The following is a 246,060-nucleotide window of genomic DNA, read 5'->3' on the forward strand; positions in this document are numbered from 1 at the left end:
GGAGTAATGACGACCGGTTGGCAGTTCTTGATCAAACCCACGTCATATTTGTGCGCCGCCCAGATTGTCTGTGGAACAGAGGCAAGAGCGGGAGAAATAGAGACAGCGTTAGAGACGAACGTTTTAGCTTTGTTGTTATGTTCATAAAAAACATAGACAGAACGTGAAGCTGCCGTCAGGAGAACACAAAAACCACGATGGTACCCAGTCGACTTTGAGCGTAACACGAGTGGATCATTTGTTGATTCCCAGTCAGTGAGCGCTTCGCATTGTGCCACGAACGGTCCCAGATCACGCCATTGGTCATTTCGACCCTTGGACAGCGAGATGTGAGGAGACGAGTCTGCCACTCGAAATAGTTCTTTTGTAGAAACAGCAGATTTGTATGTTGACCAAAACAAGGTAGAGCAAACAATCGCATCATTGATGCCTTCAAAAAACGTATCCTCATAGGATTCATCTGCACCCTGAGAGACATAGGAGGTGCAGTGGAGATGTTCTGGATTCATGCGTTCTGCATGAGGCGAGACACGAGTGTCAACGTCTTGAACCAGTCGTGTGGCTTCCTTCACAGGAATCCACCACTGATAAACATGAAGTGGAACAGGAGCAGCCATCTGCATCATGTGTTGTATGGCTCTGTGTCTAGTCACTTTCAGTCTGTCAGGGGATGATGTCAAACAGATGCCATAAGCGCACATCAGGTCTCTGCCCATCAGATTAATGGGACAGATTGGCGAAAGTAAAAACGAATGTTTCACTCTAATGTCAGGTTTTTCGTCAGTCAGGTCAGTGTGTACACTCGTCATCGGACTGCTAAATTTCTCAGTTACTGTTAAACCAGAAGCCCCTTGTGAATAAACATACCGCCCGCTCATCTTCTGATGAGGAAAATATTTCTGTTGAATTACTGAGTGAGTGGCCCCTGAATCTACCAAAAACTCTAACTCCTTTCCCTCAACAACAACAACAGTAGTCGGCATGTTTTTGAATGATCGTGATGACAACATTGCATATATGTGTTTCGTGTGTCGTTGGGATGAGAGCAGGCGCTGTTGCTCCAGATGTGAAATGGCGAACAGGAGAGCAGCTTGTTGTTCTGCAGTATGTGTGTGTGTGTGTGTCTCAGAGGAAAGGAGGAAGGATTGTTTGAGTGTGTCGTGCCTGTGTGTGTGCCAGTGTCACTGAGCGTGCGAAGCAGATCTTCATTGCGAGCAAATGTATGTTTGAGTGTGTCTTGCATGTGTGTGTGCATATTACTTCCCTGCATCGGAGGTCTGGGGCCGGAAGCCGCTCCCCCCGTCCGGGCATCGTCTCCCTCCCCCGCATCACGTCAGTAGGTGCCGAATGAGTCCCGTCCCCCCTCCTCTCCTGTTCTTTCGAAAACGAGGATCTCCCTGGTTGACGTGGTGAGGACAGTCATTAATGTTTCGCCACAGTCGAAACATTCGTTGGGTGGAGTCTGGCGAAAAACTCCACTTTGGCGGCCATTTTGGAAACGCCCTCTACCACGGTACATCCCCCTTCCTCTGTTTCTCTCTCTGCCCCTCCCATAGTTATTACGTGGCTGGAAAGGAGGAGTCAGTTTCCCTCTCTCTGCGCCTAGCGTCATCTGCTGGACAGCTTGAAGCATGGCAAGTTGAGCCTTCTCTCCCGTTTGTTTGCTGTGCCTGTCCTGGCGGGTCTGATTGTCATCAAACATTTTGTAATTGTGGCGTGCATGTTTTACCACTTCGTCGAGTCGGGTGTCTTCTAGGCCGATCACAGAGCGTTCGGTGGCGGCTTTGATGTCGGGCAGCAGTCCGTTGACAAAGGCGTTTTTGAGATGTGTCTCCCACACAGTCATGATGGCGTTGTCACCTGGCTCCTCAAGACCGCTGTGCGTTTGGAATGCAGACATTAAACGTTGATGATAGGAAGTAACATCTTCGGTTTTACCTTGTTTGGTGGAGTTGATGAGAGCCATGTTGACTTTGGATGGAAATCTGAGGGCGATCTCAGCGCAGACAGCCTCGATGAAGGTTCGGTAGGGTCCGTTCTCGTTGTCGCTCCAGTCGAGTTTCATCAATCTGGAATCGCAGCCATTTCCGGTGACAACAGTTCTGATTTTGCTGAAGTCAGTCGGGCCGACATGTTTAACCAGCAGTCTATGGACCTCTGAACCTGTGGGCATGAATTCTTTACAGAATATCAGGAAATCTTTTGCAAACGCTGTACCGTTGTGGATGTTTGGCAGATGTGATGAGGCTTGCAGAATGTCAGTTTGTGTCCAGGCTCTGAACACGAGCCCTGGAGTACCGTCCACTCCTGGTACTTGAATCATCGGGGCACTGAAAGTGAATTCATCCTCAGGTTTCACGTTCTGGGGTCGTCCTGCAAAGCCATGTTGTTGCTGGTCTGAGAATGGGTCAGAGTCTGAAGGTGGAGAAGTTGGGTCCTATTGGTAGGCCGCGTTACTGTGTTCAGCCGCTTGTTGTCTTCCGCGGTGCTGGCGTGTGTCGGGCTGGGTGGCTTTGGGTCCGTGTTGTGGATGTGGAGGAGGAGGAGGAGGTCCGGGGAGTTGGACGATGGGCTGCGGGGAAGGTCGAGGACACACGTCGAGGAGCGGACCCCCCGCTCCCGTTTGGCTCGGATACATGGAAGAAGAAAAAAGAAATGGGTTATTTGAGCGTGTGTGTGTGTGTGTAGTGTCCTCGCGTGTGTACACGCTTTTATTTTCTTCTTTTAAACGCGCCATTTGTTTCATCATCTGTTTTCTCTCCCTATATTCACACTCTTTTTTTCCCCATATATTCAGGCAAGTCCGATTTCTCACAATCACATCTAACTCTTTAACTCGAATCATTTTGCCACTCTTCATCCCTTTTACTTTAGTTTCTAAATCCCCTCGTAACATTTTAAGTTTAGCGGAACTTAATGATCCATTTTCTGGAAACCCAAATTCCCTTGACCAGTATGGAAGGCATTCCAGACATGACTCCCCGTGTTTCTGTCGCATTAAATCAACAATCGGACCTTCTGGCTCCGTTGAATGTGAAGGTTTGCCACCCATGTTCCTCTGGTGTGGACGTCGACGCTACTTATCACAATGCAATCGTCACTGCAAAGGTGAGTTTCTTTATTCTTAGGAGAATGCTCACAATACCCTCGTTTCTTTTATCCTTAGGTGAAAACTGTAAAACCTTTGTTTTTATTCGTAGGAGAAAACTTTAGAAAAACCTCTTTTAGTTTATTTTATCCTTAGGTGAAAAACTCTAGAAAACCTTTTTGAGTTTCTTTATACTTAGGAAAAAACTTCACAAAAACCTTGTCTGAAATTCACGTATTACGTTATTACCGACGAATCTTATTCTATCAAGTTCATGAGTAGAATTCACGTATAAAGGTAAATAACAACGAATATTATTTCAACTTAATTGAGTAGAGACACGATCAATGTTACAATCTCAAAAAGCTCCTTTATTTTGAGTTAAAATCGTTATCGTAAAATATCACTTCGTTCTCTTTATAAAATCACATGAAATAATACGTCAGAAACCTAGGTGGAGTCACATGAAGAACTCATAAACCAACCATACAAATGTCAAAACCAGCTGTATTCCCCAAATAATAATGACTACTACTTGATCACTCATCTGTGTCTGTTACGTTTTACGTCTTTACAATTTACCGTCCACTGTTGTGGAATATTTCCTTAACAAGTTCAGGAGTGAAGTTGGTTTTATCCAAAGTGTTTAACATAAAAACAGTCTTGATGAATGATCAAAGTTTCAAAAAGTCAATTTAATGTTTGCAAACAGAGAACACAAAACACCACCACGTATTGCAGTGAGCTGTGAATATGCTCTAAAGACACAAAATCAAAACAAGATATTTATACCGGCCGGCAGAGAGGAACAGATAACACACAGGAGACTAAGGCAGAAATGTTTAGTCTAACCGGAAACAGTTGATATAGAGAAAGAACACGTCGGCTGTTTGTCCCGACTAAGATAGAAAAGTGACCTTTGTCCTAGACCAAATAGGTCAATGTGTTCAGACATCCAGACGCCCATACAAATGAACTTTCTAAACAGCAATATGTCTCACAGAAAATATGACAGGAGGTTAAAACATTTTTTATCATTACAGTTGTCAGTGGCTCAGCAGAGAGCTCTAGGTACCGGTCATCTGCATGTACTGGCTACGGTGCAGTGATACTGTGCTGTTTCAAAATCTGCAAGGTTTCCCTTCCATCTCTCTGCCAACTGGTGAGGTGTGTAAAGCCAACAGTCCTCTGTAGCTCCATATCATGCTAAACTCTAAGCCTGCCCACTCTTTAGCTGTCCAATCAAATGTGAAGAATTTGATCCCACTTGTTACTGTACACAGCGCAAATATTCTGTTTCATTGGAGATTGCGTCACAGTATAGAAGGTAAATACGCTTCACTGAGACTTTTAAATCAACATTGTTTTTTTTTTTTATTTCCAATTGAGTGTGTTAGAGTACAGAACCAAAACAACTGAAATGGTTTCCCTCATGCACTGTAATGAGTTATTCTATTGAAATATAAAAAGGTTCAGCCACTTTAAAATGTTAAAGATGTTATCACAGTAATTTGTTGTAAGTTTTACTGCTTAACATATTCCTAAGTGTCCGTACTTGATTGCTTCATTTTGTCAATACATTTTGTTTTCTGTTTGTGTGATCGTTTTGTCTACTTTGTATATCTTCCAGGAAAAGATGCTGGGTCCAGAAGAGGGACAAAGAAAGCGTGGTCCAAGGCTGAGGTTGCAGCAGTAATGCGGCACTTCAAAAATCACATTCGTAAAGGTCACCTGGCCTCCAAGAACGAATGCAGTCACTGCAAGTTGGTGGAAGGACCAGTCTTGGAACAAAGAACTGTGCAAAATGTCAGAGACTTCGTTCGGAATCGGGGAACAGCTGAAAAAAGACAGTCACAGAAGCTGTAAACAAATATCCTTTTTTGTTATTTTGTTTTTTTTGGCAGGAAAGTTAATGTTCATGTGTTCTCTTTCGTTCTCGTTCTCTCTCTTTCTTTCTCGCTCGCTCTCGCTCTCTTTCTTTCTCGCTTTCTCTTGCTCTGTCGCTCTCTCTTTCTTTCTCTCTCGCTCTGTCTCGCTCGCTCGCTCTCTGTCTCTCTCTCTCGCTCTGTCTCTCTGTCTCTCTGTCGCTCTCTCTTTCTTTCTCTCTCGCTCTGTCTCGCTCGCTCGCTCTCTCTGTCTCTCTCTCTCGCTCTGTCTCTCTGTCGCTCTCTCTGTCTGTGTCTCTCTCTCTGTCTGTGTCTCTCTCTTTTTCTCTCTCTGTCTCGCTCTCTCTGTCTCTGTCGCTCTCTCTTGTTCTCTTCGGTTTGTCAAGAGTTGTTTACAAAAAAAATGAAGTCTGTGGCCTGAGTTTGAACTTAATAAACTTGACTGAATGATAAAGCGCCCCACCTCTTGTTTTTTTTCATGTTAAATGAAAGTCAGATATTGAAGCCAGGTTCAGGCACTCGCTGATTCTCTCTAGATTCTAGATTCATCTATCTATACACATACTGTCTCACTCTGGAGGTGGCCAACTTGCATGCCTCCAATTTGGTCATCCATTAAGATTAGTTTTGATATTAAATGAACTGTTCCAGTAATGCTGTGTCCTGTCAGGTTAGTGTGTATTTATGTTAATGAGGAGGGCGGGCTTATTGTCCCTTTAAAGACCCAACAGTGTTTTTTTGGTCTTCATAAGTCACACTTTTGTCAAAAATAGAAATGTCTGCCTATACCACAATAGAATTAGGTCGCTGTGTATTGAAGTTGTGTAGGTTGTATCTGAAATCTAAAGTGAGCTGATTTTTTTTCTGATTTTTTGAAGTGTTTTAACCGAACTGCCAAAGCTGTGGGACCTCAGGAAAGGGTAGTTCATCCAAACCACAACCGGGCCTGTATGGCGAAAAGTCCACCAGTTTGTGTGTGTGTGTGTGTGTGTGTGTGAATGAGGTGATCTAACGTCTCTCTGCCATGTTTCCTGGTGGCTGCTCACCATGACTCACCATTTTTTCAGAGAGAGAGAGAGAGAGAGAGAGAGAGAGAGAGAGAGAGAGAGCATGGATGTCTTAAAAGATGCCAGACTGACCATTGCTTTCTCATGGAGACAATGGCTCCCAGCTGTAGTGTGTGTGTGCTGAGGGAGCCTCTTGTCTCCCACTCAGGTCACATCTAAACAACAGGACAGGGTCAAGACCGTACAGATTAAACTATTACCGTTATGATGTTAGTAGGACTCGAGGGTGGAATCATGACCAGCAGTTATGAATACCAGGTTTCATAGAGAACAGTTAAAATGACCCGCAGCTGGCGAAGAAGAAAGGGGAGAGAAAGGGGGTGGGAGGAGGGGGCTGAGAGGTAGGGGATGTGTGATTCTCAGCCATGTGTTCACTGACTGTGTGTAGGGGATATTTTGGCTGCAGCAGGGGGATTCAGGCATGAGAGAGGCCTTCGTCATATAATAGGATAATGTTTTATCTCATCGGAAGAAAGGAGGATGGGTGAGGTGGGTGTAATGAGAAGGGGAAGAGAAGGCTGATTCTTTTTATGGAGCAGATCTGGCATGGTTGTCCACCCACAAAGCCTTACAACCAGTTTGACACGTGCAGTAGTCACGCACACATGCACACATTAATATTGTGTACACATGGTCTGGTCAGACAGGTTAGGACAAGCAGTAAGAACTTCTTTTAATTATGTAACATCTATTCAGATAGAGAATTATGTGCTCGTCCTTTCGCAACAAGAGACTGCATGTCTCTCAGCGTGTGTGTGTGTGTGCAGCCAATTAGATAGGTATGAAGTCAGTATACATTGAGCTTGTTTAACTGCCTTCATGAAGCATTCAATTCAACATTGAGTAGAACATTATATGAAGCTGTGATATGGATGTAAGGAGCTATTAATCCCAATTGAGATAGTGGATGAGTTGCTAAGTGATTCCTTTCCTCAATTATGTGTCACAAGCCGGCTCGTGGAATGCGACAAGTGGGAAGTCCACGCAAGGTTGTACACTCATTAAACTATACTGAACACAAAACAAACAATGGAGTGTGCAGATCAGATCAGATCAGATCAGCAAAGTCAGTGATGGAAATGGTGCATGTATGTTTGGGATGTGTGCTGTGGAGGTGTTAGAGGTGTTAAACCAAAGGAAGGCCATGCAGGGAGAGCGACAACGAGCACGTGGACACGCTTTTATATCCCAGAAGTTCCAGGTGAGGTAAATCAAGCTGACAACCCTCCCTTGTCAGCAAACATGCCTGCTGAGGTCGGTCACCTCACATACTGTATGTAAGAGGTGAAATTATTACACGTCATTCCAACCGCTGAGAAGAGTCTCTTTCACTGAATTAATGTCACATTGTCCTCGGTGCGTTTCTTCTCGTTGTTGGCTGCGAACCAAATTTCCTTCAGGGTGGTAAAACAGTTCTGAATGATTGATGAACGAAGCACAAACCCGAGTGACCAATTAGAATCAGCAATGAACAAAAAGCAGAACTCATACGTGTAAATATGATACATTTCAACTCATCTTTTGCTTTTAGATTCATTTCTATCTCCCTGATATAAAACAATGGATCATTTCTGGTGAGAATTGAAAACTCCCAGCATTAAACCATCACATGTTTTCCTCAAAGTCCTGACCCTCCACCTCTCCTGGAATATAACTACCTCTGTTTCCACTGCATAATTGTGAATAACGTCTGATTTATGTTCTGCCTAAGGACAATGTTTCAATAGAAACACATCAATTATGAAGGATAGCCTCAACGGTACTGTCTCATTGGGACTTTGACTTTATGGAGTTTGTCTTCCAAAGACTGAGCGATCAGTATTAAAAAAAGAAAAAAGTTAACAATGACACTATTGTATTTTATTAGTGTCTGTACTATGGGTTCTCTTAGGAAAATAAGTAAAGGTTTTCCCATGAAGATTAACATTGAAACTGAACAAATTGATTCCTAGAATAACAGAAAACCCAGGTGTAAGTCATCATACTGAAGGACAAGTTGTTGACCCTCTACTGCATGTAATTAACATAAAGTATTTTTGACCGTCACACTCATTTATGAACATTCAATGCTTTACAAGTTGCAAAATCTGATGACATGTTTCTGAATAATCCAATGAGGAGCTGAAGTGGGTGGAATGTGGAATTCTGTGGTGGGAACACTTTCAGAGCCACACTGTTCCTGAAAAGGTCGAGATCAATTGGACTATGAAACACTTATAGATCAAGACGAGCATGTGCATGAATCGGCAAAAAAAAGCTGTTCCATTTGTTGCCTCGTTGCAATGTTGTACAGTACCTGATGGGACAGTTTCCAGTCAAAGCTGGAGATGTATTATTATGTGAAATTATTATTTTTCTAACTATGAATACCCGCTGGTGTAATTTAGGCTGGAATAGGGCCAAAATAAAGAATAGGAGAGAACATGTAATATCATCTCTGTTTCATGACCAAAAGCACCTGCGTACTGAAGTTCAACATGGAACTATAAACCAGAAAGACTGTAGTTCACGAAATACATTTTTAAAAACTACTGAATTATTACAGAAAGAAACAAGGCACCGTGTACATGTCCAAATGTCCAATGTTGCTTGTTTTCGTTATCAGAATTCTCCCGCAAAACATAATTTTCCCGTTTTGTCTGGATTTGTAATTGATGATTTGAGTGAAGGCCTCATGCAGTTCACTGTCATGTTGGACTGAACCTGCGTGCTCAGTATGACGAACCGAACGGCGACCACACGTGCTTCATCGCCTCTTACGAAGCCATAAAACATGTGAGACGACAAGAGGAAACTTCCAGATGTTCAGGCCGATACTCAAGGAGTTAACGGTGAGCAGACAGCTTTGATTAAGTGTGAGTATGTGGGCAATGTACCCAATATATTGCCTGCAGACTCTTTTCACAAATCACGATAAGAACTCACAAAAAAAAGGCCTCCACTTCCACACTTCAAGTGTGAAAGCAAAAGGGTTCTGTCGTATCCTCGGAAGGCCCACGCTGGGTGTCACCCTGAGTGCAAAGACATTTTCCTGATATGGAGGAAAGCCTAATGGGTTTGTCCTTTGAACTCATCTTACATGCAGAAGGAACTGACTCAAGGAATAACTAACTTAGGGTGGCTCGAGACAATCAAAGTAGATTTCTGCAAGAGTTGGACTAAAGAGTTATTACCATAACGTCTGCTTTATCAGGAACTGCGGCTATCATGTTGGCTTGTGGTTTGAAGGGTTTGTCATTTTTTTCATATTAGTCGCTGCAGAGTGATGCTAAAACTCCCTGACGACTAATATACACTGTTGTGTTTCACATGGTGAAGCAGTGACCAGGAATTCAAACTTGACAAAGTAAATTAATAAAACGTCTTGTGATTGTGAATAACACAAGACGTCGCCCCTTTCAAGCAGCAGCTGAAACCACTTAGGAATGTTTGGCTCTTCTGGTCTTCATTTCAAGTGTTCAGTTTCAAAATGAGAGATTGTGAAATCACCATTTGTCTGAGAGTGTGTTTCAGGTGTAGCTACACGCCGGCTGACCCCTTTTGATATGCGGTGCGATCGGTGAAGCAGACAGTGCTGATTCTGTATTGATTATGAGCTTCACGGGATGATGTTGATGTCAGGGAGGAATCAACATGGGGGGGGGGGGGGGGGGGATTTCCATGTTTATTAAGAGGGGTTGTTGCCCAAACTAATCAGAAGTGATACCAGACATATCCTTCCACATATAAGACATAGATAAGACATATCTTTAAAAAATATGTCTTATGTTTAAGAATTTGTATCTGTGTAAGTCGTTGTATAGCTGTATCAATGCTGTCTGCAAAGCTTTCATTGACTTGAAACAGTCGTCACTGAGCACAATTCACTGGACCAGAAATCCACTGAAAGAATCTGATCTCTCACTCTCTGTGCATTGTGTATATGTATCCTGTTGCATGTAAGTATCCATCAGGTATAGAGCACATGGCAGACTACACAAGCCAGCTTCATTTTAGATTGCCTTGAGCCTCTCAAACCAAGCAGTACTCCTGGAATGAACCAGACCCAGTGAGGATCGCTGCATGCCGGTTAGTTTGTGGTCATTACGTCACATATATAGTAGGAAATATGAACCATGCAAGCTATTATCTTCAGTTGAAGCTAATGTTGAGCTGAGTGAAATGCTGCGTTTATGTTGTGCTTTTACCTATCGAGGGCTTTACTCACAAACACACAGAGAAGCAGCAAGGCGCCATGCACGGCGCTGGTCTTACCCATCATGGGGTTCAGTGTTTTGCTGAAGGACACTTCGATGTGTGGGCAGGAGGAGCCAAAGATCGAACTACCGACCTTGCGATTAATGGACAAACCTGCTGGGCCTCCTCCGGCCCCCCCAAATGTCCCTGGTCCAGATGGAGCTCAGGGTGAATCTCCAGTGTTTGTCCTCACAGCAACTCCCTCATAGCAGCTCTCTATGGAGGACTTAAAAGGTACAGTCCCCTATTGAGAACCGCTATACTTCAAATCAGCAGCCACGATGAGGCTCTGATCTAATATTTGATTTCAAACGTCTAACGTTTTCTAACCGTAGCGTCTTGGAATTAAACCCTCCTCGATTTCTGGTATCTTTTTTTACTTTTTGATAGTATGTCAGCTGTTCTGGTATCACTTCAATCTCTGATAACAACATGTTCTATTCTGAGAATATTCGGAATGGTTGACTTTGGAGGGAGCTGTGTGTGTGTGTGTTTGTGTGTGTGTGTGTGTGTGTGTGTGAGAAAGATTCCAGTGATCTTTTTCCGTCTTTCTGTCTGTCTCTGTTCATTCATTATTAATCCCTCAACAGTGTCCCGCCCTACTCCCTGCTCATTTATTATGGCTGCGCAGTAGAAACGCACTGGTAGGGGCATCCTGTGCTAGGTGCACGTCTCAGGTGATGTAACATGCACTCTGGCGGCCATCTTGTAGATCCACAGCTCTCGACGACATCGGCTGTGAACAACTTAACAGTCTCAGCATGAAATCCACAAGAAAGGAATGGAAAAGATAAGAAATAACTGATATTGTGTAGCTTTAATTGACAATGTTATCGCAATACCTGACAGCGAACACAAGAGGGAGCTCCTCTGCACCGCACACATATGAGCTGGACACAGCAGCATATTACTGCCACCAATATCAAGTTATTTTCATAATAACAAGAACATTTTCTTGTATTAACGTACGCCTTTTCTCATTATGATAAATACGTTAACACTGTGAAACACCATACAGGAATTCACTGACATTAACTTATATCAGACCAAACGCCACAAAACTGCCCCAGGAGGAGAGCCGAGATGGAAGCTAAGCTAACCCAGCTAGGACCAGAGGCCGTTCCACTACCCAGCCTACTGCTGGCTGTCTGATGTTCGGTCGCAGAACAATAAGATGGATGAAAGCAGCGGGAGATCAGTGACTGTTGAGCCCACATCTTCACAGGGACCTGGATCCATCGTCCATCCCGGATCAAGCTGCACTCAGGTGGACATCAGGACAGAGCTCAGGACTCCGGTGGGACGAGAGGAGGTGGGCTCTGTGTTTACACCATCATGCTTGGTGCTCACACAGTCAAAGTTGAGGGACAATGTTTTCCTCAGGTTGGATTTTTAATGTTAAGATGTCGGTCATATTAGACTTGTTTTTGTTGCTGCTGTTCACAGGAATGTACAGCTACGTCCGTTTTGTTTGTCATGTGTTTGTCACATGGCATCAGTCGATTTGAGAACTTAGGAGTTCTTCTGATGTGAATCTTTTGCCTTCGAATGACACGCTGTGTTTTCACTTTACTCATGAAATGATGTTCCAAGAGAAACATCAGCATGTCAGCATATCTCCCCGCAGGGTTCACACACCAAATCCAACGCGGTCGAACCCTGAATGAATGCTCACCAGTGGCCGCCCTCCATCTGCCGGTTACTGTGATAACTTTCTGTAATTTCATCACTGAAAAGAATCATTACTGCAAGGTCACTGGAGCAGCCTCGTGCTGTCTTTCTACCAGCTTTGGTGCATAGGGGCCTCCAGCTGCAGGTCCAGGTTCACCTCATTTACTTTACATTTTCAAGGCAGAAGGGGAATTTAACAATTTTATGTTTTACCTTCTTAAAATGTTTTATAGTGTGATAACATACTCATTTCTTTTTTTTTAATATATATTTCTCATTATTTCAACACATCACTTAATACAAGCACTACTTATTAATACAATTAAAAGAAGTTCCAGTCAATGCTTTAACATGTAGCCTGCCATGGCCTGATAGATGGACAATGACCTGGATGTGTTGGTTCAACACCTGGATGTGTTGGTTCAACACCTGGATGTGTTGGTTCAACAGCTGGATGCGTTGGTTCCTGTTCCTATATGGAGCCTGTTAGAGCGGCAGTTTATAAAAAATAACTTTTTGTCATCATTGCTCAAACTGTCACTCTATCCTGGCAGTAGAGACAGATAACCTGTGGAACAATCTGCTTCCTCTGCCTCTTTTCAGTGCCACTAATGACATAACAAGATCCCGACGTTGGTTGGTTAGTTTTGGCTCCACTGTTTCCAGCAGGGCGGCCGGGTCACAGACGTTCTCACTGCCTGAAGTTTAAATATAATCCAGTATCTCCTCAATCCCTGTTTGACTCTGCAGCATGTGTGAGACTGATGGAGAGCCGAGGATATGCTGCTGGGTTATTTTATGTACTGCCAAAATAAACAAATAAATAAAAGAAGGAAGAAATGTCATTATGCAAATAAGTTGTGTTCTGGGTTGGTGGGCTTGGGTTTGAGTTTGTGGTGAGCAGGCTGACACAAGGGGAAGTGGGCCTGACGCCATTCAGACACACAGCATTGAATTATGGATGATTCTGTCGAAGAGAAATGCGTGTTTACTCTGTTAGTATTATAATTATGTATTGTGCTTACATGTAGCTTAGCAAAGGGCCCCCCTTGGTTACTGTTGCTATGCCTATCAAACGTTAGGTTTGGACAGTTGGCTCGCTCCGCGCATATCGCTCAGAGGTTCACTTTCTATGTGTGTTTGTTGTAATTAGAAACGCATCATATGAGTCGTGTTTAATCAGTTTTAATACAGTTTTTAAAGGAGCCTTTATCCGACAGTGAAGGAAAGGAGGCGGAGTTTCTGAGGGACGAATAATTCACTTCAGTTAACTTTAGAAGTGTTTCTAGTTGGTTGCCATGGCGTGTGAAGGTAGCGGCATGTCAGGTAAGCTCAACGCACACTTAAAGACGTCCATTCGAGTTAAAGTGCATATTCCTATTTATCATGGCTGTATTTGTGTACATCGCCTGGCTGTATCCCGCACAGTGACACCATTGTGAACATGTAGGTGGAGGCAGGGCCGGACTGGCGGAAAAAAGTGGCCCGGGAGTTACTGTCAGACCGGCCCACTCAATACACCCACTCAATGCATCGCACGTATCGACCAGTCAGTGGCCTACTTGGAAAAATAACATACACTTAACATTATTTTGGATGATTACAAAGAAATTACATCATACATGTTTTTTTTTTATAACATTTGGATCCACCAATTTGCCCGGATGGACACATTGAATAAAATGACACTGGCTATTGTAACACTCCAAGGTAGGTATCGTTTGCTAGCTGAATATGGTTATACGCAGTGGCAGCTGGTGCACATGTTCTAGGTAGGGCTGTTTTCTATTTCCCTTTAATAACTTGAGGGTTACCGTAATAATTCCCTTTAACAGGAAACCAGTGGCGGCTGGTCAATACAGGGGCATGGCCCCACCATGAGCCACGCAACAAAAAAAAAAAAAATTATAATAATCATAAATTATATAAATTGTCAATATTTGTGTTTTTGAACTATGGAATGTACCCAGTAATGTGTGTAAAGTATGATATCTGCGCAAAATATATGCCTTTCCTGCTCATGCTCTCTGCCTGTGTGCTCTCTGCTCGTGCTCTCTGTCTGTGTGCACGACACTCTGAGAACGCGCAGCTTGAGGGGCCTAATCGTTTTGGCCCAAAAGAGACGGGGCTATGAAGCAGTTTAGCCAATTGCTGATTCAAGATATAAATGAGTGACATACAATTTAGCCAATCAGCGCCCTCAAATAGATTCAGCTCTCCTCATTGCGCGTTCTCGTCAGGAGAAGTCTCTACAGATGCCAGCGCCAGCGCGAGCACTACTCCTCCAAGACCCGTTTGAGAGGAGAACTTTGGCGGAGATTCTGCAGCCAAAAGAGCTGATATCAGATCAGCCTGACCTCACAATCAGACAGCAGACTCGCGGGAAAGGGAAGCAGTACATGCGGAGCTTCTGTACTAGCTGTACACCAGACAGGTTTGGCTAGCTGGATGACGTCATGTTAATAACGTATTTAGCTTTTTAAAACAACGGGGACGGATCCAGCATGGACAGTTACGGGAGTGAGGGATGAGGAGGTAAGGAAACATGAGAACACCAGGGTAGGGAGTGAGGGATGAGGAGGTAAGGAAACATGAGAACACCAGGGTAGGGAGTGAGGGATGAGGAGGTAAGGAAACATGAGAACACCAGGACACACATGGAGAACTCTGTCAAGCTACATGTTAGACAAAGTGAACATCTTTTATTCTACATAGTTGTCCTCAGTCTCATCTGCTTAACTTGGTCATGGAGGCATCAACATGTAATAGAGATGTTAAATTAACAGTGAAAACTCATCATAGCTTAATTTAACATCAGTATTCATAATTACACTTCATGTTTACTTCTCCTGATCTTTACCTCCTATAACAAGGTCCATAGGGGCATCTCAATAAATGAACATGTTATATTATATTATATAAGTGTTATTTACTGATTGTTTTCGTGTTGGAATACATGTTAAATATTTAACTGCCAAGTAATAATGCGTGTTTGATACTTACATTTTTTTTGCATTAAATCATACTGGGATGTTTGCTGAAATTGATAGGATGGCCCAACCTAGAACATTTTCCACCAGCCACCACTGCAGGAAACGATACAATCGAACTATATTCAGGTTACCTTTAATTAAGTTGGAAAAATGAAATGAAAGAAAACCCCTCGTTGCTGGCAGGATGTCGCCTGAAGCGTGGAAGTCCAAACTCTTATGCCGTGTTCACACCGATCGCGTTGATTTTTTGACGTGCGTCGAGATTACATACAAAGTCTATGCACAGACGCGATGAGACTGGCGCGCCGCGATTTTGCGATGGCGCGGCGCGTTGGACGCGTTATTGCAGTGCGGTGGACGCGTTGGACGCCGCAAAATCGCCAACGCGCGAGTTGAAATTTTTCAACTTCAGCGACATAATCGCGTGACGCTGTGGCGCGATAGCCTATCAGCGCTGAGTTGCTCCCCCTGTCATCACTGGCTTCCTGCCGTTGTTGAATCAGGAAATAAATCCTGTAGCCGTATGTGTTCACCCAGAGCTCTACGATACCTCATATCAACAGAGACCGGACCAAACTATGTGTATACATGTGTTTGTGTAAACCATACGATACAAACAATGAATAGACGCTGCCGTATTTACGTCTACGTGACGTTATTGAGTGCTGGTGGAGCTGCTACGATGTTAGCATAGCCTAGCACCGATCCATCAGAGCTCCATTGAGAAGACCAGTAACCTACAAATCGGCGGCATCATTACGTAGTTATTTCGGAGTCCCTTTTTGTCAGAGAAGACAAGTACAAATCGGCATCATTACGTAGTTATTTCGGAGTCCCTTTTTGTCGGTTTATTGCCGTTGAATCACAGCCAAATCAGTTTATTTTGTGTTCCTACAGCTGTAGTAAACAGCGACCGGTGGCTTGCTAGACACAGTGAATACAGCTCGATACAATCCACGGAGCTCCTCTGAACAATATTATGAACCAGACATGACGGCGTTTGGCATTCCGATGTTTGAGGGACTTCCACAACACGTACAAAGCAGCAATTGTCCTTATTCCTTTCACGGTTAACAGCGGAAATAAATGGCGGCCAGATGGAGGCTTCCAGGACGATAAACCACGCCCCCTCTCCGGAGCTACGAGATTTTGCGGCGTCTGGTGTGAACACGACCGGCGGCGCGTTGGACGCGATTGTGCAGTGCGTTGGACGCTTTTTTGCAGTGCATCAAAAAATCAACGCGACCGGTGTGAACGCAGCATAAGTCCGCTTCACTCAAGAGAGCAATAAGATAAAAGTGTGGTACCTTAGTTAATGCTGCTGAATCGGTATTACATTACTAATCCCCTCCCCCCAAAATAAAATAGTAATATGATAAATACAAAAAAATCTACATAAAAGGCTGTAGTGATCTAGAATTAATTGTGGAAGGATAACATATAGCAGATATGTCACTATCTATATGTGGCATTCTAAACGTGAAGAGGCGGGGCTTAGGCAGCTCCGTGAACTACTATCGACCAGAATGCCGGCTCCGGCGCTGAATCTATTTGAGGATGCTGATTGGCTAAATTGTATTTCACTCATTTATATCTTTAATCAGCATTAAAGCATCATTGGCTAAACTGCTTCATAGACCCGCCTCTTTGGGGCAGATTGCATGCTGGGTGTGTGTAGGGGTGCTGCCGGCTCACAGATGGAAACCACGAGTGTGAATACAGATCGCGAGGAGTAGTATAAATATCAGTCAGCGATTATGATCTTTAAGTATTAGAGTAAATTTAACGTGTTCTGTGAAGCATAGAATACAGTCGGGGTCGGCGATCTCAGAGCGAGGGCCGGTTGATGATGGAGGTGGTCCGGTATTGGACCGGCCCAAACCCCGTCGGCCTACCGGGGATACCGGGGGATCCCTGATGGCCAGTCCGCCCCTGGATGGAGGTTGTAACGCTGCCTTGTGTCATTTAACGCGAGTAACCCACTCATGCTGTTCTGTTCCTCCACAGACGCGAGGATCGGAGAGGCCCTGATCAAAGAGTGAGTCTCCTTTCTGTCAGTTGGCTGAAGTACGTTCTTCAGCTGCTTTACCTCACGTCAGTCCTTTGTGGAACTAAAGTCGTTATATCGCTCTCTTTAAAGCCACAACAATAGTATTGTTGTCATAGTGGAGCTCTACGCTGCTGTAAAAATCGCATTAAGTCAAATAAAAGGAGGCATCACTTTGTCTGGAGCTTAATTGGAGATAAACCTTAGCTGAATTTCAGGAGCAAGGCCACACCTCCACGGGGCCACTTCCGGCCACACCCTACAAATACCCACGGCCACCATAGCTCAGCCTGCTACGCCTTTCGCACCAAACCGTAAGGCTGCTACACCTTCAGAAAAGAGTCAGGCTGCTACGTCGTTCGCACCAAAACGCAAGAATGCCCGCAGCACCGCAAAAACAACGAACAGGGAAGGAAAATAAACCCCTTACCTCGCCAGCATGGACCTGCTACTAACCGGGCCTCCCGATGACGACGAACCGTTTGCCTCCCCAGCCGCCACCCGCACAGCCCGGGGCCGCACTCCACCGAGGCAGGGCTTCCAGACGCCACCGATCGCCTCAGGGAGCGGCCCGGCGGCCCAAACGCAGCCGAACCCGCCGACCGGCCACATCCATCGACCGGAATCCCTCCCTCCGGGCAATCCGCCAGTACGGGGACCCAGACCGACCGTCATCGTCCAGCGAACCAAGTCCCACACCGGCACGCCTCCGTGGCAGACGGCGATCCGCTGCCCCCGAACGCGGGCAACGGACGCGGAAGTCCCCCCCTTCCTCCTCCGCTCGCTCCGGACGCAGAGCTCGGGGACAAACCTCCGACAGCCCGGCTTCCGGCGACTCCAGCATCCCAGCACGCCGCGCTCGAAGCCACCGGCACGGCGCTCGCGCCCCGACCGCATCTCCCAGCGGGACCGGCCCGCCCAGGATCGCGGCCTGGACCGTAGCGCGCCTGTTAACGGAGCGCAGGAGAGGGGGATCCCCCACAAGCGCCGCGACAAAAAAGCGACACTGCTCCAACTCCTCGCAGCCGCCATGACACCTCGCCACGCAGCGACGGACTTTCCATCAACACACGGGCGCGCCGTAAGTGACGCAATCACGCACCACCAAGCCCCGCCCCGCCAGCCTCGACGTTCCAGGTTGCCAGGTTCACAGTGTCCCCCTCCACCACCACAATGAAAGAGAGAAGAAAGGGAAAAGAGAGTCTACGCAACAAAGCACACCGTGCCAACTCCTCCAAACCTTCCCAAAGTCACGTCAGGCACCAGACGTGACTATCTATATATCTATATATGAATATATATATGAACATATATATCTCATATCAGACAACAGTCTGATGTTCACTGATCCAGCCATGTTATTGAATTTGGCAGCATCGTCTCTTTGTGTATGGACCTCTGTGTTTCTGCTGTCCATCAGATGGTGGAGGCTCACCTCCCTCAGTCAGTGAGGGACATCCTGAAGTGGACCGTGGAGTTTTTCAGGAACAATCTGCTGGGCTGGATTGTGGATCATGGAGGATGGGTATGTTGGGCCTTCATTTCTTCCATGTGCTTACTCTCAGAGCACTTTCCTCTCTACCATGTTGGTTCTGTGGTTCTGCGGAACGCAGCGACACTGCAACCTTTGTTCAGTTAGCCTCTCTGTATGAGATGGTATAGCTATATAGATGAAGCTCTCTGCGTTTCCTTCTTGGTGGGACTGCAACAAGGCGGGGCCAGCCCTATAAATGCCAACATCTGGCCCTGATGTACGGAGTATAGTTTTAGAGTTTCCCCGTTGGCCGTTGCTCTTTTAAAATAAATAGGGGGGGGACCCTCCTCCATAGAGTGCCGCAGGGATGACGTCATTTTGTAGAGCAATCCCACAAGTTAGCTTAGCAGTGGTTCTCTTGACCAAAGACAGCCTACATGATTTTCCCATCCACGTTTAGTCTCATTTACCCACATGTTAGCAACCGGCTTAAGACACCTAAAAGCCTCAAAATTCACGAGAAGGGTATCTGCTGATGTATTTTATATTGTAGAACAAAGCGTAAACTATCATAAGCTTGTGTTAACCACAGACCTTATTTCAGGCATCCTACCAAAAACACATCAAAACAACCATTGACTTTGAGACGACTGAACAGGAAGTGCAAAAATGCTGAATCATTTCTGTGTTTTAGTCCCGCCCGTTTGCTCAGTGCTCCAATCAATTTCCCCATTTCCTGTTGTACTTCGATATGCTACGTCTGCTCAAAGGTAGCATTACTATGGAACTGAAGTTTTATTATACGCGCTCACTGTGTATGTAGACACATCTTAAGTTGGCTAATGTTAGCGAAATGCTAGCTAACTAGCTAATGTAGGGCTAAAGCTAAGTTGATCTGTTAATGTGAGATTCAGACATGTTAGCTTCCTCTGATCTCTGTGGTAACGTGAGAGAGATTATTAAGATGAATTATCGTTAGCCAGAAAAGCTCACGCTAACGTTCCTTTGCTAATATTATCTCTACCTGCCGTGCCAACGTAACTTTAGTATTTGTCATTTACTTGGATATACACAAAGTCTGACACCCCAGCAGAAGTTACCTGTGTGTGTGTGTGTGTGTGTGTGTGTGTGTCCCTCCATAACATACTGTAGTCCTAACTGTTGTCTTATTGATGCTACATTCTGATACACAGAAATTGAATGCACCCGGCTAAACGACATTGACTAGCATCACCAGGCACAATTGAAAATGTAAATTAGTTCCACGTGTAGCTAGTACGTAGGGCTGGGCGATAAATCGATTTAATCGATTAATTCGAATGTGTGCTTTAAGGCGATGTGTTTTATTGAAAATCGAGAAAATCGCCCCCACCCCTCCCCCCGTTGGGTTCCCGTAGTAGAGTGTGCGCGCATTGTTTACAAACGAAAACAATGGCGGCTAGCAGTGAAGCTCTCGTTCTTAAGAGAGGCAAGAATGTGTCTTCGGTGGTCTGGAAATGGTTCGGGTTTGTGTCATCTGACACAGAACAAACAGCACCACGATGTAAGGTCTGTCTAAAAGCTATTGCTACAAAATCAAGCAGCACAACAAATTTAATGCAGCACGGAGAAGTTTAATGCAGGGAGAAGTGTTGTTGCCCTGAGGAGGGAGCAGGACCGCGGGAGCACAAGCGACGCCGCCGCCGCCGCCGCCGCCACCTCACAACAACAACCCAGCATTTTGGAGACATTCACCAACTGTACTCCGCATGAGAAGAAGAGTGCCCGGTGGAAAGCCATCACGGATGCAGTCGCGATGTATATCGCAAAAGATATGGTGCCCATATACACCGTGGAAAAGCCGGGGTTTATTCACCTTCTCAAAGCTTTGGACCCCAGGTACGTGCTACCAAGCCGTAAACATTTTTCTGACGTTGCCTTGCCTCGGCTGTACAATAGTACACGCCAAAGGATCTCTGCGGAGCTGGAGGGGATGTCATTCTACTCCGCAACAACTGACCTGTGGTCCAGCAGGTTGACCCAGACACCGATCCACTTGACTGGTGGAAGCGTCACCAACGTAACTTTCCAAGGCTAAGTACTTTAGCAAAGAAATACCTCTCTGTGCCAGCTACAAGTGCCCCCTCTGAGAGTCTTTTCAGTGTGTGGGGGGGCATTGTTACATGCCACCGTGCATGCCTGAAGCCAGAGGTAGTAGACAGGCTTGTCTTCCTGGCAAAAAATATTTAGAAAAAACATGCACTACTGTTTAATACTGTTGGTTATGTTGTGAATGCACTTGATTTTGTTTACATGCACTTATTTACTGTGCAAAATATGTTATGTTGATGTTAGAACAGATGTTGCACTTTTGAAAATGTGAATGTTAAAGGGTCACATACATTTTATTTCATGCTGTGTTTGTATCAGTGTATTCAGTTAGAAAAGCTTACTGTAAAAAGTTACATTTGCACAGTTGTTTACAATGGAAGGCTACTATTTAATGCCATTTAATGTTATGTTTAATTAAATTGTATATTTAAATGATTCAGGGAAACAAAAGAGTGACCAAATACTTTTTGTATACTACAGGCACCTTTCTACAATGTTCAGGTTTTGTTTGCACTTTATTTTTATCAACCTACGAGGGAAAATCATCACAAAATGAAATAAAAAATTGTTTTCAACAGCTTCTGTCATCTGCAAATTTTTTTGGGGGAAAAAAATCGATTTAAATCGTGAATCGGATTTTTTGTAAAAGAATCGGAGATTTTTTTTTTAGGCCATATCGCCCAGCCCTAAGCTGGCTACACTGTACATGCTTTCAGGTTTTGTCACACAGTTTCTACTTCTTGCACTTCAGAGGCTGCACATGCAGCGATCATATCCTGTGATTCGCTCCTGTAGGTTACTTTGACAGGAAACTAAACTTTAAAGCAGCCCATGTGACGTCTTATCTTCTGGCGCTCTCTGCTGCGCTCTCTTCCTTTAGTCCCGCCCTTATAAACCTCATGACCAATCAAAAACATTGTACTTAAACAGCGCTCTATTCCAGTGATTCTTAACCATAGGGCCACCTAGCGCCACCTAGAGGGCCGCGAAAAACTTTCAGTTTTGCACCTGTGGGCCGCGAGGGCCGCGGGACCGCATAGGTTATCAATTGAAGACACCAGAGATATTACTGTTGTCCATGAGACGCTCAGTTACAATACAGCTTCCCACCACCTGGTGGCGGTAATGCGTCAGTCAGTTGTTTAACAAGCTGCAATAAGCAGAAGAAGACACTCAGCTAGCCGCTAGCCTGTAGCGAAAGTTATGGATAAGTTATTAAAAAGAAAAAATGAAGACGACAGTGGTGCCATACCCCCCAAAAGTTTAAATGTGTGCGCAAGTACAACCCTGACTTTCTTAAGTACGGCTTTGTGAACGGAGGCAACGAGGCAGAGCCGAGGGCTCAGTGTGTGGAATGTGGGCTAATGCTATCAAACGACGCACTGGAGCCTTCAAAAATAAAGCGACACCAAGCGACGAAACATCCAACGCTCGTGGGAAAGTCTGTTGGGCTTCTTGTTGTGTATGCAGGTTTACATACACATGATAATAAATGTCTTTGTGATCATCACATTGTATCATCTCATTTATTTAACAAGGGTTTTGCCTGTTCAACACCGGCATCCTTGATCCCCTCCCCTTCCGTTCCTACGGCTTGTTTGCGCAAATACGTCACAAAACATGTCCGTGTTTGGTATCCCAGCATGCCCAAAATCCTCATCTTTGCAAAGAAATCATCGATTCTCTTTCATTTCTTATAGTTTCTCCACAAAAGGAGCCCACACACACACTGTCCAAAGTCGCCATAACCGCTGCAAGTCGTATCTTGCAGCATTTCGACGGAAAAAGACACATTACAGACCCGACAACGTGCTAGCGGATGTTACCATGGAGCTACTGCCTTCAGAAAACTCTAGTACTTATAGTACAAACCTTATCCTCCTCTTCCATCCGTCCAACCGTCAACCAACGTTTGCGTAACTGAGCTATTCTCATTCTCGTTCGTGCGCGCGGTCGCAGCCATTACGCACAGCAAGTCCGCTACTCACACACCATGTCTTCGACCATATATACATAGTTTTTGCAATTTGCAAAGGCTAAAAATAAAAGGAAAATAATATAATATCAAAATATAAAGGGAGAAACACCTTTAGTGTGTCAGAATATCATGTGGTTACCATGTGTCCATTTGGGTCTCCAAATGTCCTTTTAGAGCTCTGCCTGGATCTCTTCATGGAAGAAACACTGTAGAATGGTCATACTTTGTCCAATCTTCTTAAAATTTGAGGCAGTTGTTCACTGATAGTGTAGTTACAGCCCTATACTGTCCTTTACCTGTACAGGTACAGCCACCGGTAGTTATTTATACTGAACCATACTTTTTTATTTTATGCGGACAAAAATCTTAAATTTCTACTGACTCCAAAGGCCCACTGCTCTGTTTCTGTATGACCGACAGGTTGTCTGACACTTTTGATGCATATAGTCAGAGTGGGCCCCGGGACACTTTGTACTTGAAAAGTTGGGCCCCGAGGTCAAAAAGGTTAAGAACCCCTGCTCTATTCAGTAGGCTAGAGTGACGGATATCACATGGTGATAAGCCAATTATGAATGAAGGAGGGTTGGCGTTAACCAATGGGCGTTTAGGATGTAGACGCTGATCTTATAAAGCACAAGGTGACAGTTTGTCTTGTCCTACATTCACTGACTGCTACTGTGTGCGAAAGCTGGTAATCCGGACCCTCCGAAAGCCGAAACAAACCGGTAATGTTTCCTTTCATATCTCCGACACTGAATGCACACCCACTGTGGTGCGTGTTGTTGATGCATTTGCGTCTCGCGTTTTAAACTTCACCGTGTGTGTCCTCAGGAAGTGCTTGCGAAGCTAGCTGTCATTGCTAACATTCGGTAGCTAGCAAGCTAGGTCGGCCATTCATTGAATTGGTTCCTTTAAATGCCTTCTGAGTCAGTTCGTCCGTGTGTCTCTGCGACAGGTGATGAGCAGCTCGTTCCGGCGGCCGCGGTTCTTGTCATGTCACTGCCGGTGCAGGCAGCGGGTCACACGCCATCAGCGCGCCGCTCACTAGACGCTTGGATGTAAAATGTCTGACACTGGGCCTACCGTGCTCTGAACCAATCCACCGCGTCATCCCGTGGGGGACCTGTGGTGTCATGGCGCCCCTGGTCATTGCACTACAGCACGGTTATGGTTCATTGTAACGGGGGAGTGCACCGTGTCTGCGTTATAGGCCCAGTGTGACCGTCTGTGGCTCTTTTTTGACCTTCAAGTCTGTAGACTGGTTAGCTTAGCAGCTTAGCTTAGCTGCTGTGCTAACCCCCCCCCCCCTTCTTCTACGAGGACTGTCGACCTAACTGGTATGAAAAGGTGCCTCGTTCATGCGAGCTAACCGTGGACTTGCGAGAATAGAACCATGATTGCGTTTTTTGTGAAATGCTACAGTTCGCCCACATGTTGCAGCACAACTTCCCCAGGAGGAATGTCCTCCAGCTTTCAGCTATGGCGTCTCGCAGTTGGGGAACGTTGAAGCCGTCCGTTGTGCAGTGTGTGTGGACATATAGCGGGTTATCTAGAGCTGATCCTTTGCAGTAGTCGATGCGTTTGGATTATCCTTTCTGACAAAGCTGACCAGGCCAACAGGCCAGGACTGCTGTTCTCGATCCAGTTGTTGCTGGACTTGACCTTTTGCACAGATATTTCCTCCAGTGATTCGTTTTTTAACCTTGCAACGGATTTATTTCACGTGGAAGACTTGCATGCATTGGTAGCAGTGTGTGCTGTGAACCTACGGTAACTTCCTAAGCTGTCAGAGCTGCAGGTCAGTGAAGAACAGACTGGCACCGAGCTGAAGCCTGCTAGTGAGTTCCAGTGCTTTCAGACTGTGAAACTATGAAGTAGGTGGATTTATTGCTCACATCTTTTCATTAAGATGACGCTTATCAAGAATTGCAGACCAACAATGTCATCACATAAGATGTATATACAACTCGTCTCTCCCCTGACAGCTGACAGCTTTTTGTGGCGCGGTAGTTGCACGTTCCTGAAACAGCCTCGAACCAGTCTCTGCAAGTGTCCGCCTGTGCGTGAGAACTCTGACTTCAAACTCTTTTTCTCTCCAGCTCCCAGCCATGTATGCCTGCGCCAAGTTCGTCACCTCTCCTGCTGTGGTAGGTCAGCTGTAACACTTCTCTGCCGTTACTTTACTTAAAACATGTAAAAGTACTGACATGAGCATCAGCAGCTCATTGTGAAGCTTTTAACCGTAATGCAGCTACGTGTGTTTATTCTGTGAAGCTAAATCAGTGAAGAGAAGTACAAACCTGTCAGGATCCAGGATCCCTGTCTGACCTGACGCCTCCCATGGCCACACCCTTGAGTGTGCACAGCTGAGGACACTCCAGCTGATCACCTCCTGCTGCCTGACACACCAGACTCAGGGCCCACTAATGAGTCTCCTACACTGTACGGCCCTAACAGCCTGCTGGAGGAGGTGAGAAGTGTCACTGCTGAAAATTGGCTGTTTCGTGCAGGAACTAGCCCGGACAGTCAGGTCTCCACCAGTTCCAGCACCTGCACTATTCCCTCCAGTCCTTGCTCCGCCGGTCTGGGAATCCCCTGTGCCGGCTCCAATTCCCTATGATGGAACACTGGGGAAGTGCCATGGCTTCCTGTTGCTTTGCCGACGAGTGTTTGACCGTCGGCCTCAGACGTTTGCCTCGGACGGGTCCAAGGTCGCCTACGTGGTTGGATTACTGCGGGGAAGGGCTTTGGACTGGGCTGTGAGAACATTAAGTTTTGATCGGCCGAATACTGTGGGTTATGTGGACTTTGTGGCGGCTCTGATGAGAGTTTTTGACCCTCTGGGGGACTCGGATTATATGGCCAAGCACCTTCTCAGCCGGAGAGGGAGCCAAGCAAGTGTAGCGGAACACTCGGTGGCCCGGCCGACTCCGGCTCCCCGTATTCGGACGGCATTGCAGCCAGCTCCTGTTCCTGTCACCTCTTCGCCGCAGCCAGCTCCGGTTCCTACCGCCTCTGCGGCACAGCTTTCCCCAGTCCCGGCCGCCGCCGTCTCCGTACCGCAGCGACCTCCAGTCCCGGCCGTCGCAGAGCAGCAGCGACCTCCAGTCCAGGCCGCTGCCGTCGCAGTGCAGCAGCGACCTCGAGTCCCGGCCGCCGCCGTCTCCGTACCGCGGCGACCTCCAGTCCCGGCCTCCGCCGTCTCCGTACTGCGGCGACCTCCAGTCCCGGCCACTGCCATCCCAGAGCAGCAGCGACCTCCAGTCCCGGCCGCTGCCGTCCCAGAGCAGCAGCGACCTCCAGTTCCGGCCGCTGCCGTCGCAGTGCAGCAGCGACCTCCAGTCCCGGCCGCCGCCGCCGCCGCCACCGTGGCGACCTCCAGTCCCGGCCGCCGCCGTCTCCGTACCGCGGTGACCTCCAGTCCCGGCCGCTGCCATCCCAGAGCAGCAGCGACCTCCAGTCCCGGCCGCCGTCTCCGTACCGCGGCGACCTCCCGTCCCGGCCGCTGCCGTCCCAGAGCAGCAGCGACCTCCAGTTCCCGCAGCTGCCGTCCCAGAGCAGCAGCGACCTCCAGTTCCCGCAGCTGCCGTCCCAGAGCAGCAGCGACCTCCAGTCCTGGCCGCTGCCGTCCCAGAGCAGCAGCGACCTCCAGTCCCGGCCGCTGCTGTCCCAGAGCAGCAGCGACCTCCAGTCCCGGCCGCTGCCGTCCCGGAGCAGCAGCGACCTCCAGGTCCCGCCGCTGCCGTCCCGGAGCAGCAGCGACCTCCAGGTCCCGCCGCTGCCGTCCCGGAGCAGCAGCGACCTCCAGGTCCCGCCGCTGCCGTCCCGGAGCAGCAGCGACCTCCAGTTCCTGCCACCTCAGCGCCGCAGCCCGCTCCAGTTCCTGCCGCCTCAGCGCCGCAGCCCGCTCCAGTTCCTGCCGCCTCAGCGCCGCAGCCCGCTCCAGTTCCTGCCGCCGCAGCGCCAGCTCCAGTTCCTGCCGCCGCAGTGCCCGCTGCCGTCTCTGAGCAGCAGCGACCTCCCGTTCCCGCTGCCGTCGCGGGGCAGCAGAGACCTCCCGTGCCCGCTGCCGTCGCGGGGCAGCAGAGACCTCCAGTACCTGCCACTGCTGCACCAGCATCCTATTCTCCAGAGCCCTTCCGCCCGCCCGGCCGTCCGCCGGAGCACCCGTGTCCGGAGCCCTTCCGCCCACCCGGCCGTCCGCCGGAGCACCTGTGGCCGAGGCTCTTCTGCAGCCCCGTGGCCGGTCAGAACCAGTCACCCCTCCTCCGGACCCCCTCCGCCCACCCTGGCCGGCCTTCTAGCTGGGGGGCCATCCCTCCTCCGGACCCCCTCCGGCCGCCCTTTTTTGTGTCGGGTTGTACGTCTGGAATCCGTACCTTAAGGGGGGGGTACTGTCAGGATCCAGGATCCCTGTCTGACCTGACGCCTCCCATGGCCACACCCTTGAGTGTGCACAGCTGAAGACACTCCAGGGTGTGGCCATGGGAGGCGTCAGGTCAGACAGGGATCCTGGATCCTGACATTTTTAGAACCCAGGCAAAGCCAGACCGAATATAAAAACATCCTAAAAGTGAGGATTCAGCATCCTCAGTTATGCGTGTTTCATTACATTAACGCATCTCATACTTTGCATACATTTACTCATTCAAACATATTAAAGTTGTTCACTTTTTTAATTGATTTCCTATACTTTTCCGACAGCAACGGATTTTTATTCATTTCTAAACTGTATTAAAATCAACTTGAAACTATTAGAAAATCAATCTCAGCAACCACCAAAAAGCATTGCAATCAGGAGTTAGATGGCAAAATAAACAAACTAAAACTTGGACGATCTGTGATAAATAGTACCTTCGAATATGCTTTAGAAAACGGTCTGGAGTATTTGTCCCTGTTGGACTAAAACATGTAAAACCACTATAGTGCTCCTTATTGAGCAGCTGTAGTGAACTGAGCTGGCAACAAACTGTAAATGCAGTGATCGAATGAAACCTGCAAATAGTCACGCTGTGTCACATGTGGGAAGTTGTCCTGATTAAGAGAGAAAGAGGGCTTAGATTGGAGCTTAAAGTTTCTCCTCAAATAGCTCAGGTCACTAACAGCGATCTGTCCCACACACGTGTCTGGGAGAAGGGGGGTTGGGGGGCGGGAGAGGCAGAAGGATGACGGCGAGGTGACAGGAGTGAGAGTGGGGGGGTGAGTGAAGAGACGGACAAAGAGGTCACTGAGAGGATTCTGCACAATCAGCAGCAAAGTGTATTAGTCGTAACTGTTTCATGCACAGTGAAGTAACTTAAAGATCAAGGGTGATTACATCATTGTAACTCATATTTTCCTTCTGGAACAGGTTTAAAGTTTCAGGGATTTATCCAGAAAAATGTAATATGTTTGAGAAAAAAATAATTTATTTTGGCAAAACTGAATGTTTCAGTTGTCCATCTTTTTTCCACATTTACAGAGTGCATCAGAAAAACACAAAATCAATGTCCCAGAGACCATGAATGAGTTCCTCGACATGTCCGACGATGAAGGTATGTGAAGAATGCTCAAATGACTGCTTCATTCTACGATGTTTCACACATTTAGTACTAAAATTGCATTGATTAATACGTGCAAACCATTGCTGTGACTTCACGATTTGATTACAAAAAAGCAATGTCGATACCCTGCATGATTTCCGTACACTTGTGACTGTGCTATGTGATGTCGTTTTTCATTAACATGCGCATGTTTCACTGTATGTGTACTCAAATCACACAGTCCGGGCAAGACATTCTCAATGAGGAGTCTTTTTCAGATGTTGATGAAGGTATTTGTCACCAGTTTGCCTCCACAGCTCTGTTTGTTTGCTTCGCTTTAATAGAACACACTACAGCAGAACTCACCTGTCTCATTGAACAGCTATAGCCGCCAAGCCTTTGCTGTACTACGCTTCAGATTTTGCTGTTCATCGTCAATAGAAAGTCTCCGGGCAAAATCTGAATAGACTCAACCAACAGCCAGAGCACATACACTGTAACCGAATGCTGTGGTCATGCACTTTAGTTATTATGCACTTTATGAATACTGTTGATGTAAACATATTCTCATCCCACGAGCCAATAAGAGGGTCAGACAGCAGATATTCTACTTCTTTTGTTTTATTTACTGTCAGTCTGCCATCGTCAGACAAGGAATGAATTCTCAGCTGTTTCAATTTGTTCAAGAAAACAGTCAACAAACTTCAACATGTTTTAGCTGTTTTAGCCTTGAATCTGTTCTTGGGTTTCTGGCAGGATTCAGTGTCCTGTTTCTTTTTCGCAAACTGACACTGCCGATGTTATTTTCGCTGCAACTTGAAAGCACATGTGTTATTTTTAACTACTCGCACATCATAGAGTCTCGTACTGCGTGATCGTCCTCATCGAAGACACTTTGTGAAGTGTCATCCGCTTGAAATCTCTTTGAAGGAGTTGCTGTGAAATAATGAAAACAAGGTCAATGTGACTCACTTTATGTTTTTATTCAGATGAGACAGACGATGAAAAAGGCCTGCATGCATTCAATGAAACTATCGTGTCTCACTTTATGTAAACCCTAATAAATTACATAACAATAATGATGTCAGACCGGAATATCTGCTGGACACAAGCCACAAGCCACATTGTAACAATCCACATTGTTACAAGCCACATTGTAACAAGCCACATTGTAACAAGCCACATTGTTACAAGCCACATTGTAACAAGCCACATTGTAACAAGCCACATTGTAACAAGCCACATTGTAACAAGCCACATTGTTACAAGCCACATTGTAACAAGCCACATTGTAACAAGCTACATTGTAACAAGCCACATTGTTACAGGCCACATTGTAACAAGCCACATTGTAACAAGCCACATTGTTACAAGCCACATTGTTACAAGCCACATTGTAACAAGCCACATTGTAACAAGCCACATTGTTACAAGCCACATTGTTTCGGGCCGCCCACTTCAGTCGCCTGCCCTTTGTTCTGGAACCGCAGAGCCAACAGGCCTGTACAATTGATGAGCTTGTTCATGGGCTGTTGCTTAGGGGACAGTAGGAGGGGTGGGGGGGGGGGGGGGGGGGTGTGGGGGGGGGGTGGAGTTTCTATGTCAGGTGATACAGCCAGAATCAACAAGTTACGTACTACACACGTATCAGGTGAAGAATGATGAGTTTGCGCCGTAGCTGCACGATGAAGATCCTCATTAGCGATACGATTCGATGTGTTATCGCTACCGCGCAGGAATTATAAATACGAGTCTCCACGGCCTCATGAACTCCACGTAAACTGTTTATACTGTGTGCATAATTCATCAGCATGGTAGTGGTGCAGCGCACACTTGGCTTTTCCACACTTGGCTAGTCCACTATCCCCAAGCTCCTGTGCTACCCACTGTTGCCAGGTCTAGATGGGACAAAGTGTGCATTCCAGGAATAGCAACACGACTCCAACCCCCAAACCCACCTGCTCCCCTCCCCCTCAGACAGGGTTTTTTGTTTTGTTTACCCATTCACCTCTGCACCTTTAACTGTGACTGTGAGGGTTCTCATGCAGTAACAGTTTTTACACAGGAAACTACATGACTCATTTACCTATGAAGCATCTTTATAACTTGTTTGCTCAGCTCAAAGATGTCCTTTTGTCTATTACCCTTGCTCATCTCTTTCCCTTCTTATGTAACAAGACAGATGCCAGAGGCGTGGCTCTGCCAGACAGACGGACATATTACAAATAATTAACACCAGCACGTTTCTCCTCCCAGTCTGGGGGCAGCACTGACACAGCTTGTCCGTCAAGCACCATTGAAGAGAGGGAATGAGCATCCAGTTGATCTCAATGCCTGAGAAAGGGGAATATTTGTGAATTATAAAATAAAGCCATCCTGAAGCTGGTAGGGGAGAAGCAAGGAGGAGCATTGGGGAGAGGATGAATAGGGTCCTGTGCTCAGCCCCTTGGTGGACTGAACCCCTCTGTTTGCGCTTTTTTCGTCCTTGGCACACAGGGCTGCCTGTGAGGAGTGGGTCGGAAATAGGAAGTGGTTGTGTAAGGCGATCTGCAGATGCAGCACAGAGCCCCTTTTCTACGGCAGACCCCTTGGTCCTGTTCTGCACAGCGACACATCAGGTAGTCCTCCTGCTGCAGCCACAGCAAGACACAGGCCACACCCACATGGGACCAGTAGGCAGAGAGAGGCTAGAGATGAGAGGAAAAGATATGACAGGGGACAGGAAGAGGGGGGAACACAAATAATGGGAATAATGCAGAAAGGGGATGGAGTGCAAGGAGTGGGCTTCTGCTACTCTTGTCACTAATCAGATGGGAAAAGATGTTTTCAGGAGCGCTGCTGAGGTCTCTGCCAGAATTTGACATGAATCCATGAAATCCTCTACTACAAAGCAATGAATGATGAAAATGATAATGTGGTTATTATTGTGACATCAGAGAAGGAAGATACATCTACAGGTGTACAGAAGGTTGAACTGCATCTGTCTGTCACAGAAAAGCTGCTGTTTTAACGCATTCTTGATCTTAAGTAGATTGGCAGTCGGCACTCAAAGCCCCAGGAGCTGGAATCTGTCTCCTCTCTGCTTGACTTCCTTATATCTCTCCTCCCTCCCTCTTTTGGACTTTTGGATATCCCGGGTGACCGAACTGATGTAGGTGAATTGCTGATATATCTGATTTCAGATTCAGTAACTGCCCAAGGTCCCCCCCCCCCCCCCCGCTATTTATAGATAGTTTTTGGAGCTGCACATAAAAAAGGGCCTCACTCACAAATGTGGCCCACTGATAAAACACTTTGTTTAATTAAACACTGAGCAGGATTATGAGGCACTCCAACTAGTCCATCACTTTCCCCTTCATTTAATTGTCTTGGTTATTTACAAATCATTACCATAAAGTGGTTTTGAGCAAGATGCATACCACCTCGTATCCCCCGCAGTGCAAAAATGAAGATACACAGTAAAAGGATAAAGTTAGAATCCTGCTGAAATTTCACTAAATGACAGCTCAACTGGGCTTCACTTGGTATGAATGAGGCTTTTGTTTGAACACGCTTCATTGTTATTGTTTCAAGCACAAATTTAGGCAGAACTGAAGTGGACCAAAGATCCGGTGCCTCAAAATAGAAACTATTATTTCATGGTGTTTGTTCGGGCAGGGCTGCTTTTGTGTGCGCCCATCACTGCCCAGAGTAGGAACATCAGTATGTACTTTGACTGCACTCTAGTAATGTAGAATGTATTACTGAAACCGCAGTTGCCGTTTGTATTTGTATTGTGTTGTGATATAGATTATTAAAGTGTGATGAAGTGATCTGGTCAGATGTACGTCTCTGGCAAATCGTTTAGGTCCAGTGAACCTTTGAAGGTCTGCCCAGGCCAGGCAAAGCTTTGAGAACCAAGAGACAACATAGAGAGACACAGACAGAATCCAGCTCCCTTACCATTACGCTAATAAAACCAAACAGATGAAAAGCACGCTTCCCTACCACCAAAGTCCTGCTGTTTTGTCGCTATGTATATTTTTGAACACACTGTCACGCGTTGATGCGTGCTACTTAGGAAAGCCTGAGTCGTAAGAAGGTCATTTGGACATTTCCTTGGACTATTTAAAGGGAGGCAGGCAGGGTGAATTTGGCAAATGCTGGCACTGACTCACGCACACTGTGCCTGGAATTCCCTCGTTACCATTGGCCAGGGGACTACTGATTTTGGCATTGGTGCAAATTCGACTGAAGAATTATAAAAAGGAGAGAAAAATATTGCTCAATGTTTTTATTTTCCTTTGCGACCTTTTCCACCCTTCTCTAACCGTACGTACTGGAATAGTGCTGGAGAAAGAAACTACTCGCCCCAAAACACTTAACTCCAAATAACCTCAGCTCCTGATCTTATTCTTTGAGTTAGCTGTGTTGCTCCTAGCATTACTCCATGACTGTCAATCATGCGCTCGCTCCGCTGAGGTTCATCTTAAATCTTCTACAAATGTTTTTACTTCCTCCCAGCGCTAACCCAATCCTGCCCCTCTGTTCCCGTGACCTAATGCCAAACTGAAGAGATTTCCTTTCATGCATGTGGGTTGGAGAAAGAAAAAAAGACGAAAATAACGAAAGAATGAAGGAAAAGAGTGAAGAGGCGGGATGATGCATCTGGCACTGAGGAACTTAAGAAGGTGTTGCTGATGAAGTTTTCAGGTCCTATTCTTTTCTCTGCCCCGCCCTTCTAGTTTTGTTATTGAGCTGTTTCTCTCGGCGTGCATCACATATTACCTGGTGCCAAGACTGTAGAAAATGACTCACTTCCTGTTACAAGTGTGCTCTTTGTTTGATTTAAATCTCTGTGTGCCAGAAAGACAGCAGTAAATTTGACTGGAACACTTTGATTCATCTACTCGGGTAACATTATACCCAGTACTCTATAAAAACCCACTACCAAACTGCAAGTCGGTCCCAAAATGTATGCTGAAATTCTACATGAAATCCTGCTGCACAAGCACACTCAAAACAGTTGCACGTATATACAATTATACCCAATTCAGTGTGCAAATGCATTCACGTGCACTCGTGAGTGCATTCGTGTAAAACCTGAGACTCTCTCCTCTCCTAACTCCAAACATTACTATGACTAAAGGTTCATTCAAATGTAGTGCTTTTGTATATCTGTCTGCTCTGTAGTCTCACAGGGAAATTTTGTTTCATGAAAATGAGTGAGCTTGTTACATTTGGCACTGTTATGCATTTATGTAGCATACTTTCCTAAGGTTTAAGGAAAACCCCTTTCACAGTCACGTGTTAGAACTTGATTGTCTGGAGGTTTATGCATTGAAATCTCCCTCTAAATCTTACAAGCAAGGGTCTTACCTGAAGGTGGGAGGTTACAAGTCTAACATTCTGGTACGTTGAGTAGACTAATATTCTCTGATGCATTTTGGACACTCCCAAGCAGCCCGAGTGACACTTCATAATAATTATTTTTCAAATCACACCAGGGGCATACAGTATATATCACGAGCCTATCACTCTTTTTATTCCATACTTGCCGTAAAATAAAGTCCATCAAAAGGTGATGTTGTGGAGACTCATCAGCCCTAAAGCACAGAGTCACCGCTGTGTACATAAGAAACAAATCAAGCCAGGCTGTCACGTTTATTTGAACAATATTTTACTTTACATGGTCTGTTCTGTACTTGTAATTTATTTACAAACACATGAAATGCTTAAAATTACAAATGCTTGTAGGTTTGCATTACTATGCCGCCTTAAAAAAATCATTATCAAGCTTTTGTGACACTACGTCCTTCAGTCATGCTGTAGAAATAGGAGCATGTGTATTGCTGAATGAGTGTTTTGCCATGGATGCATTACGTATGATGATAAAGAAGCTTCTGTCAAGTGACAGGAGGACACAGTTATCTACTGCCCAGCCTGCCTCTGCATGTTTGTCTTAGGTGTGTTTGCTCATTGATTGATGGGTTTGAGTCCCCCCAGGCCACTGACACTCAGGTCTCTGAGACTCGGCCTCTGCAGGCCCAGTCTCCTCTCTAGACTTTCACCTATGTGGTAGTGGGCCTGAACTCCTCTCACTGCCTCTGGCTTCCGTGTGGTAAAGAATATGTGAATGTTAATGGAGCAAAACATGCAGTTTCTACATAAATAAAAGGCTTCCTCTGTAATGCAATCCTAAATTCATCAATGGGATCTTGTGAAGTAATGCTTGTTGAAACTACTGAATAACTGGCAAACTGTGGAACTACAACAAAACATTGATTTATTAGATGAATATGAAGTTCATACTGTATACAAAGCTAACATGCTATTGCAGCCCTTATGTGCATGAGCTCCAGGGTTGTAAAAATGAAGGTGAGAAAGGGAGAGAAAATGAAAAATAACATTCGTCATGTGCAGATAAAAATTAACTTTGTCCAGACTGTGTTTTTATGTGGCAGTAATGGCAGTAATATGCTGCTGTGTCCAGCTCATATGTGTGCGGTGCAGAGGAGCTCCCTCTTGTGTTCGCTGTCAGGTATTGCGATAACATTGTCAATTAAAGCTACACAATATCAGTTATTTCTTATCTTTTCCATTCCTTTTTTGTGGATTTCATGCTGAGACTGTTAAGTTGTTCACAGCCGATGTCGTCGAGAGCTGTGGATCTACAAGATGGCCGCCAGAGTGCATGTTACATCACCTGAGACGTGCACCTAGCACAGGATGCCCCTACCAGTGCGTTTCTACTGCGCAGCCATAATAAATGAGCAGGGAGTAGGGCGGGACACTGTTGAGGGATTAATAATGAATGAACAGAGACAGACAGAAAGACGGAAAAAGATCACTGGAATCTTTCGCACACACACACACACACAACCATATACAAGCCCAGTTTCCATAACCGATCGAAATGCAATTTAAACCTGCTACACACTGCTGCTTGAAACAAAGTACTGTCAGATACCCAGTCACACCCACATTAATGGATCATATGTCACACCTGCGTTGAAATGATTTGCTGCTCAGCATTTAACTTATATTATTTTATTGCGTGTCAGGTAAAGTACCTGTCAGAAGATGAAATACCATTTGCATTCTTGTCGGCCTTTATATGAAAGATCAAAAGAGGAGTGTGTGTGTGTGTGTATGTGTGTGTGTGTGTGTGTGAGAGAGAATGCGAGCCTCAGTGCCATCTGGTCAGTCTCCAGGTGATTAAGCTCCCTAGAGCCAGGGCCGGTGATAAAGATGACGATGAGGCCGTAGCTGTGGGAGCTCAGCGACGACCCACTCTGCACGGACGCCACCTCCAGCTCCGAAAAACTGTTGATCTGTGGAGAGACAACTCCGATCACCTGGTGTGGAAAACATGCATCTGGAAAACATTCATGCCACTAAATGCCGATTACTTTTTTACAAATGTGATTGACTATCTGTCGTCCATGTGGCTCTGGAATGTTTTATTGTCGGTGCAGGAAGTGACAACAAACATGAGAAATATCCATCCGCCTTGCTATGCTGCTGTGCACTTCACGGTGAGCAGAACTGTGAATAAAGCTTCACAAGTTGAAGCAGCAGCTGGGTCAGTGATGTTCAGCCCCTCAAACTCCTTTGAAAACTTTTCCACCACCGGAACTTAACCCCTAACGTACTGCGCAGCCAGTGTGTTGTCTCATGTGTGAACACTACCATCGTTTGTCAATCCCGTATCAGACTAATGCCGCGTCTCCACGGTACAGCTCTGTTCTCAGCTCTTCTCTATTCGTTTTCCACTGCGCACCCACCCCCAAGATCTGGGTCCAGTGAATACAAAACATATTGCGGTCGCTGTTGATGTTTGGCAATTTAAAAACAGCAGGTTTGTGCAGGAAGTGCCGTGTCGAGGTGGTGAAGGTTCTCTCTCATTGGCTGGTCTGCAGTGTTGTAAATCCACCTTCCAGTACAACGTACTAGCTACACGTGGAACTAATTTACATTTTCAATTGTGCCTGGTGATGCTAGTCAATGTCGTTTAGTCGGGTGCATTCAATTTCTGTGTATCAGAATGTAGCATCAATAAGACAACAGTTAGGACTACAGTATGTGATGGAGGGACACACACACACACACACACACAGGTAACTTCTGCTGGGGTGTCAGACTTTGTGTATATCCAAATAAATGACAAATACTAAAGTTATGTTGGCACGGCAGGTAGAGATAATATTAGCAAAGGAACGTTAGCGTGATCTTTTCTGGCTAACGATAATTCATCTTAATAATCTCTCTCACGTTACCACAGAGATCAGAGGAAGCTAACATGTCTGAATCTCACATTAACAGATCAACTTAGCTTTAGCCCTACATTAGCTAGTTAGCTAGCATTTCGCTAACATTAGCCAACTTAAGATGTGTCTACATACACAGTGAGCGCGTATAATAAAACTTCAGTTCCATAGTAATGCTACCTTTGAGCAGACGTAGCATATCGAAGTACAACAGGAAATGGGGAAATTGATTGGAGCACTGAGCAAACGGGCGGGACTAAAACACAGAAATGATTCAGCATTTTTGCACTTCCTGTTCAGTCGTCTCAAAGTCAATGGTTGTTTTGATGTGTTTTTGGTAGGATGCCTGAAATAAGGTCTGTGGTTAACACAAGCTTATGATAGTTTACGCGTTGTTCTACAATATAAAATACATCAGCAGATACCCTTCTCGTGAATTTTGAGGCTTTTAGGTGTCTTAAGCCGGTTGCTAACATGTGGGTAAATGAGACTAAACGTGGATGGGAAAATCATGTACGCTGTCTTTGGTCAAGAGAACCACTGCTAAGCTAACTTGTGGGATTGCTCTACAAAATGACGTCATCCCTGCGGCACTCTATGGAGGAGGGTCCCCCCCTATTTATTTTAAAAGAGCAACGGCCAACGGGGAAACTCCAAAAACTATACTCCGTACATCAGGGCCAGACGTTGGCATTTATAGGGCTGGCCCCGCCTTGTTGCAGTCCCACCAAGAAGGAAACGCAGAGAGCTTCATCTATACAGCTGTATCATCTCATACAGAGAGGCTAACTGAACAAAGGTCGCAGTGTCGCTGCGTTCCGCAGAACCACAGAACCAACATGGTAGAGAGGAAAGTGCTCTGAGAGTAAGCACATGGAAGAAATGAAGGCCCAACATACCCATCCTCCATGATCCACAATCCAGCCCAGCAGAGTGTTCCTGAAAAACTCCACGGTCCACTTCAGGATGTCCCTCACTGACTGAGGGAGGTGAGCCTCCACCATCTGATGGACAGCAGAAACACAAAACTTTTGGGCCAAAACGATTAGGCCCCTCAAGCTGCGCGTTCTCAGAGTGTCGTGCACACAGACAGAGAGCACGAGCAGAGAGCACACAGGCAGAGAGCACGAGCAGGAAAGGCATATATTTTGCGCAGATATCATACTTTACACACATTACTGGGTACATTCCATAGTTCAAAAACACAAATATTGACAATTTATATAATTTATGATTATTATAATTTTTATTTTTTTTTTGCGTGGCTCATGGTGGGGCCATGCCCCTGTATTGACCAGCCGCCACTGGTTTCCTGTTAAAGGGAATTATTACGGTAACCCTCAAGTTATTAAAGGGAAATAGAAAACAGCCCTACCTAGAACATGTGCACCAGCTGCCACTGCGTATAACCATATTCATCTAGCAAACGATACCTACCTTGGATTGTTACAATAGCCAGTGTCATTTTATTCAATGTGTCCATCTGGGCAAATTGGTGGATCCAAATGTTATAAAAAAAAACATGTATGATGTAATTTCTTTGTAATCATCCAAAATAATGTTAAGTGTATGTTATTTTTCCAAGTAGGCCACTGACTGGTCGATACGTGCGATGCATTGAGTGGGCAACGCGCCGTGTATTGAGTGGGCCGGTCTGACAGTAACTCCCGGGCCACTTTTTTCCGCCAGTCCGGCCCTGCCCCCATCTAAATGTTCACAATGGTGTCACTGTGCGGGATACAGCCAGGCGATGTACACAAATACAGCCATGATAAATAGGAATATGCAGTTTAACTCGAATGGACGTCTTTAAGTGTGCGTTGAGCTTACCTGACATGCCGCTCCCTTCACACGCCATGGCAACCAACTAGAAACACTTCTAAAGTTAACGTTAAGTGAACTCTTCTTCCCTCAGAAACTCCGCCTCCTTTCCTTCACTGTCGGATAAACGCTCCTTTAAAAACTGTATCCGGTGATTAAACACGACTCATATGATGCGTGTGTAATTACAACAAACACACATTCACTAGCTTAGGGCCCCACCTCGGCGATTTGGCCGGCTGGAGAGTTTTAGGGATGGTTGGTGGAGGGTAGCCTGAGCGAAGCGGTTTGGGGAAAGGCTAGTTTGAGGGTCCACTGCGGCTCCCGGGCCTTGCACACCCCCCCAGTCCATGTGGGACAGTAGTGGCTGTGGAGGCAGGTGGCCTTCCGCGAGTAGTTTTAAAGAGGGGCGGGAGGGTGGGGTGCGAAAGGCGTAGCAGGCTGAGCTATGGTGGCCGTGGGTATTTGTAGGGTGTGGCCGGGAGTGGCCCCGTGGAGGTGTGGCCCTGCTCCTGAAATTCAGCTAAGGTTTATCTCCAATTCACTAGCTTAGGGCCCCACCTCGGCGATTTGGCCGGCTGGAGAGTGTTAGGGATGGTTGGTGGAGGGTAGCCTGAGCGAAGCGGTTTGGGGAAAGGCTAGTTTGAGGGTCCACTGCGGCTCCCGGGCCTTGCACACCCCCAAAAGCCTGCCTACGGGAGCAGTGCCGCCTGCCCGTTGCGCATGTCGGTGGCACTGTGGCGAGTGTAGAGTTGGTAGGCGGGGGAGGGCCAGCGGCCCAGGCTTTGATGGTGGTCTGGGACTCCTCTGCGCGCTGTGGTGGAGTGGCCGGGGAAGGAGCCGGGATTGATCCCGGAGATGGTTAGGATTCCCCTGAAGTGCCAGAGGAACCAGGCCGGTCTGACAGTAACTCCCGGGCCACTTTTTTCCGCCAGTCCGGCCCTGCCTCCACCTACATGTTCACAATGGTGTCACTGTGCGGGATACAGCCAGGCGATGTACACAAATACAGCCATGATAAATAGGAATATGCACTTTAACTCGAATGGAAGTCTTTAAGTGTGCGTTGAGCTTACCTGACATGCCGCTACCTTCACACGCCATGGCAACCAACTAGAAACACTTCTAAATAATAATAATAATAATAACTTTAATTTATATAGCGCCTTTCAGGGGACCCAAGGCCGCTTTACAAGAGTAACAAAACAGTTTAGACAAACAGTCAGAAAAACAAAACAAGTAAACTAGGGGCCGAAAGCCTTGGCGAACAGATGGGACTTGAGGGCCCTTTTGAAGGCGTCCAGAGTGGAGATGTTGCGAATCACCGCAGGGAGAGAGTTCCAGAGGGTGGGGGCTGCCACACTGAAAGCTCTGTCCCCGAAGGTTCGCAGTTTGGTGCGGGCGGTGGTAAGCAGGCCAGAGTCTGAAGACTGCAGGTTCCGGGGAGGGGCATGTGGGCGGAGGAGGTCCGATAGGTACTGGGGGGCATGGGCATGGAGGGACTTGTAGGTGAGGAGGAGGATCTTGTATGAGATGCGGGACTTGACCGGGAGCCAGTGGAGGTTGATGAGGGTGGGGGTGATGTGCTGCCAGGGCTTTGTGTGCGTGAGAACCCTGGCAGCAGAGTTTTGTACATACTGGAGCCTGTCCAGGGTTTTGTTGGGTACCCCGAACAGGACACCATTGCAGTAGTCCAAGCGGGAGGTGACAAACGCATGGACCAGGGTTTCAGCAACAGACTCCGAGAGTGACGGTCGGAGTCTGGCAATGTTCCTGAGATGGAAAAAGGCAGTTTTGGTGACGGACTTGATGTGGGACTTGAAGGAAAGGGTGGAGTCCAGGATGACACCCAGGTTGCGGACTTCAGGAGATGGGGAGATGGAGCAGCCGTCAACCTCGAGGATGAAGTCACCAACCTTCCGGAGCAGCGCCTTGGGTGCCACAACCATGAGCTCTGTCTTCTTGGTGTTGAGTTTGAGGAGATTTGATGACATCCAGGTTTTTATTTCATACAGGCAGTTGACAAGGGACTGAGGGGGGAGCTGGGAGGATGGAGTAGTACTGAGATAGATTTGAGTATCATCAGCATAGCAGTGGAAGTTCAGTCCGTGATGGCGGATGATCTTGCCGAGGGGGAGCATGTAGATGGTGAAGAGGAGGGGGCCAAGCACAGAGCCTTGGGGCACGCCATGATTGACTGGGGCTAGGGGGGAAATAGAGCCGTTGATGGAAACAAACTGTTCCCTGTTATGGAGGTAGGATGTAAACCAGGAGAGGGCGGTGCCAGTGACCCCTAGAAGGTCAGATAGGCGGTTGAGGAGGATGGTATGGGAGACAGTGTCAAATGCTGCAGAGAGGTCCAGGAGGATGAGGATGCTGAGGCGGCCAGAGTCAGCAGCAATGAGGAGATCGTTGATGATCTTAATGAGGGCGGTCTCCGTGCTGTGTTGGAGTCTGAAGCCGGATTGGAGGGGCTCATAGAGCTCATGTTTGGACATGTGGAGATGGAGTTGGCCGGCGACTACTCTTTCCAGAGTCTTACTGAGGAAGGGAAGGTTGGAGATCGGCCGGTGGTTGTGGAGGTCATCAATGTCCAGGCCAGGCTTTTTGAGGATGGGGGTGACTGAGGCAGTTTTGAAGCTGGTAGGGACAATACCAGATGCCAAAGAAGCATTGATGATGTCCACCATGTAGGGGCAGAGGGTGGGTAGGCAGTCCTTGACCAGGGCTGTAGGCATGGGGTCCAGGGAGCAGGTGGACATCTTGGCCGAGCTGACCAACTTGGCCACTTGGGGAGCATCCACAGGGGAGAAGGAGGAGAGGTCACAAAGGGAGAGGTGCGGCGCTGAGGGGGCGTTGCCAGGTGGCTGAAGTGCGGGTGGAGGGGGAGGGGCTGGTGTCAGGAGCTGCTGGTGGATGGAGTCGACTTTCGCCTGGAAGAAGTCGAGGAATTTGGAGCAGAGATCAGGAGCACCAGAGGGATGGGGGTGTCAATGGGGCGGAGTAGGCGGTTGATGGTGGAGAACAGTGATCGAGGGTTGCTTTGCTGGGCACCGATCAAACGAGAGTAGTATACTAAAGTTAACGTTAAGTGAACTCTTCTTCCCTCAGAAACTCCGCCTCCTTTCCTTCACTGTCGGATAAACGCTCCTTTAAAAACTGTATCCGGTGATTAAACACGACTCATATGATGCGTGTGTAATTACAACAAACACACATAGAAAGTGATGTTCTGTCGAAGTAAACCTCTGAGCGCTATGCGCGGAGCGAGCCAACTGTCCAAACCTAACATTTGATAGGCATAGCAACAGTAACCAAGGGGGGCCCTTTGCTAAGCTACATGTAAGCACAATACATAATTATAATACTAACAGAGTAAACACGCATTTCTCTTCGACAGAATCATCCATAATTCAATGCTGTGTGTCTGAATGGCCTCAGGCCCACTTCCCCTTGTGTCAGCCTGCTCACCACAAACTCAAACCCAAGCCCACCAACCCAGAACACAACTTATTTGCATAATGACATTTCTTCCTTCTTTTATTTATTTATTTATTTTGGCAGTACATAAAATAACCCAGCAGCATATCCTCGGCTCTCCATCAGTCTCACACATGCTGCAGAGTCAAACAGGGATTGAGGAGATACTGGATTATATTTAAACTTCAGGCAGTGAGAACGTCTGTGACCCGGCCGCCCTGCTGGAAACAGTGGAGCCAAAACTAACCAACCAACGTCGGGATCTTGTTATGTCATTAGTGGCACTGAAAAGAGGCAGAGGAAGCAGATTGTTCCACAGGTTATCTGTCTCTACTGCCAGGATAGAGTGACAGTTTGAGCAATGATGACAAAAAGTTATTTTTTATAAACTGCCGCTCTAACAGGCTCCATATAGGAACAGGAACCAACACATCCAGCTGTTGAACCAACACATCCAGGTGTTGAACCAACACATCCAGGTCATTGTCCATCTATCAGGCCATGGCAGGCTACATGTTAAAGCATTGACTGGAACTTCTTTTAATTGTATTAATAAGTAGTGCTTGTATTAAGTGATGTGTTGAAATAATGAGAAATATATTTAAAAAAAAAGAAATGAGTATGTTATCACACTATAAAACATTTTAAGAAGGTAAAACATAAAATTGTTAAATTCCCCTTCTGCCTTGAAAATGTAAAGTAAATGAGGTGAACCTGGACCTGCAGCTGGAGGCCCCTATGCACCAACGCTGGTAGAAAGACAGCACGAGGCTGCTCCAGTGACCTTGCAGTAATGATTCTTTTCAGTGATGAAATTACAGTAAGTTATCACAGTAACCGGCAGATGGAGGGCGGCCACTGGTGAGCATTCATTCAGGGTTCGACCGCGTTGGATTTGGTGTGTGAACCCTGCGGGGAGATATGCTGACATGCTGATGTTTCTCTTGGAACATCATTTCATGAGTAAAGTGAAAACACAGCGTGTCATTCGAAGGCAAAAGATTCACATCAGAAGAACTCCTAAGTTCTCAAATCGACTGATGCCATGTGACAAACACATGACAAACAAAACGGACGTAGCTGTACATTCCTGTGAACAGCAGCAACAAAAACAAGTCTAATATGACCGACATCTTAACATTAAAAATCCAACCTGAGGAAAACATTGTCCCTCAACTTTGACTGTGTGAGCACCAAGCATGATGGTGTAAACACAGAGCCCACCTCCTCTCGTCCCACCGGAGTCCTGAGCTCTGTCCTGATGTCCACCTGAGTGCAGCTTGATCCGGGATGGACGATGGATCCAGGTCCCTGTGAAGATGTGGGCTCAACAGTCACTGATCTCCCGCTGCTTTCATCCATCTTATTGTTCTGCGACCGAACATCAGACAGCCAGCAGTAGGCTGGGTAGTGGAGCGGCCTCTGGTCCTAGCTGGGTTAGCTTAGCTTCCATCTCGGCTCTCCTCCTGGGGCAGTTTTGTGGCGTTTGGTCTGATATAAGTTAATGTCAGTGAATTCCTGTATGGTGTTTCACAGTGTTAACGTATTTATCATAATGAGAAAAGGCGTACGTTAATACAAGAAAATATTCTTGTTATTATGAAAATAACTTGATATTGGTGGCAGTAATATGCTGCTGTGTCCAGCTCATATGTGTGCGGTGCAGAGGAGCTCCCTCTTGTGTTCGCTGTCAGGTATTGCGGTAACATTGTCAATTAAAGCTACACAATATCAGTTATTTCTTATCTTTTCCATTCCTTTCTTGTGGATTTCATGCTGAGACTGTTAAGTTGTTCACAGCCGATGTCGTCGAGAGCTGTGGATCTACAAGATGGCCGCCAGAGTGCATGTTACATCACCTGAGACGTGCACCTAGCACAGGATGCCCCTACCAGTGCGTTTCTACTGCGCAGCCATAATAAATGAGCAGGGAGTAGGGCGGGACACTGTTGAGGGATTAATAATGAATGAACAGAGACAGACAGAAAGACGGAAAAAGATCACTGGCATCTTTCTCACACACACACACACACACACACACATACACACACACACAACCATATACAAGCCCAGTTTCCATAACCGATCGAAATGCAATTTAAACCTGCTACACACTGCTGCTTGAAACAAAGTACTGTCAGATACCCAGTCACACCCACATTAATGGATCATATGTCACACCTGCGTTGAAATGATTTGCTGCTCAGCATTTAACTTATATTATTTTATTGCGTGTCAGGTAAAGTACCTGTCAGAAGATGAAATACCATTTGCATTCTTGTCGGCCTTTATATGAAAGATCAAAAGAGGAGTGTGAGAGTGTGTGTGTGAGAGAATGCGAGCCTCAGTGCCATCTGGTCAGTCTCCAGGTGATGAAGCTCCCTAGAGCCAGGCCGGTGATAAAGATGACGATGAGGCCGTAGCTGTGGGAGCTCAGCGACGACACACTCTGCACGGACGCCACCTCCAGCTCCGAAAAACTGTTGATCTGTGGAGAGACAACTCCGATCACCTGGTGTGGAAAACATGCATCTGGAAAACATTCATGCCACTAAATGCCGATTACTTTTTTACAAATGTGATTGACTATCTGTCGTCCATGTGGCTCCGGAATGTTTTATTGTCGGTGCAGGAAGTGACAACAAACATGAGAAATATCCATCCGCCTTGCTATGCTGCTGTGCACTTCACGGTGAGCAGAACTGTGAATAAAGCTTCACAAGCTGAAGCAGCAGCTGGGTCAGCGATGTTCAGCCCCTCAAACTCCTTTGAAAACTTTTCCACCACCGGAACTTAACCCCTAACGTACTGCGCAGCCAGTGTGTTGTCTCATGTGTGAACACTACCATCGTTTGTCAGTCCCGTATCAGACTAATGCCGCGTCTCCACGGTACAGCTCTGTTCTCAGCTCTTCTCTATTCGTTTTCCACTGTGCACCCACCCCCAAGATCTGGGTCCAGTGAATACAAAACATATTGCGGTCGCTGTTGATGCTTGGCTATTTAAAAACAGCAGGTTTGTGCAGGAAGTGCCGTGTCGAGGTGGTGAAGGTTCTCTCTCATTGGCTGGTCTGCAGTGTTGTAAATCCACCTTCCAGTACAACGTACTAGCTACACGTGGAACTAATTTACATTTTCAATTGTGCCTGGTGATGCTAGTCAATGTCGTTTAGCCGGGTGCATTCAATTTCTGTGTATCAGAATGTAGCATCAATAAGACAACAGTTAGGACTACAGTATGTGATGGAGGGACACACACACACACACACACACACAGGTAACTTCTGCTGGGGTGTCAGACTTTGTGTATATCCAAATAAATGACAAATACTAAAGTTACGTTGGCACGGCAGGTAGAGATAATATTAGCAAAGGAACGTTAGCGCGACCTTTTCTGGCTAACGATAATTCATCTTAATAATCTCTCTCACGTTACCACAGAGATCAGAGGAAGCTAACATGTCTGAATCTCACATTAACAGATCAACTTAGCTTTAGCCCTACATTAGCTAGTTAGCTAGCATTTCGCTAACATTAGCCAACTTAAGATGTGTCTACATACACAGTGAGCGCGTATAATAAAACTTCAGTTCCATAGTAATGCTACCTTTGAGCAACCGTAGCATATCGAAGTACAACAGGAAATGGGGAAATTGATTGGAGCACTGAGCAAACGGGCGGGACTAAAACACAGAAATGATTCAGCATTTTTGCACTTCCTGTTCAGTCGTCTCAAAGTCAATGGTTGTTTTGATGTGTTTTTGGTAGGATGCCTGAAATAAGGTCTGTGGTTAACACAAGCTTATGATAGTTTACGCTTTGTTCTACAATATAAAATACATCAGCAGATACCCTTCTCGTGAATTTTGAGGCTTTTAGGTGTCTTAAGCCGGTTGCTAACATGTGGGTAAATGAGACTAAACGTGGATGGGAAAATCATGTAGGCTGTCTTTGGTCAAGAGAACCACTGCTAAGCTAACTTTGCTCTACAAAATGACGTCATCCCTGCGGCACTCTATGGAGGAGGGTCCCCCCCTATTTATTTTAAAAGAGCAACGGCCAACGGGGAAACTCCAAAACTATACTCCGTACATCAGGGCCAGACGTTGGCATTTATAGGGCTGGCCCCGCCTTGTTGCAGTCCCACCAAGAAGGAAACGCAGAGAGCTTCATCTATACAGCTGTATCATCTCATACAGAGAGGCTAACTGAACAAAGGTCGCAGAGTCGCTGCGTTCCGCAGAACCACAGAACCAACATGGTAGAGAGGAAAGTGCTCTGAGAGTAAGCACATGGAAGAAATGAAGGCCCAACATACCCATCCTCCATGATCCACAATCCAGCCCAGCAGATTGTTCGTGAAAAACTCCACGGTCCACTTCAGGATGTCCGTCACTAACTGAGGGAGGCGAGCCTCCACCATCTGATGGACAGCAGAAACACAAAGAGGTCCATACACAAAGAGACGATGCTGCCAAATTAAATAACATGGCTGGATCAGTGAACATCAGACTGTTGTCTGATATGAGATATATATGTTCATATATATATTTATATATATATATATCTATATATATTCATATATAGATATATATATTCATATATAGATATATATATTCATATATATATATATATATATATATATATATATATATATATATATATATATATATATACATATATATATATATCTATATATAGTCATATATAGATATATATATTCATATATAGATATATATATTCATATATATATATTCATATATATATATATATATATTCATATATATATATATATATTCATATATATATATGTATATGTGACATACACACAGAAGCGCAAACAATCACTTTTTATCAATATTTGTTTGGAAAAGCCCCCAAATGAAGACATTTCAAATTAAAACAATACACTTTTGAGGTGATGAGTAAAGCTTTGAATGGAAAATACAAAGTGAAACGCGCCAAAAGTTGGCTGAGCGATCCGATGGACGCCTGATAAATCACTAGCAGCTGCAGTAGGTCATGCAAAGACAGACGCATTCCAAGGAACAAGAATCATTCTGGTAGTGAGCATCAGCGCTGATCGCCTCTCCAGCTGGAACACAACCCTCCTCATCGAGGCAGGTCACAGCACTGCCAGACCTTCTGATGGACAGGCAAGCTCTGAGAAGAAAAGAAGCTAACCCACCTTGACGGCTAGCTTGGCGGCAACGTAAAAGAACAGAGCGATCCTCTCCCAGGTGATCCCCTCCTCAATCACTCTGGCCCCCACTTGCTTAAAGTGGTCCCACTTCGAGCTGGAGGAACAAGCCACTCCGTCAATCGCTCTGAAAGAGAGACAGGATGCAGTTTAAGTAGATGTTGTAAGAAATTTGAGCGTAGAACTGTGTGTTTAGTAGATATAATAAAAGTGTTTAATAATTCATATTTAAGAATTCATAATTAGTCATCATAAGTGTTTTGGAAATGCATAATTAAGATAAGCATAAAGTGTTTTAGGATTAGTAGCTAACAGTAGAATTTGAGACATGAAGCTTATGCCAAAGTTGCAAAGCCTTATCTATTATATGGAATGTTTATCATAGAAGGGATTAAGCAATAACTGACCGACATTGAATGTGTTAGTAAACGCAGGGACAGAAAGCCAGACAGGCGAATACACTCCTGGAAGTTAGCCAATAGGAATTGGTATAAACGGAAGGGGAGGAGTTGCGAACGGATATGAGGGCGGGAATAGAAAAGCATTTTTCTCGTTCTCTTTAGCGTGTGGTGCCACGGGACGGCTGTGTCTCATGGGACCAGGGACGAGTTTTTTCCAAAGTGGGGTAATATTGTAATATTTCATAGGAGTATGTACTCCATTGTTTAACTGTAATCATACTTGCATCGGTGGGATTAAAATCCTTTTAATTGTAAACCAGTTTTGGTAGATTTATTATTGCAGCGTGTGAACTGTAGGAAGCAGCTGGACACACGTGCTTCCGGCCTCCTCTTTGTGAAGCAGGCTAAAACTTCACAATTAAGAAACTACGGAGCGCGTATTACACATCTACCCCGGTTCTATTTTCCGTATTGCATCACAAGCGCTGAGACACAGCGGGCGAGAGACTCACTCTTGTAACTCCTCGTCGGCTCGGATAGTGTCGCAGATGCTGTGGATACGGTTGATCAGCTGGGTCACCATCTTCTGCTCCTGCTCAGTCAGTCGACCTTTGACCGATGACCATGTGGTATGAAACTCAAGGGGAAATTCCAAAGACTTTTCCCATAGTGAATTATGGATTTCTCACCGAACTCGGCCCACATTCCCATAGAAAGCAATGGGCTAGGACCCTGAAAATTGAACGGTCAGTCGACCTTTGGCCAATGACCATGTGGTATGAAAATCAAGGGGACATTCCAAACACTTTTCCCATAGTGAATTATGGATTTCTCACCGAACTCGGCCAGAATTCCCATAGAAAGCAATGGGCTAGGACCCTGAAAGTGCAACAGTCAGTCGACCTTTGGCCAAAGACCATGTGGTATGAAAATCAAGGGGAAATTCCATACACTTTCTGCGATGGTACACTTTCTGCTATGGTAAACTCCGTACACGTAGAAATTACGGCCTTTTGACTCAATTCTGCCTAAAGACACCTAGAAAACAATGGGCTAGGAGGCTGAAATTGTCACATTAAGTCAACCTCTGCCCCAAGATGAAATGGTCTGAATATCAACGGGAAATTCTGTACAGTTTTCCCATAGTGATTCATGGCATTTAGCATTTATTTGGCTTAAATAGACGTTCAGTTAATATCCCTAGAAAGCAATGGGCTAGCATGCTGAAATGTTCACAGTCAGTCGGCCCTTGGCCACAAACCACGTGGTATGAAAACCAATAGGAAATTCGGTACACTTTTCCCGTAGTAATATATGGCATTTTTCTTAATTTTAAAGTTATTTGGCCTAATTACCCCATAAAACAATGGGCTAGTACCGTGAAATTTTCACAGTCATTCCATCTTTGCCCCATCGTTAAATGGTATGAAACTCAATGGGACATTCCAAACACTTTTCCCATAGTGAACTATGGATGTCTCTACCCAGATGACACTTATGTTCCGACATGGCCTTCAACAGTCTTTTCTCTCAAAATGTCCACTTTAATTTAAAGTAGAGATTTGATTAATTTTCTCCTTCAAAGAGGGGCTCGTCACCATTACACACCTATAATCGGGGCCTCGTAGCTGCAAGTTAAGGTCCCCAAAAACAGCCCCAAAGGTCAAAATTGAGGCATATGACCTCATCTTTCGGCCTGTTTTGGCAAGTGAGAAACGGGCCATTAAATCGTAGTGAAAGGTTGGAACTGCCTGATTTTTGCATAAATCAGTCACCTGTGATAAGGTGATGCAGGATCTAAAGCGAGATATCTGTAGAACCTTGGGAAAGCTAACTTCCGGTAGCAGCATGCTAATGACTTGAATCCAATTGAACCTTGAAGAGGGTCCTGTTTTGGCCATCATATGTGAATTTCATCAAAGAAGGCCATTGACAAGTGTTTTAAAATTGATCAATATTAAAAAGTGGTCAAAATCCAGATTTTACCAGTCTTTTCTTAAACTGTTTATACTTTAAAAAGGGGTAGGGTTTTAAATCCTTTTCTGCCTCAAAGAGGGGCTCGTCACCATTACACACCTATAATCTGGGCCTCATAGCTGCAAGGTAAGGTCCCCAAAAACAGCCACAAAGGGTTTAATTGGGCTTAATTGGGGCCTTAGTCACTTATATTTTGGCATATGCAAGAATGGCCATAATTTCTCAAATATGGGTCCTAGAACCCCCAGATTGTGCACACACATTGTGGACAAGGCCTACAATAGGACCACCTGGAAAAATCCCTCTAGATTATCTAGAACTGATTTTTGCCTGTATCAAACTCAGACTTCAGCATGGGGTACATGTCCCTGTCGTACTCTTGATGAGATCAGACCATCTTTTACTTCTGAAGATGTCAGAGCCCTGTTTTTTTAATATGTTGTAGACAGGCCCCAATGAGGCACATTCAAGTTTCAGTTGTCCATCTTTTTTCCACATTTACAGAGTGCATCAGAAAAACACAAAATCAATGTCCCAGAGACCATGAATGAGTTCCTCGACATGTCCGACGATGAAGGTATGTGAAGAATGCTCAAATGACTGCTTCATTCTACGATGTTTCACACATTTAGCACTAAAATTGCATTGATTAATACGTGCAAACCATTGCTGTGACTTCACGATTTTATTACAAAAAAGCAATTGTAACAAGCCACAGGCTCCGTTGTTTGGGCAGGGCTGCTTTTGTGTGTGAATGAAATGCGAGCCTCAGTGCCATCTGGTCAGTCTCCAGGTGATGAAGCTCCCTAGAGCCAGGCCGGTGATAAAGATGACGATGAGGCCGTAGCTGTGGGAGCTCAGCGACGACACACTCTGCACGGACGCCACCTCCAGCTCCGAAAAACTGTTGATCTGTGGAGAGACAACTCCGATCACCTGGTGTGGAAAACATGCATCTGGAAAACATTCATGCCACTAAATGCCGATTACTTTTTTACAAATGTGATTGACTATCTGTCGTCCATGTGGCTCCGGAATGTTTTATTGTCGGTGCAGGAAGTGACAACAAACATGAGAAATATCCATCCGCCTTGCTATGCTGCTGTGCACTTCACGGTGAGCAGAACTGTGAATAAAGCTTCACAAGCTGAAGCAGCAGCTGGGTCAGCGATGTTCAGCCCCTCAAACTCCTTTGAAAACTTTTCCACCACCGGAACTTAACCCCTAACGTACTGCGCAGCCAGTGTGTTGTCTCATGTGTGAACACTACCATCGTTTGTCAATCCCGTATCAGACTAATGCCGCGTCTCCACGGTACAGCTCTGTTCTCAGCTCTTCTCTATTCGTTTTCCACTGTGCACCCACCCCCAAGATCTGGGTCCAGTGAATACAAAACATATTGCGGTCGCTGTTGATGCTTGGCTATTTAAAAACAGCAGGTTTGTGCAGGAAGTGCCGTGTCGAGGTGGTGAAGGTTCTCTCTCATTGGCTGGTCTGCAGTGTTGTAAATCCACCTTCCAGTACAACGTACTAGCTACACGTGGAACTAATTTACATTTTCAATTGTGCCTGGTGATGCTAGTCAATGTCGTTTAGCCGGGTGCATTCAATTTCTGTGTATCAGAATGTAGCATCAATAAGACAACAGTTAGGACTACAGTATGTGATGGAGGGACACACACACACACACACACACACACACAGGTAACTTCTGCTGGGGTGTCAGACTTTGTGTATATCCAAATAAATGACAAATACTAAAGTTACGTTGGCACGGCAGGTAGAGATAATATTAGCAAAGGAACGTTAGCGTGATCTTTTCTGGCTAACGATAATTCATCTTAATAATCTCTCATGTTACCACAGAGATCAGAGGAAGCTAACATGTCTGAATCTCACATTAACAGATCAACTTAGCTTTAGCCCTACATTAGCTAGTTAGCTAGCATTTCGCTAACATTAGCCAACTTAAGATGTGTCTACATACACAGTGAGCGCGTATAATAAAACTTCAGTTCCATAGTAATGCTACCTTTGAGCAGACGTAGCATATCGAAGTACAACAGGAAATGGGGAAATTGATTGGAGCACTGAGCAAACGGGCGGGACTAAAACACAGAAATGATTCAGCATTTTTGCACTTCCTGTTCAGTCGTCTCAAAGTCAATGGTTGTTTTGATGTGTTTTTGGTAGGATGCCTGAAATAAGGTCTGTGGTTAACACAAGCTTATGATAGTTTACGCTTTGTTCTACAATATAAAATACATCAGCAGATACCCTTCTCGTGAATTTTGAGGCTTTTAGGTGTCTTAAGCCGGTTGCTAACATGTGGGTAAATGAGACTAAACGTGGATGGGAAAATAATGTAGGCTGTCTTTGGTCAAGAGAACCACTGCTAAGCTAACTTTGCTCTACAAAATGACGTCATCCCTGCGGCACTCTATGGAGGAGGGTCCCCCCCTATTTATTTTAAAAGAGCAACGGCCAACGGGGAAACTCCAAAACTATACTCCGTACATCAGGGCCAGACGTTGGCATTTATAGGGCTGGCCCCGCCTTGTTGCAGTCCCACCAAGAAGGAAACGCAGAGAGCTTCATCTATACAGCTGTATCATCTCATACAGAGAGGCTAACTGAACAAAGGTCGCAGAGTCGCTGCGTTCCGCAGAACCACAGAACCAACATGGTAGAGAGGAAAGTGCTCTGAGAGTAAGCACATGGAAGAAATGAAGGCCCAACATACCCATCCTCCATGATCCACAATCCAGCCCAGCAGATTGTTCGTGAAAAACTCCACGGTCCACTTCAGGATGTCCGTCACTAACTGAGGGAGGCGAGCCTCCACCATCTGATGGACAGCAGAAACACAAAGAGGTCCATACACAAAGAGACGATGCTGCCAAATTAAATAACATGGCTGGATCAGTGAACATCAGACTGTTGTCTGATATGAGATATATATGTTCATATATATATTCATATATATATATATCTATATATATTCATATATAGATATATATATTCATATATAGATATATATATTCATATATATATATTCATATATATATATTAATATATATATATATATATATTCATATATATATATATATATTCATATATATATATGTATATGTGACATACACACAGAAGCGCAAACAATCACTTTTTATCAATATTTGTTTGGAAAAGCCCCCAAATGAAGACATTTCAAATTAAAACAATACACTTTTGAGGTGATGAGTAAAGCTTTGAATGGAAAATACAAAGTGAAACGCGCCAAAAGTTGGCTGAGCGATCCGATGGACGCCTGATAAATCACTAGCAGCTGCAGTAGGTCATGCAAAGACAGACGCATTCCAAGGAACAAGAATCATTCTGGTAGTGAGCATCAGCGCTGATCGCCTCTCCAGCTGGAACACAACCCTCCTCATCGAGGCAGGTCACAGCACTGCCAGACCTTCTGATGGACAGGCAAGCTCTGAGAAGAAAAGAAGCTAACCCACCTTGACGGCTAGCTTGGCGGCAACGTAAAAGAACAGAGCGATCCTCTCCCAGGTGATCCCCTCCTCAATCACTCTGGCCCCCACTTGCTTAAAGTGGTCCCACTTCGAGCTGGAGGAACAAGCCACTCCGTCAATCGCTCTGAAAGAGAGACAGGATGCAGTTTAAGTAGATGTTGTAAGAAATTTGAGCGTAGAACTGTGTGTTTAGTAGATATAATAAAAGTGTTTAATAATTCATATTTAAGAATTCATAATTAGTCATCATAAGTGTTTTGGAAATGCATAATTAAGATAAGCATAAAGTGTTTTAGGATTAGTAGCTAACAGTAGAATTTGAGACATGAAGCTTATGCCAAAGTTGCAAAGCCTTATCTATTATATGGAATGTTTATCATAGAAGGGATTAAGCAATAACTGACCGACATTGAATGTGTTAGTAAACGCAGGGACAGAAAGCCAGACAGGCGAATACACTCCTGGAAGTTAGCCAATAGGAATTGGGATAAACGGAAGGGGAGGAGTTGCGAACGGATATGAGGGCGGGAATAGAAAAGCATTTTTCTCGTTCTCTTTAGCGTGTGGTGCCACGGGACGGCTGTGTCTCATGGGACCAGGGACGAGTTTTTTCCAAAGTGGGGTAATATTGTAATATTTCATAGGAGTATGTACTCCATTGTTTAACTGTAATCATACTTGCATCGGTGGGATTAAAATCCTTTTAATTGTAAACCAGTTTTGGTAGATTTATTATTGCAGCGTGTGAACTGTAGGAAGCAGCTGGACACACGTGCTTCCGGCTTCCTCTTTGTGAAGCAGGCTAAAACTTCACAATGTTAAGAAACTACGGAGCGCGTATTACACATCTACCCCGGTTCTATTTTCCGTATTGCATCACAAGCGCTGAGACACAGCGGGCGAGAGACTCACTCTTGTAACTCCTCGTCGGCTCGGATAGTGTCGCAGATGCTGTGGATACGGTTGATCAGCTGGGTCACCATCTTCTGCTCCTGCTCAGTCAGTCGACCTTTGACCGATGACCATGTGGTATGAAACTCAAGGGGAAATTCCAAAGACTTTTCCCATAGTGAATTATGGATTTCTCACCGAACTCGGCCCACATTCCCATAGAAAGCAATGGGCTAGGACCCTGAAAATTGAACGGTCAGTCGACCTTTGGCCAATGACCATGTGGTATGAAAATCAAGGGGACATTCCAAACACTTTTCCCATAGTGAATTATGGATTTCTCACCGAACTCGGCCAGAATTCCCATAGAAAGCAATGGGCTAGGACCCTGAAAGTTTAACAGTCAGTCGACCTTTGGCCAAAGACCATGTGGTATGAAAATCAAGGGGAAATTCCATACACTTTCTGCGATGGTACACTTTCTGCTATGGTAAACTCCGTACACGTAGAAATTACGGCCTTTTGACTCAATTCTGCCTAAAGACAACTAGAAAACAATGGGCTAGGAGGCTGAAATTGTCACATTAAGTCAACCTCTGCCCCAAGATGAAATGGTCTGAATATCAACGGGAAATTCTGTACAGTTTTCCCATAGTGATTCATGGCATTTAGCATTTATTTGGCTTAAATAGACGTTCAGTTAATATCCCTAGAAAGCAATGGGCTAGCATGCTGAAATTTTCAGAGTCAGTCGGCCCTTGGCCACAAACCACGTGGTATGAAAATCAATAGGAAATTCGGTACACTTTTCCCGTAGTAATATATGGCATTTTTCTTCATTTTAAAGTTATTTGGCCTAATTACCCCATAAAACAATGGGCTAGGACCGTGAAATTTTCACAGTCATTCCATCTTTGCCCCATCGTTAAATGGTATGAAACTCAATGGGACATTCCAAACACTTTTCCCATAGTGAACTATGGATGTCTCTACCCAGATGACACTTATGTTCCGACATGGCCTTCAACAGTCTTTTCTCTCAAAATGTCCACTTTAATTTAAAGTAGAGATTTGATTAATTTTCTCCTTCAAAGAGGGGCTCGTCACCATTACACACCTATAATCTGGGCCTCGTAGCTGCAAGTTAAGGTCCCCAAAAACAGCCCCAAAGGTCAAAATTGAGGCATATGACCTCATCTTTCGGCCTGTTTTGGCAAGTGAGAAACGGGCCATTAAATCGTAGTGAAAGGTTGGAACTGCCTGATTTTTGCATAAATCAGTCACCTGTGATAAGGTGATGCAGGATCTAAAGCGAGATATCTGTAGAACCTTGGGAAAGCTAACTTCCGGTAGCAGCATGCTAATGACTTGAATCCAATTGAACCTTGAAGAGGGTCCTGTTTTGGCCATCATATGTGAATTTCATCAAAGAAGGCCATTGACAAGTGTTTTAAAATTGATCAATATTAAAAAGTGGTCAAAATCCAGATTTTACCAGTCTTTTCTCAAACTGTTTATACTTTAAAAAGGGGTAGGGTTTTAAATCCTTTTCTGCCTCAAAGAGGGGCTCGTCACCATTACACACCTATAATCTGGGCCTCATAGCTGCAAGGTAAGGTCCCCAAAAACAGCCACAAAGGGTTTAATTGGGCTTAATTGGGGCCTTAGTCACTTATATTTTGGCATATGCAAGAATGGCCATAATTTCTCAAATATGGGTCCTAGAACCCCCAGATTGTGCACACACATTGTGGACAAGGCCTACAATAGGACCACCTGGAAAAATCCCTCTAGATTATCTAGAACTGATTTTTGCCTGTATCAAACTCAGACTTCAGCATGGGGTACATGTCCCTGTCGTACTCTTGATGAGATCAGACCATCTTTTACTTCTGAAGATGTCAGAGCCCTGTTTTTTTAATATGTTGTAGACAGGCCCCAATGAGGCACATTCAAGTTTCAGTTGTCCATCTTTTTTCCACATTTACAGAGTGCATCAGAAAAACACAAAATCAATGTCCCAGAGACCATGAATGAGTTCCTCGACATGTCCGACGATGAAGGTATGTGAAGAATGCTCAAATGACTGCTTCATTCTACGATGTTTCACACATTTAGCACTAAAATTGCATTGATTAATACGTGCAAACCATTGCTGTGACTTCACGATTTTATTACAAAAAAGCAATTGTAACAAGCCACAGGCTCCGTTGTTTGGGCAGGGCTGCTTTTGTGTGTGAATGAAATGCGAGCCTCAGTGCCATCTGGTCAGTCTCCAGGTGATGAAGCTCCCTAGAGCCAGGCCGGTGATAAAGATGACGATGAGGCCGTAGCTGTGGGAGCTCAGCGACGACACACTCTGCACGGACGCCACCTCCAGCTCCGAAAAACTGTTGATCTGTGGAGAGACAACTCCGATCACCTGGTGTGGAAAACATGCATCTGGAAAACATTCATGCCACTAAATGCCGATTACTTTTTTACAAATGTGATTGACTATCTGTCGTCCATGTGGCTCCGGAATGTTTTATTGTCGGTGCAGGAAGTGACAACAAACATGAGAAATATCCATCCACCTTGCTATGCTGCTGTGCACTTCACGGTGAGCAGAACTGTGAATAAAGCTTCACAAGCTGAAGCAGCAGCTGGGTCAGCGATGTTCAGCCCCTCAAACTCCTTTGAAAACTTTTCCACCACCGGAACTTAACCCCTAACGTACTGCGCAGCCAGTGTGTTGTCTCATGTGTGAACACTACCATCGTTTGTCAATCCCGTATCAGACTAATGCCGCGTCTCCACGGTACAGCTCTGTTCTCAGCTCTTCTCTATTCGTTTTCCACTGTGCACCCACCCCCAAGATCTGGGTCCAGTGAATACAAAACATATTGCGGTCGCTGTTGATGCTTGGCTATTTAAAAACAGCAGGTTTGTGCAGGAAGTGCCGTGTCGAGGTGGTGAAGGTTCTCTCTCATTGGCTGGTCTGCAGTGTTGTAAATCCACCTTCCAGTACAACGTACTAGCTACACGTGGAACTAATTTACATTTTCAATTGTGCCTGGTGATGCTAGTCAATGTCGTTTAGCCGGGTGCATTCAATTTCTGTGTATCAGAATGTAGCATCAATAAGACAACAGTTAGGACTACAGTATGTGATGGAGGGACACACACACACACACACACACACACACACAGGTAACTTCTGCTGGGGTGTCAGACTTTGTGTATATCCAAATAAATGACAAATACTAAAGTTACGTTGGCACGGCAGGTAGAGATAATATTAGCAAAGGAACGTTAGCGTGATCTTTTCTGGCTAACGATAATTCATCTTAATAATCTCTCATGTTACCACAGAGATCAGAGGAAGCTAACATGTCTGAATCTCACATTAACAGATCAACTTAGCTTTAGCCCTACATTAGCTAGTTAGCTAGCATTTCGCTAACATTAGCCAACTTAAGATGTGTCTACATACACAGTGAGCGCGTATAATAAAACTTCAGTTCCATAGTAATGCTACCTTTGAGCAGACGTAGCATATCGAAGTACAACAGGAAATGGGGAAATTGATTGGAGCACTGAGCAAACGGGCGGGACTAAAACACAGAAATGATTCAGCATTTTTGCACTTCCTGTTCAGTCGTCTCAAAGTCAATGGTTGTTTTGATGTGTTTTTGGTAGGATGCCTGAAATAAGGTCTGTGGTTAACACAAGCTTATGATAGTTTACGCTTTGTTCTACAATATAAAATACATCAGCAGATACCCTTCTCGTGAATTTTGAGGCTTTTAGGTGTCTTAAGCCGGTTGCTAACATGTGGGTAAATGAGACTAAACGTGGATGGGAAAATAATGTAGGCTGTCTTTGGTCAAGAGAACCACTGCTAAGCTAACTTTGCTCTACAAAATGACGTCATCCCTGCGGCACTCTATGGAGGAGGGTCCCCCCCTATTTATTTTAAAAGAGCAACGGCCAACGGGGAAACTCCAAAACTATACTCCGTACATCAGGGCCAGACGTTGGCATTTATAGGGCTGGCCCCGCCTTGTTGCAGTCCCACCAAGAAGGAAACGCAGAGAGCTTCATCTATACAGCTGTATCATCTCATACAGAGAGGCTAACTGAACAAAGGTCGCAGAGTCGCTGCGTTCCGCAGAACCACAGAACCAACATGGTAGAGAGGAAAGTGCTCTGAGAGTAAGCACATGGAAGAAATGAAGGCCCAACATACCCATCCTCCATGATCCACAATCCAGCCCAGCAGATTGTTCGTGAAAAACTCCACGGTCCACTTCAGGATGTCCGTCACTAACTGAGGGAGGCGAGCCTCCACCATCTGATGGACAGCAGAAACACAAAGAGGTCCATACACAAAGAGACGATGCTGCCAAATTAAATAACATGGCTGGATCAGTGAACATCAGACTGTTGTCTGATATGAGATATATATGTTCATATATATATTCATATATATATATATCTATATATATTCATATATAGATATATATATTCATATATAGATATATATATTCATATATATATATTCATATATATATATTAATATATATATATATATATATTCATATATATATATATATATTCATATATATATATGTATATGTGACATACACACAGAAGCGCAAACAATCACTTTTTATCAATATTTGTTTGGAAAAGCCCCCAAATGAAGACATTTCAAATTAAAACAATACACTTTTGAGGTGATGAGTAAAGCTTTGAATGGAAAATACAAAGTGAAACGCGCCAAAAGTTGGCTGAGCGATCCGATGGACGCCTGATAAATCACTAGCAGCTGCAGTAGGTCATGCAAAGACAGACGCATTCCAAGGAACAAGAATCATTCTGGTAGTGAGCATCAGCGCTGATCGCCTCTCCAGCTGGAACACAACCCTCCTCATCGAGGCAGGTCACAGCACTGCCAGACCTTCTGATGGACAGGCAAGCTCTGAGAAGAAAAGAAGCTAACCCACCTTGACGGCTAGCTTGGCGGCAACGTAAAAGAACAGAGCGATCCTCTCCCAGGTGATCCCCTCCTCAATCACTCTGGCCCCCACTTGCTTAAAGTGGTCCCACTTCGAGCTGGAGGAACAAGCCACTCCGTCAATCGCTCTGAAAGAGAGACAGGATGCAGTTTAAGTAGATGTTGTAAGAAATTTGAGCGTAGAACTGTGTGTTTAGTAGATATAATAAAAGTGTTTAATAATTCATATTTAAGAATTCATAATTAGTCATCATAAGTGTTTTGGAAATGCATAATTAAGATAAGCATAAAGTGTTTTAGGATTAGTAGCTAACAGTAGAATTTGAGACATGAAGCTTATGCCAAAGTTGCAAAGCCTTATCTATTATATGGAATGTTTATCATAGAAGGGATTAAGCAATAACTGACCGACATTGAATGTGTTAGTAAACGCAGGGACAGAAAGCCAGACAGGCGAATACACTCCTGGAAGTTAGCCAATAGGAATTGGGATAAACGGAAGGGGAGGAGTTGCGAACGGATATGAGGGCGGGAATAGAAAAGCATTTTTCTCGTTCTCTTTAGCGTGTGGTGCCACGGGACGGCTGTGTCTCATGGGACCAGGGACGAGTTTTTTCCAAAGTGGGGTAATATTGTAATATTTCATAGGAGTATGTACTCCATTGTTTAACTGTAATCATACTTGCATCGGTGGGATTAAAATCCTTTTAATTGTAAACCAGTTTTGGTAGATTTATTATTGCAGCGTGTGAACTGTAGGAAGCAGCTGGACACACGTGCTTCCGGCTTCCTCTTTGTGAAGCAGGCTAAAACTTCACAATGTTAAGAAACTACGGAGCGCGTATTACACATCTACCCCGGTTCTATTTTCCGTATTGCATCACAAGCGCTGAGACACAGCGGGCGAGAGACTCACTCTTGTAACTCCTCGTCGGCTCGGATAGTGTCGCAGATGCTGTGGATACGGTTGATCAGCTGGGTCACCATCTTCTGCTCCTGCTCAGTCAGTCGACCTTTGACCGATGACCATGTGGTATGAAACTCAAGGGGAAATTCCAAAGACTTTTCCCATAGTGAATTATGGATTTCTCACCGAACTCGGCCCACATTCCCATAGAAAGCAATGGGCTAGGACCCTGAAAATTGAACGGTCAGTCGACCTTTGGCCAATGACCATGTGGTATGAAAATCAAGGGGACATTCCAAACACTTTTCCCATAGTGAATTATGGATTTCTCACCGAACTCGGCCAGAATTCCCATAGAAAGCAATGGGCTAGGACCCTGAAAGTTTAACAGTCAGTCGACCTTTGGCCAAAGACCATGTGGTATGAAAATCAAGGGGAAATTCCATACACTTTCTGCGATGGTACACTTTCTGCTATGGTAAACTCCGTACACGTAGAAATTACGGCCTTTTGACTCAATTCTGCCTAAAGACAACTAGAAAACAATGGGCTAGGAGGCTGAAATTGTCACATTAAGTCAACCTCTGCCCCAAGATGAAATGGTCTGAATATCAACGGGAAATTCTGTACAGTTTTCCCATAGTGATTCATGGCATTTAGCATTTATTTGGCTTAAATAGACGTTCAGTTAATATCCCTAGAAAGCAATGGGCTAGCATGCTGAAATTTTCAGAGTCAGTCGGCCCTTGGCCACAAACCACGTGGTATGAAAATCAATAGGAAATTCGGTACACTTTTCCCGTAGTAATATATGGCATTTTTCTTCATTTTAAAGTTATTTGGCCTAATTACCCCATAAAACAATGGGCTAGGACCGTGAAATTTTCACAGTCATTCCATCTTTGCCCCATCGTTAAATGGTATGAAACTCAATGGGACATTCCAAACACTTTTCCCATAGTGAACTATGGATGTCTCTACCCAGATGACACTTATGTTCCGACATGGCCTTCAACAGTCTTTTCTCTCAAAATGTCCACTTTAATTTAAAGTAGAGATTTGATTAATTTTCTCCTTCAAAGAGGGGCTCGTCACCATTACACACCTATAATCTGGGCCTCGTAGCTGCAAGTTAAGGTCCCCAAAAACAGCCCCAAAGGTCAAAATTGAGGCATATGACCTCATCTTTCGGCCTGTTTTGGCAAGTGAGAAACGGGCCATTAAATCGTAGTGAAAGGTTGGAACTGCCTGATTTTTGCATAAATCAGTCACCTGTGATAAGGTGATGCAGGATCTAAAGCGAGATATCTGTAGAACCTTGGGAAAGCTAACTTCCGGTAGCAGCATGCTAATGACTTGAATCCAATTGAACCTTGAAGAGGGTCCTGTTTTGGCCATCATATGTGAATTTCATCAAAGAAGGCCATTGACAAGTGTTTTAAAATTGATCAATATTAAAAAGTGGTCAAAATCCAGATTTTACCAGTCTTTTCTCAAACTGTTTATACTTTAAAAAGGGGTAGGGTTTTAAATCCTTTTCTGCCTCAAAGAGGGGCTCGTCACCATTACACACCTATAATCTGGGCCTCATAGCTGCAAGGTAAGGTCCCCAAAAACAGCCACAAAGGGTTTAATTGGGCTTAATTGGGGCCTTAGTCACTTATATTTTGGCATATGCAAGAATGGCCATAATTTCTCAAATATGGGTCCTAGAACCCCCAGATTGTGCACACACATTGTGGACAAGGCCTACAATAGGACCACCTGGAAAAATCCCTCTAGATTATCTAGAACTGATTTTTGCCTGTATCAAACTCAGACTTCAGCATGGGGTACATGTCCCTGTCGTACTCTTGATGAGATCAGACCATCTTTTACTTCTGAAGATGTCAGAGCCCTGTTTTTTTAATATGTTGTAGACAGGCCCCAATGAGGCACATTCAAGTTTCAGTTGTCCATCTTTTTTCCACATTTACAGAGTGCATCAGAAAAACACAAAATCAATGTCCCAGAGACCATGAATGAGTTCCTCGACATGTCCGACGATGAAGGTATGTGAAGAATGCTCAAATGACTGCTTCATTCTACGATGTTTCACACATTTAGCACTAAAATTGCATTGATTAATACGTGCAAACCATTGCTGTGACTTCACGATTTTATTACAAAAAAGCAATTGTAACAAGCCACAGGCTCCGTTGTTTGGGCAGGGCTGCTTTTGTGTGTGAATGAAATGCGAGCCTCAGTGCCATCTGGTCAGTCTCCAGGTGATGAAGCTCCCTAGAGCCAGGCCGGTGATAAAGATGACGATGAGGCCGTAGCTGTGGGAGCTCAGCGACGACACACTCTGCACGGACGCCACCTCCAGCTCCGAAAAACTGTTGATCTGTGGAGAGACAGCTCCGATCACCTGGTGTGGAAAACATGCATCTGGAAAACATTCATGCCACTAAATGCCGATTACTTTTTTACAAATGTGATTGACTATCTGTCGTCCATGTGGCTCCGGAATGTTTTATTGTCGGTGCAGGAAGTGACAACAAACATGAGAAATATCCATCCGCCTTGCTATGCTGCTGTGCACTTCACGGTGAGCAGAACTGTGAATAAAGCTTCACAAGCTGAAGCAGCAGCTGGGTCAGCGATGTTCAGCCCCTCAAACTCCTTTGAAAACTTTTCCACCACCGGAACTTAACCCCTAACGTACTGCGCAGCCAGTGTGTTGTCTCATGTGTGAACACTACCATCGTTTGTCAATCCCGTATCAGACTAATGCCGCGTCTCCACGGTACAGCTCTGTTCTCAGCTCTTCTCTATTCGTTTTCCACTGTGCACCCACCCCCAAGATCTGGGTCCAGTGAATACAAAACATATTGCGGTCGCTGTTGATGCTTGGCTATTTAAAAACAGCAGGTTTGTGCAGGAAGTGCCGTGTCGAGGTGGTGAAGGTTCTCTCTCATTGGCTGGTCTGCAGTGTTGTAAATCCACCTTCCAGTACAACGTACTAGCTACACGTGGAACTAATTTACATTTTCAATTGTGCCTGGTGATGCTAGTCAATGTCGTTTAGCCGGGTGCATTCAATTTCTGTGTATCAGAATGTAGCATCAATAAGACAACAGTTAGGACTACAGTATGTGATGGAGGGACACACACACACACACACACACACACACACACACAGGTAACTTCTGCTGGGGTGTCAGACTTTGTGTATATCCAAGTAAATGACAAATACTAAAGTTATGTTGGCACGGCAGGTAGAGATAATATTAGCAAAGGAACGTTAGCGTGATCTTTTCTGGCTAACGATAATTCATCTTAATAATCTCTCTCACGTTACCACAGAGATCAGAGGAAGCTAACATGTCTGAATCTCACATTAACAGATCAACTTAGCTTTAGCCCTACATTAGCTAGTTAGCTAGCATTTCGCTAACATTAGCCAACTTAAGATGTGTCTACATACACAGTGAGCGCGTATAATAAAACTTCAGTTCCATAGTAATGCTACCTTTGAGCAGACGTAGCATATCGAAGTACAACAGGAAATGGGGAAATTAATTGGAGCACTGAGCAAACGGGCGGGACTAAAACACAGAAATGATTCAGCATTTTTGCACTTCCTGTTCAGTCGTCTCAAAGTCAATGGTTGTTTTGATGTGTTTTTGGTAGGATGCCTGAAATAAGGTCTGTGGTTAACACAAGCTTATGATAGTTTACGCTTTGTTCTACAATATAAAATACATCAGCAGATACCCTTCTCGTGAATTTTGAGGCTTTTAGGTGTCTTAAGCCGGTTGCTAACATGTGGGTAAATGAGACTAAACGTGGATGGGAAAATCATGTAGGCTGTCTTTGGTCAAGAGAACCACTGCTAAGCTAACTTGTGGTATTGCTCTACAAAATGGCGTCATCCCTGCGGCACTCTATGGAGGAGGGTCCCCCCCTATTTATTTTAAAAGAGCAACGGCCAACGGGGAAACTCCAAAACTATACTCCGTACATCAGGGCCAGACGTTGGCATTTATAGGGCTGGCCCCGCCTTGTTGCAGTCCCACCAAGAAGGAAACGCGGAGAGCTTCATCTATATAGCTGTACCATCTCATACAGAGAGGCTAACTGAACAAAGGTTGCAGTGTCGCTGCGTTCCGCAGAACCACAGAACCAACATGGTAGAGAGGAAAGTGCTCTGAGAGTAAGCACATGGAAGAAATGAAGGCCCAACATACCCATCCTCCATGATCCACAATCCAGCCCAGCAGAGTGTTCCTGAAAAACTCCACGGTCCACTTCAGGATGTCCCTCACTGACTGAGGGAGGTGAGCCTCCACCATCTGATGGACAGCAGAAACACAAAGAGGTCCATACACAAAGAGACGATGCTGCCAAATTCAATAAGATGGCTGGATCAGTGAACATCAGACTGTTGTCTGATATGAGATATATATGTTCATATATATATTCATATGTATATTCATATATAGATATATAGATAGTCACGTCTGGTGCCTGACGTGACTTTGGGAAGGTTTGGAGGAGTTGGCACGGTGTGCTTTGTTGCGTAGACTCTCTTTTCCCTTTCTTCTCTCTTTCCTTGTGGTGGTGGAGGGGGACGCTGTGAACCTGGCAACCTGGAACGTCGAGGCCGGCGGGGCGGGGCTTGGTGGTGCGTGATTGCGTCACTTACGGCGCGCCCGTGTGTTGATGGAAAGTCCGTCGCTGCGTGGCGAGGTGTCATGGCGGCTGCTAGGAGTTGGAGCAGTGTCGCTTTTTTGTCGCGGCGCTTGTGGGGGGATCCCCCTCTCCTGCGCTCCGTTAACAGGCGCGCTACGGTCCAGGCCGCGATCCTGGGCGGGTCGGTCCCGCTGGGAGATGCGGTCGGGGCGCGAGCGCCGTGCCGGTGGCTTCGAGCGCGGTGTGCTGGGATGCTGGAGTCGCCGGAAGCCGGGCTGTCGGAGGTTTGTCCCCGAGCGCTGCGTCCGGAGCGAGCGGATGAGGAAGGGGGGGACTTCCGCGTCCGTTGCCCGCGTTCGGGGGCAGCGGATCGCCGTCTGCCACGGAGGCGTGCCGGTGTGGGACTTGGTTCGCTGGACGATGACGGTCGGTCTGGGTCCCCGTACTGGCGGATTGCCCGGAGGGAGGGATTCCGGTCGATGGATGTGGCCGGTCGGCGGGTTCAGCTGCGTTGGGCCGCCGGGGCGCTCCCGGAGGCGATCGGTGGCATCTGGAAGCCCTGCCTCGGTGGAGTGCGGCCCCGGGCTGTGCGGGTGACGGCTGGGGAGGCAAACGGTTCTTCGTCATCGGGAGGCCCGGTTAGTAGCAGGTCCATGCTGGCAAGGTAAGGGGTTTATTTTCCTTCCCTGTTCGTTGTTTTTGCGGTGCTGCGGGCATTCTTGCGTTTTGGTGCGAACGACGTAAAGGAGTTGTACCCCAAACCGGACAGTTTTTAGCTAATGTTTCAATACAATTCACTTACAATGTTGATAAAAACGATCGTGTAATGTTTTCAGTTGATTTAATGGTGTTAAACTGAAGTTAAACTTCGTACCTTTCAAACGAAATGTTGTTGTAATTATTACAGTTAGCTTTGCCTTCACCAGAGTCGTTAAAACGATGCTAACACGGGTGAATTAGCTGTGCACTGCTCTTGGCCTAATCCGTACGGACTTCTATCCTCGTTGTAAACACTGGCTGCTGCTGGTTTTTCGGGGATATTCGATTGTTCCAGGGTCGCAAAAATGACCATCAATGCTGTCAACACATCCGGGACCGTAGTTCTGTCCTTCACAATAAGATATCACGCTTCAACAACTCCAAATGATGCAACAAAAGCTCCTTAATTTCCGTTCGAGCTGTTTAAGCATCGCCCGAGCGTTCTTTCTGCTTTTTCTCATCAAAGTCACTTTCCTATAGTATTTAGACATATAAACGTCCATATATATTCATGAAATTTGACACGTAGATTATTTGATATGTATGAATTAATATTATTTACGTTTGGTTGGCGATCGCCGAAGAAAATGACAGCGTAATGACCGGAAAGGGCGTCACGATGGAATCGTTCGAGACAGGCCAATAGCAGCTAGCGCCGACCGAGGCAGGCCATCGTTACGTTAGCAGCCTGACTCTTTTCTGAAGGTGTAGCAGCCTTACGGTTTGGTGCGAAAGGCGTAGCAGGCTGAGCTATGGTGGCCGTGGGTATTTGTAGGGTGTGGCCGGAAGTGGCCCCGTGGAGGTGTGGCCCTGCTCCTGAAATTCAGCTAAGGTTTATCTCCAATTAAGCTCCAGACAAAGTGATGCCTCCTTTTATTTGACTTTATGTGATTTTTACAGCAGCGTAGAGCTCCACTATGACAACAATACTATTGTTGTGGCTTTAAAGAGAGCGATATAACGACTTTAGTTCCACAAAGGACTGACGTGAGGTAAAGCAGCTGAAGAACGTACTTCAGCCAACTGACAGAAAGGAGACTCACTCTTTGATCAGGGCCTCTCCGATCCTCGCGTCTGTGGAGGAACAGAACAGCATCAGTGGGTTACTCGCGTTAAATGACACAAGGCAGCGTTACAACCTCCATCCAGGGGCGGACTGGCCATCGGGGATCCCCCGGTATCCCCGGTAGGCCGACGGGGTTTGGGCCGGTCCAATACCGGACCACCTCCATCATCAACCGGCCCTCGCTCTGAGATCGCCGACCCCGACTGTATTCTATGCTTCACAGAACACGTTAAATTTACTCTAATACTTAAAGATCATAATCGCTGACTGATATTTATACTACTCCTCGCGATCTGTATTCACACTCGTGGTTTCCATCTGTGAGCCGGCAGCACCCCTACACACACCCAGCATGCAATCTGCCCCAAAGAGGCGGGTCTATGAAGCAGTTTAGCCAATGATGCTTTAATGCTGATTAAAGATATAAATGAGTGAAATACAATTTAGCCAATCAGCATCCTCAAATAGATTCAGCGCCGGAGCCGGCATTCTGGTCGATAGTAGTTCACGGAGCCGCCTAAGCCCCGCCTCTTCACGTTTAGAATGCCACATATAGATAGTGACATATCTGCTATATGTTATCCTTCCACAATTAATTCTAGATCACTACAGCCTTTCATGTAGATTTCTTTTGTATTTATCATATTACTATTATTTTATTTTGGGGGGAGGGGATTAGTAATGTAATACCGATTCAGCAGCATTAACTAAGGTACCACACTTTTATCTTATTGCTCTCTTGAGTGAAGCGGACTAAGAGTTTGGACTTCCACGCTTCAGGCGACATCCTGCCAGCAACGAGGGGTTTTCTTTCATTTCATTTTTCCAACTTGTGTAATTAAAGGTAACCTGAATATAGTTCGATTGTATCGTTTCCTGCAGTGGCGGCTGGTGGAAAATGTTCTAGGTTGGGCCACCCTATCAATTTCAGCAAACATCCCAGTATGATTTAATGCAAAAAAAATGTAAGTATCAAACACGTATTATTACTTGGCAGTTAAATATTTAACATGTATTCCAACACGAAAACAATCAGTAAATAACACTTATATAATATAATATAACATGTTCATTTATTGAGATGCCCCTATGGACCTTGTTATAGGAGGTAAAGATCAGGAGAAGTAAACATGAAGTGTAATTATGAATACTGATGTTAAATTAAGCTATGATGAGTTTTCACTGTTAATTTAACATCTCTATTACATGTTGATGCCTCCATGACCAAGTTAAGCAGATGAGACTGAGGACAACTATGTAGAATAAAAGATGTTCACTTTGTCTAACATGTAGCTTGACAGAGTTCTCCATGTGTGTCCTGGTGTTCTCATGTTTCCTTACCTCCTCATCCCTCACTCCCTACCCTGGTGTTCTCATGTTTCCTTACCTCCTCATCCCTCACTCCCGTAACTGTCCGTGCTGGATCCGTCCCCGTTGTTTTAAAAAGCTAAATACGTTATTAACATGACGTCATCCAGCTAGCCAAACCTGTCTGGTGTACAGCTAGTACAGAAGCTCCGCATGTACTGCTTCCCTTTCCCGCGAGTCTGCTGTCTGATTGTGAGGTCAGGCTGATCTGATATCAGCTCTTTGGCTGCAGAATCTCCGCCAAAGTTCTCCTCTCAAACGGGTCTTGGAGGAGTAGTGCTCGCGCTGGCGCGGGCACCTGTAGAGACTTCTCCTGACGAGAACGCGCAATGACGAGAGCTGAATCTATTTGAGGCCGCTGATTGGCTAAATTGTATGTCACTCATTTATATCTTGAATCAGCAATTCGCTAAACTGCTTCATAGCCCCGTCTCTTTTGGGCCAAAACGATTAGGCCCCCCAAGCTGCGCGTTCTCAGAGTGTCGTGCACACAGACAGAGAGCACGAGCAGAGAGCACACAGGCAGAGAGCACGAGCAGGAAAGGCATATATTTTGCGCAGATATCATACTTTACACACATTACTGGGTACATTCCATAGTTCAAAAACACAAATATTGACAATTTATATAATTTATGATTATTATAATTTTTTTTTTTTTTTTTGCGTGGCTCATGGTGGGGCCATGCCCCTGTATTGACCAGCCGCCACTGGTTTCCTGTTAAAGGGAATTATTACGGTAACCCTCAAGTTATTAAAGGGAATTAGAAAACAGCCCTACCTAGAACATGTGCACCAGCTGCCACTGCGTATAACCATATTCATCTAGCAAACGATACCTACCTTGGATTGTTACAATAGCCAGTGTCATTTTATTCAATGTGTCCATCTGGGCAAATTGGTGGATCCAAATGTTATAAAAAAAAACATGTATGATGTAATTTCTTTGTAATCATCCAAAATAATGTTAAGTGTATGTTATTTTTCCAGTAGGCCACTGACTGGTCGATACGTGCGATGCATTGAGTGGGCAACGCGCCGTGTATTGAGTGGGCCGGTCTGACAGTAACTCCCGGGCCACTTTTTTCCGCCAGTCCGGCCCTGCCCCCATCTACATGTTCACAATGGTGTCACTGTGCGGGATACAGCCAGGCGATGTACACAAATACAGCCATGATAAATAGGAATATGCAGTTTAACTCGAATGGACGTCTTTAAGTGTGCGTTGAGCTTACCTGACATGCCGCTACCTTCACACGCCATGGCAACCAACTAGAAACACTTCTAAAGTTAACGTTAAGTGAACTCTTCTTCCCTCAGAAACTCCGCATCCTTTCCTTCACTGTCGGATAAACGCTCCTTTAAAAACTGTATCCGGTGATTAAACACGACTCATATGATGCGTGTGTAATTACAACAAACACACATTCACTAGCTTAGGGCCCCACCTCGGCGATTTGGCCGGCTGGAGAGTTTTAGGGATGGTTGGTGGAGGGTAGCCTGAGCGAAGCGGTTTGGGGAAAGGCTAATTTGAGGGTCCATTGTGGCTCCCGGGCCTTGCACACCCCCCCGGTCCATGTGGGACAGTAGTGGCTGTGGAGGCAGGTGGCCTTCCGGGAGTAGTTTTAAAGTGGGGCGGGAGGGTGGGGTGCGAAAGCCGTAGCAGGCTGAGCTATGGTGGCCGTGGGTATTTGTAGGGTGTGGCCGGGAGTGGCCCCGTGGAGGTGTGGCCCTGCTCCTGAAATTCAGCTAAGGTTTATCTCCAATTCACTAGCTTAGGGCCCCACCTCGGCGATTTGGCCGGCTGGAGAGTGTTAGGGATGGTTGGTGGAGGGTAGCCTGAGCGAAGCGGTTTGGGGAAAGGCTAGTTTGAGGGTCCACTGCGGCTCCCGGGCCTTGCACACCCCCAAAAGCCTGCCTACGGGAGCAGTGCCGCCTGCCCGTTGCGCATGTCGGTGGCACTGTGGCGAGTGTAGAGTTGGTAGGCGGGGGAGGGCCAGCGGCCCAGGCTTTGATGGTGGTCTGGGACTCCTCTGCGCGCTGTGGTGGAGTGGCCGGGGAAGGAGCCGGGATTGATCCCGGAGATGGTTAGGATTCCCCTGAAGTGCCAGAGGAACCAGGCCGGTCTGACAGTAACTCCCGGGCCACTTTTTTCCGCCAGTCCGGCCCTGCCTCCACCTACATGTTCACAATGGTGTCACTGTGCGGGATACAGCCAGGCGATGTACACAAATACAGCCATGATAAATAGGAATATGCACTTTAACTCGAATGGAAGTCTTTAAGTGTGCGTTGAGCTTACCTGACATGCCGCTACCTTCACACGCCATGGCAACCAACTAGAAACACTTCTAAATAATAATAATAATAATAACTTTAATTTATATAGCGCCTTTCAGGGGACCCAAGGCCGCTTTACAAGAGTAACAAAACAGTTTAGACAAACAGTCAGAAAAACAAAACAAGTAAACTAGGGGCCGAAAGCCTTGGCGAACAGATGGGACTTGAGGGCCCTTTTGAAGGCGTCCAGAGTGGAGATGTTGCGAATCACCGCAGGGAGAGAGTTCCAGAGGGTGGGGGCTGCCACACTGAAAGCTCTGTCCCCGAAGGTTCGCAGTTTGGTGCGGGCGGTGGTAAGCAGGCCAGAGTCTGAAGACCGCAGGTTCCGGGGAGGGGCATGTGGGCGGAGGAGGTCCGATAGGTACTGGGGGGCATGGGCATGGAGGGACTTGTAGGTGAGGAGGAGGATCTTGTATGAGATGCGGGACTTGACCGGGAGCCAGTGGAGGTTGATGAGGGTGGGGGTGATGTGCTGCCAGGGCTTTGTGTGCGTGAGAACCCTGGCAGCAGAGTTTTGTACATACTGGAGCCTGTCCAGGGTTTTGTTGGGTACCCCGAACAGGACACCATTGCAGTAGTCCAAGCGGGAGGTGACAAACGCATGGACCAGGGTTTCAGCAACAGACTCCGAGAGTGACGGTCGGAGTCTGGCAATGTTCCTGAGATGGAAAAAGGCAGTTTTGGTGACGGACTTGATGTGGGACTTGAAGGAAAGGGTGGAGTCCAGGATGACACCCAGGTTGCGGACTTCAGGAGATGGGGAGATGGAGCAGCCGTCAACCTCGAGGATGAAGTCACCAACCTTCCGGAGCAGCGCCTTGGGTGCCACAACCATGAGCTCTGTCTTCTTGGTGTTGAGTTTGAGGAGATTTGATGACATCCAGGTTTTTATTTCATACAGGCAGTTGACAAGGGACTGAGGGGGGAGCTGGGAGGATGGAGTAGTACTGAGATAGATTTGAGTATCATCAGCATAGCAGTGGAAGTTCAGTCCGTGATGGCGGATGATCTTGCCGAGGGGGAGCATGTAGATGGTGAAGAGGAGGGGGCCAAGCACAGAGCCTTGGGGCACGCCATGATTGACTGGGGCTAGGGGGGAAATAGAGCCGTTGATGGAAACAAACTGTTCCCTGTTATGGAGGTAGGATGTAAACCAGGAGAGGGCGGTGCCAGTGACCCCTAGAAGGTCAGATAGGCGGTTGAGGAGGATGGTATGGGAGACAGTGTCAAATGCTGCAGAGAGGTCCAGGAGGATGAGGATGCTGAGGCGGCCAGAGTCAGCAGCAATGAGGAGATCGTTGATGATCTTAATGAGGGCGGTCTCCGTGCTGTGTTGGAGTCTGAAGCCGGATTGGAGGGGCTCATAGAGCTCATGTTTGGACATGTGGAGATGGAGTTGGCCGGCGACTACTCTTTCCAGAGTCTTACTGAGGAAGGGAAGGTTGGAGATCGGCCGGTGGTTGTGGAGGTCATCAATGTACAGGCCAGGCTTTTTGAGGATGGGGGTGACTGAGGCAGTTTTGAAGCTGGTAGGGACAATACCAGATGCCAAAGAAGCATTGATGATGTCCACCATGTAGGGGCAGAGGGTGGGTAGGCAGTCCTTGACCAGGGCTGTAGGCATGGGGTCCAGGGAGCAGGTGGACATCTTGGCCGAGCTGACCAACTTGGCCACTTGGGGAGCATCCACAGGGGAGAAGGAGGAGAGGTCACAAAGGGAGAGGTGCGGCGCTGAGGGGGCGTTGCCAGGTGGCTGAAGTGCGGGTGGAGGGGGAGGGGCTGGTGTCAGGAGCTGCTGGTGGATGGAGTCGACTTTCGCCTGGAAGAAGTCGAGGAATTTGGAGCAGAGATCGGGAGCACCAGAGGGATGGGGGTGTCAATGGGGCGGAGTAGGCGGTTGATGGTGGAGAACAGTGATCGAGGGTTGCTTTGCTGGGCACCGATCAAACGAGAGTAGTATACTAAAGTTAACGTTAAGTGAACTCTTCTTCCCTCAGAAACTCCGCCTCCTTTCCTTCACTGTCGGATAAACGCTCCTTTAAAAACTGTATCCGGTGATTAAACACGACTCATATGATGCGTGTGTAATTACAACAAACACACATAGAAAGTGATGTTCTGTCGAAGTAAACCTCTGAGCGCTATGCGCGGAGCGAGCCAACTGTCCAAACCTAACATTTGATAGGCATAGCAACAGTAACCAAGGGGGGCCCTTTGCTAAGCTACATGTAAGCACAATACATAATTATAATACTAACAGAGTAAACACGCATTTCTCTTCGACAGAATCATCCATAATTCAATGCTGTGTGTCTGAATGGCCTCAGGCCCACTTCCCCTTGTGTCAGCCTGCTCACCACAAACTCAAACCCAAGCCCACCAACCCAGAACACAACTTATTTGCATAATGACATTTCTTCCTTCTTTTATTTATTTATTTATTTTGGCAGTACATAAAATAACCCAGCAGCATATCCTCGGCTCTCCATCAGTCTCACACATGCTGCAGAGTCAAACAGGGATTGAGGAGATACTGGATTATATTTAAACTTCAGGCAGTGAGAACGTCTGTGACCCGGCCGCCCTGCTGGAAACAGTGGAGCCAAAACTAACCAACCAACGTCGGGATCTTGTTATGTCATTAGTGGCACTGAAAAGAGGCAGAGGAAGCAGATTGTTCCACAGGTTATCTGTCTCTACTGCCAGGATAGAGTGACAGTTTGAGCAATGATGACAAAAAGTTATTTTTTATAAACTGCCGCTCTAACAGGCTCCATATAGGAACAGGAACCAACACATCCAGCTGTTGAACCAACACATCCAGGTGTTGAACCAACACATCCAGGTCATTGTCCATCTATCAGGCCATGGCAGGCTACATGTTAAAGCATTGACTGGAACTTCTTTTAATTGTATTAATAAGTAGTGCTTGTATTAAGTGATGTGTTGAAATAATGAGAAATATATATATAAAAAAAAAAGAAATGAGTATGTTATCACACTATAAAACATTTTAAGAAGGTAAAACATAAAATTGTTAAATTCCCCTTCTGCCTTGAAAATGTAAAGTAAATGAGGTGAACCTGGACCTGCAGCTGGAGGCCGCTCTGCACCAAAGCTGGTAGAAAGACAGCACGAGGCTGCTCCAGTGACCTTGCAGTAATGATTCTTTTCAGTGATGAAATTACAGAAAGTTATCACAGTAACCGGCAGATGGAGGGCGGCCACTGGTGAGCATTCATTCAGGGTTCGACCGCGTTGGATTTGGTGTGTAAACCCTGCGGGGAGATATGCTGACATGCTGATGTTTCTCTTGGAACATCATTTCATGAGTAAAGTGAAAACACAGCGTGTCATTCGAAGGCAAAAGATTCACATCAGAAGAACTCCTAAGTTCTCAAATCGACTGATGCCATGTGACAAACACATGACAAACAAAACGGACGTAGCTGTACATTCCTGTGAACAGCAGCAACAAAAACAAGTCTAATATGACCGACATCTTAACATTAAAAATCCAACCTGAGGAAAACATTGTCCCTCAACTTTGACTGTGTGAGCACCAAGCATGATGGTGTAAACACAGAGCCCACCTCCTCTCGTCCCACCGGAGTCCTGAGCTCTGTCCTGATGTCCACCTGAGTGCAGCTTGATCCGGGATGGACGATGGATCCAGGTCCCTGTGAAGATGTGGGCTCAACAGTCACTGATCTCCCGCTGCTTTCATCCATCTTATTGTTCTGCGACCGAACATCAGACAGCCAGCAGTAGGCTGGGTAGTGGAACGGCCTCTGGTCCTAGCTGGGTTAGCTTAGCTTCCATCTCGGCTCTCCTCCTGGGGCAGTTTTGTGGCGTTTGGTCTGATATAAGTTAATGTCAGTGAATTCCTGTATGGTGTTTCACAGTGTTAACGTATTTATCATAATGAGAAAAGGCGTACGTTAATACAAGAAAATGTTCTTGTTATTATGAAAATAACTTGATATTGGTGGCAGTAATATGCTGCTGTGTCCAGCTCATATGTGTGCGGTGCAGAGGAGCTCCCTCTTGTGTTCGCTGTCAGGTATTGCGATAACATTGTCAATTAAAGCTACACAATATCAGTTATTTCTTATCTTTTCCATTCCTTTCTTGTGGATTTCATGCTGAGACTGTTAAGTTGTTCACAGCCGATGTCGTCGAGAGCTGTGGATCTACAAGATGGCCGCCAGAGTGCATGTTACATCACCTGAGACGTGCACCTAGCACAGGATGCCCCTACCAGTGCGTTTCTACTGCGCAGCCATAATAAATGAGCAGGGAGTAGGGCGGGACACTGTTGAGGGATTAATAATGAATGAACAGAGACAGACAGAAAGACGGAAAAAGATCACTGGCATCTTTCTCACACACACACACACACACACACACATACACACACACAACCATATACAAGCCCAGTTTCCATAACCGATCGAAATGCAATTTAAACCTGCTACACACTGCTGCTTGAAACAAAGTACTGTCAGATACCCAGTCACACCCACATTAATGGATCATATGTCACACCTGCGTTGAAATGATTTGCTGCTCAGCATTTAACTTATATTATTTTATTGCGTGTCAGGTAAAGTACCTGTCAGAAGATGAAATACCATTTGCATTCTTGTCGGCCTTTATATGAAAGATCAAAAGAGGAGTGTGTGTGTGTGTGAGAGAATGCGAGCCTCAGTGCCATCTGGTCAGTCTCCAGGTGATGAAGCTCCCTAGAGCCAGGCCGGTGATAAAGATGACGATGAGGCCGTAGCTGTGGGAGCTCAGCGACGACACACTCTGCACGGACGCCACCTCCAGCTCCGAAAAACTGTTGATCTGTGGAGAGACAGCTCCGATCACCTGGTGTGGAAAACATGCATCTGGAAAACATTCATGCCACTAAATGCCGATTACTTTTTTACAAATGTGATTGACTATCTGTCGTCCATGTGGCTCCGGAATGTTTTATTGTCGGTGCAGGAAGTGACAACAAACATGAGAAATATCCATCCGCCTTGCTATGCTGCTGTGCACTTCACGGTGAGCAGAACTGTGAATAAAGCTTCACAAGCTGAAGCAGCAGCTGGGTCAGCGATGTTCAGCCCCTCAAACTCCTTTGAAAACTTTTCCACCACCGGAACTTAACCCCTAACGTACTGCGCAGCCACTGTGTTGTCTGATGTGTGAACACTACCATCGTTTGTCAATCCCGTATCAGACTAATGCCGCGTCTCCACGGTACAGCTCTGTTCTCAGCTCTTCTCTATTTGTTTTCCACTGCGCACCCACCCCCAAGATCTGGGTCCAGTGAATACAAAACATATTGCGGTCGCTGTTGATGCTTGGCTATTTAAAAACAGCAGGTTTGTGCAGGAAGTGCCGTGTCGAGGTGGTGAAGGTTCTCTCTCATTGGCTGGTCTGCAGTGTTGTAAATCCACCTTCCAGTACAACGTACTAGTAGGGCTGGGCGATATGGCCTAAAAAAAAAATCTCCGATTTTTTTACAAAAACTCAGATTCACGATTTAAATCGATTTTTTTCCCCAAAAAAAATTTGCAGATGACAGAAGCTGCGCGTCATCAGAGCGCGTGGTCTAAATCACCGTCAGTTTGACACATTTCTCAGTGATAATGACATTCATGCTGGCCTCCCATACCACACTGAGGTGCGGTGGTTAAGCAGAGGTGCAGTACTCAAGCGCTTCTTTGAGCTGCGAGGGGAAATAGGACAATTTATGGAGAAGAAGGGATGCCCAGTAAAGGAACTTAAATGCAAGGAATGGGTGCAGGATCTTGCGTTTATGGTTGATATTACACAACACTTGAACACACTTAACACTACATTGCAGGGCCGTAACAGGGTTGTCACTCAATATTACGACAGCATAAGTGCGTTCAAGATGAAACTGTCACTGTGGGAGACGCAGCTATCCAACGGCGACACCGTGCATTTCTCTTGTCTCACAGCTGTGCGTCCGAAGGCACCGGACCGTCCCGATAATGATTTGGATAAATATAAAGACAACATAACAGATTTGCTGCGAGAGTTTGAGCAGAGGTTTCAGGCATTCAGTGAACTTGAGAACAAACTTGGCTTTTTTCGCTCGCCATTTACAGTGAAGCCTTCTGATATGCCAGCTGACATTCAACTCGAGCTTATTGACTTGCAGTGCGATTCCGCTATGAAGGATAAATTTGGGTCTGTGGGATTGGATACGTTTTATCAATATCTTGTGCCACTTAAAAGTCTGCTTTGAAGTGTCATGATAAACAGCTCTCAGGTGGCTGGTGCAGGCTGGGAGCTCTCCAAGGTCCTGAACTAACTCTCTGCTGCTGCTGCTGTTGTTGTTGGGAAGTGCAGGCAGCAGAGCAAAAAGCTCTCAAAAGACTTGTTTCTGTGTTTTCCCTACCATTACACTGGATGTAATTATATCCCTGTTGCATAATCTAATGTGCAGTATATTCTCATCTTCAGAGCCTACTAGTTTGATCTGATGTAATCTTATTGCCCATGCACTGCTATAACTTTTATTTTGTATTTTATTTATTTCAAAGCAGTATGACATATAAGGCAAAAATATTTTTTTCATAGCTCCCACTTGAGTTTGTTTAGTGTGGTGAGTTGGTTCAGGTGTAAAACTGCATTCACTCAACTGTCAAATAAACCAGTTGTTAACACATTCACAGCCAAACATGAAAATCATTTTTTTCTCCATTGTTTGTGAATAAATGTGTTGTGCTTAGAAAAGATCCCTTGTCATCCGTGATTATAATATGTAGGGTGGGCTACAAATGTAGGCTGAATGATAAAGCATAGTACTGAAAAACAAAGCTAAATATTTGGAGTTGACATTCTTTTACTGATCCGGCCCACCTGAGAACAGAAAGTCTGGATCCGGCCCCCGAGCCAAACTGAGTTTGACATGCCTGCTCTAAGGGTTTCATCTCCAGGTCAGGGTGATTCTTTTGGTAATACTCTTTAGTGAAGCCGTCGCAGTCATACAGCAGGAAGCGACGGCTCAGCAGCTCTATCCTTTCTCCCACCTGGAAGTCTTTGGGGGAGTAGTACTCGTCTACCTCCGCTGCTGAAACCTCCAGCACACAGCTGGGAAAGAGCTCTGGATGGAAATACGAGTATCGTCATTGCTGTTAATTCGCTTAGAAATCTTTTTACGTTGTCTCTTTTAAAAAAAATACAATTGTGTTTTTTTTTTCTGCACTGCAAACAATATTTGACAACAATATATATAACCAAAAGTCAATTAAGAGCAGTTTGATGTAAATTGTGTTCATGTGATGCTGGTTTTAAGATGAGAGACACTTTCTAGGGTCATTCGCTCTGATGACGTGACTGGATACAAAGAGGCTCCTGAACCAAAGCACCGCGTCAGATCCAATTATATACAAAGCTGAACGTGACAGAATCACAACGTTGCATTTTACCAGGCGGTTTCCTTGTCTTGGGCAACTTCAGTCTGCGCATCAGGACAGGGAAGGGTAATCGTCCACAGTTGCGTACGTAGACCTCATTGATCTCCACCGTGTCATCCACAAGGTAATACTGGATGGTAACAGGCCTGGTCTCCCCGAACAGATTATCCGTATCCTCCCACAGAGCAAAGAAACGCAGCACCTGACCAAGAAGAGGTTAAAAGCCTGGATTAGAATTAGAAAGTCAAATGCAAAATGTCACGGTACAAACACCCGGTTAACGATGCAAGATCACTTCAAAACATCACTTATATTTGAAAAATGTCAGTGGTTTAGTACAAAACTTATCCTGAGTTTTACTTTGCTTTTGTAGATGATTTATACTGTAAGGTTAAATTAACTTAAAATTGGCTTCACTATTACTGTATATATTGGCCCGATCCTAACTAGAAGAAACGCAAACTTCACAAATTTCCTTTACCATACAATCCATGGTCAGAAACTTGTGCAAGTTGTCAAATCCAGAGGCTTTTGTGAAGGCAGGCTGAGGGTTTTTGCCACGTTTGCTGTAGGGATCCACAGGGATTGGCTCAGGCTCGTTTAAAACAATGCCCTCACTTTCCATGAAGTCCTACATGTGATGAATGAGACACAGCATATATATACATACATGAACATATTGTTTTGTAAGACATGCATAGAAGATAACGAATATGCATGACACACTTCAAGAGCTTTCCTATAAGTGAATGTTGTACCTTTGTAAAAGTGTCACACTGTGTGATGTGGTACTTGACCCCGTACACCTCCAAGTCCATGCCAATATTGAGGTCTTTCCATTGGTAATGCTCTCCACGTTCATTCTTGGGCAGCCGCTGGCGTTTGAGCCGTTTTCCCTGAGATAATCCAGAATTCTCCACTATGGGCTCAAAGATGGACATGCAGTCATCCTCGAGGTAGTAGTTAATGACCACGGGACGCACCCAGCACTCCTCTTCAGGGGAATAATGGATATTTTCCTGAAAGTATGCATTGTAGCGCAGCACCTACAAGACAAGAGGGTGGTACAAAACAAACAAACAAGCAATTAATTGGATGGTTTATTGGACAGCAACAACAATCCAAATAAAATGAATGAATAGATAATATTATTGTACCTTTTTGTCAAGGGCCACGTGAGCTGGGATGAAGACTTTGACTGTGCTCTGGTCAGAGGAGCCATAAGTAATGTCTGGCGTCTCAATAGACAAATTACTGATCTCCTGCTGAAGCAACTGTTCAGATAAAAGAGGGTCCTGTCCAATACCCACAGTGGGGCGAGGGGCCAGAGCATAGCCTTTGTTGTACTTCAGTGTCTGGGGACGATGGAAGGTTGACTTCTGCACAGAAAGACATTAAAGGTCCCATGTTGTAAAAAGTGAGTTTTCTTTGTCTCTTTTTATTAAAAAGCAGGTGCTATGTAAATACTGTGAAAGGCCATGAATAAATACGTATACATATATATATACTAGGGCTGGGCGATATGGCCTAAAAAAAAAATCTCCGATTCTTTTACAAAAAATCCGATTCACGATTTAAATCGATTTTTTTCCCCCAAAAAAATTTGCAGATGACAGAAGCTGTTGAAAACAATTTTTTATTTCATTTTGTGATGATTTTCCCTCGTAGGTTGATAAAAATAAAGTGCAAACAAAACCTGAACATTGTAGAAAGGTGCCTGTAGTATACAAAAAGTATTTGGTCACTCTTTTGTTTCCCTGAATCATTTAAATATACAATTTAATTAAACATAACATTAAATGGCATTAAATAGTAGCCTTCCATTGTAAACAACTGTGCAAATGTAACTTTTTACAGTAAGCTTTTCTAACTGAATACACTGATACAAACACAGCATGAAATAAAATGTATGTGACCCTTTAACATTCACATTTTCAAAAGTGCAACATCTGTTCTAACATCAACATAACATATTTTGCACAGTAAATAAGTGCATGTAAACAAAATCAAGTGCATTCACAACATAACCAACAGTATTAAACAGTAGTGCATGTTTTTTCTAAATATTTTTTGCCAGGAAGACAAGCCTGTCTACTACCTCTGGCTTCAGGCATGCACGGTGGCATGTAACAATGCCCCCCCACACACTGAAAAGACTCTCAGAGGGGGCACTTGTAGCTGGCACAGAGAGGTATTTCTTTGCTAAAGTACTTAGCCTTGGAAAGTTACGTTGGTGACGCTTCCACCAGTCAAGTGGATCGGTGTCTGGGTCAACCTGCTGGACCACAGGTCAGTTGTTGCGGAGTAGAATGACATCCCCTCCAGCTCCGCAGAGATCCTTTGGCGTGTACTATTGTACAGCCGAGGCAAGGCAACGTCAGAAAAATGTTTACGGCTTGGTAGCACGTACCTGGGGTCCAAAGCTTTGAGAAGGTGAATAAACCCCGGCTTTTCCACGGTGTATATGGGCACCATATCTTTTGCGATATACATCGCGACTGCATCCGTGATGGCTTTCCACCGGGCACTCTTCTTCTCATGCGGAGTACAGTTGGTGAATGTCTCCAAAATGCTGGGTTGTTGTTGTGAGGTGGCGGCGGCGGCGGCGGCGGCGGCGGCGTCGCTTGTGCTCCCGCGGTCCTGCTCCCTCCTCAGGGCAACAACACTTCTCCCTGCATTAAACTTCTCCGTGCTGCATTAAATTTGTTGTGCTGCTTGATTTTGTAGCAATAGCTTTTAGACAGACCTTACATCGTGGTGCTGTTTGTTCTGTGTCAGATGACACGAACCCGAACCATTTCCAGACCACCGAAGACACATTCTTGCCTCTCTTAAGAACGAGAGCTTCACTGCTAGCCGCCATTGTTTTCGTTTGTAAACAATGCGCGCGCACTCTACTACGGGAACCCAACGGGGGGGAGGGGTGGGGGCGATTTTCTCGATTTTCAATAAAACACATCGCCTTAAAGCACACATTCGAATTACCCCCGTACACCTCCAAGTCCATGCCAATATTGAGGTCTTTCCATTGGTAATGCTCTCCACGTTCATTCTTGGGCAGCCGCTGGCGTTTGAGCCGTTTTCCCTGAGATAATCCAGAATTCTCCACTATGGGCTCAAAGATGGACATGCAGTCATCCTCGAGGTAGTAGTTAATGACCACGGGACGCACCCAGCACTCCTCTTCAGGGGAATAATGGATATTTTCCTGAAAGTATGCATTGTAGCGCAGCACCTACAAGACAAGAGGGTGGTACAAAACAAACAAACAAGCAATTAATTGGATGGTTTATTGGACAGCAACAACAATCCAAATAAAATGAATGAATAGATAATATTATTGTACCTTTTTGTCAAGGGCCACGTGAGCTGGGATGAAGACTTTGACTGTGCTCTGGTCAGAGGAGCCATAAGTAATGTCTGGCGTCTCAATAGACAAATTACTGATCTCCTGCTGAAGCAACTGTTCAGATAAAAGAGGGTCCTGTCCAATACCCACAGTGGGGCGAGGGGCCAGAGCATAGCCTTTGTTGTACTTCAGTGTCTGGGGACGATGGAAGGTTGACTTCTGCACAGAAAGACATTAAAGGTCCCATGTTGTAAAAAGTGAGTTTTCTTTGTCTCTTTTTATTAAAAAGCAGGTGCTATGTAAATACTGTGAAAGGCCATGAATAAATACGTATACATATATATATATACTAGGGCTGGGCGATATGGCCTAAAAAAAAAACTCCGATTCTTTTACAAAAAATCCGATTCACGATTTAAATCGATTTTTTTCCCCCAAAAAAATTTGCAGATGACAGAAGCTGTTGAAAACAATTTTTTATTTCATTTTGTGATGATTTTCCCTCGTAGGTTGATAAAAATAAAGTGCAAACAAAACCTGAACATTGTAGAAAGGTGCCTGTAGTATACAAAAAGTATTTGGTCACTCTTTTGTTTCCCTGAATCATTTAAATATACAATTTAATTAAACATAACATTAAATGGCATTAAATAGTAGCCTTCCATTGTAAACAACTGTGCAAATGTAACTTTTTACAGTAAGCTTTTCTAACTGAATACACTGATACAAACACAGCATGAAATAAAATGTATGTGACCCTTTAACATTCACATTTTCAAAAGTGCAACATCTGTTCTAACATCAACATAACATATTTTGCACAGTAAATAAGTGCATGTAAACAAAATCAAGTGCATTCACAACATAACCAACAGTATTAAACAGTAGTGCATGTTTTTTCTAAATATTTTTTGCCAGGAAGACAAGCCTGTCTACTACCTCTGGCTTCAGGCATGCACGGTGGCATGTAACAATGCCCCCCCACACACTGAAAAGACTCTCAGAGGGGGCACTTGTAGCTGGCACAGAGAGGTATTTCTTTGCTAAAGTACTTAGCCTTGGAAAGTTACGTTGGTGACGCTTCCACCAGTCAAGTGGATCGGTGTCTGGGTCAACCTGCTGGACCACAGGTCAGTTGTTGCGGAGTAGAATGACATCCCCTCCAGCTCCGCAGAGATCCTTTGGCGTGTACTATTGTACAGCCGAGGCAAGGCAACGTCAGAAAAATGTTTACGGCTTGGTAGCACGTACCTGGGGTCCAAAGCTTTGAGAAGGTGAATAAACCCCGGCTTTTCCACGGTGTATATGGGCACCATATCTTTTGCGATATACATCGCGACTGCATCCGTGATGGCTTTCCACCGGGCACTCTTCTTCTCATGCGGAGTACAGTTGGTGAATGTCTCCAAAATGCTGGGTTGTTGTTGTGAGGTGGCGGCGGCGGCGGCGGCGTCGCTTGTGCTCCCGCGGTCCTGCTCCCTCCTCAGGGCAACAACACTTCTCCCTGCATTAAACTTCTCCGTGCTGCATTAAATTTGTTGTGCTGCTTGATTTTGTAGCAATAGCTTTTAGACAGACCTTACATCGTGGTGCTGTTTGTTCTGTGTCAGATGACACGACCCCGAACCATTTCCAGACCACCGAAGACACATTCTTGCCTCTCTTAAGAACGAGAGCTTCACTGCTAGCCGCCATTGTTTTCGTTTGTAAACAATGCGCGCACACTCTACTACGGGAACCCAACGGGGGGAGGGGTGGGGGCGATTTTCTCGATTTTCAATAAAACACATCGCCTTAAAGCACACATTCGAATTAATCGATTAAATCGATTTATCGCCCAGCCCTACGTACTAGCTACACGTGGAACTAATTTACATTTTCAATTGTGCCTGGTGATGCTAGTCAATGTCGTTTAGCCGGGTGCATTCAATTTCTGTGTATCAGAATGTAGCATCAATAAGACAACAGTTAGGACTACAGTATGTTATGGAGGGACACACACACACACACACACACACACAGGTAACTTCTGCTGGGGTGTCAGACTTTGTGTATATCCAAGTAAATGACAAATACTAAAGTTACGTTGGCACGGCAGGTAGAGATAATATTAGCAAAGGAACGTTAGCGTGAGCTTTTCTGGCTAACGATAATTCATCTTAATAATCTCTCACGTTACCACAGAGATCAGAGGAAGCTAACATGTCTGAATCTCACATTAACAGATCAACTTAGCTTTAGCCCTACATTAGCTAGTTAGCTAGCATTTCGCTAACATTAGCCAACTTAAGATGTGTCTACATACACAGTGAGCGCGTATAATAAAACTTCAGTTCCATAGTAATGCTACCTTTGAGCAGACGTAGCATATCGAAGTACAACAGGAAATGGGGAAATTGATTGGAGCACTGAGCAAACGGGCGGGACTAAAACACAGAAATGATTCAGCATTTTTGCACTTCCTGTTCAGTCGTCTCAAAGTCAATGGTTGTTTTGATGTGTTTTTGGTAGGATGCCTGAAATAAGGTCTGTGGTTAACACAAGCTTATGATAGTTTACGCTTTGTTCTACAATATAAAATACATCAGCAGATACCCTTCTCGTGAATTTTGAGGCTTTTAGGTGTCTTAAGCCGGTTGCTAACATGTGGGTAAATGAGACTAAACGTGGATGGGAAAATCATGTAGGCTGTCTTTGGTCAAGAGAACCACTGCTAAGCTAACTTTGCTCTACAAAATGACGTCATCCCTGCGGCACTCTATGGAGGAGGGTCCCCCCCTATTTATTTTAAAAGAGCAACGGCCAACGGGGAAACTCCAAAACTATACTCCGTACATCAGGGCCAGACGTTGGCATTTATAGGGCTGGCCCCGCCTTGTTGCAGTCCCACCAAGAAGGAAACGCAGAGAGCTTCATCTATACAGCTGTATCATCTCATACAGAGAGGCTAACTGAACAAAGGTCGCAGAGTCGCTGCGTTCCGCAGAACCACAGAACCAACATGGTAGAGAGGAAAGTGCTCTGAGAGTAAGCACATGGAAGAAATGAAGGCCCAACATACCCATCCTCCATGATCCACAATCCAGCCCAGCAGATTGTTCGTGAAAAACTGCACGGTCCACTTCAGGATGTCCGTCACTAACTGAGGGAGGCGAGCCTCCACCATCTGATGGACAGCAGAAACACAAAGAGGTCCATACACAAAGAGACGATGCTGCCAAATTCAATAACATGGCTGGATCAGTGAACATCAGACTGTTGTCTGATATGAGATATATATGTTCATATATATATTCATATATATATATATCTATATATATTCATATATATCTATATATATTCATATATAGATATATATATTCATATATAGATATATATATTCATATATATATATTCATATATATATATATATATATATATTCATATATATATATATATATTCATATATATATATATCTATATATATTCATATATAGATATATATATTCATATATAGATATATATATTCATATATATATATATCTATATATATTCATATATAGATATATATATTCATATATAGATATATATATTCATATATATATATTCATATATATATATATATATATATATTCATATATATATATATATATATATTCATATATATATATATATTCATATATATATATATTCATATATATATATTCATATATATATTCATATATATATATATATATATATGTATGTATATATATATATTGTGACAGCCCCCGGGGTGGACAGGGGGTTTCACGACAACACTGACCAATAAACACAACCAGTCGGCAGATAAACGGTTCAAGTGAGGTTTTTACTGAAGGTAGAGAGGGGAAAGAGGTAGGATAGACACTCAAGAACACAATGTCCGTTTTCCAGAGGGAGGGTCGGGGTCCAATTCCACGGGTCGGTGCACAGCGGGTATTCCTCAGACGGTCCAGGGCGCGGGCAGGAGCAGGGTAGTCGTACAGGCAGGGGTCGTGAGCCGGGCGGGTAGTCAGACGTTCCAGGGTGATCCAGGGGTAAGGCAGTCTTCTCCAAGGGTTTCTCTGTTTAGCTACTTCTTCTGCTTCCTCTTCCACTCCTACTCTCTCCCGGTTTCCTGTTGCCTGGGCCCTTTTGTAGTCCCCTCCTCCTCCTCTGATAGGGTGTGGTCGCTCCCTCGTCTCTCCTCCTCAGGTGTTGCTTGTTGGGCTGATGGTGGTTTGGCGCTCTTTTCCCTTCCCTGACATGGGGGCTCCGCCTCCATGTCAGGCAATATCGTCCCTCTATCACTGCCCCTCTGGGGTTGCCCCTCCGGCTGCCACATACCCCCCCCCTTAAATCCGACCTGGGGGGAGGACTGCTCCAGGAACCTAGGGCGTCCCGTCTTGACAGGGCGTCCGCGTTTCCATGAGCGGCCCCGGATCTGTGGACAACAGAGAAAGCATACGGCTGAAGGGATAAAAACCAGCGGGTGACCCTGGCGTTATTGTCTTTCGCTCGGGACATCCATACCAGGGGGGCGTGGTCCGTGACCAGGGTAAAGTGCCGTCCCAGCAGATAGTACTTCAGTTCCCCCAGAGCCCATTTGATGGCCAAACATTCCTTCTCGACCGTGGCGTATTTTGTTTCTCTAGGTAACAGTTTTCTGCTTACGTACGTGATTGGGTGCTCCTCTCCATCCCTCAGCTGGGACAGGACGGCACCCACCCCGGTCTCGGAGGCATCCGTCTGTACCACCAACGGTTGGGTAAAGTCCGGGGTCACCAGCACTGGTTCGGAACACAGTGCTTCCTTCAGCTTCTCGAAGGCGTCCTCGGTCTCTGCCGTCCAGACGATCCGATCTGGCAGCCGGTTTTTGGTGAGGTCCGTCAGGGGCGCTGCAAGGGCAGAGAACTGGGGAACAAAACGTCGGTAGTAGCTAGCTAGCCCAATAAAGGCTCGTACCTGTTTCTTTGTGCGGGGGCGGGGCCACTCCCGGATCGCGTCGACTTTTCCTACCTGGGGCTTGACGCAGCCGCGGCCGATGGTGTACCCCAGGTAGTCAGCTTCCCGGAGGCCGAGGCGACATTTCTTGGGGTTGGCTGTCAGCCCCGCCCCTCGCAGAGCTTTCAGGACTGCGTCCAGTCTTTGGAGGTGAGCCCCCCATTCCTCCCCGTGTACGACGATGTCGTCCAGATAGGCTGCCGCGTATTCTCGATGGGGACGAAGTACCTGGTCCATCAGTCTCTGGTACGTGGGGGGGGCTCCGTGGAGCCCGAACGGCAGCCTCTTATAGTGGTACAGGCCCATGGGAGTAGTGAAGGCCGTTTTTTCCCTGTCTTCGGGGGCCACTGCCACTTGCCAGTAGCCTTTAGTCAAGTCGAGGGTGGTTATGTATCTGGCCCTCCCGATGCGCTCTATCATTTCGTCCACCCTGGGCATCGGGTAGGCATCAAATTTTGAGATGGCGTTGAGCTGTCTAAAATCATTACAGAATCTGACTGAGCCATCTGGTTTCGGAACCAACACTATAGGGCTGCACCACTCGCTAGTCGAGGGTTCGATGATGTCGGCCTCCAGCATACTCTGTACCTCTCTCTCTATCGCCCCCCGGCGGGCTTCGGGGATGCGGTACGGCCTTAGTTTTACCTTCTTCCCGGGCTCGGTGATTATCCGGTGTTGCACCAGTGTGGTGTATCCGGGGTCCGGGGAGAACACGTCTCGGAACCGATCCACCATTTCCCGGACGTCCTGCTTCTGCCGGGGGGTCAACTCTTCTCCCACGGGTACCTCGACGGGCTCCGTTTTTCCTGGGGTTGTAGAGAGAGAGAAACAGAGCATGGCATCCCTACTCACCCATTTCTTGAGAAGGTTAACATGATAGATCTTCGTCGGGTGCCTTCGACCTGGTTGCCTGACTCGGTAGTTTACCGGCCCCAATTTTTCCATACTTTCATACGGTCCCCTCCATCGGGCTAAAAACTTACATTCCGCCGTGGGCACCAGGACCAACACCCGATCCCCTGGGTTAAACACTCGGGGTTGTGTTCCCCGGTTGTACACGCGGGCTTGGGCCGCCTGTGCCTCGGCCATGTGTTCTCGGACTATGGGCCAGAGTGATGCCATCCTCACCCTCATCTCCTCGACGTGGTCCACCATGGTGCGGTAGGGGGAGGGTTGGTGTTCCCAGGCTTCCTTGGCCAGGTCGAGTAGTCCCCGGGGTCGTCGACCGTACAGGAGCTCGAAGGGCGAGAATCCTGTAGACGCCTGGGGCACCTCTCTAATGGAGAACATAAGGAATGGCAGCAGTTGGTCCCAATTCTTACCGTCCTGGTCCATGGTCTTTTTCAGCATTTTTTTCAGTGTCTGGTTGAATCTCTCGACTAGGCCGTCCGTTTGGGGGTGATACACCGACGTCCTCAGTTGGGTCACCTTCAGCATGCCACACAGGTCCTTCATGATCCTTTTTATCTCATGCATCTGGGCTCGCGGAGAAAGTGAGGCGTCATATGACCAGTCATGAAATCGTTGGGCCTTTAAGAACAGCGTGACCCCGCATCGCTGTAACGCTTCCGCTTTCAAAACCCGGAAGTCAACTTTTCCAGCGCGCTCTAAGTCCTGATACGTTACCTGCGTTTCATTGATCAAAAAGGGGGCTATTAACTCTGCCCAGTGATCTTCTGGCCATTTCTCGCGGAGTGCCGTTGTCTGGAATATTTGGAAAAAAACTTCAACATCGTCCGCTGCCGTTTGTTTGAGCAGGAAGCGCGCTGGATTGGCTCTCTCCACGGTATGTTGCTCCTGTTGGTTCTGTAACATGCCCTTGATTTCGCTTTGCATGGCCTCCGCGCGTTCTGTTTGCAATTCCATATATTTCTCCATTTGGCTTTGCTGTTGGTATTGTTGTTGCTGCTGGGATTGGAGGATTTGCATTTGTATTTGCATGGCTTGTTCGTGGCGCTTTTGGGTTTCTTGGTTGCTAGCGATTAGCCCCGCTAGCAGCTCTTGAAATGGCACCGGGGTGGCCATGCTTACTGGGTCGGTTGGTCTATCGGTCAGCGTTGCCAGAACCGGGTAGTGCCCACATTCTCCACCAAGTTGTGACAGCCCCCGGGGTGGACAGGGGGTTTCACGACAACACTGACCAATAAACACAACCAGTCGGCAGATAAACGGTTCAAGTGAGGTTTTTACTGAAGGTAGAGAGGGGAAAGAGGTAGGATAGACACTCAAGAACACAATGTCCGTTTTCCAGAGGGAGGGTCGGGGTCCAATTCCACGGGTCGGTGCACAGCGGGTATTCCTCAGACGGTCCAGGGCGCGGGCAGGAGCAGGGTAGTCGTACAGGCAGGGGTCGTGAGCCGGGCGGGTAGTCAGACGTTCCAGGGTGATCCAGGGGTAAGGCAGTCTTCTCCAAGGGTTTCTCTGTTTAGCTACTTCTTCTGCTTCCTCTTCCACTCCTACTCTCTCCCGGTTTCCTGTTGCCTGGGCCCTTTTGTAGTCCCCTCCTCCTCCTCTGATAGGGTGTGGTCGCTCCCTCGTCTCTCCTCCTCAGGTGTTGCTTGTTGGGCTGATGGTGGTTTGGCGCTCTTTTCCCTTCCCTGACATGGGGGCTCCGCCTCCATGTCAGGCAATATCGTCCCTCTATCACTGCCCCTCTGGGGTTGCCCCTCCGGCTGCCACAATATATATATATATATGTATATGTGACATACACACAGAAGCGCAAACAATCACTTTTTATCAATATTTGTTTGGAAAAGCCCCCAAATGAAGACATTTCAAATTAAAACAATACACTTTTGAGGTGATGAGTAAAGCTTTGAATGGAAAATACAAAGTGAAACGCGCCAAAAGTTGGCTGAGCGATCCGATGGACGCCTGATAAATCACTAGCAGCTGCAGTAGGTCATGCAAAGACAGACGCATTCCAAGGAACAAGAATCATTCTGGTACTGAGCATCAGCGCTGATCGCCTCTCCAGCTGGAACACAACCCTCCTCATCGAGGCAGGTCACAGCACTGCCAGACCTTCTGATGGACAGGCAAGCTCTGAGAAGAAAAGAAGCTAACCCACCTTGACGGCTAGCTTGGCGGCAACGTAAAAGAACAGAGCGATCCTCTCCCAGGTGATCCCCTCCTCAATCACTCTGGCCCCCACTTGCTTAAAGTGGTCCCACTTCGAGCTGGAGGAACAAGCCACTCCGTCAATCGCTCTGAAAGAGAGACAGGATGCAGTTTAAGTAGATGTTGTAAGAAATTTGAGCGTAGAACTGTGTGTTTAGTAGATATAATAAAAGTGTTTAATAATTCATATTTAAGAATTCATAATTAGTCATCATAAGTGTTTTGGAAATGCATAATTAAGATAAGCATAAAGTGTTTTAGGATTAGTAGCTAACAGTAGAATTTGAGACATGAAGCTTATGCCAAAGTTGCAAAGCCTTCTCTATTATATGGAATGTTTATCATAGAAGGGATTAAGCAATAACTGACCGACATTGAATGTGTTAGTAAACGCAGAGACAGAAAGCCAGACAGGCGAATACACTCCTGGAAGTTAGCCAATAGGAATTGGGATAAACGGAAGGGGAGGAGTTGCGAACGGATATGAGGGCGGGAATAGAAAAGCATTTTTCTCGTTCTCTTTAGCGTGTGGTGCCACGGGACGGCTGTGTCTCATGGGACCAGGGACGAGTTTTTTCCAAAGTGGGGTAATATTGTAATATTTCATAGGAGTATGTACTCCATTGTTTAACTGTAATCATACTTGCATCGGTGGGATTAAAATCCTTTTAATTGTAAACCAGTTTTGGTAGATTTATTATTGCAGCGTGTGAACTGTAGGAAGCAGCTGGACACACGTGCTTCCGGCCTCCTCTTTGTGAAGCAGGCTAAAACTTCACAATGTTAAGAAACTACGGAGCGCGTATTACACATCTACCCCGGTTCTATTTTCCGTATTGCATCACAAGCGCTGAGACACAGCGGGCGATAGACTCACTCTTGTAACTCCTCGTCGGCTCGGATAGTGTCGCAGATGCTGTGGATACGGTTGATCAGCTGGGTCACCATCTTCTGCTCCTGCTCAGTCAGTCGACCTTTGACCGATGACCATGTGGTATGAAACTCAAGGGGAAATTCCAAAGACTTTTCCCATAGTGAATTATGGATTTCTCACCGAACTCGGCCCACATTCCCATAGAAAGCAATGGGCTAGGACCCTGAAAATTGAACGGTCAGTCGACCTTTGGCCAATGACCATGTGGTATGAAAATCAAGGGGAAATTCCAAACACTTTTCCCATAGTGAATTATGGATTTCTCACCGAACTCGGCCCACATTCCCATAGAAAGCAATGGGCTAGGACCCTGAAAGTGCAACAGTCAGTCGACCTTTGGCCAAAGACCATGTGGTATGAAAATCAAGGGGAAATTCCATACACTTTCTGCGATGGTACACTTTCTGCTATGGTAAACTCCGTACACGTAGAAATTACGGCCTTTTGACTCAATTCTGCCTAAAGACACCTAGAAAACAATGGGCTAGGAGGCTGAAATTGTCACATTAAGTCAACCTCTGCCCCAAGATGAAATGGTCTGAATATCAACGGGAAATTCTGTACAGTTTTCCCATAGTGATTCATGGCATTTAGCATTTATTTGGCTTAAATAGACGTTCAGTTAATATCCCTAGAAAGCAATGGGCTAGCATGCTGAAATTTTCAGAGTCAGTCGGCCCTTGGCCACAAACCACGTGGTATGAAAATCAATAGGAAATTCGGTACACTTTTCCCGTAGTAATATATGGCATTTTTCTTCATTTTAAAGTTATTTGGCCTAATTACCCCATAAAACAATGGGCTAGGACCGTGAAATTTTCACAGTCATTCCATCTTTGCCCCATCGTTAAATGGTATGAAACTCAATGGGACATTCCAAACACTTTTCCCATAGTGAACTATGGATGTCTCTACCCAGATGACACTTATGTTCCGACATGGCCTTCAACAGTCTTTTCTCTCAAAATGTCCACTTTAATTTAAAGTAGAGATTTGATTAATTTTCTCCTTCAAAGAGGGGCTCGTCACCATTACACACCTATAATCTGGGCCTCGTAGCTGCAAGTTAAGGTCCCCAAAAACAGCCCCAAAGGTCAAAATTGAGGCATATGACCTCATCTTTCGGCCTGTTTTGGCAAGTGAGAAACGGGCCATTAAATCGTAGTGAAAGGTTGGAACTGCCTGATTTTTGCATAAATCAGTCACCTGTGATAAGGTGATGCAGGATCTAAAGCGAGATATCTGTAGAACCTTGGGAAAGCTAACTTCCGGTAGCAGCATGCTAATGACTTGAATCCAATTGAACCTTGAAGAGGGTCCTGTTTTGGCCATCATATGTGAATTTCATCAAAGAAGGCCATTGACAAGTGTTTTAAAATTGATCAATATTAAAAAGTGGTCAAAATCCAGATTTTACCAGTCTTTTCTCAAACTGTTTATACTTTAAAAAGGGGTAGGGTTTTAAATCCTTTTCTGCCTCAAAGAGGGGCTCGTCACCATTACACACCTATAATCTGGGCCTCATAGCTGCAAGGTAAGGTCCCCAAAAACAGCCACAAAGGGTTTAATTGGGCTTAATTGGGGCCTTAGTCACTTATATTTTGGCATATGCAAGAATGGCCATAATTTCTCAAATATGGGTCCTAGAACCCCCAGATTGTGCACACACATTGTGGACAAGGCCTACAATAGGACCACCTGGAAAAATCCCTCTAGATTATCTAGAACTGATTTTTGCCTGTATCAAACTCAGACTTCAGCATGGGGTACATGTCCCTGTCGTACTCTTGATGAGATCAGACCATCTTTTACTTCTGAAGATGTCAGAGCCCTGTTTTTTTAATATGTTGTAGACAGGCCCCAATGAGGCACATTCAAGTTTCAGTTGTCCATCTTTTTTCCACATTTACAGAGTGCATCAGAAAAACACAAAATCAATGTCCCAGAGACCATGAATGAGTTCCTCGACATGTCCGACGATGAAGGTATGTGAAGAATGCTCAAATGACTGCTTCATTCTACGATGTTTCACACATTTAGCACTAAAATTGCATTGATTAATACGTGCAAACCATTGCTGTGACTTCACGATTTTATTACAAAAAAGCAATTGTAACAAGCCACAGGCTCCGTTGTTTGGGCAGGGCTGCTTTTGTGTGTGAATGAAATGCGAGCCTCAGTGCCATCTGGTCAGTCTCCAGGTGATGAAGCTCCCTAGAGCCAGGCCGGTGATAAAGATGACGATGAGGCCGTAGCTGTGGGAGCTCAGCGACGACACACTCTGCACGGACGCCACCTCCAGCTCCGAAAAACTGTTGATCTGTGGAGAGACAGCTCCGATCACCTGGTGTGGAAAACATGCATCTGGAAAACATTCATGCCACTAAATGCCGATTACTTTTTTACAAATGTGATTGACTATCTGTCGTCCATGTGGCTCCGGAATGTTTTATTGTCGGTGCAGGAAGTGACAACAAACATGAGAAATATCCATCCGCCTTGCTATGCTGCTGTGCACTTCACGGTGAGCAGAACTGTGAATAAAGCTTCACAAGCTGAAGCAGCAGCTGGGTCAGCGATGTTCAGCCCCTCAAACTCCTTTGAAAACTTTTCCACCACCGGAACTTAACCCCTAACGTACTGCGCAGCCAGTGTGTTGTCTCATGTGTGAACACTACCATCGTTTGTCAATCCCGTATCAGACTAATGCCGCGTCTCCACGGTACAGCTCTGTTCTCAGCTCTTCTCTATTCGTTTTCCACTGTGCACCCACCCCCAAGATCTGGGTCCAGTGAATACAAAACATATTGCGGTCGCTGTTGATGCTTGGCTATTTAAAAACAGCAGGTTTGTGCAGGAAGTGCCGTGTCGAGGTGGTGAAGGTTCTCTCTCATTGGCTGGTCTGCAGTGTTGTAAATCCACCTTCCAGTACAACGTACTAGCTACACGTGGAACTAATTTACATTTTCAATTGTGCCTGGTGATGCTAGTCAATGTCGTTTAGCCGGGTGCATTCAATTTCTGTGTATCAGAATGTAGCATCAATAAGACAACAGTTAGGACTACAGTATGTGATGGAGGGACACACACACACACACACACACACACAGGTAACTTCTGCTGGGGTGTCAGACTTTGTGTATATCCAAATAAATGACAAATACTAAAGTTACGTTGGCACGGCAGGTAGAGATAATATTAGCAAAGGAACGTTAGCGTGATCTTTTCTGGCTAACGATAATTCATCTTAATAATCTCTCTCACGTTACCACAGAGATCAGAGGAAGCTAACATGTCTGAATCTCACATTAACAGATCAACTTAGCTTTAGCCCTACATTAGCTAGTTAGCTAGCATTTCGCTAACATTAGCCAACTTAAGATGTGTCTACATACACAGTGAGCGCGTATAATAAAACTTCAATTCCATAGTAATGCTACCTTTGAGCAGACGTAGCATATCGAAGTACAACAGGAAATGGGGAAATTAATTGGAGCACTGAGCAAACGGGCGGGACTAAAACACAGAAATGATTCAGCATTTTTGCACTTCCTGTTCAGTCGTCTCAAAGTCAATGGTTGTTTTGATGTGTTTTTGGTAGGATGCCTGAAATAAGGTCTGTGGTTAACACAAGCTTATGATAGTTTACGCTTTGTTCTACAATATAAAATACATCAGCAGATACCCTTCTCGTGAATTTTGAGGCTTTTAGGTGTCTTAAGCCGGTTGCTAACATGTGGGTAAATGAGACTAAACGTGGATGGGAAAATCATGTAGGCTGTCTTTGGTCAAGAGAACCACTGCTAAGCTAACTTGTGGGATTGCTCTACAAAATGGCGTCATCCCTGCGGCACTCTATGGAGGAGGGTCCCCCCCTATTTATTTTAAAAGAGCAACGGCCAACGGGGAAACTCCAAAACTATACTCCGTACATCAGGGCCAGACGTTGGCATTTATAGGGCTGGCCCCGCCTTGTTGCAGTCCCACCAAGAAGGAAACGCGGAGAGCTTCATCTATATAGCTGTACCATCTCATACAGAGAGGCTAACTGAACAAAGGTTGCAGTGTCACTGCGTTCCGCAGAACCACAGAACCAACATGGTAGAGAGGAAAGTGCTCTGAGAGTAAGCACATGGAAGAAATGAAGGCCCAACATACCCATCCTCCATGATCCACAATCCAGCCCAGCAGAGTGTTCCTGAAAAACTCCACGGTCCACTTCAGGATGTCCCTCACTGACTGAGGGAGGTGAGCCTCCACCATCTGATGGACAGCAGAAACACAAAGAGGTCCATACACAAAGAGACGATGCTGCCAAATTCAATAAGATGGCTGGATCAGTGAACATCAGACTGTTGTCTGATATGAGATATATATGTTCATATATATATTCATATGTATATTCATATATAGATATATAGATAGTCACGTCTGGTGCCTGACGTGACTTTGGGAAGGTTTGGAGGAGTTGGCACGGTGTGCTTTGTTGCGTAGACTCTCTTTTCCCTTTCTTCTCTCTTTCCTTGTGGTGGTGGAGGGGGACGCTGTGAACCTGGCAACCTGGAACGTCGAGGCCGGCGGGGCGGGGCTTGGTGGTGCGTGATTGCGTCACTTACGGCGCGCCCGTGTGTTGATGGAAAGTCCGTCGCTGCGTGGCGAGGTGTCATGGCGGCTGCTAGGAGTTGGAGCAGTGTCGCTTTTTTGTCGCGGCGCTTGTGGGGGATCCCCCTCTCCTGCGCTCCGTTAACAGGCGCGCTACGGTCCAGGCCGCGATCCTGGGCGGGTCGGTCCCGCTGGGAGATGCGGTCGGGGCGCGAGCGCCGTGCCGGTGGCTTCGAGCGCGGTGTGCTGGGATGCTGGAGTCGCCGGAAGCCGGGCTGTCGGAGGTTTGTCCCCGAGCGCTGCGTCCGGAGCGAGCGGATGAGGAAGGGGGGGACTTCCGCGTCCGTTGCCCGCGTTCGGGGGCAGCGGATCGCCGTCTGCCACGGAGGCGTGCCGGTGTGGGACTTGGTTCGCTGGACGATGACGGTCGGTCTGGGTCCCCGTACTGGCGGATTGCCCGGAGGGAGGGATTCCGGTCGATGGATGTGGCCGGTCGGCGGGTTCAGCTGCGTTGGGCCGCCGGGGCGCTCCCGGAGGCGATCGGTGGCATCTGGAAGCCCTGCCTCGGTGGAGTGCGGCCCCGGGCTGTGCGGGTGACGGCTGGGGAGGCAAACGGTTCTTCGTCATCGGGAGGCCCGGTTAGTAGCAGGTCCATGCTGGCAAGGTAAGGGGTTTATTTTCCTTCCCTGTTCGTTGTTTTTGCGGTGCTGCGGGCATTCTTGCGTTTTGGTGCGAACGACGTAAAGGAGTTGTACCCCAAACCGGACAGTTTTTAGCTAATGTTTCAATACAATTCACTTACAATGTTGATAAAAACGATCGTGTAATGTTTTCAGTTGATTTAATGGTGTTAAACTGAAGTTAAACTTCGTACCTTTCAAACGAAATGTTGTTGTAATTATTACAGTTAGCTTTGCCTTCACCAGAGTCGTTAAAACGATGCTAACACGGGTGAATTAGCCGTGCACTGCTCTTGGCCTAATCCGTACAGGACTTCTATCCTCGTTGTAAACACTGGCTGCTGCTGGTTTTTCGGGGATATTCGATTGTTCCAGGGTCGCAAAAATGACCATCAATGCTGTCAACACATCCGGGACCGTAGTTCTGTCCTTCACAATAAGATATCACGCTTCAACAACTCCAAATGATGCAACAAAAGCTCCTTAATTTCCGTTCGAGCTGTTTAAGCATCGCCCGAGCGTTCTTTCTGCTTTTTCTCATCAAAGTCACTTTCCTATAGTATTTAGACATATAAACGTCCATATATATTCATGAAATTTGACACGTAGATTATTTGATATGTATGAATTAATATTATTTACGTTTGGTTGGCGATCGCCGAAGAAAATGACAGCGTAATGACCGGAAAGGGCGTCACGATGGAATCGTTCGAGACAGGCCAATAGCAGCTAGCGCCGACCGAGGCAGGCCATCGTTACGTTAGCAGCCTGACTCTTTTCTGAAGGTGTAGCAGCCTTACGGTTTGGTGCGAAAGGCGTAGCAGGCTGAGCTATGGTGGCCGTGGGTATTTGTAGGGTGTGGCCGGAAGTGGCCCCGTGGAGGTGTGGCCCTGCTCCTGAAATTCAGCTAAGGTTTATCTCCAATTAAGCTCCAGACAAAGTGATGCCTCCTTTTATTTGACTTTATGTGATTTTTACAGCAGCGTAGAGCTCCACTATGACAACAATACTATTGTTGTGGCTTTAAAGAGAGCGATATAACGACTTTAGTTCCACAAAGGACTGACGTGAGGTAAAGCAGCTGAAGAACGTACTTCAGCCAACTGACAGAAAGGAGACTCACTCTTTGATCAGGGCCTCTCCGATCCTCGCGTCTGTGGAGGAACAGAACAGCATCAGTGGGTTACTCGCGTTAAATGACACAAGGCAGCGTTACAACCTCCATCCAGGGGCGGACTGGCCATCGGGGATCCCCCGGTATCCCCGGTAGGCCGACGGGGTTTGGGCCGGTCCAATACCGGACCACCTCCATCATCAACCGGCCCTCGCTCTGAGATCGCCGACCCCGACTGTATTCTATGCTTCACAGAACACGTTAAATTTACTCTAATACTTAAAGATCATAATCGCTGACTGATATTTATACTACTCCTCGCGATCTGTATTCACACTCGTGGTTTCCATCTGTGAGCCGGCAGCACCCCTACACACACCCAGCATGCAATCTGCCCCAAAGAGGCGGGTCTATGAAGCAGTTTAGCCAATGATGCTTTAATGCTGATTAAAGATATAAATGAGTGAAATACAATTTAGCCAATCAGCATCCTCAAATAGATTCAGCGCCGGAGCCGGCATTCTGGTCGATAGTAGTTCACGGAGCCGCCTAAGCCCCGCCTCTTCACGTTTAGAATGCCACATATAGATAGTGACATATCTGCTATATGTTATCCTTCCACAATTAATTCTAGATCACTACAGCCTTTCATGTAGATTTCTTTTGTATTTATCATATTACTATTATTTTATTTTGGGGGGAGGGGATTAGTAATGTAATACCGATTCAGCAGCATTAACTAAGGTACCACACTTTTATCTTATTGCTCTCTTGAGTGAAGCGGACTAAGAGTTTGGACTTCCACGCTTCAGGCGACATCCTGCCAGCAACGAGGGGTTTTCTTTCATTTCATTTTTCCAACTTGTGTAATTAAAGGTAACCTGAATATAGTTCGATTGTATCGTTTCCTGCAGTGGCGGCTGGTGGAAAATTTTCTAGGTTGGGCCACCCTATCAATTTCAGCAAACATCCCAGTATGATTTAATGCAAAAAAAATGTAAGTATCAAACACGTATTATTACTTGGCAGTTAAATATTTAACATGTATTCCAACACGAAAACAATCAGTAAATAACACTTATATAATATAATATAACATGTTCATTTATTGAGATGCCCCTATGGACCTTGTTATAGGAGGTAAAGATCAGGAGAAGTAAACATGAAGTGTAATTATGAATACTGATGTTAAATTAAGCTATGATGAGTTTTCACTGTTAATTTAACATCTCTATTACATGTTGATGCCTCCATGACCAAGTTAAGCAGATGAGACTGAGGACAACTATGTAGAATAAAAGATGTTCACTTTGTCTAACATGTAGCTTGACAGAGTTCTCCATGTGTGTCCTGGTGTTCTCATGTTTCCTTACCTCCTCATCCCTCACTCCCTACCCTGGTGTTCTCATGTTTCCTTACCTCCTCATCCCTCACTCCCGTAACTGTCCGTGCTGGATCCGTCCCCGTTGTTTTAAAAAGCTAAATACGTTATTAACATGACGTCATCCAGCTAGCCAAACCTGTCTGGTGTACAGCTAGTACAGAAGCTCTGCATGTACTGCTTCCCTTTCCCGCGAGTCTGCTGTCTGATTGTGAGGTCAGGCTGATCTGATATCAGCTCTTTGGCTGCAGAATCTCCGCCAAAGTTCTCCTCTCAAACGGGTCTTGGAGGAGTAGTGCTCGCGCTGGCGCGGGCACCTGTAGAGACTTCTCCTGACGAGAACGCGCAATGACGAGAGCTGAATCTATTTGAGGCCGCTGATTGGCTAAATTGTATGTCACTCATTTATATCTTGAATCAGCAATTCGCTAAACTGCTTCATAGCCCCGTCTCTTTTGGGCCAAAACGATTAGGCCCCCCAAGCTGCGCGTTCTCAGAGTGTCGTGCACACAGACAGAGAGCACGAGCAGAGAGCACACAGGCAGAGAGCACGAGCAGGAAAGGCATATATTTTGCGCAGATATCATACTTTACACACATTACTGGGTACATTCCATAGTTCAAAAACACAAATATTGACAATTTATATAATTTATGATTATTATAATTTTTTTTTTTTTTTTTGCGTGGCTCATGGTGGGGCCATGCCCCTGTATTGACCAGCCGCCACTGGTTTCCTGTTAAAGGGAATTATTACGGTAACCCTCAAGTTATTAAAGGGAATTAGAAAACAGCCCTACCTAGAACATGTGCACCAGCTGCCACTGCGTATAACCATATTCATCTAGCAAACGATACCTACCTTGGATTGTTACAATAGCCAGTGTCATTTTATTCAATGTGTCCATCTGGGCAAATTGGTGGATCCAAATGTTATAAAAAAAAACATGTATGATGTAATTTCTTTGTAATCATCCAAAATAATGTTAAGTGTATGTTATTTTTCCAAGTAGGCCACTGACTGGTCGATACGTGCGATGCATTGAGTGGGCAACGCGCCGTGTATTGAGTGGGCCGGTCTGACAGTAACTCCCGGGCCACTTTTTTCCGCCAGTCCGGCCCTGCCCCCATCTACATGTTCACAATGGTGTCACTGTGCGGGATACAGCCAGGCGATGTACACAAATACAGCCATGATAAATAGGAATATGCAGTTTAACTCGAATGGACGTCTTTAAGTGTGCGTTGAGCTTACCTGACATGCCGCTACCTTCACACGCCATGGCAACCAACTAGAAACACTTCTAAAGTTAACGTTAAGTGAACTCTTCTTCCCTCAGAAACTCCGCATCCTTTCCTTCACTGTCGGATAAACGCTCCTTTAAAAACTGTATCCGGTGATTAAACACGACTCATATGATGCGTGTGTAATTACAACAAACACACATTCACTAGCTTAGGGCCCCACCTCGGCGATTTGGCCGGCTGGAGAGTTTTAGGGATGGTTGGTGGAGGGTAGCCTGAGCGAAGCGGTTTGGGGAAAGGCTAATTTGAGGGTCCATTGTGGCTCCCGGGCCTTGCACACCCCCCCGGTCCATGTGGGACAGTAGTGGCTGTGGAGGCAGGTGGCCTTCCGGGAGTAGTTTTAAAGTGGGGCGGGAGGGTGGGGTGCGAAAGCCGTAGCAGGCTGAGCTATGGTGGCCGTGGGTATTTGTAGGGTGTGGCCGGGAGTGGCCCCGTGGAGGTGTGGCCCTGCTCCTGAAATTCAGCTAAGGTTTATCTCCAATTCACTAGCTTAGGGCCCCACCTCGGCGATTTGGCCGGCTGGAGAGTGTTAGGGATGGTTGGTGGAGGGTAGCCTGAGCGAAGCGGTTTGGGGAAAGGCTAGTTTGAGGGTCCACTGCGGCTCCCGGGCCTTGCACACCCCCAAAAGCCTGCCTACGGGAGCAGTGCCGCCTGCCCGTTGCGCATGTCGGTGGCACTGTGGCGAGTGTAGAGTTGGTAGGCGGGGGAGGGCCAGCGGCCCAGGCTTTGATGGTGGTCTGGGACTCCTCTGCGCGCTGTGGTGGAGTGGCCGGGGAAGGAGCCGGGATTGATCCCGGAGATGGTTAGGATTCCCCTGAAGTGCCAGAGGAACCAGGCCGGTCTGACAGTAACTCCCGGGCCACTTTTTTCCGCCAGTCCGGCCCTGCCTCCACCTACATGTTCACAATGGTGTCACTGTGCGGGATACAGCCAGGCGATGTACACAAATACAGCCATGATAAATAGGAATATGCACTTTAACTCGAATGGAAGTCTTTAAGTGTGCGTTGAGCTTACCTGACATGCCGCTACCTTCACACACCATGGCAACCAACTAGAAACACTTCTAAATAATAATAATAACTTTAATTTATATAGCGCCTTTCAGGGGACCCAAGGCCGCTTTACAAGAGTAACAAAACAGTTTAGACAAACAGTCAGAAAAACAAAACAAGTAAACTAGGGGCCGAAAGCCTTGGCGAACAGATGGGACTTGAGGGCCCTTTTGAAGGCGTCCAGAGTGGAGATGTTGCGAATCACCGCAGGGAGAGAGTTCCAGAGGGTGGGGGCTGCCACACTGAAAGCTCTGTCCCCGAAGGTTCGCAGTTTGGTGCGGGCGGTGGTAAGCAGGCCAGAGTCTGAAGACCGCAGGTTCCGGGGAGGGGCATGTGGGCGGAGGAGGTCCGATAGGTACTGGGGGGCATGGGCATGGAGGGACTTGTAGGTGAGGAGGAGGATCTTGTATGAGATGCGGGACTTGACCGGGAGCCAGTGGAGGTTGATGAGGGTGGGGGTGATGTGCTGCCAGGGCTTTGTGTGCGTGAGAACCCTGGCAGCAGAGTTTTGTACATACTGGAGCCTGTCCAGGGTTTTGTTGGGTACCCCGAACAGGACACCATTGCAGTAGTCCAAGCGGGAGGTGACAAACGCATGGACCAGGGTTTCAGCAACAGACTCCGAGAGTGACGGTCGGAGTCTGGCAATGTTCCTGAGATGGAAAAAGGCAGTTTTGGTGACGGACTTGATGTGGGACTTGAAGGAAAGGGTGGAGTCCAGGATGACACCCAGGTTGCGGACTTCAGGAGATGGGGAGATGGAGCAGCCGTCAACCTCGAGGATGAAGTCACCAACCTTCCGGAGCAGCGCCTTGGGTGCCACAACCATGAGCTCTGTCTTCTTGGTGTTGAGTTTGAGGAGATTTGATGACATCCAGGTTTTTATTTCATACAGGCAGTTGACAAGGGACTGAGGGGGGAGCTGGGAGGATGGAGTAGTACTGAGATAGATTTGAGTATCATCAGCATAGCAGTGGAAGTTCAGTCCGTGATGGCGGATGATCTTGCCGAGGGGGAGCATGTAGATGGTGAAGAGGAGGGGGCCAAGCACAGAGCCTTGGGGCACGCCATGATTGACTGGGGCTAGGGGGGAAATAGAGCCGTTGATGGAAACAAACTGTTCCCTGTTATGGAGGTAGGATGTAAACCAGGAGAGGGCGGTGCCAGTGACCCCTAGAAGGTCAGATAGGCGGTTGAGGAGGATGGTATGGGAGACAGTGTCAAATGCTGCAGAGAGGTCCAGGAGGATGAGGATGCTGAGGCGGCCAGAGTCAGCAGCAATGAGGAGATCGTTGATGATCTTAATGAGGGCGGTCTCCGTGCTGTGTTGGAGTCTGAAGCCGGATTGGAGGGGCTCATAGAGCTCATGTTTGGACATGTGGAGATGGAGTTGGCCGGCGACTACTCTTTCCAGAGTCTTACTGAGGAAGGGAAGGTTGGAGATCGGCCGGTGGTTGTGGAGGTCATCAATGTACAGGCCAGGCTTTTTGAGGATGGGGGTGACTGAGGCAGTTTTGAAGCTGGTAGGGACAATACCAGATGCCAAAGAAGCATTGATGATGTCCACCATGTAGGGGCAGAGGGTGGGTAGGCAGTCCTTGACCAGGGCTGTAGGCATGGGGTCCAGGGAGCAGGTGGACATCTTGGCCGAGCTGACCAACTTGGCCACTTGGGGAGCATCCACAGGGGAGAAGGAGGAGAGGTCACAAAGGGAGAGGTGCGGCGCTGAGGGGGCGTTGCCAGGTGGCTGAAGTGCGGGTGGAGGGGGAGGGGCTGGTGTCAGGAGCTGCTGGTGGATGGAGTCGACTTTCGCCTGGAAGAAGTCGAGGAATTTGGAGCAGAGATCGGGAGCACCAGAGGGATGGGGGTGTCAATGGGGCGGAGTAGGCGGTTGATGGTGGAGAACAGTGATCGAGGGTTGCTTTGCTGGGCACCGATCAAACGAGAGTAGTATACTAAAGTTAACGTTAAGTGAACTCTTCTTCCCTCAGAAACTCCGCCTCCTTTCCTTCACTGTCGGATAAACGCTCCTTTAAAAACTGTATCCGGTGATTAAACACGACTCATATGATGCGTGTGTAATTACAACAAACACACATAGAAAGTGATGTTCTGTCGAAGTAAACCTCTGAGCGCTATGCGCGGAGCGAGCCAACTGTCCAAACCTAACATTTGATAGGCATAGCAACAGTAACCAAGGGGGGCCCTTTGCTAAGCTACATGTAAGCACAATACATAATTATAATACTAACAGAGTAAACACGCATTTCTCTTCGACAGAATCATCCATAATTCAATGCTGTGTGTCTGAATGGCCTCAGGCCCACTTCCCCTTGTGTCAGCCTGCTCACCACAAACTCAAACCCAAGCCCACCAACCCAGAACACAACTTATTTGCATAATGACATTTCTTCCTTCTTTTATTTATTTATTTATTTTGGCAGTACATAAAATAACCCAGCAGCATATCCTCGGCTCTCCATCAGTCTCACACATGCTGCAGAGTCAAACAGGGATTGAGGAGATACTGGATTATATTTAAACTTCAGGCAGTGAGAACGTCTGTGACCCGGCCGCCCTGCTGGAAACAGTGGAGCCAAAACTAACCAACCAACGTCGGGATCTTGTTATGTCATTAGTGGCACTGACAAGAGGCAGAGGAAGCAGATTGTTCCACAGGTTATCTGTCTCTACTGCCAGGATAGAGTGACAGTTTGAGCAATGATGACAAAAAGTTATTTTTTATAAACTGCCGCTCTAACAGGCTCCATATAGGAACAGGAACCAACACATCCAGCTGTTGAACCAACACATCCAGGTGTTGAACCAACACATCCAGGTCATTGTCCATCTATCAGGCCATGGCAGACTACATGTTAAAGCATTGACTGGAACTTCTTTTAATTGTATTAATAAGTAGTGCTTGTATTAAGTGATGTGTTGAAATAATGAGAAATATATATATAAAAAAAAAAGAAATGAGTATGTTATCACACTATAAAACATTTTAAGAAGGTAAAACATAAAATTGTTAAATTCCCCTTCTGCCTTGAAAATGTAAAGTAAATGAGGTGAACCTGGACCTGCAGCTGGAGGCCGCTCTGCACCAAAGCTGGTAGAAAGACAGCACGAGGCTGCTCCAGTGACCTTGCAGTAATGATTCTTTTCAGTGATGAAATTACAGAAAGTTATCACAGTAACCGGCAGATGGAGGGCGGCCACTGGTGAGCATTCATTCAGGGTTCGACCGCGTTGGATTTGGTGTGTAAACCCTGCGGGGAGATATGCTGACATGCTGATGTTTCTCTTGGAACATCATTTCATGAGTAAAGTGAAAACACAGCGTGTCATTCGAAGGCAAAAGATTCACATCAGAAGAACTCCTAAGTTCTCAAATCGACTGATGCCATGTGACAAACACATGACAAACAAAACGGACGTAGCTGTACATTCCTGTGAACAGCAGCAACAAAAACAAGTCTAATATGACCGACATCTTAACATTAAAAATCCAACCTGAGGAAAACATTGTCCCTCAACTTTGACTGTGTGAGCACCAAGCATGATGGTGTAAACACAGAGCCCACCTCCTCTCGTCCCACCGGAGTCCTGAGCTCTGTCCTGATGTCCACCTGAGTGCAGCTTGATCCGGGATGGACGATGGATCCAGGTCCCTGTGAAGATGTGGGCTCAACAGTCACTGATCTCCCGCTGCTTTCATCCATCTTATTGTTCTGCGACCGAACATCAGACAGCCAGCAGTAGGCTGGGTAGTGGAACGGCCTCTGGTCCTAGCTGGGTTAGCTTAGCTTCCATCTTGGCTCTCCTCCTGGGGCAGTTTTGTGGCGTTTGGTCTGATATAAGTTAATGTCAGTGAATTCCTGTATGGTGTTTCACAGTGTTAACGTATTTATCATAATGAGAAAAGGCGTACGTTAATACAAGAAAATGTTCTTGTTATTATGAAAATAACTTGATATTGGTGGCAGTAATATGCTGCTGTGTCCAGCTCATATGTGTGCGGTGCAGAGGAGCTCCCTCTTGTGTTCGCTGTCAGGTATTGCGATAACATTGTCAATTAAAGCTACACAATATCAGTTATTTCTTATCTTTTCCATTCCTTTCTTGTGGATTTCATGCTGAGACTGTTAAGTTGTTCACAGCCGATGTCGTCGAGAGCTGTGGATCTACAAGATGGCCGCCAGAGTGCATGTTACATCACCTGAGACGTGCACCTAGCACAGGATGCCCCTACCAGTGCGTTTCTACTGCGCAGCCATAATAAATGAGCAGGGAGTAGGGCGGGACACTGTTGAGGGATTAATAATGAATGAACAGAGACAGACAGAAAGACGGAAAAAGATCACTGGCATCTTTCTCACACACACACACACACACACACACATACACACACACAACCATATACAAGCCCAGTTTCCATAACCGATCGAAATGCAATTTAAACCTGCTACACACTGCTGCTTGAAACAAAGTACTGTCAGATACCCAGTCACACCCACATTAATGGATCATATGTCACACCTGCGTTGAAATGATTTGCTGCTCAGCATTTAACTTATATTATTTTATTGCGTGTCAGGTAAAGTACCTGTCAGAAGATGAAATACCATTTGCATTCTTGTCGGCCTTTATATGAAAGATCAAAAGAGGAGTGTGTGTGTGTGTGAGAGAATGCGAGCCTCAGTGCCATCTGGTCAGTCTCCAGGTGATGAAGCTCCCTAGAGCCAGGCCGGTGATAAAGATGACGATGAGGCCGTAGCTGTGGGAGCTCAGCGACGACACACTCTGCACGGACGCCACCTCCAGCTCCGAAAAACTGTTGATCTGTGGAGAGACAACTCCGATCACCTGGTGTGGAAAACATGCATCTGGAAAACATTCATGCCACTAAATGCCGATTACTTTTTTACAAATGTGATTGACTATCTGTCGTCCATGTGGCTCCGGAATGTTTTATTGTCGGTGCAGGAAGTGACAACAAACATGAGAAATATCCATCCGCCTTGCTATGCTGCTGTGCACTTCACGGTGAGCAGAACTGTGAATAAAGCTTCACAAGCTGAAGCAGCAGCTGGGTCAGCGATGTTCAGCCCCTCAAACTCCTTTGAAAACTTTTCCACCACCGGAACTTAACCCCTAACGTACTGCGCAGCCACTGTGTTGTCTGATGTGTGAACACTACCATCGTTTGTCAATCCCGTATCAGACTAATGCCGCGTCTCCACGGTACAGCTCTGTTCTCAGCTCTTCTCTATTTGTTTTCCACTGCGCACCCACCCCCAAGATCTGGGTCCAGTGAATACAAAACATATTGCGGTCGCTGTTGATGCTTGGCTATTTAAAAACAGCAGGTTTGTGCAGGAAGTGCCGTGTCGAGGTGGTGAAGGTTCTCTCTCATTGGCTGGTCTGCAGTGTTGTAAATCCACCTTCCAGTACAACGTACTAGTAGGGCTGGGCGATATGGCCTAAAAAAAAAATCTCAGATTTTTTTACAAAAACTCCGATTCACGATTTAAATCGATTTTTTTCCCCAAAAAAATTTTGCAGATGACAGAAGCTGCGCGTCATCAGAGCGCGTGGTCTAAATCACCGTCAGTTTGACACATTTCTCAGTGATAATGACATTCATGCTGGCCTCCCATACCACACTGAGTGGTTAAGCAGAGGTGCAGTACTCAAGCGCTTCTTTGAGCTGCGAGGGGAAATAGGACAATTTATGGAGAAGAAGGGACGCCCAGTAAAGGAACTTAAATGCAAGGAATGGGTGCAGGATCTTGCGTTTATGGTTGATATTACACAACACTTGAACACACTTAACACTACATTGCAGGGCCGTAACAGGGTTGTCACTCAATATTACGACAGCATAAGTGCGTTCAAGATGAAACTGTCACTGTGGGAGACGCAGCTATCCAACGGCGACACCGCGCATTTCTCTTGTCTCACAGCTGTGCGTCCGAAGGCACCGGACCGTCCCGATAATGATTTGGATAAATATAAAGACAACATAACAGATTTGCTGCGAGAGTTTGAGCAGAGGTTTCAGGCATTCAGTGAACTTGAGAACAAACTTGGCTTTTTTCGCTCGCCATTTACAGTGAAGCCTTCTGATATGCCAGCTGACATTCAACTCGAGCTTATTGACTTGCAGTGCGATTCCGCTATGAAGGATAAATTTGGGTCTGTGGGATTGGATACGTTTTATCAATATCTTGTGCCACTTAAAAGTCTGCTTTGAAGTGTCATGATAAACAGCTCTCAGGTGGCTGGTGCAGGCTGGGAGCTCTCCAAGGTCCTGAACTAACTCTCTGCTGCTGCTGCTGTTGTTGTTGGGAAGTGCAGGCAGCAGAGCAAAAAGCTCTCAAAAGACTTGTTTCTGTGTTTTCCCTACCATTACACTGGATGTAATTATATCCCTGTTGCATAATCTAATGTGCAGTATATTCTCATCTTCAGAGCCTACTAGTTTGATCTGATGTAATCTTATTGCCCATGCACTGCTATAACTTTTATTTTGTATTTTATTTATTTCAAAGCAGTATGACATATAAGGCAAAAATATTTTTTTCATAGCTCCCACTTGAGTTTGTTTAGTGTGGTGAGTTGGTTCAGGTGTAAAACTGCATTCACTCAACTGTCAAATAAACCAGTTGTTAACACATTCACAGCCAAACATGAAAATCATTTTTTTCTCCATTGTTTGTGAATAAATGTGTTGTGCTTAGAAAAGATCCCTTGTCATCCGTGATTATAATATGTAGGGTGGGCTACAAATGTAGGCTGAATGATAAAGCATAGTACTGAAAAACAAAGCTAAATATTTGGAGTTGACATTCTTTTACTGATCCGGCCCACCTGAGAACAGAAAGTCTGGATCCGGCCCCCGAGCCAAACTGAGTTTGACATGCCTGCTCTAAGGGTTTCATCTCCAGGTCAGGGTGATTCTTTTGGTAATACTCTTTAGTGAAGCCGTCGCAGTCATACAGCAGGAAGCGACGGCTCAGCAGCTCTATCCTTTCTCCCACCTGGAAGTCTTTGGGGGAGTAGTACTCGTCTACCTCCGCTGCTGAAACCTCCAGCACACAGCTGGGAAAGAGCTCTGGATGGAAATACGAGTATCGTCATTGCTGTTAATTCGCTTAGAAATCTTTTTACGTTGTCTCTTTTAAAAAAAATACAATTGTGTTTTTTTTTCTGCACTGCAAACAATATTTGACAACAATATATATAACCAAAAGTCAATTAAGAGCAGTTTGATGTAAATTGTGTTCATGTGATGCTGGTTTTAAGATGAGAGACACTTTCTAGGGTCATTCGCTCTGATGACGTGACTGGATACAAAGAGGCTCCTGAACCAAAGCACCGCGTCAGATCCAATTATATACAAAGCTGAACGTGACAGAATCACAACGTTGCATTTTACCAGGCGGTTTCCTTGTCTTGGGCAACTTCAGTCTGCGCATCAGGACAGGGAAGGGTAATCGTCCACAGTTGCGTACGTAGACCTCATTGATCTCCACCGTGTCATCCACAAGGTAATACTGGATGGTAACAGGCCTGGTCTCCCCGAACAGATTATCCGTATCCTCCCACAGAGCAAAGAAACGCAGCACCTGACCAAGAAGAGGTTAAAAGCCTGGATTAGAATTAGAAAGTCAAATGCAAAATGTCACGGTACAAACACCCGGTTAACGATGCAAGATCACTTCAAAACATCACTTATATTTGAAAAATGTCAGTGGTTTAGTACAAAACTTATCCTGAGTTTTACTTTGCTTTTGTAGATGATTTATACTGTAAGGTTAAATTAACTTAAAATTGGCTTCACTATTACTGTATATATTGGCCCGATCCTAACTAGAAGAAACGCAAACTTCACAAATTTCCTTTACCATACAATCCATGGTCAGAAACTTGTGCAAGTTGTCAAATCCAGAGGCTTTTGTGAAGGCAGGCTGAGGGTTTTTGCCACGTTTGCTGTAGGGATCCACAGGGATTGGCTCAGGCTCGTTTAAAACAATGCCCTCACTTTCCATGAAGTCCTACATGTGATGAATGAGACACAGCATATATATACATACATGAACATATTGTTTTGTAAGACATGCATAGAAGATAACGAATATGCATGACACACTTCAAGAGCTTTCCTATAAGTGAATGTTGTACCTTTGTAAAAGTGTCACACTGTGTGATGTGGTACTTGACCCCGTACACCTCCAAGTCCATGCCAATATTGAGGTCTTTCCATTGGTAATGCTCTCCACGTTCATTCTTGGGCAGCCGCTGGCGTTTGAGCCGTTTTCCCTGAGATAATCCAGAATTCTCCACTATGGGCTCAAAGATGGACATGCAGTCATCCTCGAGGTAGTAGTTAATGACCACGGGACGCACCCAGCACTCCTCTTCAGGGGAATAATGGATATTTTCCTGAAAGTATGCATTGTAGCGCAGCACCTACAAGACAAGAGGGTGGTACAAAACAAACAAACAAGCAATTAATTGGATGGTTTATTGGACAGCAACAACAATCCAAATAAAATGAATGAATAGATAATATTATTGTACCTTTTTGTCAAGGGCCACGTGAGCTGGGATGAAGACTTTGACTGTGCTCTGGTCAGAGGAGCCATAAGTAATGTCTGGCGTCTCAATAGACAAATTACTGATCTCCTGCTGAAGCAACTGTTCAGATAAAAGAGGGTCCTGTCCAATACCCACAGTGGGGCGAGGGGCCAGAGCATAGCCTTTGTTGTACTTCAGTGTCTGGGGACGATGGAAGGTTGACTTCTGCACAGAAAGACATTAAAGGTCCCATGTTGTAAAAAGTGAGTTTTCTTTGTCTCTTTTTATTAAAAAGCAGGTGCTATGTAAATACTGTGAAAGGCCATGAATAAATACGTATACATATATATATACTAGGGCTGGGCGATATGGCCTAAAAAAAAAATCTCCGATTCTTTTACAAAAAATCCGATTCACGATTTAAATCGATTTTTTTCCCAAAAAAATTTGCAGATGACAGAAGCTGTTGAAACCAATTTTTTATTTCATTTTGTGATGATTTTCCCTCGTAGGTTGATAAAAATAAAGTGCAAACAAAACCTGAACATTGTAGAAAGGTGCCTGTAGTATACAAAAAGTATTTGGTCACTCTTTTGTTTCCCTGAATCATTTAAATATACAATTTAATTAAACATAACATTAAATGGCATTAAATAGTAGCCTTCCATTGTAAACAACTGTGCAAATGTAACTTTTTACAGTAAGCTTTTCTAACTGAATACACTGATACAAACACAGCATGAAATAAAATGTATGTGACCCTTTAACATTCACATTTTCAAAAGTGCAACATCTGTTCTAACATCAACATAACATATTTTGCACAGTAAATAAGTGCATGTAAACAAAATCAAGTGCATTCACAACATAACCAACAGTATTAAACAGTAGTGCATGTTTTTTCTAAATATTTTTTGCCAGGAAGACAAGCCTGTCTACTACCTCTGGCTTCAGGCATGCACGGTGGCATGTAACAATGCCCCCCCACACACTGAAAAGACTCTCAGAGGGGGCACTTGTAGCTGGCACAGAGAGGTATTTCTTTGCTAAAGTACTTAGCCTTGGAAAGTTACGTTGGTGACGCTTCCACCAGTCAAGTGGATCGGTGTCTGGGTCAACCTGCTGGACCACAGGTCAGTTGTTGCGGAGTAGAATGACATCCCCTCCAGCTCCGCAGAGATCCTTTGGCGTGTACTATTGTACAGCCGAGGCAAGGCAACGTCAGAAAAATGTTTACGGCTTGGTAGCACGTACCTGGGGTCCAAAGCTTTGAGAAGGTGAATAAACCCCGGCTTTTCCACGGTGTATATGGGCACCATATCTTTTGCGATATACATCGCGACTGCATCCGTGATGGCTTTCCACCGGGCACTCTTCTTCTCATGCGGAGTACAGTTGGTGAATGTCTCCAAAATGCTGGGTTGTTGTTGTGAGGTGGCGGCGGCGGCGGCGTCGCTTGTGCTCCCGCGGTCCTGCTCCCTCCTCAGGGCAACAACACTTCTCCCTGCATTAAACTTCTCTGTGCTGCATTAAATTTGTTGTGCTGCTTGATTTTGTAGCAATAGCTTTTAGACAGACCTTACATCGTGGTGCTGTTTGTTCTGTGTCAGATGACACGAACCCGAACCATTTCCAGACCACCGAAGACACATTCTTGCCTCTCTTAAGAACGAGAGCTTCACTGCTAGCCGCCATTGTTTTCGTTTGTAAACAATGCGCGCGCACTCTACTACGGGAACCCAACGGGGGGAGGGGTGGGGGCGATTTTCTCGATTTTCAATAAAACACATCGCCTTAAAGCACACATTCGAATTACCCCCGTACACCTCCAAGTCCATGCCAATATTGAGGTCTTTCCATTGGTAATGCTCTCCACGTTCATTCTTGGGCAGCCGCTGGCGTTTGAGCCGTTTTCCCTGAGATAATCCAGAATTCTCCACTATGGGCTCAAAGATGGACATGCAGTCATCCTCGAGGTAGTAGTTAATGACCACGGGACGCACCCAGCACTCCTCTTCAGGGGAATAATGGATATTTTCCTGAAAGTATGCATTGTAGCGCAGCACCTACAAGACAAGAGGGTGGTACAAAACAAACAAACAAGCAATTAATTGGATGGTTTATTGGACAGCAACAACAATCCAAATAAAATGAATGAATAGATAATATTATTGTACCTTTTTGTCAAGGGCCACGTGAGCTGGGATGAAGACTTTGACTGTGCTCTGGTCAGAGGAGCCATAAGTAATGTCTGGCGTCTCAATAGACAAATTACTGATCTCCTGCTGAAGCAACTGTTCAGATAAAAGAGGGTCCTGTCCAATACCCACAGTGGGGCGAGGGGCCAGAGCATAGCCTTTGTTGTACTTCAGTGTCTGGGGACGATGGAAGGTTGACTTCTGCACAGAAAGACATTAAAGGTCCCATGTTGTAAAAAGTGAGTTTTCTTTGTCTCTTTTTATTAAAAAGCAGGTGCTATGTAAATACTGTGAAAGGCCATGAATAAATACGTATACATATATATATACTAGGGCTGGGCGATATGGCCTAAAAAAAAAATCTCCGATTCTTTTACAAAAAATCCGATTCACGATTTAAATCGATTTTTTTCCCCCAAAAAAATTTGCAGATGACAGAAGCTGTTGAAAACAATTTTTTATTTCATTTTGTGATGATTTTCCCTCGTAGGTTGATAAAAATAAAGTGCAAACAAAACCTGAACATTGTAGAAAGGTGCCTGTAGTATACAAAAAGTATTTGGTCACTCTTTTGTTTCCCTGAATCATTTAAATATACAATTTAATTAAACATAACATTAAATGGCATTAAATAGTAGCCTTCCATTGTAAACAACTGTGCAAATGTAACTTTTTACAGTAAGCTTTTCTAACTGAATACACTGATACAAACACAGCATGAAATAAAATGTATGTGACCCTTTAACATTCACATTTTCAAAAGTGCAACATCTGTTCTAACATCAACATAACATATTTTGCACAGTAAATAAGTGCATGTAAACAAAATCAAGTGCATTCACAACATAACCAACAGTATTAAACAGTAGTGCATGTTTTTTCTAAATATTTTTTGCCAGGAAGACAAGCCTGTCTACTACCTCTGGCTTCAGGCATGCACGGTGGCATGTAACAATGCCCCCCCACACACTGAAAAGACTCTCAGAGGGGGCACTTGTAGCTGGCACAGAGAGGTATTTCTTTGCTAAAGTACTTAGCCTTGGAAAGTTACGTTGGTGACGCTTCCACCAGTCAAGTGGATCGGTGTCTGGGTCAACCTGCTGGACCACAGGTCAGTTGTTGCGGAGTAGAATGACATCCCCTCCAGCTCCGCAGAGATCCTTTGGCGTGTACTATTGTACAGCCGAGGCAAGGCAACGTCAGAAAAATGTTTACGGCTTGGTAGCACGTACCTGGGGTCCAAAGCTTTGAGAAGGTGAATAAACCCCGGCTTTTCCACGGTGTATATGGGCACCATATCTTTTGCGATATACATCGCGACTGCATCCGTGATGGCTTTCCACCGGGCACTCTTCTTCTCATGCGGAGTACAGTTGGTGAATGTCTCCAAAATGCTGGGTTGTTGTTGTGAGGTGGCGGCGGCGGCGGCGGCGGCGTCGCTTGTGCTCCCGCGGTCCTGCTCCCTCCTCAGGGCAACAACACTTCTCCCTGCATTAAACTTCTCCGTGCTGCATTAAATTTGTTGTGCTGCTTGATTTTGTAGCAATAGCTTTTAGACAGACCTTACATCGTGGTGCTGTTTGTTCTGTGTCAGATGACACAAACCCGAACCATTTCCAGACCACCGAAGACACATTCTTGCCTCTCTTAAGAACGAGAGCTTCACTGCTAGCCGCCATTGTTTTCGTTTGTAAACAATGCGCGCACACTCTACTACGGGAACCCAACGGGGGGAGGGGTGGGGGCGATTTTCTCGATTTTCAATAAAACACATCGCCTTAAAGCACACATTCGAATTAATCGATTAAATCGATTTATCGCCCAGCCCTACGTACTAGCTACACGTGGAACTAATTTACATTTTCAATTGTGCCTGGTGATGCTAGTCAATGTCGTTTAGCCGGGTGCATTCAATTTCTGTGTATCAGAATGTAGCATCAATAAGACAACAGTTAGGACTACAGTATGTTATGGAGGGACACACACACACACACACACACACACACACAGGTAACTTCTGCTGGGGTGTCAGACTTTGTGTATATCCAAGTAAATGACAAATACTAAAGTTACGTTGGCACGGCAGGTAGAGATAATATTAGCAAAGGAACGTTAGCGTGAGCTTTTCTGGCTAACGATAATTCATCTTAATAATCTCTCTCACGTTACCACAGAGATCAGAGGAAGCTAACATGTCTGAATCTCACATTAACAGATCAACTTAGCTTTAGCCCTACATTAGCTAGTTAGCTAGCATTTCGCTAACATTAGCCAACTTAAGATGTGTCTACATACACAGTGAGCGCGTATAATAAAACTTCAGTTCCATAGTAATGCTACCTTTGAGCAGACGTAGCATATCGAAGTACAACAGGAAATGGGGAAATTGATTGGAGCACTGAGCAAACGGGCGGGACTAAAACACAGAAATGATTCAGCATTTTTGCACTTCCTGTTCAGTCGTCTCAAAGTCAATGGTTGTTTTGATGTGTTTTTGGTAGGATGCCTGAAATAAGGTCTGTGGTTAACACAAGCTTATGATAGTTTACGCTTTGTTCTACAATATAAAATACATCAGCAGATACCCTTCTCGTGAATTTTGAGGCTTTTAGGTGTCTTAAGCCGGTTGCTAACATGTGGGTAAATGAGACTAAACGTGGATGGGAAAATCATGTAGGCTGTCTTTGGTCAAGAGAACCACTGCTAAGCTAACTTGTGGGATTGCTCTACAAAATGACGTCATCCCTGCGGCACTCTATGGAGGAGGGTCCCCCCCCTATTTATTTTAAAAGAGCAACGGCCAACGGGGAAACTCTAAAACTATACTCCGTACATCAGGGCCAGATGTTGGCATTTATAGGGCTGGCCCCGCCTTGTTGCAGTCCCACCAAGAAGGAAACGCAGAGAGCTTCATCTATATAGCTATACCATCTCATACAGAGAGGCTAACTGAACAAAGGTTGCAGTGTCGCTGCGTTCCGCAGAACCACAGAACCAACATGGTAGAGAGGAAAGTGCTCTGAGAGTAAGCACATGGAAGAAATGAAGGCCCAACATACCCATCCTCCATGATCCACAATCCAGCCCAGCAGATTGTTCCTGAAAAACTCCACGGTCCACTTCAGGATGTCCCTCACTGACTGAGGGAGGTGAGCCTCCACCATCTGATGGACAGCAGAAACACAGAGGTCCATACACAAAGAGACGATGCTGCCAAATTCAATAACATGGCTGGATCAGTGAACATCAGACTGTTGTCTGATATGAGATATATATGTTCATATATATATTCATATATAGATATATAGATAGTCACGTCTGGTGCCTGACGTGACTTTGGGAAGGTTTGGAGGAGTTGGCACGGTGTGCTTTGTTGCGTAGACTCTCTTTTCCCTTTCTTCTCTCTTTCATTGTGGTGGTGGAGGGGGACACTGTGAACCTGGCAACCTGGAACGTCGAGGCTGGCGGGGCGGGGCTTGGTGGTGCGTGATTGCGTCACTTACGGCGCGCCCGTGTGTTGATGGAAAGTCCGTCGCTGCGTGGCGAGGTGTCATGGCGGCTGCGAGGAGTTGGAGCAGTGTCGCTTTTTTGTCGCGGCGCTTGTGGGGGATCCCCCTCTCCTGCGCTCCGTTAACAGGCGCGCTACGGTCCAGGCCGCGATCCTGGGCGGGCCGGTCCCGCTGGGAGATGCGGTCGGGGCGCGAGCGCCGTGCCGGTGGCTTCGAGCGCGGCGTGCTGGGATGCTGGAGTCGCCGGAAGCCGGGCTGTCGGAGGTTTGTCCCCGAGCTCTGCGTCCGGAGCGAGCGGAGGAGGAAGGGGGGGACTTCCGCGTCCGTTGCCCGCGTTCGGGGGCAGCGGATCGCCGTCTGCCACGGAGGCGTGCCGGTGTGGGACTTGGTTCGCTGGACGATGACGGTCGGTCTGGGTCCCCGTACTGGCGGATTGCCCGGAGGGAGGGATTCCGGTCGATGGATGTGGCCGGTCGGCGGGTTCGGCTGCGTTTGGGCCGCCGGGCCGCTCCCTGAGGCGATCGGTGGCGTCTGGAAGCCCTGCCTCGGTGGAGTGCGGCCCCGGGCTGTGCGGGTGGCGGCTGGGGAGGCAAACGGTTCGTCGTCATCGGGAGGCCCGGTTAGTAGCAGGTCCATGCTGGCGAGGTAAGGGGTTTATTTTCCTTCCCTGTTCGTTGTTTTTGCGGTGCTGCGGGCATTCTTGCGTTTTGGTGCGAACGACGTAGCAGCCTGACTCTTTTCTGAAGGTGTAGCAGCCTTACGGTTTGGTGCGAAAGGCGTAGCAGGCTGAGCTATGGTGGCCGTGGGTATTTGTAGGGTGTGGCCGGAAGTGGCCCCGTGGAGGTGTGGCCTTGCTCCTGAAATTCAGCTAAGGTTTATCTCCAATTAAGCTCCAGACAAAGTGATGCCTCCTTTTATTTGACTTAATGCGATTTTTACAGCAGCGTAGAGCTCCACTATGACAACAATACTATTGTTGTGGCTTTAAAGAGAGCGATATAACGACTTTAGTTCCACAAAGGACTGACGTGAGGTAAAGCAGCTGAAGAACGTACTTCAGCCAACTGACAGAAAGGAGACTCACTCTTTGATCAGGGCCTCTCCGATCCTCGCGTCTGTGGAGGAACAGAACAGCATGAGTGGGTTACTCGCGTTAAATGACACAAGGCAGCGTTACAACCTCCATCCAGGGGCGGACTGGCCATCAGGGATCCCCCGGTATCCCCGGTAGGCCGACGGGGTTTGGGCCGGTCCAATACCGGACCACCTCCATCATCAACCGGCCCTCGCTCTGAGATCGCCGACCCCGACTGTATTCTATGCTTCACAGAACACGTTAAATTTACTCTAATACTTAAAGATCATAATCGCTGACTGATATTTATACTACTCCTCGCGATCTGTATTCACACTCGTGGTTTCCATCTGTGAGCCGGCAGCACCCCTACACACACCCAGCATGCAATCTGCCCCAAAGAGGCGGGTCTATGAAGCAGTTTAGCCAATGATGCTTTAATGCTGATTAAAGATATAAATGAGTGAAATACAATTTAGCCAATCAGCATCCTCAAATAGATTCAGCGCCGGAGCCGGCATTCTGGTCGATAGTAGTTCACGGAGCTGCCTAAGCCCCGCCTCTTCACGTTTAGAATGCCACATATAGATAGTGACATATCTGCTATATGTTATCCTTCCACAATTAATTCTAGATCACTACAGCCTTTTATGTAGATTTTTTTGTATTTATCATATTACTATTTTATTTTGGGGGGAGGGGATTCGTAATGTAATACCGATTCAGCAGCATTAACTAAGGTACCACACTTTTATCTTATTGCTCTCTTGAGTGAAGCGGACTTATGCTGCGTTCACACCGGTCGCGTTGATTTTTTGATGCACTGCAAAAAAGCGTCCAACGCACTGCACAATCGCGTCCAACGCGCCGCCGGTCGTGTTCACACCAGACGCCGCAAAATCTCGTAGCTCCGGAGAGGGGGCGTGGTTTATCGTCCTGGAAGCCTCCATCTGGCCGCCATTTATTTCCGCTGTTAACCGTGAAAGGAATAAGGACAATTGCTGCTTTGTACGTGTTGTGGAAGTCCCTCAAACATCGGAATGCCAAACGCCGTCATGTCTGGTTCATAATATTGTTCAGAGGAGCTCCGTGGATTGTATCGAGCTGTATTCACTGTGTCTAGCAAGCCACCGGTCGCTGTTTACTACAGCTGTAGGAACACAAAATAAACTGATTTGGCTGTGATTCAACGGCAATAAACCGACAAAAAGGGACTCCGAAATAACTACGTAATGATGCCGATTTGTACTTGTCTTCTCCGACAAAAAGGGACTCCGAAATAACTACGTAATGATGCCGCCGATTTGTAGGTTACTGGTCTTCTCAATGGAGCTCTGATGGATCGGTGCTAGGCTATGCTAACATCGTAGCAGCTCCACCAGCACTCAATAACGTCACGTAGACGTAAATACGGCAGCGTCTATTCATTGTTTGTATCGTATGGTTTACACAAACACATGTATACACATAGTTTGGTCCGGTCTCTGTTGATATGAGGTATCGTAGAGCTCTGGGTGAACACATACGGCTACAGGATTTATTTCCTGATTCAACAACGGCAGGAAGCCAGTGATGACAGGGGGAGCAACTCAACGCTGATAGGCTATCGCGCCACAGCGTCACGCGATTATGTCGCTGAAGTTGAAAAATTTCAACTCGCGCGTTGGCGATTTTGCGGCGTCCAACGCGTCCACCGCACTGCAATAACGCGTCCAACGCGCCGCGCCATCGCAAAATCGCGGCGCGCCAGTCTCATCGCGTCTGTGCATAGACTTTGTATGTAATCTCGACGCACGTCAAAAAATCAACGCGATCGGTGTGAACACGGCATAAGAGTTTGGACTCCCACGCTTCAGGCGACATCCTGCCAGCAACGAGGGGTTTTCTTTCATTTCATTTTTCCAACTTAATTAAAGGTAACCTGAATATAGTTCGATTGTATCGTTTCCTGCAGTGGTGGCTGGTGGAAAATGTTCTAGGTTGGGCCATCCTATCAATTTCAGCAAACATCCCAGTATGATTTAATGCAAAAAAAATGTAAGTATCAAACACGCATTATTACTTGGCAGTTAAATATTTAACATGTATTCCAACACGAAAACAATCAGTAAATAACACTTATATAATATAATATAACATGTTCATTTATTGAGATGCCCCTATGGACCTTGTTATAGGAGGTAAAGATCAGGAGAAGTAAACATGAAGTGTAATTATGAATACTGATGTTAAATTAAGCTATGATGAGTTTTCACTGTTAATTTAACATCTCTATTACATGTTGATGCCTCCATGACCAAGTTAAGCAGATGAGACTGAGGACAACTATGTAGAATAAAAGATGTTCACTTTGTCTAACATGTAGCTTGACAGAGTTCTCCATGTGTGTCCTGGTGTTCTCATGTTTCCTTACCTCCTCATCCCTCACTCCCTACCCTGGTGTTCTCATGTTTCCTTACCTCCTCATCCCTCACTCCCGTAACTGTCCATGCTGGATCCGTCCCCGTTGTTTTAAAAAGCTAAATACGTTATTAACATGACGTCATCCAGCTAGCCAAACGTGTCTGGTGTACAGCTAGTACAGAAGCTCCGCATGTACTGCTTCCCTTTCCCGCGAGTCTGCTGTCTGATTGTGAGGTCAGGCTGATCTGATATCAGCTCTTTTGGCTGCAGAATCTCCGCCAAAGTTCTCCTCTCAAACGGGTCTTGGAGGAGTAGTGCTCGCGCTGGCGCTGGCATCTGTAGAGACTTCTCCTGACGAGAACGCGCAATGAGGAGAGCTGAATCTATTTGAGGGCGCTGATTGGCTAAATTGTATGTCACTCATTTATATCTTGAATCAGCAATTGGCTAAACTGCTTCATAGCCCCGTCTCTTTTGGGCCAAAACGATTAGGCCCCTCAAGCTGCGCGTTCTCAGAGTGTCGTGCACACAGACAGAGAGCACGAGCAGAGAGCACACAGGCAGAGAGCACGAGCAGGAAAGGCATATATTTTGCGCAGATATCATACTTTACACACATTACTGGGTACATTCCATAGTTCAAAAACACAAATATTGACAATTTATATAATTTATGATTATTATAATTTTTTTTTTTTTTTTTTGCGTGGCTCATGGTGGGGCCATGCCCCTGTATTGACCAGCCGCCACTGGTTTCCTGTTAAAGGGAATTATTACGGTAACCCTCAAGTTATTAAAGGGAAATAGAAAACAGCCCTACCTAGAACATGTGCACCAGCTGCCACTGCGTATAACCATATTCAGCTAGCAAACGATACCTACCTTGGAGTGTTACAATAGCCAGTGTCATTTTATTCAATGTGTCCATCCGGGCAAATTGGTGGATCCAAATGTTATAAAAAAAAAACATGTATGATGTAATTTCTTTGTAATCATCCAAAATAATGTTAAGTGTATGTTATTTTTCCAAGTAGGCCACTGACTGGTCGATACGTGCGATGCATTGAGTGGGTGTATTGAGTGGGCCGGTCTGACAGTAACTCCCGGGCCACTTTTTTCCGCCAGTCCGGCCCTGCCTCCACCTACATGTTCACAATGGTGTCACTGTGCGGGATACAGCCAGGCGATGTACACAAATACAGCCATGATAAATAGGAATATGCACTTTAACTCGAATGGACGTCTTTAAGTGTGCGTTGAGCTTACCTGACATGCCGCTACCTTCACACGCCATGGCAACCAACTAGAAACACTTCTAAAGTTAACTGAAGTGAATTCTTCGTCCCTCAGAAACTCCGCCTCCTTTCCTTCACTGTCGGATAAAGGCTCCTTTAAAAACTGTATTAAAACTGATTAAACACGACTCATATGATGCGTTTCTAATTACAACAAACACACATAGAAAGTGAACCTCTGAGCGATATGCGCGGAGCGAGCCAACTGTCCAAACCTAACGTTTGATAGGCATAGCAACAGTAACCAAGGGGGGCCCTTTGCTAAGCTACATGTAAGCACAATACATAATTATAATACTAACAGAGTAAACACGCATTTCTCTTCGACAGAATCATCCATAATTCAATGCTGTGTGTCTGAATGGCGTCAGGCCCACTTCCCCTTGTGTCAGCCTGCTCACCACAAACTCAAACCCAAGCCCACCAACCCAGAACACAACTTATTTGCATAATGACATTTCTTCCTTCTTTTATTTATTTGTTTATTTTGGCAGTACATAAAATAACCCAGCAGCATATCCTCGGCTCTCCATCAGTCTCACACATGCTGCAGAGTCAAACAGGGATTGAGGAGATACTGGATTATATTTAAACTTCAGGCAGTGAGAACGTCTGTGACCCGGCCGCCCTGCTGGAAACAGTGGAGCCAAAACTAACCAACCAACGCCGGGATCTTGTTATGTCATTAGTGGCACTGAAAAGAGGCAGAGGAAGCAGATTGTTCCACAGGTTATCTGTCTATACTGCCAGGATAGAGTGACAGTTTGAGCAATGATGACAAAAAGTTATTTTTTATAAACTGCCGCTCTAACAGGCTCCATATAGGAACAGGAACCAACACATCCAGCTGTTGAACCAACACATCCAGGTGTTGAACCAACACATCCAGGTCATTGTCCATCTATCAGGCCATGGCAGGCTACATGTTAAAGCATTGACTGGAACTTCTTTTAATTGTATTAATAAGTAGTGCTTGTATTAAGTGATGTGTTGAAATAATGAGAAATATATTTTAAAAAAAAGAAATGAGTATGTTATCACACTATAAAACATTTTAAGAAGGTAAAACATAAAATTGTTAAATTCCCCTTCTGCCTTGAAAATGTAAAGTAAATGAGGTGAACCTGGACCTGCAGCTGGAGGCCCCTATGCACCAAAGCTGGTAGAAAGACAGCACGAGGCTGCTCCAGTGACCTTGCAGTAATGATTCTTTTCAGTGATGAAATTACAGAAAGTTATCACAGTAACCGGCAGATGGAGGGCGGCCACTGGTGAGCATTCATTCAGGGTTCGACCGCGTTGGATTTGGTGTGTGAACCCTGCGGGGAGATATGCTGACATGCTGATGTTTCTCTTGGAACATCATTTCATGAGTAAAGTGAAAACACAGCGTGTCATTCGAAGGCAAAAGATTCACATCAGAAGAACTCCTAAGTTCTCAAATCGACTGATGCCATGTGACAAACACATGACAAACAAAACGGACGTAGCTGTACATTCCTGTGAACAGCAGCAACAAAAACAAGTCTAATATGACCGACATCTTAACATTAAAAATCCAACCTGAGGAAAACATTGTCCCTCAACTTTGACTGTGTGAGCACCAAGCATGATGGTGTAAACACAGAGCCCACCTCCTCTCGTCCCACCGGAGTCCTGAGCTCTGTCCTGATGTCCACCTGAGTGCAGCTTGATCCGGGATGGACGATGGATCCAGGTCCCTGTGAAGATGTGGGCTCAACAGTCACTGATCTCCCGCTGCTTTCATCCATCTTATTGTTCTGCGACCGAACATCAGACAGCCAGCAGTAGGCTGGGTAGTGGAACGGCCTCTGGTCCTAGCTGGGTTAGCTTAGCTTCCATCTCGGCTCTCCTCCTGGGGCAGTTTTGTGGCGTTTGGTCTGATATAAGTTAATGTCAGTGAATTCCTGTATGGTGTTTCACAGTGTTAACGTATTTATCATAATGAGAAAAGGCGTACGTTAATACAAGAAAATGTTCTTGTTATTATGAAAATAACTTGATATTGGTGGCAGTAATATGCTGCTGTGTCCAGCTCATATGTGTGCGGTGCAGAGGAGCTCCCTCTTGTGTTCGCTGTCAGGTATTGCGATAACATTGTCAATTAAAGCTACACAATATCAGTTATTTCTTATCTTTTCCATTCCTTTCTTGTGGATTTCATGCTGAGACTGTTAAGTTGTTCACAGCCGATGTCGTCGAGAGCTGTGGATCTACAAGATGGCCGCCAGAGTGCATGTTACATCACCTGAGACGTGCACCTAGCACAGGATGCCCCTACCAGTGCGTTTCTACTGCGCAGCCATAATAAATGAGCAGGGAGTAGGGCGGGACACTGTTGAGGGATTAATAATGAATGAACAGAGACAGACAGAAAGACGGAAAAAGATCACTGGCATCTTTCTCACACACACACACACACACACACACATACACACACACAACCATATACAAGCCCAGTTTCCATAACCGATCGAAATGCAATTTAAACCTGCTACACACTGCTGCTTGAAACAAAGTACTGTCAGATACCCAGTCACACCCACATTAATGGATCATATGTCACACCTGCGTTGAAATGATTTGCTGCTCAGCATTTAACTTATATTATTTTATTGCGTGTCAGGTAAAGTACCTGTCAGAAGATGAAATACTATTCAGTTAGGTTTGATTAACAGATCCACAAGTTTAAAGGCTTGTCGGATCATAAACACTGCACAGCAGTTTGTAATACACAGAGAAAGGATTTAATCCTCCATCAAAGCCATGTAGACCATTCACAGTAAAAACAGATCAAAATTCCTTTCAAGGATTTTCATTCAAAATGTATAAAACCTGATTTTGTGGACTCTTGTGAATGCTTGAATGCCCCTGCAGAGCATTTGTGCGGGGGGAAGTATATTTGAACAGACTTTGATATCGGTGGATTGACCAGACGGTTCAGTATCTTGGGTCGTAGTTAGCCTGCTGACAAAATGGGGGAATATTTGATCAATTTGGTTTCTCAAAAGCCAATATTAAACAGCAAATACTGTAACGACTGCCTCGACAACCAAATAAAGGAAAATATATGGCTTGAGAGAGACCATACGTTATATGTCGGTCGCAGAACAGGGCTAGCCACAACAGCTAGCATTAGCATCAAATTTGGGGTGCGATTATTTGATGTTTTGTGTGGTTAATGTTAGCCCCTTAGACATGCTGTCTGGATAGGTTTGTTTAATTGTTTGTGGACACGGGGACTATGAAGGAGGAAACTCATAGGATGTAGTCATGAAACCTGCAAAGGTTTACAGCTAACAGTTAGTTAGCTTAGCCCAAAGAAACAGCCAGCCTGGCTCTGTATGAAGGTGATTAACTGTTCTACTTTCTACCAGTAAATGGAATAAAGCAATGCAGATTATTCGCACTGGAGCCGAAGCGCATAGTTGTCATGCGTGAACTGTGCAGATTTGACTAAATTCCCGCACTGCATTTTGGGATTGCACTGGTGAAAAATGGCTTGAACTTCCTTGTTGGGGACCTTTGATCTCAGAAGAGCTACTGCGTCAATACATTCTCATTGAAACGCCTGAGTGATATCTTTGGTGTAAATGTATGAAAGGATGGTCTCACCTGTTACTATTGAGGAAATACATTCTCTAGGAGTCTCCAGGAGAAGATTTGATGTGAAGTAGGATGTTTTTCTCTATCTGACTATTGTCTGTTGCACTCATGTCCATTCTGATGTGCTCTGTAATACAATACTATCCCTTAACAGCATTGCACATGGAAAATCTGACTTTCTGTAAGCTCAACACCTCCATCCATCAATCAATCCCTCTTTTGCTCATCCCTTGTTACCGGCTAATTCATAAAACCACCCTTCCCTGCTAATTGTCTACCGGTTATAGGACCACAAGAGACACCGGGGAGCAAGACAGAGAGGGAGGGAGAGAGAGAGAGAGAGGTAGCGGTGTCATGGTATAATTATGTTAAGCCAAGTCACACATGAACTTGATAGAGCTTATTCTTAGCACAGGGAATGTAGGGGAAGTGACAGGAAGGAAGAGGAGGACTCCAGGTTATTTCAGTTCAAAGAGCATTTAACAACAACACTGATATAGTGGACTTTGTAAGGAAGACTGTAAAGTACAACCTGATCAGTCTCTGGCCTCTCATCCAGAGGCCTGCAGGTTCAGTCCATGTCACTGAGACTTCTGTTCTGTAGATGTGGGCACTGGGTTTTATTAGCCAGCAGTATGGCTCGAGGGATGGCAGTTTAATTCAGACTGAAATAACAAACAACTGTTGGATGGATGTCTTGAGATGTGTTCCAGGGAGTGTGTGTGTGTGTGTGTATGTAGGTATAATGTTTCCAGTGCTCCTCTCTTGGAACAGACCACCCACTCAGAAGACCAATAGAAGGACTACGGGGAGCCCGGATAGACACACACACACACACACACACACACACACACACACACACACACACACACACACACACACACACACACACACACATATGCAGCTCCCTCCAAAGTCAACCATTCCGAATATTCTCAGAATAGAACATGTTGTTATCAGAGATTGAAGTGATACCAGAACAGCTGACATACTATCAAAAAGTAAAAAAAGATACCAGAAATCGAGGAGGGTTTAATTCCAAGACGCTACGGTTAGAAAACGTTAGACGTTTGAAATCAAATATCAGATCAGAGCCTCATCGTGGCTGCTGATTTGAAGTATAGCGGTTCTCAATAGGGGACTGTACCTTTTAAGTCCTCCATAGAGAGCTGCTATGAGGGAGTTGCTGTGAGGACAAACACTGGAGATTCACCCTGAGCTCCATCTGGACCAGGGACATTTGGGGGGGCCGGAGGAGGCCCAGCAGGTTTGTCCATTAATCGCAAGGTCGGTAGTTCGATCTATGGCTCCTCCTGCCCACACATCGAAGTGTCCTTCAGCAAAACACTGAACCCCATGATGGGTAAGACCAGCGCCGTGCATGGCGCCTTGCTGCTTCTCTGTGTGTTTGTGAGTAAGTTCAGTTCAAAGTTCAAAGTTCAAAGTTCACTTTATTGTCAAAGTTTCCACATGTGTTATGCATACAGAAAATTCGAAATGCCGTTTCTCGCAGTCCCACAGTGTAATATAGACATGAACATATAACATATAATAGAATAAAATAGAATAAAGTTAAGAACATAAGGGCCTAGATAAAGGATTAACAAGTAGCAGCAGAGAATAAAAAGTGACTGGTGCTGGATGAGGGAAGGGTGTGTGAGGGGGGTATTTGTTCGTAGCAGCAGAGAATAAAAAATTAAAATAAATAAATAGAAAAAGTGACTGGTGCTGGATGAGGGAAGGGGTGTGAGGGGGAGTAGATGTCCTGGTATGTTCCATTTGAGGCAGTGGGGAAAGGTGGGTGAGGGGGAGGGTAGAGAGGTCAGGGGAGAGATGGCAGGGGGGGAGAGAGGGGGAGCGAGAGGAGAGAGTTCAGCATCCTGACCGCCTGGTGGAAGAAGCTGTTCCTCAGCCGGGTAGAGCTCGAACGGAGACTGCGGAACCTTCTCCCTGAAGGCAGGAGGCTGAAGAGGCTGTTGGAGGGGTGGGTGGGGTCACCCGCAATGCTGAGTGCTTTGCGGGTGAGGCGGTGTTGTAAATGTCCTGTAGTGTAGGGAGTGAGACTCCGATGATCCTCTGGGCAGAGTTCACAATGCGCTGCAGGCTCTTGCGGTTGGAGGCGGTGCAGCTTCCGAACCACAGCGTGATGCAGCTGCTGAGGATGCTCTCAGTGGCGCCTCGGTAGAATGAGAGCATGATGGGGGGGGGGGCTCCTGCTCGCTTGAGCTTCCTGATGAAGTACAGGCGTTGCTGGGCCTTCTTTGCCAGTGCAGTGGTGTTGCTGTTCCAGGTGAGGTCATCTGTGATTGTCACACCCAGGAATTTGGTGCTGCTCACCTGTTCCACAGCAGCACCATTGATGGTCAGAGGGAGGGGGGGTTGGGAGTGGGTTCTCCTGAAGTCAACAACAATCTCCTTTGTTTTCCCCACATTGAGGAAGAGATTGTTATTTTGGCACCAACGGACCAGCTGGTTCACTTCCTTCCTGTAGTTAGTCTCATCGTTGTGGCTGATGAGACCTACCACGGTAGTGTCGTCAGCGAACTTCACGATGTGGTTGGAGCTGTAGTTGGGTTTACAGTCATGGGTCAGCAGGGTGAAGAGAAGGGGGCTGAGCACACAACCTTGGGGGGCCCCCGTACTCAGTGTTAGTGTGTTCGAAGTGTTGTTGTTGACCCGAACAGCTTGTGGTCTCTCTGTGAGGAAGTCCAACAACCAGTTGCAGAGAGAGGGGCTGAGGCCCAGGTCTGTAAGTTTACACACAAGCTGCTGGGGGATGATTGTATTGAATGCTGAGCTGAAATCTATGAACAGCATTCTGACGTAGGAGTTATTAGTGTCCAGGTGTGTGAGGGCTGGGTGTAGAGCGGAGGAGATTGCATCCTCTGTGGACCGTTTAGTTCGGTAAGCAAACTGAAACGGGTCCAGGGAGGGAGGAAGGGTGGATTTGATCTGCTTCATGACCAGCCTTTCGAAACACTTCATGATGGTAGAAGTCAATGCGACGGGGCGGTAGTCGTTGAAGCAGACTGGAGATGACTTCTTTGGCACAGGAATGATGGTGGTTTCCTTGAAGCACGTGGGAACAACAGCCTGGCTCAGGGAGGTGTTAAAGATGTCGGTGAGGACATCCGTGAGCTCCTCTGCGCAGTCCCTCAGCACACGACCAGGAATGTTGTCAGGTCCCGCAGCCTTGCGGGTATTAATCCTCAGCAGTGTGCTCCTCACACTGGCTGGGGACAGGCACAGAGCCTGGTCGTCGGTGGGGGGGGTGGTTTTCTGCGCAGGTGTGTTGTTCTGTGCTTCGAAGCGTGCAAAGAAGCCATTGAGGTTGTTAAGCAGGGAGGTGTGACTGTCACAGGTCTGTGGCGGTAGTTTGTAGTCCGTTATGGTCCTAATGCCCTGCCACAGGCTCCGTGAGTCCCTGCTGTCTTTGAAATGTCCTGTGATTTTCCTGGTGTACAGTCGTTTAGCTTTCCTGATGCCACGGCACAGGTCAGCCCTGGCTGCTCCCAGCCCAGCTGGGTCTCCAGCTCTGAAGGCGGTGTCGCGAGCCTTGAGCAGTGTGCGGACCTCCCCTGTCAGCCATGGCTTCTGGTTGGCTCGGATGGTGATGGCTCTGGTGGTAGTTACATCATCAATGCACTTGGTGATGTAACCTGTGACTGTCTCTGTGTATTCTTGAATGTTTATGTGATGGTTGTAGGTGGCTGCCTGCTTGAACATGTCCCAGTCTGTAGTACCAAAGCAGTCCTGAAGTGCAGCAGTACTGTCCTCTGACCCTTGCTCTGTAGGCCGGTTTCAGCAAGACAGTGAGGTGGTCGGAGAGGCCAATGTGGGGGAGGGGGGACGCCTTGTACGCTCCCTTGATCGATGTGTAGACTAGGTCTAATTTGTTGTTTTCCCTGGTTGGAAAATCAACATGCTGGTATATTTTAGGCAGAACAGTTTTTAGGTTAGCATGGTTGAAGTCTCCAGCAACGATGAGAAGGCCGTCTGGGTGTGCTGTCTGTTGCTCACTGATGGCTCTGTAAAGTTCACTGAGTGCCTCCTCTCTGTCCTTGTTGTTGGGGCTCGGAGGTATATAAACAGCCACCAGTAGAATGGCTGAAAACTCCCTCGGCAGGTAAAAAGGACGGCACTTTAAAACCATAAACTCCACCAGCGGGGAACAGTGTTGGTTAACAACAATAGCGTCTCGACACCAAGCATCACTGATGTAAACACACACACCGCCGCCGCGGGACTTCCCCACGCTAACTATGTCTCTGTCTGCTCGGTAGCATGTTAGCTTGTCCAGTTGAATAGCGGAGTCCGGGATGTTGTGGTGGAGCCATGTTTCCGTGAACACGTAAACACAGCAGTCCCTCACCTCACGCTTGGTTCTGAGTAGCCGTATATTGTCCATCTTGTTGTCCAGTGAACGGACATTTGCCATGAGTAATGTAGGAATTGCCGGCTTGTGTGGGCTAGCCGTTAGCCTAGCCCGGATACCTCCACGCTTTCCCCGCTTTTGCTTCCTCTCGCACCGCTTGCGCTGTCTCCTTACCGGGTGGGGGTTGACACAATGGGGGGAGCAGAGAAGTCCCAGGCTGCTAAGATCCACGGAGAGTTTGGCTTCCAAGTTGAAGAAAGTTGTACTTTTTCCAAGAAGAAACTCACGGCTGTATTGTTGTGTTTTGCGATATAAGTCCGTCGGGCATGACGAACACAGCGGCAGACTAGACAAACTAGACGAAAAAGACGAAAAAGACGAAAACACTGTTTTTCCGGGACCGCGAGGGGCCGCTGCGACTGCTCGCGCCGCCAACATGATGTTAAAGCCCTCGATAGGTAAAAGCACAACATAAACGCAGCATTTCACTCAGCTCAACATTAGCTTCAACTGAAGATAATAGCTTGCATGGTTCATATTTCCTACTATATATGTGACGTAATGACCACAAACTAACCGGCATGCAGCGATCCTCACTGGGTCTGGTTCATTCCAGGAGTACTGCTTGGTTTGAGAGGCTCAAGGCAATCTAAAATGAAGCTGGCTTGTGTAGTCTGCCATGTGCTCTATACCTGATGGATACTTACATGCAACAGGATACATATACACAATGCACAGAGAGTGAGAGATCAGATTCTTTCAGTGGATTTCTGGTCCAGTGAATTGTGCTCAGTGACGACTGTTTCAAGTCAATGAAAGCTTTGCAGACAGCATTGATACAGCTATACAACGACTTACACAGATACAAATTCTTAAACATAAGACATATTTTTTAAAGATATGTCTTATCTATGTCTTATATGTGGAAGGATATGTCTGGTATCACTTCTGATTAGTTTGGGCAACAACCCCTCTTAATAAACATGGAAATCCCCCCCCCCCCCATGTTGATTCCTCCCTGACATCAACATCATCCCGTGAAGCTCATAATCAATACAGAATCAGCACTGTCTGCTTCACCGATCGCACCGCATATCAAAAGGGGTCAGCCGGCGTGTAGCTACACCTGAAACACACTCTCAGACAAATGGTGATTTCACAATCTCTCATTTTGAAACTGAACACTTGAAATGAAGACCAGAAGAGCCAAACATTCCTAAGTGGTTTCAGCTGCTGCTTGAAAGGGGCGACGTCTTGTGTTATTCACAATCATAAGACGTTTTATTAATTTACTTTGTCAAGTTTGAATTCCTGGTCACTGCTTCACCATGTGAAACACAACAGTGTATATTAGTCGTCGGGGAGTTTTAGCATCACTCTGCAGCGACTAATATGAAAAAAATGACAAACCCTTCAAACCACAAGCCAACATGATAGCCGCAGTTCCTGATAAAGCAGACGTTATGGTAATAACTCTTTAGTCCAACTCTTGCAGAAATCTACTTTGATTGTCTCGAGCCACCCTAAGTTAGTTATTCCTTGAGTCAGTTCCTTCTGCATGTAAGATGAGTTCAAAGGACAAACCCATTAGGCTTTCCTCCATATCAGGAAAATGTCTTTGCACTCAGGGTGACACCCAGCGTGGGCCTTCCGAGGATACGACAGAACCCTTTTGCTTTCACACTTGAAGTGTGGAAGTGGAGGCCTTTTTTTTGTAAGTTCTTATCGTGATTTGTGAAAAGAGTCTGCAGGCAATATATTGGGTACATTGCCCACATACTCACACTTAATCAAAGCTGTCTGCTCACCGTTAACTCCTTGAGTATCGGCCTGAACATCTGGAAGTTTCCTCTTGTCGTCTCACATGTTTTATGGCTTCGTAAGAGGCGATGAAGCACGTGTGGTCGCCGTTCGGTTCGTCATACTGAGCACGCAGGTTCAGTCCAACATGACAGTGAACTGCATGAGGCCTTCACTCAAATCATCAATTACAAATCCAGACAAAACGGGAAAATTATGTTTTGCGGGAGAATTCTGATAACGAAAACAAGCAACATTGGACATTTGGACATGTACACGGTGCCTTGTTTCTTTCTGTAATAATTCAGTAGTTTTTAAAAATGTATTTCGTGAACTACAGTCTTTCTGGTTTATAGTTCCATGTTGAACTTCAGTACGCAGGTGCTTTTGGTCATGAAACAGAGATGATATTACATGTTCTCTCCTATTCTTTATTTTGGCCCTATTCCAGCCTAAATTACACCAGCGGGTATTCATAGTTAGAAAAATAATAATTTCACATAATAATACATCTCCAGCTTTGACTGGAAACTGTCCCATCAGGTACTGTACAACATTGCAACGAGGCAACAAATGGAACATCTTTTTTTTGCCGATTCATGCACATGCTCGTCTTGATCTATAAGTGTTTCATAGTCCAATTGATCTCGACCTTTTCAGGAACAGTGTGGCTCTGAAAGTGTTCCCACCACAGAATTCCACATTCCACCCACTTCAGCTCCTCATTGGATTATTCAGAAACATGTCATCAGATTTTGCAACTTGTAAAGCATTGAATGTTCATAAATGAGTGTGACGGTCAAAAATACTTTATGTTAATTACATGCAGTAGAGGGTCAACAACTTGTCCTTCAGTATGATGACTTACACCTGGGTTTTCTGTTATTCTAGGAATCAATTTGTTCAGTTTCAATGTTAATCTTCATGGGAAAACCTTTACTTATTTTCCTAAGAGAACCCATAGTACAGACACTAATAAAATACAATAGTGTCATTGTTAACTTTTTTCTTTTTTTAATACTGATCGCTCAGTCTTTGGAAGACAAACTCCATAAAGTCAAAGTCCCAATGAGACAGTACCGTTGAGGCTATCCTTCATAATTGATGTGTTTCTATTGAAACATTGTCCTTAGGCAGAACATAAATCAGACGTTATTCACAATTATGCAGTGGAAACAGAGGTAGTTATATTCCAGGAGAGGTGGAGGGTCAGGACTTTGAGGAAAACATGTGATGGTTTAATGCTGGGAGTTTTCAATTCTCACCAGAAATGATCCATTGTTTTATATCAGGGAGATAGAAATGAATCTAAAAGCAAAAGATGAGTTGAAATGTATCATATTTACACGTATGAGTTCTGCTTTTTGTTCATTGCTGATTCTAATTGGTCACTCGGGTTTGTGCTTCGTTCATCAATCATTCAGAACTGTTTTACCACCCTGAAGGAAATTTGGTTCGCAGCCAACAACGAGAAGAAACTCACCGAGGACAATGTGACATTAATTCAGTGAAAGAGACTCTTCTCAGCGGTTGGAATGACGTGTAATAATTTCACCTCTTACATACAGTATGTGAGGTGACCGACCTCAGCAGGCATGTTTGCTGACAAGGGAGGGTTGTCAGCTTGATTTACCTCACCTGGAACTTCTGGGATATAAAAGCGTGTCCACGTGCTCGTTGTCGCTCTCCCTGCATGGCCTTCCTTTGGTTTAACACCTCCACAGCACACATCCCAAACATACATGCACCATTTCCATCACTGACTTTGCTGATCTGATCTGCACACTCCATTGTTTGTTTTGTGTTCAGTATAGTTTAATGAGTGTACAACCTTGCGTGGACTTCCCACTTGTCGCATTCCACGAGCCGGCTTGTGACACATAATTGAGGAAAGGAATCACTTAGCAACTCATCCACTATCTCAATTGGGATTAATAGCTCCTTACATCCATATCACAGCTTCATATAATGTTCTACTCAATGTTGAATTGAATGCTTCATGAAGGCAGTTAAACAAGCTCAATGTATACTGACTTCATACCTATCTAATTGGCTGCACACACACACACACGCTGAGAGACATGCAGTCTCTTGTTGCGAAAGGACGATCACATAATTCTCTATCTGAATAGATGTTACATAATTAAAAGAAGTTCTTACTGCTTGTCCTAACCTGTCTGACCAGACCATGTGTACACAATATTAATGTGTGCATGTGTGCCTGACTACTGCACGTGTCAAACCGGTTGTAAGGCTTTGTGGGTGGACAACCATGCCAGATCTGCTCCATAAAAAGAATCAGCCTTCTCTTCCCCTTCTCATTACACCCACCTCACCCATCCTCCTTTCTTCCGATGAGATAAAACATTATCCTATTATATGACGAAGGCCTCCCTCATGCCTGAATCCCCCTGCTGCAGCCAAAATATCCCCTACACACAGTCAGTGAACACATGGCTGAGAATCACACATCCCCTACCTCTCAGCCCCCTCCTCCCACCCCCTTTCTCTCCCCTTTCTTCTTCGCCAGCTGCGCGTCATTTTAACTGTTCTCTATGAAACCTGGTATTCATAACTGCTGGTCATGATTCCACCCTCGAGTCCTACTAACATCATAACGGTAATAGTTTAATCTGTACGGTCTTGACCCTGTCCTGTTGTTTAGATGTGACCTGAGTGGGAGACAAGAGGCTCCCTCAGCACACACACACTACAGCTGGGAGCCATTGTCTCCATGAGAAAGCAATGGTCAGTCTGGCATCTTTTAAGACATCCATGCTCTCTCTCTCTCTCTCTCTCTCTCTCTCTCTCTCTCTCTCTCTCTGAAAAAATGGTGAGTCATGGTGAGCAGCCACCAGGAAACATGGCAGAGAGACGTTAGATCACCTCATTCACACACACACACACACACACACACAAACTGGTGGACTTTTCGCCATACAGGCCCGGTTGTGGTTTGGATGAACTACCCTTTCCTGAGGTCCCACAGCTTTGGCAGTTCGGTTAAAACACTTCAAAAAATCAGAAAAAAAATCAGCTCACTTTAGATTTCAGATACAACCTACACAACTTCAATACACAGCGACCTAATTCTATTGTGGTATAGGCAGACATTTCTATTTTTGACAAAAGTGTGACTTATGAAGACCAAAAAAACACTGTTGGGTCTTTAAAGGGACAATAAGCCCGCCCTCCTCATTAACATAAATACACACTAACCTGACAGGACACAGCATTACTGGAACAGTTCATTTAATATCAAAACTAATCTTAATGGATGACCAAATTGGAGGCATGCAAGTTGGCCACCTCCAGAGTGAGACAGTATGTGTATAGATAGATGAATCTAGAATCTAGAGAGAATCAGCGAGTGCCTGAACCTGGCTTCAATATCTGACTTTCATTTAACATGAAAAAAAACAAGAGGTGGGGCGCTTTATCATTCAGTCAAGTTTATTAAGTTCAAACTCAGGCCACAGACTTCATTTTTTTTGTAAACAACTCTTGACAAACCGAAGAGAACAAGAGAGAGCGACAGAGACAGAGAGAGCGAGACAGAGAGAGAAAAAGAGAGAGACACAGACAGAGAGAGAGACACAGACAGAGAGAGCAACAGAGAGACAGAGAGAGCGAGCGAGAGACAGAGCGAGAGAGAAAGAAAGAGAGAGCGACAGAGAGACAGAGCGAGAGAGAGAGACAGAGAGAGCGAGCGAGCGAGACAGAGCGAGAGAGAAAGAAAGAGAGAGCGACAGAGAGACAGAGAGACAGAGCGAGAGAGAGAGACAGAGAGCGAGCGAGCGAGACAGAGCGAGAGAGAAAGAAAGAGAGAGCGACAGAGCAAGAGAAAGCGAGAAAGAAAGAGAGCGAGAGCGAGCGAGAAAGAAAGAGAGAGAACGAGAACGAAAGAGAACACATGAACATTAACTTTCCTGCCAAAAAAAACAAAATAACAAAAAAGGATATTTGTTTACAGCTTCTGTGACTGTCTTTTTTCAGCTGTTCCCCGATTCCGAACGAAGTCTCTGACATTTTGCACAGTTCTTTGTTCCAAGACTGGTCCTTCCACCAACTTGCAGTGACTGCATTCGTTCTTGGAGGCCAGGTGACCTTTACGAATGTGATTTTTGAAGTGCCGCATTACTGCTGCAACCTCAGCCTTGGACCACGCTTTCTTTGTCCCTCTTCTGGACCCAGCATCTTTTCCTGGAAGATATACAAAGTAGACAAAACGATCACACAAACAGAAAACAAAATGTATTGACAAAATGAAGCAATCAAGTACGGACACTTAGGAATATGTTAAGCAGTAAAACTTACAACAAATTACTGTGATAACATCTTTAACATTTTAAAGTGGCTGAACCTTTTTATATTTCAATAGAATAACTCATTACAGTGCATGAGGGAAACCATTTCAGTTGTTTTGGTTCTGTACTCTAACACACTCAATTGGAAATAAAAAAAAAAAACAATGTTGATTTAAAAGTCTCAGTGAAGCGTATTTACCTTCTATACTGTGACGCAATCTCCAATGAAACAGAATATTTGCGCTGTGTACAGTAACAAGTGGGATCAAATTCTTCACATTTGATTGGACAGCTAAAGAGTGGGCAGGCTTAGAGTTTAGCATGATATGGAGCTACAGAGGACTGTTGGCTTTACACACCTCACCAGTTGGCAGAGAGATGGAAGGGAAACCTTGCAGATTTTGAAACAGCACAGTATCACTGCACCGTAGCCAGTACATGCAGATGACCGGTACCTAGAGCTCTCTGCTGAGCCACTGACAACTGTAATGATAAAAAATGTTTTAACCTCCTGTCATATTTTCTGTGAGACATATTGCTGGTTAGAAAGTTAATTTGTATGGGCGTCTGGATGTCTGAACACATTGACCTATTTGGTCTAGGACAAAGGTCACTTTTCTATCTTAGTCGGGACAAACAGCCGACGTGTTCTTTCTCTATATCAACTGTTTCCGGTTAGACTAAACATTTCTGCCTTAGTCTCCTGTGTGTTATCTGTTCCTCTCTGCCGGCCGGTATAAATATCTTGTTTTGATTTTGTGTCTTTAGAGCATATTCACAGCTCACTGCAATACGTGGTGGTGTTTTGTGTTCTCTGTTTGCAAACATTAAATTGACTTTTTGAAACTTTGATCATTCATCAAGACTGTTTTTATGTTAAACACTTTGGATAAAACCAACTTCACTCCTGAACTTGTTAAGGAAATATTCCACAACAGTGGACGGTAAATTGTAAAGACGTAAAACGTAACAGACACAGATGAGTGATCAAGTAGTAGTCATTATTATTTGGGGAATACAGCTGGTTTTGACATTTGTATGGTTGGTTTATGAGTTCTTCATGTGACTCCACCTAGGTTTCTGACGTATTATTTCATGTGATTTTATAAAGAGAACGAAGTGATATTTTACGATAACGATTTTAACTCAAAATAAAGGAGCTTTTTGAGATTGTAACATTGATCGTGTCTCTACTCAATTAAGTTGAAATAATATTCGTTGTTATTTACCTTTATACGTGAATTCTACTCATGAACTTGATAGAATAAGATTCGTCGGTAATAACGTAATACGTGAATTTCAGACAAGGTTTTTGTGAAGTTTTTTCCTAAGTATAAAGAAACTCAAAAAGGTTTTCTAGAGTTTTTCACCTAAGGATAAAATAAACTAAAAGAGGTTTTTCTAAAGTTTTCTCCTACGAATAAAAACAAAGGTTTTACAGTTTTCACCTAAGGATAAAAGAAACGAGGGTATTGTGAGCATTCTCCTAAGAATAAAGAAACTCACCTTTGCAGTGACGATTGCATTGTGATAAGTAGCGTCGACGTCCACACCAGAGGAACATGGGTGGCAAACCTTCACATTCAACGGAGCCAGAAGGTCCGATTGTTGATTTAATGCGACAGAAACACGGGGAGTCATGTCTGGAATGCCTTCCATACTGGTCAAGGGAATTTGGGTTTCCAGAAAATGGATCATTAAGTTCCGCTAAACTTAAAATGTTACGAGGGGATTTAGAAACTAAAGTAAAAGGGATGAAGAGTGGCAAAATGATTCGAGTTAAAGAGTTAGATGTGATTGTGAGAAATCGGACTTGCCTGAATATATGGGGAAAAAAAGAGTGTGAATATAGGGAGAGAAAACAGATGATGAAACAAATGGCGCGTTTAAAAGAAGAAAATAAAAGCGTGTACACACGCGAGGACACTACACACACACACACACGCTCAAATAACCCATTTCTTTTTTCTTCTTCCATGTATCCGAGCCAAACGGGAGCGGGGGGTCCGCTCCTCGACGTGTGTCCTCGACCTTCCCCGCAGCCCATCGTCCAACTCCCCGGACCTCCTCCTCCTCCTCCACATCCACAACACGGACCCAAAGCCACCCAGCCCGACACACGCCAGCACCGCGGAAGACAACAAGCGGCTGAACACAGTAACGCGGCCTACCAATAGGACCCAACTTCTCCACCTTCAGACTCTGACCCATTCTCAGACCAGCAACAACATGGCTTTGCAGGACGACCCCAGAACGTGAAACCTGAGGATGAATTCACTTTCAGTGCCCCGATGATTCAAGTACCAGGAGTGGACGGTACTCCAGGGCTCGTGTTCAGAGCCTGGACACAAACTGACATTCTGCAAGCCTCATCACATCTGCCAAACATCCACAACGGTACAGCGTTTGCAAAAGATTTCCTGATATTCTGTAAAGAATTCATGCCCACAGGTTCAGAGGTCCATAGACTGCTGGTTAAACATGTCGGCCCGACTGACTTCAGCAAAATCAGAACTGTTGTCACCGGAAATGGCTGCGATTCCAGATTGATGAAACTCGACTGGAGCGACAACGAGAACGGACCCTACCGAACCTTCATCGAGGCTGTCTGCGCTGAGATCGCCCTCAGATTTCCATCCAAAGTCAACATGGCTCTCATCAACTCCACCAAACAAGGTAAAACCGAAGATGTTACTTCCTATCATCAACGTTTAATGTCTGCATTCCAAACGCACAGCGGTCTTGAGGAGCCAGGTGACAACGCCATCATGACTGTGTGGGAGACACATCTCAAAAACGCCTTTGTCAACGGACTGCTGCCCGACATCAAAGCCGCCACCGAACGCTCTGTGATCGGCCTAGAAGACACCCGACTCGACGAAGTGGTAAAACATGCACGCCACAATTACAAAATGTTTGATGACAATCAGACCCGCCAGGACAGGCACAGCAAACAAACGGGAGAGAAGGCTCAACTTGCCATGCTTCAAGCTGTCCAGCAGATGACGCTAGGCGCAGAGAGAGGGAAACTGACTCCTCCTTTCCAGCCACGTAATAACTATGGGAGGGGCAGAGAGAGAAACAGAGGAAGGGGGATGTACCGTGGTAGAGGGCGTTTCCAAAATGGCCGCCAAAGTGGAGTTTTTCGCCAGACTCCACCCAACGAATGTTTCGACTGTGGCGAAACATTAATGACTGTCCTCACCACGTCAACCAGGGAGATCCTCGTTTTCGAAAGAACAGGAGAGGAGGGGGGACGTGACTCATTCGGCACCTACTGACGTGATGCGGGGGAGGGAGACGATGCCCGGACGGGGGGAGCGGCTTCCGGCCCCAGACCTCCGATGCAGGGAAGTAATATGCACACACACATGCAAGACACACTCAAACATACATTTGCTCGCAATGAAGATCTGCTTCGCACGCTCAGTGACACTGGCACACACACAGGCACGACACACTCAAACAATCCTTCCTCCTTTCCTCTGAGACACACACACACACACACACATACTGCAGAACAACAAGCTGCTCTCCTGTTCGCCATTTCACATCTGGAGCAACAGCGCCTGCTCTCATCCCAACGACACACGAAACACATATATGCAATGTTGTCATCACGATCATTCAAAAACATGCCGACTACTGTTGTTGTTGTTGAGGGAAAGGAGTTAGAGTTTTTGGTAGATTCAGGGGCCACTCACTCAGTAATTCAACAGAAATACTTTCCTCATCAGAAGATGAGCGGGCGGTATGTTTATTCACAAGGGGCTTCTGGTTTAACAGTAACTGAGAAATTTAGCAGTCCGATGACGAGTGTGCACACTGACCTGACATTAGAGTGAAACATTCGTTTTTACTTTCGCCAATCTGTCCCATTAATCTGATGGGCAGAGACCTGATGTGCGCTTATGGCATCTGTTTGACATCATCCCCTGACAGACTGAAAGTGACTAGACACAGAGCCATACAACACATGATGCAGATGGCTGCTCCTGTTCCACTTCATGTTTATCAGTGGTGGATTCCTGTGAAGGAAGCCACACGACTGGTTCAAGACGTTGACACTCGTGTCTCGCCTCATGCAGAACGCATGAATCCAGAACATCTCCACTGCACCTCCTATGTCTCTCAGGGTGCAGATGAATCCTATGAGGATACGTTTTTTGAAGGCATCAATGATGCGATTGTTTGCTCTACCTTGTTTTGGTCAACATACAAATCTGCTGTTTCTACAAAAGAACTATTTCGAGTGGCAGACTCGTCTCCTCACATCTCGCTGTCCAAGGGTCGAAATGACCAATGGCGTGATCTGGGACCGTTCGTGGCACAATGCGAAGCGCTCACTGACTGGGAATCAACAAATGATCCACTCGTGTTACGCTCAAAGTCGACTGGGTACCATCATGGTTTTTGTGTTCTCCTGACGGCAGCTTCACGTTCTGTCTATGTTTTTTATGAACATAACAACAAAGCTAAAACGTTCGTCTCTAACGCTGTCTCTATTTCTCCCGCTCTTGCCTCTGTTCCACAGACAATCTGGGCGGCGCACAAATATGACGTGGGTTTGATCAAGAACTGCCAACCGGTCGTCATTACTCCACGCTCTGACTTCCGACCCCACAAACACCAATATCCTCTGCGATAGGAGGCCATTGACGGTATTACACCAGTGTTTGAATCACTCCTGAAAGCAGGAGTGATCGTTCCATGTCCGGATTCGCCAGTAAGAACACCAATTTTTCCTGTGAAAAAGATCAGAGACCAAGACAAACCCACTGAGTGGCGTTTTGTGCAGGATCTGAAAGCAGTAAATGCTTCAGTCCACGCACGCGCCCCGAATGTGCCTAATCCATATACTATTCTAGCTCAGATTCCACCTGATGCTAAATGGTTTTCTGTTGTTGACCTGTCAAATGCTTTTTTCAGTGTCCCAGTCGACAAAGATTCTCAATTTTGGTTCGCCTTTAACTTCAATGGGAAACCTTACACCTTCACACGGCTGTGTCAGGGGTATACAGAATCACCAACAATCTACAATGACGCTCTTAGGGAAAGTTTAGAAAGTCTAACTCTCTCACCAGGCTCTGCCCTACTTCAGTATGTCGACGACTGCCTTATCGCAGCTCCTACTCAGGCACAGTGTCAGAAAGATACATTAAAGCTGCTACAGCACCGAGCACAGGAAGGCCACAAGGCCAGTCTCTCAAAGTTACAGTTTGTAACACAAAACGTTCATTTTCTTGGACATGACATTTCAGGAGAAGGTAAGACTCTCTCCCCCAAAAGAATCGCTTCAATTGTTTCGTTGCCTCAACCTAACACTAAAAAACAGATGACGTCCTTTCTAGGAATGTGTTCATACTGTCGGTCTTTCATACCTAACTACTCACAAATGGAACAGCCATTGTCATCTTTGATCCACGGTAAAAATCTCACAGCACATGACAAAATAATTTGGACAAAAGAAGGCCATGACGCTTTCACACAAATGAAATGTGCTTTGCAAACTCCTCCTACTCTAGGGTTGCCAGATCCGCAGAAGCCGTTCACTCAAACAGTAGATGAAAGACAGAGGTGCATGACTTCCGTGTTGCTACAATCTCATGGCGACAAACTCAGACCAGTTGCGTATTTCTCCGCAAAGCTTGATCCAGTCGCTGCTGGCCTGCCACAATGTTTGCGTGCTGTGGCCGCGTGCGAAAGAGCGCTCGCAGCATCACGGGACATTGTCGGTTACGCGCCGCTGACACTGCTCGTACCTCACTCAGTCTCTTTGATCCTCCTCGAACAAAAGTCCTCTCATCTCTCTGCAGCGCGATACTTGCATTATCACACATGTCTCCTAGACATGCCGAACGTAACTGTCAAACGCTGTACTAATCTTAACCCTGCATCGTTACTTCCTATTCCTGGCGATGGTGAGGAGCACAACTGTTTGGCTGAGCTCCAAGCTCAGTGCACTCCTCGTCCTGACCTGTTGGACACTCCGCTGGCCAACAGCAAGATGGTAATGTATGTAGACGGATCAGCCTCTCGCGATCCTCAGACTGGTACTAATCTTGTGGGGTTTGCTGTTGTTTCTGACTCTGATGTGCTGTGTTCAGGTTCCCTACCATGTCACCTCTCAGCCCAGGCAGCTGAGCTCATTGCACTCACTAAAGCATGTAAACTTGCTAAAGGTAAGACCGTTACTATCCACACTGACTCTCGTTACGCCTTCGGCGTTGTGCACGATTTTGGCGCTTTGTGGAAACATCGCAAATTCCTGAAGTCTGACGGTAAGCCTGTCCTTCATCACTCTCATTGCTGAGCTGTTAGAGGCCATTCTTTTGCCTACAGCCATTGCTGTATGTAAGTGTGCAGCACACACTAATCAGACTAATGACGGAAATCAGGAAATGCACGAGCAGACGCGGCTGCCAAAGCTGCTGCTCGACGTCCTGTCCCCACTTCCACTGCTCTCGCGTTTTCATGCGTGCAAGTTCCTTCTTCTCTTATAGCAATGCAAACTCTCTCCACTCCGGAAGAGCGACGGCTGTGGTCTAGTTCAGGTTGTACTTACACAGATGGACTTTGGGTGGGACCTGATGCTAAGCCATGTCTACCTAAGCACTATTTCAATCATTATGCCAAGTTGACACATGGGTTAGACCACATGTCAAAAGGAGGAATGTTGAGTGCATTAAATGAAACGTGGTTCACAAAGGGGTTCACCTCATATGCACAAAGATTTTGTTCTGCATGTGTAACCTGTTCTACTCACAATGTAGGCAGGCCTGTAGCGGTGTCCAGCCAAGCTGCACATCCGCCTCCAACACGGCCTTTTGAACACATTATGATGGGCTTTGTTGAGCTCTCTCCATCTGAAGGTAAGAAACACTGTCTTGTGATGGTGGACATGTGGTCAAAGTGGGTTGAAGTTTTTCCATCAAGCAAACAGACCGCTGCAACAGTGGCAAAGGCATTGATTTCGGAAATCATTCCTCGTTGGGGCATTCCTACTAAAATATCAAGTGACAACGGTTCTCATTTTGTAAACCAGGCCATTACAGAACTAAGCGCCTATTTGGGTGTCGACTTAAGAACACACTGTGCTTACCATCCTGCCAGTGGTGGCGCTGTGGAACGAGAGAACGGTACCCTCAAAACAAAGTTAGCAAAATGTTGTGCTGACACTGGGTTACCATGGACAAAAGCCCTGCCTCTAGTGCTGATGTACATGCGTATGAGGAAACGAACACGCAGCAATCTGAGTCCTTTTGAGATATTGTTTGGTTTTCCTCCTCATGTTGGCACGGAAGCACCCACGGCACCGCTCCCATCCACCGCCTTATGCGAACATGAAATGTTGAGATATTGTGCACAACTGTCCTCTGCTCTATCTAACATACGACAACAGGTGGCAGCTGCCCTCCCGAGGCAAGCGGAGGGACCGCTCCACAACCTGAAACCCGGTGACTTCGTAGTGGTGAAAGATTTCAGACGGAAGAACTGGAGAGCACAGCGCTGGCTGGGCCCGTTCCAGATCCTCCTCATCACCCACACGGCAGTAAAGGTAGCTGAGAGAGCCACTTGGGTCCACGCGTCACACTGCAAAAAGGTTCCAGACCCAGGAGAAGCTTCAGGTGCACCTGCATCAAGTGCCAGCCAACGGGCACCACCGAAAGAACCATCGCAGGAGGACAAGCAGTGATTCACGGACGGGATCACAACGGGCAGTGGCCGACAGACACGTCGTGTTCTGTGCTAACTGTCTACAACTCATGAATGCCACAAGAAAAGAAAAGGACAACAACCCGCTACCCAGGACAACCTCAACGTGTTCCTGAGTAGCAGGGCTCGAAACGGCCCTTTCATCATGAAGCATGATCTAGCTAGGAACAGACCTCTCAAGACAGAGGCAGAATAATCCTCTGGGGTCTGTTGAGACAAGGGCAGTCCACCCTTTGTTCTCTAGTCAGTATTTTAACATTTTTTTATTATGTTAATTGTGGTTACGGTATAACCAAAAGAGTGGAGTGTAATGATAAAACATGTTTTAACCTCCTGTCATATTTTCTGTGAGACATATTGCTGGTTAGAAAGTTCATTTGTATGGGCGTCTGGATGTCTGAACACATTGACCTATTTGGTCTAGGACAAAGGTCACTTTTCTATCTTAGTCGGGACAAACAGCCGACGTGTTCTTTCTCTATATCAACTGTTTCCGGTTAGACTAAACATTTCTGCCTTAGTCTCCTGTGTGTTATCTGTTCCTCTCTGCCGGCCGGTATAAATATCTTGTTTTGATTTTGTGTCTTTAGAGCATATTCACAGCTCACTGCAATACGTGGTGGTGTTTTGTGTTCTCTGTTTGCAAACATTAAATTGACTTTTTGAAACTTTGATCATTCATCAAGACTCTGTTTTTATGTTAAACACTTTGGATAAAACCAACTTCACTCCTGAACTTGTTAAGGAAATATTCCACAACACAACGCAGACCAGCGGAAGTACATTTTCTTCCCACTGATATTCAAATGCACATCTCTTGTTGTCTGTCTCCACATTGTTACCAAGATCAACAAAAAGGTGATATCACTGGTGTGGCTACTTCGTGGCTCAAAGTTTTGTTTGATCGGATACATTTTGAAGACTTCAAACATTTGAAACTGTTTTGCTGAGAAAAGAAAGGGACTTTATGGGGATTTTGATGAAAGTTACCTGGATATTGATATTGTTTTACATATATTTGGCATATAACAAGAAATAAATGAACAATCAACACTGGAACTTTAATTAAGATCCAATTCACAGTTAAAAAAAATTATTGAATTAACACCCACATTGGATTAACAGTGGGAATTGTGCCTGAAAGTTCAATATTGACCTTGAAAATAATAGTCATAATCTTCAAACAGACTATGGTCTGCTCTGGAAAAAGGGAATTTAAGTTGGACTTTTTTTAAGGACTTTAAAAAGCCAGGTCAGGTCAATAAAAGTCACCATATTCTATGTTTTGTACACTATACTCTTTAATTATACTATATAGTCTTCGGTCCCTCATCTCTTTTCATGCTCAAACACTTTAAAATGGGAACTTCCATTGCGCATAATTCAGAGAGACATTATCATTCATTTGAACAGCTGTGTTGATTTAGTGTCGGTGCTAGCACAGAGGGGAAAGCAATGCCACTTCATCCAGCAAAATAAGTGCCAGCATTTCTGGTACTAATAGCTATTTACTACAACGTTTTGTACTTAACGGTTTGTGTCTGTCCTGAGACTGCAGATCGAAAGCAGCGAAATTTGGTAAAATGCATCGGCCTCCTTGCATGAGATTAATGTGTTTTGTACATGAATGATAATGGTTTGTTGCCGTGATAACTTCCTTCTCCAAATCCTTCCATAAAGTATTATTAGCCATTGTGAATGTTATGGCTTCTGATAAACCTTAATACTATTACTAAAACCCGCTTAAAGCTATTTCCAAGAGTCGAGACAAAACAATAAAAAGTGAGTCAGTCGGTTACTGTATAAATATGTATGGACTACAACATATTTTAAATAGGATTAGTCAAGCCTGCAATTTTCTTACCAGACCAGGAGTCTCTGGTCACAGTGAAAATCAGGGTGAAACATTTAAATGGGTCCAATGAGTGTAGTACACTCATTCATGTGTGCCTGAAAGGGGTAGAATGAAATTCACTACGGTCATGTTATGTTTTAGTTTATAAATAATGCTACATTTTTTAACAGATCTGGTATTTGTTATATTGAGCACAATCTTCAATCCTATCTTCAATGAATTAAGGGATATAGATATATATATATATATATATATATATATATATATATATATATATATATATATATATATTCATACCACTTTTTTAAATATTTATTTTGCATTTTTGTTGAAAGTGAACTTTAGCGTGAACTACTTGGGCGCTCCTCACTCTTTTTAAATCGTATCTTCTTATTTTGCCTTTTCTTTCTTCTATACCTTGCATCAATGCCTTTTTGTGTCTAATGTAACTACTTTAAAAGGTGCTCTACCATCAAACTTGGCTTACCTTCAGAGAGAGGGGCAGTCTCAGTTACTGTGGACGACACTGATGGCACTGTTCCTGCTAAACACACAATTTCACAATACTTTATTTTCAAATTGAATTTAAAGAACATTTGGTGAACAGCGACAAGTATAAAGTGAGGGAACCTACCTGAATCTTCAAAGTCATGGACCTGCTCTGTGATTGTAGAGTCAGATGTAGCATCTACAGGCTCGCTAGTTCCAAACTCTGATGCTCTGCCTGCTGTGCCACAGTTATCGGATTCGCTCCCACTGTCCTCGTCTTCAGTGCCGCTGAATGCAATTTCATCTGGAAAATAGTATTAGTTGTTCTCGCATGAATAGCTGCACATAAAAACTAAAAACAAATCAAAGTTGGAAATATTTTTGCTTATTATATGGTAGCATATATAAAATTTAAAACAGTATCAGGTGTGTTATAAGTGTTAATTTCTTTACAAACCGTCCACTTCAAGCTCATCCAGTGATTTTCCCTGCATGCTGGAAAGATTCCCTTTCTCCATCGATAAAAGCAGTTTGGAAATCTTGGCCAGTTGTGTTGTGGGAACTGATAATCTGTAGAAATCCCGGTGAACACGGATGTCGTGACCCATGAACTCTGCAACCTGATCAAGTTCATTGTTTTTCAAATTAAGGACTTGTGAGAGTGTGGCGACATGTTTCCTGAGCTGTGTCGATCTGAGGTACTCGGGGTGCTTTGCTCCACACTCGCTTGCATAAACACGCAAACAGTCCTGTCCCCTGTAGTGGCTCATCGAGTTGGGTATTGCAAACAGGAAGACATTTGTGGCACAAACACCACAATCTGTTCTTTTACTGGTAAGGAGTGACAGAGCATCCATCATGCTTGGTGTGAGCAGAACTGCAACCTTTCTGCCCCTTTTTCCCATGATTTCGATTCGGCTGAAATAGTTGCACAGTCTCTGTTCAGTCTTCGACAACCCCATGGCAACATCTTCATGAAGCTTTGTATCGTCTCTTTCATGGAAACTTTTGAGGCGCATTTTTGAAACCTCCCCAGCACGTCTTCGATTGAACACAATGATTTGTGTAAGTGTACTCTTTGCAAGTTGAGCATAGTTCTGAGTACTGGCCTTCTCCAAGTTGCAAAAGGCAGTTTCTGCAGACTTCTCGAGGTGCCGATGAAGGCTCTGAACATCTTCAGTGAAGGGTAATGTTGATGGCTTGTTATATTTTGCATCACTCAGTGTGTTCAGGGCACTGTGAGACACCATCTCAGACCACTTGGTGGTGTACAGCTTCTTGAACATGTCAGTGGACTCGATCAGTTCTTCATCTTCTGCCATGAGGCCCCTACAATGAACAATGTCACAGATTTTCTGAAGTGCATGTCCCAATTTCAGCGCGAGGCTTGGTCTTGCGTATGAGTGTTTTTCTTCATCAAAACCTGAAACTTTCTTTACAGCTTGCACAACCCTCTGGAAGTTAGCAGGTTTAACAGCCTCCTCTAGGTTATGTACAGAGAAGTCTTCACGCAGACATAGCAACAAACGCCCCACTTCACGGAGCTTTTGTCGTATGTACTCATACTTGGTAGGATCTTGTCCATGTTTGTTATAGAGTGACTGAGCTAAATTAATAATGGTGAGGTCATTTCGCACAACTGAGGCAACCGCATCCTGTTTCATGACACTAAGGATCCTCCACACTCCACTTGAGATCTGCTGACAGAGTGCAGATTCTTGAGCTTCAGCCAAAGCCAGTACTTTGGTTCTCCCAGGTTCTTCATCTTTGTTTTCTGGCTTAAAGGGACATCTGCGGGCATGTCTCCAAAGTTCCTTACGAATGTACATGCCTTGACAGTACATACAGTGAATAAACTTTCCAGCCAGTGCTTTAGCCTTTGGTTTTCTTTTCACTTTCAGTGGTCCTGTTCCATCTTGTAAAACTTCAGTGTTGTGTCTAAAATTTCCCTTATTCCTCATCTTTTCTACTAATATCTTGCGCTCTTTTGAGTGCTCAGGGAGGGAAAATGCTTTTACAATTTCAGCATGTGTCTTGTGTGTTTTCAAATGGCGGGAAATTTTGCTTTGTGGCTTACCACAAACATAACAGTAATTCTTTTTGGTCATAGTCAGATGTGGTACTTGTTGTTCGTGAAGCGCAACTTCACACTTTTCCTTTGTTGAGTCTTTGGTAGGATTCAATGAATCAGATGTTTCAGCAGCATTGGAAACCATGTGATCTTCAAGAGGTGGGAAACCTTTTACTGAACTGGACACAACTGGGACGCTCGTGTCTGACCCATAAGATGTTCCAACATCAGGTAGTACTGGTTTTACTTGAATCTGTTCGGCTTTCAACTGACTAGGCATAATGGGGATGCTTGCATCTGAATCATCATCTTCTGTTTCTGAGTCTGGTATGTATTCCTCATCGGACATGCACTCATCATCATCTGATATTTGATCCAGAAACTGGTAAGAAAACAAAGGATTTCACGTGATGATGGACAGCTACAGACAGTTAAGAGTTCAACAAACCATATGTGCTCTGTTTTCTGTGTCCAACTCACCTGTGATGAGTATTGGAAGTTATCATTTGTAATTCTTCTGAGGCAGGATTTATGCCAGACTCCTGAACAACCTGTAAGACATTTTGAATATACAGTACAAGTTTCAATACCACATGTTTATTCAAAAAGTCTCCCTTTTAAAGAGATAATCGATGCCCATGTTTGCACTTGTAAGTGTAATAACAGGTGTATTGGAGAAAAACCTCTAGCATTAAAACATAACAAATCTTGTCAGTGCCAATGAAGCAAAATAAAACACCTTTAAGTAATCTGAATGATATCCCACACTCTTAACTACTTCAACTTCATCATAACACATCCTACAATTTTGAGAACTAGTTGATATATTAGCCTATGTTGTGAACCAAGGATTATTTGTCATCAGTGTTTCATTGTTGAATGGTTTGTACATTAGAACACAGCAAATATACCGACCCAATACCCTAAGACAAACTCTGTACCAATTCAATAAATATCTCACCTCTGCATTCATAGCCAATCCACTTGTAGGAGGATACAGGTCCCACACAATGAACACACTTGTCCAAGGAGGATATTGTTGCGCACACCAGGCGATGATTTTGACACTGTTAAAATGAAGTATAATTTATTTCTGACAGTTTTACATTGACATCTACTAAGTTGCCTACATTTTCCAATTGACCTTCTGAATCAGATTTTTCTTTTAGGAACTGTAATTGTTCCATATACACTATATGAGGCAACTGCACACACGCACACCAATGAAACATGATTTCATGTTTTTTCATAAATAATGTAATTAAACTTAAGTTTACCTTTCCAACCCTGTTGAGGGGATCAAGTTGTGGACATGTTTGAGTCAGGCCATCCTCAGAGGTCTCAATCTTGTCAGTCGCTTCACTCTCAGCAGTCTCAATCAGCTCACTCTCAGTTATCATCTGTAGCAGGCAAAAAAGGAGGACAATGAACAGAGAGAAACTGTAATGTACCATTACAGACACTATTTGGGGTTTTAATGAGAAACAATCCTACTGTTGCTAGAACTATGTTTTGGACACCAAACATTTCCAGAGGCATTTCCTTATCAAGACCCTGAAAAAAAGGTCTTATCATATCTATATTTATTGAAGACTGGGTGCTTCTTGTGTAACATTATGTGGAAGTTATGACTGTTTTTGCCTTCATAGTTCTTATATGGGAAAAGTATAGATAAACTAAAGCAAGACAAGCTAACAAATGCTACAGAGAAGTGGATACAAACTGCAGGTTAGTGTTGTGGAAGATGTCGGTCTGAGGAACGTTCTCAAGGTGCGTTCGCATCACGTTTGGTGTGAACGCAGCTTTAGGATCGCAACGAATGACGTCACGTATGAGCCTCAAGACGCACCGTCACAAGAAGAATGCACGAGTTGTGTTAAAGTAAAATTTGGACTACCTTGCATCTCCACGGCCAGTCTGAGTCACCATAATTATAGGTGATCTCCTCTCCTTGACTGATGTCTCGTGCTGCAAACAAACACAGATGGGGCTTCCCTTTGATGGTTACGTACTTCATCTTGCCATTAGGGTTTCGATTATCGTCGTTTACAAGCCTTCCAAGCGACCCATCCTCTTGCTGCATCAACACGAGAAAAACACAAGTGAATATTAGTTTCACAACAGTAAATATATAAAATAAAGGCAATGTGTCGTTTAATTTTGATTGGACTAAGCATTGACATAATACGCACCACCATAGTTTTCCATTAAAATGGAACTCAAACATGAAAACCTTAAGGCTGTGGTGGTAGATTATCTGTCTCCGCTCACATTCTTGCTTGCTTATCAGTTCACCTCTATATTCTAAGAGAAATTCTCCCTTTTCAAATAGAGTACAGGTGAAGATGCCGCGACCTATTTCATACACAGAAAAATATCCGTTAAGTTTATTCATACTTAAATCATGATTACAAAATCAAAACATTCAACTTACCTTTGAAGGCATTGATGTATTTGACATCAAGTCCCACTTTGTCCGCTCCAGTGTCAGTGTAGAATTTTGCATCATCCTTTGGATTTATGAGTCTTCGCCGTTGCATATTTTTTGCTGAAATTATCAAAGAAGATGGTTGTCAGGATTATCATCTTTATTTGTAGAACATGCATGTTCAGAAAACATTGTATAGCCATTTAAACCAGTAATATACTGGGATAAAGGTGAGGAAGGCCAGCAGCATGGTGGGGTGTCCACTGGATACTGTGGAGGTGGTGGGAGAAGCTCTCATCCCTGATGAGCCACGCCTCCCACCCCATGCAGGACACTCTGCACAGCTCCTTCAGTCACCGGCTGATTCACCCCCGGTGTCTGAGGGAGAGGTACCGCAAGTCCTTTCTCCCTGCTGCGGTCAGGCTGCACAACAAACTGCTCTCGGTGGACCACTAACACACTGAACACAAACACTTTGAACACTCTGAACACTCTGAACACTTTAATTCATTCACCTGGTGCAATATCTTATCTAATCCGTGCAATATCCAATACGTTTAAGTATTTACCTGATCCGTCTGTATATTCTGTATATGCTGGTATATTTAATACTCTTCTTTACTGTCTTATTTTATTACTGTTTTACTGTTTAGTTTATTATATTACTTGATTTTTATCTTTTATTTTATTTACTTGTGAGCAATGCTGCTGTAATCCTGTAATTTCCCCACTGAGGGACGAATAAAGGATTATCTTATCTATCTTATCTTATAAAATATGAAGAAAACGCATAACTGCTCCATTCATATTTTGAATTGACACTGCTTCACTTTTTAAGAATATCATTAGACCATCTAAGATTAACTGTCCTCTCTGCAGGCACAGAGTAAACGCACTATCGCACTATTATCCATAGTGGATAACCCGGACCACCCTCTCCATCAGCTCCTGCAGAGACAGCGGAGCACTTTCTCCAACAGACTGATCCAGCTCCGCTGTCACAAGGACAGATTCATAAAAACATTCCTGCCCTCTGCCATTAGACTTTATAATAAAACACTCGCTCGCTAGCTCGCTAACACGCTAGTTTGCGCTCGTTCGCTAGCTCGTGAGTTGTCATTGTTAAGGCCAGTGTTGAGCCACATCGTGTGTCAGCTAATGTTAGCTTGTTCGCTACATCGTCTGTCAGCTAATGTTATCTTGTTCGCTAATGCTAGCTAGCACACCACATGGCTCAACTGCCCTTAAAAATCACAAAGCATGCCATCATATCTCACCTCAAACCCTACGTCACTCCGACGTACCTCGACGTAAAACCAGCCCGCGAAAATTTAACTTGTGTATCAAAATGTGTATGAAACTGCACCAGCATGGTCAAGCCGATAGCAGGCGCTGTTCTATACACAGGGATACACAGAAATCAGGTCAACTGGTAAAGGTGGAATTAAGAGAATGTATGTTATTTAGACACTTATAAGGCGTTTACACTCTTTGTTTTATGAGGATCAGAAATCAGGGCTGCTGGTAAAAAAGGACTTTCCACGAAAAAGAGATTGTATGTTATTTAGACACTTATAACGGCGTTTACACTCTTTGTTTTATGAGGACCTCAGCATGGTCCGCATATACCATCTAAGTTCTCATAATGCTGGTGTGTAATCAGGTGAAAAGTCCAGCCATAACATATCCACAGACACACACACACCACACACATGGCACCTGACTGGAAAACGACTACACGCAGTCTGCAGAGTATCTCGACATCTGTGTTAAGAAGCACTCATTATTACAGAGAACTAAATAGTGTTAACCCTGCCTGTGACAAAAGTCCACACACAGCCTTATCTGAACAGGTTTTCTAAAGGGCTGTGTTCGTGAAGTCATATTTCATGTCCAAATGAGTGGCTGTCATTTTCCAAACAATTCCTCTCGAGGCACGTGTGACAGTGTTGCAACAGGGCCACAGCCATAGTGTAAATAGAAACGTACAGACTGTGGTTAATCATTGTACATCATCTAAAATCAGCTCATTTCTTTGACAAATAAATACATAAACACCAAAAAAAACAAAAACAAAAACGTCATGTTGATAAAAAAGGCTTTTATGTCATTTCACTCTTCCCAAAAACAGAGGATTGTGAACAATGACGCATCTTCCCGCAGATGATGACACGGCATTGACCTCCTGAGGCAAGATATCAAAAGAAAACCATAAATATAATCATTATCCCTGTGTCACTAAGACCACTGATTACAACATAATGATAGCCGTAGAAGTGTGTATGTGTGTGTGTGTGTATGTGTGCGCGTGTGTGTGTGTGCAGGGTTAAGAGCTTGATTGAAAGTGTGTGGGCTGCGTATGTCCTAACCTTGCACACATAGGATGGGTGGAGACTCCAGACATTGTGGAGACAGAGGTTATAAACTTGGGAAAGACATTTCTCACAAAACACCATTGTTCGTCTGCTTTTACAATGTATTTCAGGTGACTTTTACAATTCTCTGAAGAACGTCTCAGTGTTGTTTGCATGGAGGTGGTTTGTTTATGGGTGATGATGAACTGATATAGCAGTGACTGTAAAATACATATTATATTGCACTCCTTGATTACAGTCTCCTGTCTTCATGTCGGGATGATAGATGAGCTTCATCAAGGCTACAAGCTGATTCGTGTTGGTCTCACAAAACAGTACAGCTGTACTTTACACTGCAGTCTGAGTTTTGACCCTTTACAGTGAGTATTTCCCAGTATATTCTTCTGAACAAAATACTTTTCTTCACTTGTATTCAGAGCAGTTTCTTTAGTTTCAGGATTTATTTGAGAAAAGAGTGTCGGGACATTGAAACAAGAGAATATAAAGACATATCTGATGTCTGTTTATTCAAGCACTGACTGTACAAGGTTGAGGTTCTTGTATGTCAACCGATTAATTTATACATTCTGGAGGCAAATACTGTACATTTTACTCCACTGCATTTATCTGTTACTTCGCAGATTTTGATTTTTAATCCAAAACACAATAAACTAATAAACGATAAGGTGATAACATTCTTTACAATTAGCTTCACCTCTCGCTGCAACATTAAAGAAAATACTTACACATGAATGCTTCATGCTGAATGCTACTTTTACTTTTGGTACTTGAGAATTTTGAATGGAGGACTTTTACTTGTAACAAGAGTATTTCCACACAGTGATATTGCTGCTTTTACTTCAGTGTAAGATCTGAGTTCTTCTCCTGCCGCTGTTTATTTGTCTTGTACAGGAGACAGAACCTCACCCTACTGGCTACAACATGACATCCTGATCATGCATTTCATTTGCAGTTCATCTTTCTGTCTGCTTCTTTCTTTCTTTGTCCGTCTCCGTTTAGTTCAGCAGCTGCTTTATCGGCAGGACGCAGTGAATCCATATCGTGCGAGAGGTGTCAAAATCAATTCAACTCACTCCAGACTGTAACAATTAAATGAGATTTAATTAACTATTTACAGTGTCAGCCGGTGTTGCTGCCCATTTTCCCCTCACGCATGACACTCAATCTGTCTGTCTCACCACCGATCAGGCCCCTCCTGTGTCTATCCGCCCCTGGGAGCTGTGTGCTGGTTGTGTGAGCATTGAAGACGAGCTGCAGCTCAGCGGCTCTGCTGATGTTTTCTATTGTGCAACTTCTCCACAGCTTCTAGTTCTGTAGAAATCATAATAACTTTTACCTTCAGGCCTGCTTCATTCTTCATCACTTACTTATTTTCTCTCCCACACACACACACACACACACACTCCCTGGAACACATCTCAAGACATCCATCCAACAGTTGTTTGTTATTTCAGTCTGAATTAAACTGCCATCCCTCGAGCCATACTGCTGGCTAATAAAACCCAGTGCCCACATCTACAGAACAGAAGTCTCAGTGACATGGACTGAACCTGCAGGCCTCTGGATGAGAGGCCAGAGACTGATCAGGTTGTACTTTACAGTCTTCCTTACAAAGTCCACTATATCAGTGTTGTTGTTAAATGCTCTTTGAACTGAAATAACCTGGAGTCCTCCTCTTCCTTCCTGTTACTTCCCCTGCATTCCCTGTGCTAAGAATAAGCTCTATCAAGTTCATGTGTGACTTGGCTTAACATAATTATACCATGACACCGCTACCTCTCTCTCTCTCTCTCCCTCCCTCTCTGTCTTGCTCCCCGGTGTCTCTTGTGGTCCTATAACCGGTAGACAATTAGCAGGGAAGGGTGGTTTTATGAATTAGCCGGTAACAAGGGATGAGCAAAAGAGGGATTGATTGATGGATGGAGGTGTTGAGCTTACAGAAAGTCAGATTTTCCGTGTTCAATGCTGTTAAGGGATAGTATTGTATTACAGAGCACATCAGAATGGACATGAGTGCAACAGACAATAGTCAGATAGAGAAAAACATCCTACTTCACATGAAATCTTCTCCTGGAGACTCCTAGAGAATGTATTTCCTCAATAGTAACAGGTGAGACCATCCTTTCATACATTTACACCAAAGATATCACTCAGGCGTTTCAATGAGAATGTATTGACGCAGTAGCTCTTCTGAGATCAAAGGTCCCCAACAAGGAAGTTAAAGCCATTTTTCACCAATGCAATCCCAAAATGCAGTGCGGGAATTTAGTCAAATCTGCACAGTTCACGCATGACAACTATGCGCATCGGCTCCAGTGCGACTAATCTGCATTGCTTTATTCCATTTACTGGTAGAAAGTAGAACGGTTAATCACCTTCATACAGAGCCAGGCTGGCTGTTTCTTTGGGCTAAGCTAACTAACTGTTAGCTGTAAACCTTTGCAGGTTTCATGACTACATCCTATGAGTTTCCTCCTTCATAGTCCCCGTGTCCACAAACAATTAAACAAACCTATCCAGACAGCATGTCTAAGGGGCTAACATTAACCACACAAAACATCAAATAATCGCACCCCAAATTTGATGCTAATGCTAGCTGTTGTGGCTAGCCCTGTTCTGCGACCGACATATAACGTATGGTCTCTCTCAAGCCATATATTTTCCTTTATTTGGTTGTCGAGGCAGTCGTTACAGTATTTGTTGTTTAATATTTGCTTTTGAGAAATCAAATTGATCAAATATTCCCCCATTTTGTCAGCAGGCTAACTACGACCCAAGATACTGAACCGTCTGGTCAATCCACCGATATCAAAGTCTGTTCAAATATACTTCCCCCCCCCCCGCACAAATGCTCTGCAGGGGCATTCAAGCATTCACAAGAGTCCACAAAATCAGGTTTTATACATTTTGAATGAAAATCCTTGAAAGGAATTTTGATCTGTTTTTACTGTGAATGGTCTACATGGCTTTGATGGAGGATTAAATCCTTTCTCTGTGTATTACAAACTGCTGTGCAGTGTTTATGATCCGACAAGCCTTTAAACTTGTGGATCTGTTACTCAAACCTAACTGAATGGTATTTCATCTTCTGACAGGTACTTTACCTGACACGCAATAAAATAATATAAGTTAAATGCTGAGCAGCAAATCATTTCAACGCAGGTGTGACATATGATCCATTAATGTGGGTGTGACTGGGTATCTGACAGTACTTTGTTTCAAGCAGCAGTGTGTAGCAGGTTTAAATTGCATTTCGATCGGTTATGGAAACTGGGCTTGTATATGGTTGTGTGTGTGTGTGTGTGTGTGTGTGTGTGTGTGTGTGTGTGTGTGTGTGTGTGTGTGTGTGTGTGTGTGTGTGTGAGAAAGATGCCAGTGATCTTTTTCCGTCTTTCTGTCTGTCTCGGTTCATTCATTATTAATCCCTCAACAGTGTCCCGCCCTACTCCCTGCTCATTTATTATGGCTGCGCAGTAGAAACGCACTGGTAGGGGCATCCTGTGCTAGGTGCACGTCTCAGGTGATGTAACATGCACTCTGGCGGCCATCTTGTAGATCCACAGCTCTCGACGACATCGGCTGTGAACAACTTAACAGTCTCAGCATGAAATCCACAAGAAAGGAATGGAAAAGATAAGAAATAACTGATATTGTGTAGCTTTAATTGACAATGTTATCGCAATACCTGACAGCGAACACAAGAGGGAGCTCCTCTGCACCGCACACATATGAGCTGGACACAGCAGCATATTACTGCCACCAATATCAAGTTATTTTCATAATAACAAGAACATTTTCTTGTATTAACGTACGCCTTTTCTCATTATGATAAATACGTTAACACTGTGAAACACCATACAGGAATTCACTGACATTAACTTATATCAGACCAAACGCCACAAAACTGCCCCAGGAGGAGAGCCGAGATGGAAGCTAAGCTAACCCAGCTAGGACCAGAGGCCGTTCCACTACCCAGCCTACTGCTGGCTGTCTGATGTTCGGTCGCAGAACAATAAGATGGATGAAAGCAGCGGGAGATCAGTGACTGTTGAGCCCACATCTTCACAGGGACCTGGATCCATCGTCCATCCCGGATCAAGCTGCACTCAGGTGGACATCAGGACAGAGCTCAGGACTCCGGTGGGACGAGAGGAGGTGGGCTCTGTGTTTACACCATCATGCTTGGTGCTCACACAGTCAAAGTTGAGGGACAATGTTTTCCTCAGGTTGGATTTTTAATGTTAAGATGTCGGTCATATTAGACTTGTTTTTGTTGCTGCTGTTCACAGGAATGTACAGCTACGTCCGTTTTGTTTGTCATGTGTTTGTCACATGGCATCAGTCGATTTGAGAACTTAGGAGTTCTTCTGATGTGAATCTTTTGCCTTCGAATGACACGCTGTGTTTTCACTTTACTCATGAAATGATGTTCCAAGAGAAACATCAGCATGTCAGCATATCTCCCCGCAGGGTTCACACACCAAATCCAACGCGGTCGAACCCTGAATGAATGCTCACCAGTGGCCGCCCTCCATCTGCCGGTTACTGTGATAACTTTCTGTAATTTCATCACTGAAAAGAATCATTACTGCAAGGTCACTGGAGCAGCCTCGTGCTGTCTTTCTACCAGCTTTGGTGCATAGGGGCCTCCAGCTGCAGGTCCAGGTTCACCTCATTTACTTTACATTTTCAAGGCAGAAGGGGAATTTAACAATTTTATGTTTTACCTGCTTAAAATGTTTTATAGTGTAAGCTGGCTTCACTGTACATGCTCCCATTAATTTGGGTAAGCAAGCGTCTCCATATTGATTAAACCCCATTTGATTATGTTTTAAACATAGATTTATTAAATGGACGTGAGTTTTGATTTTTGCAACAGAGCCTTAAACTTAACTCTGAATTCATTCACTTTAAACTTAGTTTACCTAAACCCTGATGAGAGCTAATCCGATTTATCCTTGAAGGTGCAACGCAGCATCAATGTAATAAGTCAGAATCAAAGAGAACACCATGAGCACACTTTTAATAGGTAAGCTGGCTACACTGTACATGCTTTCAGGTTTTGTCACACAGTTTCTACTTCTTGCACTTCAGAGGCTGCACATGCAGCGATCATATCCTGTGATTCGCTCCTGTAGGTTACTTTGACAGGAAACTAAACTTGAAAGCAGCCCATGTGACGTCTTATCTTCTGGCGCTCTCTGCTGCGCTCTCTTCCTTTAGTCCCGCCCTTATAAACCTCGTGACCAATCAAAAACATTGTACTTAAACAGCGCTCTATTCCAGTGATTCTTAACCATAGGGCCGCGGCCCAATCATGGGCCACCTAGAGGGCGCCACCTAGGCTAGAGGGCCGCGAAAAACTTTCAGTTTTGCACCTGTGGGCCGCGAGGGCCGCGGGACCGCATAGGTTATCAATTGAAGACACCAGAGATATTACTGTTGTCCATGAGACGCTCAGTTACAATACAGCTTCCCACCACCTGGTGGGGGTAATGCGTCAGTCAGTTGTTTAACAAGCTGCAATAAGCAGAAGAAGACACTCAGCTAGCCGCTAGCCTGTAGCGAAAGTTATGGATAAGTTATTAAAAAGAAAAAATGAAGACGACAGTGGTGCCATACCCCCCAAAAGTTTAAATGTGTGCGCAACTACAACCCTGACTTTCTTAAGTACGGCTTTGTGAACGGAGGCAACGAGGCAGAGCCGAGGGCTCAGTGTGTGGAATGTGGGCTAATGCTATCAAACGAAGCACTGAAGCCTTCAAAAATAAAGCGACACCAAGCGACGAAACATCCAACGCTCGTGGGAAAGTCTGTTGGGCTTCTTGTTGTGTATGCAGGTTTACATACACATGATAATAAATGTCTTTGTGATCATCACATTGTATCATCTCATTTATTTAACAAGGGTTTTGCCTGTTCAACACCGGCATCCTCGATCCCCTCCCCTTCCGTTCCTACGGCTTGTTTGCGCAAATACGTCACAAAACATGTCCGTGTTTGGTATCCCAGCATGCCCAAAATCCTCATCTTTGCAAAGAAATCATCGATTCTCTTTAATTTCTTATAGTTTCTCCACAAAAGGAGCCCACACACACACTGTCCAAAGTCGCCATAACCGCTGCAAGTCGTATCTTGCAGCATTTCGACGGAAAAAGACACATTACAGACCCGACAACGTGCTAGCGGATGTTACCATGGAGCTACTGCCTTCAGAAAACGCTAGTACTTATAGTACAAACCTTATCCTCCTCTTCCATCCGTCCAGCCGTCAACCAACGTTTGCGTAACTGAGCTATTCTCATTCTCGTTCGTGCGCGCGGTCGCAGCCATTACGCACAGCAAGTCCGCTACTCACACACCATGTCTTCGACCATATATACATAGTTTTTGCAATTTGCAAAGGCTAAAAATAAAAGGAAAATAATATAATATCAAAATATAAAGGGAGAAACACCTTTAGTGTGTCAGAATATCATGTGGTTACCATGTGTCCATTTGGGTCTCCAAATGTCCTTTTAGAGCTCTGCCTGGATCTCTTCATGGAAGAAACACTGTAGAATGGTCATACTTTGTCCAATCTTCTTAAAATTTGAGGCAGTTGTTCACTGATAGTGTAGTTACAGCCCTATACTGTCCTTTACCTGTACAGGTACAGCCACCGGTAGTTATTTATACTGAACCATACTTTTTTATTTTATGCGGACAAAAATCTTAAATTTCTACTGACTCCAAAGGCCCACTGCTCTGTTTCTGTATGACCGACAGGTTGTCTGACACTTTTGATGCATATAGTCAGAGTGGGCCCCGGGACACTTTGTACTTGAAAAGTTGGGCCCCGAGGTCAAAAAGGTTAAGAACCCCTGCTCTATTCAGTAGGCTAGAGTGACGGATATCACATGGTGATAAGCCAATTATGAATGAAGGAGGGTTGGCGTTAACCAATGGGCGTTTAGGATGTAGACGCTGATCTTATAAAGCACAAGGTGACAGTTTGTCTTGTCCTACATTCACTGACTGCTACTGTGTGCGAAAGCTGGTAATCCGGACCCTCCGAAAGCCGAAACAAACCGGTAATGTTTCCTTTCATATCTCCGACACTGAATGCACACCCACTGTGGTGCGTGTTGTTGATGCATTTGCGTCTCGCGTTTTAAACTTCACCGTGTGTGTCCTCAGGAAGTGCTTGCGAAGCTAGCTGTCATTGCTAACATTCGGTAGCTAGCAAGCTAGGTCGGCCATTCATTGAATTGGTTCCTTTAAATGCCTTCTGAGTCAGTTCGTCCGTGTGTCTCTGCGACAGGTGATGAGCAGCTCGTTCCGGCGGCCGCGGTTCTTGTCATGTCACTGCCGGTGCAGGCAGCGGGTCACACGCCATCAGCGCGCCGCTCACTAGACGCTTGGATGTAAAATGTCTGACACTGGGCCTACCGTGCTCTGAACCAATCCACCGCGTCATCCCGTGGGGGACCTGTGGTGTCATGGCGCCCCTGGTCATTGTACTACAGCACGGTTATGGTTCATTGTAACGGGGGAGTGCACCGTGTCTGCGTTATAGGCCCAGTGTGACCGTCTGTGGCTCTTTTTTGACCTTCAAGTCTGTAGACTGGTTAGCTTAGCAGCTTAGCTTAGCTGCTGTGCTAACCCCCCCCCCCTTCTTCTACGAGGACTGTCGACCTAACTGGTATGAAAAGGTGCCTCGTTCATGCGAGCTAACCGTGGACTTGCGAGAATAGAACCATGATTGCGTTTTTTGTGAAATGCTACAGTTCGCCCACATGTTGCAGCACAACTTCCCCAGGAGGAATGTCCTCCAGCTTTCAGCTATGGCGTCTCGCAGTTGGGGAACGTTGAAGCCGTCCGTTGTGCAGTGTGTGTGGACATATAGCGGGTTATCTAGAGCTGATCCTTTGCAGTAGTCGATGCGTTTGGATTATCCTTTCTGACAAAGCTGACCAGGCCAACAGGCCAGGACTGCTGTTCTCGATCCAGTTGTTGCTGGACTTGACCTTTTGCACAGATATTTCCTCCAGTGATTCGTTTTTTAACCTTGCAATGGATTTATTTCACGTGGAAGACTTGCATGCATTGGTAGCAGTGTGTGCTGTGAACCTACGGTAACTTCCCAAGCTGTCAGAGCTGCAGGTCAGTGAAGAACAGACTGGCACCGAGCTGAAGCCTGCTAGTGAGTTCCAGTGCTTTCAGACTGTGAAACTATGAAGTAGGTGGATTTATTGCTCACATCTTTTCATTAAGATGACGCTTATCAAGAATTGCAGACCAACAATGTCATCACATAAGATGTATATACAACTCGTCTCTCCCCTGACAGCTGACAGCTTTTTGTGGCGCGGTAGTTGCACGTTCCTGAAACAGCCTCGAACCAGTCTCTGCAAGTGTCCGCCTGTGCGTGAGAACTCTGACTTCAAACTCTTTTTCTCTCCAGCTCCCAGCCATGTATGCCTGCGCCAAGTTCGTCACCTCTCCTGCTGTGGTAGGTCAGCTGTAACACTTCTCTGCCGTTACTTTACTTAAAACATGTAAAAGTACTGACATGAGCATCAGCAGCTCATTGTGAAGCTTTTAACCGTAATGCAGCTACGTGTGTTTATTCTGTGAAGCTAAATCAGTGAAGAGAAGTACAAACCTGTCAGGATCCAGGATCCCTGTCTGACCTGACGCCTCCCATGGCCACACCCTTGAGTGTGCACAGCTGAGGACACTCCAGCTGATCACCTCCTGCTGCCTGACACACCAGACTCAGGGCCCACTAATGAGTCTCCTACACTGTACGGCCCTAACAGCCTGCTGGAGGAGGTGAGAAGTGTCACTGCTGAAAATTGGCTGTTTCGTGCAGGAACTAGCCCGGACAGTCAGGTCTCCACCAGTTCCAGCACCTGCACTATTCCCTCCAGTCCTTGCTCCGCCGGTCTGGGAATCCCCTGTGCCGGCTCCAATTCCCTATGATGGAACACTGGGGAAGTGCCATGGCTTCCTGTTGCTTTGCCGACGAGTGTTTGACCGTCGGCCTCAGACGTTTGCCTCGGACGGGTCCAAGGTCGCCAACGTGGTTGGATTACTGCGGGGAAGGGCTTTGGACTGGGCTGTGAGAACATTAAGTTTTGATCGGCCGAATACTGTGGGTTATGTGGACTTTGTGGCGGCTCTGATAAGAGTTTTTGACCCTCTGGGGGACTCGGATTATATGGCCAAGCACCTTCTCAGCCGGAGAGGGAGCCAAGCAAGTGTAGCGGAACACTCGGTGGCCCGGCCGACTCCGGCTCCCCGTATTCGGACGGCATTGCAGCCAGCTCCTGTTCCTGTCACCTCTTCGCCGCAGCCAGCTCCGGTTCCTACCGCCTCTGCGGCACAGCTTTCCCCAGTCCCGGCCGCCGCCGTCTCCGTACCGCAGCGACCTCCAGTCCCGGCCGTCGCAGAGCAGCAGCGACCTCCAGTCCAGGCCGCTGCCGTCGCAGTGCAGCAGTGACCTCGAGTCCCGGCCGCCGCCGTCTCCGTACCGCGGCGACCTCCAGTCCCGGCCTCCGCCGTCTCCATACTGCGGCGACCTCCAGTCCCGGCCACTGCCATCCCAGAGCAGCAGCGATCTCCAGTCCCGGCCGCTGCCGTCCCAGAGCAGCAGCGACCTCCAGTTCCGGCCGCTGCCGTCGCAGTGCAGCAGCGACCTCCAGTCCCGGCCGCCGCCGCCGCCGCCACCGTGGCGACCTCCAGTCCCGGCCGCCGCCGTCTCCGTACCGCGGTGACCTCCAGTCCCGGCCGCTGCCATCCCAGAGCAGCAGCGACCTCCAGTCCCGGCCGCCGTCTCCGTACCGCGGCGACCTCCCGTCCCGGCCGCTGCCGTCCCAGAGCAGCAGCGACCTCCAGTTCCCGCAGCTGCCGTCCCAGAGCAGTAGCGACCTCCAGTTCCCGCAGCTGCCGTCCCAGAGCAGCAGCGACCTCCAGTCCTGGCCGCTGCCGTCCCAGAGCAGCAGCGACCTCCAGTCCCGGCCGCTGCTGTCCCAGAGCAGCAGCGACCTCCAGTCCCGGCCGCTGCCGTCCCGGAGCAGCAGCGACCTCCAGGTCCCGCCGCTGCCGTCCCGGAGCAGCAGCGACCTCCAGGTCCCGCCGCTGCCGTCCCGGAGCAGCAGCGACCTCCAGGTCCCGCCGCTGCCGTCCCGGAGCAGCAGCGACCTCCAGGTCCCGCCGCTGCCGTCCCGGAGCAGCAGCGACCTCCAGTTCCTGCCGCCTCAGCGCCGCAGCCCGCTCCAGTTCCTGCCGCCTCAGCGCCGCAGCCCGCTCCAGTTCCTGCCGCCGCAGCGCCAGCTCCAGTTCCTGCCGCCGCAGTGCCCGCTGCCGTCTCTGAGCAGCAGCGACCTCCCGTTCCCGCTGCCGTCGCGGGGCAGCAGAGACCTCCCGTGCCCGCTGCCGTCGCGGGGCAGCAGAGACCTCCAGTACCTGCCACTGCTGCACCAGCATCCTATTCTCCAGAGCCCTTCCGCCCGCCCGGCCGTCCGCCGGAGCACCCGTGTCCGGAGCCCTTCCGCCCACCCGGCCGTCCGCCGGAGCACCTGTGGCCGAGGCTCTTCTGCAGCCCCGTGGCCGGTCAGAACCAGTCACCCCTCCTCCGGACCCCCTCCGCCCACCCTGGCCGGCCTTCTAGCTGGGGGGCCATCCCTCCTCCGGACCCCCTCCGGCCGCCCTTTTTTGTGTCGGGTTGTACGTCTGGAATCCGTACCTTAAGGGGGGGGTACTGTCAGGATCCAGGATCCCTGTCTGACCTGACGCCTCCCATGGCCACACCCTTGAGTGTGCACAGCTGAGGACACTCCAGGGTGTGGCCATGGGAGGCGTCAGGTCAGACAGGGATCCTGGATCCTGACATTTTTAGAACCCAGGCAAAGCCAGACCGAATATAAAAACATCCTAAAAGTGAGGATTCAGCATCCTCAGTTATGCGTGTTTCATTACATTAACGCATCTCATACTTTGCATACATTTACTCATTCAAACATATTAAAGTTGTTCACTTTTTTAATTGATTTCCTATACTTTTCCGACAGCAACGGATTTTTATTCATTTCTAAACTGTATTAAAATCAACTTGAAACTATTAGAAAATCAATCTCAGCAACCACCAAAAAGCATTGCAATCAGGAGTTAGATGGCAAAATAAACAAACTAAAACTTGGACGATCTGTGATAAATAGTACCTTCGAATATGCTTTAGAAAACGGTCTGGAGTATTTGTCCCTGTTGGACTAAAACATGTAAAACCACTATAGTGCTCCTTATTGAGCAGCTGTAGTGAACTGAGCTGGCAACAAACTGTAAATGCAGTGATCGAATGAAACCTGCAAATAGTCACGCTGTGTCACATGTGGGAAGTTGTCCTGATTAAGAGAGAAAGAGGGCTTAGATTGGAGCTTAAAGTTTCTCCTCAAATAGCTCAGGTCACTAACAGCGATCTGTCCCACACACGTGTCTGGGAGAAGGGGGGTGGGGGCGGGAGAGGCAGAAGGATGACGGCGAGGTGACAGGAGTGAGAGTGGGGGGGTGAGTGAAGAGACGGACAAAGAGGTCACTGAGAGGATTCTGCACAATCAGCAGCAAAGTGTATTAGTCGTAACTGTTTCATGCACAGTGAAGTAACTTCTTTAAGTTACTCAAGGGTGATTACATCATTGTAACTCATATTTTCCTTCTGGAACAGGTTTAAAGTTTCAGGGATTTATCCAGAAAAATGTAATATGTTTGAGAAAAAAATAATTTATTTTGGCAAAACTGAATGTTTCAGTTGTCCATCTTTTTTCCACATTTACAGAGTGCATCAGAAAAACACAAAATCAATGTCCCAGAGACCATGAATGAGTTCCTCGACATGTCCGACGATGAAGGTATGTGAAGAATGCTCAAATGACTGCTTCATTCTACGATGTTTCACACATTTAGTACTAAAATTGCATTGATTAATACGTGCAAACCATTGCTGTGACTTCACGATTTGATTACAAAAAAGCAATGTCGATACCCTGCATGATTTCCGTACACTTGTGACTGTGCTATGTGATGTCGTTTTTCATTAACATGCGCATGTTTCACTGTATGTGTACTCAAATCACACAGTCCGGGCAAGACATTCTCAATGAGGAGTCTTTTTCAGATGTTGATGAAGGTATTTGTCACCAGTTTGCCTCCACAGCTCTGTTTGTTTGCTTCGCTTTAATAGAACACACTACAGCAGAACTCACCTGTCTCATTGAACAGCTATAGCCGCCAAGCCTTTGCTGTACTACGCTTCAGATTTTGCTGTTCATCGTCAATAGAAAGTCTCCGGGCAAAATCTGAATAGACTCAACCAACAGCCAGAGCACATACACTGTAACCGAATGCTGTGGTCATGCACTTTAGTTATTATGCACTTTATGAATACTGTTGATGTAAACATATTCTCATCCCACGAGCCAATAAGAGGGTCAGACAGCAGATATTCTACTTCTTTTGTTTTATTTACTGTCAGTGTTGCCATCGTCAGACAAAGAATGAATTCTCAGCTGTTTAAATTTGTTCAAGAAAACAGTCAACAAACTTCAACATGTTTTAGCTGTTTTAGCCTTGAATCTGTTCTTGGGTTCCTGCCAGGATTCAGTGTCCTGTTTCTTTTTCGCAAACTGACACTGCCGATGTTATTTTCGCTGCAACTTGAAAGCACATGTGTTATTTTTAACTACTCGCACATCATAGTCTCGTACTGCGTGATCGTCCTCATCGAAGACACTTTGTGAAGTGTCATCCGCTTGAAATCTCTTTGAAGGAGTTGCTGTGAAATAATGAAAACAAGGTCAATGTGACTCACTTTATGTTTTTATTCAGATGAGACAGACGATGAAAAAGGCCTGCATGCATTCAATGAAACTATCGTGTCTCACTTTATGTAAACCCTAATAAATTACATAACAATAATGATGTCAGACCGGAATATCTGCTGGACACAAGCCACAAGCCACATTGTAACAATCCACATTGTTACAAGCCACATTGTAACAAGCCACATTGTAACAAGCCACATTGTAACAAGCCACATTGTTACAAGCCACATTGTTACAAGCCACATTGTAACAAGCCACATTGTAACAAGCCACATTGTTACAAGCCACATTGTAACAAGCCACATTGTAACAAGCCACATTGTTACAAGCCACATTGTTACAAACCACATTGTTACAAGCCACATTGTTACAAGCCACATTGTTACAAGCCACATTGTAACAAGCCACATTGTAACAAGCCACATTGTTACAAGCCACATTGTAACAAGCCACATTGTAACAAGCCACATTGTTACAAGCCACATTGTAACAAGCCACATTGTAACAAGCCACATTGTAACAAGCCACATTGTTACAAGCCACATTGTAACAAGCCACATTGTAACAAGCCACATTGTAACAAGCCACATTGTTACAAGCCACATTGTTTCGGGCCGCCCACTTCAGTCGCCTGCCCTTTGTTCTGGAACCGCAGAGCCAACAGGCCTGTACAATTGATGAGCTTGTTCATGGGCTGTTGCTTAGGGGACAGTAGGAGGGGTGGGGGGGGGGGGGGTGTGGGGGGGGTGGAGTTTCTATGTCAGGTGATACAGCCAGAATCAACAAGTTACGTACTACACACGTATCAGGTGAAGAATGATGAGTTTGCGCCGTAGCTGCACGATGAAGATCCTCATTAGCGATACGATTCGATGTGTTATCGCTACCGCGCAGGAATTATAAATACGAGTCTCCACGGCCTCATGAACTCCACGTAAACTGTTTATACTGTGTGCATAATTCATCAGCATGGTAGTGGTGCAGCGCACACTTGGCTTTTCCACACTTGGCTAGTCCACTATCCCCAAGCTCCTGTGCTACCCACTGTTGCCAGGTCTAGATGGGACAAAGTGTGCATTCCAGGAATAGCAACACGACTCCAACCCCCAAACCCACCTGCTCCCCTCCCCCTCAGACAGGGTTTTTTGTTTTGTTTACCCATTCACCTCTGCACCTTTAACTGTGACTGTGAGGGTTCTCATGCAGTAACAGTTTTTACACAGGAAACTACATGACTCATTTACCTATGAAGCATCTTTATAACTTGTTTGCTCAGCTCAAAGATGTCCTTTTGTCTATTACCCTTGCTCATCTCTTTCCCTTCTTATGTAACAAGACAGATGCCAGAGGCGTGGCTCTGCCAGACAGACGGACATATTACAAATAATTAACACCAGCACGTTTCTCCTCCCAGTCTGGGGGCAGCACTGACACAGCTTGTCCGTCAAGCACCATTGAAGAGAGGGAATGAGCATCCAGTTGATCTCAATGCCTGAGAAAGGGGAATATTTGTGAATTATAAAATAAAGCCATCCTGAAGCTGGTAGGGGAGAAGCAAGGAGGAGCATTGGGGAGAGGATGAAGAGGGTCCTGTGCTCAGCCCCTTGGTGGACTGAACCCCTCTGTTTGCGCTTTTTTCGTCCTTGGCACACAGGGCTGCCTGTGAGGAGTGGGTCGGAAATAGGAAGTGGTTGTGTAAGGCGATCTGCAGATGCAGCACAGAGCCCCTTTTCTACGGCAGACCCCTTGGTCCTGTTCTGCACAGCGACACATCAGGTAGTCCTCCTGCTGCAGCCACAGCAAGACACAGGCCACACCCACATGGGACCAGTAGGCAGAGAGAGGCTAGAGATGAGAGGAAAATATATGACAGGGGACAGGAAGAGGGGGGAACACAAATAATGGGAATAATGCAGAAAGGGGATGGAGTGCAAGGAGTGGGCTTCTGCTACTCTTGTCACTAATCAGATGGGAAAAGATGTTTTCAGGAGCGCTGCTGAGGTCTCTGCCAGAATTTGACATGAATCCATGAAATCCTCTACTACAAAGCAATGAATGATGAAAATGATAATGTGGTTATTATTGTGACATCAGAGAAGGAAGATACATCTACAGGTGTACAGAAGGTTGAACTGCATCTGTCTGTCACAGAAAAGCTGCTGTTTTAACGCATTCTTGATCTTAAGTAGATTGGCAGTCGGCACTCAAAGCCCCAGGAGCTGGAATCTGTCTCCTCTCTGCTTGACTTCCTTATATCTCTCCTCCCTCCCTCTTTTGGACTTTTGGATATCCCGGGTGACCGAACTGATGTAGGTGAATTGCTGATATATCTGATTTCAGATTCAGTAACTGCCCAAGGTCCCCCCCCCCCCCCCCCCCGCTATTTATAGATAGTTTTTGGAGCTGCACATAAAAAAGGGCCTCACTCACAAATGTGGCCCACTGATAAAACACTTTGTTTAATTAAACACTGAGCAGGATTATGAGGCACTCCAACTAGTCCATCACTTTCCCCTTCATTTAATTGTCTTGGTTATTTACAAATCATTACCATAAAGTGGTTTTGAGCAAGATGCATACCACCTCGTATCCCCCGCAGTGCAAAAATGAAGATACACAGTAAAAGGATAAAGTTAGAATCCTGCTGAAATTTCACTAAATGACAGCTCAACTGGGCTTCACTTGGTATGAATGAGGCTTTTGTTTGAACACGCTTCATTGTTATTGTTTCAAGCACAAATTTAGGCAGAACTGAAGTGGACCAAAGATCCGGTGCCTCAAAATAGAAACTATTATTTCATGGTGTTTGTTCGGGCAGGGCTGCTTTTGTGTGCGCCCATCACTGCCCAGAGTAGGAACATCAGTATGTACTTTGACTGCACTCTAGTAATGTAGAATGTATTACTGAAACCGCAGTTGCCGTTTGTATTTGTATTGTGTTGTGATATAGATTATTAAAGTGTGATGAAGTGATCTGGTCAGATGTACGTCTCTGGCAAATCGTTTAGGTCCAGTGAACCTTTGAAGGTCTGCCCAGGCCAGGCAAAGCTTTGAGAACCAAGACACAACATAGAGGAACACAGACACAGACAGAATCCAGCTCCCTTACCATTACGCTAATAAAACCAAACAGATGAAAAGCACGCTTCCCTACCACCAAAGTCCTGCTGTTTTGTCGCTATGTATATTTTTGAACACACTGTCACGCGTTGATGCGTGCTACTTAGGAAAGCCTGAGTCGTAAGAAGGTCATTTGGACATTTCCTTGGACTATTTAAAGGGAGGCAGGCAGGGTGAATTTGGCAAATGCTGGCACTGACTCACGCACACTGTGCCTGGAATTCCCTCGTTACCATTGGCCAGGGGACTACTGATTTTGGCATTGGTGCAAATTCGACTGAAGAATTATAAAAAGGAGAGAAAAATATTGCTCAATGTTTTTATTTTCCTTTGCGACCTTTTCCACCCTTCTCTAACCGTACGTACTGGAATAGTGCTGGAGAAAGAAACTACTCGCCCCAAAACACTTAACTCCAAATAACCTCAGCTCCTGATCTTATTCTTTGAGTTAGCTGTGTTGCTCCTAGCATTACTCCATGACTGTCAATCATGCGCTCGCTCCGCTGAGGTTCATCTTAAATCTTCTACAAATGTTTTTACTTCCTCCCAGCGCTAACCCAATCCTGCCCCTCTGTTCCCGTGACCTAATGCCAAACTGAAGAGATTTCCTTTCATGCATGTGGGTTGGAGAAAGAAAAAAAGACGAAAATAACGAAAGAATGAAGGAAAAGAGTGAAGAGGCGGGATGATGCATCTGGCACTGAGGAACTTAAGAAGGTGTTGCTGATGAAGTTTTCAGGTCCTATTCTTTTCTCTGCCCCGCCCTTCTAGTTTTGTTATTGAGCTGTTTCTCTCGGCGTGCATCACATATTACCTGGTGCCAAGACTGTAGAAAATGACTCACTTCCTGTTACAAGTGTGCTCTTTGTTTGATTTAAATCTCTGTGTGCCAGAAAGACAGCAGTAAATTTGACTGGAACACTTTGATTCATCTACTCGGGTAACATTATACCCAGTACTCTATAAAAACCCACTACCAAACTGCAAGTCGGTCCCAAAATGTATGCTGAAATTCTACATGAAATCCTGCTGCACAAGCACACTCAAAACAGTTGCACGTATATACAATTATACCCAATTCAGTGTGCAAATGCATTCACGTGCACTCGTGAGTGCATTCGTGTAAAACCTGAGACTCTCTCCTCTCCTAACTCCAAACATTACTATGACTAAAGGTTCATTCAAATGTAGTGCTTTTGTATATCTGTCTGCTCTGTAGTCTCACAGGGAAATTTTGTTTCATGAAAATGAGTGAGCTTGTTACATTTGGCACTGTTATGCATTTATGTAGCCTACTTTCCTAAGGTTTAAGGAAAACCCCTTTCACAGTCACGTGTTAGAACTTGATTGTCTGGAGGTTTATGCATTGAAATCTCCCTCTAAATCTTACAAGCAAGGGTCTTACCTGAAGGTGGGAGGTTACAAGTCTAACATTCTGGTACGTTGAGTAGACTAATATTCTCTGATGCATTTTGGACACTCCCAAGCAGCCCGAGTGACACTTGTTGGGATCTAAAGGAGCGTGTTTGGGTTATCAGCATTTAAGAAACTGAATTCTTGACATCAATAGAATTATTGATGTATGTAACAATTATTAATGATTATTAATATAAACGGGGCACCACCCTGCGAACAGGGACCAATAACCAAACGATAAAACTAAGTCTCATAATTAGTAGTCACTCATAATGTCAATAGTCTGCGTATGACTATTCATTCAGTGACAGTGAAGGTTTTTGAGTTCGAGCACAGGCTACTACATACAGTCTTATCAAATACATATGCACAAGTAATCACAGACGACTGCTCCTGAAAGTATAACAGAGTTTATTGAATCAAAATAATAAATGATCAAATCAATTAATATTGCAACCAACAAACGTTATCATACAATTTTATATGCCTAAACTAAAGAATGAATAAAATGGATGAGGGTGTATGTCTGTGTGTGTATGTGTATGTGTGTGTGTGGGTCTGTGGGTGAACAGGAAGGAGTCTTACAGCTACGCTAAAGACTACAAAGATGGCGGCGTCGAGTGACGCTGGCCAAAGGGGAGGGGCCTTAAGAACTACAGCTAAAAACTACAAAGATGGCGGAGTCGAGTGACGCGGACCAAAATGGCAGTTAGGCTGCTGTATGTAATTCACGTGTGCCTGGGCAGCACGTGATGTGAGGCTCGTTTGAACGAGGTTCCCCAGGGGTAGAACTAGGAGCTGTGTGTGTGTGTGTTTCGTGAAAGGAGGAAAGAGAAAAAAGGAGCGAGAACTCGAAGTGAATCACGCTTCGGCGTGCGATGTGGTAGGGAGCCTGGTTGCTGGTTCTATCATGCATAAATATACCGCTGTCGTCTTTGAACTGCCGGTAACTTATGCCGTGATAAACCACGCACCTCAGCTCACTCACCGAGTCGAGTTAATGAAAAGAGAACTTCCACACGGAGGGGAAGACAATGAATGAAAATAATCCCAAAAGAAACAGTCATAGTTGATACACAAATACAGCGGAGCTTCTCTGCTCCGTAATGATTGCGTAATACCTCAATATCACGCGACAGTCTTAAACACACAAAAACACGGGAATATCAACATATAAATGAATGGCCTGAATTAAACTTAAGTTAATTTAAGCTAAGCTATGCCCAAATGCCAAGAATCTTACTTGTAGATGCTTCGTTGCAACGTTGAAGGGTTCGTGAGCAAAGTTGTCCTTTTTCTTCGAGAGGAAGGGGGGGGGGGGTGCTTCTCAGCGCGGCGTTGAGCTGGCGCTGTTTCGGTCTGTCGTGGCGCAGCTCGCTCTGGAGCAAACGCAGACGTGATCTGTCCTCGCGGCAGGGAGGGTGATCTAACTTCGGCTGACGGCGTGGTCCGTGCGTCTTACCGGGAATCGTCGGTGAAGGAGGGAGGCGTTGTCGTCTTTCCTTCGCCGGAATGTGTGCACCAAAAGAAAAAGGAGCAAAAAGCGCTGAACTGATCGCTGAAGCAGATTCGTTATCGCGGGCTGTTTCATCCAGCGAAACGGCTTGTCAGGGTTTGAGTAGGGTTGAAGGGCCGTTGCTTCCTCGTGGCCAGCGTTGCGCTGGCGGGGAAAGTTGGTTCTTCTGTGGCCTGGACGGGGGTGTCCGAGCAAAGAGAGCGTGGTGTGCTCCCTGTTCGACGGAGGTCGACGGGAAAAAGCTGGATTCTCTGTGGCCTGGACAGGGGGGGGGGTCCGGGCGAAGAGAGCGGTGTGTGCCTCCTGTTAACCCCGGAGGGAGAGTTGGAAAAAGCATAGAAGTGGGGGCAGCAGATAGTTTTATAGAACAGAGGTCGAACCACAGGGGTCCTGGGGTCTCTTGGCTCTCGGCCAATGAGATTGCCGCGGTTACCATGGTTATTTGGGGGGGGGGGAATTCACACCTGAGTGTGAAATCCCTTTGCTCTCCTCAAACTACAAGTCAGGATGAGACCTTTGCTTGAAAAAGTTAAGGCCTGATTGTCTTTGTCCACAGCACATGTTTAAGCCATATGGCCAGAGCCCAACATCCCCCCTTTGTTCTGAAGAGCGAGATGTTGGCTTCGGTCTTTAGAGCAAACCAAGGGCTGGCATGTGCATCCATGTGGTGGGGAAACCTGAAGAGGTGAGACAGTCCAAGTGTTCCTGAGACCAAAAGCAGTGGTTAAAACAGGCAGTGTTCATTGTTCATAGAGTTCAAGGTTCATAGTGGTCAAGTTCATGGTGTTCAAGTTCAGAGTTCATTGGCATCTGGGCAGATGACTAAGGTGGCATCTGGGCAGATGACTTTAACTACTTCTACCTACATCTACTATCATACACAATTCAAATCATAGGTGAGCAAAACATTATTCCCAAATAATTCAATCGCTATTATGATGTTGTGATAATCTAGCATTGCGGCATAGTGTCAAAGAAAGTAACAACCCAAATAAACAAAACAAAACACAAAAGAGAGAGAAGGAAAGAATAGAAAGACAAGAAGCAGGTGAGGGGCAAACAGTGGTTACTGGTTCAACTCCTAGACAGGACTGGAGTCCGTCGGTGGAGCAGTCGTAGGTTGGCTACGTGGTGTTATGAATAGGAGGGAATCCAGTTAGTCTGTCGCTTCTGGATCTATTAGTACATGATATGTGCGTCTATCTCTCTCTCTAATCGGTAGATTTAGAGCGAGTCCTGTGTCTAAGTTTTGGAATCTATCGATATTGGAGTTGCGTTGCCAAGACTATAGGCCAGAGGTACCTGTGAGGGTTGCATAACAGTAGTGGTAGCAGATTTACAGATTTCATTAGCACGGCTAGTGTGACTAGCTAGGCTGGTCTCTCGCTGCTCCAGCTGTTGACAGCTGAGCCTTCTCGGATGAGGTCCTGGGTTAAATCTGACTGCTACGGCAGAGGTTATGTCTTCTCTGGTTACTTCTGGTAGAGTCTATAAAGCATGCAAAGGGTTCTCTATGAGAGTGGAGCATCAGTTTACAGTCGCAATGGTTTGTCAGGTCATGCAACTGTTCTGGTTGAAGTTGGATGTGTTAGCGGTTAGTGCATGTCTACAGGGTGAGTTGGAGCATGCAGTTAAACGTTAGTAGTCAATAGTAAGCGGCCATTCTGCCGGTTGGGTTCGGCACTGGCGAGATTAGAGTGTACTTCCTGTGAAGTACATCTCTCTAAGTTTCTGTTGTCAGAGATCCACCCCCCCTCGCGCTGTTCAAGTGGCGAGGGCGGATATCCCACGTTACCGTCAGCACTCAGGGAAACGTCGCGAACAGTTTCACTCTGGAGTGTGTCATGGCGGGCTGGTGATATCTCCCTCCCCCCACTCTCCTAATTAGAGATGGAGACACGTCCGGCGCACAGGTCAAGTTCAGTTACCTACGGCACTGGCGACTTGACAGGCCCGGGCGATGACTCGGCTGAAAGAAGGCGATGGCTTTGTTGAACAAGCTGGAGGTGGCTCATGATGACAGAGCAGGAGAACAAGGCTTAGTTGACGTAAGATTTTACGAGCTAGGGTGCTCGAAGGGCCTCTAAGGTTGTGGCACCCTAGAGGTGTATGCGAAAAGGTGGGGGAACACATGAGGCTCGTTTCTGACCCGGAGTTGGGTAGAGCAAGAGTGTTATGACCCCCCAGTAAGACTGACGAATATGTATAGATATATACATAACGGGCATTGCCTTTGCGAACAAGGTCGCCCAAGAAGGTTGAAGAACGAGGTGCGAGAATGGGAGTGGTCGTTTCCAGAAGTGTGCTGAGTTCTCTTCCCCCCCCCTACCACGTCGACTTGGCAGCAGGGGGAAAGGTCACTTGGCTTAGTCAGGTGGGCTGCGAGTCAGCGTTACGTGATATTGCCCTTGAGGGCGTCTTTCACCCCCCTGGTTCCGTTGGTCTTTCGACCGCCAGGGTCGTTTGTTCCTCGGGGGTGACCAGGGCTCGCTAGGCCAAGTCCTCTCGTCGTCTTCCGACGCTAGGTCGGAGTCGCTCGACTGTTGGATGCCTAAGACTATGGCGGTGTCTTCGTACCGATTTGTCGGCCGTCCGCGTGTCTCCCATGCAAGTTGCGCGTACTTCCTAATCTCTGGCATGGTGAGGTTACTCGTTCTGCAGTGCATAGTAACAGCGTATCTCACGTTGTCGTGGAGATTGTGCAGGAATAGCGACTTGAAGGCATGGTCTTCTTCTAGACCTGGGGCGTTACGTCCTTGGAAGTACGCAGATCTCAAGCGCCTGAAGTAGTCTCTCGGAGACTCTAGCCTTTCCTGGGAAATGGCAAAGGCGCCGAGGGTGGCAGAAGCTGGGTCGGTGTACAGGGAGTACTCCTCCCTAAGGGCGTGACAAAGGGATGAGTAGCAGTCGCGGATGCTCGGCTGGAGCGTTTCAATGAAAGCGTGGACGCTTCGCGCAGTGGTTTTCCACACTAGCTTTAGCTTTTCGCGCGATGAGGGGCGCGATAGGTCGAGGAGGCAGCGATCGATCTCCCTTAGGTAGTCATCGATGCTCGAGTCGTGATTATCGGGATTGAAGCGCTCTACGTCTTTTGCCAGAGACTCAATCTGTCGAGTACGCAGGCCTCCAAGGTTGATGGGGCCTGGGCCGTCCGAGTCGTCTGAGTCTCCATACTCGCGATGGTGGTAACGACTATCATCCTCCCTCCCTGAGGGGGATGGGGTCAGTTCTTGTTGTGCGCGTGAACTGCGTGGAGGATTGCGTTCGCCTGAGGTGGTTTTGAAGCCACCTGGGCTGTCTAGGACCTGGTGTTGGTCCTCTCTCCTCCTGGTTGGGGATGTCGCCTTCAAGAAATGCAAGGTGGTTCGGGTCTCGGGGAATGAGGGAGCCGAGACCAAGAAATGACTGGGCTGAAAGGCTCGGTAGGGGGTAGCAGTACCTACCGGGGTTGCTGGAACACCTTGAAGCGCTTTCAGTTTGTCATCACTCTCTGATGCTTTAGAGAGTTCTAGGTTGACCTCTCTGAGGTCACTGCGCAGGCTACTATTTTCTGACTGTAGGGCTCTACAGTCACGTGACAACTCCTGAACCTCTGTTCGGAGTGTCCAGATCTCGCGTTGCTGCTCGTCGCTCTGTGCCCGGGTTCGGGCAGCTTGCAGCTGCATTTTCTGATGGTAGATGAGCAGTATTTCGCCGATTACGTCCTGAATCAGGCGCTCTCTGTTACCTGCTGGGTTATTTACATAAGCCACCAGCTGCTCTAATTGCTCGTCGCATAGGACAGCAGTGTATTTTGCAAAGTACTCTCTTTCCTTTGCTGTGAGTCCGAGGACATCAGCCACCGCATCTCGTAATGCGGTGTCTTCTGGAGCTACAGCTCCAGGAATGGGGGATTTCTCGTCACTCATTCTCTCTAATGAGTGCTACTCCCAGTGGTTGTTAATTCCCTAGTGTTAGAACGGAAACTGTTAGTGTTTACGGTTCTCAGTGAAATGTCTAGTTCTGTAACTTAAGATTTCTACTGTTAGATGTTAATTACTGTTAGTGTTACGGTTCATGCAGGCGCACAGTGAAATGTCTAGCTCTGTGACTTACGTTTCTACTGTTGCTGCTCTGAGGTATCACTACTGCTTTGCAGCCAGAGGTGCGAAAATGCTAATGTGGTTTAGCACTTTGGGCCTGTGACAGCTGTGTGTAACTTCTTTGGAGGGATTTAAGAAAACAAGCAAGGTATTACAAATAAACGATCAAATCTACTACACAGCTGGCTGTTAGTTTAAGAAATGAAACGAATAATTAAACCTGGAAACGAAATAAAATTTCGAGAAGGGAATTAAAGATTAAGATTAAAAATCTGGATTTAAAATCAAAAATTTAATTACAATAAGACAAGATTTTGAAGATCAAAGCCTACCTATTTTGGGAAATAAGTTTCAGGAATTTGGATCATTCAAAAGAAGAAAAAAAATAATTTTTCGAAAAAAATATTTTTTTGGAAAATTAATTATTCAAAAATAATTATGGATTAATGTGCATATATACTGTAACAAAACTGGACTAACGTACCCTCACACGGGGCACCATTATGTTGGGATCTAAAGGAGCGTGTTTGGGTTATCAGCATTTAAGAAACTGAATTCTTGACATCAATAGAATTATTGATGTATGTAACAATTATTAATGATTATTAATATAAACGGGGCACCACCCTGCGAACAGGGACCAATAACCAAACGATAAAACTAAGTCTCATAATTAGTAGTCACTCATAATGTCAATAGTCTGCGTATGACTATTCATTCAGTGACAGTGAAGGTTTTTGAGTTCGAGCACAGGCTACTACATACAGTCTTATCAAATACATATGCACAAGTAATCACAGACGACTGCTCCTGAAAGTATAACAGAGTTTATTGAATCAAAATAATAAATGATCAAATCAATTAATATTGCAACCAACAAACGTTATCATACAATTTTATATGCCTAAACTAAAGAATGAATAAAATGGATGAGGGTGTATGTCTGTGTGTGTATGTGTATGTGTGTGTGTGGGTCTGTGGGTGAACAGGAAGGAGTCTTACAGCTACGCTAAAGACTACAAAGATGGCGGCGTTGAGTGACGCTGGCCAAAGGGGAGGGGCCTTAAGAACTACAGCTAAAAACTACAAAGATGGCGGAGTCGAGTGACGCGGACCAAAATGGCAGTTAGGCTGCTGTATGTAATTCACGTGTGCCTGGGCAGCACGTGATGTGAGGCTCGTTTGAACGAGGTTCCCCAGGGGTAGAACTAGGAGCTGTGTGTGTGTGTGTTTCGTGAAAGGAGGAAAGAGAAAAAAGGAGCGAGAACTCGAAGTGAATCACGCTTCGGCGTGCGATGTGGTAGGGAGCCTGGTTGCTGGTTCTATCATGCATAAATATACCGCTGTCGTCTTTGAACTGCCGGTAACTTATGCCGTGATAAACCACGCACCTCAGCTCACTCACCGAGTCGAGTTAATGAAAAGAGAACTTCCACACGGAGGGGAAGACAATGAATGAAAATAATCCCAAAAGAAACAGTCATAGTTGATACACAAATACAGCGGAGCTTCTCTGCTCCGTAATGATTGCGTAATACCTCAATATCACGCGACAGTCTTAAACACACAAAAACACGGGAATATCAACATATAAATGAATGGCCTGAATTAAACTTAAGTTAATTTAAGCTAAGCTATGCCCAAATGCCAAGAATCTTACTTGTAGATGCTTCGTTGCAACGTTGAAGGGTTCGTGAGCAAAGTTGTCCTTTTTCTTCGAGAGGAAGGGGGGGGGGGGGGGTGCTTCTCAGCGCGGCGTTGAGCTGGCGCTGTTTCGGTCTGTCGTGGCGCAGCTCGCTCTGGAGCAAACGCAGACGTGATCTGTCCTCGCGGCAGGGAGGGTGATCTAACTTCGGCTGACGGCGTGGTCCGTGCGTCTTACCGGGAATCGTCGGTGAAGGAGGGAGGCGTTGTCGTCTTTCCTTCGCCGGAATGTGTGCACCAAAAGAAAAAGGAGCAAAAAGCGCTGAACTGATCGCTGAAGCAGATTCGTTATCGCGGGCTGTTTCATCCAGCGAAACGGCTTGTCAGGGTTTGAGTAGGGTTGAAGGGCCGTTGCTTCCTCGTGGCCAGCGTTGCGCTGGCGGGGAAAGTTGGTTCTTCTGTGGCCTGGACGGGGGTGTCCGAGCAAAGAGAGCGTGGTGTGCTCCCTGTTCGACGGAGGTCGACGGGAAAAAGCTGGATTCTCTGTGGCCTGGACAGGGGGGGGGGTCCGGGCGAAGAGAGCGGTGTGTGCCTCCTGTTAACCCCGGAGGGAGAGTTGGAAAAAGCATAGAAGTGGGGGCAGCAGATAGTTTTATAGAACAGAGGTCGAACCACAGGGGTCCTGGGGTCTCTTGGCTCTCGGCCAATGAGATTGCCGCGGTTACCATGGTTATTTGGGGGGGGGGGAATTCACACCTGAGTGTGAAATCCCTTTGCTCTCCTCAAACTACAAGTCAGGATGAGACCTTTGCTTGAAAAAGTTAAGGCCTGATTGTCTTTGTCCACAGCACATGTTTAAGCCATATGGCCAGAGCCCAACATCCCCCCTTTGTTCTGAAGAGCGAGATGTTGGCTTCGGTCTTTAGAGCAAACCAAGGGCTGGCATGTGCATCCATGTGGTGGGGAAACCTGAAGAGGTGAGACAGTCCAAGTGTTCCTGAGACCAAAAGCAGTGGTTAAAACAGGCAGTGTTCATTGTTCATAGAGTTCAAGGTTCATAGTGGTCAAGTTCATGGTGTTCAAGTTCAGAGTTCATTGGCATCTGGGCAGATGACTAAGGTGGCATCTGGGCAGATGACTTTAACTACTTCTACCTACATCTACTATCATACACAATTCAAATCATAGGTGAGCAAAACATTATTCCCAAATAATTCAATCGCTATTATGATGTTGTGATAATCTAGCATTGCGGCATAGTGTCAAAGAAAGTAACAACCCAAATAAACAAAACAAAACACAAAAGAGAGAGAAGGAAAGAATAGAAAGACAAGAAGCAGGTGAGGGGCAAACAGTGGTTACTGGTTCAACTCCTAGACAGGACTGGAGTCCGTCGGTGGAGCAGTCGTAGGTTGGCTACGTGGTGTTATGAATAGGAGGGAATCCAGTTAGTCTGTCGCTTCTGGATCTATTAGTACATGATATGTGCGTCTATCTCTCTCTCTAATCGGTAGATTTAGAGCGAGTCCTGTGTCTAAGTTTTGGAATCTATCGATATTGGAGTTGCGTTGCCAAGACTATAGGCCAGAGGTACCTGTGAGGGTTGCATAACAGTAGTGGTAGCAGATTTACAGATTTCATTAGCACGGCTAGTGTGACTAGCTAGGCTGGTCTCTCGCTGCTCCAGCTGTTGACAGCTGAGCCTTCTCGGATGAGGTCCTGGGTTAAATCTGACTGCTACGGCAGAGGTTATGTCTTCTCTGGTTACTTCTGGTAGAGTCTATAAAGCATGCAAAGGGTTCTCTATGAGAGTGGAGCATCAGTTTACAGTCGCAATGGTTTGTCAGGTCATGCAACTGTTCTGGTTGAAGTTGGATGTGTTAGCGGTTAGTGCATGTCTACAGGGTGAGTTGGAGCATGCAGTTAAACGTTAGTAGTCAATAGTAAGCGGCCATTCTGCCGGTTGGGTTCGGCACTGGCGAGATTAGAGTGTACTTCCTGTGAAGTACATCTCTCTAAGTTTCTGTTGTCAGAGATCCACCCCCCCTCGCGCTGTTCAAGTGGCGAGGGCGGATATCCCACGTTACCGTCAGCACTCAGGGAAACGTCGCGAACAGTTTCACTCTGGAGTGTGTCATGGCGGGCTGGTGATATCTCCCTCCCCCCACTCTCCTAATTAGAGATGGAGACACGTCCGGCGCACAGGTCAAGTTCAGTTACCTACGGCACTGGCGACTTGACAGGCCCGGGCGATGACTCGGCTGAAAGAAGGCGATGGCTTTGTTGAACAAGCTGGAGGTGGCTCATGATGACAGAGCAGGAGAACAAGGCTTAGTTGACGTAAGATTTTACGAGCTAGGGTGCTCGAAGGGCCTCTAAGGTTGTGGCACCCTAGAGGTGTATGCGAAAAGGTGGGGGAACACATGAGGCTCGTTTCTGACCCGGAGTTGGGTAGAGCAAGAGTGTTATGACCCCCCAGTAAGACTGACGAATATGTATAGATATATACATAACGGGCATTGCCTTTGCGAACAAGGTCGCCCAAGAAGGTTGAAGAACGAGGTGCGAGAATGGGAGTGGTCGTTTCCAGAAGTGTGCTGAGTTATCTTCCCCCCCCTACCACGTCGACTTGGCAGCAGGGGGAAAGGTCACTTGGCTTAGTCAGGTGGGCTGCGAGTCAGCGTTACCTGATATTGCCCTTGAGGGCGTCTTTCACCCCCCTGGTTCCGTTGGTCTTTCGACCGCCAGGGTCGTTTGTTCCTCGGGGGTGACCAGGGCTCGCTAGGCCAAGTCCTCTCGTCGTCTTCCGACGCTAGGTCGGAGTCGCTCGACTGTTGGATGCCTAAGACTATGGCGGTGTCTTCGTACCGATTTGTCGGCCGTCCGCGTGTCTCCCATGCAAGTTGCGCGTACTTCCTAATCTCTGGCATGGTGAGGTTACTCGTTCTGCAGTGCATAGTAACAGCGTATCTCACGTTGTCGTGGAGATTGTGCAGGAATAGCGACTTGAAGGCATGGTCTTCTTCTAGACCTGGGGCGTTACGTCCTTGGAAGTACGCAGATCTCAAGCGCCTGAAGTAGTCTCTCGGAGACTCTAGCCTTTCCTGGGAAATGGCAAAGGCGCCGAGGGTGGCAGAAGCTGGGTCGGTGTACAGGGAGTACTCCTCCCTAAGGGCGTGACAAAGGGATGAGTAGCAGTCGCGGATGCTCGGCTGGAGCGTTTCAATGAAAGCGTGGACGCTTCGCGCAGTGGTTTTCCACACTAGCTTTAGCTTTTCGCGCGATGAGGGGCGCGATAGGTCGAGGAGGCAGCGATCGATCTCCCTTAGGTAGTCATCGATGCTCGAGTCGTGATTATCGGGATTGAAGCGCTCTACGTCTTTTGCCAGAGACTCAATCTGTCGAGTACGCAGGCCTCCAAGGTTGATGGGGCCTGGGCCGTCCGAGTCGTCTGAGTCTCCATACTCGCGATGGTGGTAACGACTATCATCCTCCCTCCCTGGGGGGGATGGGGTCAGTTCTTGTTGTGCGCGTGAACTGCGTGGAGGATTGCGTTCGCCTGAGGTGGTTTTGAAGCCACCTGGGCTGTCTAGGACCTGGTGTTGGTCCTCTCTCCTCCTGGTTGGGGATGTCGCCTTCAAGAAATGCAAGGTGGTTCGGGTCTCGGGGAATGAGGGAGCCGAGACCAAGAAATGACTGGGCTGAAAGGCTCGGTAGGGGGTAGCAGTACCTACCGGGGTTGCTGGAACACCTTGAAGCGCTTTCAGTTTGTCATCACTCTCTGATGCTTTAGAGAGTTCTAGGTTGACCTCTCTGAGGTCACTGCGCAGGCTACTATTTTCTGACTGTAGGGCTCTACAGTCACGTGACAACTCCTGAACCTCTGTTCGGAGTGTCCAGATCTCGCGTTGCTGCTCGTCGCTCTGTGCCCGGGTTCGGGCAGCTTGCAGCTGCATTTTCTGATGGTAGATGAGCAGTATTTCGCCGATTACGTCCTGAATCAGGCGCTCTCTGTTACCTGCTGGGTTATTTACATAAGCCACCAGCTGCTCTAATTGCTCGTCGCATAGGACAGCAGTGTATTTTGCAAAGTACTCTCTTTCCTTTGCTGTGAGTCCGAGGACATCAGCCACCGCATCTCGTAATGCGGTGTCTTCTGGAGCTACAGCTCCAGGAATGGGGGATTTCTCGTCACTCATTCTCTCTAATGAGTGCTACTCCCAGTGGTTGTTAATTCCCTAGTGTTAGAACGGAAACTGTTAGTGTTTACGGTTCTCAGTGAAATGTCTAGTTCTGTAACTTAGGATTTCTACTGTTAGATGTTAATTACTGTTAGTGTTACGGTTCATGCAGGCGCACAGTGAAATGTCTAGCTCTGTGACTTACGTTTCTACTGTTGCTGCTCTGAGGTATCACTACTGCTTTGCAGCCAGAGGTGCGAAAATGCTAATGTGGTTTAGCACTTTGGGCCTGTGACAGCTGTGTGTAACTTCTTTGGAGGGATTTAAGAAAACAAGCAAGGTATTACAAATAAAAGATCAAATCTACTACACAGCTGGCTGTTAGTTTAAGAAATGAAACGAATAATTAAACCTGGAAACGAAATAAAATTTTGAGAAGGGAATTAAAGATTAAGATTAAAAATCTGGATTTAAAATCAAAAATTTAATTACAATAAGACAAGATTTTGAAGATCAAAGCCTACCTATTTTGGGAAATAAGTTTCAGGAATTTGGATCATTCAAAAGAAGAAAAAAAATAATTTTTCGAAAAAAATATTCTTTTGGAAAATTAATTATTCAAAAATAATTATGGATTAATGTGCATATATACTGTAACAAAACTGGAATAACGTACCCTCACACGGGGCACCATTATGTTGGGATCTAAAGGAGCGTGTTTGGGTTATCAGCATTTAAGAAACTGAATTCTTGACATCAATAGAATTATTGATGTATGTAACAATTATTAATGATTATTAATATAAACGGGGCACCACCCTGCGAACAGGGACCAATAACCAAACGATAAAACTAAGTCTCATAATTAGTAGTCACTCATAATGTCAATAGTCTGCGTATGACTATTCATTCAGTGACAGTGAAGGTTTTTGAGTTCGAGCACAGGCTACTACATACAGTCTTATCAAATACATATGCACAAGTAATCACAGACGACTGCTCCTGAAAGTATAACAGAGTTTATTGAATCAAAATAATAAATGATCAAATCAATTAATATTGCAACCAACAAACGTTATCATACAATTTTATATGCCTAAACTAAAGAATGAATAAAATGGATGAGGGTGTATGTCTGTGTGTGTATGTGTATGTGTGTGTGTGGGTCTGTGGGTGAACAGGAAGGAGTCTTACAGCTACGCTAAAGACTACAAAGATGGCGGCGTCGAGTGACGCTGGCCAAAGGGGAGGGGCCTTAAGAACTACAGCTAAAAACTACAAAGATGGCGGAGTCGAGTGACGCGGACCAAAATGGCAGTTAGGCTGCTGTATGTAATTCACGTGTGCCTGGGCAGCACGTGATGTGAGGCTCGTTTGAACGAGGTTCCCCAGGGGTAGAACTAGGAGCTGTGTGTGTGTGTTTCGTGAAAGGAGGAAAGAGAAAAAAGGAGCGAGAACTCGAAGTGAATCACGCTTCGGCGTGCGATGTGGTAGGGAGCCTGGTTGCTGGTTCTATCATGCATACATATACCGCTGTCGTCTTTGAACTGCCGGTAACTTATGCCGTGATAAACCACGCACCTCAGCTCACTCACCGAGTCGAGTTAATGAAAAGAGAACTTCCACACGGAGGGGAAGACAATGAATGAAAATAATCCCAAAAGAAACAGTCATAGTTGATACACAAATACAGCGGAGCTTCTCTGCTCCGTAATGATTGCGTAATACCTCAATATCACGCGACAGTCTTAAACACACAAAAACACGGGAATATCAACATATAAATGAATGGCCTGAATTAAACTTAAGTTAATTTAAGCTAAGCTATGCCCAAATGCCAAGAATCTTACTTGTAGATGCTTCGTTGCAACGTTGAAGGGTTCGTGAGCAAAGTTGTCCTTTTTCTTCGAGAGGAAGGGGGGGGGGGGTGCTTCTCAGCGCGGCGTTGAGCTGGCGCTGTTTCGGTCTGTCGTGGCGCAGCTCGCTCTGGAGCAAACGCAGACGTGATCTGTCCTCGCGGCAGGGAGGGTGATCTAACTTCGGCTGACGGCGTGGTCCGTGCGTCTTACCGGGAATCGTCGGTGAAGGAGGGAGGCGTTGTCGTCTTTCCTTCGCCGGAATGTGTGCACCAAAAGAAAAAGGAGCAAAAAGCGCTGAACTGATCGCTGAAGCAGATTCGTTATCGCGGGCTGTTTCATCCAGCGAAACGGCTTGTCAGGGTTTGAGTAGGGTTGAAGGGCCGTTGCTTCCTCGTGGCCAGCGTTGCGCTGGCGGGGAAAGTTGGTTCTTCTGTGGCCTGGACGGGGGTGTCCGAGCAAAGAGAGCGTGGTGTGCTCCCTGTTCGACGGAGGTCGACGGGAAAAAGCTGGATTCTCTGTGGCCTGGACAGGGGGGGGGGGTCCGGGCGAAGAGAGCGGTGTGTGCCTCCTGTTAACCCCGGAGGGAGAGTTGGAAAAAGCATAGAAGTGGGGGCAGCAGATAGTTTTATAGAACAGAGGTCGAACCACAGGGGTCCTGGGGTCTCTTGGCTCTCGGCCAATGAGATTGCCGCGGTTACCATGGTTATTTGGGGGGGGGGGATTCACACCTGAGTGTGAAATCCCTTTGCTCTCCTCAAACTACAAGTCAGGATGAGACCTTTGCTTGAAAAAGTTAAGGCCTGATTGTCTTTGTCCACAGCACATGTTTAAGCCATATGGCCAGAGCCCAACACACTTCATAATAATTATTTTTCAAATCACACCAGGGGCATACAGTATATATCACGAGCCTATCACTCTTTTTATTCCATACTTGCCGTAAAATAAAGTCCATCAAAAGGTGATGTTGTGGAGACTCATCAGCCCTAAAGCACAGAGTCACCGCTGTGTACATAAGAAACAAATCAAGCCAGGCTGTCACGTTTATTTGAACAATATTTTACTTTACATGGTCTGTTCTGTACTTGTAATTTATTTACAAACACATGAAATGCTTAAAATTACAAATGCTTGTAGGTTTGCATTACTATGCCGCCTTAAAAAAATCATTATCAAGCTTTTGTGACACTACGTCCTTCAGTCATGCTGTAGAAATAGGAGCATGTGTATTGCTGAATGAGTGTTTTGCCATGGATGCATTACGTATGATGATAAAGAAGCTTCTGTCAAGTGACAGGAAGACACAGTTATCTACTGCCCAGCCTGCCTCTGCATGTTTGTCTTAGGTGTGTTTGCTCATTGATTGATGGGTTTGAGTCCCCCCAGGCCACTGACACTCAGGTCTCTGAGACTCGGCCTCTGCAGGCCCAGTCTCCTCTCTAGACTTTCACCTATGTGGTAGTGGGCCTGAACTCCTCTCACTGCCTCTGGCTTCCGTGTGGTAAAGAATATGTGAATGTTAATGGAGCAAAACATGCAGTTTCTACATAAATAAAAGGCTTCCTCTGTAATGCAATCCTAAATTCATCAATGGGATCTTGTGAAGTAATGCTTGTTGAAACTACTGAATAACTGGCAAACTGTGGAACTACAACAAAACATTGATTTATTAGATGAATATGAAGTTCATACTGTATACAAAGCTAACATGCTATTGCAGCCCTTATGTGCATGAGCTCCAGGGTTGTAAAAATGAAGGTGAGAAAGGGAGAGAAAATGAAAAATAACATTCGTCATGTGCAGATAAAAATTAACTTTGTCCAGACTGTGTTTTTATGTGGCAGTAATGGCAGTAATATGCTGCTGTGTCCAGCTCATATGTGTGCGGTGCAGAGGAGCTCCCTCTTGTGTTTGCTGTCAGGTATTGCGATAACATTGTCAATTAAAGCTACACAATATCAGTTATTTCTTATCTTTTCCATTCCTTTTTTGTGGATTTCATGCTGAGACTGTTAAGTTGTTCACAGCCGATGTCGTCGAGAGCTGTGGATCTACAAGATGGCCGCCAGAGTGCATGTTACATCACCTGAGACGTGCACCTAGCACAGGATGCCCCTACCAGTGCGTTTCTACTGCGCAGCCATAATAAATGAGCAGGGAGTAGGGCGGGACACTGTTGAGGGATTAATAATGAATGAACAGAGACAGACAGAAAGACGGAAAAAGATCACTGGAATCTTTCGCACACACACACACACACAACCATATTCAAGCCCAGTTTCCATAACCGATCGAAATGCAATTTAAACCTGCTACACACTGCTGCTTGAAACAAAGTACTGTCAGATACCCAGTCACACCCACATTAATGGATCATATGTCACACCTGCGTTGAAATGATTTGCTGCTCAGCATTTAACTTATATTATTTCATTGCGTGTCAGGTAAAGTACCTGTCAGAAGATGAAATACCATTTGCATTCTTGTCGGCCTTTATATGAAAGATCAAAAGAGGAGTGTGTGTGTGTGTGTATGTGTGTGTGTGTGTGTGAGTGAGAGAACGCGAGCCTCAGTGCCATCTGGTCAGTCTCCAGGTGATGAAGCTCCCTAGAGCCAGGCCGGTGATAAAGATGACGATGAGGCCGTAGCTGTGGGAGCTCAGCGACGACCCACTCTGCACGGACGCCACCTCCAGCTCCGAAAAACTGTTGATCTGTGGAGAGACAGCTCCGATCACCTGGTGTGGAAAACATGCATCTGGAAAACATTCATGCCACTAAATGCCGATTACTTTTTTACAAATGTGATTGACTATCTGTCGTCCATGTGGCTCTGGAATGTTTTATTGTCGGTGCAGGAAGTGACAACAAACATGAGAAATATCCATCCGCCTTGCTATGCTGCTGTGCACTTCACGGTGAGCAGAACTGTGAATAAAGCTTCACAAGTTGAAGCAGCAGCTGGGTCAGTGATGTTCAGCCCCTCAAACTCCTTTGAAAACTTTTCCACCACCGGAACTTAACCCCTAACGTACTGCACAGCCAGTGTGTTGTCTCATGTGTGAACACTACCATCGTTTGTCAATCCCGTATCAGACTAATGCCGCGTCTCCACGGTACAGCTCTGTTCTCAGCTCTTCTCTATTCGTTTTCCACTGCGCACCCACCCCCAAGATCTGGGTCCAGTGAATACAAAACATATTGCGGTCGCTGTTGATGTTTGGCAATTTAAAAACAGCAGGTTTGTGCAGGAAGTGCCGTGTCGAGGTGGTGAAGGTTCTCTCTCATTGGCTGGTCTGCAGTGTTGTAAATCCACCTTCCAGTACAACGTACTAGCTACACGTGGAACTAATTTACATTTTCAATTGTGCCTGGTGATGCTAGTCAATGTCGTTTAGCCGGGTGCATTCAATTTCTGTGTATCAGAATGTAGCATCAATAAGACAACAGTTAGGACTACAGTATGTGATGGAGGGACACACACACACACACACAGGTAACTTCTGCTGGGGTGTCAGACTTTGTGTATATCCAAGTAAATGACAAATACTAAAGTTACGTTGGCACGGCAGGTAGAGATAATATTAGCAAAGGAACGTTAGCGTGATCTTTTCTGGCTAACGATAATTCATCTTAATAATCTCTCTCACGTTACCACAGAGATCAGAGGAAGCTAACATGTCTGAATCTCACATTAACAGATCAACTTAGCTTTAGCCCTACATTAGCTAGTTAGCTAGCATTTCGCTAACATTAGCCAACTTAAGATGTGTCTACATACACAGTGAGCGCGTATAATAAAACTTCAGTTCCATAGTAATGCTACCTTTGAGCAGACGTAGCATATCGAAGTACAACAGGAAATGGGGAAATTGATTGGAGCACTGAGCAAACGGGCGGGACTAAAACACAGAAATGATTCAGCATTTTTGCACTTCCTGTTCAGTCGTCTCAAAGTCAATGGTTGTTTTGATGTGTTTTTGGTAGGATGCCTGAAATAAGGTCTGTGGTTAACACAAGCTTATGATAGTTTACACGTTGTTCTACAATATAAAATACATCAGCAGATACCCTTCTCGTGAATTTTGAGGCTTTTAGGTGGCTTAAGCCGGTTGCTAACATGTGGGTAAATGAGACTAAACGTGGATGGGAAAATCATGTACGCTGTCTTTGGTCAAGAGAACCACTGCTAAGCTAACTTGTGGGATTGCTCTACAAAATGACGTCATCCCTGCGGCACTCTATGGAGGAGGGTCCCCCCCTATTTATTTTAAAAGAGCAACGGCCAACGGGGAAACTCCAAAAACTATAGTCCGTACATCAGGGCCAGACGTTGGCATTTATAGGGCTGGCCCCGCCTTGTTGCAGTCCCACCAAGAAGGAAACGCAGAGAGCTTCATCTATACAGCTGTATCATCTCATACAGAGAGGCTAACTGAACAAAGGTCGCAGTGTCGCTGCGTTCCGCAGAACCACAGAACCAACATGGTAGAGAGGAAAGTGCTCTGAGAGTAAGCACATGGAAGAAATGAAGGCCCAACATACCCATCCTCCATGATCCACAATCCAGCCCAGCAGAGTGTTCCTGAAAAACTCCACGGTCCACTTCAGGATGTCCCTCATTGACTGAGGGAGGTGAGCCTCCACCATCTGATGGACAGCAGAAACACAAAACTTTTGGGCCAAAACGATTAGGCCCCTCAAGCTGCGCGTTCTCAGAGTGTCGTGCACACAGACAGAGAGCACGAGCAGAGAGCACACAGGCAGAGAGCACGAGCAGGAAAGGCATATATTTTGCGCAGATATCATACTTTACACACATTACTGGGTACATTCCATAGTTCAAAAACACAAATATTGACAATTTATATAATTTATGATTATTATAATTTTTTTTTTTGTTTTTGCGTGGCTCATGGTGGGGCCATGCCCCTGTATTGACCAGCCGCCACTGGTTTCCTGTTAAAGGGAATTATTACGGTAACCCTCAAGTTATTAAAGGGAAATAGAAAACAGCCCTACCTAGAACATGTGCACCAGCTACCACTGCGTATAACCATATTCATCTAGCAAACGATACCTACCTTGGATTGTTACAATAGCCAGTGTCATTTTATTCAATGTGTCCATCTGGGCAAATTGGTGGATCCAAATGTTATAAAAAAAAACATGTATGATGTAATTTCTTTGTAATCATCCAAAATAATGTTAAGTGTATGTTATTTTTCCAAGTAGGCCACTGACTGGTCGATACGTGCGATGCATTGAGTGGGCAACGCGCCGTGTATTGAGTGGGCCGGTCTGACAGTAACTCCCGGGCCACTTTTTTCCGCCAGTCCGGCCCTGCCCCCATCTAAATGTTCACAATGGTGTCACTGTGCGGGATACAGCCAGGCGATGTACACAAATACAGCCATGATAAATAGGAATATGCAGTTTAACTCGAATGGACGTCTTTAAGTGTGCGTTGAGCTTACCTGACATGCCGCTCCCTTCACACGCCATGGCAACCAACTAGTAACACTTCTAAAGTTAACGTTAAGTGAACTCTTCTTCCCTCAGAAACTCCGCCTCCTTTCCTTCACTGTCGGATAAACGCTCCTTTAAAAACTGTATCCGGTGATTAAACACGACTCATATGATGCGTGTGTAATTACAACAAACACACATTCACTAGCTTAGGGCCCCACCTCGGCGATTTGGCCGGCTGGAGAGTTTTAGGGATGGTTGGTGGAGGGTAGCCTGAGCGAAGCGGTTTGGGGAAAGGCTAGTTTGAGGGTCCACTGCGGCTCCCGGGCCTTGCACACCCCCCCAGTCCATGTGGGACAGTAGTGGCTGTGGAGGCAGGTGGCCTTCCGCGAGTAGTTTTAAAGAGGGGCGGGAGGGTGGGGTGCGAAAGGCGTAGCAGGCTGAGCTATGGTGGCCGTGGGTATTTGTAGGGTGTGGCCGGGAGTGGCCCCGTGGAGGTGTGGCCCTGCTCCTGAAATTCAGCTAAGGTTTATCTCCAATTCACTAGCTTAGGGCCCCACCTCGGCGATTTGGCCGGCTGGAGAGTGTTAGGGATGGTTGGTGGAGGGTAGCCTGAGCGAAGCGGTTTGGGGAAAGGCTAGTTTGAGGGTCCACTGCGGCTCCCGGGCCTTGCACACCCCCAAAAGCCTGCCTACGGGAGCAGTGCCGCCTGCCCGTTGCGCATGTCGGTGGCACTGTGGCGAGTGTAGAGTTGGTAGGCGGGGGAGGGCCAGCGGCCCAGGCTTTGATGGTGGTCTGGGACTCCTCTGCGCGCTGTGGTGGAGTGGCCGGGGAAGGAGCCGGGATTGATCCCGGAGATGGTTAGGATTCCCCTGAAGTGCCAGAGGAACCAGGCCGGTCTGACAGTAACTCCCGGGCCACTTTTTTCCGCCAGTCCGGCCCTGCCTCCACCTACATGTTCACAATGGTGTCACTGTGCGGGATACAGCCAGGCGATGTACACAAATACAGCCATGATAAATAGGAATATGCACTTTAACTCGAATGGAAGTATTTAAGTGTGCGTTGAGCTTACCTGACATGCCGCTACCTTCACACGCCATGGCAACCAACTAGAAACACTTCTAAATAATAATAATAATAATAACTTTAATTTATATAGCGCCTTTCAGGGGACCCAAGGCCGCTTTACAAGAGTAACAAAACAGTTTAGACAAACAGTCAGAAAAACAAAACAAGTAAACTAGGGGCCGAAAGCCTTGGCGAACAGATGGGACTTGAGGGCCCTTTTGAAGGCGTCCAGAGTGGAGATGTTGCGAATCACCGCAGGGAGAGAGTTCCAGAGGGTGGGGGCTGCCACACTGAAAGCTCTGTCCCCGAAGGTTCGCAGTTTGGTGCGGGCGGTGGTAAGCAGGCCAGAGTCTGAAGACCGCAGGTTCCGGGGAGGGGCATGTGGGCGGAGGAGGTCCGATAGGTACTGGGGGGCATGGGCATGGAGGGACTTGTAGGTGAGGAGGAGGATCTTGTATGAGATGCGGGACTTGACCGGGAGCCAGTGGAGGTTGATGAGGGTGGGGGTGATGTGCTGCCAGGGCTTTGTGTGCGTGAGAACCCTGGCAGCAGAGTTTTGTACATACTGGAGCCTGTCCAGGGTTTTGTTGGGTACCCCGAACAGGACACCATTGCAGTAGTCCAAGCGGGAGGTGACAAACGCATGGACCAGGGTTTCAGCAACAGACTCCGAGAGTGACGGTCGGAGTCTGGCAATGTTCCTGAGATGGAAAAAGGCAGTTTTGGTGACGGACTTGATGTGGGACTTGAAGGATAGGGTGGAGTCCAGGATGACACCCAGGTTGCGGACTTCAGGAGATGGGGAGATGGAGCAGCCGTCAACCTCGAGGATGAAGTCACCAACCTTCCGGAGCAGCGCCTTGGGTGCCACAACCATGAGCTCTGTCTTCTTGGTGTTGAGTTTGAGGAGATTTGATGACATCCAGGTTTTTATTTCATACAGGCAGTTGACAAGGGACTGAGGGGGGAGCTGGGAGGATGGAGTAGTACTGAGATAGATTTGAGTATCATCAGCATAGCAGTGGAAGTTCAGTCCGTGATGGCGGATGATCTTGCCGAGGGGGAGCATGTAGATGGTGAAGAGGAGGGGGCCAAGCACAGAGCCTTGGGGCACGCCATGATTGACTGGGGCTAGGGGGGAAATAGAGCCGTTGATGGAAACAAACTGTTCCCTGTTATGGAGGTAGGATGTAAACCAGGAGAGGGCGGTGCCAGTGACCCCTAGAAGGTCAGATAGGCGGTTGAGGAGGATGGTATGGGAGACAGTGTCAAATGCTGCAGAGAGGTCCAGGAGGATGAGGATGCTGAGGCGGCCAGAGTCAGCAGCAATGAGGAGATCGTTGATGATCTTAATGAGGGCGGTCTCCGTGCTGTGTTGGAGTCTGAAGCCGGATTGGAGGGGCTCATAGAGCTCATGTTTGGACATGTGGAGATGGAGTTGGCCGGCGACTACTCTTTCCAGAGTCTTACTGAGGAAGGGAAGGTTGGAGATCGGCCGGTGGTTGTGGAGGTCATCAATGTCCAGGCCAGGCTTTTTGAGGATGGGGGTGACTGAGGCAGTTTTGAAGCTGGTAGGGACAATACCAGATGCCAAAGAAGCATTGATGATGTCCACCATGTAGGGGCAGAGGGTGGGTAGGCAGTCCTTGACCAGGGCTGTAGGCATGGGGTCCAGGGAGCAGGTGGACATCTTGGCCGAGCTGACCAACTTGGCCACTTGGGGAGCATCCACAGGGGAGAAGGAGGAGAGGTCACAAAGGGAGAGGTGCGGCGCTGAGGGGGCGTTGCCAGGTGGCTGAAGTGCGGGTGGAGGGGGAGGGGCTGGTGTCAGGAGCTGCTGGTGGATGGAGTCGACTTTCGCCTGGAAGAAGTCGAGGAATTTGGAGCAGAGATCGGGAGCACCAGAGGGATGGGGGTGTCAATGGGGCGGAGTAGGCGGTTGATGGTGGAGAACAGTGATCGAGGGTTGCTTTGCTGGGCACCGATCAAACGAGAGTAGTATACTAAAGTTAACGTTAAGTGAACTCTTCTTCCCTCAGAAACTCCGCCTCCTTTCCTTCACTGTCGGATAAACGCTCCTTTAAAAACTGTATCCGGTGATTAAACACGACTCATATGATGCGTGTGTAATTACAACAAACACACATAGAAAGTGATGTTCTGTCGAAGTAAACCTCTGAGCGCTATGCGCGGAGCGAGCCAACTGTCCAAACCTAACATTTGATAGGCATAGCAACAGTAACCAAGGGGGGCCCTTTGCTAAGCTACATGTAAGCACAATACATAATTATAATACTAACAGAGTAAACACGCATTTCTCTTCGACAGAATCATCCATAATTCAATGCTGTGTGTCTGAATGGCCTCAGGCCCACTTCCCCTTGTGTCAGCCTGCTCACCACAAACTCAAACCCAAGCCCACCAACCCAGAACACAACTTATTTGCATAATGACATTTCTTCCTTCTTTTATTTATTTATTTATTTTGGCAGTACATAAAATAACCCAGCAGCATATCCTCGGCTCTCCATCAGTCTCACACATGCTGCAGAGTCAAACAGGGATTGAGGAGATACTGGATTATATTTAAACTTCAGGCAGTGAGAACGTCTGTGACCCGGCCGCCCTGCTGGAAACAGTGGAGCCAAAACTAACCAACCAACGTCGGGATCTTGTTATGTCATTAGTGGCACTGAAAAGAGGCAGAGGAAGCAGATTGTTCCACAGGTTATCTGTCTCTACTGCCAGGATAGAGTGACAGTTTGAGCAATGATGACAAAAAGTTATTTTTTATAAACTGCCGCTCTAACAGGCTCCATATAGGAACAGGAACCAACACATCCAGCTGTTGAACCAACACATCCAGGTGTTGAACCAACACATCCAGGTCATTGTCCATCTATCAGGCCATGGCAGGCTACATGTTAAAGCATTGACTGGAACTTCTTTTAATTGTATTAATAAGTAGTGCTTGTATTAAGTGATGTGTTGAAATAATGAGAAATATATTTTAAAAAAAAGAAATGAGTATGTTATCACACTATAAAACATTTTAAGAAGGTAAAACATAAAATTGTTAAATTCCCCTTCTGCCTTGAAAATGTAAAGTAAATGAGGTGAACCTGGACCTGCAGCTGGAGGCCCCTATGCACCAACGCTGGTAGAAAGACAGCACGAGGCTGCTCCAGTGACCTTGCAGTAATGATTCTTTTCAGTGATGAAATTACAGTAAGTTATCACAGTAACCGGCAGATGGAGGGCGGCCACTGGTGAGCATTCATTCAGGGTTCGACCGCGTTGGATTTGGTGTGTGAACCCTGCGGGGAGATATGCTGACATGCTGATGTTTCTCTTGGAACATCATTTCATGAGTAAAGTGAAAACTCAGCATGTCATTCGAAGGCAAAAGATTCACATCAGAAGAACTCCTAAGTTCTCAAATCGACTGATGCCATGTGACAAACACATGACAAACAAAACGGACGTAGCTGTACATTCCTGTGAACAGCAGCAACAAAAACAAGTCTAATATGACCGACATCTTAACATTAAAAATCCAACCTGAGGAAAACATTGTCCCTCAACTTTGACTGTGTGAGCACCAAGCATGATGGTGTAAACACAGAGCCCACCTCCTCTCGTCCCACCAGAGTCCTGAGCTCTGTCCTGATGTCCACCTGAGTGCAGCTTGATCCGGGATGGACGATGGATCCAGGTCCCTGTGAAGATGTGGGCTCAACAGTCACTGATCTCCCGCTGCTTTCATCCATCTTATTGTTCTGCGACCGAACACCAGACAGCCAGCAGTAGGCTGGGTAGTGGAACGGCCTCTGGTCCTAGCTGGGTTAGCTTAGCTTCCATCTCGGCTCTCCTCCTGGGGCAGTTTTGTGGCGTTTGGTCTGATATAAGTTAATGTCAGTGAATTCCTGTATGGTGTTTCACAGTGTTAACGTATTTATCATAATGAGAAAAGGCGTACGTTAATACAAGAAAATATTCTTGTTATTATGAAAATAACTTGATATTGGTGGCAGTAATATGCTGCTGTGTCCAGCTCATATGTGTGCGGTGCAGAGGAGCTCCCTCTTGTGTTCGCTGTCAGGTATTGCGGTAACATTGTCAATTAAAGCTACACAATATCAGTTATTTCTTATCTTTTCCATTCCTTTCTTGTGGATTTCATGCTGAGACTGTTAAGTTGTTCACAGCCGATGTCGTCGAGAGCTGTGGATCTACAAGATGGCCGCCAGAGTGCATGTTACATCACCTGAGACGTGCACCTAGCACAGGATGCCCCTACCAGTGCGTTTCTACTGCGCAGCCATAATAAATGAGCAGGGAGTAGGGCGGGACACTGTTGAGGAATTAATAATGAATGAACAGAGACAGACAGAAAGACGGAAAAAGATCACTGGCATCTTTCTCACACACACACACACACACACACACATACACACACACACAACCATATACAAGCCCAGTTTCCATAACCGATCGAAATGCAATTTAAACCTGCTACACACTGCTGCTTGAAACAAAGTACTGTCAGATACCCAGTCACACCCACATTAATGGATCATATGTCACACCTGCGTTGAAATGATTTGCTGCTCAGCATTTAACTTATATTATTTTATTGCGTGTCAGGTAAAGTACCTGTCAGAAGATGAAATACCATTTGCATTCTTGTCGGCCTTTATATGAAAGATCAAAAGAGGAGTGTGAGAGTGTGTGTGAGAGAGAATGCGAGCCTCAGTGCCATCTGGTCAGTCTCCAGGTGATGAAGCTCCCTAGAGCCAGGCCGGTGATAAAGATGACGATGAGGCCGTAGCTGTGGGAGCTCAGCGACGACACACTCTGCACGGACGCCACCTCCAGCTCCGAAAAACTGTTGATCTGTGGAGAGACAGCTCCGATCACCTGGTGTGGAAAACATGCATCTGGAAAACATTCATGCCACTAAATGCCGATTACTTTTTTACAAATGTGATTGACTATCTGTCGTCCATGTGGCTCCGGAATGTTTTATTGTCGGTGCAGGAAGTGACAACAAACATGAGAAATATCCATCCGCCTTGCTATGCTGCTGTGCACTTGACGGTGAGCAGAACTGTGAATAAAGCTTCACAAGCTGAAGCAGCAGCTGGGTCAGCGATGTTCAGCCCCTCAAACTCCTTTGAAAACTTTTCCACCACCGGAACTTAACCCCTAACGTACTGCGCAGCCACTGTGTTGTCTGATGTGTGAACACTACCATCGTTTGTCAATCCCGTATCAGACTAATGCCGCGTCTCCACGGTACAGCTCTGTTCTCAGCTCTTCTCTATTTGTTTTCCACTGCGCACCCACCCCCAAGATCTGGGTCCAGTGAATACAAAACATATTGCGGTCGCTGTTGATGCTTGGCAATTTAAAAACAGCAGGTTTGTGCAGGAAGTGCCGTGTCGAGGTGGTGAAGGTTCTCTCTCATTGGCTGGTCTGCAGTGTTGTAAATCCACCTTCCAGTACAACGTACTAGTAGGGCTGGGCGATATGGCCTAAAAAAAAAATCTCTGATTTTTTTACAAAAAATCCGATTCACGATTTAAATCGATTTTTTTCCCCCAAAAAAATTTGCAGATGACAGAAGCTGTTGAAAACAATTTTTTTATTTTATTTTGTGATGATTTTCCCTCGTAGGTTGATAAAAATAAAGTGCAAACAAAACCTGAACATTGTAGAAAGGTGCCTGTAGTATACAAAAAGTATTTGGTCACTCTTTTGTTTCCCTGAATCATTTAAATATACAATTTAATTAAACATAACATTAAATGGCATTAAATAGTAGCCTTCTATTGTAAACAACTGTGCAAATGTAACTTTTTACAGTAAGCTTTTCTAACTGAATACACTGATACAAACACAGCATGAAATAAAATGTATGTGACCCTTTAACATTCACATTTTCAAAAGTGCAACATCTGTTCTAACATAACATATTTTGCACAGTAAATAAGTGCATGTAAACAAAATCAAGTACATTCACAACATAACCAACAGTATTAAACAGTAGTGCATGTTTTTTCTAAATATTTTTTGCCAGGAAGACAAGCCTGTCTACTACCTCTGGCTTCAGGCATGCACGGTGGCATGTAACAATGCCCCCCCACACACTGAAAAGACTCTCAGAGGGGGCACTTGTAGCTGGCACAGAGAGGTATTTCTTTGCTAAAGTACTTAGCCTTGGAAAGTTACGTTGGTGACGCTTCCACCAGTCAAGTGGATCGGTGTCTGGGTCAACCTGCTGGACCACAGGTCAGTTGTTGCGGAGTAGAATGACATCCCCTCCAGCTCCGCAGAGATCCTTTGGCGTGTACTATTGTACAGCCGAGGCAAGGCAACGTCAGAAAAATGTTTACGGCTTGGTAGCACGTACCTGGGGTCCAAAGCTTTGAGAAGGTGAATAAACCCCGGCTTTTCCACGGTGTATATGGGCACCATATCTTTTGCGATATACATCGTGACTGCATCCGTGATGGCTTTCCACCGGGCACTGTTCTTCTCATGCGGAGTACAGTTGGTGAATGTCTCCAAAATGCTGGGTTGTTGTTGTGAGGTGGCGGCGGCGGCGGCGGCGGCGCTTGTGCTCCCGCGGTCCTGCTCCCTCCTCAGGGCAACAACACTTCTCCCTGCATTAAACTTCTCCGTGCTGCATTAAATTTGTTGTGCTGCTTGATTTTGTAGCAATAGCTTTTAGACAGACCTTACATCGTGGTGCTGTTTGTTCTGTGTCAGATGACACGAACCCGAACCATTTCCAGACCACCGAAGACACATTCTTGCCTCTCTTAAGAACGAGAGCTTCACTGCTAGCTGTGAAGCACTCTACTACGGGAACCCAACGGGGGGAGGGGTGGGGGCGATTTTCTCGATTTTCAATAAAACACATCGCCTTAAAGCACACATTCGAATTAATCGATTAAATCGATTTATCGCCCAGCCCTAATATATACATATATATATATATATATACATACATACATACATACATACATACATACATACATACATACATACATACATACATACATACACATATATATATATATATACGTATGTATATATATATACAATGAAATAAAAGATTGTGTTTTTTATTGATTAAAACAAACCTTGTCATTAGTAGTTTGAATGATGTATTATAAGCTGTTCAGAGGTTTTGTAAACAGGTCATGATTCCCCTTTTAATATCTATTTAATATTAATGTAAAAAATCTCCTTCAAACAACTGGATTGTCAATGGAAACTACATTTTACGAGATCACACGTGAACACATCATGGTAACGTTATAATTCACTTTGGCCTCAAGGTCGAACCAGTTCTCCCCACTGGTTCTACCAACTCTCCCCTCTGGTAGGCTTCTCTTGAAGTTCTGAGTCGGAATAAGCAAATACTAGCGATTGATGGGCATTTTTTTTTTTTTAATGGCATGAATTGAATATTTTAGGAACTATTTACTTCGCTTCACTCTTAAAACACCAGAACAAAGTCTGAGGACATGGCAACACATCGCCTGTCGAATGTAAGCGTGTGAGTGTGGAGGCAATGTCAGACTGAGAATGGAAAGAGCAAGAGTGTGACAAAATGACAATTCTGTCTGATATCAGGCAATCGTTTTGTTTATTATGTTAAACATTCTGCAAAGGCTTTCACTTGGTCTTGTGGAGTGAACTCTTGAGGCAATCCAACCTTCCATGACATCATGAAGATGGCTCTGCTACATAATCAACTGATAGAGAATGGACATCAATTGTTGTGTGCGTCACATTTTGTTTTTAAAGTGAAGATTCTAGAGGGGTGTGTTATTTTAAATGGCTGGTCTGATGTTTTACCTCTTTGGTCGGCTGGTTATTTGCTTTCCGCATACCCGGCTTCTGGCGCCTGAAGTCTTTAGCACATTCTTCTTGTGAACCAAAAGCATTATAGGGAGGAGCCTCCTGTAGATGGATTCATAATAGAAATACAAATTGTAGCATATCAAATATTTTCAACACCCGTTCAAGAATACTACACTCGAAGGCCAATTCTTATGGGAGCCAGCCTACTGTTCAACACAGCGCTGGGCTGTAGACAGTGTGAGATATAGAGGTGGACAGAATAGATAATAAAACGTCACAGCAGCTACAGACACATCAGTACACAACAGTAAAACACACACATATTCAAAAATAAGTTCAATATTTAGCTGGTCAATATGTACAATAAATGTACAATGAATAAACATGTAAACATGGACAGATGAGGGTAATGAAGGACAAAACATCATCATCTATCGCGACAAAAAGTCACCTATCCTCAGGCAATAGAGATGATAGAGTTTCAGATGAAAAATACATTTCCGGTTCTTACCGTCTTCTTCTCCTGAAGCAGGTCAGTTTTTTTTGGTACCTCTAAGGCAGGCATGTCAAACATACGGCCCGCGGGCCGGACCCGGCCCGTTGGATGATTTAATCCGGCCCGGCATAAATTTCTGAGAATGTCAAAAAAAAAGCGAGTCTCTAGCTCATTTCTATCAAAAGTTGTGATTTTTTAAAATAATAAATACAAATCAAATGCTCCCCCCGGCCACTAGAGGGCAGCAAATGTAAAGGAGCTCACGTCCAGCATGCGGCACCGCCCCCTGATGTGTCCAGGTAAAAACTAACCGGCAATCTTGCTTCACCATTCACCACTAACACACTTGTCAACACACCCTTCCCAAAATGGCACTGTCAAAAAAAAGAAAAGTGGACACGGAGTGCAGAGTTTTCCAGGAAAAATGGACTGAGAATTACTTATTCACAGAAGTGAATGCAACACCGGTGTGCCTGGTATGTAATCAGCCTATTGCAGTGTTCAAAGAGTTTAATATTAAGCGCCACTATGAGACTCTTCATAAAGAAAAGTATGACCACTTGAAAGGACAAATAAGGAAAGACGAGATAAACAAATTGGTCGCTGGTCTGAAGAAACAGCAGTCTACTTTTACGCGCAGCCGCGATATCTCTGATGGGGCTGTAAGAGCCAGCTACATTATTGCCAACGAGCTGGTGCAGGCATCCAAGCCGTTTTCTGATGGGGAGTTTGTAAAAACATGCATGCTGAAGGCTGCAGAAGTCGTGTGCCCTGAAAAGCGACCTGCCTTTGCCAATATCAGTCTAACGAGGAACACTGTCGCAGATCGGGTGACAGCTCTCTCAAGTGACTTGAGCAGCCAACTGAAAGAGAAAATCAAGTCATTTATCGCATTTTCAATTGCAATAGATGAGAGCACCGATGTCACAGATATTGCTCAACTGGCCATATTCATTAGAGGTGTTGATGAAACTTTGACCATCACCGAGGAGCTGCTTGAATTGGTGCCCATGAATGACACCACAACAGCAGATGACATTTTCAGCGCTCTCGTTGGAGCGCTGGACAAGGTGGGAGCGGACTGGTCCCGTGCCGTGAGCCTGGCTACCGACGGTGCGCCATCAATGGTCGGGAGAAAGGCAGGTGTTGCCACAAAATTCCGTGACAAAGTACAGTCAAATGGAGGACAAGAGTTTTGGGCATTTCACTGCATTTTGCATCAGGAGGCGTTATGTTGCAAAACACTGAAAATGGACCATGTTATGAGTGTGGTTGTGAAAACTGTCAATTTCATCAGAGCGCGTGGTCTAAATCACCATCAGTTTGACACATTTCTCAGTGATAATGACATTCATGCTGGCCTCCCATACCACACTGAGGTGCGGTGGTTAAGCAGAGGTGCAGTACTCAAGCGCTTCTTTGAGCTGCGAGGGGAAATAGGACAATTTATGGAGAAGAAGGGACGCCCAGTAAAGGAACTTAAATGCAAGGAATGGGTGCAGGATCTTGCGTTTATGGTTGATATTACACAACACACTTAACACTACATTGCAGGGCCGTAACAGGGTTGTCACTCAATATTACGACAGCATAAGTGCGTTCAAGATGAAACTGTCACTGTGGGAGACGCAGCTATCCAACGGCGACACCGCGCATTTCTCTTGTCTCACAGCTGTGCGTCCGAAGGCACCGGACCGTCACGATAATGATTTGGATAAATATAAAGACAACATAACAGATTTGCTGCGAGAGTTTGAGCAGAGGTTTCAGGCATTCAGTGAACTTGAGAACAAACTTGGCTTTTTTCGCTCGCCATTTACAGTGAAGCCTTCTGATATGCCAGCTGACATTCAACTCGAGCTTATTGACTTGCAGTGCGATTCTGCTATGAAGGATAAATTTGGGTCTGTGGGATTGGATACGTTTTATCAATATCTTGTGCCACTTAAAAGTCTGCTTTGAAGTGTCATGATAAACAGCTCTCAGGTGGCTGGTGCAGACTCCAAGGTCCTGAACTAACTCTCTGCTGCTGCTGCTGCTGTTGTTGTTGGGAAGTGCAGGCAGCAGAGCAAAAAGCTCTCAAAAGACTTGTTTCTATGTTTTCCCTACCATTACACTGGATGTAATTATATCCCTGTTGCATAATCTAATGTGCAGTATATTCTCATCTTCAGAGCCTACTAGTTTGATCTGATGTAATCTTATTGCCCATGCACTGCTATAACTTTTATTTTGTATTTTATTTATTTCAAAGCAGTATGACATAAGGCAAAAATATTTTTTTCATAGCTCCCACTTGAGGTTGTTTAGTGTGGTGAGTTGGTTCAGGTGTAAAACTGCATTCACTCAACTGTCAAATAAACCAGTTGTTAACACATTCACAGCCAAACATGAAAATCATTTTTTTCTCCATTGTTTGTGAATAAATGTGTTGTGCTTAGAAAAGATCCCTTGTCATCCGTGATTATAATATGTAGGGTGGGCTACAAATGTAGGCTGAATGATAAAGCATAGTACTGAAAAACAAAGCTAAATATTTGGAGTTGACATTCTTTTACTGATCCGGCCCACCTGAGAACAGAAAGTCTGGATCCGGCCCCCGAGCCAAACTGAGTTTGACATGCCTGCTCTAAGGGTTTCATCTCCAGGTCAGGGTGATTCTTTTGGTAATACTCTTTAGTGAAGCCGTCGCAGTCATACAGCAGGAAGCGACGGCTCAGCAGCTCTATCCTTTCTCCCACCTGGAAGTCTTTGGGGGAGTAGTACTCGTCTACCTCCGCTGCTGAAACCTCCAGCACACAGCTGGGAAAGAGCTCTGGATGGAAATACGAGTATCGTCATTGCTGTTAATTCGCTTAGAAATCTTTTTACGTTGTCTCTTTTAAAAAAAATACAATTGTGGGTTTTTTTTCTGCACTGCAAACAATATTTGACAACAATATATATAACCAAAAGTCAATTAAGAGCAGTTTGATGTAAATTGTGTTCATGTGATGCTGGTTTTAAGATGAGAGACACTTTCTAGGGTCATTCGCTCTGATGACGTGACTGGATACAAAGAGGCTCCTGAACCAAAGCACCGCGTCAGATCCAATTATATACAAAGCTGAACGTGACAGAATCACAACGTTGCATTTTACCAGGCGGTTTCCTTGTCTTGGGCAACTTCAGTCTGCGCATCAGGACAGGGAAGGGTAATCGTCCACAGTTGCGTACGTAGACCTCATTGATCTCCACCGTGTCATCCACAAGGTAATACTGGATGGTAACAGGCCTGGTCTCCCCGAACAGATTATCCGTATCCTCCCACAGAGCAAAGAAACGCAGCACCTGACCAAGAAGAGGTTAAAAGCCTGGATTAGAATTAGAAAGTCAAATGCAAAATGTCACGGTACAAACACCCGGTTAACGATGCAAGATCACTTCAAAACATCACTTATATTTGAAAAATGTCAGTGGTTTAGTACAAAACTTATCCTGAGTTTTACTTTGCTTTTGTAGATGATTTATACTGTAAGGTTAAATTAACTTAAAATTGGCTTCACTATTACTGTATATATTGGCCCGATCCTAACTAGAAGAAACGCAAACTTCACAAATTTCCTTTACCATACAATCCATGGTCAGAAACTTGTGCAAGTTGTCAAATCCAGAGGCTTTTGTGAAGGCAGGCTGAGGGTTTTTGCCACGTTTGCTGTAGGGATCCACAGGGATTGGCTCAGGCTCGTTTAAAACAATGCCCTCACTTTCCATGAAGTCCTACATGTGATGAATGAGACACAGCATATATATACATACATGAACATATTGTTTTGTAAGACATGCATAGAAGATAACGAATATGCATGACACACTTCAAGAGCTTTCCTATAAGTGAATGTTGTACCATTGTAAAAGTGTCACACTGTGTGATGTGGTACTTGACCCCGTACACCTCCAAGTCCATGCCAATATTGAGGTCTTTCCATTGGTAATGCTCTCCACGTTCATTCTTGGGCAGCCGCTGGCGTTTGAGCCGTTTTCCCTGAGATAATCCAGAATTCTCCACTATGGGCTCAAAGATGGACATGCAGTCATCCTCGAGGTAGTAGTTAATGACCACGGGACGCACCCAGCACTCCTCTTCAGGGGAATAATGGATATTTTCCTGAAAGTATGCATTGTAGCGCAGCACCTACAAGACAAGAGGGTGGTACAAAACAAACAAACAAGCAATTAATTGGATGGTTTATTGGACAGCAACAACAATCCAAATAAAATGAATGAATAGATAATATTATTGTACCTTTTTGTCAAGGGCCACGTGAGCTGGGATGAAGACTTTGACTGTGCTCTGGTCAGAGGAGCCATAAGTAATGTCTGGCGTCTCAATAGACAAATTACTGATCTCCTGCTGAAGCAACTGTTCAGATAAAAGAGGGTCCTGTCCAATACCCACAGTGGGGCGAGGGGCCAGAGCATAGCCTTTGTTGTACTTCAGTGTCTGGGGACGATGGAAGGTTGACTTCTGCACAGAAAGACATTAAAGGTCCCATGTTGTAAAAAGTGAGTTTTCTTTGTCTCTTTTTATTAAAAAGCAGGTGCTATGTAAATACTGTGAAAGGCCATGAATAAATACGTATACATATATATATACTAGGGCTGGGCGATATGGCCTAAAAAAAAAACTCTGATTCTTTTACAAAAAATCCGATTCACGATTTAAATCGATTTTTTTCCCAAAAAAATTTGCAGATGACAGAAGCTGTTGAAAACAATTTTTTATTTCATTTTGTGATGATTTTCCCTCGTAGGTTGATAAAAATAAAGTGCAAACAAAACCTGAACATTGTAGAAAGGTGCCTGTAGTATACAAAAAGTATTTGGTCACTCTTTTGTTTCCCTGAATCATTTAAATATACAATTTAATTAAACATAACATTAAATGGCATTAAATAGTAGCCTTCCATTGTAAACAACTGTGCAAATGTAACTTTTTACAGTAAGCTTTTCTAACTGAATACACTGATACAAACACAGCATGAAATAAAATGTATGTGACCCTTTAACATTCACATTTTCAAAAGTGCAACATCTGTTCTAACATCAACATAACATATTTTGCACAGTAAATAAGTGCATGTAAACAAAATCAAGTGCATTCACAACATAACCAACAGTATTAAACAGTAGTGCATGTTTTTTCTAAATATTTTTTGCCAGGAAGACAAGCCTGTCTACTACCTCTGGCTTCAGGCATGCACGGTGGCATGTAACAATGCCCCCCCACACACTGAAAAGACTCTCAGAGGGGGCACTTGTAGCTGGCACAGAGAGGTATTTCTTTGCTAAAGTACTTAGCCTTGGAAAGTTACGTTGGTGACGCTTCCACCAGTCAAGTGGATCGGTGTCTGGGTCAACCTGCTGGACCACAGGTCAGTTGTTGCGGAGTAGAATGACATCCCCTCCAGCTCCGCAGAGATCCTTTGGCGTGTACAGCCGAGGCAAGGCAACGTCAGAAAAATGTTTACGGCTTGGTAGCACGTACCTGGGGTCCAAAGCTTTGAGAAGGTGAATAAACCCCGGCTTTTCCACGGTGTATATGGGCACCATATCTTTTGCGATATACATCGCGACTGCATCCGTGATGGCTTTCCACCGGGCACTCTTCTTCTCATGCGGAGTACAGTTGGTGAATGTCTCCAAAATGCTGGGTTGTTGTTGTGAGGTGGCGGCGGCGGCGGCGGCGGCGGCGGCGGCGCTTGTGCTCCCGCGGTCCTGCTCCCTCCTCAGGGCAACAACACTTCTCCCTGCATTAAACTTCTCCGTGCTGCATTAAATTTGTTGTGCTGCTTGATTTTGTAGCAATAGCTTTTAGACAGACCTTACATCGTGGTGCTGTTTGTTCTGTGTCAGATGACACGAACCCGAACCATTTCCAGACCACCGAAGACACATTCTTGCCTCTCTTAAGAACGAGAGCTTCACTGCTAGCCGCCATTGTTTTCGTTTGTAAACAATGCGCGCACACTCTACTACGGGAACCCAACGGGGGGAGGGGTGGGGGCGATTTTCTCGATTTTCAATAAAACACATCGCCTTAAAGCACACATTCGAATTAATCGATTAAATCGATTTATCGCCCAGCCCTACGTACTAGCTACACGTGGAACTAATTTACATTTTCAATTGTGCCTGGTGATGCTAGTCAATGTCGTTTAGCCGGGTGCATTCAATTTCTGTGTATCAGAATGTAGCATCAATAAGACAACAGTTAGGACTACAGTATGTTATGGAGGGACACACACACACACACACACACACACAGGTAACTTCTGCTGGGGTGTCAGACTTTGTGTATATCCAAGTAAATGACAAATACTAAAGTTACGTTGGCACGGCAGGTAGAGATAATATTAGCAAAGGAACGTTAGCGTGAGCTTTTCTGGCTAACGATAATTCATCTTAATAATCTCTCTCACGTTACCACAGAGATCAGAGGAAGCTAACATGTCTGAATCTCACATTAACAGATCAACTTAGCTTTAGCCCTACATTAGCTAGTTAGCTAGCATTTCGCTAACATTAGCCAACTTAAGATGTGTCTACATACACAGTGAGCGCGTATAATAAAACTTCAGTTCCATAGTAATGCTACCTTTGAGCAGACGTAGCATATCGAAGTACAACAGGAAATGGGGAAATTGATTGGAGCACTGAGCAAACGGGCGGGACTAAAACACAGAAATGATTCAGCATTTTTGCACTTCCTGTTCAGTCGTCTCAAAGTCAATGGTTGTTTTGATGTGTTTTTGGTAGGATGCCTGAAATAAGGTCTGTGGTTAACACAAGCTTATGATAGTTTACGCTTTGTTCTACAATATAAAATACATCAGCAGATACCCTTCTCGTGAATTTTGAGGCTTTTAGGTGTCTTAAGCCGGTTGCTAACATGTGGGTAAATAAGACTAAACGTGGATGGGAAAATCATGTAGGCTGTCTTTGGTCAAGAGAACCACTGCTAAGCTAACTTGTGGGATTGCTCTACAAAATGGCGTCATCCCTGCGGCACTCTATGGAGGAGGGTCCCCCCCTATTTATTTTAAAAGAGCAACGGCCAATGGGGAAACTCCAAAACTATACTCCGTACATCAGGGCCAGACTTTGGCATTTATAGGGCTGGCCCCGCCTTGTTGCAGTCCCACCAAGAAGGAAACTGTTATGGGAAAATATGTCAGTCTACTGCTTTAGGGTTAAAGAATGTAAGTTTTAGAAGTTCAGGCACTAAACCTTGTTTATCTTGTTATCTGTTTGTTCCTGTGCATTGTTTCTGTCTTTAAAGACGGGGACACACACAGGGGTCATGATTGCGGTATTTCCCTTGATGGGCATCAGCTGAAGGGCATGACCCTCTGCAGGCATATATGATGTGTGATGGTTCACAGGTTTATTCCGTCTCTGCAATACTGTGACTTAACTCTTTGACCAGGTCACAGTGACATCAAAGGACGCATCTGACTGGGTGTATCCATGGTTTATTGTGGGGCAAACTGATAACACAGGGATTTGTAAACAGGCCATAAAGTGCCTTCAGGGTATCGTAGACAGGACACTATGCTTCAAAGAAAAACATCTGCCTTGACTGGTTTCCTTCTTCTGTTTATTCTTGTTTGCGAACCAAGATAACAGCATTCTAGCTGAGTATAAATGTCCATGCATTTGAATGTGTCGTCAGAGCACCTCTTGCAGATGACGGTGATGTATCTGTGAGACTGTGTTCTCTTTGCTTGCAAGCAAATAAATTGACTATTACAACTTTGATCGTTCATCCAGACTCTGTTTCATTTGACATTGATTTGATAACACTTTGACACTCTTCTCCCGACTATTCATAGAAATATTCCACAACAATTTGGCGTTGTCGGCAGGATTCGCTGACTGTCTATCAGAGCTCCAGAGGGACTGATCGGAGGAGAAGGCCTCTCCCAGGAATCCAGAACTGAAGTTTCCTGTCTTATACCTCATTAGACAAGAGAGAGAAAGAACCGGCAGACCCGAGGGAGTTTCTGATTGACGGCACGCGAATCCAACGAAAAATAATTCATTTCTACAAACGGGTAAGAATGTTAAAATTCCAATTGTAAAAGTAATGGTAAAATTATACTAAGGTCATATGATTTAATAGACACAGATGAATGGTCAAGTAGTCATTTTATACATTGTTTTTATTATTTGGGTAACAATTATTTTTGACGTTCGTGGTTTCGTTTTACGAATGTGGTTCATGTAAACTCCCTTTTTCATTTTCTGGCATATCACTATTTGCACGCTTTTCAGTAGAAGACAGGATTGTGTTATACGGTGATCGTAGACACAGATCGCTTGACTACAATTGGTTTGTTGTAAGACCGTGGTTAAAATGATCAAATACGTGAATTCTATACTGATAGAATAAAAATCGTGATAAATAACTAACGTGAACTTCAAATAACATTTGAAATAAGGTATTCGTGATTTTCCAACATAGCGTGAGTTTCAAATAAATTTGAAATAAGGTATTCGTGATTTTTCAACATAGCGTGAGTTTCAAACGAGGTTTTTTGCAAAATGTTTTCCTTCGATAGAATAAACATACGCTGTATGGTGACGACTGTATTGTAAAGGTAACGTTAACGTATCCACGCCTGAAAGATGGGTGGAAAAAGTAGCAAAAGCGCAGAGCCCTCGGGCCCAATAATTGATATGATGCAACAGAAATATGGAAACGGGTGTTTAGAATACCTCACGTACTGGTCAAAGGAGTTTGGTTTTCCTGAAAACGGCTCATTGAGCGCCGCTAAGCTCAAAATGTTAAGAGGGGATTTAGAAGGTAAATTGAAACAGATTAAATGTACGAAGAAAGACCGAGTCAAAGACTTAGAAATAAAAGTGAAACATTTGGGAATGATAAAAGTCATAGAATGAGTCTGAGCAGCCCGATGCCAAGGTCTTACCTCCGATAATAAATGAATGTGGGACAAGGACAATCAGACTGCCAAATAATTGGAAGAATGAACAAAATTGGGATTCCCTGAAAGAGGCAGTTTTAGCCTACGATTAAAATTTGATTAACTCAAAACGTGCTTGGAGCAGAGAAAAAGGTGAAGCAGATACAAATAAGTTGATGTCCAAGAGGAATGCAGGGGTGAGACACACCCACACACACACACACACAGAAACACAGAGATCTAAGAATTGTATCTCTACATGAGACAACGTTGTCTAACATTTGCTGCTGAACTTTCGGCAGCTGTTTTGTTTTGTTTGTTTTGTTAATTTTTAGTCCTTGGTCTTGATCTGGGGATTCCGCTTCCTGCTGTATGCTCCCCAGCCACAAACAACTTGAACGACACCCACCACTCAACACGTCGAGGATGAAGAAGACGAACGAGACTCGTCAAAATCTACAGGTACCATGTCAATGCTCACAACTACAGAAAATATCTGCGGCATTCAAACCTGCAGTGAGTGCATACGACAATGGTGAAAACTGGCCGTAGCGTATAAACATGCGGTGACAGCCCTGACTGAACTTTGTAAGAAGGCTTTCCGCCATCCATAAGCCTGGAGAACATCACACAAGAGAGTTGTGTGACATGCAGCATGCTGAACATGAGGATCAGTTCTCCAACGGACAACAGAGAAGTTTCGTCAGCACAGATGCAAGCATGCCCAACTGATAATGTATCAGGGCATGAGAGGAAGCTGAAAGACACACCAACTGAAGACTTTGTGTGCCATACATGTGGCAGCTTGAACATTGAGGAACAGATGCTCACGCTCCATGAACAAGGAGTGGTGGGAGGGCTCGACAATCAGCCATCAGGGGGGGTGCAGCAGGGACCGGAGTGAGACCAGAGCTGGACCAACGACCCGCACACAAATACAACACAGAGGGTGAGTTAACTTTAGATTCTTTAGATGACAAACGTGTACATTTAATACACACATTAGAAACTAGACAAACACCACTCACACCCACATATGTATTCGAATGAGATTGAAGAATTTAGAAAGATACAGCAAGTCACGTTAACTGTTAAGAAAAAAAAAAAAAAAGAAAGTTTAGACTGTCACATGCAGGCTGATTCACTTCACTGCACAGCACATGGGTTACGTGAACGAGATGCAAGGTTAGAGGAAGTATGATTTAGAGAAGTGGAAATGATATAATGGTATAATAAGAGTTTGTTGGACAAAAAAGTACTGCTGCTGTCTGTTTCTCTGTGTCCCACACAATCTGAGTTTGTAAAGGGGGAGGATTCCAGAGGATTCCACATGTTTCCACATGGTACAAGCCCAGGACTGGTGTGAAGGACATGTCTGACTGGCAGCAAGTCAGACTCAATTCACTGACTTCAGAAATAGAGGATCCTGGTAATGTACAGTAACTGAGCAGAACTGTGAATAAAGCTTCACAAGCTGAAGCAGCAGCTGGGTCAGCGATGTTCAGCCCCTCAAACTCCTTTGAAAACTTTTCCACCACCGGAACTTAACCCCTAACGTACTGCGCAGCCAGTGTGTTGTCTCATGTGTGAACACTACCATCGTTTGTCAATCCCGTATCAGACTAATGCCGCGTCTCCACGGTACAGCTCTGTTCTCAGCTCTTCTCTATTCGTTTTCCACTGTGCACCCACCCCCAAGATCTGGGTCCAGTGAATACAAAACATATTGCGGTCGCTGTTGATGCTTGGCTATTTAAAAACAGCAGGTTTGTGCAGGAAGTGCCGTGTCGAGGTGGTGAAGGTTCTCTCTCATTGGCTGGTCTGCAGTGTTGTAAATCCACCTTCCAGTACAACGTACTAGCTACACGTGGAACTAATTTACATTTTCAATTGTGCCTGGTGATGCTAGTCAATGTCGTTTAGCCGGGTGCATTCAATTTCTGTGTATCAGAATGTAGCATCAATAAGACAACAGTTAGGACCAATGTTCCCTCTAAGCTGCGCGCTTGAGCAATCGCGCACTGTCTCAGCGCACAAGAAAATCTATGCAGCGCATAAAATAAAATTCAACATAAACGTATTAATTAATATCTAATATTAGTCCTAATCTTATCTAATCAATTAAACCAATAATAATAATAATAATTTTGTTTTCTGTACTATTTTGCAACGTAACTCAGTGAGTGACAGGTGTCCAGCCAATGATACGATTCGGTTCACTTACGCTACGCAGCCAATCATAGCATTGACACTATTGCCCTGCCCATTCGCGCCGTGCAGGTTAGCTAGCTAACAACAGTGCGGCGGAGTTACGAGACGCAAATGCTAACCCCTTATCATGGCGAAACGAACGGGCAGCGACACATCCACTCACCAAGCCATTGGAAAAAAGAAATGTGGTTCTTTTAAGATGGAATGGCTGTCGGAGTATGTTCAAATAGAAGAACAAGCGGTGAAACTGGGTGAGATGTTTTCTTTTTCGAGTGAGAAGGGTCTACTCTGCAAAACATGCAGCGAAGCTAAAGTAGCAAATGAGTTTTCCGAGGGAAAAATGTGGACTGAATGGAAGTTGGACTACCTCAAGCGTCACATTCAGCAGAAAAAACAAAAAATTAAATCAAAACAGCATCCAGAAATCGTCTTGAAGTGGCACATTTGGACCAGCTGATGCGCATAAAGTCAAAGCAAGAAGCAGACGAAGCCATCAACCTGGACAAAGTGTACAACCATTGGAGAAGTGAGAAGGACAGACGTGAAAAATAAGGTAACATTTAAGTCAGATTTGTGCATATTCTAGTGACATTTATTAAGATTTTTTACTTATGGATATTAATCATTAAATTATGTTACTATTAGATAATTTATGGGTAGTAGAAATGATAATAAAAAACTGAGTAATTACATATTTTACAGACAGAGTTACAGGAATTTACACTGTATCACAAGCTACAGCACACGTCATTGTGCAAAATGTGAATGTTTTAATGTGAACAAAATGTTATGTCTGAAAGGTGTATATGTATCATTTCTTCCAGAACAGGACCCTCACACAGGCCAAAGCAAGACTCTTCCCATGGCCAAGCAGGACTCTCACATAAAACATACTACACATCTCATGAACAACAAGATTTTTGTCTTTTTCCTTTAAAGTTTGTCAAATCACTTATATTAAAAGTAAACTAGTGAAAATTGCTGCTGTAATTTGATTATTTTAATAAGCCATGTAACTTGCTATGATCCAAGGTTTTGAACAGGTGTGATACTGGTGTGTGGCCACAGCGTGCACATCTGATGTTGCTCACAGTGGTCCTCAGTGTGCTCAGGGAGCTTGTGTGTATGCCCAGACACATGAAAAATTAGAGGGAACATTGGTTAGGACTACAGTATGTGATGGAGGGACACACACACACACACACACACACACACACACACACACACACACACACAGGTAACTTCTGCTGGGGTGTCAGACTTTGTGTATATCCAAATAAATGACAAATACTAAAGTTACGTTGGCACGGCAGGTAGAGATAATATTAGCAAAGGAACGTTAGCGTGATCTTTTCTGGCTAACGATAATTCATCTTAATAATCTCTCACGTTACCACAGAGATCAGAGGAAGCTAACATGTCTGAATCTCACATTAACAGATCAACTTAGCTTTAGCCCTACATTAGCTAGTTAGCTAGCATTTCGCTAACATTAGCCAACTTAAGATGTGTCTACATACACAGTGAGCGCGTATAATAAAACTTCAGTTCCATAGTAATGCTACCTTTGAGCAGACGTAGCATATCGAAGTACAACAGGAAATGGGGAAATTGATTGGAGCACTGAGCAAACGGGCGGGACTAAAACACAGAAATGATTCAGCATTTTTGCACTTCCTGTTCAGTCGTCTCAAAGTCAATGGTTGTTTTGATGTGTTTTTGGTAGGATGCCTGAAATAAGGTCTGTGGTTAACACAAGCTTATGATAGTTTACGCTTTGTTCTACAATATAAAATACATCAGCAGATACCCTTCTCGTGAATTTTGAGGCTTTTAGGTGTCTTAAGCCGGTTGCTAACATGTGGGTAAATGAGACTAAACGTGGATGGGAAAATCATGTAGGCTGTCTTTGGTCAAGAGAACCACTGCTAAGCTAACTTTGCTCTACAAAATGACGTCATCCCTGCGGCACTCTATGGAGGAGGGTCCCCCCCTATTTATTTTAAAAGAGCAACGGCCAACGGGGAAACTCCAAAACTATACTCCGTACATCAGGGCCAGACGTTGGCATTTATAGGGCTGGCCCCGCCTTGTTGCAGTCCCACCAAGAAGGAAACGCAGAGAGCTTCATCTATACAGCTGTATCATCTCATACAGAGAGGCTAACTGAACAAAGGTCGCAGAGTCGCTGCGTTCCGCAGAACCACAGAACCAACATGGTAGAGAGGAAAGTGCTCTGAGAGTAAGCACATGGAAGAAATGAAGGCCCAACATACCCATCCTCCATGATCCACAATCCAGCCCAGCAGATTGTTCGTGAAAAACTCCACGGTCCACTTCAGGATGTCCGTCACTAACTGAGGGAGGCGAGCCTCCACCATCTGATGGACAGCAGAAACACAAAGAGGTCCATACACAAAGAGACGATGCTGCCAAATTCAATAACATGGCTGGATCAGTGAACATCAGACTGTTGTCTGATATGAGATATATATGTTCATATATATATTCATATATATATATATCTATATATATTCATATATATCTATATATATTCATATATAGATATATATATTCATATATATATATTCATATATATATATATATATTCATATATATATATATATATTCATATATATATATATATTCATATATATATATTCATATATATATTCATATATATATATATATATATATATATATGCAGTTTAAGTAGATGTTGTAAGAAATTTGAGCGTAGAACTGTGTGTTTAGTAGATATAATAAAAGTGTTTAATAATTCATATTTAAGAATTCATAATTAGTCATCATAAGTGTTTTGGAAATGCATAATTAAGATAAGCATAAAGTGTTTTAGGATTAGTAGCTAACAGTAGAATTTGAGACATGAAGCTTATGCCAAAGTTGCAAAGCCTTATCTATTATATGGAATGTTTATCATAGAAGGGATTAAGCAATAACTGACCGACATTGAATGTGTTAGTAAACGCAGGGACAGAAAGCCAGACAGGCGAATACACTCCTGGAAGTTAGCCAATAGGAATTGGGATAAACGGAAGGGGAGGAGTTGCGAACGGATATGAGGGCGGGAATAGAAAAGCATTTTTCTCGTTCTCTTTAGCGTGTGGTGCCACGGGACGGCTGTGTCTCATGGGACCAGGGACGAGTTTTTTCCAAAGTGGGGTAATATTGTAATATTTCATAGGAGTATGTACTCCATTGTTTAACTGTAATCATACTTGCATCGGTGGGATTAAAATCCTTTTAATTGTAAACCAGTTTTGGTAGATTTATTATTGCAGCGTGTGAACTGTAGGAAGCAGCTGGACACACGTGCTTCCGGCCTCCTCTTTGTGAAGCAGGCTAAAACTTCACAATGTTAAGAAACTACGGAGCGCGTATTACACATCTACCCCGGTTCTATTTTCCGTATTGCATCACAAGCGCTGAGACACAGCGGGCGATAGACTCACTCTTGTAACTCCTCGTCGGCTCGGATAGTGTCGCAGATGCTGTGGATACGGTTGATCAGCTGGGTCACCATCTTCTGCTCCTGCTCAGTCAGTCGACCTTTGACCGATGACCATGTGGTATGAAACTCAAGGGGAAATTCCAAAGACTTTTCCCATAGTGAATTATGGATTTCTCACCGAACTCGGCCCACATTCCCATAGAAAGCAATGGGCTAGGACCCTGAAAATTGAACGGTCAGTCGACCTTTGGCCAATGACCATGTGGTATGAAAATCAAGGGGAAATTCCAAACACTTTTCCCATAGTGAATTATGGATTTCTCACCGAACTCGGCCAGAATTCCCATAGAAAGCAATGGGCTAGGACCCTGAAAGTTTAACAGTCAGTCGACCTTTGGCCAAAGACCATGTGGTATGAAAATCAAGGGGAAATTCCATACACTTTCTGCGATGGTACACTTTCTGCTATGGTAAACTCCGTACACGTAGAAATTACAGCCTTTTGACTCAATTCTGCCTAAAGACACCTAGAAAACAATGGGCTAGGAGGCTGAAATTGTCACATTAAGTCAACCTCTGCCCCAAGATGAAATGGTCTGAATATCAACGGGAAATTCTGTACAGTTTTCCCATAGTGATTCATGGCATTTAGCATTTATTTGGCTTAAATAGACGTTCAGTTAATATCCCTAGAAAGCAATGGGCTAGCATGCTGAAATCTTCACAGTCAGTCGGCCCTTGGCCACAAACCACGTGGTATGAAAATCAATAGGAAATTCGGTACACTTTTCCCGTAGTAATATATGGCATTTTTCTTAATTTTAAAGTTATTTGGCCTAATTACCCCATAAAACAATGGGCTAGGACCGTGAAATTTTCACAGTCATTCCATCTTTGCCCCATCGTTAAATGGTATGAAACTCAATGGGACATTCCAAACACTTTTCCCATAGTGAACTATGGATGTCTCTACCCAGATGACACTTATGTTCCGACATGGCCTTCAACAGTCTTTTCTCTCAAAATGTCCACTTTAATTTAAAGTAGAGATTTGATTAATTTTCTCCTTCAAAGAGGGGCTCGTCACCATTACACACCTATAATCTGGGCCTCGTAGCTGCAAGTTAAGGTCCCCAAAAACAGCCCCAAAGGTCAAAATTGAGGCATATAACCTCATCTTTCGGCCTGTTTTGGCAAGTGAGAAACGGGCCATTAAATCGTAGTGAAAGGTTGGAACTGCCTGATTTTTGCATAAATCAGTCACCTGTGATAAGGTGATGCAGGATCTAAAGCGAGATATCTGTAGAACCTTGGGAAAGCTAACTTCCGGTAGCAGCATGCTAATGACTTGAATCCAATTGAACCTTGAAGAGGGTCCTGTTTTGGCCATCATATGTGAATTTCATCAAAGAAGGCCATTGACAAGTGTTTTAAAATTGATCAATATTAAAAAGTGGTCAAAATCCAGATTTTACCAGTCTTTTCTCAAACTGTTTATACTTTAAAAAGGGGTAGGGTTTTAAATCCTTTTCTGCCTCAAAGAGGGGCTCGTCACCATTACACACCTATAATCTGGGCCTCATAGCTGCAAGGTAAGGTCCCCAAAAACAGCCACAAAGGGTTTAATTGGGCTTAATTGGGGCCTTAGTCACTTATATTTTGGCATATGCAAGAATGGCCATAATTTCTCAAATATGGGTCCTAGAACCCCCAGATTGTGCACACACATTGTGGACAAGGCCTACAATAGGACCACCTGGAAAAATCCCTCTAGATTATCTAGAACTGATTTTTGCCTGTATCAAACTCAGACTTCAGCATGGGGTACATGTCCCTGTCGTACTCTTGATGAGATCAGACCATCTTTTACTTCTGAAGATGTCAGAGCCCTGTTTTTTTAATATGTTGTAGACAGGCCCCAATGAGGCACATTCAAGTTTCAGTTGTCCATCTTTTTTCCACATTTACAGAGTGCATCAGAAAAACACAAAATCAATGTCCCAGAGACCATGAATGAGTTCCTCGACATGTCCGACGATGAAGGTATGTGAAGAATGCTCAAATGACTGCTTCATTCTACGATGTTTCACACATTTAGCACTAAAATTGCATTGATTAATACGTGCAAACCATTGCTGTGACTTCACGATTTTATTACAAAAAAGCAATTGTAACAAGCCACAGGCTCCGTTGTTTGGGCAGGGCTGCTTTTGTGTGTGAATGAAATGCGAGCCTCAGTGCCATCTGGTCAGTCTCCAGGTGATGAAGCTCCCTAGAGCCAGGCCGGTGATAAAGATGACGATGAGGCCGTAGCTGTGGGAGCTCAGCGATGACCCACTCTGCACGGACGCCACCTCCAGCTCCGAAAAACTGTTGATCTGTGGAGAGACAGCTCCGATCACCTGGTGTGGAAAACATGCATCTGGAAAACATTCATGCCACTAAATGTCGATTACTTTTTTACAAATGTGATTGACTATCTGTCGTCCATGTGGCTCCGGAATGTTTTATTGTCGGTGCAGGAAGTGACAACAAACATGAGAAATATCCATCCGCCTTGCTATGCTGCTGTGCACTTCACGGTGAGCAGAACTGTGAATAAAGCTTCACAAGCTGAAGCAGCAGCTGGGTCAGCGATGTTCAGCCCCTCAAACTCCTTTGAAAACTTTTCCACCACCGGAACTTAACCCCTAACGTACTGCGCAGCCAGTGTGTTGTCTCATGTGTGAACACTACCATCGTTTGTCAATCCCGTATCAGACTAATGCCGCGTCTCCACGGTACAGCTCTGTTCTCAGCTCTTCTCTATTCGTTTTCCACTGTGCACCCACCCCCAAGATCTGGGTCCAGTGAATACAAAACATATTGCGGTCGCTGTTGATGCTTGGCTATTTAAAAACAGCAGGTTTGTGCAGGAAGTGCCGTGTCGAGGTGGTGAAGGTTCTCTCTCATTGGCTGGTCTGCAGTGTTGTAAATCCACCTTCCAGTACAACGTACTAGCTACACGTGGAACTAATTTACATTTTCAATTGTGCCTGGTGATGCTAGTCAATGTCGTTTAGCCGGGTGCATTCAATTTCTGTGTATCAGAATGTAGCATCAATAAGACAACAGTTAGGACTACAGTATGTGATGGAGGGACACACACACACACACACACACACACACACACACACACACAGGTAACTTCTGCTGGGGTGTCAGACTTTGTGTATATCCAAATAAATGACAAATACTAAAGTTACGTTGGCACGGCAGGTAGAGATAATATTAGCAAAGGAACGTTAGCGTGATCTTTTCTGGCTAACGATAATTCATCTTAATAATCTCTCTCACGTTACCACAGAGATCAGAGGAAGCTAACATGTCTGAATCTCACATTAACAGATCAACTTAGCTTTAGCCCTACATTAGCTAGTTAGCTAGCATTTCGCTAACATTAGCCAACTTAAGATGTGTCTACATACACAGTGAGCGCGTATAATAAAACTTCAGTTCCATAGTAATGCTACCTTTGAGCAGACGTAGCATATCGAAGTACAACAGGAAATGGGGAAATTGATTGGAGCACTGAGCAAACGGGCGGGACTAAAACACAGAAATGATTCAGCATTTTTGCACTTCCTGTTCAGTCGTCTCAAAGTCAATGGTTGTTTTGATGTGTTTTTGGTAGGATGCCTGAAATAAGGTCTGTGGTTAACACAAGCTTATGATAGTTTACGCTTTGTTCTACAATATAAAATACATCAGCAGATACCCTTCTCGTGAATTTTGAGGCTTTTAGGTGTCTTAAGCCGGTTGCTAACATGTGGGTAAATGAGACTAAACGTGGATGGGAAAATCATGTAGGCTGTCTTTGGTCAAGAGAACCACTGCTAAGCTAACTTTGCTCTACAAAATGACGTCATCCCTGCGGCACTCTATGGAGGAGGGTCCCCCCCTATTTATTTTAAAAGAGCAACGGCCAACGGGGAAACTCCAAAACTATACTCCGTACATCAGGGCCAGACGTTGGCATTTATAGGGCTGGCCCCGCCTTGTTGCAGTCCCACCAAGAAGGAAACGCAGAGAGCTTCATCTATACAGCTGTATCATCTCATACAGAGAGGCTAACTGAACAAAGGTCGCAGAGTCGCTGCGTTCCGCAGAACCACAGAACCAACATGGTAGAGAGGAAAGTGCTCTGAGAGTAAGCACATGGAAGAAATGAAGGCCCAACATACCCATCCTCCATGATCCACAATCCAGCCCAGCAGATTGTTCGTGAAAAACTCCACGGTCCACTTCAGGATGTCCGTCACTAACTGAGGGAGGCGAGCCTCCACCATCTGATGGACAGCAGAAACACAAAGAGGTCCATACACAAAGAGACGATGCTGCCAAATTAAATAACATGGCTGGATCAGTGAACATCAGACTGTTGTCTGATATGAGATATATATGTTCATATATATATTCATATATATATATATATCTATATATATTCATATATAGATATATATATTCATATATAGATATATATATTCATATATATATATTCATATATATATATATATATTCATATATATATATATATTCATATATATATATATATATTCATATATATATATTCATATATATATTCATATATATATATATATATATATATATATATATATATATATATGTATGTATATATATATATATATATATATATATATGTATGTATATGTGACATACACACAGAAGCGCAAACAATCACTTTTTATCAATATTTGTTTGGAAAAGCCCCCAAATGAAGACATTTCAAATTAAAACAATACACTTTTGAGGTGATGAGTAAAGCTTTGAATGGAAAATACAAAGTGAAACGCGCCAAAAGTTGGCTGAGCGATCCGATGGACGCCTGATAAATCACTAGCAGCTGCAGTAGGTCATGCAAAGACAGATGCATTCCAAGGAACAAGAATCATTCTGGTAGTGAGCATCAGCGCTGATCGCCTCTCCAGCTGGAACACAACCCTCCTCATCGAGGCAGGTCACAGCACTGCCAGACCTTCTGATGGACAGGCAAGCTCTGAGAAGAAAAGAAGCTAACCCACCTTGACGGCTAGCTTGGCGGCAACGTAAAAGAACAGAGCGATCCTCTCCCAGGTGATCCCCTCCTCAATCACTCTGGCCGCCACTTGCTTAAAGTGGTCCCACTTCGAGCTGGAGGAACAAGCCACTCCGTCAATCGCTCTGAAAGAGAGACAGGATGCAGTTTAAGTAGATGTTGTAAGAAATTTGAGCGTAGAACTGTGTGTTTAGTAGATATAATAAAAGTGTTTAATAATTCATATTTAAGAATTCATAATTAGTCATCATAAGTGTTTTGGAAATGCATAATTAAGATAAGCATAAAGTGTTTTAGGATTAGTAGCTAACAGTAGAATTTGAGACATGAAGCTTATGCCAAAGTTGCAAAGCCTTATCTATTATATGGAATGTTTATCATAGAAGGGATTAAGCAATAACTGACCGACATTGAATGTGTTAGTAAACGCAGGGACAGAAAGCCAGACAGGCGAATACACTCCTGGAAGTTAGCCAATAGGAATTGGGATAAACGGAAGGGGAGGAGTTGCGAACGGATATGAGGGCGGGAATAGAAAAGCATTTTTCTCGTTCTCTTTAGCGTGTGGTGCCACGGGACGGCTGTGTCTCATGGGACCAGGGACGAGTTTTTTCCAAAGTGGGGTAATATTGTAATATTTCATAGGAGTATGTACTCCATTGTTTAACTGTAATCATACTTGCATCGGTGGGATTAAAATCCTTTTAATTGTAAACCAGTTTTGGTAGATTTATTATTGCAGCGTGTGAACTGTAGGAAGCAGCTGGACACACGTGCTTCCGGCCTCCTCTTTGTGAAGCAGGCTAAAACTTCACAATGTTAAGAAACTACGGAGCGCGTATTACACATCTACCCCGGTTCTATTTTCCGTATTGCATCACAAGCGCTGAGACACAGCGGGCGATAGACTCACTCTTGTAACTCCTCGTCGGCTCGGATAGTGTCGCAGATGCTGTGGATACGGTTGATCAGCTGGGTCACCATCTTCTGCTCCTGCTCAGTCAGTCGACCTTTGACCGATGACCATGTGGTATGAAACTCAAGGGGAAATTCCAAAGACTTTTCCCATAGTGAATTATGGATTTCTCACCGAACTCGGCCCACATTCCCATAGAAAGCAATGGGCTAGGACCCTGAAAATTGAACGGTCAGTCGACCTTTGGCCAATGACCATGTGGTATGAAAATCAAGGGGAAATTCCAAACACTTTTCCCATAGTGAATTATGGATTTCTCACCGAACTCGGCCAGAATTCCCATAGAAAGCAATGGGCTAGGACCCTGAAAGTTTAACAGTCAGTCGACCTTTGGCCAAAGACCATGTGGTATGAAAATCAAGGGGAAATTCCATACACTTTCTGCGATGGTACACTTTCTGCTATGGTAAACTCCGTACACGTAGAAATTACGGCCTTTTGACTCAATTCTGCCTAAAGACACCTAGAAAACAATGGGCTAGGAGGCTGAAATTGTCACATTAAGTCAACCTCTGCCCCAAGATGAAATGGTCTGAATATCAACGGGAAATTCTGTACAGTTTTCCCATAGTGATTCATGGCATTTAGCATTTATTTGGCTTAAATAGACGTTCAGTTAATATCCCTAGAAAGCAATGGGCTAGCATGCTGAAATTTTCACAGTCAGTCGGCCCTTGGCCACAAACCACGTGGTATGAAAATCAATAGGAAATTCGGTACACTTTTCCCGTAGTAATATATGGCATTTTTCTTAATTTTAAAGTTATTTGGCCTAATTACCCCATAAAACAATGGGCTAGGACCGTGAAATTTTCACAGTCATTCCATCTTTGCCCCATCGTTAAATGGTATGAAACTCAATGGGACATTCCAAACACTTTTCCCATAGTGAACTATGGATGTCTCTACCCAGATGACACTTATGTTCCGACATGGCCTTCAACAGTCTTTTCTCTCAAAATGTCCACTTTAATTTAAAGTAGAGATTTGATTAATTTTCTCCTTCAAAGAGGGGCTCGTCACCATTACACACCTATAATCTGGGCCTCGTAGCTGCAAGTTAAGGTCCCCAAAAACAGCCCCAAAGGTCAAAATTGAGGCATATGACCTCATCTTTCGGCCTGTTTTGGCAAGTGAGAAACGGGCCATTAAATCGTAGTGAAAGGTTGGAACTGCCTGATTTTTGCATAAATCAGTCACCTGTGATAAGGTGATGCAGGATCTAAAGCGAGATATCTGTAGAACCTTGGGAAAGCTAACTTCCGGTAGCAGCATGCTAATGACTTGAATCCAATTGAACCTTGAAGAGGGTCCTGTTTTGGCTATCATATGTGAATTTCATCAAAGAAGGCCATTGACAAGTGTTTTAAAATTGATCAATATTAAAAAGTGGTCAAAATCCAGATTTTACCAGTCTTTTCTCAAACTGTTTATACTTTAAAAAGGGGTAGGGTTTTAAATCCTTTTCTGCCTCAAAGAGGGGCTCGTCACCATTACACACCTATAATCTGGGCCTCATAGCTGCAAGGTAAGGTCCCCAAAAACAGCCACAAAGGGTTTAATTGGGCTTAATTGGGGCCTTAGTCACTTATATTTTGGCATATGCAAGAATGGCCATAATTTCTCAAATATGGGTCCTAGAACCCCCAGATTGTGCACACACATTGTGGACAAGGCCTACAATAGGACCACCTGGAAAAATCCCTCTAGATTATCTAGAACTGATTTTTGCCTGTATCAAACTCAGACTTCTGTTAAGATAGTATTTTTACCTCATAACAAAGGGGAGGCCGAGCCAGCCATGTGGCCGGCTTCCTTGTGCCGTCGACACACTGCAATAATAACGCTACCAAAACTGGTTTACAATTATAAGGAATTTAATTCCACTGATGTAAGTACATTTACAGTAATATATTGGAGTGTACACTCCTATGACATATTAAAACAATACAACCCCATTTGGAAAAAAACTACCTCTGGTTCCAGGACACAGCCGTCCAGCAGATTCACAAACTGAAAGAGGCAGAAAAAACGCTTCTAACCCGCCCACATATTAATTCACGACTCCTCCCTTCCGTCTATCTCAATTTCTATTGGCTACCCACCCTCAGCTCAGCAAACGCCTGTCTTCACATCTGTCTCTCCTGAGCAGCTAACACATTCAATGATTGTCAGTTATTGTTTAATCCCATCTATAATAATCCTTCAAAATGAAAGTTAAACTTCTGCAACTTGGCAGAAGTTTCATGCTTCTGCATGTTTGTTTATCTTAATTATGCATCCTCGAAACCCTTATGATTATGACTAACTATGAATTATTAATTATGAATTATTAAACACTTTTATTATATCTACTAACTACAGTTTTTTACTCAAATTTCTTACAATTCCCCCCTAACTCACAGTTCACTTTGAGTTAGCTACTCAAATGTAGTTAGTTATGCAAATGTCCCTGGAGACCTCCCCCCTACTCAATCCAGGGAAAGGCTCCCTATCTATCTAAACCGAGGCAAAGAATTCATGCACACAGATATCATTTCAAGTATTTCTGTTCAGTTCGTTTCAAGATAGAGTGCGTTGGAAGTCACTGCCTTCCACGTCTTGGGGCTGGCAGGATCAGGATACAGCCTGTAGGTTCCAACATCTCACTGGATGTTTTAGAAGTCCATCTGGGCCTTTATCAGGTCCTTCAGGATCTCCGAGAGGATGGTCAGGAACCGCTCGTGAAGTCCCTCTGGTGGCCTCATCTAGACTGTGGCCATCAGAAGCTCCAATTCGTCCTCATCCTCGTCACATAACTGGTTGCCTGGACTGGTGTCTGGCTCATCGGTGAAACAATAAACCCCTGTAGAGGTCCACGGATGCAAGGGAACCCCCATCCACAGACAACTCGGAGGCTTATGATGACAGCACACAGAATAATTACGATTGCCAAAAATGTATGTTTTCACTGGCTAAGCATACTTCCCAACCAGTCGGTGAATGGATTCGTGACACCAGAGTTGTCTGCTAGCTCTTGGCTGAGTGCTGTCAGTCCGTCCAGAGCCCTGGTCACCGATCCATCAGGAGCTGTGTTATTTGGAATGAAAGTACAGCACGCAGACCCAAACATCTGGCACACGCCACTTTTCTCTGCTAAATCATCTCTAATGCCATTCTGTTCTGCAAGGTCATTAAACTAGTCTTCGCCAGCTGTGCATGCAGTCCTGATATGGCGTCACTGGTGAAGTTTACTAAACGCTGTTGGTTATAGTAAATGTAGTTGATCCAATCGACATTTTTATTAATCATCACCCTCTGAGAGAAAACAGATTCTAAATCTGCTGCTATTTGATTTCTGGCTTGAAAGTCATTAGACACCCCCCTTGGCAGTCTTATGACATCTTATGTACACTTGGTCATCAAAGGCTCCCTTCGGGCCACCGGCATCTCTTTTGGATCTTCTGTTAGCATGTGGGCGTGGAGAGATGAGTTCTCCATAAGGTGCATCAGTGACAGGCAGGATATAGAATGACAATATAAGTTGCATCAACGCACATCTACCTGTCCAATCTTTAGGCAGGATTGGATATATGGTTCTTCCTCCACACCATCACCATAAATCAGCTCTAGGTGCTGTCTGTCTTAACACACTGTTATATAGATAGTCGCTAGCGTTGTGACTGTTGCTACAATTTGCATTAATTTGCAATAATACTACCTACATTGGGCCCTTAGCGGTATCTGAGACTATACAATCAAATGGACCCTCTGTAACTTTGAACAGAGGTGGGGTATTATATTCTACAGGTGGGTAATGCCAGTGTAGCCTCTGACAAGTGTGTTGGAGGGGCAAAGTGTCATCAGTAAACAGAGTTAAAATACAACTAATTTCAGGACTTATGAGTCTGAATCTTGAAGGAACTGGTGTTGCTAGGTCCTGAACACCCAATACAATCTGTACTACTGACTTGAAGCCGTCTATTGTACCCACCATAAATTCCCATCTGCCATTCCAGTTTCCACCCCTTACCTCATTCTCTGCGTCAGTCGTATGTCGAACCTGGTCTTTTTACAGGCTTAACAATAATCCTAATGAGCCCTTGTGGGGCAGGACTATCAGTAGCCTTTCCCTGTATTACGTAAAGTCCTCAGTCAGTCAATTTAGGTAAGTCTTAAAGGATTACATCTACCCACCCCCTTTGTACACATGTGATAAGAAGCTGGGGCATTTAACATCTTTAGTCGGTCTTTAAGACCTGGGTTGGGGTCTTTTCCTAAACCCTCGCCACCTGTGTTCATCGTTGCCCATCCCCAATCTTCACAATCACAGTTATGATACGATAACAGCTTACCATACTTATTTGTGGCGGGCCCACACTCGTCAGTTATGATGCACAAGGTTTTGGACATCCACCCGTAGATGTGTTCATACCTGGGACCGGAAACGACTTCACAGAAGTCGAACTGGACCGTTGATGTTGTACCTTCTTTGAACGTAAGAGTGAGAGTTACATTTTCATAGGTGAGTGTCGTCGGAGAAGCCTCTCTACGTGGTCTGAGATCGGTTTGATTAGTTACTGAAGCTAAATTTCGAATCCTGATGTAGTCATGCATGTGTTCTGGTTCCTGTCTGTGGTTAATTTCACATACTAAGAGGGAAACTACTGAAATCAGGACGAAAGTAATTACAGACTTCCATAACCTACTGAAGCTAGAGTCTCCCAATGGAAGTCCTCGCTTAAACTGTGGGGGAAACGTCATTGTCAGTACTGTCTAAACCCTCTTTTGAGGTGTCTTTAACTTCAAATTTTGCCTGTCTGATGTTCAATCCTGTCTCTGCGAGTGTCTCACTCGTTACCTTCGCTGCTGCACAGTGAGTGAGGTGGTGTCAAGTAGCTCCAGTTTTACCTTTCACCTTTACTGCATGTGAGGTTGCCAATACTACCTCCCATGGACCGGTCCACCTTGGTTCACTCCACCTGCGCTCATGGACTCTTATCCACACCAGACTGCCTGGTGACACATCAGCCTGCTTCCTTTCGTCAGCTGCTGCTTCTGCGTTTGTCACCTGAGAAAACAACACTCGGCTCATGTTAGTTAGAGCTCCCGTATATTTCTCAATTTCTAGAGTTAGCAAGTCTAGTTGTGGTTTATCATGACGTTATTAAATCTCAAAATTTGTGAGTAGCACCTTTACTGAAAACGATTCTAAATGTGGATCTACAAAAAATGTTTGACACCTTACCATAAATGTTTGACACCTTACCATATCCCCCTTCACCTCGATATCTCTGCTGTAAGGGATCACATGGCAATCATCTATGTATCTTGGCTATACAGTGAACCCCCCCATGGTCCTGGTGACAGCATGGGCATCTGTTGATGTCTCACGGGAGGAGGTCCAGCTGGACCTGGTCGTAGGTGCTGCTGATGTTGTGGTGGGAACGGAGCATGTTGTGGTGCTGCACTGATCTGTCTTCCTCTCCTTTTATGTGGGCAATCTCTTACCCAATGACCCTCTCTCCCACATACGTAGCACTTCCCTCTACCTACAGGTCTTTCATAACCTCCTCTGTAGTTACCTCTCCCTCTGTTGGATGATCGTGCATGTCCTCTGCCTCTATAATGTGGTGGAGGTTCGTAGTACACCACTGTGTGGGCTGGTACTGCTGGATTTGGTTGGTATGAGGTCGGGGGTGCAGCTGGATATTGGGGCTGTTGTTAGGCCTGAGCCTTGGCTACGGCCATCTGTTTCTTGGCCAGATGTTTTCTACTTATTTCTCTGTCAGCCGCCGCTATTTGAAGTTTCAGCAGCCGCCGCTGCATGCTCTTTATATCCTCGTCTTCTTTACTTTCTGCTCGTCTTTCCTCTATCTGCTGTTGCAAATCTTTTCTGATGCGTTCTACTTCTGTTACTTCACATTTTAGTCTTCTTACCAGTTCTCCTACTTCCTTACTCTGCTTCTTTAATGTAAACATTATGCAGCCTAGGAGTATTCAAATGTGTGTATTAAATGTGCATGCTTGTCATCACCTGAATCAAAGTCAACTCACCCTCTGTGCTGTATGGCGTGTGGCCGCTGACTCCAAAGCTGGGATCCGCTGCTCCACTTCCCAGATCTGGACCCACTCAACCACGCACCTTGACTAAAACAAACACAGAACTGCCAAAAGTTCAGCAGTAAATGTTAGCATACGTCTGTAGTGTACGAGAGGTCAATGATCTCTCAAATATGTTGCGCCGTCCGTGTCAAAATTGATTCTTAGGAACTGTGTAAATTAGTAAATGTACCAAAATTAGTCAATACTGGATATGTGAAGGAATCTCGAATCCAAAATTGAAGCTAGAATTCCGAAATCAAACTCAACATCTAAATCAGAATCACAATCACAATCCAGTTCCAAATCAGAATTCGAAAGGTTTAAAATTGGAAGTAAAATGAAGTTAAAAAACAATGAATAATTAATCAATTAAATATTAAATTCAACTTTAAAATCAATAACTGCGTTCAAAGATATTCAATCAGAAATACCAAGGCAAGTCAAACTGTTGAACTGCACTTGCACTCTGGTCTGCACAATAATGAGTCACAATTAAGTTCAAGAATTGAAGAAACACAACTGAAACCATTAATCTTTGTTAAAATGCTGAATTAAAACCAAAGTCAACGACTAAAGTTATAATGCTTAATTAAAACTAAGGTCAGGATATAAGCTCACAGCTCTTAGACAATGAATCTCTGAAAAATTCAGATTCTACTCACTTATTTACAGTTATTCCTTCTGTTTAATTGTTTTTAAATCTCCTTTTCTTTTGCCTTATGTTTTGATGCCTCCAATGGTTTTATGTGAAGCACTTTGAAATGTGCTTATACAAATAAACTTGCCTTGCCGTCTGCGCCAAACCGGAAGTTGTTCTGCGCCGAACCGGAAGTTGTCATGAAACCGGCGTTTTTGTAACAGATATGCTAACCGCAATGCTAACGACAAAAACGGAGCTTCTAATAAAGCGTACGCACACACAAGTATCACCAAAATCCCACACTTTAATTCCACTCATACGCCTTCTGTCTCCTCTCTCAATCCAGCCGTTATTTTATTTTATAAGCACTTATTTTACATACAGAGTACCGCAACGCCGGAGCTACACGTAGCTAGCGTTAGCTCCCCACAGCGCGGTCATGCAATATCAATCATTTTAAACGTATTTCCACGCTGCTAAAACACAGACTAGTCACACGTATTATTGGACATATTTAGTCATCATTTTAAACGTATTTCCACGCTGCTAAAACACAGACTAGTCACACGTATTATTGTTTTATTAACCCTTAAACCTCCGGTTAACGGGCTTTAGCTCCTCCGGACCTGAGTTCACTGTTACGTATATGAAACGCGAGTTATTCACTGCCAACGCCACAAACCACTCACCCAGTCTGTCTAGTTTCACCAAAAGCCCTTATTCTACGTCTTCCGAATCATCCACACGACCCACTAATTATACATTCACAGCCAAAACAAGCGAGTGTGTCTTTCCTGAAGCCACAGCCTCAGAAGCTAACTCCCGCTAGCCTAGCTCTCTAAGCAGCTTATGCGACGAGACCCGATACTCGTGGACAAAGCCCACAAAGGATTGCACACCTAAGCCCCTCAAAGCCACAATATCTCAGTTCGCCTCGCTACATAACTGCTTTAAACTAGCTATCTGCAGGCCTAACAATACTTATGTTGGGCCGAAGGAGACTCCCAGCATGAGCAAAGCAGTTTCGCCTGTACCACAGCTTGTTTGATTCCAATGTGGTGATTTACTTACACAGCGCTGTCCGTCTTTAATTAATTCTTAGGATCCTTATACTCTTGACTAATCCCTTAAGTTCATCATACTTCAGACAGCAAATCGTACTTACCTCAGTGGAACATGGCCTCCCTCGTGGAACGTACCCACCGGCCACACAGAGCTAGCCGTTAGCAACGCTTAGCCAAGCAGAAATACCTCTAAGATCCTAGAAACTACCTCACAGATTTCATGAAACGGCTCTGCCTACCGATATTGTGGGCCCAGGATGTCTGCTTGACTAACGCGGCCTTCAGCACACACAGCGAGGCCGGTAAGACTGTCCCTTCGTGGTCGCCAAATTTGTTAAGATAGTATTTTTACCTCATAACAAAGGGGAGGCCGAGCCAGCCATGTGGCCGGCTTCCTTGTGCCGTCGACACACTGCAATAATAACGCTACCAAAACTGGTTTACAATTATAAGGAATTTAATTCCACTGATGTAAGTACATTTACAGTAATACATTGGAGTGTACACTCCTATGACATATTAAAACAATACAACCCCATTTGGAAAAAAACTACCTCTGGTTCCAGGACACAGCCGTCCAGCAGATTCACAAACTGAAAGAGGCAGAAAAAACGCTTCTAACCCGCCCACATATTAATTCACGACTCCTCCCTTCCGTCTATCTCAATTTCTATTGGCTACCCACCCTCAGCTCAGCAAACGCCTGTCTTCACATCTGTCTCTCCTGAGCAGCTAACACATTCAATGATTGTCAGTTATTGTTTAATCCCATCTATAATAATCCTTCAAAATGAAAGTTAAACTTCTGCAACTTGGCAGAAGTTTCATGCTTCTGCATGTTTGTTTATCTTAATTATGCATCCTCGAAACCCTTATGATTATGACTAACTATGAATTATTAATTATGAATTATTAAACACTTTTATTATATCTACTAACTACAGTTTTTTACTCAAATTTCTTACAATTCAGCATGGGGTACATGTCCCTGTCGTACTCTTGATGAGATCAGACCATCTTTTACTTCTGAAGATGTCAGAGCCCTGTTTTTTTAATATGTTGTAGACAGGCCCCAATGAGGCACATTCAAGTTTCAGTTGTCCATCTTTTTTCCACATTTACAGAGTGCATCAGAAAAACACAAAATCAATGTCCCAGAGACCATGAATGAGTTCCTCGACATGTCCGACGATGAAGGTATGTGAAGAATGCTCAAATGACTGCTTCATTCTACGATGTTTCACACATTTAGCACTAAAATTGCATTGATTAATACGTGCAAACCATTGCTGTGACTTCACGATTTTATTACAAAAAAGCAATTGTAACAAGCCACAGGCTCCGTTGTTTGGGCAGGGCTGCTTTTGTGTGTGAATGAAATGCGAGCCTCAGTGCCATCTGGTCAGTCTCCAGGTGATGAAGCTCCCTAGAGCCAGGCCGGTGATAAAGATGACGATGAGGCCGTAGCTGTGGGAGCTCAGCGATGACCCACTCTGCACGGACGCCACCTCCAGCTCCGAAAAACTGTTGATCTGTGGAGAGACAGCTCCGATCACCTGGTGTGGAAAACATGCATCTGGAAAACATTCATGCCACTAAATGCCGATTACTTTTTTACAAATGTGATTGACTATCTGTCGTCCATGTGGCTCCGGAATGTTTTATTGTCGGTGCAGGAAGTGACAACAAACATGAGAAATATCCATCCGCCTTGCTATGCTGCTGTGCACTTCACGGTGAGCAGAACTGTGAATAAAGCTTCACAAGCTGAAGCAGCAGCTGGGTCAGCGATGTTCAGCCCCTCAAACTCCTTTGAAAACTTTTCCACCACCGGAACTTAACCCCTAACGTACTGCGCAGCCAGTGTGTTGTCTCATGTGTGAACACTACCATCGTTTGTCAATCCCGTATCAGACTAATGCCGCGTCTCCACGGTACAGCTCTGTTCTCAGCTCTTCTCTATTCGTTTTCCACTGTGCACCCACCCCCAAGATCTGGGTCCAGTGAATACAAAACATATTGCGGTCGCTGTTGATGCTTGGCTATTTAAAAACAGCAGGTTTGTGCAGGAAGTGCCGTGTCGAGGTGGTGAAGGTTCTCTCTCATTGGCTGGTCTGCAGTGTTGTAAATCCACCTTCCAGTACAACGTACTAGCTACACGTGGAACTAATTTACATTTTCAATTGTGCCTGGTGATGCTAGTCAATGTCGTTTAGCCGGGTGCATTCAATTTCTGTGTATCAGAATGTAGCATCAATAAGACAACAGTTAGGACTACAGTATGTGATGGAGGGACACACACACACACACACACACACAGGTAACTTCTGCTGGGGTGTCAGACTTTGTGTATATCCAAATAAATGACAAATACTAAAGTTACGTTGGCACGGCAGGTAGAGATAATATTAGCAAAGGAACGTTAGCGTGATCTTTTCTGGCTAACGATAATTCATCTTAATAATCTCTCACGTTACCACAGAGATCAGAGGAAGCTAACATGTCTGAATCTCACATTAACAGATCAACTTAGCTTTAGCCCTACATTAGCTAGTTAGCTAGCATTTCGCTAACATTAGCCAACTTAAGATGTGTCTACATACACAGTGAGCGCATATAATAAAACTTCAGTTCCATAGTAATGCTACCTTTGAGCAGACGTAGCATATCGAAGTACAACAGGGAATGGGGAAATTGATTGGAGCACTGAGCAAACGGGCGGGACTAAAACACAGAAATGATTCAGCATTTTTGCACTTCCTGTTCAGTCGTCTCAAAGTCAATGGTTGTTTTGATGTGTTTTTGGTAGGATGCCTGAAATAAGGTCTGTGGTTAACACAAGCTTATGATAGTTTACGCTTTGTTCTACAATATAAAATACATCAGCAGATACCCTTCTCGTGAATTTTGAGGCTTTTAGGTGTCTTAAGCCGGTTGCTAACATGTGGGTAAATGAGACTAAACGTGGATGGGAAAATCATGTAGGCTGTCTTTGGTCAAGAGAACCACTGCTAAGCTAACTTTGCTCTACAAAATGACGTCATCCCTGCGGCACTCTATGGAGGAGGGTCCCCCCCTATTTATTTTAAAAGAGCAACGGCCAACGGGGAAACTCCAAAACTATACTCCGTACATCAGGGCCAGACGTTGGCATTTATAGGGCTGGCCCCGCCTTGTTGCAGTCCCACCAAGAAGGAAACGCAGAGAGCTTCATCTATACAGCTGTATCATCTCATACAGAGAGGCTAACTGAACAAAGGTCGCAGAGTCGCTGCGTTCCGCAGAACCACAGAACCAACATGGTAGAGAGGAAAGTGCTCTGAGAGTAAGCACATGGAAGAAATGAAGGCCCAACATACCCATCCTCCATGATCCACAATCCAGCCCAGCAGATTGTTCGTGAAAAACTCCACGGTCCACTTCAGGATGTCCGTCACTAACTGAGGGAGGCGAGCCTCCACCATCTGATGGACAGCAGAAACACAAAGAGGTCCATACACAAAGAGACGATGCTGCCAAATTCAATAACATGGCTGGATCAGTGAACATCAGACTGTTGTCTGATATGAGATATATATGTTCATATATATATTCATATATATATATATTTATATATATTCATATATAGATATATATATTCATATATATATATTCATATATATATATATATTCATATATATATATATTCATATATATATATATATATATATATATTCATATATATATATATATATATATATATATATATATGTATGTATATATATATATATATATATATGTATGTATATGTGACATACACACAGAAGCGCAAACAATCACTTTTTATCAATATTTGTTTGGAAAAGCCCCCAAATGAAGACATTTCAAATTAAAACAATACACTTTTGAGGTGATGAGTAAAGCTTTGAATGGAAAATACAAAGTGAAACGCGCCAAAAGTTGGCTGAGCGATCCGATGGACGCCTGATAAATCACTAGCAGCTGCAGTAGGTCATGCAAAGACAGATGCATTCCAAGGAACAAGAATCATTCTGGTAGTGAGCATCAGTGCTGATCGCCTCTCCAGCTGGAACACAACCCTCCTCATCGAGGCAGGTCACAGCACTGCCAGACCTTCTGATGGACAGGCAAGCTCTGAGAAGAAAAGAAGCTAACCCACCTTGACGGCTAGCTTGGCGGCAACGTAAAAGAACAGAGCGATCCTCTCCCAGGTGATTCCCTCCTCAATCACTCTGGCCGCCACTTGCTTAATGTGGTCCCACTTCGAGCTGGAGGAACAAGCCACTCCGTCAATCGCTCTGAAAGAGAGACAGGATGCAGTTTAAGTAGATGTTGTAAGAAATTTGAGCGTAGAACTGTGTGTTTAGTAGATATAATAAAAGTGTTTAATAATTCATATTTAAGAATTCATAATTAGTCATCATAAGTGTTTTGGAAATGCATAATTAAGATAAGCATAAAGTGTTTTAGGATTAGTAGCTAACAGTAGAATTTGAGACATGAAGCTTATGCCAAAGTTGCAAAGCCTTATCTATTATATGGAATGTTTATCATAGAAGGGATTAAGCAATAACTGACCGACATTGAATGTGTTAGTAAACGCAGGGACAGAAAGCCAGACAGGCGAATACACTCCTGGAAGTTAGCCAATAGGAATTGGGATAAACGGAAGGGGAGGAGTTGCGAACGGATATGAGGGCGGGAATAGAAAAGCATTTTTCTCGTTCTCTTTAGCGTGTGGTGCCACGGGACGGCTGTGTCTCATGGGACCAGGGACGAGTTTTTTCCAAAGTGGGGTAATATTGTAATATTTCATAGGAGTATGTACTCCATTGTTTAACTGTAATCATACTTGCATCGGTGGGATTAAAATCCTTTTAATTGTAAACCAGTTTTGGTAGATTTATTATTGCAGCGTGTGAACTGTAGGAAGCAGCTGGACACACGTGCTTCCGGCCTCCTCTTTGTGAAGCAGGCTAAAACTTCACAATGTTAAGAAACTACGGAGCGCGTATTACACATCTACCCCGGTTCTATTTTCCGTATTGCATCACAAGCGCTGAGACACAGCGGGCGAGAGACTCACTCTTGTAACTCCTCGTCGGCTCGGATAGTGTCGCAGATGCTGTGGATACGGTTGATCAGCTGGGTCACCATCTTCTGCTCCTGCTCAGTATGCTCCACAGCCAGCAGAGTGAGCGCTGGGACGTCCTCCGAGGACATGTCCCTCAGCTCCTCCTCTATGAGCCTGCAGGACAACAGGACGATGAAACACTTTCACAAACCCGATACTGTGCAGAGGCTCCGTTTGAAGCTGTGGAAGGTAACTTCTTAACTGCATTGATGAGTGTATGCGACACAAATCAAATTAAGCTCCAGACAAAGTGATGCCTCCTTTTATTTGACTTTATGTGATTTTTACAGCAGCGTAGAGCTCCACTATGACAACAATACTATTGTTGTGGCTTTAAAGAGAGCGATATAACGACTTTAGTTCCACAAAGGACTGACGTGAGGTAAAGCAGCTGAAGAACGTACTTCAGCCAACTGACAGAAAGGAGACTCACCCTTTGATCAGGGCCTCTCCGATCCTCGCGTCTGTGGAGGAACAGAACAGCATCAGTGGGTTACTCGCGTTAAATGACACAAGGCAGCGTTACAACCTCCATGCAGGGGCGGACTGGCCATCGGGGATCCCCCGGTATCCCCGGTAGGCCGACGGGGTTTGGGCCGGTCCAATACCGGACCACCTCCATCATCAACCGGCCCTCGCTCTGAGATCGCCGACCCCGACTGTATTCTATGCTTCACAGAACACGTTAAATTTACTCTAATACTTAAAGATCATAATCGCTGACTGATATTTATACTACTCCTCGCGATCTGTATTCACACTCGTGGTTTCCATCTGTGAGCCGGCAGCACCCCTACACACACCCAGCATGCAATCTGCCCCAAAGAGGCGGGTCTATGAAGCAGTTTAGCCAATGATGCTTTAATGCTGATTAAAGATATAAATGAGTGAAATACAATTTAGCCAATCAGCATCCTCAAATAGATTCAGCGCCGGAGCCGGCATTCTGGTGTGGCACCTTTATTTTGGGGGGAGGGGATAAGTAATGTAATACCGATTCAGCAGCATTAACTAAGGTACCACACTTTTATCTTATTGCTCTCTTGAGTGAAGCAGACTAAGAGTTTGGACTTCCACGCTTCAGGCGACATCCTGCCAGCAACGAGGGGTTTTCTTTCATTTCATTTTTCCAACTTGTGTAATTAAAGGTAACCTGAATATCGTTAGATTGTATCGTTTCCTGCAGTGGCGGCTGTTGGAACATGTTCTAGGTTGGGCCATCCTATCAATTTCAGCAAACATCCCAGTATGATTTAATGCAAAAAAAATGTAAGTATCAAACACGCATTATTACTTGGCAGTTAAATATTTAACATGTATTCCAACACGAAAACAATCAGTAAATAACACTTATATAATATAATATAACATGTTCATTCATTGAGATGCCCCTATGGACCTTGTTATAGGAGGTAAAGATCAGGAGAAGTAAACATGAAGTGTTATTATGAATACTGATGTTAAATTAAGCTATGATGAGTTTTCACTGTTAATTTAACATCTCTATTACATGTTGATGCCTCCATGACCAAGTTAAGCAGATGAGACTGAGGACAGCTATGTAGAAGAAAAGATGTTCACTTTGTCTAACATGTAGCTTGACAGAGTTCTCCATGTGTGTCCTGGTGTTCTCATGTTTCCTTACCTCCTCATCCCTCACTCCCTACCCTGGTGTTCTCATGTTTCCTTACCTCCTCATCCCTCACTCCCGTAACTGTCCGTGCTGGATCCGTCCCCGTTGTTTTAAAAAGCTAAATACGTTATTAACATGACGTCATCCAGCTAGCCAAACCTGTCTGGTGTACAGCTAGTACAGAATGTACAGAATGTGTAGTACAGTGTATAGTACAATGTGTATAGTATAGTAGTATAGTATATATATATATATTATATATACTATATATATATTATATATATTATATAATTATATATAATATATTATATTATATAATATTATAATTAATAATAATATAATATTATATATATATAATAATATTATATATATATATATAATATATATATATATATATTAAATTATTATATATATATATATTATCTATTATATATATTATATAAATTATTATATATATATATATATTAATTATATATATAATTAATAATAATATAATATATATATATAATAATAATCCGGGCAAATTGGTGGATCCAAATGTTATTAAAAAAAACATGTATGATGTAATTTCTTTGTAATCATCCAAAATAATGTTAAGTGTATGTTATTTTTCCAAGTAGGCCACTGACTGGTCGATACGTGCGATGCATTGAGTGGGTGTATTGAGTGGGCCGGTCTGACAGTAACTCCCGGGCCACTTTTTTCCGCCAGTCCGGCCCTGCCTCCACCTACATGTTCACAATGGTGTCACTGTGCGGGATACAGCCAGGCGATGTACACAAATACAGCCATGATAAATAGGAATATGCACTTTAACTCGAATGGACGTCTTTAAGTGTGCGTTGAGCTTACCTGACATTCCGCTCCCTTCACACGCCATGGCAACCAACTAGAAACACTTCTAAAGTTAACTGAAGTGAATTCTTCGTCCCTCAGAAACTCCGCCTCCTTTCCTTCACTGTCGGATAAAGGCTCCTTTAAAAACTGTATTAAAACTGATTAAACACGACTCATATGATGCGTTTCTAATTACAACAAACACACATAGAAAGTGAACCTCTGAGCGATATGCGCGGAGCGAGCCAACTGTCCAAACCTAACGTTTGATAGGCATAGCAACAGTAACCAAGGGGGGCCCTTTGCTAAGCTACATGTAAGCACAATACATAATTATAATACTAACAGAGTAAACACGCATTTCTCTTCGACAGAATCATCCATAATTCAATGCTGTGTGTCTGAATGGCGTCAGGCCCACTTCCCCTTGTGTCAGCCTGCTCACCACAAACTCAAACCCAAGCCCACCAACCCAGAACACAACTTATTTGCATAATGACGACATTTCTTCCTTCTTTTATTTATTTGTTTATTTTGGCAATACATAAAATAACCCAGCAGCATATCCTCGGCTCTCCATCAGTCTCACACATGCTGCAGAGTCAAACAGGGATTGAGGAGATACTGGATTATATTTAAACTTCAGGCAGTGAGAACGTCTGTGACCCGGCCGCCCTGCTGGAAACAGTGGAGCCAAAACTAACCAACCAACGTCGGGATCTTGTTATGTCATTAGTGGCACTGAAAAGAGGCAGAGGAAGCAGATTGTTCCACAGGTTATCTGTCTCTACTGCCAGGATAGAGTGACAGTTTGAGCAATGATGACAAAAAGTTATTTTTTATAAACTGCCGCTCTAACAGGCTCCATATAGGAACAGGAACCAACACATCCAGCTGTTGAACCAACACATCCAGGTGTTGAACCAACACATCCAGGTCATTGTCCATCTATCAGGCCATGGCAGACTACATGTTAAAGCATTGACTGGAACTTCTTTTAATTGTATTAATAAGTAGTGCTTGTATTAAGTGATGTGTTGAAATAATGAGAAATATATAAAAAAAAGAAATGAGTATGTTATCACACTATAAAACATTTTAAGAAGGTAAAACATAAAATTGTTAAATTCCCCTTCTGCCTTGAAAATGTAAAGTAAATGAGGTGAACCTGGACCTGCAGCTGGAGGCCCCTATGCACCAAAGCTGGTAGAAAGACAGCACGAGGCTGCTCCAGTGACCTTGCAGTAATGATTCTTTTCAGTGATGAAATTACAGAAAGTTATCACAGTAACCGGCAGATGGAGGGCGGCCACTGGTGAGCATTCATTCAGGGTTCGACCGCGTTGGATTTGGTGTGTGAACCCTGCGGGGAGATATGCTGACATGCTGATGTTTCTCTTGGAACATCATTTCATGAGTAAAGTGAAAACACAGCGTGTCATTCGAAGGCAAAGATTCACATCAGAAGAACTCCTAAGTTCTCAAATCGACTGATGCCATGTGACAAACACATGACAAACAAAACGGACGTAGCTGTACATTCCTGTGAACAGCAGCAACAAAAACAAGTCTAATATGACCGACATCTTAACATTAAAAATCCAACCTGAGGAAAACATTGTCCCTCAACTTTGACTGTGTGAGCACCAAGCATGATGGTGTAAACACAGAGCCCACCTCCTCTCGTCCCACCAGAGTCCTGAGCTCTGTCCTGATGTCCACCTGAGTGCAGCTTGATCCGGGATGGACGATGGATCCAGGTCCCTGTGAAGATGTGGGCTCAACAGTCACTGATCTCCCGCTGCTTTCATCCATCTTATTGTTCTGCGACCGAACATCAGACAGCCAGCAGTAGGCTGGGTAGTGGAACGGCCTCTGGTCCTAGCTGGGTTAGCTTAGCTTCCATCTCGGCTCTCCTCCTGGGGCAGTTTTGTGGCGTTTGGTCTGATATAAGTTAATGTCAGTGAATTCCTGTATGGTGTTTCACAGTGTTAACGTATTTATCATAATGAGAAAAGCCGTACGTTAATACAAGAAAATGTTCTTGTTATTATGAAAATAACTTGATATTGGTGGCAGTAATATGCTGCTGTGTCCAGCTCATATGTGTGCGGTGCAGAGGAGCTCCCTCTTGTGTTCGCTGTCAGGTATTGCATAACATTGTCAATTAAAGCTACACAATATCAGTTATTTCTTATCTTTTCCATTCCTTTCTTGTGGATTTCATGCTGAGACTGTTAAGTTGTTCACAGCCGATGTCGTCGAGAGCTGTGGATCTACAAGATGGCCGCCAGAGTGCATGTTACATCACCTGAGACGTGCACCTAGCACAGGATGCCCCTACCAGTGCGTTTCTACTGCGCAGCCATAATAAATGAGCAGGGAGTAGGGCGGGACACTGTTGAGGGATTAATAATGAATGAACCGAGACAGACAGAAAGACGGAAAAAGATCACTGGCATCTTTCTCACACACACACACACACACACACACACACAACCATATACAAGCCCAGTTTCCATAACCGATCGAAATGCAATTTAAACCTGCTACACACTGCTGCTTGAAACAAAGTACTGTCAGATACCCAGTCACACCCACATTAATGGATCATATGTCACACCTGCGTTGAAATGATTTGCTGCTCAGCATTTAACTTATATTATTTTATTGCGTGTCAGGTAAAGTACCTGTCAGAAGATGAAATACTATTCAGTTAGGTTTGAGTAACAGATCCACAAGTTTAAAGGCTTGTCGGATCATAAACACTGCACAGCAGTTTGTAATACACGGAGAAAGGATTTAATCCTCCATCAAAGCCATGTAGACCATTCACAGTAAAAACAGATCAAAATTCCTTTCAAGGATTTTCATTCAAAATGTATAAAACCTGATTTTGTGGACTCTTGTGAATGCTTGAATGCCCCTGCAGAGCATTTGTGCGGGGGGGGGGGGGGGAAGTATATTTGAACAGACTTTGATATCGGTGGATTGACCAGACGGTTCAGTATCTTGGGTCGCAGTTAGCCTGCTGACAAAATGGGGGAATATTTGATCAATTTGATTTCTCAAAAGCAAATATTAAACAACAAATACTGTAACGACTGCCTCGACAACCAAATAAAGGAAAATATATGGCTTGAGAGAGACCATACGTTATATGTCGGTCGCAGAACAGGGCTAGCCACAACAGCTAGCATTAGCATCAAATTTGGGGTGCGATTATTTGATGTTTTGTGTGGTTAATGTTAGCCCCTTAGACATGCTGTCTGGATAGGTTTGTTTAATTGTTTGTGGACACGGGGACTATGAAGGAGGAAACTCATAGGATGTAGTCATGAAACCTGCAAAGGTTTACAGCTAACAGTTAGTTAGCTTAGCCCAAAGAAACAGCCAGCCTGGCTCTGTATGAAGGTGATTAACCGTTCTACTTTCTACCAGTAAATGGAATAAAGCAATGCAGATTATTCGCACTGGAGCCGATGCGCATAGTTGTCATGCGTGAACTGTGCAGATTTGACTAAATTCCCGCACTGCATTTTGGGATTGCACTGGTGAAAAATGGCCTTAACTTCCTTGTTGGGGACCTTTGATCTCAGAAGAGCTACTGCGTCAATACATTCTCATTGAAACGCCTGAGTGATATCTTTGGTGTAAATGTATGAAAGGATGGTCTCACCTGTTACTATTGAGGAAATACATTCTCTAGGAGTCTCCAGGAGAAGATTTGATGTGAAGTAGGATGTTTTTCTCTATCTGACTATTGTCTGTTGCACTCATGTCCATTCTGATGTGCTCTGTAATACAATACTATCCCTTAACAGCATTGAACACGGAAAATCTGACTTTCTGTAAGCTCAACACCTCCATCCATCAATCAATCCCTCTTTTGCTCATCCCTTGTTACCGGCTAATTCATAAAACCACCCTTCCCTGCTAATTGTCTACCGGTTATAGGACCACAAGAGACACCGGGGAGCAAGACAGAGAGGGAGGGAGAGAGAGAGAGAGAGGTAAAAGCAGACGAACAATGGTGTTTTGTGAGAAATGTCTTTCCCAAGTTTATAACCTCTGTCTCCACAATGTCTGGAGTCTCCACCCATCCTATGTGTGCAAGGTTAGGACATACGCAGCCCACACACTTTCAATCAAGCTCTTAACCCTGCACACACACACACGCGCACACATACACACACACACACATACACACTTCTACGGCTATCATTATGTTGTAATCAGTGGTCTTAGTGACACAGGGATAATGATTATATTTATGGTTTTCTTTTGATATCTTGCCTCAGGAGGTCAATGCCGTGTCATCATCTGCGGGAAGATGCGTCATTGTTCACAATCCTCTGTTTTTGGGAAGAGTGAAATGACATAAAAGCCTTTTTTATCAACATGATGTTTTTGTTTTTGTTTTTTTTGGTGTTTATGTATTTATTTGTCAAAGAAATGAGCTGATTTTAGATGATGTACAATGATTAACCACAGTCTGTACGTTTCTATTTACACTATGGCTGTGGCCCTGTTGCAACACTGTCACACGTGCCTCGAGAGGAATTGTTTGGAAATATGACTTCACGAACACAGCCCTTTAGAAAACCTGTTCAGATAAGGCTGTGTGTGGACTTTTGTCACAGGCAGGGTTAACACTATTTAGTTCTCTGTAATAATGAGTGCTTCTTAACACAGATGTCGAGATACTCTGCAGACTGCGTGTAGTCGTTTTCCAGTCAGGTGCCATGTGTGTGGTGTGTGTGTGTGTGTGTGTGTGTGTGTGTGTGTGTGTCTGTGTGTGTGTGTGTGTGTGTGTGTCTGTGGATATGTTATGGCTGGACTTTTCACCTGATTACACACCAGCATTATGAGAACTTAGTTGGTATATGCGGACCATGCTGAGGTCCTCATAAAACAAAGAGTGTAAACGCCGTTATAAGTGTCTAAATAACATACAATCTCTTTTTCGTGGAAAGTCCTTTTTTACCAGCAGCCCTGATTTCTGATCCTCATAAAACAAAGAGTGTAAACGCCTTATAAGTGTCTAAATAACATACATTCTCTTAAGTCCACCTTTACCAGTTGACCTGATTTCTGTGTATCCCTGTGTATAGAACAGCGCCTGCTATCGGCTTGACCATGCTGGTGCAGTTTCATATACATTTTGATACACAAGTTAAATTTTCGCGGGCTGGTTTTACGTCGAGGTACGTCGGAGTGACGTAGGGACGTCACGTCCTGGTTTTCCCGCGAGGGAGGGACGTCGGAGCGATGTAACGTTACGGACATCAAGTCCAAGGAGCCCTTTAATCACAGACAGGCATGGAAGAGACGCATGGACTCATGGAGGATTAGACACCACCACCAGGTAAGCATTTGTATTTGTATGTATAAAACGGAGCTCGCAACAGGTGATTCGGTTAAGACTGGAGGAGATGAGACAGTGTGAGGTGAGATATGATGGCATGCTTTGTGATTTTTAAGGGCAGTTGAGCCATGTGGTGTGCTAGCTAGCATTAGCGAACAAGCTAACATTAGCTGACAGACGATGTAGCGAACAAGCTAACATTAGCTGACACACGATGTGGCTCAACACTGACCTTAACAATGACAACTCACGAGCTAGCGAACGAGCGCAAACTAGCGTGTTAGCGAGCTAGCGAGCGAGTGTTTTATTATAAAGTCTAATGGCAGAGGGCAGGAATGTTTTTCTGAATCTGTCCTTGTGACAGCGGAGCTGGATCAGTCTGTTGGAGAAAGTGCTCCGCTGTCTCTGCAGGAGCTGATGGAGAGGGTGGTCCGGGTTATCCACTATGGATAATAGTGCGATAGTGCGTTTACTCTGTGCCTGCAGAGAGGACAGTTAATCTTAGATGGTCTAATGATATTCTTAAAAAGTGAAGCAGTGTCAATTCAAAATATGAATGGAGCAGTTATGCGTTTTCTTCATATTTTATAAGATAAGATAGATAAGATAATCCTTTATTCGTCCCTCAGTGGGGAAATTACAGGATTACAGCAGCATTGCTCACAAGTAAATAAAATAAAAGATAAAAATCAATTAATATAATAAACTAAACAGTAAAACAGTAATAAAATAAGACAGTAAAGAAGAGTATTAAATATACCAGCATATACAGAATATACAGACGGATCAGGTAAATACTTAAACGTATTGGATATTGCACGGATTAGATAAGATATTGCACCAGGTGAATGAATTAAAGTGTTCAGAGTGTTCAGAGTGTTCAAAGTGTTTGTGTTCAGTGTGTTAGTGGTCCACCGAGAGCAGTTTGTTGTGCAGCCTGACCGCAGCAGGGAGAAAGGACTTGCGGTACCTCTCCCTCAGACACCGGGGGTGAATCAGCCGGTGACTGAAGGAGCTGTGCAGAGTGTCCTGCATGGGGTGGGAGGCGTGGCTCATCAGGGATGAGAGCTTCTCCCACCACCTCCACAGTATCCAGTGGACACCCCACCATGCTGCTGGCCTTCCTCACCTTTATCCCAGTATATTACTGGTTTAAATGGCTATACAATGTTTTCTGAACATGCATGTTCTACAAATAAAGATGATAATCCTGACAACCATCTTCTTTGATAATTTCAGCAAAAAATATGCAACGGCGAAGACTCATAAATCCAAAGGATGATGCAAAATTACACTGACACTGGAGCGGACAAAGTGGGACTTGATGTCAAATACATCAATGCCTTCAAAGGTAAGTTGAATGTTCTGATTTTGTAATCATGATTTAAGTATGAATAAACTTAACGGATATTTTTCTGTGTATGAAATAGGTCGCGGCATCTTCACCTGTACTCTATTTGAAAAGGGAGAATTTCTCTTAGAATATAGAGGTGAACTGATAAGCAAGCAAGAATGTGAGCGGAGACAGATAATCTACCACCACAGCCTTAAGGTTTTCATGTTTGAGTTCCATTTTAATGTAAAACTATAAGGTTTTCATGTTTGAGTATATATATATATATATATATATATATATATATATATATATATATATCTCTCTATATATATATATATATATATATCTATCTCTCTCTATCTCTATCTATCTCTATCTATCTCTCTCTATCTATCTCTATCTATCTCTCTCTATCTATCTCTATATATATATCTATCTATCTATCTATCTATCTATCTATCCATCCCTTAATTCATTGAAGATAGGATTGAAGATTGTGCTCAATATAACAAATACCAGATCTGTTAAAAAATGTAGCATTATTTATAAACTAAAACATAACATGACCGTAGTGAATTTCATTCTACCCCTTTCAGGCACACATGAATGAGTCTACTACACTCATTGGACCCATTTAAATGTTTCACCCTGATTTTCACTGTGACCAGAGACTCCTGGTCTGGTAAGAAAATTGCAGGCTTGACTAATCCTATTTAAAATATGTTGTAGTCCATACATATTTATACAGTAACCGACTGACTCACTTTTTATTGTTTTGTCTCTGAAATAACTGAAAGAATCTGATCTCTCACTCTCTGTGCATTGTGTATATGTATCCTGTTGCATGTAAGTATCCATCAGGTATAGAGCACATGGCAGACTACACAAGCCAGCTTCATTTTAGATTGCCTTGAGCCTCTCAAACCAAGCAGTACTCCTGGAATGAACCAGACCCAGTGAGGATCGCTGCATGCCGGTTAGTTTGTGGTCATTACGTCACATATATAGTAGGAAATATGAACCATGCAAGCTATTATCTTCAGTTGAAGCTAATGTTGAGCTGAGTGAAATGCTGCGTTTATGTTGTGCTTTTACCTATCGAGGGCTTTACTCACAAACACACAGAGAAGCAGCAAGGCGCCATGCACGGCGCTGGTCTTACCCATCATGGGGTTCAGTGTTTTGCTGAAGGACACTTCGATGTGTGGGCAGGAGGAGCCAAAGATCGAACTACCGACCTTGCGATTAATGGACAAACCTGCTGGGCCTCCTCCGGCCCCCCCCAAATGTCCCTGGTCCAGATGGAGCTCAGGGTGAATCTCCAGTGTTTGTCCTCACAGCAACTCCCTCATAGCAGCTCTCTATGGAGGACTTAAAAGGTACAGTCCCCTATTGAGAACCGCTATACTTCAAATCAGCAGCCACGATGAGGCTCTGATCTGATATTTGATTTCAAACGTCTAACGTTTTCTAACCGTAGCGTCTTGGAATTAAACCCTCCTCGATTTCTGGTATCTTTTTTTACTTTTTGATAGTATGTCAGCTGTTCTGGTATCACTTCAATCTCTGATAACAACATGTTCTATTCTGAGAATATTCGGAATGGTTGACTTTGGAGGGAGCTGCATATGTGTGTGTGTGTGTGTGTGTGTGTCTATCCGGGCTCCCCGTAGTCCTTCTATTGGTCTTCTGAGTGGGTGGTCTGTTCCAAGAGAGGAGCACTGGAAACATTATACCTACATACACACACACACACACACTCCCTGGAACACATCTCAAGACATCCATCCAACAGTTGTTTGTTATTTCAGTCTGAATCAAACTGCCATCCCTCGAGCCATACTGCTGGCTAATAAAAGCCAGTGCCCACATCTACAGAACAGAAGTCTCAGTGACATGGACTGAACCTGCAGGCCTCTGGATGAGAGGCCAGAGACTGATCAGGTTGTACTTTACAGAGACTGATCAGGTTGTACTTTACAGTCTTCCTTACAAAGTCCACTATATCAGTGTTGTTGTTAAATGCTCTTTGAACTGAAATAACCTGGAGTCCTCCTCTTCCTTCCTGTCACTTCCCCTACATTCCCTGTGCTAAGAATAAGCTCTATCAAGTTCATGTGTGACTTGGCTTAACATAATTATACCATGACACCGCTACCTCTCTCTCTCTCTCCCTCCCTCTCTGTCTTGCTCCCCGGTGTCTCTTGTGGTCCTATAACCGGTAGACAATTAGCAGGGAAGGGTGGTTTTATGAATTAGCCGGTAACAAGGGATGAGCAAAAGAGGGATTGATTGATGGATGGAGGTGTTGAGCTTACAGAAAGTCAGATTTTCCGTGTTCAATGCTGTTAAGGGATAGTATTGTATTACAGAGCACATCAGAATGGACATGAGTGCAACAGACAATAGTCAGATAGAGAAAAACATCCTACTTCACATCAAATCTTCTCCTGGAGACTCCTAGAGAATGTATTTCCTCAATAGTAACAGGTGAGACCATCCTTTCATACATTTACACCAAAGATATCACTCAGGCGTTTCAATGAGAATGTATTGACGCAGTAGCTCTTCTGAGATCAAAGGTCCCCAACAAGGAAGTTAAGGCCATTTTTCACCAGTGCAATCCCAAAATGCAGTGCGGGAATTTAGTCAAATCTGCACAGTTCACGCATGACAACTATGCGCATCGGCTCCAGTGCGAATAATCTGCATTGCTTTATTCCATTTACTGGTAGAAAGTAGAACGGTTAATCACCTTCATACAGAGCCAGGCTGGCTGTTTCTTTGGGCTAAGCTAACTAACTGTTAGCTGTAAACCTTTGCAGGTTTCATGACTACATCCTATGAGTTTCCTCCTTCATAGTCCCCGTGTCCACAAACAATTAAACAAACCTATCCAGACAGCATGTCTAAGGGGCTAACATTAACCACACAAAACATCAAATAATCGCACCCCAAATTTGATGCTAATGCTAGCTGTTGTGGCTAGCCCTGTTCTGCGACTGACATATAACGTATGGTCTCTCTCAAGCCATATATTTTCCTTTATTTGGTTGTCGAGGCAGTCGTTACAGTATTTGTTGTTTAATATTTGCTTTTGAGAAATCAAATTGATCAAATATTCCCCCATTTTGTCAGCAGGCTAACTGCGACCCAAGATACTGAACCGTCTGGTCAATCCACCGATATCAAAGTCTGTTCAAATATACTCCCCCCCCCCCGCCGCACAAATGCTCTGCAGGGGCATTCAAGCATTCACAAGAGTCCACAAAATCAGGTTTTATACATTTTGAATGAAAATCCTTGAAAGGAATTTTGATCTGTTTTTACTGTGAATGGTCTACATGGCTTTGATGGAGGATTAAATCCTTTCTCCGTGTATTACAAACTGCTGTGCAGTGTTTATGATCCGACAAGCCTTTAAACTTGTGGATCTGTTACTCAAACCTAACTGAATAGTATTTCATCTTCTGACAGGTACTTTACCTGACACGCAATAAAATAATATAAGTTAAATGCTGAGCAGCAAATCATTTCAACGCAGGTGTGACATATGATCCATTAATGTGGGTGTGACTGGGTATCTGACAGTACTTTGTTTCAAGCAGCAGTGTGTAGCAGGTTTAAATTGCATTTCGATCGGTTATGGAAACTGGGCTTGTATATGGTTGTGTGTGTGTGTGTGTGTGTGTGTGTGTGAGAAAGATGCCAGTGATCTTTTTCCGTCTTTCTGTCTGTCTCGGTTCATTCATTATTAATCCCTCAACAGTGTCCCGCCCTACTCCCTGCTCATTTATTATGGCTGCGCAGTAGAAACGCACTGGTAGGGGCATCCTGTGCTAGGTGCACGTCTCAGGTGATGTAACATGCACTCTGGCGGCCATCTTGTAGATCCACAGCTCTCGACGACATCGGCTGTGAACAACTTAACAGTCTCAGCATGAAATCCACAAGAAAGGAATGGAAAAGATAAGAAATAACTGATATTGTGTAGCTTTAATTGACAATGTTATCGCAATACCTGACAGCGAACACAAGAGGGAGCTCCTCTGCACCGCACACATATGAGCTGGACACAGCAGCATATTACTGCCACCAATATCAAGTTATTTTCATAATAACAAGAACATTTTCTTGTATTAACGTACGGCTTTTCTCATTATGATAAATACGTTAACACTGTGAAACACCATACAGGAATTCACTGACATTAACTTATATCAGACCAAACGCCACAAAACTGCCCCAGGAGGAGAGCCGAGATGGAAGCTAAGCTAACCCAGCTAGGACCAGAGGCCGTTCCACTACCCAGCCTACTGCTGGCTGTCTGATGTTCGGTCGCAGAACAATAAGATGGATGAAAGCAGCGGGAGATCAGTGACTGTTGAGCCCACATCTTCACAGGGACCTGGATCCATCGTCCATCCCGGATCAAGCTGCACTCAGGTGGACATCAGGACAGAGCTCAGGACTCCGGTGGGACGAGAGGAGGTGGGCTCTGTGTTTACACCATCATGCTTGGTGCTCACACAGTCAAAGTTGAGGGACAATGTTTTCCTCAGGTTGGATTTTTAATGTTAAGATGTCGGTCATATTAGACTTGTTTTTGTTGCTGCTGTTCACAGGAATGTACAGCTACGTCCGTTTTGTTTGTCATGTGTTTGTCACATGGCATCAGTCGATTTGAGAACTTAGGAGTTCTTCTGATGTGAATCTTTTGCCTTCGAATGACACGCTGTGTTTTCACTTTACTCATGAAATGATGTTCCAAGAGAAACATCAGCATGTCAGCATATCTCCCCGCAGGGTTCACACACCAAATCCAACGCGGTCGAACCCTGAATGAATGCTCACCAGTGGCCGCCCTCCATCTGCCGGTTACTGTGATAACTTTCTGTAATTTCATCACTGAAAAGAATCATTACTGCAAGGTCACTGGAGCAGCCTCGTGCTGTCTTTCTACCAGCTTTGGTGCATAGGGGCCTCCAGCTGCAGGTCCAGGTTCACCTCATTTACTTTACATTTTCAAGGCAGAAGGGGAATTTAACAATTTTATGTTTTACCTGCTTAAAATGTTTTATAGTGTAAGCTGGCTTCACTGTACATGCTCCCATTAATTTGGGTAAGCAAGCGTCTCCATATTGATTAAACCCCATTTGATTATGTTTTAAACATAGATTTATTAAATGGACGTGAGTTTTGATTTTTGCAACAGAGCCTTAAACTTAACTCTGAATTCATTCACTTTAAACTTAGTTTACCTAAACCCTGATGAGAGCTAATCCGATTTATCCTTGAAGGTGCAACGCAGCATCAATGTAATAAGTCAGAATCAAAGAGAACACCATGAGCACACTTTTAATAGGTGAGCTGGCTACACTGTACATGCTTTCAGGTTTTGTCACACAGTTTCTACTTCTTGCACTTCAGAGGCTGCACATGCAGCGATCATATCCTGTGATTCGCTCCTGTAGGTTACTTTGACAGGAAACTAAACTTTAAAGCAGCCCATGTGACGTCTTATCTTCTGGCGCTCTCTGCTGCGCTCTCTTCCTTTAGTCCCGCCCTTATAAACCTCATGACCAATCAAAAACATTGTACTTAAACAGCGCTCTATTCCAGTGATTCTTAACCATAGGGCCACCTAGCGCCACCTAGAGGGCCGCGAAAAACTTTCAGTTTTGCACCTGTGGGCCGCGAGGGCCGCGGGACCGCATAGGTTATCAATTGAAGACACCAGAGATATTACTGTTGTCCATGAGACGCTCAGTTACAATACAGCTTCCCACCACCTGGTGGCGGGAATGCGTCAGTCAGTTGTTTAACAAGCTGCAATAAGCAGAAGAAGACACTCAGCTAGCCGCTAGCCTGTAGCGAAAGTTATGGATAAGTTATTAAAAAGAAAAAATGAAGACGACAGTGGTGCCATACCCCCCAAAAGTTTAAATGTGTGCGCAAGTACAACCCTGACTTTCTTAAGTACGGCTTTGTGAACGGAGGCAACGAGGCAGAGCCGAGGGCTCAGTGTGTGGAATGTGGGCTAATGCTATCAAACGAAGCACTGGAGCCTTCAAAAATAAAGCGACACCAAGCGACGAAACATCCAACGCTCGTGGGAAAGTCTGTTGGGCTTCTTGTTGTGTATGCAGGTTTACATACACATGATAATAAATGTCTTTGTGATCATCACATTGTATCATCTCATTTATTTAACAAGGGTTTTGCCTGTTCAACACCGGCATCCTCGATCCCCTCCCCTTCCGTTCCTACGGCTTGTTTGCGCAAATACGTCACAAAACATGTCCGTGTTTGGTATCCCAGCATGCCCAAAATCCTCATCTTTGCAAAGAAATCATCGATTCTCTTTCATTTCTTATAGTTTCTCCACAAAAGGAGCCCACACATACACGCCATAACCGCTGCAAGTCGTATCTTGCAGCATTTCGACGGAAAAAGACACATTACAGACCCGACAACGTGCTAGCGGATGTTACCATGGAGCTACTGCCTTCAGAAAACTCTAGTACTTATAGTACAAACCTTATCCTCCTCTTCCATCCGTCCAGCCGTCAACCAACGTTTGCGTAACTGAGCTATTCTCATTCTCGTTCGTGCGCGCGGTCGCAGCCATTACGCACAGCAAGTCCGCTACTCACACACCATGTCTTCGACCATATATACATAGTTTTTGCAATTTGCAAAGGCTAAAAATAAAAGGAAAATAATATAATATCAAAATATAAAGGGAGAAACACCTTTAGTGTGTCAGAATATCATGTGGTTACCATGTGTCCATTTGGGTCTCCAAATGTCCTTTTAGAGCTCCGCCTGGATCTCTTCATGGAAGAAACACTGTAGAATGGTCATACTTTGTCCAATCTTCTTAAAATTTGAGGCAGTTGTTCACTGATAGTGTAGTTACAGCCCTATACTGTCCTTTACCTGTACAGGTACAGCCACCGGTAGTTATTTATACTGAACCATACTTTTTTATTTTATGCGGACAAAAATCTTAAATTTCTACTGACTCCAAAGGCCCACTGCTCTGTTTCTGTATGACCGACAGGTTGTCTGACACTTTTGATGCATATAGTCAGAGTGGGCCCCGGGACACTTTGTACTTGAAAAGTTGGGCCCCGAGGTCAAAAAGGTTAAGAACCCCTGCTCTATTCAGTAGGCTAGAGTGACGGATATCACATGGTGATAAGCCAATTATGAATGAAGGAGGGTTGGCGTTAACCAATGGGCGTTTAGGATGTAGACGCTGATCTTATAAAGCACAAAGTGACAGTTTGTCTTGTCCTACATTCACTGACTGCTACTGTGTGCGAAAGCTGGTAATCCGGACCCTCCGAAAGCCGAAACAAACCGGTAATGTTTCCTTTCATATCTCCGACACTGAATGCACACCCACTGTTGTGCGTGTTGTTGATGCATTTGCGTCTCGCGTTTTAAACTTCACCGTGTGTGTCCTCAGGAAGTGCTTGCGAAGCTAGCTGTCATTGCTAACATTCGGTAGCTAGCAAGCTAGGTCGGCCATTCATTGAATTGGTTCCTTTAAATGCCTTCTGAGTCAGTTCGTCAGTGTGTCTCTGCGACAGGTGATGAGCAGCTCGTTCCGGCGGCCGCGGTTCTTGTCATGTCACTGCCGGTGCAGGCAGCGGGTCACACGCCATCAGCGCGCCGCTCACTAGACGCTTGGATGTAAAATGTCTGACACTGGGCCTACCGTGCTCTGAACCAATCCACCGCGTCATCCCGTGGGGGACCTGTGGTGTCATGGCGCCCCTGGTCATTGTACTACAGCACGGTTATGGTTCATTGTAACGGGGGAGTGCACCGTGTCTGCGTTATAGGCCCAG

The 246,060-nt window shown here is 45.0% G+C and overlaps 5 protein-coding genes across 5 annotated transcripts; all 5 read right to left on the reverse strand.

Annotated features, from left to right (window-relative positions):
* Positions 1-55,843: 55,843 nt before the first annotated feature.
* On the reverse strand, positions 55,844-68,631 carry LOC306787311 (apoptosis regulator BAX-like; the record flags this gene model as incomplete). The annotated part of the gene is made up of 5 exons (XM_079282429.1): positions 55,844-55,987; positions 57,821-57,925; positions 58,581-58,719; positions 65,978-66,008; positions 68,604-68,631. The coding sequence occupies 5 exons, from the start codon at positions 68,629-68,631 to the stop codon at positions 55,844-55,846; spliced, it is 447 nt and encodes a 148-aa protein (XP_079138555.1).
* A 6,729-nt stretch (positions 68,632-75,360) lies between these two features.
* On the reverse strand, positions 75,361-98,602 carry LOC306787312 (EF-hand domain-containing protein 1-like; the record flags this gene model as incomplete). Its single annotated transcript, XM_079282430.1, has 10 exons — positions 75,361-75,433; positions 76,597-76,840; positions 77,166-77,355; positions 77,635-77,784; positions 77,912-78,199; positions 78,311-78,532; positions 80,128-80,388; positions 80,500-80,721; positions 93,783-93,805; positions 98,575-98,602. The coding sequence occupies 10 exons, from the start codon at positions 98,600-98,602 to the stop codon at positions 75,361-75,363; spliced, it is 1,701 nt and encodes a 566-aa protein (XP_079138556.1).
* Positions 98,603-104,380: 5,778 nt separating this feature from the next.
* On the reverse strand, positions 104,381-231,537 carry LOC306787313 (apoptosis regulator BAX-like; the record flags this gene model as incomplete). Its single annotated transcript, XM_079282431.1, has 6 exons — positions 104,381-104,524; positions 113,523-113,627; positions 215,113-215,244; positions 229,039-229,138; positions 229,458-229,488; positions 231,510-231,537. 6 exons carry the CDS (start codon positions 231,535-231,537, stop codon positions 104,381-104,383), a joined length of 540 nt encoding a protein of 179 aa, XP_079138557.1.
* Positions 105,357-113,317, reverse strand: LOC306787299 (EF-hand domain-containing protein 1-like; the record flags this gene model as incomplete). Its single annotated transcript, XM_079282414.1, has 9 exons — positions 105,357-105,392; positions 106,609-106,799; positions 107,124-107,313; positions 107,593-107,742; positions 107,870-108,157; positions 108,269-108,490; positions 110,071-110,331; positions 110,443-110,640; positions 113,297-113,317. The coding sequence occupies 9 exons, from the start codon at positions 113,315-113,317 to the stop codon at positions 105,357-105,359; spliced, it is 1,557 nt and encodes a 518-aa protein (XP_079138540.1).
* On the reverse strand, positions 143,681-202,422 carry LOC306787300 (EF-hand domain-containing protein 1-like; the record flags this gene model as incomplete). The annotated part of the gene is made up of 8 exons (XM_079282415.1): positions 143,681-143,745; positions 144,020-144,243; positions 197,954-198,197; positions 198,523-198,712; positions 198,992-199,141; positions 199,269-199,556; positions 199,668-199,889; positions 202,393-202,422. The coding sequence occupies 8 exons, from the start codon at positions 202,420-202,422 to the stop codon at positions 143,681-143,683; spliced, it is 1,413 nt and encodes a 470-aa protein (XP_079138541.1).
* Positions 231,538-246,060: the final 14,523 nt, after the last annotated feature.

Source organism: Melanostigma gelatinosum (assembly GCF_949748355.1).
Source record: "Melanostigma gelatinosum genome assembly, chromosome: 13".
Classification (NCBI taxonomy): Eukaryota; Metazoa; Chordata; class Actinopteri; order Perciformes; family Zoarcidae; genus Melanostigma; species Melanostigma gelatinosum.